This window comes from Manis javanica, chromosome 15 (assembly GCF_040802235.1).
Source record: "Manis javanica isolate MJ-LG chromosome 15, MJ_LKY, whole genome shotgun sequence".
Classification (NCBI taxonomy): domain Eukaryota; kingdom Metazoa; phylum Chordata; class Mammalia; order Pholidota; family Manidae; genus Manis; species Manis javanica.
The window spans coordinates 9,159,950-9,410,788 of record NC_133170.1 but is presented as its reverse complement, the minus strand read 5'-3'; the positions used below and the strand labels follow the sequence as shown (position 1 = coordinate 9,410,788).

The 250,839-nt window shown below is 41.0% G+C and overlaps 6 protein-coding genes and 1 long non-coding RNA gene across 26 annotated transcripts; 4 read left to right on the top strand and 3 right to left on the bottom strand.

Annotated features, from left to right (window-relative positions):
• Positions 1 to 11,329: 11,329 nt before the first annotated feature.
• On the bottom strand, positions 11,330 to 19,892 carry LOC118972748 (uncharacterized). Of its 2 annotated transcripts, none has more exons than XR_005061829.2 (4): positions 19,746 to 19,892; positions 19,036 to 19,167; positions 15,707 to 15,809; positions 11,330 to 11,740 (listed from the first exon to the last, which is right to left on the bottom strand). It is a non-coding gene; the product is annotated as an uncharacterized lncRNA (long non-coding RNA). The 2 variants fall into 2 exon arrangements; XR_012125735.1 differs by having other exon boundaries at positions 11,330 to 11,728.
• A 2,438-nt stretch (positions 19,893 to 22,330) lies between these two features.
• Positions 22,331 to 170,077, top strand: PPFIBP1 (PPFIA binding protein 1). Of its 15 annotated transcripts, XM_073223212.1 has the most exons (31): positions 22,331 to 22,488; positions 34,292 to 34,368; positions 76,998 to 77,096; positions 117,617 to 117,715; positions 120,248 to 120,453; positions 131,038 to 131,124; positions 132,234 to 132,347; positions 133,081 to 133,212; positions 138,257 to 138,349; positions 138,675 to 138,767; positions 140,191 to 140,305; positions 142,039 to 142,071; positions 143,513 to 143,574; positions 146,620 to 146,704; positions 149,131 to 149,285; positions 151,295 to 151,410; positions 151,853 to 151,909; positions 153,142 to 153,202; positions 155,429 to 155,600; positions 156,078 to 156,110; positions 158,236 to 158,386; positions 158,674 to 158,802; positions 160,279 to 160,429; positions 161,104 to 161,215; positions 161,330 to 161,418; positions 164,377 to 164,499; positions 165,015 to 165,140; positions 165,739 to 165,927; positions 167,173 to 167,352; positions 168,020 to 168,085; positions 168,228 to 170,077. In XM_073223212.1, the coding sequence occupies exons 4-31, from the start codon at positions 117,652 to 117,654 to the stop codon at positions 168,312 to 168,314; spliced, it is 3,081 nt and encodes a 1,026-aa protein (XP_073079313.1). In that variant the 5' UTR covers positions 22,331 to 22,488; positions 34,292 to 34,368; positions 76,998 to 77,096; positions 117,617 to 117,651; the 3' UTR covers positions 168,315 to 170,077. The 15 variants fall into 15 exon arrangements, with proteins under 15 accessions (XP_073079313.1, XP_073079314.1, XP_073079315.1 ...); XM_073223213.1 differs by lacking the exon at positions 34,292 to 34,368 and having other exon boundaries at positions 22,336 to 22,488; XM_073223214.1 differs by lacking the exons at positions 22,331 to 22,488; positions 34,292 to 34,368 and adding an exon at positions 60,354 to 60,504.
• C15H12orf71 (chromosome 15 C12orf71 homolog) lies at positions 88,925 to 95,287 on the bottom strand. Its single transcript, XM_073223487.1, is given in 4 exon segments — positions 88,925 to 93,245; positions 93,495 to 93,613; positions 93,615 to 94,177; positions 95,191 to 95,287. Coding segments are annotated over 4 exon segments (1,071 nt in total). The 3' UTR covers positions 88,925 to 92,953.
• A 141-nt stretch (positions 170,078 to 170,218) lies between the features above and the next one.
• On the top strand, positions 170,219 to 171,703 carry REP15 (RAB15 effector protein). Its single transcript, XM_017672166.3, is given in 5 exon segments — positions 170,219 to 170,978; positions 170,981 to 171,007; positions 171,010 to 171,152; positions 171,154 to 171,375; positions 171,377 to 171,703. Coding segments are annotated over 5 exon segments (708 nt in total). The 5' UTR covers positions 170,219 to 170,710; the 3' UTR covers positions 171,425 to 171,703.
• Positions 171,704 to 175,619: 3,916 nt separating this feature from the next.
• MRPS35 (mitochondrial ribosomal protein S35) lies at positions 175,620 to 213,632 on the top strand. 4 transcript variants are annotated; one of them, XM_073223545.1, is made up of 9 exons: positions 175,620 to 175,778; positions 178,868 to 178,914; positions 180,540 to 180,707; positions 182,484 to 182,544; positions 189,144 to 189,283; positions 197,294 to 197,403; positions 199,045 to 199,114; positions 201,564 to 201,628; positions 213,275 to 213,412. In XM_073223545.1, coding segments are annotated over exons 1-9 (774 nt in total). In that variant the 5' UTR covers positions 175,620 to 175,666; the 3' UTR covers positions 213,276 to 213,412. The 4 variants fall into 4 exon arrangements, with proteins under 4 accessions (XP_073079646.1, XP_036876286.2, XP_017527656.1 ...); XM_037020391.2 differs by lacking the exon at positions 201,564 to 201,628 and having other exon boundaries at positions 175,623 to 175,778; positions 213,275 to 213,632; XM_017672167.3 differs by lacking the exons at positions 175,620 to 175,778; positions 201,564 to 201,628 and adding an exon at positions 176,021 to 176,288 and having other exon boundaries at positions 213,275 to 213,632.
• A 2,446-nt stretch (positions 213,633 to 216,078) lies between these two features.
• MANSC4 (MANSC domain containing 4) lies at positions 216,079 to 224,263 on the bottom strand. Of its 2 annotated transcripts, XM_073223544.1 has the most exons (4): positions 222,868 to 224,263; positions 220,284 to 220,418; positions 218,106 to 218,404; positions 216,079 to 217,991 (listed from the first exon to the last, which is right to left on the bottom strand). In XM_073223544.1, the coding sequence occupies exons 1-4, from the start codon at positions 223,094 to 223,096 to the stop codon at positions 217,746 to 217,748; spliced, it is 909 nt and encodes a 302-aa protein (XP_073079645.1). In that variant the 5' UTR covers positions 223,097 to 224,263; the 3' UTR covers positions 216,079 to 217,745. The 2 variants fall into 2 exon arrangements, with proteins under 2 accessions (XP_073079645.1, XP_017527646.3); XM_017672157.3 differs by having other exon boundaries at positions 216,079 to 218,404.
• Positions 224,264 to 228,549: 4,286 nt separating this feature from the next.
• Positions 228,550 to 247,180, top strand: KLHL42 (kelch like family member 42). The gene is made up of 3 exons (XM_037020351.2): positions 228,550 to 229,685; positions 238,070 to 238,263; positions 242,123 to 247,180. Exons 1-3 carry the CDS (start codon positions 228,673 to 228,675, stop codon positions 242,572 to 242,574), a joined length of 1,659 nt encoding a protein of 552 aa, XP_036876246.2. The 5' UTR covers positions 228,550 to 228,672; the 3' UTR covers positions 242,575 to 247,180.
• Positions 247,181 to 250,839: the final 3,659 nt, after the last annotated feature.

The following is a 250,839-nucleotide window of genomic DNA, read 5'->3' as shown; positions in this document are numbered from 1 at the left end:
ACAGAGAAGAAATGTATTTGAATGCACTTCCTGATATACTACATCTTGAAGTGAAAATGAGTGAACCACAAATTTTGACTCCTTTCTTTCTCATGTTCCACTCACAGTCTGGCAGGAAATCTTGTGGGTTCTACTTTAAAACATATGCAGAATTCAAGGACTTCTCACCACGTCCCTGACACCAACTGTTCTGCATGACACCATTATTGCAAAAATCTGATTTTCTCCCTGATTTCACCCTTGCTCAAATATAGTTCAGCCGAGTGATACTGTTATAATGTAGGTCAGATCACATGACCCCTCTGTACAAAACCCTTCAGTGGCTTCTATTTCTTTTAGAGGAAAAGCTAAAGTCTCTATAATGGCCTTGAACAACCTGTATTTGGCCCTCAGATAGCTCTGTGACCTCATTCTGTCCTGCTTGCCCTTTTGGTCACCTCCAGTTTCCCTGTTGCTCTTTCTCTTCCTGGAGCCCATCATGCACACTCATCTCAAGGGCTGTGCCCTGGCTGGCCCCCCTCCCTGGCAGTCTCTTCTCCTGAACGTCCATCCATACGGCCCACTCCTAAAGTGCCTTCAGAACTCAGCTCAAATGTCATCTTCTTGGCTGTGATCAAAAAGGCAGATAATAACAAGTGTTGGTGAGGGGATGAAGAAATTGGAACCCTGATGTATTGCTAACGGTGATGTAAAATGATACAGTCACTTAGGAAAACAGTTCCTCAAATAATTAATGTAGAGGTGCCATATGACTCAGTAATTCTACTCCTACATATGTACTCTAAAGAACTGAAAACATATGTCCACACCATAACCTGTACATGAATGTTCATAGCAACATATCATAACAGCTAAAAAGTAGAAACAATCCAAATATCCATCAACTGATAAATAAGTAAACAAAATGTAGTATATAAAAACAATGGAATATTATTTTACCATAGAAAAGGAAGTACTGATACATGCTTCAACATGGATGATGCTTGAAAACGTTGTACTATGTGAAAGAAGCTAGACACAAAAGGCCACATATGGTATGATTCCATTTATATATATATAAATATGAAATGTCCAGAATGGGCAAAGCCATAGAGACATGGTAGATTAATGGCTGGGGGTGGGGGCAGAGGGGTAGGGATTACTAATGAGAACAGGGTTTCTTTCTAGAGTGATGAAATATTCTGTAATTTGATAGTGGCAATGTTTGTGCAACCTGGTGAATTTAAAAATCACTGAATTGTATGCTTTAAAATAGTGAATTTTTTTGGTATGTGAATTATATCTAAATTTTTTAATATGTCCTCTTAGACATGTATGACCATCATGACATAAAATTGAAATCCTCCCTTTCCCACTAGACCCCTCCCAGTCTTCTCCATTTTTTCCCCATGACTTCGAACATAAAATATGTTTCCATGGCTTCTAATGTAATATATAATGTACTCATTTATTAAATTTATTGTCTATCTGTCTCTTACTATTGAAATGTAAGTTCTACAAGAGCAGAGACTCAACTAGGAGTAGACAGACACCACATTCTCTCTATATATAATATCAGAAAATGTGTCCTTTTGAAAGTGGGGATATTGGCATTGTAATTACTAAGAAAAATTTCCTGAGAATGATTATTTTGCTCTGAATGTTAAAAAGCCTTTATATCCAGGGTGACAGAGTCAAAATTTTAAAAGAGGAGGTAATCATAAGGGAGAGAAATGGCTGGATCTGAGAGGTTTGCTCCTGAATAAAGGATAAAAGGAAGAAGAGGAAATATGTTCTGTGTATGGCAAGTGTGTTTCCCAGTTATGATGATTAAATTCATTCATGTAGATTGTCTAACTGCTGAGACTGGAGGGGAGAGCAAATTGGTGGGAACAGATGTACCATGGTGTCTAGGACTTATTGGGTCCCAAGGAAGCAAAATTAAATTTATTGGCTGGTGGAATTAAGCCAAAGGCTACTCAAGAGGGATTGAAACTGGATGAGACAGGGTCTTCAAATTGAGGGCCCCCAGGCCTATGGCCAAGAAGAACTGGGGAAAGGTAGAAATTGCCGCAGGACATTTAGGGTGCAATGAGCGATGGTGTGTGTGAGGCTGGGTGGACGTGAGGCTGGCTAGATGTGAGGGAGGACAGCCCTAAGTCATTAGAGGGCCTGTTAGTTACCTAGGACATTAGTTTCAGTTTGGGCATAACTTCATGAAGTGTGAAACCATTTCTGTTTTTTTAATTTCAGTTTTTAAATCTCTTTTTCTAGAAGGATTTTAGGAGATTCACTAATATTCAGTGTCACAGAATAGTTACTAACCAAGTGACACGTGGCCTTTGTTTCAACATGACTGCTTGGGATGTTGGCCTTTTCTCTATTTTTCCTCAATTTGAAGCTGACTGACTTTATTGATGTAGACTGATCTCCAAGTGATTTTGGCTAATAAAGCAAAGTTCAGAAAAATGTAGCAGTGCCTAGACAGCTGCCATTCCTCATTCCCCTTCTTACTGTTCAGGTATCGACCCTTGCCCTGTATGACTCTGGATCAGATCCTAATTGGCCTAAGCCAATCACAGCGGCCTTGATCCCCTTGTTGGTGATTGGTTTAGATGTAAACATGTGATTCGATTCTGACCAATGAGGCTTACAGATATATCTACTCAAGAGAAGGGAGGTTTCTGGGCAAAAGTTTCCTTTATCTTTAAAAGAGACAGTAGGAAAAATGGTCTGATTTTTAATTTTGGGTATCAATGTGTGCAGATTTGATGCTTAAAATTCTTTAGGTCATCCTTCAACTATGGGGGGAAAGGCCAATCCAGTTTGAGCTTGCAACCATTAAGACAAGACTGATAGATACCACAGGAAGCTAGAAATAGCCTGGGTGCTCAATGGCATCAATGAACCACCGAATTAAACCAATCTACAGTCCTATTGTCTGTGTCTTTTTTATTGTTCAAGACTCAGAACTGTGGGGGGCATGGGTGCACAAGATAATTACTTTTCAAATTTCCATTTGGTACTTTTTAAAACTGTGTTCTAAGACCAATTTTTAAAATAAGATGGGCGATTTTTATTTTCTTTAGTAAGTGGACCCAGAGAAATCTTTAGCTTACGGATAGCTACCACCTTGAAATTAAATGGTTCCAAATTAAAGCTTTCATGGGTGTATCATCAAGCATATAATTAAACATATTTGAGTGAAATCTGGACCTAGGTAAAGGATGAAGCTATGTATGTTTGGATTAAGGGAGTTCTTTTGGTGGCTGAATGACTGCTTGATCAAATAGTTGTGTTGTCCGGGTGGTTATTTTGTTTTCCAGAATAAGAACAAGCAGTAGGCCTGTTGTGACATTTGAGTTTACCCGTGAAGAGCACTTGACTTAGTAAGTAGTCTCAGACCTGGCCCAGTATCCTGCTGATTGTCCCTGATGACTTCCAAGCCTTTTCAAAACAATACCACGTGTGATATTCTGTCTGCACTGCATAATGTTCTTATGAGTGGACAGAGGAATAATTTGTTTCTCGTTTTCATATTTTCTTCCTTGAAATATGGTCAGTGAGGCCCTAGGGGGAAAGAGGGAAAATCTTTAATAGCAGATCAAGTGCCTGAAAAGCCCTTGGCTTTTCAAGATGTTTAATCACACAAATTCCTTCCAAAAATGAAAGATGGTTTCTTTGCATGGGAAAAATACATTCTTACTTCTAAGATTGAGGTACTATCTCCTAGTAAGAATATGGCTGGTTTGCGGGGAGAATTGTCCTCAGGCTCCTGAGGCCCTCACGGGCTCCAACACTCAAGCTTTCTTGTGCTTATGTGAAAGGTGTTGAGGAAAAGAGAGTAGTGAATGCTCTGTGACTGCAAGGCTGTGAACACTTCAACCCAACTTTACCTCCTCCAGGGGCTTGGCAGGTAAGGCTGCTCTCAGGGTAAGGCCAGATTATCTTCAGCAAAATCCTATCCTCTTTGACATACAAGACCACAAATGTAAATAATAATATTAGAAAGAATGGTAACAAATATTGTTATTAACTAATAATATATCTAATATAAAATAGCAATAATAAATATAACACTAAGCATGTTGTGTATTGAATGATTACTATGGTCCATAAACTATGTTAAGCACTTCATATACATTGTATTATTTAATCCTCACAATTGCTTTATAATCCAGGTATTGGTGTTATCCTCTTCTTCACACATGAGGTAATGGAGGCACAGAAGGGATAAGTAGATTGCCTATGGTCCCACTGTAAATGGTGGTGTCAGGATTTGAGTCTATCTCCTGCTGCAATACCTGTAGCCTTTCATGTTATACACAACCTCCAAACCTGGATTGTGAACTCTTTGAGAGTTGGAACAATGCTAAGTTAAGCCTCTTATATTTAGTTAGCATCTAAAACATTACTCAGAAGATAGAAGGTGTTCAAAAATGTTTATTGATGAATCAATGAACTAACGTTTATTAAGTGCCAGGTATGGCTTCCACCCATGCTGTAGCTTCAAGACATCACCTGGCACATTGCCCCTCTGTGGCATCTCTGATCACAGCTTCCAGAAGCCATATGGATGCAGAGGCCATTGGCACAGGCTTGGAATGACCAAAGTCCACTCTTCACCCAGCCTGTATGTGAGGCACAAATACTGAGCTACTCCTGGGGCCACAGTCTTTTCTGCTTCTCTCGCTTTGTCTACTCCCCGTATTGAATCCTCTCTGGAAGCCAGAGCAAGTCTAAAGTGCCTTTAGTTTCTCTAGTACTCAAGGGCTTTCTGCACCAGAGGGTAAGGTTGGCTCCCACCTCTTTCTCACTTTCTGGGCACAAAGCCTCCACTGCCCGTCCCAATCTGGAAATGTGTGTTCCCTTTAGCTAGCTTCTGGCTGGTGAACTCATCACATGGTCAAAAACCAGATTTGGTCCTATGACTTTTTTTCCTTTGAAGCACTTTTGCTCCATGTGATTGATAAATGAGCAAAGCAAATGACTGCGTTATCTTGTTTAATAGCAGAGGTATAACAGGACACTTTTGTCACCAACAGAATACCTAAATAGGGACATTTATTACCTCATGTGATGAAACGCTTGCAGCTGGGTGGTTCCAGGGTTGGTGAATTAAGCAGCTCAGTGATACTGATGCTCTGAATCACGGAGCTTCCATTCTCTCGGTTTTCCCTCCATGGTCCCAAGATGGCTACTTTTGCCCTCAGTGTCTTCAAGTGACACAACATGCAACAAGAGAAAAGAACGGGGTAAAACCCTTCCCAGATACACCAACATTGAACATTTTGCCACATTTGCTTTATTTCTTTTTCTGTCTTTTCTGAACTATTTGAAAGTCTGCATATATCATTCCCCTTACTCCATAATATTTGAGGGTTTACATCCTAAGAACAAGAACATTCTCTTGTTATAACCAATAGTCTGGTTATAAAATTTAAGAAATTTAACATTGACATATCACTTTCATCAACTAACCATACTGTAATTTTGTCTATTGTCCCAACAGTGCTTTTTATAGAAATTGTTTCCCACACAGGACCCAACCCAGGATCATTATTACTTATTTGTCTTTTTTCTTTTTTTGAGGTATAACTGACACACTAGTTCAGGTACATAGCATAATGATTTGATATTTGCAGATATTGAAAAATGATCATCACAGTAAGTCACCATCCAACATCATACAATTTCAGATTTTTTTTCCTTGTGTTGAAAATTTTTCTATTCTCAACAACTTTCAAATGTGCAATATAGTATTTTTAACTATAGTCACTGTGTTGCACATTACCTCCCATGACTTATTTGTTTTATAACTGGAAATTTATTATAAAGCCATTTTACTCCTTTACCCATATTGTCCATCCCCTACCCCCAGACTCTGGCAACCACCAATTTATTCTGTTCCTATGTGCTTGGTTTTTATTTTGTTTCTGTCTTTTAGACTCTACTGTAAGTGAGATTGTATGGAATTTGTCTTTCTCTGTATGATTTATTTCACTTAGGATAACACCCTCAGGGTCTATCCCATTGTCACAAATGGCAAGATTTCATTATTTTCTATGGCTGAATAGTATTCCATTGCATATACATACCACATCTTCTTCATCCATTCATTCATCATTGAGCATTTAGGTTTTCTCTTATTTTGTCTATTGTAAGTAATGCTGCAGTGAGCATGGGGGTGCACAAATCTTTTTGAATTAATGTTTTTGTTTTCTTCAGATAAATACCCAGTAGTAGAATTGTTGTATCATATGGCAGTTCTATTTTTAATTTTTTGAGGAACCTCCATACTGTTTTCTCTATTATCTGTACCAATTTACATTTCCACCAACAGTGTACACGGGTTCCCTTTTCTCCACATCCCTGCCAGCATTTGTTACCTCTTGTCTTGATAACAACTATTCTGATAGGTCTGAGATGATATCTCATTGTGGCTTTTATTTGCATTTCCCTGATGATTAGTAACGTGCATCTCTTAATGTACCTGCTGGCAACCTGTATGGCAACCTGCCGGAAAAATGTGTATTCAGACACTCTACCATTTTAAAATTGGATTGCTTTTTGTTTGCAATTGTATGAATTCTTTATATATTTTGGATATTAACCCTTTATCAGATACATGATTTCCAAATATTTTCTCGCATGAGGTAGGTTGCCTTTTCATTATTTTGATGGTTTCCTTTGTTGTGCAGAAGCTTTTTAGTTTGATGTCCCACTTGGGTACTTTTACATTTGTTGTCTTTGCCTTTGTGTCAAATCTAAAAATTCATCACCAAGACCAATGTCAAGGAGGTATGACCTATGTTTTCTTCTAGGAGTTTTACAGTTTTGGTTCTTACATTCAAGTCTTGAATCCATTCTGAGTTCATTTTTGTGTATGGTATATAATGTGGTCTCATTTTGTTCTTTTGCGTGTGGCTGTCCAGATTTGCCAACACCATTTATTGAAGAGAGTGTCCTTTCCTTATTGCATTTTCTTGGTTCCTTTTTCATAAGTTAATTTACCATATATGTGTGAGTCATTTGTCTTTTTAATCTCCTTTCATCTGGATGACTTCCTCAACCTTTCTTTGTCTTTCATGCCACTGATGTTTTTTGAAGACTAAGCCAGTCATCTTACAGAATGTCCTTGATGTAGGTTCGTTTGTTTCCTCATGACTGGATTCAAATTATAAATTTGGGGCCAAAATATTACCCAGGTGGTATTATGTCCTACTTAGGGCATCACATCTGAAGACATACAAAATCAGTCTGGTCCTCACTGGTGATCTTAATTTTGATCACCTGGCCAAGGTGTTTCTCCACTGATGTATGATTTTCCTAATCATAACAGAAAATGTCATTTTTAAAAATAATGAATTATAAAAGATCACATTATTATAACTGGGAACTGATTGAAATGAAAAACTGTCACGTTCTCTCATTTGTGCAAAGAACCCTTACTACAGCTTATCAGTCTTACTCAATGTGAGAGGTAGAATGGAACTCTAAAGCATCATATCCTAGAAAAGAAACTAAGGTCTGGAGATGTAAAGTCACCTGCTCAGTGTTAGTATCAGAGCCAGGACAAGGACCAGAGTGTTCTGTCCCTGACCTGCCAGCCTCCCCTCTCCATCATGCCTCTGAACCAGAGATCAGCAAATGCTTTTCCTGCCTAGCTGGCACCAAAGAACTCTGTTCTTCGAAAGAAGAAACCTGGTGCCCCCCAAGTCCTTTGCTACTCTGTATAATAATACTCCCAGGTCTTCCATCCAGACTCCAGATCTGTTCACACTATCCGTGTCCAGCCTGGAAATGGGTTTCTCATTTTATCATTTAAATGAGTTACCTTACTCCCTAGTTATCTCCCACAAACTCACTTCTCACTGCTCACCGCTCGCAGCCTGGAGCCAGCAAAAGAATGAGATAAACAGGCTACATCATGCCTGTTGGATGCACTCCACAGAGGTGCCTTTGTATAACTTGTGAGTAGAAGAGTAATGATTTTTTTTTCTGGCTAGAAGGAGAGTCAACCGTGCTATTTTGAAATCTACCAGAGGCAGTCAGTCCACGAGCCTGTAATCGCAGAGGACAGGCTTTCCGGCAAGCGGTGTCTGCATGCGTAGGTTCTAAAGGCAGTACTGGCCCAGCAGTAGCTTCGGAGTTTGGGCCCAGTGCTATCATTACACTAATACGTTTCCTGTGTGCCGTCTGCTTCATGATCCCAAGTGCCCACCTTTCCATGCCTCTGCTGCTTCCTCTGGTGATGGGAAGAGACACTGTGAAGGGGCTGCTTGTGAAGACACAGAGAGCAGAGTGAATGCAGCCATTCCTAGGGGTTCTCCTGCCTTCTGGCTGCTAGGAGCTGTCATGGGCCGAGGGGTGTCTCCCCACTCCCCGCCCTCCCAATCCCTATGTCAAGGCCCTAACCCCTAGTATCTCAGAATGTGACTGTATTTGGAGATGGAGTCTTTACACAGGTAATTAAGTTAAAATGAGGTCATTAAGGGAGGCCCTAATCCAGAAGACCATGTGAAGACGCAGAGAAAGGGCGCGCACCTGCAACTCCGCGATCTTGCCGACACCGCGATCTGCCTTCCAGCCTCCACAGTGGAGAGAATACAAATTTCTGTTGCCCGTGGCACCCGGACTTGGTACCTTATTACGGCATCCCTAGCAGACTAATAGAGGGATCTTGGGAGTTTCTTAGCCTCTCTAGGAAGGGTAAACTACATAATTTGTGGCAGTTTGTGCAAAATAAAAACACGGGGTCCCTTTTTAAACAATTATGGAGAATTTCAAGATGGCAACAGCCAAGTATTAGACAGGTGTGGGGCCCCTAAGCACGGGGCCCTGTGCGACTTCACACATCTCCCACCCAGGAAGCCAGTTCTGCCTCTAGACTTCAGTTTCCTTATCTGCAAAGTGGAGATGATAATTGCACTTCCCTTCGGGGTTGCTGAGAAGATGAAACCAGATTCTAAGCTCTCAGATATGGTGAAAGGGTGACCGAGGGAGGTGGTCGAAGTTTAACATTAGATGTCGTGCCCAGTTGGGTTGCAGGATCACAGGAAAGAATAGCTTGTTTTCTTTTTCTCTGTTTACAGTCAATGAGCTGTTAGTGGGAGGAGAGAGTGTGGAAGCGTGGGGCGGGGGTGGTGGGGTGCAGAGACACTTCAGAGCTGAGAGATTCTGCTCTGGTGAATGATGCAGAGTGTTTGAAAATATGCTTATTTATAGCCTTAGGGTCTCTGCTGCAAGGTCGTCTATTTCTCTCTCCTCTTCCCTCTCTCCTGTCTGCTCCCCAGGAAGTATGCTCCACTGTAAGTGGCATTTGGACCCAGGAGTGTCTGTGTTGCTGCCTGACTTCCTGACAAAAGTGTTATTATTTCCACACATATGACTCTTTTATTCTATAAATAAATAAGTCTTTGGAAGGCAACTGAACACAACCCTCATGTGTCAAATAGGACAAGACAAATAGAGCTGATCCTTATATGATTAATCCTTATTAGGAGGTAAAGAAAATCAGGGGATTTTGCATGGCATTTTGGAAGGCCACTATTAATTTCTTTGACATATTTCTTACCTTCTAAAAGAATTTAGAAGCCAGTGGGTTGAATGGGTGAGAATAAAATGCCCAACACTAAGCATTTTTCAAACAATAACTTCATGTGGAAATAATTTTTAGTGCAAGACAAAATTCTACATCATCTGCTGGCACTGCAGGAGATCTCAATTTTTTGCAATTCACCCTCCCCTAAGGCAGGGTTGAACCTGGGCTCCAACGCTTTTCCTTCTTAACATGATGATGGAAGCACTGATTCACGATATCTATTGATTACCCTTTTGATAGCAAAGCTCAGAACCTCAGAAATGGGTCCTACAAGAAAGCGGCGCCTGTCCTCGTACCGGTGGTCATTCTCACAAATGCGCTCAGTAGAAGCGAAATGGTGCTGATGGAGGGAAGCTTTTCTGTTTCTCAGTGAGACAAGAAGATGATAGGGACATATGCCCTGACTGTGTTCTCGTAATTAGAATAAATCTAAACATTTTCAAGACCCCAGTGATCTGGCCACTTCTGAGGCACAAAGGTGGTAGAAAGATGAGACAATGTTCACGATCCTTTTCTTTTGGCCTCTGTTCACTGCCCCTATAATCATAGCCTCTTCATTATAGTTGCTCAGGGGAGGAAGGAAGTAGAACCGGGTCGTGTAATGAATGTAATTACATTTAATTAACATGTAATGATAATAACATGTTGAATACTAATACACTCTAAAATTCCTGCTGTATGTGGCAAAATATACTACCAAGACAGACTAAGCAGGCCCCAGGTAATGTCACAAAGAAGCAAGACGAAGAAACAAACTTAATGTTGATCACCAGACAATCTTCAGAACTTTAACCGCATTTCAGAATGAAAACACTTCACTTTGCCCCATTTATTTCGGGGAAGGTAAAATGCTCTCACATTTATTATCTCATTTGAAGTCCCAGTATTAGTCAGGCCCTTTCAAGTGGAAAGGAATTAAAGAGTGTTCAGATTACTTCAGGTGATAAAGATTTAGTGTGCGACTGCCCAGCAGATAAAGGAAATGCAGGAAACCGTTGAGCCGTCAAGCCTCCTGAGAATTGGAACATGTTCAAGGACTGAACAGAAACTCTACATGCTGATCATTCTTGTAGCTCAGCTTGTCTCTTGGCACAGATGCCAGTGCCAAACTTGAGTCATGATTGGCTGAGTCTGCTTAGGGTGGAATCATGCTCCTTTCAAGCATGTGATTTTGGGCATGATGCTGCTTTTCTCATCTGTGAAATGGAAACAGACCTCACAGGGTGGCATTAATACAGACGTAGGGAGCTCTGCTGAAGTGTTACCATGCTTGTTTGCCCCAGGCTGCTAGCAAGTTTATACTTGACTGTCTTTGACTCAAGTGGGAATCCTTGCCCAATCGATGTGGTCAAGGGGGCAAGGATCTCAGGCTGTTAACTGAGAATCCTGTGTATAGAGGATAATTTTGCACTCTGTCCGAGGGGCCATGGGGGCAGCTACATCCAGGGTTTTATGGCTTTACTTTAGTACTCTTTCTTTAGCATTATTGCCATCCCATTTATAGATGGGGAAACTCAAAAATGTCAAGTGACCCTAGGTTTTATAATAACTCAAAGTCCATGCAGTTCTTTGTTGGATTTTACCAAAGAAGAGGTGCTATTTCTTTCTTTTTTTTTATTTATTTTTATATTTATTGGAAGGTTTGACCAAGTACCAACATCTCCCCTGAGAAGAATTTACATTTACAGTTTAATCTGATTACCCCTCTACAGGGCACCATAAAAAGGATTTTGTATGTATAGACACACAGAAACAGAGAGAGGGCAGCAGCGTGGTGCCTTTTATTGTGGCGGATCTGCTAGGCCTGCTGTTTTGGGGGAGGGTCGGAATGTTTAGAGATAAGGCGGGGTCAGCCCAGCAAGCCCCAGGCATAATTCTCACCGGCTTATGTGCTTGGGACCGTGGGGCAAATGGGGGATAAATTACTATATTCTTACATTCCTCCCTTTTCTGTTTTATAAGTGGTGGAGGATTCGGGAAGGGGTGCAGGTCAGTCTTCAGGAGCTGCTTCCTGCTGATTAGGGGCGATGAAGTTCATTTTTGTACTGATGGGGGACGGTCTTCAGATGAGCCCTTGGTCTGCAGTGGCGATGGCATTTTCCTGGTTCAATAAGGATCATCGTCTTTGGAGAGGGGTTGGTAATCCTGTAATATAAGCTGGTTAAAGGTTTGGTTAGAAATTTTTTGCATTTGGGCTGGTTGCTACATTTACATAGGGTGGCTGAATTAATAGCATTTTGGGGGAAATATGTGTAGGCAGAAAAGCGACCTGTAGGGCAAAGGGAATCCTTGATGGTGCAATCTTTTGGACAGTCTGAAAGGGAAGAAAAGGCTGGCATTGGGAAGATAGGTCTGGTGAGAGAGTAAGCGTTGAGACCAGGGTTAATGATCCTAAGGCATGACACATGGCTGTTGTAAGGGAGGTCTTAGGACTCTGTGCAGGCAGAAACTTCTTCAGTGATGAGTGGAAGCGGAGATGAGCAGCGCGAAATGCGGGGAGTAAGACGTCCCGTCAGCGTGGAGGGTAGGAATCTGTGGGAGATTTGGTGGGAGGGGAATAAGCTGAGACAAATGGCTTAAGGTGGGAGTTGTGTAACCAATGGGGAAGATCCTGGAGTTCAACTGCAGTTGGCGTGGAAAGGATTACTGTGTATGGTCTTTGCCATTTGGGAGTTAGGGATGGTGTTGCTTGGTGTTTGGAATGGGCATGGTTTGGAGTTTCTTCCTGTCTATGGTAATCCCTTTGTAGGGAGAGGAGAGCTGAACTCCCAGCTATGTGACCTGAGCGGCAGACAGCTGACCTTTGGAGGGTGAGACCTGATAGTTGTGTTCTGAGAGAAAGTTTAAAAGGAGAATAGTAACCTGTTGAGAGGTTTGTAGGGAGGGACTGCACGGGAGGAGATCTCATCTACATATTGAAGGAGGGTGGAGCTCGAGAGAGTAAGGGATTTGAGGTCTAGTGGTAGCGCCTGTCCAAAAGGTGGGGACTATTTCTAACGCCTTGGAGAAGAACTTGTGAAGTGTTGTTCTCTGAATATTAAAAATGAACTTAACATAGGAATCTCCTGCCTTGATTTTTCTCTGGGATACCGGCGTCTTGGTCTGGGAGCATTATCAAAAGGCTGCCTGCTCAGCTCCCAAGGTGGGCGGAGGTATTGTCTATTTGCTAAAGAATCCTGCCTTTTACTATGCCGTCTACTGCTGGGTCTGCAGTTAGTTGCTCAGTTTGCAAAATTACCTCGTCAGATCTGAAGGAGTAAAGACAGCACATAGGCTTGGGCCTTTTAGAATGCTAAAGTGAATCTTATACACGATTACAAATGATTAGCATAATAAAGCATGTACTACTCTTCTTTATCTGGGGAACATTAACTGATCTCACTGAAGAAAGTTCAACAGTTTTAGTAGTGGGCGGTTTCCTACCATATAGTTACATTGCTCTGATTGCAAATATCCTGCCTTGCTTTCTCCAGAGGCTCTCACCTTATTCTAAACCTATGGCCCCTGTCTCATTCTCCCCTCTACAGATGGAGACCCTAGCTGCTACTAGGGAAAAGGGGTGATGACGGCTCTGGCTGCTTCATGCTGAGAGGGGGTGCAGTAAAGGGTGCAGCTAGGTCTCCATCACTGGTCAGTTGAGAGGGCCTCGGAAGCTTGGCACTTCTATTCCGGGTTTCATTTATATTATTATTTGCAGTTTTGTGGCTTTTAGGCAAGATAGAACAAATTGTTATTAGGTTAAGTAGCAACATCTGGAGTTGGATTTTCCATTCTGGAAGGACAAACTTGACGAGATTAAGAATGCATGGCTGAATATGAGAACTAGAAATATGAAAAGTCTAATTGAGCCATAGCCAGGTTTCATGGGGAAACGAGAATTCTGGATCGAGTTTACATCTCAATGAGTAGTATTAGGATTTAGTACAGATAAGACAGCATTATTGAAACAATACTTTTCTCTAAAATCACCCTCATTTTTATTAGAAGTATCCAGATTCAGAAAATAATTAACAGTTGGCTTGATTATTTGCATAAGTGCAGCAAGAAGAGTAATTGATTACATGGGATCTTTTAAATGTGCTTTGCTGGAACTTTTTGTAAGGAATTTCAGATTGAACTTTTAAGGGCTTCTTGAGGCCAGAAAGCCAAGCCAGACTTGCCAGCAGCTTGTGCCTGCAGTACCTGTAGATTTGGGTGAATTCCTCTCTTCCTGCACCTGCCAGGAAGTGACCTTCCTTACTCACCTGGTAAGGCTGCTGGGAACTCTGTAAGCAAGGTACCAGGCCAGTTCTTCCAAGGGGCTTTGTTGGCTTTATAAAGTCAATCTTAGTTCCTTAAAGCTGTCTGTTCATATCTGAGTTTACACACGAGTGTTTCTCAGGTATGACGTTCCAGTCAAAGCCTTGGTAATATAACCAGTGTTTTTCATTAGTCCTCTTACAAGGAAAGCAGATTCTTATTGAACTTGTGCAAATAAACATACTGCCATGAAATATAAAAGTAGTCACTGAGAGTTTTTAAATTTTGGAGGGATCAGGTAGAGGGAAAGATAAAGTTTCAGTTCTGCTTATAAAGGCAGTCATTTACTAAACTGTTGTCAGCTTAAGAGAAAAAGCTTAAAACACTTTATCAACAACATTTGAAACAAAAGCCACAAAATTATCTTCCTTAGTTTACTTAATCCTATGTAACTAATACCTGTTCTGCTGAAATCTAGTTTTTTACTAGTTTAGGAGTAATAAAACATTGAGTATAGATGACAAAAGACTTACAAATGACAATGGTTAAAGATCTGATGAGAGCTTACTGTAAGACAGTTGTCATAAGGAAATTTGGATATTTCTGTAACATAAAACATTCAGTAACAAAGTTTAGCATCATTCCCTGTGACAGTGCCTTCTAGGTAATTAATCAGGTAAATAAGCCAAATTAGCCAAATACTTTCTCCAATGAGAAAAAATTCCTCTGACATGTTCCAGGGGCCCTCTGGAAAATATCAGAGTTAACTAGAGGTAAAAGCACTTGCATTTGATTCTGGGATGCTGTTAAAAGTTTTAAGGCACTTGCTTAAATAGTTACTCACATTAGACAAAGCTACACTTCACTTTAAGCATTTTTCTTTGAAAGATTTAACAGATACCATCAACTTAAATGACTTTACGTAAACTTAGGCAGCTGATAACCATAAGGACATGTCTATTCAGTTCAACTGAAATTAGCATTAATGAGACAGAAAAATATTGTTCTTTTACACACTTAGACACACAAACATACAGATTGAGACGTAATGGAACAGTGAGAGGACAGACAGAGCTCCTGGCATGAGCCAGGAGGGGACAAGAGAGCCCGCGGTGGTGCATTGTCTAGGAGTTTTATAGGCAGTTGAGGATATCTGGGAACGTGAAAAAAGCTTAGGGGTGTGGACTTTAAGGCAAGTAGCAGGTGTTTAGGATTGCAGGAGGGACAGAGAGAGGGCTTAGTTCAGAGGTAGGAGAAAGCCTGGATATATGGGATCACTTTCCATTTGCCCGTATGCTCACAGAAGTTGTATAAGTTGCAGAGAATTTTAGGATCTAAAGAGCCATTTGGGGGCCATTTAGACTGATTGTCCAAGGGATATTGTGGCCAGATCTCATTACAGTAGCGAACAGGTTTGAGGTCTGGAGTGAGGTGGAGGGGCTTTAGATTATTGAGTAAGCACCCCAGTGGTGAATCTGCGGGAACGGAGGGGCCAGATCCCATGGTGAGAACGAGACTGTTCAGAAGTCGCTGAGGCGTCCCTGAGCGATTGAGAAGGACACAGAGAAGACTAGGCACAGTTAGGGGGTTGTCACCACCTCTAACTGTGGGGTCGAGGTGAAAACGCCGGGGAGGCTCAGTACCTGGTACCAGGAGTTTTTGAGTCAAGTAGAAACGTACATAAAGGGAGACCGGGCCTCAGTGGATGAGGATTCTCACCATGGGGAGGCAGAGAAGGGTCGACTATGGAGATCAACAGTGACTCTGAAAGTTGTGGTTGGGGGTGCCCCTGTCCCAGAGGAGCCCTTGGGAGTGCCGGACACTCAACAGTCACTTCCCAGGTTCCAAAGGGACATTTAAGTTGACCATGAAGGGGAGACTCACCAAATCAAAGGCTGGTGTTGGGCGAGAAGATGAGCGACCGGGAAAATGGACGGTGAGCCTGTGGAGGATCGGGCAGTGAGGGTTCCCAAAGCAGCTCAGGTTCCTGGAGGAAGACCAAAGTCAATGGGAGAGCCTCATCCGAAGTCACAGCACCAATGAAAGGGTATCTTGCCGCGGCCCTCCTTACCCAGAATGACTCAGGAGACACAGGCCCACGCAAGAGACTTTATTATCTGAAAGAGAGAGTGGCTGCCCCAGAGTGGGGATGGGGAGAGAGAGAGAGAGAGAGAGGGAGCAGCATAGAGAAAGAGAGAGAGAGAGAGAGAGAGAGAGAGAGAGAGAGAGAGAGCAGCGGGACAGAGAGACAGAGACAAAGAGAGGGAGAGGGCAGCAGAGACAGACACACAGAGACAGAGAGTTGAGGTGCTATTTCTTATCTTCCATTTATTTAGGAATAGGTGACAATCTTTTTCAGAAATGGCATCTTGCCATGTAAAAGGGTGGATGTTCTATGACTATTACATTATATCTAAATCAGAATTCAAGCACTATGGGGTCACATGGGAAATTATCCAAAGGGATGTAGGAGGAAAGAAGTTCAAAGCATTTAACTGACAGATATACTTGATAGTTGTGACACTCTCTGTGTTCACTTAATACCCCAGCTAGTTTAACAAACCACAGTACTAATTACCTGGCAAGTCAGAAGCTCCATAGCATCCTTCAGTACAAAGGCCTATCTGGAGATAGAATCTGGAGGGGCAGGGAAAACAGCAGAGAACCTCATTTTTATAGGATTTGGGAGATAAGATGTTCTAGCCTGAAGATATGTTATTCAGCAACTTGTTTCGACTTGCCAGAAAAATTCCTTTAATGAAAGCATTTATTTACACCAGTTGTCCCATTTTCATCTTATATCTATTTTCAGCTAACACTCAATGTTCTTAGTCCTCTTAGAAGTTTCTTGGTTGAAATCTAACATGCAGTTTTAAAATGCAATTTTTAGTTAAGCAGAAGAATTCTAGTTAAGGATTAGGATAGGCTGAATAAAGAAAGCAACAGTCAATGATTGTTCAGGTAAAAGGTGAGTGGAGTAGAACTTAATGGATTGGCCTGGGCCCGGGAAACATACGTGGCAGGGGTCCAGGGACTGGGGTGCACCACAATGTGAAACCGGGTAGATTTTGATTAATAGTGAGCCATGATATATTATTTGAAAAATGAGCTTTCCTCAATGTGGTGGCAGGGGAAAAATCAAAGTGGGAGTTACTGGTTATGAGTAATGCCCTGTTGTTGATTGAGCACGTTCCCCGCACCTCTTAAGAGGTCTGTGCACAGCGCATATTGGCAGGGAGGAATGGCAGGGATTTGTCTCCCCTGAAAAGGCCTGTTGTCCTGCGGACGGGTTTGGCCTGCTTTGGAAGAATGCTATGTAGATCATCTGCATGGGGTGGAAAATAAGGAATTGCTGGTATGTGTAGAAAGGGCTAACTCTCCATCCTGTTGGCCTTTCTCAGAGTGTAGGGATCAGATATATTTGTTAGGAAATTCGATTAACTCTGTTAGGAAGTGGTTAATTGCTTAAGGGAGTTAAATGTGTTTAGTTTAGACATTAAGTTAACATTAATCAAAGACCATTGTAGAGAAAATCAAAGTTCCTTGGGCAGGATTCTCACCTGACCCTGGTCGGCTGGCACGTGTGGGCACTATGTTATTATTGACTCTCTATAAGAGCTCCGCCCAGTGCTCTGGGCTGCCAGCTGCAGGAGAGCAGTGGCTGAAGTGGTGGCAGTGCCCAGGACAGAGACTGAGAGGGCTGCAGGGGGCAGAGAGGCCCAGAGACAGGGACCGCCTTGCTGCAAGCCGACTTTGCCCTGAGGCAGATGGGATTCTAGTGCTTGACCTGCAACGTGGGAGTAAATCTGGGTATATAATCCCTTTCACCCCAGAACGTTCCATTACCATTTTTTAGTTTCACCGAATCAAGAGTGAACTTGCCTGGGGCCAAAACCCTTTGGCGAGACAACCATGAAAAGCAATAGTCCATATGTTTGGGTTGCCAAGAAGGAGTGATTAAAATAAGATTGCTTGGAGCGAGATACTGGACCTGTTTCTAACCTGTCTTCCTGGGCAGGAAGGGAATAGAGATGAGGGGTGGACTCACAAATGAGGTCAGTGGTGATAGCTGAGTAGTGGCTTAGTACCCAACTAAAGGACATTAAAAAGGTGTCTGGGTCATCACCAGTGCTGTGCTTAGAATCAGCCCAAGCAGCAGTTTCCCTTAGAAGGAATTGTAAAGCTAAACTTGTTTCATTTGAATTTGGGTTCATGATTTATGCCACATGTTCAACTCACTCTGTGTTCAGCCATGTGACTGGGATGAGAACAACAGATCCTTTAAGATCGCTCTGCTCAGGTTCCTCCTGAACTTCTAAAGATCTAGCCCTAGCAGGGTGGAGTTTTAAGAAAAAGACACCATTCATTCATTCAGTGAATTTTTTTTGAATGTGTATGGGACAAAGCATGGTTTTAGATTCCCTGAAGGACATACAAATGAAGCAAATTGGCATGTGGCCCTCAGGGACTATAAGAAATGTATAGTCAGTGAGGGATATAAGCCACGTATAAAAATAATTGCATAATTGTTTTGTGTCATAAAAAAAAAGAAAATATGTTTACTGGTATCTTATGTGTCAGGCAATGTGCTCTGTCCTCCCGCACAAGCATCTCACTAGATCCTGGCAACCACCTTGTGAGGGAGATTTTAGAAATGGGCAAAAATCATCCTCCACTGAGGAAACATCATTAGGGAATATGGGTGCAAAATCATTCAGTCTGCACCCTGCCGGAGTATGAAGAAGAGGAGATGATAAATTCGGGAAGGTAAGTTGGGGGCCAGGATGTAAGGGCCTTTGAATGCCAGTTGAGAGAGTTTGGGCTTTGTTCCTTTGTAAAGCGAGGCCTTCAGGTGTTTTGAAAGGAGTTGGGAGAGATTTGGACTGCGCTTTGGAAAGCTGCAGCTGGGAGCCTGTGAAGGCCAGATAGGCAAATGACATGAGCTGGATGAACCAGGTGACCCTCTCCTGGTGTCTGCGTCTAAACTAATTAATTGGGGGTGTGTCCTTGTGCCTGCACAGGCCTGGGAAAGAGTCTATTCCCTATTACTCCAGGGATTGTGGAAATCAGCGCTCTAGACACATAAAGAAAAAATGCACTTCAGTCAAAGATCTTGGTTTCAATCCCAGTCTGGGTGTTTCTAGGGCAATTTTCTTATGTAACTTTGCTGAGCCTTTGATTCCTTATGTTGACATAGGGCTAATAACACTCACCTTAATGAGTGGTTGCAAGGATTAAATAAGACACAAGACAGAGGTCTTTGTGGGAAAAAGTCAGAAGAGCAGGATCTTCTTGCTAGGAGAAAGATCTTTCTTTGGTGGTGGGCTCTTCCAGCTTGACTGCTTCTGTTGACAGAAAAATTCAAGCAGGGATAGAAGGCTGCTGGTCAGCCATCCTGTAGGGAGTTCTTGCACCCGATAGATGGTTGCATCAGATGAATTTCAGGGTCCACTTCAAGTTCCTCTTTTCCTATTTATTCTCTACGGTTTCTCTCCTGTTTTGGATTCCTTCTCCTCCCCCATAGTGATAATTTCTGGCTTAATTTATAGGTACTGAAGGTTACACTGAAAATAAAAAAAGCTGGGCAGAAAATAGGTATGTAGACCTACCAAGATAATTAGTATTGAAACCATTGATGTCGTAAATGGACTTTTCCATGAAACCAGCTAGAGTCCAGGAGAGTGGGTAGGCTGGCTATCTGCTCATCAGGCATCCCATTTCACTTCTGTGGCATTGCTCTGACCCTCTGGGGCTACCAAGATACCCACAGGCCAGCGGTTTCAACATATTTATGTGTTAGACCCTCTTCTTAAAAGGAAGCATTATGGTGAAAGCTAAACAGAGAACAGAGAAGAGCTGTAACTCGGATTAAGGGGGAGGGAAAAGCCGGGAATGGAGAGAAGGAGTTTCCTTCTTCACTTACTCTGGAACCCCTGGGGATGAACTCTTGCCGCTGCAGCCCTGGCCTGTTTTCAGCTTTCCTTTTGATTCTTTTGTTTTCCGGACTCAGATGGCAGCTGTTATCACTCCAGCTGCAGAGGGGATGGGAGGCAACTTCCTGTTATTCTATCCCGCCATCCCTGCGGGGGTGGGTCAATCCCTCCCCCATCTGCTGCTGGTTGTAGAATGTGAGCCCGGACGCAGCCATCCCACGTCCAGGCTGGAAGAATGACTGGTAGCAGTCCAGCCACTGTTAGAAGGCATTTGGGTAGCAGAGTGTATCACAGGCATGACCACGAGTGTGTCTCTGAGGGAGAGGGAAAGATGAGTTGTTAAGGGGCAGGTTAAGTGGTTGGTGCAAAAAATATCTGAGGGGGTTAAAGGTTGTTGCCTGAATGGTGGGAAAGTGGGAAAAGGGAAGGACTCCGCCAAAGCATAAAGAGAGAGAGAGTTAGTTATGGTTTCTGGCTGTGAGTATGTGGGGTTTGGGTGCATTTAAAGAATGAAGCAGGACTAGCTGTGATATGATAGTCCGCCTTCTGTAGTCCTGTATTTTTATTGAGTCTTTTCTTTGAATTGGGTGTAAGGAATACAAAGAGATTTAGCATAAAGCTTGCTCTTCAAGGTTTGGGAAGATAGGAAATATAAAACTGGACACATTTAACCATATGTTTTCACACTTGTATAATCTCAGTAACCCTCACAATAACCTTTGATCTATTGCCCCATTTTAAGAGGAGGTGACTGAGGTTTCTGATGGATGTTTTAGGGACTTGCACAAAGTGAACATACCAAGTAAGTGGCAGAACTTGGCAGTGGACGCCACACATTTTTCTGTCCACTGTAACACAGTGAGGACAGGGGTTTCAATGAGAGGGGCGTGGGACTTGCACACACAGCAGCATAGGCATTCTAGGCAGGCCTGAAGGTGGGAATCCAGCAGTGATCTGCGAGGACACCAGTTTGTCTGCCCCAAAGGGTCTCCCAGGAGCAAAGTGGGAGATAGGGTGGGAAAGGTAAATAGATGGCAAGAGCAAATAGTGTTTAGAAAACTCAACTGGCAGGGGTGCATAGACAGACTTAGGGCTGGGGAAATGGAGCCAGAACTATGTCAGGAGGTTGGATTAGTACAGGTGTGAAAAACAGCACAACTGTGGTAATATAAAGTAGATCCATGAGAGTAGTGGTCTGGGTCTGTAGACTTTTTTTTTTTTTTTTTTTTTTTTAGCAATATAGCCTTTGAATGAGTGTAGATTGTGGGCAATCACTATCTTAAGAAGAAAAAAGCGGCTTTGGAGTCAAACAGACCTTGGTTTCTACCCAAATTCTGGGTGTTATGGAGCAATTTACTTAGGTAATCTTGCTGAGCCCTTGTTTCCTTATGGTAAATGGTGCTAATGACACTTTACAGGCTGGTTGTGAGGATTAAGTGAGACACTATGCTGGACTCTGTGCATCCGTCTACAATTTTTGGCAGACGAGTGAAATGTGTGACATGCTGTCATCAATCCAAAAACAAGCAATAAAAACCAACAAAATGAATAATTCATTGTACTGCCAGAAGATGATGGATAAATATGCCACTTTTTTCTCACAAATAGAGCCGCTTTTCACCATACAGTTCTGCCTTGAATCAGGTACTAGGCAGACTGAGAATCATTCTGCTCTGTCAGCCCATGGGATTAAGCAGCACCATATCCGTCAGGGGTAAATGTTAGTTAATTCTTAATTGATAGCTGGCCACTGCAACTGGTTCTATTCAAACAGTAATTATCCTCATGTGGCTTGTTGAACTCAGTTGTGAGATTTCCACTCCCCCCGCCCTTTTTAGTTGTGCATGGAAACAGCAGCCTTAAGGTCCTTAAAAAAGACAAATCGTAGTTTTTCTTATTCTAGGGGTTCAGTTTTATTCGCTGGAAACGCGTGTGCGTGATTTTCATCGCTAAAAGCAAAAGCTGCCGCATGGTTGACAACGCCGCCTGCTCACAGCTCAGAGCTGGGCGCGGTTTCCAGGATTCTCGTCCAAATCTTTCCTTAGTGCTCTTGAAGTTCTAAACTGCAGGTCTCAGGGAACCCCCAGCAGTCGCAAGATAAAGGGTGGGCGAGGGAGCGGCTCCTCCTTTCCGTGCAGGACTCTTCCGTGCAGGACTCGGGCAGCTAGCCGTTTTCTGCCCCCGCGCCGCCCGCCTCGTACTAGCCTGTGACACAGACGCAGTTGTGTTTCCTAAAGGGGGCTTTGGGGTGGGGGGGCTGGTTTCGTTTCTGCCCGGGGATGTAGTAACTACGCCCAGAGAAGCTGGAGACGCGATCCGTAGGGCGCGCCCCCAGACCATTATCTGCTTTCCTTGGAGATGGCAGGCGAGGCAGCTTTCTCCCCCGACCGCCCCTTCCAGCCCGAGCCTGGCTCCGCGACGACTGTGTGAAACGCGCTGCTCCCCTGAGTGACTGTTCCCGCGCCCAATCAGCGGGGCCTGGGCGCGGCCGGCCTGCCCCCGCGGACGCTGTTTGGCTGGCTCGCCCGGGGGGTGGGCGGCGAGGCTGCGCGGGGCGGGGGGAGGCACCTGGGAGAGAGTGATGTCAGCGCCCGGCGCTGCGGCCGCATTCCCGGCATGGTGTAGCGCCGAGCGGCGGCGGGGCGGGAGCCGGGCGGGCGGCGCGGGCGGCGCGCTCGGAGCGGACGTGACCCAGAACTTCTGGGCCTCGTGCCCGCGGCTCTGCACCCCCAGGTAAGGGCGCTGGGCTCCTCGCGGGCGCCGGCGGGCGGTGTCCCCGGTGTGCGGCTGCAGCCGGGGGTTGCGGCCGCTCTTCCTGCCTCGGGTGGATTTCCATTCCCAACTCCCTGTTTCCCACTGGGAACGGGCACTTCTGGGGGGAGATAAACAGCTGGGGCTCCCAGCTAGCTTATATGCGAAAAATACCTTCGGGATTAGACATGCAAGTCTTGTCTGTGCCCGTAGACACCCCTCCCTGCCCCGCACACACCCTAGTCTCCCAATAATACTTGAAAACCCCAGAGAAGTGTGTGGGGGGTGGGGAGAGGGTTCTTGAAGAATGTCACGAAAACTTTGTGAAATATCGACTCAAAAATCACGCTGAGAACAAAAGTTTAGTATTTCTTTTTCTTTTATCTCCCTTGTGGCCTATTATATATTGATTTAGTGAAAGAATGTCATTGTTATTCTTATATATCAACATAAAAAGATCCTTTTATATAGTCCAGTCAGGATGTGAGAAATTCAGTTGGGGTGTATTAAGTATGAGTTTGTGGGACAACCAGTCTCTTGGGGACAGACTTCTGAAACTCCAAATCTTTTTCACTTCCATTTTGACTGGGAATCCCTTTCGTTGCCAAATTTGTCATCTGGAGAGGTTAGGAAGGCTGCTGAGAATCTTCAGATCTGTTTTCTGCGACTGCTTGAGGAAAGGATGAGGGCTGGTAGTTTTGTTTTCAAGGATGATTTTAGGAACCTGAATTTTTCAACATGTGGGACCAAAACAAATCCTTCCTTTCAATGAGAAGTGCAGAGAGCAATAGAAGAAGGATTTGATTTTGCGTCCAAGTTTGGTATTTAGGGAAAGTAATTGCCTGTGGAGAGGAAAAGATATTTTGGGAAGTGGAAGTGCACAGTTCTGATTTTTGTGTATTTCCTGTTGAAGCCCTGTCTTTTTTCCTGCTGGGACAGTTTGTGTGCCCGGGTCACTAACTGGGTGTGATTGACTTTCTGGGGAAAAGACTAAACTCCATGAACCTGGTTTAGAACCCGCCTGATCAGTGCTTAATTAAGGCACTTTCTTAAAAACATAGGGCTGAGACTCCTGAGTCAAGTTTCTCTGTTCTCCAGCAAGTGAGGTCCGTCTGTGGCCAGGTCAGGAGGAAATGGGCGTCTTCACTGTGAGCCAAAAGCTGCATCCCAGGTTCCTTAAAGAAAGGAAGGAAAGAAGCCACAAGGTTACATCTAATGGGACGGGTGGAGCACTGGACTTCATAGATGGGTTTTTCCCTCTTTGTAGCCACATGAAGGGTTTCAGAGCTGGAAACAAGTGTTTTGTTTGCTGTTGTTTTAAGACACCTGGGTCTGTATTATTCTTAGTTCCAGAAAAAAAATGTATTAGTACAGGGTGGATAAAGAGCTGGCTTTTTGCAAAGGCAAGGTGCGATTTATTTGAAGGGCTAGAACATTTCAATTGTGGTTTGTGTTTTGGACTGAGAAACAAATTGCCTAATGGCTCTGAAATAATAGTGAACAAGTCTTTTCTATTTTATGTTCTCTAGGAAGTATGTAAAACATACTGTATTTCCCAGTGCACTTTTTCAGTAGGAAAGAGGAGGTGATGTGGAATTCCGTGGGCTAATGTGAGCTCTCTGGGGCCTTGGCTGATGGGGTATTCAAACGGCAGTTTGTAATAACAAGTGAAGTAAAGAGTATCTTTAGGATGTCATCCCGATGTGCCAAATTCAGATGAATATGCCAAAACTTTAAATTTTATTCACAGTTTGAGGAAATAACAGTAATTTTCTATACTTCATTTTAACCAATTTTTCTCTTCTTGGTCCATGTTTATGAGGCAGATGTGGGTTAGTAAAACTACTTTTTTAAAAATTGAAGTCTTGTTGATATGCAATCTTATATTGGTTTCAAGTACACAACACAGTGGTTCAACAGTTACCCAAATTATTAAATCCTCACCCACACTAGTGTCATTGTTTTCTGTCAATATAGGAAGATGTTACAGAATCAGTGGCTATATTCTCTCTTCTGTACTACCATCCCTGAAAACACAGTACTTTTAAAGGGCAAAGTTTGAAAGATGTTTGGGTTACTGAGAAAGGTGGGATCAAGTTTTGGTTAAATTCTCTTTGACCGGCAACTATCATGGTCCCGATAACTGTGTTAAAAAAAATAGGCTAATGTGGCCTTTGTGGACAGATGTTGACTTGAAATCCAGTACACAATGTAGTTCTAGATAATAGTGCCTAATTTCAAGGACGTCACAGACATTTTGGGGAAACAAGTGCGGTGAGGGGAGTCTCTAAACTGCTTATGTCATCTTTTTGTCACCCACTGTACCAGCATGAGATAACTAAGAACAAGGTCATTTTTCCCCCTCAGTTACTGACTAGCTGACTTCTTTTTAAAACCTCATTCATATTCATGGAATAATTTTTATTTTTGTACTTAATTTAGATTATGTTATTAATTTGCTACATTAAAACTAACTTTTTGTGTTTTCATCTCCCATTTTTAAAAGTGCCTATATCCCAAATGGCACATTTTCCTAACTGTCAACTCACAGAAGGCCTCGTTTATTGTTCTGTCTTTTCGAAGATAAAATTGTATGTTCCTGACCTGGTTTGAATTACCTTTTCAAAACAGTGAATAAGTGAGTGAATGAATGAATGAATGAACATCCGTACACATATGGGTCTGTGCCTTATTCTTTATTAAAGAAACATTGCTTCAAGGTGGGAACAGGCAAGAGATATTGTGTAATGATGACTTTTCATTCCCAGAGATTTCCCTAGAAGTTCATATCAGTTCTGAAATGAAGAAAAAAAAAAATCATAGTTGAGCAGCCAACTGTGAAATTTTTCAGGGAGCCATGATTGTTACTATTTGTTTAATCGCAGTGGAACAGATGGGGTTGGTATGAGGATAAAGCTGTTAAGGTTAGTGACCCTGGTGTTTGGGGTAAAGGGAACAAAGTGTCTGTTCTCTGGCCAGCATTTCCCTTCAGCTAAACGTTGATATTTTCACAATTAAATCAGTCGTAAAACTGTCCAAAAATGGACGCTATCCAAAAACTGCTCTGGGCTTGTGCAGCTCCTTGCATCTGTAGTGTTTTATGTCATTTGTTTCTTATACTCATCACAGTGCATGTCAGAAGCGTTTTCCTAGTCAAAAAGCCTACAGCTTTTGTCACATTTATCACCACCACAAAGATTGATGCATCATTAAATGGAATGAATGGCTTTAAAAAAACTAAACTGAACTTCCCACCCTACAGAATAAAAAGACTCTTTCTTTTATGTTGTTTATTTTAAATACAGTAATTATTGATGCCAGTTGGTTGTTTGTTGATGTTTCAAATGGCCGAGTGCTGGGGGTGTCTTTTTCAATGTTTTTCTCCACTTCGAAGGATCTAAAACACCAGACATCTGGATTTTAATTACAAAATGGGTGCTTCCACGAGTTTTAAGTTTGCACTCTTGTTAGGCAGTTTGCGGGAGGTGGGGATGATGGGGCTCTGAGTGAAACGCGTACTAGTTGGTACCCCTTGAAGAGTTTCTATTTCTGAAATGTGGGTTTGGACTCTGAGTAGTCTGGGTGCATGTATGTATGCAAACGACTGAACTTCGGTTTTGGGTCTGCCTAGAACTTGGTGTGACTCACATTTTGACTGGTTCATACGCACATCCTTGTTTTCATTGGCAAGTGTAATAGGTTCAGAATAGAAAGATCATTTGGTGGTTCCTGCATAGTGGTGCACCTAAAAATGTCCAGGACTGAAGGAATTGTATGAACTCGAATTGCATTTGATACCAGTCATTCTGGTAACGGCTCGTGTCTCAAATACGGATCATGGAGGAAGATCAAGTACTATACCTTTGGGACTGGGTGTAGATTTTATGGGTACCCTTTGAGCACCAGAGTGCAGCTAGGTATTTTCACCTTTCCTTTGATTTATAGAAATCAAGTGTTTGACATAAAAACAGATGCAAGTTCAAGAGAGCAGGCGTGCTGACTCCTAGTGTATGTATATGTCTGTTTAAAAGGCCAAACTGTGTTTTACCTGGTGGGAAACAAAAGGTGTTGCTCTCAGTGATAAGTCCATCCATAAATAAGTGGCTAAATTCTTTAGGCAGGCAAGGCTGTTCTTGGGAAGAAGCGGGTAGGCCCATTGGGAAGCCTGTGCTTCCATGCTGTGAATTAGATACGCATCATATCAGTAAGTAAGCTGACCTTGTTTTGTATTTTTGTGCCTAGGATCTAGCTTCTTTGCTGGCTCTGAGTCATTCTCTCCATCTATTGTACTTTGCACAAAATATTCATCTCTCCACCACAGATTTTTATGAGGTTTTTATGGGGAAAGTTTATTAAATTTACTTGGGAGAAAGTGAAAACAGGGCTAAAACGCTATGGCTGACTTTCTTAATATGATAACTTGATAGTGTGGCTGCAGTTGCATAAATAACATCCCTGCAACCGTTACCTGTTTCTTAAAATGCTGCCTCGTATAAAGACACATAGTAGAGAATTTTGTTTTGCCTGAATCAGAATCTGAACATACTCTACTTTTTCTTTGCAATGATAGTCAAGGGAGCCTGTAGGTTCTCATGTGAGCTGACTCAGGGAAGCGAGCGAGGCTGCGGAGGAAGCACTGCGTGAACCTGTGAATCGATCAGGGCAATGGTGCGAAGTCACCGGGGTCTCAGTGTTTTTCCTCCAGATCAGCTGCTTGGACAGCTTTTGTGAAACTTTCCATCCTCCACCCCCACCAGGTTGTGACTTTGCACAACTGAGAAAGCTTCTAAGTACAGATTTAAGGGTCTTCTACTCCTTTTCTCTCCTCGTGGTACCTAGATTCTCTAGGATGACTTGTGCTCTACCTCACCTGACCATGTGGGCCTGACCAGCATCCCACCCTCACATGTTGTCCCATAGCCAAACCCATTTTGTTTAATTTACGACCATGGCCAAAAAAAGCAACTTGATTTCCCAGAGTCCTTTGCAGCTGGGGGTGTCTAAGTGATGTAGTCCTGGCCAAAGAAATGTAAGTGGCTGGGTGGGGCTTCCCCCTTCCCCCACTGCCTCTCAAAACTCGTCTAAGGGGACGCTCTCCATATACTCCCCCATTAGGCCTTTTGCTCTATGAACTTTCTTCTGGAATGTGAACATTGTTTTCTAAGTGGAGAAGCCACTTGTGGCCACAGACTCGGTAAAGCCAGCTGAGAAGCTGACGGCATTCCGAACCTGCTGTTCCAGACCTCGTCTGCCTGTTTCTTGACGTTTTGTGAGCAAAATAAAATCTCTCTTTGATTAAACCCCAGGAGGTGGGTCTTATGTGTAGCTAAATGTAATCTTAACCGGGTCTAAATTTTAAAAAGTCAGGGTTCATTTTTCTCCAAGAATTAAAAGTCAACTTTCTGTATGACAAAAAAGAGGTGGGTTTTTGGAACCACACAGACCCGCAGCTTGAGTCCCAGCTCTGCTATTTATTACAGTCTAATGTCGGCAAGTAATTTAACTTCTCTGGGTCTCAGCTCTCCTGTCTTTAAAATGAGGGTACTGATATTTGTGTTGTAGAATTTTTGTAAGGATTATAAATAATTAGAAATTATTAATAGACATAATAGTGGTACATTTGACATACAGATTTTCAACAACTGGTGACAGCTACTACTGGAGGGGAATGCAGTGGGTAGCCTGTAAAGGGGGAGGCAGGTAATTCAACTTCTAGTAGACTGAATCTAGCAAACGTAATGGAATGGCTAGATGGTACATTAGCTTTCTAGCTCTAACAACTGCCTCCATCTATGCCATGCATTTCGGCACCCATCTCCTATCCTCTGTCCCACCTGCCTAAGCCAGAATGCGTGGAGCTCTAACGTTCTGCAGCTTTGGCTGAAAAAGGAGAGGATGTCCTCAAGAGAAATTTGTTAGTTGTACCATAGGGATGAAGGGTGTGGGCTCCAGAGCCAGACGAATGTAGATTATAGTCCCTTGTCTTTACTAGCTGTGTGATTTTTGTCTTTTGTAAAATGGGAAGAATGGGGTGTTGATGAGGATCAAGTGTGATAACATATATGAAGCACTAACAGCTGTTTTCCTGACACACAGTGAGCCCTGGATCAATGACAGATATTGTTATGTCCTCAAATATGTGTTAAACAACTCTTGGCCTTCCTATGAAGTCCTCATGGAGGTGTGAGGACAAATAAAACATGCTTTTTACCCTTAAGAATATCGGTATGCAGGAGATGAGAGCAGAAAGGGGATGACCCTCCTTACCCATAACCATAATAAAAGACAGATTTAGAATACGATTTAGCTGTTTAAAAGATTGAAAAAATACACTGATTTATAGAGATGTCTACTGTATATATAAGAAATATATATATAATATATAAGCTTATATATATTTATATGTATTAAATAAACTTATACATATAAATACATGTATGTTTAATAAATAAGCCGAGCACAAACATGTAGTTTATATGTCAATGCATGAAGAGTTACTAATGTGATTTATGAAGGATGGGATTAGGATGGCAGGAAAGATGAAGGGAGCCTTAACTTTTTTATAGCATATTAATGTTTGTTTTTACACTCATCTATTACTCTTGAAATATAGAAGAGCATTAAAGTTTAAAAAGCCAATTTGTTTGGTCTTTTGTAACTAGGTAGGGGAAGATCATGCAATGAATTAGATTAGTCACTCAAAAAACGGATTGGCCTTCGCGGGGTCCCATTAGAGGAGGTGGGATTTGAATGCACACTGAAGGGTGAGTAGGACACTTTGAGGAGGCCGTGGTGGGAGGTGAGCGTTGGGGCAAAACAGAATATAGTGAGATTCGTTTTACAGGAAGATAAGGTAGATCAATATTGTTAAGATAGGTGAGATATGGAAACAGATCTTCGAGCTCTTAAAGAGTGACCGGATTATGTTTCAAAGTGCATTTTGTTTTGCTTTGTTTCCTTAAGGCAGGGAGGGGTATGAGAAATATTTTACAACGATGACTTTGGAACCAGTATGTTCGATGTTACGAAGTATAAGAGGTGAGAAGAGGGAAGAGGGACGGAACACCTTATTCAAGAAAGGCCCACAAGCAGTTGAATTTTAATGGGAAATAGGATGAATTAATATTTGAACGTCCAGAGTTTGCGCTTCCATCGTGACCCACAATAACCTACCTTCATCCTTCATTGTGTAAGTGGGTAAAATAATATTACCTGTCTCATGAGATTTTTAAGAGGAAAACAGCAATGGTTCCTAATGCTTACAGAGCACTTGGTATATTCCAAGCATCTTACATATTTTACTTTGTATTGACTGTCTACATCAGCCCTAAGAAAGTGTAGTTATTATTCCTTATTGCAGTTGAGGAGTCAGCTGCACTGCGAGGTTCAATGAATTTCTTCCCCAGGTCACACAGATTGTGTCTGTTGGACTCAGGATTTAAATGCAGGTGGGTACAGCCTCTAGGTTTGTTTACTCAACCGCTTCATGTTATCGCCTCTGGCGTAGATCTGTACTTGACATGCGAACAGCCGTTAAGAACTGTTAGTTGATTTTATCCACAAGAAGCTATTAAGTAAGAATTTGAAATTTAGGTTTGGAGTTCAGGCAAAAATCTCATCTCTATAGGACGGGTACATGAAGAGTGAGAATAGATGAACTCACTAAAGAAGAAGATGTAGAATAAGAAGAGAAGCAAGCACACAGCCTTCAGGGAACTCCTGACATTTGGACACGGTCAGGCTAGTGAAAAGTTACGGGAAGTGATAGAGCGGGAACCGCCCAAGGAGGGGAGGATCGTGGTGGCAAAGGAAGGAGGTACGCCCAACGCAAGGGGGCCGTGCCATCCAGGGCAGTACACTTCTCACGAGGTTGGGTCTGAGAGACGGCCCTGGCCCAGCACCTGGCCAGCTGTGGACTTACAGTGGTTTTAGCTGCCCAGCAGAGACAGAATCCAGAGCGCAAAAGACAGGACTACATGGGAGGTGATGAGCAGCACCAGGTAGCCCTGCAGGCCCAGCCTTTCAAGGACTTGAACAAGCAGAAGCCTGCTCTGACAGCCTGGCTCTGGGGAAGGTGCAGCAGAGGGCGATGGGAAAGCAGCAAACGAGAGGAGGGAGGGAGTGCAAAGTCCAGGGGGGAGGATGCGGGTGGATGCAGTCAGGTGGAGAGTGGCAGGTCAGCCTTGAAACCCATAGGCACCCTTTTCAGATGGGGTGGAGGAAAGGATAGGAGAAACAGAAAAATGTGATAGGAAAGGGTAAGAGTTGGGTAAGTGCACTGCAGGCAGTCTGCACTCTGCATTCTTTCAGTTTAATAGGAGGCATGAAAGAATATTCATAGACAAATCACCCAGGCTCCTGAGAGGCTGGCTCTTGGGATTATGGGTACAGAGGAAAAATTTGTAAAAATGACAGAAGTCTCCCATCTAAACAATACAAACTGGCACATGTGCCCGGATGTGTCTCCGAGCAGGAAATTAATTTGCTGGAGTGGAAAGTGGTGGTACAAAAAGGAGGAGGAGAATGAAAGGAGACGAAGGAAAACTTGACTGTCTTTGAAGGAGGAATTTTTAGACAATCAGGCTTAATGGTTCGCAGAACAACTTCCCAGTGGAAACCTGGGCACTCAAGTGGTGAGAAACAGCCTGGGTTTGGTTACAACTGAACCACCAGAGCACCAGGAAGTACTCTATGGGAGGATTTCCAGCAGACAGGCCCCTGCATCAAATGCTGCTCTGGTAAGGTCTTCTTTAGCCTTCAGTTTAATTATTTCTAGAAAGATCTTTAGTTGGAAAGACACTGGGTTATGGTGCCTCAGCACATTTATTGTTGTAATGACATGAGGGGAAGGAATGGGAGGACAGGGTTGAAGCAATTCAGTAATTAAGGGCATGGTCCTAAAATTCGGCTTCACACTCCCATCATTCCTTTGGGGGGTCATTTGGGGGCTGTTTTAAAAGACATCAGGAAGCTGAGAGAGCTCCATGACCCCTCTCTCCCTGACGGGCAGCACGGGAACTGGAACTGCTGGACCCACAGGGCCAGCACTTCCCTCCGCAGGAGGCAGCGCGAAAGGCTGACCGACACCCACTTTCCCCGAAAGGCTTCAAGGGTCTGCGTTCCTTGAGGGGGAATGAGGTGGGGCAGGGACACGGACAGCCATCGTGGTTAACTTTTCCTGCCACGATGAAAAATGCTGAGATATAAACAGTATAGTAAGAATAGGAGGGACTCCATCTAAGGCTAAGATTCAATTCTAAAAACCAGGTTGTTAGGAGGTAAGATTCCTAACATACTTTATGGTAATTAGCCAACAACCTATCTTAAGGCAGGGCAAGCGGTCCTAAATGATATGTTCTCATTTCTTAAGGGTAACCACTATCTTGGAGAAGAACAGGACCAAGAAATTCCTTGTGTTAAGTTTATCTTACAGACTATCTAGAGGACTGACTATAGGTGAATTAATATCCCTCACCGGGGCTAGACATCATGAGACCACATGTCAAGCCTACATCCCCCTGGCCCTTTGCCCCGTTCTTGAAATCCTGAAGAGACAAGAATCCTAAGCCTTTAAGCTCACCTCCTCTCTGAGGCTGCTCACACTCCCTTTTTTCTTAGAGTGTGTACTTTGCCTTAAATAAAGCCACCTTGCTTTAAAAAAAAAAAAGACGTCAGGAAAAATTTAGCCAAGTGTGTGTAGCATATTTAGATAGGCATGATATTTTTGAGTTCAGAGGTTCTCAGTAGGGCTGGCCACACAATTTGTGGAGCCCTTGTACAGTGAAAATGTGTGGGGCTCCCTCATTCAAAAAGTTGGAAAAAGTGCCATTAAAGGTTGTAATATAAAAAGCTGTTCCTTTTCTTCTACATACCCTCTCTTGACTTGTCATTGTGTTAATGTGCTCTGTAATGTCTATGTGAAAAAAAAATTAAAAGTTAATGTTATTAGCATGGATTTTATTCATCTTTGTATGTTAAAAGGTGCAGTGTTAGTGTTAAATGCAAATACAAGTGCATTTGCTAGGTATGCAGAATTACTGAAATCACACACTTCATATTTTGTCATGTGTACATGCGTATGTGTATTGTTCCTATTAGAATAGGGGGCGGGGAAACACTGCATAAAACTAATCACTACTTTGATTTCACTTCCTGATACACATACTAGTCTTTGGCTTAGAAGGAAGAACTGGCTTAAGTAACCACTGAAAGGAAAACCATGCATTGCCCTGTGTTTCCTTTTCTTTCTATGCCACCATTTTTCAGTGTAAGTGGTTGGCTAATACAGGGAAGTCATAGGAGCAAGAGAGGATATGGTAGGATTCTTTGGTGTTTGTGTTTCTTAGAAAGACATTGCCCTGTTTCTACATGCAAACAAGTTCTGATTCAAATAGGAAGCGTGGCTTCTTGGAGCTGTCAGCGCCCACCCACCTACTTCCTCAGCTGTGTTTGTAACACCTTACCTTGAACTGGTCGCTGAACTCACATGTTCATGAATCCACAGAAGTTCAGTGCTCACGTGGCATTGCAAACACTATGTGTGAATGAGGAGGCAAGGAATAGTGCCCACACATATTAAATGGGATCTCCTCTGCACATATGAACCCTCCATTGTTCCACTGGACTTCATTTACAAAAACAAGTTCAGAGTTGAAATTATTAAGAGTCTCAAGATGATGACAACAGAATATTAAACCAAGCATAGCACTTTTCTGAGGGTTCTGTGTGACTACACAGGGCACAAGCCCGTGAAGATGGCCCTGTTCTCGAAAGTGTAAGAGCTCACTTTTAAGCCTCAGTTTCCCTTTGACCTTCAAGGCTCACCTACATTATCAGAGTTTGCAATGGGTCAGGTTTTTGTCTGTATCCTGGGGCCCCTCTCCTGACCATCATTTCCTGCCGTTTTCGCCTTTGAATCCCTCTCTGTTCCCTCTGTCACTGCCTTGGTTCACATCCCTGTCATTTCTGATACAGACCCTGCAATTGTCTTCTACCTGGACCTCTGCAGTTAGTTTCTTTGCTGAATCCTGCAGCTCATCACCAGACAAATCTTCCAAGGAAACCTTTGGCAGGAGGCCACCCTGCCTGCTCCAGAGCTTTCTTTGACCTCCTGTGGACTGTGGCTTTCAGCAGAGTTCTCTTACTGGTGGTCCTGGGATGGAGACCATGGAGGCAGGCTCCATGGTTTGACCTACACAGCATTTTAAGAAATTTAAGCCAATACTTAAAGTTTGGAGAGTTCATCCATTGAAATGCAGATCTTAAAAAGAGAAGATGTGGCTATTCTGGGCTCTTCTTCCCTTGTGCTGGGTGAGTGTCTTAGGAAACAGGAGGCCCTGTAGACTTGGGGAGGAAGATGTCTGGGTTTACTTTCAGGACAGATTAACTCTTGGTTGTGGTAAAGTCATTGCTTATGTAAAGTTAAAGCCCGTGTCTGCCTGTTGTTCTCAGGGGATGCTGTGAAGCCATCCCAATGCCTATCTTTCAGGCTGAGATACTAAGTTCTCCACCTTCAGAGTGTAAGTTGCATGTATGTTTTGAAGCAGACCTTGGTTGCTTTTTTATGAGGAATATTTCTTGGATCTCCCCTGGCCAGTGTCACCACGGGTCCCCTTGAGGTCACCTTGTGACCTCATCTGATCTTAACCTCTTTCTCCAAGTTGTCTTCCCCTGTTCTCCAGGTGCAGGTCCAGGCTCAGCACCCCTGGAATGCTTTGCAGCCACTCAACCTTTCTACTTTTCCTATTGCTCTGCCCTTTGCTTAAGCCCCTCCTCTTTCCTACAGGCCCGTTTCCAGCAGTCGAGGAAACCTTTGCTGAGAGCCTCAGTCACAGCTCAGCCCTTGGACTCTCCTGGAAGCAGGTAATTAAATTTTGGGGTTTTTAAATGCTCAGGGACCAAGTGGGTGGTGAGTTCAAAGATTCCTTCCAGCCCAATGATTAGAGATGCTTTGCTTCTTCCAGAGCTTGTGCCTATCAGCTGTTGTTTGAAGTTGTGCTTTGTGAAGGAACTTGACAGGCGCTGTCTCAGTTAGTTATGAGGGCAGCCCTAGCATTCTCTCCCTTGTACAGACGAGGGAACAGTTTGCCCCAAACGGCTCCCCTCTGGTGATGTCTTACTTCCTCAGGAAGACTGTCTGCTTGTTGAGGCCATGTGTGTGCCTGTCTTGTCGGGCCCTGTGGCCCAGAAGGGACTCAGTAAGTGTGTGGGTAACGAGGGCAGTGTGGTTCAGTCCGCCCATCGCTGAGGCCCAGGTGGGGTTTTGTGGGGATGCAGAGGGGATTCAAGTAGGGATGATGGGTGTGTACCAGTCACACTGTGATGTGCCTTCTGCCTAGGCACAAATCAAGTGTGGAGCACTGGATCTTGGGCTTTGCAGGTAGGTGGGCCGGCCTGTAGCTGTGTCTCAGTTTCTTCATTTGTAAAATGGGACAGTAATAGTATGTACTTTACAGTAGATGTTTTCAACTGGGGTGATTTTGCCCTGAAGGAGTCATTTGGCAATGTCTGGAAACACAACGGGGGTGGAGGGGGAATTGGCCGACACATGGTGAGGAGACGGGGAGAGGCGAGGGATGCCGCTAAGCCCCCTGCAGTGTGGGGATGGCCCTGACAATGAAGAATTACCCAGCCCCAAGGGTCAGCGGTGCTAAAGTTGAGAAACCCTGACCTGCCGTGTAGTTCTGTGAAGATGAAATAAGATAATGAATGTAGAGTTTGGCCTTAATTAATTGACTCTATGAAAACCATCTCAAAGATTGCAAAATCAGCTTTTGACAGGGTGAACCCCAAAAGGTTTAATTTCAGCAGCATCTCTGATTCTTGCCAAGGAAAAGCCTTACGTCAGGGAGGAGGTTGTGCTCTCCTGTTCAGAAGTGGTGACAGACACACTGGAGATTGTGTGTGTTACACTGCGTACTCACATGAGCTGCTGTGGATTTATTGGAGCTGTAAAAACAATTGTTGATTTTTAGGGTGTTCCTGGTAAACATTCTGCTTGCTGAACTAGCTTGTTCTGAGGAGATAATTTTGGTGTGTGGGTTGAAATCCTCTGATGGAAAATGTTTTGGTTAGTGAATTTCCCAAATATGTTTTGACAAAGTGGGAGGAGAAAAGTTTTTGTTTTCACATCAAGAAGCTTAGTGTTTTTCTAGCTCCACATTTAAAACAAAGGTGCTTTTCCCGTTGTTTACTGCCTTACCTGGCTGCTGCACAGTGATTCAGGATTTGTGGGAATGGGGAATGGCTTGGAGATCTGTTGGGTTTCCAGCTATTGTTTATTATGGAAATCCAACTATTATGTTCATTATTTGCAGTTGAGATTGTTATTTCAATTTCAATTCGTTTATAATTATGAAAGTAATATGTAATACTTGCATATATTAACATAGTAATATATGCAATATGTGCAAATAATATAAACCTTATAGGAGATTAAAGTAGTACAGAAAAAACAAAAAGAAGACACAGGTACAAAACATGTCATCAGTAGTCCTACCATACACAGGTACAACCACTGGTGGTGTGTTTCCTTCTATTTTTTTCCATATTTGAAATGTTCTGTGTATATGATTTTATGTCCCAGTTTTTTTTCTTTTTACTTAATATTATTTGCTTTTCCCCACACTAAAATATCTGTAAATATTATTTTGAAGGACTGTAAAGTGTTCCATCTATGGATCTTTCATGATTTGTTTAATCCCATTGCAGAGCATACAGCCTGTTTTCAATATATGATGAGCATCTATGCAGTCAGCATTTTCTGTATTTTAGATCACACTTGTTTTTTATAGTAGATGCTTCTCCTATTTTTACGACAGAAGAACCAAAGGGTGTGGACTCGTGTGGACATCTTGCTTGACATTGCTATCAGTTGCCAAACAATTTCTGCTAATTTTTACTTCCATTAGCAGAGTGATTTTCTAATTTTAATAATATTTGGCAATTTTCTAGGAGAAAAGGCATGTTTTTCTTATTTAATGTTAATAAGATCAAATACGCTGATGTGACTTGGCTGTATTCCTGTTTAACAAAGTGTTCATGTCCTTTGTTGATTTTATCCATTGGGAATTAGTCTTTTCTCATTTGTCATAAACTCTAGTTTATGTATTTCACTTATTAACCCTATTGACTCTCTCTCATAGTAATTGAAAGTATTTTCACCTGGGTGTTTTTTTTTGGTTTGTTTTTTAACCGTCTTTAGTTGTGTAGAAGCTTAAAATTTTTATGCAGTCAAATCTGTCAACTTTCTTTTCCACCTGGGGTCTTCGATCTTCCTTTGTCTGTACTGAAATGAACCCTTTCTGTTCTGGAAGTCACTGTGTTGAGTCATTAGTGTTTAAAATTCTATCCCAAAGTAGACCATGAGAGAGCTTCCTAATGAGGATAAATAGGCCTCAAGTGCTTGGTCTAGTATGGGAACCCTCTACATACCACAGGAAAACCTCTGTGCATGTGTGTGTGTGCATGTGTGTACGTGTGTGCATGTGTGTGCATGTGTGTGTGTGACAATAGGGAAAATCGATTAGAAAGGATGAGGCTTTTTTAGGCTATGGCGTGTTTGACTTTCCCCCAGGGTGGTTGTAAGCTACCTGAAGGCCGGGGGCTTCCATAGATTCCCAAGTGGCTGAGTAATTGGGACCAGCAGCTTGCTTAGCAAACCATGGCTGTTCCTGGCACAGAGCTGGCCCACGATAATTATTTGTTTAGTGCATGAGAAGGCAGACTGAGCAGAGACTGTGGCCAAGCCCCCTCCACTCCTCACCTCCAAGTTTTGTTCCCTTGGGCACCAGGCTCTGTGTTGCTCGGCCTCTCCAAAGGAACGTGCTGTGTTGTGTGTGGACTGACAGGCCCACAGCCCTGTTGCAGCCTCTGAGCTGCATTAGCTGGAGCTTGAATAGCTGGTAACAGTAACAGCTAGTGGGAACCTGTTCTGCAAAGCCCTTTCACTGCGGCTTTTATACGCTTTTCACCTCAACCCTGATGAGGTTAAACACTATTTTCATCTCTATTAAATTTGGAGGAAACCTCCATGCAGTAGAAGCTTAATTAAAATCTAGAGCTTCTGACTCCAGAGCTGATCTGCTGTCCTTATGAAACAATTCCATTTCTTTAATTTCTGGTTGAAATTTCACAATGATGCTATAGGGCAGAGGGTAGCAGCCAAAGTCAGACAGATGGAATCCCAATATCTGCATATGCCCACATTGTGACTTTGTTACTTAACCAGCATGAGCCTAGGTTTTCCTATCTGCAAAATGGGAACAGTAAAGTCTACCAGATTAAGTTGGGATGATATATGCAAGATGCCTAGCACAGTACCTGGCTCATTCTTTGTAGAAGCTCAGTAATGATTGTTTCCTAGTTTCAGAGCTGAAAATGTTGCTGTTCTTTTTGTTTAAAAATTTGAGGGTAACTGGTAAACCCGCTTGGACTTGTGAAACTTTGTTAAATATTATTTATATTTAAGTGCAAGAAGCATTTATCTGACCCACTTATTTTCCTGTTGAGTAGATTTTTTTTTTCTTTTGTGGATGTCACCTGCTTCTCTGTAGTTTTTCTGCTTGGAGAACTTTGTGATGAATCCCCAGCTTAGGACTCTACTCACAGCCAAAATAAAACATGTTTTGTTTTGTCTACCTATTATGTAAAAAGCACAGAGAGCTCTCTGGAAGAGCAAAACCCAGTCATTCCTTTACACATAGTTGAGATTTTTTGGCATCATTCGTGGAGTTGTTACATGTCCATGCATCATAAACATTCAGGTAACAGCATGAGAAAAGAGAAGGTTGCTAAATAACTTGGGAGGAAAGTTGTTAAGTAAGCCTTTGTTTTTCGTACCATGTGTAAATTGGGTTCCATTTGATTGGCCCTTAATGCTAGACCCTGTTAAACACATAAAAAGACTCCACTAATATCATTAAACTATTTCTGCCTCAAGAATTTCAACCTGAGGATTGTCTTTTGCCATTTAACTTCTATTAATTCAGACCTTTTCGTTTTAATAAATTGAGCCAAATAATTATAAATGTTGTCAGTTTAGGATTATATTATAATCCATTACAGTGTTGTTTCTATGGAGTTAAAGATAACACCCACTGGGAGTCCTCTTTAAAATGTGTCTTGGATCTTCTTATTTCTTTGGCCTTGGAGCCATGGTTGCGTTTTCAATGCTACATCATCATAGTATTGAAACAGGGGAAAGGTTAACGTGGATGGGGCTTTATTGGGTAAATAACCAACTTTCTTATTCCTATTCTGGGAATTTTATCTGTGTCTTTTGGCTTTTCCATTCCCTTCCCCCCTCCCACACCTGTAGAATGGAGAGACAAGGATGGGGAAAGTCTTTTTAAAAATAATTTACATAAATACATAAATTAATGTTTTTATATTATTTATTGCATATGTATATACTTTACATAAAACATGGATACAGTCAAGTATCAGTGATTAAGTGAAACTCTCATGATTTCTAAGATCCCTCTTATGTCTAGAATTTAAGAATCAAAGTGAGTGAACTCTTGGCCTAATCTCACGACCATTGCAAACCAAGTGTCGGACGTTGCAAAACGCCACACCCAATTTTAATGGTCAGTAGGCAATTGTTTTCCTAAAATTCTAGGCCTATTGTTTGATTTCTTACTTTGCAACCAAAGAGGACATTTGCTGGCAAGAGGTATTGGTGGTGATAATGGTGGAGAAAGTAGCTTAAGTCTGGAAGAATAAAATTGGTGCTAATTTGACTGTAGATATACAGGATGTAAAGTACTAAAGACTGTGCTTTGTGATCATGAGATAACAATCCAGTTGGGCAGCCCTGTGCGGATCACTTCAGCCAAATCATTTTGGCACCAGCTCTTTGAAACAAAGCCTGAGAACCCAGCGAGTTCTACCAGGCATTATGGAGTAAATAGAGTAATTAGCTCCCATTAACACTCCTCCAAGCTGGAATGCATCCACCTGAGGCAGAGAGATGCTTGCTTCTGTTCCAGAAGACATGCAAATCCCCATCTGATCTCTTCAGCCTGAGCATTTTTGCACTGCAGAAACGGAATGCCAACTTGGCAAAAGTAAAATCCACCAATGGCCTCAAATAACAGTAACAAAACCTATTGAGCAGGGTGGAAAGCTTTCCTAGGAAGGATGACTCTGTCTAGGAACAGTGAGCTGTTTAAAAGCCTTTTCTTCTCTTTCCCTCTCTTGTGTATGTCATTGACATGAACCAGGTTAGTCAGAGACATTGAACAGTCGTAGTCATATAGCTTGATCCCCTTAGCCACTTGTTAGCTGTGCTGCAGAAGTTGTGGTCTGTATCAACAGGGGTCTGGGTTGCATTGATCCAGAAAGAGAGGGAAAGAGAAGGAGAGACATTTTTGCTGGTGGCTCTGGCCCCAGTCAGGACCACCTGCTATTGAAAGTTCTTGCTCCTGTGAAACAGATCTGTAGGATGAAGGTGGGAACCAGAAAGGTAGAAGGAGGGAGTCAAGATTTTGGGGCTTTGTACACAAGCCCAGGGATATATAGGAAAACCACAAATAGAGAACATTTTCTAGGAAAGAACCCTGAACGAAGAATATCTGGAATCTGATTCCAGCATTGATGAGCTGTGTGATCCTGGTCAAGTCACCTCAACAGTCATAAAATTGCGATAATAATACCAGCCCAGCTTTCTCAGAGAGGCTGTGGGGGCCATACGAGACAGTGTGTATAAAGCTATAAAATGTGAAGCAGTTGTGAACCTTTGAATTTTTCATAGGAGTACATCAGCTACATTTTTAACATTCTGAACCCAAACCTCTGGTAATAAGTTAGAGACACTGTACAAGAACCTGTGTTTGCTCTGCCTTCTACCCCTGTGACCTCCCTCACCCCTTCCCTGGGGCCTAAACTGGACTAGAGCCAGCATGACTCCTGGTAGTTAGTCCTTGCAGGTTTTCGGGAAGCTGGTGCTGCCTCCTGGGCGAAGTGGTGATCTTGGTTCTGCTCCGGCCTGTCTGCCGTCTGCTCCTTGGGGATGTAGAAAGTACTACAGTCTTCAATAATCAGCTCCAGGAATTGTTTCTTGTTATTCAAAGTTTGGGATGTTGGGAATAAGGTGTTCAGGACTCATGCTCATGCCTGTATGTAGAAGCATTCTTTTCATATAGCTTTAGGATGACGATTTCCTAGGATTTGAGGTTATAGAGCAAATCTGTCTTAGTTCGGGAGGGGCACACTCTGAAACCCCCAGATCTGCCATCCTGGGCTCTGGTGTGGGTTTTCAGCCCCCCGTGATATTGTGGTGTGCAAGTGCCCAGCTGGTGATGTCTCACTCCCCTTCCTCGTGAGCCTGTAATACTCCTGTCCCTGTTGACTGCATTGGGTTGGTGTTCAGAAAGTGAGCTGAGCTGATTATCAAACATTTATACATTTTAAGCTAAATCATGAGTATTTTTTCAGAGACCGTTTTCGGCCTTCACAGGACCTCTGACAGAACGTGTCCCTCTAGGGCCTGTGAGTTCCTCAGTACACTTAAAAAAAATAACTTTCTGCACTTAGAAAACTGCCTGTCTTTGAATGGGTTCTCTGGAAGTGCACAGAGACCAAGAGTGGGGTGCTGAAGGATTCTAGGGGCGAAGAAGGAAGGCTGCAGGGTTGGGAGGAGGAGAAGCTGAGACAATGGAATTGCAGCCGAGGCCCCAGCTGCCCTCATGGGGAGCTCTGGAGCTGGCATGGCCCTCTGAAATTGTCCCCGTTTGAGGCAAGGGGCGGGACCTTTGTATGCCTGAATCCGCCAGTGTTTGGCAGCTCGCCGCACCTCCTAGGGGCATCACTTTAGGTGAAGTAGTGCCCTGCAGCTGGCTGGGGACCTTCCTGAGAGCCATCAGCAGCCAAGGATGGGTGCCCTGGCCTCAAAAATGGGGTCTGGGTGGAGCACACCAGTGTCTACCATCCTGTCCCAAAGAATCTAACCCTTAAAAAGAAACTGAAACTAACAGGTAGCACCCAAATCCCAGCATACGGTGAATCCTTTTATCGGCAGTTTGAAAGTTTGGAACTGCTACCAAAACTGAATGAAGGGGTCATACCCCTTTGGTAATGATAAATCAAACAGATCTCTAACCTCTCAGAAGTTTATGAGATAGATGGATAATATTTACACCTGATTTATGGCATAGTGGGGGCCAGCTTCTCTATGTGTGAAATGGCTGGCCCAGAACTGAGTAATTTTTCCCAAGCATGCATTCCTGCATGTTTAGAATGTCAGTCGTCTGTGTACAAAATTGCAGTTGTTTTCTGGGATATTTAATTCGTTGAATTTATACAATTGATGGGTCACCACCACAGCAGGCTGGGAAGCAAGTAAGGCACAGAAGCCTTCAAACCCAGGCCTTTCCAGGGGACCCCAGGGATGGAGGGCACATAGGGGAAAGTGTAGCCTCTGTCTAAATTCCAGTCATCTGATACAGTATTTTAGTCATTGTGGAGGACAGACATTTAGGAGTTTTATTGCCAAAGAATAAGATAATAGGCTTTCAAAAAATGAATCAGTTTTCTGGCATTTCCAAAAGCCAGTGTACTCAGCAAATGTCTGAAACTGGCATGATTTGTGGTTTAAGTGGGATGAGTAAACAAGGCCAGAGTTATACATAATATCTTTCCCAACTGCAGATTAAGTCATTTCTGCAAAAGTGAGAACAGTTCGCCTTCATTTTCTATCTTGTAGTAAGTGTAGAAGGCAGTAGGGTCTGCGGACCTATCATCTCAATAGCTGGAGTGTGCTGTGGGGAGGTAGGCAAGTCTGACGACTTGGGCCTGGCCCAGAGCAAAGGTGTCGGAGTGTGTATGTTCCCACCAGTGGACTTCCCTTCCTGGAGAGTCCCCTCAACTCCTTTGTAGCCCATGTATTCTTTGCCACACTCTGCACTGCGCCCCAGGAGCTCCGAAATGCCAGCTCATGGAAGATGTTACTAACCTGTTTCCATTATGGGTGTAGTAGAGAAATAAATAGGTCACTGTTCCTTATTCAGAAACTGAACACTTCAGCTGCCATGGGGACAGGTTCTGTATTAAAAAACATACATCTCTGAACCTCTGAGAGGGGTGTGGCCAGTTGGTGATTGCATGTGAAGGAGATGATCTGCCAGCTGGTTAATGTACTGCCTAGAAATGGGAGGTGGCATAAAACAAAAAGCTGTCCAGGCTTCCTCAGGTGAGGAAATTCATGCAGCGTAATGCCCGTGCTGCGGAGGAAAGGCTGAAGGTGAGCCTTGGACACGTGCCCGGTGTCTGCGGGAGTCTCCGCTCCGAGGATCTTGCTCACTGTGACCCCTTGAGTCTCAGGTGACCTGACAGTGCGAGGAGCGCACATCCTCATTGGGGACCAGGAACGTTATAATGTCGTGCAGGCCTTCCTCTGGCTTCTCCTTCTTCCCTGCATGCCTGTACGTGTGCATTTAATATCGGTATTCTGGGAAGTTCAGATGAGGAGTCTGCAACTGTGACTTTTCACGGTGACTCACATCTGCAAAGGCTGAATACAAAGAGTTTCTTGGGTAGGAAGTGCACTCTGTATGAAGAGAAATAACTGTTATTAGGAAAGAAACTTTTGAAGGACAAGAACTCTTTAAAAAGACAAAAGAAGAGATGGAGGAAGCCTGAAAAGGAAGAACCAAGAAAAGGAAGGATTAAAAGGTACAAACTTAGAGCTATAAAATAAATGAGACATGGAAATGCAATGTACAGCATAGGGAAGGTAGCTCATTCTCCTGTAACAGCTTTGTGTGGTGACAGTAGCTAGATTCATCGTGGCGATCACTTCATAATGGATGTGTATGTTGAATCACTATGTTTTGTACACCTGAAACTAGTATAATACTGTACGTCAACTATACTTCAATAAAAAATGAATTAATTTAAAAAAAAGAGAAGAAAAGGAAGGACCAGAAGTGCTCTGTAGGGTATTGCCTGGAACTTTGGGAATAAATCAAGAACAACAGCAATGGAAAAAGATCAAATAAAAGACATTGCCTGTTAGGGCTGGCAGGAGTCCAAGGACTGAGGCCACACATCTGGGTGTGGAAACCCACTCTGCACTGGATTGCTCCACCTGGCTGCCCCCTGGTGCCTCTACTCACCTGGAGCAGGAGGGTCTGACCCTCCTGGGGTGGGTGGGGGCTGGCGGGTGTGTTGCTGTTTGGCTGTTCTGAAGGCAAGGCCTCCAAGCGTGGGAGAGTCCCCCTTCCTGCTCCAGCTGATGTTGCATAACCTCCCAGAGAGAGGACACAGCCTTTGGAACCAGGCCACTTAGTAAGGTGTAACTTAAATGGCCAGTCTCCAAAAACAGGAATGTTGATGGAGTTGGTTATATTGTTAGGGTTATTGTGACGGGTTTAACGGAGCATAATGAATAAGTGCTCAAAACTAGGTAAGTGTTGTTGTGCCAGGAATGGTAATATGCTGGATTTGTGAAGATGACCCTCCTGTACTGTCTGGCCCCAGTGTACAGACTTTGAACCTGAGCTCAGTCTCCCCATTTGGGGTCTGGAGAGCAATCCAAGGTTCTGGGGGGCTTGTTAAAGCAGCTGTAGGTCCATGCAAAGTGCTCTAGGTGTCCATACATTGCCCCTCTGAGAGTTCCTGTACTTAAAGCCCCCAATCTTTTCCATAGGCTGCTCAGCAGTGATGTCCACACACATTAGCTTGGAATGGGTCTGGGCACCATTTTTAAATTTTCATGGATAATATGTAAATATTTATTTGCTTCCTGAGCATCTCCTGTACAGAAGACAGTGGACCTATAATGGTGCAAAGCGAATTGATACATCAGGGCAGCCTGCTGTGTGTTAAGGGTTTGCATAATTATGCTATTTGTGCCTTACTACAACTAGAAGAGAAGTATTACCAGTTTTCCAGAGATTGAGCAACTTGCTGAAGATCAAAGACAATACCCGCTGTCACTGAATGTAAGACACATTCCAGTTTCAGTGATATTAAAATGTGAAAAAAAACCTGTTTAATTAGGAAATGCAGTAAATAGCAGAGCCCAGATGCCACCCTATTCCTGTCTGATTTCAGAGCTTGTGTTTTTTTTTTCCCCATCACACACAGGGCTTGCTCTGCTCTCTAGGTGGCGAAGGTAGATCGAGCACAGATAACAGAGTGGCAGATGTGTTAGGGCAGGAAAGTGCCGCTGAAACAGTAACAGTGGCTGTAGACTTTCTCCTTATGACATGGCAGCGCTCTCCATGCCCTAATTCATAAGGACATTTTACTCTTTACATTGCTCTGTGGAGCATACTGTTACATTCTTTTTTCACAAACAAGGAAACTGAGATGCGTAGGCTTATTCCCGTTTTCAAAAGAGAAAACTGACACACAGAAAACTTCCCAGGGTCACACAGCTCGTACTAAAAGTTCTATAATGTGGTACATAAGAGTTTTGTTTATTTCTAATCATGACAGATCTGGTTAATGGTCCAGAAGTATGTGATCCAGCAAAAGAATGCTCATTGTCTTCTAGGAGCCTTGAACCTAGGGGTCAGGAGGAACTCCCAAAGCGATGCCACCTAAATGAAGATGGAATGTCCATCTCTCCACGATGATGCTACAAATAATTGTGGTCACCCTAGATTATAGACCTCTGCCAGTACTATCTTTCTAAACCTGGCATTAGCTAGAAGGAACTGGCTTTATTTATAATGTATATCCTTTCCACTTCCAAAGAGCAATTCACACAGTTTAAGAGAAGCATTATAAATTGGACATGTGTTTGAGATGGAGGAGGATGGCTGCCTGGAAGGTCCTGGAAATCCAGAAAATAGGGGAAAAAGCCCTCTCTGATGACACTGTATAACTGAAGTCACTTGCAGATGAGCCGAGTGTACTTTGTGTAGCCCTTATGTTGCGTCCCAGCTTCCCCGGCTCCGGGAGAGCGCTGTCATTGCTCACATACATGTTGGCTGACCCAAGTGTCTGTTGCAATTCAACTACTTGGATTTTATTTTTCTTTAACTCCTTTTATGAGATTCGTGATTTTTATCTTGAGTTGAGGTGTTGCTAAAGGATGTGAAGATTGTGCGTCAAGCTGCTATCCAGAAATAAAGCAGAATATTTTTATTGGATAAATTTTCTGGCATTTAAAAATAAATTTTGGCAGACTCTTACCCATAGTAAACAGAGATATTAGGAGACACAGAAACAGCCTGCGGAACAGAATTGTAATCACTGCATTCCAGGTATCTTGTGTTCTCAGGAACCTGGGCCCACAGCTTCCTTATCTTTAACACCAAGGACTGATTAGAAATTCCTAAACTTCTCAGGCTCTAAAATTCTTTTGACTCAAACATTTATAACCAGTTCTAACCTGACTTTTGTTCTGGCTGATCCGTCAGGGTGCCTGCCTAACACCCAATGCTGAATTTGCTGGACTCTGACTCCCAATGTCAGGGAATTGAAGTGGACGCTGTATTGTAAATTGTGATCACCTGCAGACAGCTTTTCATAGGGACAGTATTGTGGACATTTTCCTTCCCCATCTTTTGGATAGAAAGGCTTATTGTTCACGAAAAGAATTGATCTGCGGTAGGTTTTGGGGTCAAGATGCCCTTTCCCTGCCATAGTCCCCGACAGTGTCTCGCTGTGGCCAGGAACACTGACATTGTGTGCAGGTTTGTGGGAGCTATGCCAGGGGCAGAGAACAGCTGGCTTGTTTTGAGAGAGGCCCAGTGGTGGAATGGAACAAGATGGGGACTCAGGGACTGACAGGGCTGAGGATGGGAGAGGAAAAATGCACATTCAGTCCGTTGTACGAAGGGTGGGACTCATGATTCCGAGTCCATGTGTCACAGGAGAAAGAGGCTCTTCCTCTGGGTCAAGACTGGCAGCAGCGTGTGTGACGGCAAGACCCCGGCCACCGCTCTGGGTGGGGCAGGGCGTGACTGAAAATGCCCCTGGACTTGAAGGGATGTGAGGAGAGCGAAACTTTTCAAATTGGTGGCTGACAAGCCTGTTCTCCCCCCGCGGGCCTCTGTCATCATTCGGTCCTGCAGGACTGTGACCTGTGCTCTGCAGAGCGCTGAGCGAATACTGATTCGGGCCGGCCGTGTGCGTACTTCTGCAGCCCTTTCCGGCTTACGTGCAGGTTGCCCCACTGCTCTCTCAGCTGTCCCGGGGCCTTAGCCCTGATGGATGACCCGACTACCATGTATGAGCTGACTTAATGATTGCCCCGCAGAAGCCACGAGTGCCTGATAAAGCTTTCTCTGTGGATGCGTTTAAAATGCTGCATGGACAAGTGTTGGGAAAGTCCCTGGCTGCTGGTGAGTTCTCAGTGAGTAGCCGTCATGTGCTGCGGCTGACTCTCTAGGGGTCACTGACTTCCTGTGAGTTGCTAACCTGCGCATTGAATGGAAAACTGTTCCTGTCTACAGAGCTTACCTGTAACGATAAGGAGAAGGAGAAAGCTCGTGATCGCTTTGGGCCGTAAGCTCAGGGACTTGGGCGCAGCAGCAGAGGGTTGCTCACGTCACGCGGATGGCCAGCCCTCATTTGATTCCCTTGGTAATTCTCCGTACCTGTGAGAACATTTTCCGGGACACCCCCTATTAGAACAGGGAGAAGGGGGCTGGCTGTGGCCAGTGATCAGATGGTTCCCACTTTTCTCCCCTCCTCCTGGTCTTCCACATGGAGTAGTAGAATGCTTTCTGACTTATATGATGTTTAAGAAAATGATCAAAGAGGCAGTTCATAAGCAACTCTTACATAAATCTGCTGTGGCACAGAATTGAGTGGGGCACAAAAGGTGACTTTGGGATACCAGGTGCTTCAACAAAATTCAATTTGGTATGAAGGGCTGCTTAATAATACTTATCTGGTTAACATTGAGGGCTTAGATGTGTATTATGGTGTCTTCAAACTGACACCTTGCAGACATGACGGGCAGTACTGTGAAGACTCCCGTTTAGTTCTAGAGATAACGCATATTCAGTGTTATCAAGGTAACCAGGGAAGATGGCTATCACTGGCTTTTAAACCAGTTATCCTTTTACATATTGCCATTCACCAGATTTCTCAGCCTAGTGAAGCTCTTATTTCTATTTAAAATGCTTTATGAAAGTTTGTGTTTTCTTTGGCAAAAAAAGATGTGCTTTAGGAAGAAATGATTTGGAATTTAGAAGCACTCACTGCGGGGTTCTTATCCAACATTTTTATCAATGACTGGAGTTGTGATTGAAACAAAGCTGGGGGAGACTACTAATGACAGCCAAAATAATAATAATAAGAAAATAATCCTTATGGAATGACATAACAAAGGGAAGCTGATAATATTGTAATTATGGGCTATATGTCATATTGTGAATTTACATTTAAAAAAACCCAACTAAATGGAGATGACTTGGTTGGACAAAGGCTTGCTGGGAGTTGTAGTTGAGCCCAAATGTGCTCTGCTAAGGGAAAGTTAGGAATGTTAATGGTAGCCATGTTTAGTGGATTTACTGTAAGTTAGTGTCCAGTTTCTGGAGATAATGGTCTCTTTCTGCTCCTTGTGGGAGATTCTTGTGTTGGACTCACTATGCTCCATTTTAAGAGGAATGTTGCCAAATTGGAAGGTTTCCAGTCTTGGGTGTGGAGTTAGTGTGACCAGAGGTCTGGAAGTTGTGTCCCATTGGGAATGGTTTGAGGAACTGGGGCTTGATGTCCTAGGAAGTTCAGGGAAACAGGACTGCTATTATAACACTTCCGCCTGCTTGCCAAGCAGAGGAGGGACTAGCCTTATGCTGTTTGATCCCTGAGGACAGTCCCCAGCTGGCCATGAGGCTGGGTGGGGCAGGGGCTGTGACTCAGGGAAGGCCAGCCCTTCCTGTGACTGAGTCTAACCATTTAGAGGCGGTGGCAGACTTCATTGAGATACATTAGAAAATATTCAGGCTTTGAGCGGCAGCTTGGATATAGATGTTGGCTCAGGTCCTTCAGCAATAAGGTTCTATGATTTTGCAGACTAGCTGGCTCCTCGTGGTCATTTCAAAAAATATTTTATTCAGAGAGATAGAATGACAAAAGAGAGGCATGTCTTTCCTGTGACACAAGTACGGTATAGCAGTCGGGGGTGCTGGCCCCCTACACAGTCAAAAATCTGCATATAAATTTTGACACCCTGAAAACTTAACTACTAATAGCTTACTGTTGACCTGAAGCCTTGCTGATAACATAAACAATTAAAACATATTTTGTATGTTATATACATTACAACTATATTCTCACTATAAAATAAGCTAGAGAAAAGAAAATGTTCTTTCAAGTTGTTGCAAATGTCCAAAAATTTTTCCAATATATTCACTGAAAAAAAATCTCTGTGTAGGTGGACCCACCAGATTCAAACCCATGTTACTCAAGGCTCAACTGTAACTGCTTGTTTTTAATGAGATTTGAAAAAACTCTGGAAGTTTCTCTAAATGTGGCTTTTCTTGTTCCTTATTGTTTGCAGATCCTGCTAGGACTACAGATTCCTTATTTCTTTATTTGGTTTTGTGTTTTACTTGAGTGGGCTAAATAATAGGGATTATTAAAGGCAGAGAAGGTGGCTGCCATTCTGTCCCCCCGGATGTGAAAGCTGAGCCTTGTTTTCCTCTCCTTGGCGGAAGTTGTGGTTTTCTTTGAAGGAAATCATAAATCAGGATTGAAGGCAAAAGATATTTTAACCCAACTCTTTCCCCTTTTCCTAAGATTCAACAATCACTTGGCTATGATACAGCACTGCAAAGACAGAATTAAAGTTTTTCAACTACTAGAAAGGTAATTAGAAATTACCTATTGAAATTAGTAAATTAAAAATTTATGGAGAAATCACACACAGAATAGTGCAGGTTTTGTGTTTGGTTTGGGACATTAGATGGCTAATAGGGCCATTTGCATGGCCGTCTAGGAGTAACAACAAACATTAACATTCATTCCTGTATTTTAATGAAACACATAAATATTGGTAAAAATAAATATTGCATGAGATTCTTATCTTTGACAATGTTTCTATTCTTTGCCAATGATAATGTTTGTTATCACAGAGTGAAAAAACTGGTTTGGGGGTATCACCAAATAGAAGCTATCGTGGTAATACCTAGGAAATTGGTAAAAGACTAGCTGTTGTGGGCTTAGCTTGCATTACTGGTTATACAGATTTTGTAAAAGATTTGATATGAAGTTAGGTTTATAGGAGTCAGGAACTCAAAGTGGAGTCTCATGCCTACTGTTGCTTTCTCCCAACAAATTGAATGTTGTCCACAGTAGAACTGTCATCATTTACTGAAGGAACGGGAAGCTTCTGTTATGCTCTGCTGTTGGCAGTCTGGATTGGTCCTGTTTTAGAAGAGTTTTCTTTTTATAGGCTACTTTTAGGCAAATAAACCCTAACCCCCAGCAGTGACCAGGAGAGAGAAGGTGGGAAGAATGACTCACAGAATTGCTAATAATTCATCTAACCTCTCTGCTTCAGATTTCAAACAGGTTACTTCTCGGAATTGTTGGCTTGTTGGAGGCTAATAAATTAATCCACATAGGCATGCATTTCTACGAAGAGCATTATTTTACATTTGCTTAGGAATATTTCTTTGGAAGGAAGGGGAGAAAGATGGATTAAGAGTCTTAAAATCTCAAAGACTCTCTTTAGGTGTCTCCTTACTCCCTCCTACTGCCCCCCACCCCCACCACAAATACAACAAAAACAGCAGAACTTTGAGACAGGCTTACTGACTTGTGCAAGTGGCTTGGATTTTGTTTAATTTCAAAATCAGAAATTGCACTGAGTCCTTTCATTTGATAATCCTCCGTGACTGGCTTCATATGTATTTTAGGAAAAAAGAAGAGGGCTTTAGAAATCTCTTATAGATGGAGTCATTTTTATATTGATGACGAAAAATTTTTTCTCTTCCTGCTGAGCTTTAATGTGTCAAACTACAGCTTTTAGGAGTAACATCATAGTAACTAACAATAGTTATTTGTGTACAAGGAAAGGGAATCATCTTAAAATACTTAAACTGTGAAGGTATTTACCAAATATCCAAAACATCTGTAGAGCAACACTTGATATAGATGTTTATATAGGTACATTTGCTACTTACAAGAGTTCTTCTGCCTTTAAATATTAGCTTCTATAGTCATGTTATTTTTACTATTGGGTCAGTTCATAAAAAGTTTCCAACAGTGTAGACATACTACAGTATAACTAAATAACTAAATGCCACTCTATAGGTTCTGTATGAGAAAAGTTTTATATTGGGGACAAACCTTGAAGTACTGGTGTGCAAACTGGCTTCTTATATTTACAACTGCTGAGGGAAGTTCTCTCCCTTAGCGGGATTTCTAAACAGATTCGGTAGTTTTGTTTGTTTTCTGATAATCTTAGGAGCTGAGAATCACGCCCTTGTTTGAGGGACCCTTTTTATTTGAAGTTCATTGTTTCCATGGCTTTACGGTGTTCCATGACTTTGGGTATCTGTGTACATTTTATACATTCATAGGATTTTAGTAATGTAGCTAGTGTGTTTGAGTGGAAGTTGGCTCTTGAAATATTTTGGAATAAAATACAGTAGACATTTTATAATATTACAAATGCTTTATTGGCGTGTTTGCACATTCTGTTTCTCATCTTTGTCTTTACCGTAAAGACCTTCCGGGTCTTCCCAAGGTTAGTTTTTAGACCCTGTGACTGTTATTTAAATGTGCAGGGCTACTTCCAATAGGTCATAGAACCAAGAATTGAGAGTGCCTGTTTTCATGTTATCTCCCTCTTTCCCAGACTAGGAACAGTGCAGAAATTATATAGGATACTGTCTGTTGTATATCACACGCAGTATCCTGTATCAGTCAAGAGCTGTCTTACTCCTTTTTTGAGGGTGACTGGGGAAAAGAGCTTCAGGATATACCGTCACCCCCCACACCTCCTCCTCTCCCCAGAAACACAAACATGCTGCTTAGAGTGGAGTAAGACCTGCACATTGTATATGTTTCATCTTCTACAAAATACTAGCATAAAGGAGCATGTGTAAAGTGCGTTTTATGGCCTCAGTTAGGAAGTTGTGTCATTGCAGTCTTATTAGCACCACCAGAGGTATTAAAGTTAAACTTATTTAACCTAAACTTGGTATTAACCTATTTTGCTGGATATAACTCAACCATAAGAATGATTTTTAAGCATCAATAAGTGTGTATGAAATTGTCAGTGCTAAATAACTCATAACAGTTTGTATTAGCTTGGTTCCTTTATTCAAAAAAAAACTTTTAAATTAAGATTTTTCTCATGCTTTCTGTGGTTTGAGGAATGTGATTGCTTGAAATGGCAGAGGTGGAAGCCAGCCCAATAGACAGTTCCAGAATTCTCTGTTATTCTGCAATTGGATCATAGGGGGGATACCTATGGTATTTGAAAACCCAATTATAGTTATACCTCATGGCATAATTATAAGTTCCTTTCCTTCCAGACATGAAAATTAAATGGTGAAGTGTCTATGCACATACACAGCACCAATGTGGAACACACCCTGCTATTTTCCTACATGAAAAAAAAATGTAATTGGGCCAAGTTGACATTCTGTAGAGAGGACACACAGACTAGGAGATGTAGAATTGTTTATTCCTCCTCCTCAGAAAACAAAACACTGTACTTGTCATTTAAATTAGAATGCCGAATGCAAGTGGCCAAGGTTCTCCTTAACGATAAAATAGTCTGTGCAATATTCTTCATCTGTTGAGAGAATTGGTATTGACAGGTATCTATTACACACGGAAAATTTTACACATTTGGAATGTTTTAAAAATTTTCCCCCAGAAGTTTGTCCTTGGGTAAAACATATTATTGTTCTTTGTATCTTTGAAAATCCAAGTTTTTTTCCTTTATTCTCAAACAGCAGTCGATAATCCTGCATTCTAAATTCCTGGTATTGGCTGGCTTAGAGCTTGACTGAAAAACTTGAGAGAAATAAAAGATCATAAATTTTCCTGAGGAGGGATGAATTCACAAAACCTCAGGTTTGAATTAAATGCAAAGTAAGTCTATTTGTTTCGGTGGCTTGGCTTGGGCGTCCTTTGCTGCAGAAACTCATGGATTCTGTCAATTTGGGTTCTGGTAATTTTGTTTGGACCGGCATTATCTGTGAGAACAGCCTGCAGAGGGATGTGAAGGAAAAGGCCCAGGGTAACACATGGTCTGCATCCAGGCCTGCTACCGATTTAGGGCATTTTAGTTGCTCTTGAGGCAGGCCTGGCTGGATCTGTGCTCAGAGGTAACACTCAGATAGCACTTCGGGGCTCTTTTAGGAGGTCAGTACTGTGTGAGTGCTTTACTTACATCTAAACAGCCAGGGACGTGGGTATTATTACCTCACTTTCAAGCTACATATACTGAGGTTTGGCAGGGAATAGGCAACTGCAACGGGTACAAAGTCAGTGAGCAAATCTAGCCCTATTTCTCCAGGGCCTGTGAACCTAGCCATTCTGTCCCACCAGATCCACTGTGAGCGTGTCTTCTGTGCACTTGAAAACTAACTTGATATCCCATGTCCCAAAGCTTTTCTTTTAAATAAGTAAAACTGCAAAACAAAAGTTCCTAATTAATCATCTCATCACCAAAAGGTAATTATTGCTAGATTTTGTGTTTTGAACGTGATTCTTTAGGGTTAAATTGTGCCTCTTCTCTTGTCTGCAGAGCCCTCTGTGGCTTCTCCTCTCCCTCAGAAGGAAATCCCATCCGAAGTCTTTATGGTGACACAAAAGTCTTGCATTGTCTACTGCCTCCGACTTCTTTCTTTTTCTGACCGCTGTGCTGCTGCCCCCACCGCATTCACTTTGCGCAGCCACAGTGGCCTCCTTTCTGTTCCCCTAACTCTGCAAGCACATTCCTGCCCCAGGGCATTTGTACTTGCTGGTCCCACTGCTTGGAATGCTTACCCCCAGCACTGCACAGGTTAGGATGCTGTTCTGATGGCGCTGTGTCTGTACAACCTTCCCTGACCAGCTTAGATAAAATAACAGCCTCCTTTTCTGAGCTCCCTGTTCCCTTACTCTGCTTTGTTCTCTCCATGGTATTGTCGTACTCTCCCTTCTATTTTCACTTGCTTGTTTATTTATTTGCTCTTTCTAGGCAGGGGCTTTGTTTTGTTTATTGCTTTATGCCAAGCAACTAGACAAGTGTCTGGCACATAGGAGACGCTCCGTCAGTGCTTGTTGAATGAAAGAAATAGGTGAAAGTGTGTGTGAAAATGTACATATGCACCTTCTTGGACATGTACTTTGTAGCCTGCTCAACATTAGGACTAGTATTCCATTAGATGGCTCTTTTGTAATTTTTGAAATTAAGACTTTTGGTAATGTAGGTTGTCTTACCCACTCTCGAGGTAGAAATTACTGAGGTTTTGTCGGACTACTGCAGTTTGTCTTTCAAATGGCATTTGGCTTTAATTTCAGTTTTCCTTTTGCCTTCAATTTACAGAACCAATTATTTGCTAAATCCTGATGGCCTTTCTTTCCCTCCACATTAAACATCAATGTTCCTTATTCCTATAACTACTAACTAAGCATAATTTTGAGGCATAATTATGCCATGTTTTCAGAAATATCAAAGGAAGTGGACTTTTTAGACTGCTAAAACCGGGTTTAATTCTAATTTTCCCACTTCCAGTTCTCACGTTCTCAGGCATGTTCCCTAACTTCTGATCATACTTTTATTGATAAAATGGTTCTGGTAACACTTAGCAGAGTTATTTGCAGGGTTAACGAAATAACTTATGTAAAAGCACTGCCAGTGCGTCATCAAGTGCCAAAAGGTTTAGGGAGATGGGAATCCTGGGGTCAGTATTTTTTTCGCCCATAATATAAATGAATATGGTAGGCATATTTTTAAAGAGGTCTCCCCTCCCCAGGATTCCTGCCTCTAGTGGTCCAATCAAACACTAATTTAGGTACTGCTGTGCAAAAGCTTTGCTGATAGAATTTAGGTCAGTAATCAGCTGACCCTAGGTCAGTAATCAGTTAACTGTACAGTTAAGATAGGAAAGGTACCCCGGTTATCCAGGGAGGCCCAGTGTCAGTAAGTAATAAGCCTTTAAAGGCCGAAGATCAGTCAGAGAAATGAAACCAAAGGAGAGATGAGGCCAAAGGGGAAATCACAGAGACCGGAACGGGAGAGGCACTCACCCGCCTTCGTTGACCTTGAGGGAAGCAACACGCCAAACAGTGTCTAGAAGCTGAGAAGAACCCCTGGCCCACAGCCAGGAAGGAAGTGGGGACCTCAAGTCCTCCAGCCACGTGGAATGAACTCGGCCAGCCATCTGAAGGAGCTCATCCCCAGGGACTCCAGAAGGGCCAGGGCCCGCCCACTGCGTCTGCTGTGAGCTGTGGAGCAGAGCCACGCGGTGTTGACCCAGACCCACAGGACCTAACAGATAATAAACGGGCGGTGTTTTAGGCTGCTTAATTTGTTGGTCATTTGTTGGGGGAGCAATAGAAAACTAATACAGTGAGTTTGAGAAGAGCAGTACTGGAAGGATGTGTGGCCCCTGCGGCTGTGAAAGACATTTATGGATCTTCAGCTGTTTCTGAATGAACGTTGCATTCTCCTTTCTAGCTAATGCTCTGCTGGGAAGACTGGGAACCTTCCATGGCGTCAGCGAATGCATGCTTTCCCTCCATCGGCACTGGACATAGAGGGGCGCTAGTGCATTCTGATAGCCTGACTCCTCTTCTGTCTCAGCATTTACTGATGACAAATGTATGAAATGTTCTTGGATTAGTGTATCTCCTACAGTTGATGTCCAGGAAGGAAGTTCGGCTTTTGGCTGAAATTTAGAAAGTGGACCTTAGAAATATTTCTGGAGATAAACTGGAACTCCTAGATTCAGGAATACCTTTGTTAGAGCTCTTTCTTTCCATGTCCATCACCTGTCTTTTCCACCCCCAATATTCTCAATCACTTCGTGAGAGTTATTGAGTTGGGGTCTCTTAGAAGGCAAACTTGTATTTTGTGGATGACCGGGCTGTTTTTGGCCTCCCTTACCTGCTTGGGACTCCTGGAACACATGACTTCTATTCATTCCTCATTATTATCATGCTTTACTTCATGCCTGGACCTTTAGGGAAGCTCTTGAATATTAAGTCTGCACCTACCACATATTTGTCTTTTTAATAATATTCATGCAAAACATTTTTACAGATGGCTATTTTCATCCATGTAATACTAATTTCTGTTACCTTTATTTTTTTAGCTTAATTCTTAAAACTCTTCTTACCAAACCAGTATGTACTTGATGTAACATTCAAATAATAACAGTTTTAAAAAATGGAAATCTAACTCCTTTTCTTAATCCCTTTTCCTTTTCTATTTCTAATCCTCTGTCATTAACACAAATTAAAAATTGTTTGAATGTCCTACCAGACATTTATCATGGTCATTCACACATATGCATACCCAGAAATTTTTGTTGGTTCACTAAAACGTCATCATACTGTTGCTTTGTTTAGCAGTTTTTATTCCTTGCCCTAATGTGTCATGAAACATCTTTCCATATCTGCATATGTATAGCTCTCATGTTTTATAATGACTGTATAGTGTTTCTTTGGGTGGATATGCACTATTTGTTTACACTTAGATGGTTTCCAGTTGTTCATTATCTCTAAATCGTTGCAATGAGCATCTAGGCACATAGGTCATTTTTTGTATAGTCTTACAAGTGGAGTTGCTAGGTAACAAGATATGTGTATTTAAAATGTTGATAGAAGCTGCTAAATTGTCATTCAGTAAAATGTGTTGATTTACACTCCCTCCCAAGATTTAGTAGATTCTCTGAAGAACACCCAAGGAACCTCTTAGTGGTAGTTGATTCCAAGGAGAGGAACTAGGTATCGGGGGCATAGGAGAGGGAAAGAGACTTAATTTTTAGAGCAGGTCCTGTTGCATCTTCTAAATTTTGCTTTTAAACATGCATTATCTGTTCAGAGAAAAACAATGGCAACAGCATTGTGTTAGGCTTCCTCCTTTCCCTTACCTTCACAAATATTTTGTCTTAGCAGTCTTTTTAGTACATGAATAAAGGGTCTCATCTTGATTTGCATTTCTTTGATTATTGGAAAGACTGCTTTAGCTTCATTTTATGAAAGCTGAATTAAATTTTTTAAATGTATTCTCATTGCAGAAACAAACAGTTCAAGCATTGAAAATAAACCCTTAATTTTAGCTTAATTAAATTGCCATCGGTGCTTCCTCTCCCGAGAGCTGCCATGCTACCAGTCTGCAGGTAACAGTGTAGAATTATTCTCTATGTTTAATATGGCACTTTATAAGAAACACACACACACAAAATAAAGGAACTTAGGGAATATGCAGACCTCAAAAGTTCAGTCATTGGGCAAGCCGGTCATGAACACTGGGTTCCTTCCTTTTTACATGCATTTGCTGTGTGAGACATTAATTTACTAAACTTTGAACTTTTCACCCCCTTTCTTCTTCCAAACTTGAGATAATACATACAGATAGTGAATCGAAGAGCAAACAATGAGTGTACTTTTTATATCCAAAATCATATTTAAGGATATTTGAAAGGAACTCAAGTGTATAGTTTAAAAAATCATCTTTAGCATTTGCATGGCTCATTTCACAGAAATATAATTTGCTGAACTTATGTCATTATGATTTATGAAGTCTGGTTATGTTTTCACATTTTTCTGTAAAAGCAGATCTATTTTAATTTGTTTCTAGCAGTTAAATAGCAAAGAGATGGAGAAGATACACTAACCGTAAATTTTTACAGGACTAACTTTTACTTTCCTTCCATAGTCGCCCAGTTCTTCCCTTGGTCTTTGATGTGTGTCTGCCCTCTAGTATTTTCCTACAGAGGATACTTTCAGGTTCCCACTGGAAAGCTTCCAGGAAAACCCTTTTTATCTTGCCTTCCGGGTCTCTCCTGCCTCTGTCCCTGTCTCCTGACTGCTCTTTGCCCCCATGACGCCTCTCTTCCTTTCCCAGGCCACCAGCCCCTTGCCCTCCTCAGCACTTACCATCTGGAGATCCCTACCAGCACCCCAGGGCCTATATCTATCTTCCTGACTTACGACCTCTGCTTCCAGACCTTTGGGCACTGCCAGGCAAAATGATGAATCACTGCTCTCTACAGTGGACTGACCGAGAGCAATCCTTTGGTTACTCAGCTCCTGTTCACTGACTTCTGCACCCATTTCCTCCCGTGACTATTACACAGTCTCCTGGTCTCAGTCTACAGTCTCTAAGGAGGACATCATGTCCTTCTCCTATTGAAAAAATCGGGGTCAGGGGTCACAAACTCAACTGCCACCAGGGGCCTGGGAGCCACTAACCTGAATGTGGCAGCAGGCGGGGGCTGTGGTAGCTCCAGGTGCCAGCCATGTCCAGCTTGGGGGCAGCAGCAGTTGTCGCCCCAGGGAAGCTTGGGCCCAGCATTGCCCGTCTTCTTTGTTCTCTACAAAAATCAAATACCTGGTTTTCTAGGTGAAAACTCTACAAGTTTAAGTCACATTTTTTGAAACTCTATGTGGACCAACAAAACCGATTTGACAGCTAGTCATCTTAATTTTCAAGCTTCACTTTCTTTTCTCACCTTAATGTTTTCTGTATTTTCGTTTTCCACCATTTCTTTGTTTACATGGTTTCGTCCTCTCTCCTGTCTCACATTTCCTCCCCACCACCTTTTTCCTGCATAAAAATGTTCAGAAGGCCCCCTTTTCTAAAAAACTAGTCACTCTCTTCACTGATCTTGCCCACAGCCCCTTTTCTTTTGTCTTTTGTACTGAATTTATTACATGGTGATATCGCTGCACCCATTCCTTTAAGCTCGACCGCCCGTCTTTCGTCCCTGTGGCCCTGTGAAACAGTCATTCTTGGATCCTGTGATTTGTACTAACTTGAATCTTCTCTGTGCACTTTTCGACCCGTTTTCACTCACCTTACTACATACTAAATACACGATTTCTCCAAGAGAATCCCCACTGGCCCTCATTCCCTGCTTTCCCTGTTGGCTCTGGTTCTGTGCCCCCTGCGTGTGTTCGCTGGCCCATCAAAGTCAGCATATTCAAATGGGATTCATTATGTTACCTCTTCCGCAGGCCTCGGTCTTTGAACCAACTTATTATTTTGTCCATGGCACCACTGTTTTTTCCAGACATTTAGGTTCAGAACTTGGGCGCTGTCTTTGAGTTCTCTTTTACCTCTCATCATTGCAGTCACACCAAGTCATTTTTTCTCCATCCAGCATACAGCTGGTGTTTGTGTCTTCCTTCTTCCATGACTTGACTCAGAGGTCCTTGACTTCTGAAGCAGAATACAGGTGGTCTCTGTGTCTCCCTCTACTTGCATGCATCCATATTAATTTATATAAAACACAGCTCTGACCATGCCATTCACTGGCCCAGAAAACCTTAAAACCTCTCAATTCTTAGCAAATCTAGACTGACCTCCTTACCACTACTCATCAACGGCTTTTAAAATCTAGCCCCACTGCATTTTGCCAGCCTCCGCTCTCATTGTCCCTACTACCCTGCAGTCCAGCCAGCCCCACTGCTGTCGCCTGAACACCCTCACACTTCAGCCGAATGCATCTGTTCCTCTGTCTGAACTTCTCTCTCTCCTGGCTTCTGGCTTCTTCCATACCTTCACACTTTGTTCAGTCTCTCATCTTGTCTGTTATCTCCTTAAACAGTCCCCATGTCTACCTTTAACTGCAAGTCATTCTTCCCGCCTGACTTTTTCCTAGTATTTCATTTGTCCCTCTCATGTGACACTTATTATTATAATGTTACATTTTGTCACAGATCATTAATATACCTCTCTTCTCTTCTAATGGACTTTTCTTCCAGAGACTGCCTTGTTATTAATTTTTCACCTTCTACAGCACATAGCCCAGTGGTAGGTACTGAATACATATTTTAAATAAGAAGTTTTGGTTTATTAATAATTTAAACAAAAGATCATTGAATTTTTTTATCCCCTTAAAGCCAGCATATTAGAATTCATCAAGTTTCTCATGCTCTTAGTCAAAGGCAAAAGAAATCTCTGTCTCTCGCTTGAGTGCTTCCTAAATAGCCAAGAAGATTAGTTCTGCGACTGCTCAAGGACAGCTGATTGTACCTGCAGGCGCGGCTTTTGTTCAGAAGGACCAGGGACAAGAACTGAAGTAAGACAAAACCCTTTAGGGTAAAACTCAGTTTGGAGTAGTCACTTGGTGGGAGAATAAAAGTGGTAGCACCTGAAGTTGAGCTTTAGTTTTGAGGAGACTATGACTTTTAATTACAGATAAAAATGATTTCAAAAAGAAAATAATACCAACTTTTTTTTTGAGAGCTTCTGTGTGCCAGGCTCTTTTCCTGAATTATCTTGCTGAATTCTCACACAGCAGGTGTGAAGTATCTTAATTCTTTTGTGGATAAAGACCCTGAAGCACAGAGAAGTTAAGTAAGCTTATTAAAGGCCACACAGCAGGAGAGTGGTGGAGCTGGGATTCTATTCAAACTGCTTGCTCTGGAGCCCACCCTAACCTCTCCATACTATTAGAGAGAGTTGGGAATGGGAGGCCGAGGTTGGTCTGGAACATGTGTTTCCTTTCCCTGTTCCTATGATCTAAATACTATTTTATAAGCCCAGGATACAACTTCTGTTCCTGTCCTAGTTTTACAGCATCCTTGAGCATTGTCCCTCAGTTTGTTTTCCATGGTACTTAACGTCAGCAGAATAGAAAAGCCTGCTGGTTTGTTCAGCGTGCCGTGGGACATTTCTATTTATATAATGATCTATTGACGAGTGCAGGAAAGCACTGAACGAACCTGAATTTTAAAGGTGAGCTGAGACATGTTCTGTCGTACCTCGGAATGCAGTCCGACTGAGATACTCTACAGTACAAGCAACCCAGCCTCTTCAGTGAGCAACTGGCAAGGAGAGAGAAAAGAGATGAAGGGAGGAACTAGAGATTAAAGAATTCTTAACAGATCTGTCAACCAGCCACGTGAACTTTGGTGAGATCCTAATGCAAACAAATGGCTTTGTGAAATATAACTTTTATAATACAATTGGAAATGTGATCATTGTCTAGAAATATGATGGTATTGAAATAGAAATTCCTGTTTCTGACAATAAGAATTATTATTAATTTTGGGTGGAGTATTACAATAGTCTTACAGTGACATTAATTTTTAGAGAGATACACTGAAATAGTCACAGGAGAAATGATATAATTTCTGGGCCTTGCTTTAGGGTAATATAGTGGGTGTGGGTAAGAGAGAGAATAGATGGAACAAGATTGGCCCTGAGTGGTGATTGCTTAAACAGGTGAGGGGTGTCTGGCACTCATTATATTAATCTACTTATGCTTGTATATATTTGAAATTTTCTGTAATAAAAAACTTTGGAGGAAAGTGAGCTGGTGAACTCAATTTGCGGTGCTATTTTTATGTCTGAGAGGGTTGTCCAGCTTCATTTTATCCTGCCTGGCCCATTATTCAGACCAAGTAGATGTGGTTAGGACACTAAGTCAAACAAAAGATAATGTTTATATTCCTTTATGAATATGGAGAAATTCAAGAATAAAAACATTTTTAAGGGCATTGGAAAAATAGTAAAATTTGCCTTTAATCTAGCTGTTATCTCCTCTTTTTTTTTGCATTTTTTTAATTTAGATAATTATTTTTTATTGAAGGGTAGTTGACACACAGTATTACATTAGTTTCAGGTGTACAACACAGTGATTGAACATTTATATACATGATAATTGTAGGTACCAGCTATCACCATACCAAGTTGCTACAATATTTTGACTATATTCCTTATGCTATACATTACATCCCGGTACTTATTTATTTTACAATTGGAAGTGTGTACTTTTTTTTTTTTTTTGTGAGGGCATCTCTCCTATTTATTGATCAAATGGTTGTTGACAACAATAAAATTCTGTATAGGGGACTCAATGCTCAATGTATAATCATTAATCCACCCCAAGCCTAATTCTCGTCCGTCTCCAATCTTCTGAAGCACAACGAACAAGTTCTTACATGGAGAACAAATTCTTACATAGTGAATAAGTTACATGGTGAATAGTACAAGGGCAGTTATCACAGAAACTTTCAGTTTTGATCATGCATTATGAACTATAACAGTCAGTTCAAATATGAATATTTGTTTGATTTTTATACTTGATTTATATGTGGATACCACATTTCTCTCTTTATTATTATTATTTTTAATAAACTGCTGAAGTGGTAGGTAGATGCAAGATAAAGGTAGAAAACATAGTTTAGTGTTGTAAGAGAGCAAATGTAGATGATCAGGTGTGTGCCTGTAGACTATGTGTTAATCCAAGCTAGACAAGGGCAATAAAACATCCACGGATGCAGCAGATTTCTCTCAGAATGGGGGGGGGAGGTTCTAAGCCTCACCTCTGTTGATCCCCAATTTCTCACCTGTTGGGCCCCCTGCGACTGTGCCTGTCTTAGGTTGTTCCTCCCTTGAGGAATCCTTCCCGTCTCTGGATAACCAGTCATCTTCCGGGGCCATACAGGGAAATGTAAAGTTGGTAAGTGAGAGAGAAGCCTTATTGTTTGAAAAGGTTAGTTTTTTACTTCTTTGCATATTTATGCCCTGTGGCTTCTATGCTCAGCATTTGTCTTGAGGTATCTTTACCACTTGGAAGAATTGTGATACACGGTAAATTCGATATGAGGCATGAATTCTATTTAGGGGTTGTAATTAGGAAGGAAGAAGAAAAGCTATAGAAGTAGCAGGCGGAAGAAAACATGGGAAGATTGATTATTTCTTTGGCATATCTTCTTGTAGAGTAACTTCAGCATGTATAGGTTTTAAACTACTAATTAAATTGTGCACACACATTAACATAATAGGAATACAGTTACATAACCAAAGCAGACCTATAATTACCAGCCATCTCCAGTGAAACCAAGAAAACCAGTTAGGCACCTTAGGCATTTGTGAAAACTTATCTATGATATGGTAGATATTGTCCAACTGAACTTGAACAGTCTGAGAGAAATCAGACAAATTAAAACAGCCCATTCCTGGGGACTGCTCTCATCCATATGTTCTTATAACAGTAAATATTCTGTAGTTGTAAGATTTTGGAGCGCTACAATTTGCACTTCTCCTAATTCTTGGTTGAGTTCCAACAGTGTAGATCCAGTCAAATTTGTTGTTTTACTGTATGCACAGGCCAGCGTAGATATCTCCTTCTTCATTCCCATGGCAAGTCCAGGAATCGGTGGGATGAGTGCATCTACACCTGTAGCAGCGCGTGGATCTTTGTTGGGGTTTTTTGATGATCATCTTCTTGCATGAGTCTTCCAGAGAGTGCTGATGTTGGAAGTTCTTTTTCATATCGTATCTTAGTTCATTTTCAGGGTAGCCAAATTAGGCTTTGATCCTCTGTATAAGCACAAACAAACCCTTTGCCTACACTTTTATATGCCCTTTATACCATTGTGTAGAACTCATTGGAGGTCACCACACAGGAACTGCTTTTTTTTTTTTTGTTATCATTAATCTACACTTACATGATGAATATTATGTTTACTAGGCTCTCCCCTATACCAGGTCCCCCCTATAAACCCCTTTACAGTCACTGTCCATCAGCATAGCAAAGTGTTGTAGAGTCACTACTTGTCTTCTCTGTGTTGTACAGCCCTCCCCTTTCTCCCACCCCCCCATGCATGCTAATCTTAATACCCCCCCTCTTCTTCCCACCCCCCTTTATCCCTCCCTACCCACCCATCCTCCCCAGTCCCTTTCCCTTTGGTACCTGTTAGTCCATTCTTGAGTTCTGTGATTCTGCTGCTGTTTTGTTCCTTCAGTTTTTCCTCTGTTCTTATATTCCACAGATGAGTGAAATCATTTGGTATTTCTCTTTCTCCGCTTGGCTTATTTCGCTGAGCATAATACCCTCCAGCTCCATCCATGTTGCTGCAAATGGTAGGATTTTCCCTTTTCTTATGGCTGAGTAGTATTCCATTGTGTATATGTACCACATCTTCTTTATCCATTCATCTATCTATGGACATTTAGGTTGGTTCCAATTCTTGGCTATTGTAAATAGTGCTGCGATAAACATAGGGGTGCATCTGTCTTTCTCAAACTTGATTGCTGCATTCTTAGGGTAAATTCCTAGGAGTGGAATTCCTGGGTCAAATGGTAAGTCTGTTTTGAGCATTTTGATGTACCTCCATACTGCTTTCCACAATGGTTGAACTAATTTACATTCCTACCAGCAGTGTAGGAGGGTTCCCCTTTCTCCACAGCCTTGCCAACATTTGTTGTTGTTTGTCTTTTGGATGGCAGCCATCCTTACTGGTGTGAGGTGATACCTCATTGTAGTTTTAATTTGCATTTCTCTGATAATTAACGATGTGGAGCATCTTTTCATGTGTCTGTTGGCCATCTGTATTTCTTTTTTAGAGAACTGTCTGTTCAGTTCCTCTGCCCATTTTTTAATTGGGTTATTTGTTTTTTGTTTGTTGAGGCGTGTGAGCTCTTTATATATTCTGGACGTCAAGCCTTTATCGGATCTGTCATTTTCAAATATATTCTCCCATACTGTAGGGTTCCTTTTTGTTCTATTGATGGTGTCTTTTGCTGTACAGAAGCTTTTCAGCTTAATATAGTCCCACTTGTTCATTTTTGCTGTTGTTTTCCTTGCCCGGGGAGATATGTTCAAGAAGAGGTCACTCATGTTTATGTCTAAGAGGTTTTTGCCTATGTTTTTTTCCAAGAGTTTAATGGTTTCATGACTTACATTCAGGTCTTTGATCCATTTTGAGTTTACTTTTGTGTATGGGGTTAGACAGTGATCAGTTTCATTCTCCTACATGTAGCTGTCCAGTTTTGCCAACACCATCTGTTGAAGAGACTGTCATTTCGCCATTGTATGTCCATGGCTCCTTTATCAAATATTAATTGACCATATATGTTTGGGTTAATGTCTGGATTCTCTAGTCTGTTCCATTGGTCTGTGGCTCTGTTCTTGTGCCAGTACCAAATTGTCTTGATTACTATGGCTTTGTAGTAGAGCTTGAAGTTGGGGAGTGAGATCCCCCCTACTTTATTCTTCTTCCTCAGGATTGCTTTGGCTATTCGGGGTCTTTGGTGTTTCCATATGAATTTTTGAATTATTTGTTCCAGTTCATTGAAGAATGTTGCTGGTAGTTTCATAGGGATTGCATCAAATCTGTATATTGCTTTGGGCAGGATGGCCATTTTGACGATATTAATTCTTCCTAGCCACGAGCATGGGATGAGTTTCCATCTATTAGTGTCCCCTTTAATTTCTCTTAAGAGTGACTTGTAGTTTTCAGAGTATAAGTCTTTCACTTCTTTGGTTAGGTTTATTCCTAGGTATTTTATTTTTTTTGATGCAATTGTGAATAGAGTTGTTTTCCTGATTTCTCTTTCTGTTGGTTCATTGTTAGTGTATAGTAAAGCCACAGATTTCTGTGTGTTGATTTTGTATCCTGCAACTTTGCTGTATTCCTATATCAGTTCTAGTAGTTTTTCAGTGGAGTCTTTAGGGTTTTTTATGTATAGTATCATGTCATCTGCAAATAGTGACAGTTTAACTTCTTCTTTACCAATCTGGATTCCTTGTATTTCTTTGTTTTTTCTAATTGCCGTGGCTAGGACCTCCAGTACTATGTGTTATCTCTTCTTAAGAGAAGCCACTGAACACATTCATAGCTATCTGAAAAAGCCAAAGCCTGCCTTCACATTGTGATGAAGGAGGTCGGTAGGTCCGATGAGAAAAGAGGCATCAGCAGTTGCTACTGATCAGCAGTGAAGCACATATAGCAAGAGGAACAGCAGAAGTAATTTTCTCATGTTTTCTGGGCCAGGGGAGACTTTGTTCTTAATCTGAGAAAGCACATCCATGTATTTTTTTAATTAGTTCACTATAAAAATCAAGGTTTATAGGGAAGACATTCTTTTTCTAGTAATGGCATAGTCCACTAAGCTGTTTATCACAGTTTAATCCTGACTTTTGATTACGCTAATTCACTCATTTCTGAGGATATAAGGCTGCCAATACTGCACCGTTCTTTACCAAGCTCATCTCTTTCAACTTCCTAGATGAATAGGGGTGTGGAGTTGGTAGCAGAGGGGCCTCGTTTTGCTTTGGGAGCAAAGGTGATGCCAGGAGGCTCTCACATCCTGGCTGGTTGGCGGTACCGTGGGTCACTTAGACCGGCAGCCTGCCCCTTGCCAGCCTTCCACACACCACAGCTCCTGAACTTTCTCATTCACCCTCTCCGGGACCTCCCCCCTCTCCTGGGCCCTGTGCTCTCTAATGGCTTGGTTCTGTAAGTGCTGGCCGCCTTCTGTCCTTGGGCATTTCATCTCCAGTGCACTTACCAAACCCATCTTGTCAGTGATCACTTGTAAACTGATAAAGCTTGGCCGCGAATGAGCCCAGGGCTCTTCCCTGGACTCTGCAGACCTGTTTTACCAGCTGGCTAGTATGCCTTCTGCAATGTGTGGGTCCATGGGCATTGTACTCTCAATATGATCAAAGTTGAATCACCACCCCCACCCCCACCCCTTGCCCCCAACAAGCTCACTTGTTTTATATTCTCGTCTGGATTCTCTGTTGCCACAAGTCAGAAACCATAGTCATCATCAACGTCTGCTCCTTTATACCCATAAATGCATTTCTCAGCCTTCCTCTGTCCTCCATTCTCACTAATTCAGACCCTTGGAAACTGTAATTGGGACCCCTGCCTCTGGTTCATCCTCTGATCTTGTCTCTGGAATGATCTTTTTTGAAATGCAACTTTGATGGCTTTTCTCCTGTTTTAAAGCCTCGCAATGGTTTCTAAACATTTGATCAGGCTACTACTGTCATTAAATTTGTGGACATCTTCTCCAATATATTTATATTTATTATAAATAATGTACACATTGCACTAATAAATACATATGCACAAAAATGGGAATTGAAAGAAGATAAAAAATATTTTTAAAATAATGTTATATTCATTAATACTCTCCGTTTTAAAATGTTTTGGCTTTTTTTCCCTCTAATAATTTTAGTGAGATTAATATAATTGCATTTGCTTCCTTATTTTTAAAAATCGATTTCTATTTCTGCTTTCTACTACAGTAATTTTAAGGTTTGCTTCTAAGTTTAACTCATTTATATACTTATATTTTCAGTTGTCATCAGTGTAAAAGTTAATTTATATTGAGTATACATACAGATCAAATGGGAGCCAAGCAGTGTTCACTATTTGTTTGTATTCATCAGCTGCACAAAGGTTTGGTTGAAATCAGGCAGTAAATTGCAACCTAGTATAGTAATCTGAGTGGTTAGGAGCCAGCCTTCTAGAGTTAAATTGCTAGGTTAGAATCCTGTCTTGTTTATTTACTAGATTGGGTAATTTGCTTAATCTCTCTGTGTCTCAGTTTTTGTATCTATGAAATGAGGTAGCAATAGTCATTTCTCCATCTGGGGTAGTGTTGAAGATTGGATAGTTAACACACTTTGAACACTAAGAAAGGTGTCAGAAACCATGTATAATAAGCCCTTAATAAATGGTAGCTATTATTTTCTTTTTAAGAAAGATGTTCAATCAGTTCTTAAAAAAAATAATGGGAACATGCAGCATTTCCCTATTCTTTAGTAGGACTTTAAAAACTAAACTAATTTTAAATTAATCTAAAATTTTAAAGTTTTAAAAAAACAGTTTTGTTAATTTTAAGACAGGTTAGAGGGTTCTGTGTTCCCATTTTTAGTGTAGTTTTTATGGTTTAGTATAGGTTTTATGGTTGAGACATTATCTGGAAAAAAATGACACAATGGCAATATTTTCAAACTTCTATTTTCAAAATGCACATTCCAGAAAATGGTCTCACTGTGACAGTGTAATTTTAGAGGGACTGGGACTGCTGTTTGGGTTGTACAATCCGAACAAGTAGGGGTGTCAGATCCACTGATTTCCTATGTTCACTTGTGCTTACATTAAATTATCATTGTCCTTTTTCCTTTAAACCACTTGTCCATTTTTATTTTTTTGTGGGGAGTCAGTGTGGTTCAATTATAATGATAACATAATGCATCCATCCACCAACTATGTTACCTTGGAGCGCTCGGAAGGACTCAAGAAGTGAGGGTGCCTCGTGGCAGTGGAGTTCACGGTTTTCCCGGGGAGACCTCTTTTGTTTTGTGTGACCCGCTAGTGTCCGAACTGAGAGAAGGTACCATTGGCAATCCGTCGGTGAAATATTAGTGAGATTTGGTCCTGCCCTCCTTCCTATCTTCCTTTCTTCCTCCGAGATAGGAGGTCTGCTACTAGCCATGCAACAGGCATAGCTGGCACAACTGACCATGTCTTCTGGTCCAGATGCAGAGGGTGCCATGCCGGTCCACCCCTCTGGTTTTGTACAAACTGCTTCTCAGTCTACACGTCTCTCCTTCCCAGGTCCCACAGGCTTCTCCTCACTTCAGTTATTCCTGTGCACAGGTCTATATTTTCCATGGAGACAGAGTACAGATATTTTGGATCCTGTTATTTTCACTTAAAGTATATCAGACTATTTGCAATGTGACAACTTGATTTCCTAATTTTATTCCTTTGAGATGCCAAAATTAATTAAATCATTCACCATCACTTAACAATGGATATTCATATATTTCCAATTACTTATTGTTTAGGATTCTGTCATGAACACCTCTGTGTATATTTTTTGCTTTAGATAAATTATTTCTTGAAAGTAAGGGTGTTGGAGTGGAATTACTAACTCTTATTGCAGTAGAGCATTAATGCTTCCCTAGAGATTTTGTGTTAAAGGCAGTGCCAGTATCAGTGGATGATCGGCAATTTGGCTACAACATTGAAACTGTGTTAGGATTTTCAAACTGTGTTTGTTTTGGGCTATGTAAAATGGTAATGTAGGGCTGCTTTCTATGCACTTTTGGTTACCACTGTAAATGCAATTTCCCTCATGTTCTTAATGTATATTCTGTGAGACTGGGGTTTAGCTTTTTTTTCCATAAAAGTATAAACAAACGAAGTTGTATTTTATATAGTAATCATTTCCTTTATCCACTATGGAGGTTCTAGTAATTGTCTAATAAAAATATACTACCTGTAATTTTCTGTCCATCTGTTGGGTGAGGAAACTTGAGGCTTAGACAGGTCAAATAACTTGACCAAGATCATATAGCTAAAAAATTACGGTCTGGTAATAATAAACCCAGGCTGACCCATTATTCGAAATCACACACCTCTTCCACCACACAGAAAACCACTGTGAGCGTGTTGGAATATCATAGCATATCTCAGAGTGAGGCAGATGATCTGGCACAGAGACCTGGGAGTGGGCGAGTTTTGAGAAAAATGTGTATACCTCTCCCTTCATCCCTCCTCACACCGTCTCTCTCTAATTAAAGACATAAATGGTAGCCCGCTGGACAGACAGTGAAGAAGATGGTGGTGAAAACCATAGATGGTATCCTTCCTGACTTTTTGCCTTATGTATGTATTTACAAAAGGGATCAATTTACATATCGTGAATGTCTTATGTGTCATTAACCATGGGTAACCACCCCCTGCAACCTTGGACTGCTTAATATTCTAGTGGATGTACCTCAGTATGGCTGTTGGGAGACATTTAGACTGTTTCCGTTTTTTTCTTACAAATAACATTGTTGTGAAAATTATATACATTAATCTTTGCTCAGTTCAGTTGTTTACTTTAGCTTAATTAATGTGGAATCCCAGGTCAAAGGCTATTACATTTTTAGGGCTTTTGATAACCCTTGTCAGTTGCCACTTTACCCTTGAAAAAAGCATCTTATAATTTGGCTCCTGTTAAAAGGAGAAAGACAAAGAGGAAGGGAGGGAGAAAAGAAGAAACAATTTCTTGAAGGTATTTGAAAAGGATAAGAAAAGCTATGATGTTAGCGTCAGTGGTATGGTTTGAAAAAAAATGGGGTTATCTTTTACTGGGATAAGACCTTTTGTGATGGCGGTGAGCTACAACTTGTCCCTTGTATTCTTGCCCTCCTCTTATCAGTGGTTAGCAGTGTGTGGTGGCGAAGCCTTGAATGTTTCATCCTATAGCCTTTTTTAGACTTGTAGTCAATCCTCTTGAAATTTAGAAAATTCACAGGTCATCATGTCTTTCTCCAAATGGAAGTTGACGATCAAAGTTAGGTATTCTAATTGCTGTTTTTCCTAAAGGAATATATTCTATTCTAGCTTAAATAAGTCAGTAGAACTCCAGGGACTTAATGTTAGTAGACGGGATTTTAACAGGAAGCAGCAGGGCAGGACCTGTCTTAGAAAACCCCGAGCTCTGGATACACCTCTCGGATACTTCTGTGTTGTAAAATCGTCTTGTATTTGTTTAAATGTCACACCACGCCCAAACACACACACACACTCATTCATTCATTCACAGTTACTTACAATTTAGTAGCTTAATTCTTAGGAAATAACTTGGTCAACCCACATCCATATCTTTCTAAAACGCCCATGACATGGAGATCTGGCCCTCGACTGACCTGAAAATGCATCTGTTCCATGTGGGGCGGTTTCAGAGGAAGAGGCCTTGCCGCTCCTGTGGGTCGGCAATGGCAGAGTTCATAACGGGTCAGCCCACCTTCCAGAGCTATATCCCCCTCACTGGGATATGCTGGCTGACGAGTTCTACTGCCTTGATAAAGTGTCACATACCAGTGGGCTGAGGTCATGTTTTTATCCAGCAATCACTATAAAAATTTCACATGAGTTCAGGATGCTTGTGGGATCAGAGTGGTTTGATCCCACATATTTTTTAGTGTTACTTGCAATAACACATTAGTCAGTGATCTAGGTGAAAGGACTTGGTTGTGCAGCTTGGGTACGGGGGCCAGGATTTTAGGGTTAGTGCAGTTGTTTCTCCCACACTTCTGGTAGGGATAGGACATACTTCAGAACATTTATAGGATATTTTTCCATCTGAGGACATGACTGACTATAGTCTGCAATATCTAATTTTCTCCAAAAACTGTCCCTGTGTTTTCCAAGAAGTATGCAAATAGTGGAACTGTCTAAAGTTCTTGCCCAAAATTTAACTGAAATCCACTCTTAAAATACATTGTTAGGTAAATTTCACATTATAGACCGTAATGTTTTTCATACAAAGTTTTGATACATGGTTATATAAAACTTTCACTAAAGTCTATTATATTTTTCATATAAAATAAACTATTTGCTACAAAGAAAATTGGTGCACTAGGAAACTGTCACTTTCCTTCCATCACCTCCAGTGTACTGTCCTATGCCACATACAGTTGTGCATGTTTTTTTGTATATAAAACTTCTCAGCAGACTTAAATCATTTCAGTCAATTCATTCAGAACTTTCAAAGAATAACAGTTTTTGAATTCTAAAATCACTTAGAATCTTTGAATTAGAATATTTCTATTGGAAATAAAAATAATTGGCCAGTATTGGCAAAGAAAGCTATCCATGAAAACCTTAGCATTAACAGAAAAAAAAAATAGGCAAGCCGTTACTAAACACTACAAATATGATTGCAAAGCAACATGTTAATTTAAAACCATGGCTTTTAATGGATATAATATGTCAGTAGACATTGCAAATACTAAACTTTCAGAATCTTGAGGGAAATTTGACTAGATTGAATTTGAATTTGGCATGAGAAATGGCTTCACTGAGGACTTGGGACATCAGAGATTATCGGATTATTCTTTCATTTAGTATTTATAGCATGGTGCTTGGTATTGTGGGAACACATAAGAAACTGTACACTAAACCCTTTTCAAGCATAATGGGTGAATTCCAAGCCTCTTGTCCACCCTCAGACTTGCAAATATACTCTAACATGTAATTTGTTCAAGCCCTTAATATCTATTTATTTTTTTGGCTAAGAACCATCGCTTTCTTACACTGCTTGACTTGATCTTTACTTCTGTCATTAGCCTTAGCTGTTAGCTTTTTTCTGACCATCCCACAAAGAAGTAAGGTTTTTGTCTGTTCATGTGAGTAGGCAGAAAACAAAGCTGTGCTGGATTCCATATGTTTATGGTTGGCTGGGCCCCATGTAACTAGCCAAACAGCCCCAGAGTATAATTTAAATTTGCTTCTCAGCTAAAGTAGCACTACTTGTCAGAGACCTTGAACCTAAAATTTGAAAATGCCAAGAGTCTATTTGAAAGAATCCATTCTTTGATAACAAAGTCTTATTGAGGAGGCAAAATATACTTCTGGAATATTTTAAACAGTGAAAATCAGTATGTGATTAAATGCCCAAATGAGTGAATGGGTTGAAATACTAAATGCCATTGGCGGTGAGAGGAGAAGATTATGTAGGGACATAATATGAAAGGCTTTATTATTTGAGCAAGATATGAGAATTGGCTACAAATACGGTTTTCAGCATGGCTAGGCATCAACCTGATTTATTTGATTGTAATACCTACACACCCCATTTCCAGTGAAAGGGAGCCAGGATTTTTAAAAACCTTTGATATCCTATATGGTCACCCCTACAACTTTATATGCTCAATTACTTTCTCATATTCCGCCTTCCTTCAAGGTCTAACTGAGTGATGGCATTTCTCCAAAGTCTTGTTAGATCCCAAAGCAGAGTCCTACAGCCCTTTGAACCTCTCACATACAGTTTTAGTTTAGTCTTCTGTGCACCTGTTTTGTCTGCCAGATTGTGAGGATCCAGTCCTCACAGTAGGTGCAAATTATATCCCATAATATTTAGCACAGAGATTGGGCCTGTACACTGGGTGTGGAGTTACGAGTAGAAGAGAAAAATAAGGGAATACAGAACAAGTTGGCCTCAGTAGCAGGAGTAGGTATTGTGTGAAGAAAAAACAAGCCAACCTTGTATGAAAGACCAACAGTAGGAGGCGGTGAGATTGGCAGAGCAGGAAAGGGGTAAGATGAGGAGAGTCTTAAATGTCAAACTCAAGGACTTGGACTTTACTCTGCAGACATTGAAAACCAGTTAAAAACTATCCTGATGAAAAAGGTGGTCAAGACCATCTCTAGCTAACTGTGGAACTGGTGAGGAGTCGTTTACCGGTATGGGCATACTTCAGAGGTACTTAGCTTCAGTTCCAGATGACTGAATTAAAGCAAGTGTCACAATAAAGCAAGTCAAACGAATTTTTTGGTTTTCCAGTGCATATAAAAGTAATGGTTACACTACACAGTAGTCTATTAAGTGTGCAATAGTATTTTGTCTAAAAATATGTTACATAACATAATTTAAAAAATATTGATAAAGTTGGTAACTATCATCTGAGCTTTTAGTGAGCTGTAATCACTCACTCTAACAAGTGTAATGATCATGAAAAAGTTTGAAGTATTGTGAGGATTGTCAAAATGCTGCACGGAGACATGAAGTGAGCACATGCTGTTGGAAAGCTGGTGCCGATAGACTTGCTCAAAGCAGGGTTTCCACAAACCATTTTGTAAAGAAAAAATGCAGCATCTGTGGAGCACTATAGAACAAGGTGTACTGTACAGTCCCCCTTTATTTTATTTGAATCATATAAGTCTGTCTCTTGCTGGATTACGTGGAGGTGACACATTTGGTCCAGATACTTTGGAGGATTTGGGGAAGTGGTGGGGATGACTCAGCAAGGGCTGGCCGTCCTGAACCCCTGTGATGCGTCCTGTCTGGGCAGAGCCCTTCTTACCAGGCTGCGGACAACAGTCTCCAGCATTTCTGTTGATGCTCATGCAGCCTTTTCCCAGATGGAAACTAGGCAGAGGGTAAGCCTAGGTGGGACCAAATTTGGAAACTTTAGGGTCCCACCGGTAAGTATCCTAAATAAAAGCTTTCTGAAGGGCCTAAAATGTACAGAGAAGCCTTACTTACCGAAGTATTATGGGCTGTTACATTCCCCATACACCAATGTTCACTCTAATCCTAGAATCAGAAGGGTCTTGCTTAAAAGGAAGTCCATTTATATTCTTCTTTTAGGTATTTTATCTTAAACTGTGCAGAGGGATACTTTACTGTTTTACCTAACATTACCTAACTTACAAGCCTCTTGCAATTTCCTTTTATTATGTGGGACTTCTTTTACAATTAAAGTTATCATCAGGGTAGCACAGAGATTAATAGTACCAGCTCTGGACCCAGATTGCCTGAGTTCTGATCTTAATTTTTCCCCTGAACAGCAAGGTGACCTTGGGCAAGTTATTTAACCCCTCACTTTCTTCATCTGTAAGATGGGGATAATCATTACTTTCCTCACAGGGTTTTTGCCAGAATGAAAGAATCAATTCATTGTATATTTACTAAAAGGAAAGCCCTTAGAGTAATGCCGTGTATATAATTTCCCAGTAAATATTATCTATTGTACTGTAAATGAGAAAAAGCAGCTAAAGGTTAAGTAATTTAGTTATCCAGCAAGATGACCAAACCAGTGTCAGTTTTTCTTAAAGATAACAGTCCACTTAGGTAGCTTTTCTTAAAATCAGAAAATAAGTATTTTATACGTGTCCTGCAATCTGTCATACAACTAATTAACTCTGTCATTGTGTCTTGCAGAAACAGCCATAGACAAATGTAAATGAATAGGCATGACTGTGTTCTAATAAAAGTTTATGTACAAAACCAGATGGCAGGCGGTATTTGTCCTGATCACAGACTTCTGCTTTAGATACTTAAGTCATACCTGAATAGAGACTTCGAATTCCATTTAGTTTTAAAGTACTTAATATTGCATTGTTACAATAAACAGTGACTCCTCATCCAAGTGATTATGTTTTACATGTTCCTCTCAATTATGATGGTCATGATTTAGAATAGCCAAGGGATTTAGAAAATAAGCAATAATAATAGATGTATTCTCCATCTCAAGGATACTAAAGTCCCTTCTTTAATGGTTTGGAGGATTTTCTTGAAACTTGAAATCTGAGATTTGGGCAGGCTGGTTAGGGTTTGTTTTATTAAAATGAACACAAATATAGACTGTTTTCTGTTTTTATTTTTTGTAACTTCCATATAGGAAAGGTTTGTGAGTCCAATAAAAAGCTATTTGTAATTATCCTTATCATTACACTATATGAGTTTTTTTCTCCTAGGAATGTTGTTTGCAGGGGTTTGGATTTTTTTGTTTTAATGGCTTTTCAGTTTAATAATGTGCTCTTGTGTTTGAATTAAAGTAGTCAGGGAGCCTTTTTGTAAGTGGCCGGCTGTGTTGGTTAGTTTGTGTTTATAGCTTATGTCTGTTTCTGAGGAAATGACTAAGTCTCTTGCATTCGATCAAAACTGTGTAACAAAGGACATCTTTGACTGACTTAAACAAGGCTCATGATGGAAACTCAAAAAAATCTAATGGTCCATGTTTATAAATGTTTTTATGTCTTCAGTCCTGCTTGGGCCAAATAACCAGAGCTCTGTGCAGAAGGAGGGATTGAATATACTCAGTGCCTCTTAGTTGTATGAATTCCTTTGGAGCAAGTTCAGGCAACACTTTCTTCTAATTCTCTTTAAATTTTTTAAAAATTGTATATGTTGTTTTGAATTGGGTCTTAAGGAATGTAGGTATTTTTTTTTCTTTTCTTTAAACCATTACACTGGTTTCTCCCTCCCTCATGTCTATCCAAGAGGCTCTGCTGGGAGCAGTATCTCAACTTTGCATATGTGTGATTTCTAGTAAGGAGGCTGATGGGGAAGGGGGCAGGGCCTGGGGAAGTGATTGACAAGCCACTTTGTCTTTCATACCCGATATTCCCCTGTTCTGGAATATCCAGGGGCTGTTCCCCACCTCAGTCACATCCCCTTGCTGTTGGTTTGGTTCTTGTGGCAGTGGACGTGTCCTTCCTTTTGCTGTTTGTTCCTGGGCAGGTGAGGAAGGCCCTGGGGAGGAAGGAAGGGGAGACCTAGCTCCTGCCTGCTCAGACCCAGCTGACCTGTGCCCTGGGGCCCAGACTGGGACTCACATTTCCCCATAAAGGCCCTGTTAGAAGTGGTGGTTAGATTTGGGTGTGATTATTGTTCTGTTAGGAGCTCATTGGAATTTTCTGCTCTAGCTTTTAATGAAATCATCATTGAGTTTCAACCTTTTTAGAAGCACCTCAAGGAACCACTTCTCCAACTAGATCTTGGATCAAAGTATAAACTAAAAAAAGGTGAAATTGCCGAGCCCACCACTATCCATCTACTCACTCACTCCCTGCCTCCATTCTTGGGTGCATCTATTGGGTAGGGTTCCTGGAAACTCATTTTGAAAACTGCTGATTAATATAACTGTTTACTTTTGGAGCACACACCAGTCTTAAAATAGGACTTGCCTATATCTGCATCATTAATTGCCTAAAATGTGCCTGGATTGTTATGTAGCCATATGGGTCCTATATGAAACTGGCTATAGGGGAGACTTAAATGGAGAGAGACTCTTATGAGTTGGGAAATTCCTTCAGGACAACCTCTGTCCCCCAGTCAGACGAATTCCATTGTCAGAATTCCATTGTCAGTAATGCGTTTTAAAGTGTTAAGCACCTGCTTCTTCTGAAGCTCTTTCTAAAAGGAAAATGTCCTCAGGAAAGATAGCCATTTAGTTACTGGAACCTTGGAGCTGAACACTTGCTTCCCTACTTACTTAAACATCTGGGGTCACTGATCCCTCTAAAGGGCAGGTAGAAGAAGGAAGCAGCTACTCTCCTGCTTAATAACTTGTCTGTGTCTTGCCCTGACCTATATGCGTGCTTGAAAAACACATGTGAGGTAGTACTGAGAGCATTTAACTCAGAGACAGGCTGCTTTCCTATTTGCATAGAGGAAGTTATGAGGTATTTGAATAGCAAAATTTCCTAAATATTCCTTCATTACAAAAACACATTTTACCACTGCAATAGTGAAGATGTACATGCCCATATACATAGAACTGGAAATTTTTTTCTAAGTATATTATTTAAAAGGGGTAAGGGAGTCAATCAGAATAGCAAGTCTAGAAAACTGTGTATATGTTTCTGCATATTGTCTGCATATTGTTCTTTTTGGGCAAGAAAATAATAATTTTTTTTTAACCTTACCAATTGAATGATATAAAACGATTGTTCATTCATTTATTCAACAAACATTCATGGAGGGCCTAACATGTGCCAGGTACTTTGTACTATAAAAATTAGTGGTCATGGTTTTCTGCTGAAATTCAGGATTCAAGAAGTATTTGAGGCTGTCCAGTAACTGAGGAAGCAGGAGGGGAGGGAGGGCGGGGTGCGGGGAAGTGGAGGTGGGGAGGGATGACGGAAAGACAGGTGGAAGGGAGTTGCTTGAATCTATTGGTCCTTAACACATTTTCTTGTTTTTAATTAAACACATGTTATGGAATTTGATGTTCTTTGTTTATACCATCTATGAATAATAATTTACCATCTATTTCTTTTCTATTACAATCTATAGGTTTTATTTTTTTCTACTGTGCTATAATTTGTAAGTTTTAATTTATCTTTTTTGTATTTGTTTATTTTTTCAGTATGAAAGAACTTTATGGATCAGTTTGCTAATAAGTACATGCATGGAGGGTTTGAAGAGCTGAAGGAAAAAAATCAGTCTTAAACTTGTTTGTGAAAATGTAAGTACACTTAGCTCCTCACCATTATTCATTTCTGACATCTTTAAGGCTGCAGTTACCTTTTGTATACTTGGTGTGTAAATGTTTTCCCAGTGGTAAAGTTACTTGACTATGTCAGTCTATTTATGGTCTGTGAGAATTTATGACCCACCTAACCCCCCCATTAAAATTTTTTTAATTCTAAAAGTAATATGACTAACATAGGTGACTGTCAAATTTTAGACGTGTTATGGCAGTCAGTGAGCAAACCTGTGTTTGGCCCCAAGAAGGAAAATACAAACCTGGGAGCACTTAAAAAGCAGCACCCTCTTCTCAAATTCTTTATTGCTCTTTAATCTCACAGACCATTTCAGTGCTGCACCTGAGTCAGAGAGAATTGTTGGTCAGCCCATTAATGACTCTATAAGCTTAGAAAGTGAGATGTTTTCACATAACTTATTTATTCTCTTTCTCTGTTTCTCTTGCTCAGTAAAAATAATAATTAACTGTTAATTGAACCTCTACTATATGACAAGTACTTAAGTCAAGATTCAGTCAGTATTCTTTCAACAAATACCTTTTTTAGGTTTTTGCCAAGTGCCAGGCATGGCAGCTCTGCCACTATCACCTTACATTATCCTCATGACAACCTTGCAAAGGAGGAGTTGATATTTCAGTGATCTGGAAGAGGATACTGAGGTTCAGAGAGAGGTAAAGCGCATCTGTCTGATGGTCACACAGCTAGGAAGTGGCAGAGCCTAGGGTGTGAACACAGTACTGTCTCACTTTTTCTGACTTAGCATATCCTCAGTGTTGAAATGCTCTTTCTGGCACAGCTGTCAGTGGGACACGAGAACCTTCTGGGTTGTGTTCTTAATAGGAGCGTGATCCTGAGCCTTCTAAATCTTGGCTGTCGTCACGACAAGGAAGGAAGTTAGGGAACCATCCTCCCGCATTTGAGAGGGAGCTTTGGTGCCTGGATCGGGAGTTAAATCTAATGTCCAGCCCCAGCCCTTCCATGGATTTCCTGTGTGTCCGTGAGATATTTAACATACATGAGAAATGATTACTTCATAGTAATTAAGGAGAGCAGACCAGATGTTCTCCAGGATCTCTTTTGGGGAGCTTTTTATTGAAATACAGAGAGAAGAAGGTGTGCAAATCATAAGTGGATGGCTTGATGGGGTAATTGTCATAAAGTGGACACACTTTTTTATTACATAAAGTGGATAATAAAAAAGTTACATAAAGTGTAACAGCACTCAGCTGACCAGAAAACTACCAGCACCCCAAACCCTATTCTCCTAATGTTGCTGCAGGTAACTGATTTTCTGAAATCAAAGCCATTCATTAGTTTCTCCTACTTTAGAAATTTATGTAAAGAGAATCATTTGCTATCTATTCTTTTTTGTCTGGCTTACTTTCCTTATTCTGTTTGTGAGATTCAGCTACAATATTGCATATGGTTTATATTTTTTATCCTCCTCACTATCACGGTATTCAGTTGCACATCTGTTGTTGGACATTTAGGTAGTTTTCCAGTTTGGATGTATTACAAATAGTGCTCCAGTGAATATTTTTGTGCATAACTTTTGGCAATGATTGTATTTTGTTCGTTCGGGGACTACTCGGTAATTTAGATTCTGCAGCTCTGCGGCATGATGTTGAATTAAATCTTGAGGGCAGATCAGTGGATTTCAAGCAGCCAGGTGATTTGTCTGCTCCAGCGCTATGGTCTAAGCATGACAGGCAGGAATGGTTGAAGATGTTTCCAGCGATCCTTCTTGGGGGTGTGGTTGGGTGGGAGCCCTCGCTGGTTCGTGTGTGATGGGGTGAGGTTCACCCCCTTGGCAGGTAAGGGCTTTGGGAACAGGGAGGGATTACAGAGAGGGAGAGAAATAAATCCAGGAGAGGGATGTGTCCGAGCTTCCCTACACATGATGAGGATGTCTCACCAGCCAGCTCAAGAGCCTGGAAAAGTGATGACCCACGGCAAGGACTGGCTCATGAGAGCTGAAGGGTCAGGGAAGATGAACCAAGGAGGAAGTATTGATCCCAACAGGCAGACTGGAGACCGCAGGAGGAGCCCTCGAATCATCGCTGAACAGATTTATTAAGCCCAGCTTTGTTTTTAGGAAGCTTTGAAAAACCCAGTCCCTACTGTATGAATCTTGAGCCAAGAATGAACTTAATCGATAAAATTACCCAACCAGAAAAAAATGTATTTTTCAAGCAAATATGGGATGAGAGCACGTGGGCTTTGCTGTGAGATTGCTCTGCATTCAGATCACAGCTCCAACACCTTTTCCCATGATCTCTCCGGGGCCGCTTGCTCATCTGCGAAACAGGGATATTAATAAGCCTACCTTATAAGGTTGCTGGGACAACTGAGCACAGCGGTGTCGGCCATGTGCTTCTGGGTGCGTTGCACGGGTGCTCAAAATAATAGCCATTGTTCTCACTATTTTTCTGCTCCTTATTATTATTGATCTTATTATCACTGATATTATCTATTTGATACTTTTTTCAGATCATTTTTTAAATATGAGACTGACTGGTTTCTTTTTTAAGTATGGTGAACACTCAAAATTTGTTTTTCTACTTGCCTCGCCTTAAGCTGAAACCCAGGGTAGGATGAAAGGAGACATTCGTCTGTGTGTCCTTGGCCTGCCCCTCCCAGGGTGAGTCATGGAGACACTCTATAAATTATTGGAACGGCTTGCCTTGGTTAGATCAAGAAGAGGCCAGTGGAGCTGAGATGCATGGGAAAGTTGGGCTGTTTTGCACAAAGAAAAATCATAATTTTATATATTACACTCTCAATTCTTGGCAGACACTTTGCAAACCAGTGTCCTTATTTACCAGGGGGCTTTGGTGGCAGGCTGTGTGGGTGATTCACTCAAGACCACAGCCGTTGTAGAGCCTGCTTTCCAACTGGCTGTGACTGGTGAGTCCTTCCTACCCGTTAGTGAATTCTGGACTAGCTATTGGGGCCTATGGTCAATTAAGCTGGATTTTGCCCTCACTGAGATTATGATCTCACAAATGAATAATCTAGTGTTCCAAAAAGGAAACTTTCAGGGTGACTTGGGTCAAAGAACATTTTACCCAAGACTGAAATTCTAGTTCTGACTTCTTTGCTAACCAGCTGTGGAATTTCAGATACATCATTTATCCTAGGCCTTGGTTCCCTCATCTGTAAAATCAGGAAGTTAGTTTAGATTGGAACTTTGAGGCAGAGGGAGAACCATTCTGTAAATCCTCTAAATGTAATATCTAGTTTTGGGTGTATTTGTGTGTTTCTAAAGGCTAGATTTTTTCACAGGTTCATCCCAGGTCCAAAGTTTTTGTGGCTGCAGATTTTGGTACTTATGATAGTGGGGGAAAAGATATGACATAAGTTCACGAAAGAGCTTTTATGTCCACAGCAAATAAAATACCGAATGACCAGAACATTGTGATTGATTTAAGGCTATTTGAGTATATATAAATTCATACCACACCATTTAATTTAGCCTGCTCTAATACACATTCACTATTCATTACAAGATGTGTGTATTTTCATATATAAACTACATAAGTGAATATACAAGACATTGCATTTAAGCAGATGGCATAGCTGGATTACGAAGACTGTATTTGGCCTTATCTCATGCCACTTCCCATGTCACAGTCACACAGTTGGGACTGTGCCAGGTAAAATTTGCATTTGTTCTGTTGATCACCTTTGCACTCAGATGGAGATGCAGTTGGGCTTTAAGAACTTTGTGTTCTTTAGGAAAGAATTGAAATGAATTAAGAACTTTGGTATATTTGTACTTCTGGTCATTTAGATGTTCTGGCAGCTGGCAAATAGAAGGAATATCATTTGCCTCAGAGCGCAGGCAACACCTTAGTCTCTCCCATGTGCATGGCCCTTGGGGTCACGGATGGCGGTGGGGAAGTCTGGTCTTAGCACTTTTGAGGCTGAGCAGACCCAGGCACAAGAATGAGGTGGGGCCGCTTGTCTGGCTCCAACGCTGCTGCCTCAGGAGCGCTGTGGGTACGTGCAGGTTGTCACCTGCCTAGTAATCACTCCACCTTGCGGTGTAGCGGATTCTGCGCAGGCATTTCCTAGCTGCTGAGATAACATCGTCCCCAGACAGTAGCCACCACCATCGCTCTGGTGAAAAGCCGTTCGCAAGGTTTTTCTCCATAACCTTGTCATCTTTTTCACTTAAATTACTATACAGGGATTGATCTTTTCTAGCTCCTGACTGCCTTTTGTGAACCAAACATTCTTTTTTCCAGGCAAGTCCTACTACAAATTCTGAAATGACTGCTTGGGGCTGGTGATCTTTGGAGTCACACGGCATGTATGTGGGTTATCTTGTGCTTCTTTGATTCATTCAGGGTAACTTGAGATGATACACAAGAATGTCTTTTCATTATAAAACTTAAAAATGATTTTCCTTTGTTTTCCTCTAGTAATCTCTCCCTCTCCTACCACATATCTCGGATCACCTTTACAATTAGATGGAGATGCTGCTGGACTTTAGAACTATTCTTTATTCTTTCCAGCAGACGCTTCCTTTGTGTCTGAGGGCGTAGATGGAGTTTGAGGGCTGCTCAAAGCTATTTTGCTCAACTTGCTAAGCCACCGCCATCTTTTTGTTCTCTGGTGCTTTGTTCACTCCTCAACACTGAGGAAACTGACAGTGTCAATCTTTTTTTCTCTTTAGAACAGATACGTTAGAGTGTAACTGTAGACAGAAAGGAAATGTTTATACATTTAGCATATAATGTGTGTGTGTGTTAGAGGGGTTGTACTGACTCTGTACCTGGACAGGTGACATATTTTTCTCTCAAGTTGCCATGCATTTATATGTTTAATTGGGAGGCCTTAGCATCTCTGATGCCGCATAGGTATCTAGTTTCAGCAGTTTTTTAAGAAGGAAGAAGAGGGTCCAAGGGAATTTCGACCTCCACCTAGTGGATCTATGGTTTAATATTATGATATTTTCAGCAAATCAGGGTTCTGGCACTAGACTTTGAATTAGCCAAGGCTCTCCATCACTTGGGGAGTGAAGAAGTAGGAGAAGAAATTTCAGAGGTTCTTAAGTCCATTACTTAGCAGTAGCTCAAGGCTTTGTGCCTCATAATCAAAGAAATGAGGTTGGCTCCCCGGGTGTGCTCGGTGTTGCTTGCATACCGTACATAATGCCCAGCTCAGAGTTGGTTCAGCCAAGAGGAGACTAAAATTAGGGGTGTGGTAATTTACAGCCATTGTAGCAGGGCCCATTTAGTCTTTAAGCAAAAATAATATATGCTATCTCTTTAGGAATTATGGTAGCTTTCAAAGCTTGAAAAAGCCTTGACAGCTTCTTGTGACCATTACCTTGAGCCAGAGGCGTATTCCCTCACTGAGGACTGCCTCTTAAGTACAGTACAATAATTGGATTTCTCTTCTGTGCTTTTGTTTGTATTTCAAAACACAAGTTGTACCATTAGTTTTTCTTGCTTGTATGTTTGTTTTTACTTTATTCCCTACTTTCATGGTTGGTAGTAATTATGTGTTTGGTGTTAGCTGCATAGGCCATTTGATACTGTGACATTAAGAGGTTTTTGGAAGAGAAGGTCATCAGCTGTCTTTCCGAGCTATTCTGGGTGTTTTGCACTGTATTTATTTTGGATCCAGCTTTTCTTACCCTTCGTTTCTGATTAGCTATTCCTTTCCTTGCCTTGGCCTCTCAGCTTGCTTGGAAGCTTTCAGTAGATCTGTGCTTGGATGACCGTTTTGCTCAGCAGATAAACACGGTCTCAACTTTGGAAGAGAGTCAAGAAGACTTAGGATGGGAACTCTCCGTTGATACTTCTGGTTCTGGGCGTGGGATTCCCGGAGCGGGGAAGCCGCCGTTTGGAGGTTGTTTCCTGCTTAAGGAAGTTGGCTTTTACAAATGGAAACATGAATCCTGGGGCATTACCAAAGTTTTGGGTGATTTGGTGGGATTTAAATTGTCTTATTGTAAAGAATGTGTTATTTGCTTAGAAAAGTAGGCTTTTTGGTTTCTTCCGGGTCTAAATTGGTCTTGATTGAAGTCTGGCATGGAGCATCCATTTCAGAAGACTTGTACCCAAATTGGGCCTCCTGTGTTGTTGGAACAGTGAAAAATACAAGTGTCTATCAGGAAATAAGTGGTCTTTAAGGAGGAGACAAACTTAAGAAAATTTCCCCCAAGAAAAAAATAGTAACACCCCAAAACACCCATTTACATTGACCCCCAGCATCTCCTGGCCTGTTGACCCCATCTCCTTCTTCCCTTTTTAGCTGACAGAGCAGCAATCATGCCTTGGGGAGACTGTGTCTGGGTGATTCTAGAGGGTCAGAGAATGCCAGCTATTTCTCCTGAAATGTTACAGGATCCAGAAGATGATTTCTGTTTCCTCACTTTATGGCCCTCCCGAGTCCTCATAAGGTAGACCTGAAAAGAAAAATCAGTGTGTTATGGCTGGTTCTTTACATTCTTTACCTGGTAGAATATAGTCGACTTGTTATTTGTAGTGATTACATTCTTGAAAGTCGCTATGAATACTGAACAGTTGCCCCTGGGAGATGTATAGGCTTAGGTTTCTGTGAGCCTCTGTCACAACATTTTCTCAACTGATCAATATAGAACCTTGTTTCTGTTTAAAGATACTTTATTAATATTATTGGTTCATTACCATTGGACTCATGGTCAACAGCATTATTAACACAGGCCTGAACAAGCTCATCTAACACAGGTATTTTTCTCTGCAAGGCCCATCACCGCCTTCTTGCACTTAGGAACAGTGGAGAGCACTTCTACCCGATGTTCTGTAAACACTTGTTCGCAGTATGAAAGCTGAGCTGGAACCAGAAGGCAGAGGACTGCCTTGTTTGACTTGAACCAGACCCGTGCTCCCAGACAACTCACATTGCTGCTTTGTGGCGTGTCCATGAGGGACCGCACCACTGGTACTGATTTTGGGGTTACAAAGTTTAGGGAGTGGATATGTTCATGATTATCTACTGTATAATATAAACAAAATAATCCCAGACACCTCCCTTAGTTCCTGATAGCAGAACAATCAGTTAAGGTAAAAATGAGTTACAAGCTGGTTTTGTGACCAATATCCAGAGCACGTTTTTAAACAGCGTCATGTAAGATGAAGCTGGTTATGGAGAACTTGACCAGATAGTAATTCCTGTTTGTGAACACACAACAATACCTCTGCCAGCCCTTGATCATCTAGAGAATAGGAACAATGCCTCGTGTACGCCCCCGTGTCCTTGGCATGAAAGGTAATAATGGCCAGCATGTGCTGGGACCTCAGCAAGTGAGTGAATAATAAATAAATGAATTAAAGAGCAAGGAGAAATCTGCTTGGTGGTGCCTGCCAGGCCGTCTCCGGGCACCTGAGGAGTCTGGTACATCTTTTCAGCTTACATAATTTCCTGTCTACTGTGTTCATGAAATTAACTCATGTAAACGCTCACCAATGGAGAGAAATAGTACTGTCGCAGAGTTGGTGTAGCCTGGAGGGTGTGGCGGCTGGGCCTGAGGGTAGAACAGGAAACACCGCCGGCCATGCTGAGAAAGCCACTCAGGGGCTAAAGCTGCATTTGGCTCTTTTCTCCCATTTTGCTGTACAGCCTGGCTGGCAGTTTGTTTTTTCTCTAACAATCCTGCTGTCAAGCTCTCCCCACTTCAGCTCTGCTCCCATACTGCTCCTATTAGAATATTCTCTATAGAACGTGGATTTGATGAAGTCAGACTCTCGCTTCAAAACTCCATGTTCCTTAGCAGACTCAGAACTCCTTAGCAGTCTGGCTCCGTCCCTGCCCTTCAGACGTCTGTGTCTCACCACTGCACTGGGATGGACACCTGGTGCTCAAGTTAAACTGGACGTTCCACTGTTTCCCGAGCACACCTGTTTGCGCTTCTGGCCTTGTCATAGGCCGGTCCCTCCGCCGCTGCTGTCTGCTCCTCTCAGCCTCCCTTTCAGTTCAAGCTTCAAGTGCGCCTCTGTGCCGTGTCGGGCGGGATGACAGTCTCCCCCAGAGCTACGAGCTCGTCAAGGCAGGGGTCTGTCAGACTCATCTGAGTGCGCAGCCCCTAGCATGTTGATGTTCAGTAAATATATTTGAACGAGAAAGAAGAGAGGATAGAATTTCAGTTTCTACGCAGACAGTAGAAAGATGTGGCTGTTCTTTTGTGAATTAGCTTTGTCTGTTGTACAACACTGAGCTTTTCTACTCAACTCAGGAAACATCCCTGGCCCCCCAGTATAAACATGCAGGGACAAGATTTAATTAAAGTAGAGGCTAGTTTAATTTTATGTAAGAGGAAATGACATTCAACTTCAGATATTATCTGTTTCAATAATTTCCTGCAGAGCAACCATTCATTTCAACGCCTATTTATCGCGGAGCTACTACGTGTAAGAAACTGGGCCGGGGGCCTTGGAGCATGAAAAGATAAGCAGGACACAGAGGGTTTTGTTTTGTGGGAGAGAAAGCCATGGGAGCACAATTCTGTGAAACAGGATATAACGTGCACTACCTGGTTCATAGGAGAACTTGAACTTAACCTGAGCCTAGAAGGGCGCATTTGGGAGTAGACAGGCGGCAGAAGGAGTAAGATGGTTAGGGCAGCTCCAAGGGGGTGGAACAGCGCAGCCGAGGCCCCGAAGCAGGAAAGAACAGGGCACAACAGCAGAGGACAGGGACTGCGGGAAGCGTGAGGGCTGCGGGTGGAGTGTTATCAGTCTCTGTAAGACTGGAAAAGGGTATCAGGATCTGCTCGTAGAGAGATTTCATAGCAATTTGCTTGGACTTAATTCTGTAGCCACTGGGGCCATGGCAGGTTTTTATAATAAAGAAAGTACATGACAGCAATGAGCAGCAGCTAAAATTTTTGAGCACTTTCTCTGCAAGGCACATTTGTTATTTTCTCTAATATTTCTGCTACCAACTTCTACCGAGCACTTTTGCTAAATCCTCACCATAGCACATTGAGGTCAGTACTATTAGTATCAGATTTTGTAAATTGAGATGGAAAGCCCAGAGAGGTTAAGTAAGTTTCCTTGGATCCGCAGCAAATAGATGACTGGGATCTGAAGCCAGGAAGTCTCTTTTGAGAAATTGGATTTAGAACCTGGATTGAAGAGTAGGATTCAGGGAGTCTCAGAACATTCTGAATTCCTTGCAAAGTGCTTAGTATATGGGAATGTGTGCATTTGTTTAAGAGAAGTACTGTGGCTTTACTCATGTAGAGGTATTAACCAAAATATGTTAATAAAGACTATAGCAGCACCTCCTTTTGCTCTCATAAGTCTCCCATATGTTCAATGAATTATTTGATGACTTTATGCTTATGCTGCTTCTTAGGTTGGAAAAGGCAGAACATTCTAGCATCACTCAAAGTAAAAGGAAATGTCAAAATGATTTGCAGAATTATTATTAGTATTAGAAGTGGCCACCTGTTCCTGATTTGTGAGAAACAGAGAAAATGTCCAAGAAGTTCTTTTGAAGATAAACATGCGATATCCAGGCCTGGAAACTTCTGATAACTTGGAAGAGCAGAGAACCTAGCTCTCTGTTGGGCAAAAGTATTCTTTTAAATTCAACAAGAGCTAAGTAAACTCCTGAAATCTGAAATGTTTTTGAATAATGCCTAAATGTTAATCTGCTTTCAGCTGGACCAACTTTTTACAGTAGAGGGACTTACGGATGAATATTTGTTGACCCATGAAACTGAAAATTCCTTGCAGCAAGTGGTGAATCCAAAGGCAGATGCCAGGATGTATGAACAAATCCAGATTAAAGAATTGCCCAATTTATATCATTTGAGAATCCAGTTAATACCTAAGTTTTGTTTAAAGATTTTTAATGCTTTTAATATGTACATCTCTTAGATACTATTATCACCCAAGGATAGCAAGTATAATACTTTATTTTCACAGCAGAGATCTGAGTTACCTCCTTGAGTTTTTCTTAATATTTTTCCCATCTTTGCTGTAGCATTTTCTGTCTTTTTTTCCTGGTCCATTTGAAGGTTAGTAACAGATACCATGACATTTCACAATTACATTCCTAATTACCAGGGACATTCTCTTGCACAGCCATAATTTTTCTTATTACACCCAATAAAATTAAGTAATATACAGTCCATATTCAGATTTCTCCAGTTATTAATAAATGCCTTTTATCATAGTTTTGAGCGTTTGGTTAAGGGTTCTATCATCATGTCTCTGTGGTCTCCTTTATGAACTCTCTTGTCTTCCTGACCTTCTTGTGTTTTCTTATTTTGTGCTTTATGATGTTAACATTTTTGAAAAGTCAAAGACAGTTGTCTGGAAGAAAGTTCTACAATCTGGGATCATCTGACTGTTGGCTTCCACACTAGATTCAGGTTAAATAAACGTTTGCTGGCAAGAATACACTGCTTGTCTTCAGAAGGTGCATGATGTTGGTTAGGCTGAGTTCAATCACTTGGCTAAGCTGGTGTTTGTTGAATCTCTCCATTGTAAAGGTGCCTAATCTTGATAGTTATTACGGGGTCTGGGGGGTAATTCTTGGACACCATGTGCATATCTTGTTCTTCAACAGTTATCCAGTGGTTTTAGCATTCATTTTTGATCCTTATATGAATCCGTTGTTATGTTGGTGGTTGCTGGAGGGCTCTAACTGAATTTTTAGTCACTTTACTGGAGAAAAATACTCCCTTTCATCCGCACCCTGTTTGGGGAAAATCTAGGCCCCAAAGGTGGATGGCAGTGGAGTTGATGAGAGTGACACTCAGCTAAGTGAAATCAGGCAGTCAGGAAAGATGAACATGACACGGTTTCCCTTACATGTGGTATCTGAAAAACAAAACAAAACAAACAAACAAGACAAATAGACTTGTAAACACAGAGATTAGACCATTCAGTACCATGGGGTTGGGGAAATGGGTGAAATAGGTAAAGGGAATAAAGAGGTACAAACTTCAAATTATAAAATCATTGTGCCACAGGGATACAAGTACAGCATAGGGAATGTAGATCATAATATTGTATTATCCTTGGTGACAGGTGGTAAGTACACTTATTGTGGTGAATGATTTAAGTAATGCATATAATTGTCAAATCACTAAGTCGTTCATCTGAAACCAATATTATATTGTATATAAACTATATTTCAATAAAAATTTTTTTTAAGAAGTGAGAGTCAAAAACACCTCTTCTGATATATATTCATGATTAAAATGTCCAACTTGTTCTCATTTGCTTTGTGAGTATACAGGAAAGTTCTGTGAGGGAGGGGGAGATCTCTAGTGGTGGGGATTTGCATTTAAAATAATAAATCTTTATTGATGTAGATGAGGAAAAACAAAGTTAATGGCCCTGATTTTCTCCTACATGAAGAATCCAGTAATAACGAGATGACTTTTCATTCAACAGCCACAATCTGAAAAGATATTTGATGTTTGCTCTCCCATTTGAAAATGCCTCAGAAGTAGTTCTTTATAAAGCATATCAGATTGAAATCAAATGGTCATCAAAACCATGGAATTCCGTTGAAAGGTGGGAAGATAAACAGAAATTGTTCAGTAGGGGATTTCTTGATCTCTGGCTTATAATCCTTTAGGGAATTTATTTTAAGGCTTTTGTACCCACCCAACTCATGACCGGTCACTCAGTGACTTCGTGTTATCTGATGAGGATCTTATTTCACTCATGAAAGCGGTGTTGTTCTCTTTGTTGGGATCTGTGGAGAGAGCAGGAAAAGACTGACTCCAGGCAGTGCAACGTGAAACCCGCCCGTCCATCTTGAGATGAGCCAGTGCCCCGCATGCAGTGTAAGTTCTTCTGCTTGCGCCCCATAATGCAAAAACTTCGTGAGGCAATGAACTATTCCTCCTGCCTAAACAAAATCGCTTTTAAATATTGGTATAAGGACCTTACCAGGAAGTCTCTATGAATTTATTTATGGTTGGTTTCATTTTCCTTTTTGTTGTTTTGAGAGGACACTGTTTTTATGCCCAGTTAGACCTGAACCTTGAGTCATGAATTTTCACATTCTTTAAGTATGGGGAAAATGATTTTGCCTCAGTTTCACTAGTGTGGTGGCATCATGTACTTTCTTCGTCATTGGGATCCTGCTGAGTAAGAAGTTGACTTGGCATTGGGTGGTCTGTAAAGTTTATGTTAGCCTGTCCGAATTCTGTGTTCGGAGAGAGCTGAATACTCCCTCCATTTGCCTGATACATTTTTCATACCGTATTCTGGCTTATATTATGATGGTGTTACAGATTCTAGATAATGCATATTTATGGCAATACTTTGCTGATTCAAGCAGGTGAGCTTTATGGGTGTCAAGGTTGAGCAATTCACTTGAAAGAAAGATTTTAGTTTGAGTCATGAGATCCTGGATCCCAGAAATTAAGTAGTTAATTAGATGAGCATGTGCTTGGCAAGGGCGATAATTTTATGAGAGGCCTGAGGTCACAGCGGACCTGTTGTCTCTCAGTGACTGTTTTCGGTTTGCTCTCAGTCCAGTGGTGTATAGAGGGCCTCCTCCAGCCACGGGCCCATGTACGTGACACAAAATAGAGGACCTGGTTGTAGTTTGGCAGCTAACAAGATTTGTAACATATTTGATGCTATAATGAATGAGGAGGTACTAAAAGTTTTCCAAATTTTAAACACTACCACTTGCTTTCTGAGATGCAGCATGAAACCCCCAAGGAATATTTCAAATTCTAATTCTATTTAAAGAATGTTTGTTGTAAAGCTGTGTAAAGAACACTGCTCAGATCTTACATGTAGTTAGTTACCTGTTGTAACTCCGGGGGGAAAATGCCGGGGCAAAATACTTTGAAACTGAAATCAGTCAAAGGGAGAAATAAATAGGAGAAACCCATTTATTTCTTACAAGCAGTCTCCACTTCTGCTCTCCCGTGTCTCTCACGACCCGGCTGCAGAAGAAGGGACCCCATCCAACCTCCTTGCGTGCCCTCGTAATTACCTATTGATATGGAGGTGGCTACTCTCCACCCCTTGGAAACACCTATCAATACGGAGATGCACTAAGGCCAGGTGAGAGATTCTGGAAATATTGCTGTTTTACCCATACCTGTCAAGCAGGTTTATATAACTGAAAAACAGACACAAATATGTCAGAAATCTTACTAATGAACAGGGCTTCTTAGTCACTGTGGGCAGTCTTTTGAAATCATTTTGTCTGGGTTTGACTTAATTACTAGAGAAAGAATTAAAATACAACAAAACTATGGTTACATGTGCCCTGAATGGCAGGAGAGATGGTCTTTCTTTTAGGTGTATCATAGCGCCTAGTCTACAGCACATTAAGGCTCCATGCGTATTTGCTGAATTAAATTTTCGAATTAGTTGGCAGATTCCTCAGGGCTTAGACTTCTCAGTCTGTAGGCCACTGCCTCACTTGACCTTTCAGGGTTGCTATTTCTTGTCGTCCTGTCTTTTCCTGCCCTGCCCCACCCCGCCCCATTCCTGCTCTTATTCCAGCTGGCCAGTAACTTTCGACTTGAAGAATAGCAACTCCAAGCTGTTGTATTTCACTCTTTTTTATTATATAGGAGAAAGTCCGGAGAAATAGGATATATTCAAATCATTCAAAAAATTATGTAGAGACAGACCACTCTGAACCAGACACTGTGTTAGGATCTTGTAGTAAAAAGGAACTGAGACCTGGTGCTTGCCGTCCAGAGGTCAGAGACTAGGTAAAATAGTCATGTAAAGAGAGCAGAAAAGTACAAGTAATAGTGTGAGAGGGGCTGGGCAGGGACTGGGGCAAGCTTAAGGAAGGGCCTGGTGAGCTTCCCCTGAAGGGTCGGTCTTGGCCTCACAGTGAGCCTGGAGCACAGTCTTTAAGGATGAGTTCCCCAGGCAGTGGGGGATGTTGAGAAGGTAACAGGGAGAATTTTCCAGGGAATGGCAAAGGTAATCCCTGTTTTGTGAGTTGGCCCTTATGAGAAGCATGAGTGTCCTGCTGGGGGATGTGGGCAGCAGAGATTGAAAGAGATCTGGGAGAGGAAAAGGCAAGGCTTTGTGAATGCTGCCAGGTGTGGTTAGAGATGCCACCATTTGGCAAGGGGGGGCATAGGTGGGATCTGGATGGAAGTGAATGAAAGTCGTGGGACAGGTACCGTGACGGGACTCACAGTCTTAGTGACGTCTAAGCGTGAGAGAGAGTGGACGAGGGCGCTCAGGTGACCTAGCCGAGTGGGAAGACATTCTGGGAGAGGTGGATGGTGTGAGGAGTCTGGCTGTGAAGATGCTCAGGGTGGGACTGTGAGCATCTATTACTAAGAAGGCCCTGTTTTCTTTCTTTCTTCCCATTGTACTGTCTTTTCTTGGGACAGTATCTTCCCAAATATTGCCCTTCCCTTGAGCAAATATCCCAAGATTGCCCACCTTCACTCATACTGATTTATCCAGCAGCTTCAAGTCTTTCACCTTAAACTAACCACATTTGTAACTCCAACAACCTCATGTGTGAAATCTTTTAAAACCTTCCTTCTCATGTTGACTTTTTTAAAGTACTGAATGTGTACCTGGTGAGACTATTGTCACCCCCAACCCTTTGTCGTCAGATGTTTACAAGGCTTATCTCTTAAATAATAAGCCACTTGAGCCAAAAGATTGAGTGTATTTTTGGTTTAGGGGTTTTATTTTATTTTGGTAAGCTAGAAAGTATCTGGCAATCCTGTGTGCTAAATGTTTGTGGAAGGAAGGAAGGGAGACAGGAAGGAAGGGGGTAAGGGCACTGGAATTGAGGAAAGGAAGGAATCTGAGATGGAGGAAAGGAAGAATCGTGCTTTACCACATGAACTCTGGGCATCATGTAGGATGGTAGCAGAGCCTGTGGGTGAGTAAGAAGGAAATTGGGCCGTGACCCTGGAGAGGTATGTTGGTACCAGTAATGGGGAGGTCAGGGCCAAGGGGTGAGTACTGCCTTCCTCAAGAAGGTAACATTTAGAGGAAAGTTTCATGACAAGTCAAAGGAATTTTAGAGGGTACAGTGAGGAAGGGGCTGGGAAGAGAACTTGGTTGAGTCAAGATCTGCTAAAACCCATAACTTCCAGTAAATATGGCTTCTGAGTGGGAAATATTTCAATGAGAATTGACTCTTAAACTCCTACTATTGGATGCCCCTTGGATCAGGGCTTCTGGGGAGATCCTTAGGAGGATGAATTACCGCACCAACAACAATAATGTTTACCACGTACTTGTACTGTCTCATGAATTCACACAGCGACCCTATGTATTATTACTGTCTGCATCTCAGGTATGTGGGAAGGTCAGCTAAGCATGGTTAAGTAGCATTTCCGATCCTCATGTTCCTCCTGAGTGGGCCACTTCTTTAAGCCAAGGTAACATGTGCTAGAACCTGTCAGGTCCACCGGGAACATCAGACCTGTTGTCTGAACCCTTGAAACAATGCCGATTGAAATCAGCTTCCTGAATGACTCAGGATCTTCTGCCACTTGCTCGAGCGCCAGAAGTTCATCCAACATGGCTGTACGGGAACCTGATGGGTTAGACTGCTGCCTTCCGAAAATGGGGATTTGGTTAATGATAAAATAGGTTAAATATATATATATAAAGTAAAATAGAATAAACTATATTAAGAAGGTGAGGAGAGAAAAAGAATGCCTTGAAGTTAGGAAGGATAATACTAGTTAAAATTCCCAGCAAATGTATGTCAGTCTTTTAGACGAAATACATGCTTTCAGCCTGAGTTAAGATGATGGGCTGGAGGAGGAAGACATAGAGAACAAGAATCTGTATTTTGTTTATTGGGGAAAAAAAATTAACTCATGGGGACTGCAGGACAGGGACTATCAAAAAGCTTAAAAATCTGGCGGTATAGAGTGTTCTACTTGAAGGGAGTCTTGAGGTTGGATTCTCTTTCTTCTGTGGGAGTCCTTTCCTTTATGCCGCTGATGGGTGCTCTCAGCGGCCGTCTCAGGGTGCCCTCTCCCCAAAAGCGAGGAGAGCACTTGCTGCCTCAGCCGGCGGAAGACCCACCTGAAGTTCAGACAGTCGAGGCTGTGTGTTCCTCCGGTGGGCCTGCGGAGGCTGAGGGCGTCCCTGTAGTGCTTGTCCTTGGTGACCGGTTGCCTGGCTTTCCGTCTGCCAAGAAAATGAGTGATGAGTTAGATCCGTGTAACCTGGACAACAAGGGGGTCACTATTTGCCCATTTATGGAAATCAGATTCACACACACACACACACACACACACACACACACACACAGCTCCCTTCCTGGTAGCCTTCTCCCGCCCCTGGCCGTGACAGACCCCGGGGCCCCGGCCCTGCTGCTCAGCACGGAGGAGTGCCCCATGCGCTCCAGCCCAGCGCCCATCACCAGGCACCTCGGTGCCCTCTCACCTCAGCAAGTTCATGCTCCTGCAGCCTTGAGGGATCTGTGAAGACCGGAGGACATCTTCATTGTTTGCCGGGTTGAACTCAGGCAGGTCTTATCGAGAATCATGTTCGTGGTAACTGACCCTGAGCTGTATCTAGCGGGGAGGTGGCAGCCAACCTTAAATCTTCCTCTGGAGCAGGTTCAGGGAACACAGAGTTGTCGTCATCATCATTGTGGTTTTCTAGAAGTTCCTCAGGCTTTTGCACAAGGCCATCCAGTTTGCTGAGAGTCGGTTGTGTCTTCTCTTCAGGGTTCTTGTCTGCCCACTGCTTGTCCCCTCTGAGGTCCCAGTGAGCTCTCCAGTCTGAACTTCAGGAGTCCACGTCAGCATCCCAGGCCAGGGGAATGCTCTGTTGGCAAAGCTGCTCCGGGTCATCCTGAATTTTGCCTCGTCTGCCCAGGAGTCTCCCTAACCTTTCAGTGTGCCGTCTTCCTTGGATAGGAGGGGCAGAGAGGACCCAAGGACCCGCAGGAGACGCGTCTTCACAGGGGAGTGTGTGCTCAGAGGAGGAGTCCTCGTGGGGGAAATAGCTCACGGAGAGGCTCAGGTTTGACTCAGAGGTGGAGTCCTCGGTGCCCGTACAACCGCTGCCGGAGGGTGAGTGGTCCATGGAGTTCGAGGGCTCAAATCTCAGATCGCCCGCATCTCAGGAATCTTCAAAAAAAATAGGTGGGGTTGGGAAGAAGAGGAGAGTCACGGTGCCTAAGCAATAGTATTTTTCATGGATTTCCTGTCTGTACCTATCCCATTCTGATAGAAGTTCATCCGTATTTGCATTCTCCAATGAAGGGCAGAGGAGGAGCCCACTCCCTTAAAAAATTTGTTTCTGTGTATAAATCCCTCTCCAGTAATTTGATTACTAGATACCTTGCTTCATTATCTGTTTTACTGTAGTTGAATTTGTACTGTAAAAGAAAATGATCACTGTATGAAACTGGAAAAATACAGAAATGTATAAAGAAGAAATTAAATATGCCTATGATCCCATAGTCCAGAGACAGTGATAACCATCATGAAAACGTTTCAGTGGATTTCCTTTTACATGTATACATATACATGCACACATACGTGTATATACATATGGATGTGGATGTCACATCGGCCATTGAAACTCAGATTGTTATATTTTATGGTACAACCTACAACAAACATATATGGCTATTCCATCATTTTTAGCCACTTTCTTATTAATGACCATTTATTGCAGTAAACTCCCTTGTCAATAAATCTTTGTGTCTCTATCTGTATATGGGTTTAATGTATCGAAGGTCACAGACATATTGTAGGCTCCTGATAGTGGATATCCAATTGCTTTCCCCAAAGGTTGTAGCCAGTTAGATGCCCATCCTCCTGCCATCTGCTTTTCCTGTGATGCCCCAGTAAGTAAGTGGGGGTGGACGGATGCACACCACACACACGCACACCTGGGTGGCTGTCCACATGAAGCAGCTGCTGCCCACTCCTGAGCCGTGAACTGGGGAGGTCAAAAATACTTCAGAACCTGACTCTCAGGCTAAAAGTCCAACTGCCGGAAGTCTGTGTTCTGGGCCTATTGGTTGCCTTATTCCTGGTGTTAAATCTACATTTTTTTACACCATTTCTGTTAACTGGACCTCTTCCTTGTTCCCGTATTATCTCTCTTAACAGCCCCTTAGTACCTGTGGTGTCTTGGTCCTTCTGGAATTGGAAACAGACTCCTTCGTGCTCACCAAGCCCTCCCACCTTGCAGGCTGCTCTTCCCTTAACCGCCGTCATTCTGGTGGCATCGTGAAATTGTTCAGGGTTTGGTCAGATTGGAGCTCACCAGCCTGGTCACTTTGTCTTCACTGCTGCAGGGTTCTCAGTGGGGACGTCATAGGTGGAAGTAGAAAATCCTTTATCGTCTGTTTCCAAATGTGCAATTCTGAGGACAGATATAGGTTACGCGAGGCTCTCAGTTGCACCGACTGAACCAAAAAAACTCGTTTCTGTGAGCACAATCATCTTGGCAAATTAAAGCCGCCTTCAGTCTGGTCTAAACTGTGAGTCTGTGCAGTACTGTTTCTAGGTCAATTCAGTGATTCTTGGGAAGGGAGTGAGGCACTTGCTCAGAGTTTCCGAGGCCTGGAGCCCCTGGGTACCTGAAAAAGCATATTCTTAAATTAACCTTGCTTTGATTGGCATTTCATCACATTTTAGAAATTTCAAGTTTTAAATAGCATTAAAAGAAACATAAGGTTTTTATGTTTATCAAAAAAGAGGCATGGATTTAAACACAGGCCCACACATGCTAAGGAAAAAAGCCAGGAAACACTGGTCTGACTTAAAAGAACCATAACTTGTTGGAATCTATTAATTACTTAAGATCTTTTCCAAATATTTTTCTCTGTCTTTATTTCCATTTAACAAGATTATATTTAAACTTTGCTAGGATTTGGGTTTTTTTTTTTTTTTTTTGCTTTTGTACAGTTTAAATCTCTAGGTTCTGTTAAGTAAGACAGTTTTAGGTGACTGTTTCAGGAGTTGTGAAATAGGCAGAGTTGGAGTCGGGGGGAAACTGTGTCCACTACCCAACAGAGGCCACCTGGCAAGAAGCCACATCTGTCATGAGTGATGAGGGACTTAGGCTGATCCTGGAGGTGTAATTCAGGAGCTACATACACCCTAGTGTTTACTGAGCACTTACTGCATGCCAGGACCTGTGGTAAGCACTTTACATTTGTTTCTTTATTCTGCACGGCAGTCCAGTATGTTAAGTATCATTATTTGCTCCCTTTTACAGATGAAAGAACCAAGGCATGAGCAGTTCTAGAACTTGCTCACATTCCCAAATCATAAACCCTAGAACCTGGATTTAAATGTAGGCGTCTGGCTCCAGAGCCCATACTCTTACCCAGTGGGCACGCCGTCTCTCAGGGGCTGACCCCCTTATCTCCTCCCTGGAAGATTCCTGGGAGAATTGACCCAGTCCAAAATCAAACATGTTCCGCTTCTTTGAAAGACACTTCTTGGAGGAGAACATCGTGTCCACAGACATGCAAGAGGTGTGCGTGGTTCAGAGGACTGGCCCAACCCAGTGGCGTCTGCATTTGGGGTGGGCTAAGGTGAGATTTCAGATAGGTATTGAACTTCCTCTCTGGTGTAATGAGATCTGGCCTTTCATGAAAACTGTGACTGTCTCCCGACTAGGAGCCTAGAGAAGAATTCATAAGTTGCTTTCTTTCCATGAAGCTGGAGTGAAGGCGAGGGAAAAGCGGTATGTTGTGCTGTTACCCCTGGAAATGGAACACTTTGAACTAAATATAAACATTTAAGTAAGAAAAAATTATTTTCAGCCTAAACCACTGAAGTTAAAAGTGATCCTGAAAATAAAAGGGCTTCAAATGGGGGAAGCCTCAGAAAATGTGAAAATTGATTTATATATCATTTCTCTTTCTCTTTCATTCTCTTGCTCTCAAATATATATAAGTACGTGCATGTGTATATGTATATGCTCATATATATTTCATTTTAAATATATAACTCAGATAGTGGAAGTATCTGAAACTCACCTTTTCTCCTGCCCCAGAAAACAGGATAGTCACTGTTACTAGTGTGATATATAGAATTCATTCAGTTATTTTTTATTAAATAATCATAGAAGAAGCCATGGCACACAACATCCTTAGGATGCCATGCTGAGGAGTGTATTTCTAAAAGATAGCTTACCTTTCATCTCTAATAACAGATCAGGGGATTTGGGGTTCTCATTAACAATACCACTTGTGTTAATTTCTTTAAGGCTTTGACTTGCTGGTCTGGCTTCTCTGGGATGGGAGTTGTACTAGCTAAATAGTATAAGCTGGATCATCATTATCTTTTCTTTGGAAGCAAAATCATCCATAATAAAACCTTCTGAGATTTTTTAAATGGTAGTGTGTTATGAATTTACAATATTTCCGGCCTGAAGCCAGTAATAATGGTAACTTTAAGAATTGGAACACTTCCTAGAATTCATTTGAGTTGATGGGATTTGGAACCTAAATATACAGAGTAGGAAGTTTCTAATTTAGAAGTTAAGCTACTGTTGTGGTTAATTTTATGTGCTGACTTGATGGGGCTACGTGCCACCCAGATATTTGGTTCAATATTTTTGCTGAGTGTGTCCGGGTTTCTGGGAGAGATTAACATTTGAATGGGTCGACTGAGTAAAGCAAATTGCCTTCCCCAGTGTGGGTGGACATCATCCCGTCCTTTGAAGGCCCGAAGAGAACAAAACACAGAGAGGAAGGGAGAATCTGCTCTGCTCTGCGTGTCTCTGAGCTGGGACATTGGTCTTTTACTGTCTTTGGACTCTGATGGGAGGGAGCTCAAATCGTCAGCTTTCCTGGCTCTCCCGTGATCGGTGAGAACTGGACTATGCCAGTGGCCTCCCCAGCTTGCAGTGGCAGATCTTGGGACCTTTTAACCTTTATAATCATACGAGCCAATTCCTTGTGATAAACCTGTTTAGTTATATATACGTGTGTGTATGTGTGTGTGTGTGTGTGTATGTATGTATGTACATATGTGTGTGTGTGTGTGTACATACTGTTCTGTTTCTCTGGAGAACTGAAACTAATATAGCTACTTAGTTTTGATGGACTCTGTGATACGATGCACTAAGCACACAACATCAGTTCTGGGCGAGTCTTATCCGTATGAGTACCCCTCAGCCTAATACTGAGATAGTATCTGACAAACCCCAATTGTGAGACATTCAACAAAATAACAGTGTCAAGGTCATAAAGGGTAAGGAAAGCCTGTGGAAATTGTCACAGAGGCAGAGGACTAAGGAGAAATAACTAAATGTACAGAGTGATTCTGAAAAGGATTGTGGAATAGAGAAAGGACATTTGTGGAAGCACTGGGGAGATTTCAATATATTCTTTATTTTAGGCAATAGTTATTATACCAAAGTTAATTTCCTGATCAGACCACCGTATTAGGGCTGCATAAGATGTTGGTATTAGAGGGAGGGGATAAAGCATATATGGATACTGTGTTTGCGATTGTTCTGTAAGTCTAAAATTTGGTCAAAATAGAAAAATTTTGTAAAGAGTACAAAAAACATATTAAATAATGTAACAAATACCTATATACATATAAATCTGTTGAGCCATCTTCACAGTTTACCATATTTGATTCATTATTTTTTTGAAAATAAATGAAACATTCTAAATAAAACTTAAGCCCCTTGTATTCCTTCCCTGACTCCCTGCTGTCACGATCACTCTCCTGAATTTGATGTTTGTGTACCCCATGCACATTTTAATGCCATTTTATGTATTAATATATTTTACATTTGGAGACAGAACCAGTGTAAAACTGAATTTACTTAATGCCACTGAACTGTACACTTAAAATGGTTAAGACGGTCAGTTTTGTGTTATGTATATTTTACCACAATTTAAAAAATTGACAGGGGGAAAAAAAAGAATGTAAGTGAACTACAAGTGAAGTTCTTCAGAAAAGAGGAAGTCCCCTTATTCCTGCAGCTTGTTTTGTTTTGTAAGAATTTTTGTGGCAGGGACATCCATCTTCCAAACCAGATTTTTTGCTGAAATATTTACTGTGTTGATTTTTGGGGAAGGGGGGAGGACAGTACGATTTCCTGTGCTCTCTTTATATGTTCACTCCCTAGCAGAAAAAACCTTCTTGAAGCTCATATGCTTAATTAAGGAGAACGGTGCTTTGATGTAAGAAGAGTTCAGTGTTACCAAGCCTCACGAAGGCTACACGCTCTGCTGGGTGCTTTTCACAAGCTTGGCCATTGAATGTTCATGACAACCATCTGAGTCACGTATTTTCATCCCAGTCGTGACTTCTGGTGCAGTTGAGAGAACCCGAATCTGTCTCCAGCATCCAGAGGCCACTCAGAGCTAAGCCACTGAGAACTGACCTCAGCCCATTATACAGCCTGGGTCGACATGGTTGGTCAGCAGCGGCAGTAGATGGGAACTGGAGGTCTCCTCTCCCACAGCCTCACCGCCTGGTATTGCCATTAGGCAGCTCATAGACCAAATCTTGCCACACAGACAAGCTTTTAATAGCAAGGAAGTACAAAAACAGAACACAACCTTCTTTTATAAGCTCCAGAACGGTGCTGTCCAATGGGGTAGCCACTAGTCATGTGTGGCAATTAAAAATTTGGTTCTTCAGTCACACGAGCCAAATTTCAAAGGCTCAGTGACCACCAGTAATTAGTGGCTACCTTATCACACAGGACAAAACATTGCCATCACCGCAGGAAGCTCTGTTGGACAGAACTGCCCCCGACAGTCCCTATGCTGGGCCCTCTTGTGCACTTGGGTAGCACTCTGAATGAAAGAAAGTTCCTTCTTAAGGGTCATAAAGTGAGACAATACGCTAGCATCAGAATTTGCCTAACTTTCTCGTTGGGATCAGGTGACATTTCCTCCAAAGTCTCTAGAAACAGGATGGTAGGAATCTTCAGCTAAGGGCACCATTTTGAAAGGCTTAGGCAATTGAGTTGGTTAGATTTTTATGTTCTGTTTATGCAGAAATGGAAGTATCTGTACAATACTCATAGCTTTTCAAGAACATCATTTGATTGATGAAAAATCATTTGTGACAGCTGTTATATACTAAATAACAACCCTCTTGTGTTCATCAGATAAACAGTTGATTTGACTTTCTGCTTATGTGAGCTCTTGATGAGTCATTCAGATGCCTACTGCCCCAGAGTATAGGTTAAAAATAATAATCACCTTCATATCACAACTGCCCTTTGTGAAGTATTTTGAAGAAAACAAGACAGTATAACAGTATAGAAGGTCTCATTCCGTCTTTACGACAGCCCTTCCAGTAGACATTGCAGGTGTTAACCTTATTTGGGGCTTGATTTAATTCCCCAAGGTCCTTGCTATGCTACTGAATGATGCAGCCAGTTGCTTCTTTATTTCTTAAATGAGAACTCAATGCAAATCACATACAGTTGCCAAACATATAGGCATATCTTGTTTTATTTCCTAATGTCAAGGCTCATACCTACTTCAGACTGAGACTGATAGTGCCTCATGGGACCCCCAATATGGGAATCTACAGTCCTCTCTTAAACAACCCTCTGTTGAAATACTTATTGTATTTTTCAGTTTTTTTAAAATCAACTTAATAACTGTGTGCCTATCAGTTGAGTGCCTATCAAATTCCAGGCCACTTATACCAGCAGCAAGTCCATTTTTAACCTGACTTTGCTTCATCTTATAAAACAGAGATAAAAATGTCTTCCTTACAGGAGAAATGTGGGATTCACATATAAATCAAGTATAAAAATCAAATGAATATTCATATTTGACCTGATTGTTTATAGTTCATGATGCGTGACCAAAACCGAAAGTTTCTGTGATATGACTGCCTTTGTACTGTTCACCATGAAAGAACTTATTCACTGTGTAAGAATTTGTTCACCAAGTAAGAACTTGTTCGTTGTGCTTCAGAAGATCGGAGACTGATGAGAATTAGGCTTGGGGTGGATTAATGATTGTGCATTGAGTCCCCTGTACAGAATTTTATTATTGTTAACAACCATTTGATCAATAAATATGAGAGATGCCCTCTCAAAAAAAAAATGTCTTCCTTACAGAGTATTTGTAATGATTAGAGATTATATTTGCAGGATGCATGGCAACTGGTTTATTTTCATTGATTTATTTAATTGAAGAAACTGGAACTGCCCAGATGCAATCCTTTTGGGGCATGGCGGGGGTCTAGTGAAATGAGTGCCATGCAGTCTGGACATTCAGATGCCATAATGCAAACTGTTTGAGGCCAACAGTGGTTCTTGGTTCTTCCTTTGGCACCATTCTACATTGCTAGACAGCACCCTTGGTGGCAGAACTTTTCCACAAGAAATCTTTGGGGGGATGATTGGGGAGCATGTAGACTCGCCATTAGCTATCTCACAGGAAACAAGAAACCACAGACCAAAGAACTCAGTTGGCGTTTCACTGCCCATCCTTAAAAGAAAGAGCAGTAAATGCTTAACATGCAAAGACCTGCATCCTAATTCTGTAGGGGATGCCAAGGAAAGGGGCAGCTGTGGGAATGCGGGGTGGAAATCTCAGGAGATCTGCTCCAGGTTGATCACCCAGAAGGACTCCAAGGGTTCAGAGGCACATAGACTGGCATTCAGCTCTCAAACCAACCCAGTGGGGGAAACTATGGATAGGAGGTGGCCTGTAGTGTTTTTCTTGTATTCTAGGAAATCAGAAAGATGGTATACAGTCTATGAGGAGGGAATGTGAGTAGGAGCAGGAAATGCGAATGCCTGTTAAAAATGACAGTTACCTCCAGTTTAATTTTGAAGGGAATTGGAAGAAAAGCAGAATGGAAACAGGTGAGCTGGGATAGGGGCTGGGCAGAGATGTGAGCTGGATGTCTCTCTGCATCTCTGGCCATTATCACCAGCCACCACAGAGTTGCCATCAGTAGACACTGCCTGCCTGCCAAAGCCTCCTGTCCCTGCTCCCCCTCCCACCTTTAAATGCTTTATATTTCTGTCCAGCACAGATAAAGCTTTCTCTCTACTTCCCTGAAGCTAAATCAAATTAAGCTAAAGGAGACTCCCCACCTCTGGCTCAGATCTCCCACAGCATCTGTGAATAGATGCCATTGTGCGTCTGCACAATGGTCTCCATTCAGTTATGAACCACTTGTGCACATCTCCTTTTGGAAGACATTTTGTTACCCAGGATGCATTGCATAGCTTACCAGCTTTGGAACTCGTTAATGGAAATGACATTGGCTAATGAATACTACAGGAAATGAGGGGGCAAGTCTTTTTCAAATCTTTTAAAGTTAAAAATAACTTTTTAAAAAATAACACACAATGATAATGGAAAATTAAAAGATACAAGGCAAAGAGGAAGTATTTTTAAAAGACCATTGAAAGAAAAATTTTAGGGATAGAAATCAGATCAGTGGTTGCCAGGAGCTGGCGGTGGAGAAATGACACCTGCTGCAAAGGGACGAGGGGTCTCTTTGGGAGCTAGAAATAATCTATATCAGCACTGTCCAATAAAGGTGGAATTTCAGCCACAGATGTAGTCCAGTGACTTTTAATTTTCCATTTTTTAATTAAGTACATTAAAAAAGAAACTGGTGAACTTAATTTTACTTTATTTTATTTAACCCAATATATGCAAAATATTATAATTTTACTGTATATTTATAATGTCTTTTGCTTTTTTTTTTTTTTTTACTAAGTCTTTGAAGTCTGGTGTGTATTTTATGCTTACAGCACATCTGATTTTGGACTAGCCACATTTTCAGGGCTTAGCCACACGCAGCAACTTATCTGGGCAACGCATTTCACCGTTTTGGTGGTGATTACATGACTGTGCATTTTTGCACAGCTAAAAAGACTGACTTTCACTGTATGTATGTATGTTATACTTCAATTTAGGGAAAAACCCCAGATGTTTTCCTGCTAGCCAGAATGAGCCAATACATAGAAGGTTCCTGCTATGAACATGTTAAAATTATCCTCTTAAAATCTCAGAAATAGAATTTGGTAGTTAAAAAAAAAAAACAGTATACATTAGAACCACCCAAGGCTGGTGATTTTCGTAGACTTCAGATGTATGTGTGTGGGGGTGGGGGTGGGTGGGTAGGTGCATATATGTGTCTGTTTTACCACTACACAGCTTAGTTTAGAAAGGGGTAGTGAAAATTTAATTAGTGCATATTTTTAAAAAGGATTGGCATGTGTTTGGCAAAATAAAGATGAGCACAAATTATTTTGAGAAGGTCCCGAAGCTAACTGGGAAAGAGCTTGTTATTTTCTCTCCTGCTGCACAGCTACTCGTGCAGCGGCATTAAAATTCACTTGTCTCTGGACTTCCCTCTATTTCTGTTATATTATGTGCTTTGTAGTAACTATTTTGACAGTGGATCCATCTGTCGGCGGGCACCTTGGGGCTGTGTGTGTGGGTCAGGGAGTGGAGCTCACGTACCCACTTGACAGGAGGAGGTTGTGGGCCAGTTGGTTGTGGGGGAGTAAATTTAACTTTCACAACTAAAGCCAGGAAATATTTTTGACTGTGGAACAACGTGTCACTAGTTATAAATAATGTCATCTGCCATTTGGCAGCTATTTTAGTGTTTTCTTTTTACACCTCAAATTCCACGTTTAAATTTTTGAAGCTAATGTAAACATTCACAATTTACAAATGAAGAAGTCTAAGAGAAACAGATGAAAAGGATATCTTCTAAATGGTCTTAAAGCTCAGATATCTGGGCCGAAAATAACAGACACTATTTAGTTGGGCTAAAAACCAATTACATAAGTGTAGGCTGTGGAAGACACACTGATAGGAAATTATCCCACAATATTCGTGGAGCACAAAGTGTGAAATCGTTGTTTTAGAATTTACAATATACAGAATGCATTTAAGAAATGGGCCACAGGTTGGGAACAAGATAAGCACTTGTCATTTTGTTTGATCTTATCCAGGGTTTAGTTCAGCATTCTGAGCCCCAGAAGCAGTTAATCTAAGCCTGCAGTTGTCAAGGTGTAGTTCCCATTTACAGCAGGAGTGGTCAGCTTTCCGTGTGCACTGAAGACGCGCATCCCTGTCCCCAGAAATGTCTAAGTTAATAGACTGAAATGGGGCCTGGAACTTGCACTCACCCGTAGATTTCTCCTTGAGAAACACTGATCTAGAACAGCCGTTTCGATTTTTCCTAGGTTTTCTGTCTGTATTAGACACTATGATGAACTCACAAAGGCAGGATCCTTGCTGCGCACACAACGTAGATGGCAGCACAAGGCGGTATTCCAGGTGGCGCAGCTGGTCCGGAGTGAGGGAGCTCAGAGCAGGAGGGCAGTGAATGCCCCCAGCACGTGATTCAAGGACCTGGGTAGGTTCAGATTAGTGGGGATGACACTGGGTGTCCGGGCACCTTGGGGGAGACAGTGTGAGATCCAAAGGGAGATGGCATCCCCTGGGGAAGGAGCTGGGCTTAGACACTGACTGCAACTTTGAAGTGCCAGGGAAATTTTAACAGGAGAAAAGAATTGGGAAACGTAGGAAATGGGCGTGAAGGAAATGTAATCCATCGTTGCCAGTGGTTCTTAAACTTGAGTGTGTGTTAGAATCAGCCACAGGACTTGTTGAAGCAGAGCCCCCTGGTCTCACCCTGAGTTTCCGATCTCATCGGACTGACGGTGGGACCTTGGAATTTCCATTTCCAGCAAGTGCCCAGGGGCCGCCGACGCTGCCTGCTCGGGGGACCGCGCTCTGAGACTCACTGCTCTTTATGAACTTGGCGTTTTAATTAATCAGAAATCTGTATGTGAGGATTGGAACAAACTGCAAGATGGAGAAAGGGATGGTCGTCGGGGTGTTTTATGACCTAGAACGCCTACCACGTTGGCTATGTTTTCCTCTCTTCCTTCTGAGGTTTTTTTACCCTCAGAACAACTGCTCAAACCAAAAATACCCTGGAGGTGGGCGGTGGGTCAGGAATGTGGTCGCCGAGAATAATTTGAGAACTACAGTCCTATTCACAATATTATCAGAGTGCTTCTAAAACTCTGATTAAAATTGTTTTTCTCAGATTTTACTTTAAAAAAGTGTGCATGTGGTGTATCATATTTTGGCACCAACGTTTTACTAGATGGCATATTAACCCACTGCTTTGTGGATGTCTTGAGTCTAAAGCTAAGCTCATGAGCTCGCTTCCTCAGCCTGGCTCCTCTCCCCATGTTCTTTATAAACACCAACATCTCTGCCTGGTTGTCTGTGGCACAGGCTGGGAATCATCCCGGACATCGTTCCTTCTCTCTCACGCGTCCAGCCCTGCGTCCGGTCACTCACAAAGCCCCATCAGTCCCGCCTCCTCCTGTATCTTGCCCACCTCACTGCCGTCACCTCGTCCACCCAGCAACCCTCACCTGGGCCTTCTCGCGTCTTCTCTGGCTCCATTCGGATTCATTCTCTACGTATGACCCAGAGAGATGTTTTAGAAACAGCAGTCATGTCAGGTCACCCCTCTGCCTGTGACCCTTCAATGACATCCCTCTGGGTTTGGGATAATCTTTAAATTCTCAAAAGGGCCCACACGGACTCTGTGTGGCAGGGTCCTGCCAACATGTCCACCCTCACTTGAGCCGCCCCCCTTCGTTCTTTAAACTCCATTCCCCTCTGACCATTTTACTTCCTGAATTAAGCCTACTTAAAACCAGTGCCCTTTGCTGAGGTGATTCTAGCCCTATATCCCAAGAATATCTACGGGAAAGAAGGTGAAAGTGGCGCTCGTCTATGGAGAGGCTTTGTGCATTTAGAAAATGGCAGCCCTCCAGGCAGATGCAGCCCTTGGCCTGGGACAGGCTGGATCTCAGCCTCCGCTTGCAGGGGCGAGGCCCCCTGGACAGGACGCGACCTGCACAGCCAGAAAGGTGACCCTGACTCAAGATGTCAGTTGGTTTGCCTCCAAAGTAAAATAGGTCTGTTTGTTCTACTTAGAAGCAAAATACTGGATAACTTCTGGAAATCCCTGTTTGCCCCGTGATTCAGTAATAATTGTAAATATTAAAAGTCTTTTATCATGAAGCTATTAGAAGTTGTCCTTTCATGGCTGGGATAACATGTCTGTGTCTTTCCAAGCCAGCGCAGTCACATCTGTGCTGCTGGCTCAGGAGCTGCGTCTCACAGTTGAAGGTCAGGAGTGGTGTACAGTCTAGAATGTCCCCGTCTGCTAGCTTCTCAGTTTGGAACTGAACCCTTAAAGCCCCCAGATACACTGTGGTTTTACCATGTGGAGGAGGGCCTCCACCTTGCCAGAGAGGCATGGCATTCTTTCACAAGACATGTTTGCTCTTGTGAAAACGTCTTGAAGTATTTGAGATCTGGCAGGAGAAGAAATGGGAGGGGACCTAATTTTTGTGGGTCGTGAGTCATCTTATAAAAATTTAAATCGAACACTTTATTAAGCAGTTTCATTGTTGGTATAAAAGTAATCATCAGTCGTAGATTGCTTTGATGTACATGTTATGTATCCATGTGTTCTTAGCCAGGATTCTGGCATGAATCTCTCTGTGAACAAACACTGAATAAATATCATTAGGATAATTTAACCTTTGATTTGAGAAGGCAGTTTTGTTTCTTGTTTTTACACAGCATTGAACATTCAGGGTTTTTTATTTTTTTTCTGTTTTTGATTTTTTTTCAGATCTATGGAAGTGCTTAAGTGTTTTGTGGGCAGGGGGGAGCCGGTATCAGAAAGTGTGGAAAACAAGCACACATATACAATACCTTGTAATTTCAAGCATTAGTGGACACTCTCTGGAACCAGTCAGTGTTGGGTCTCTGGGTAGGACAAGACTTTGAATCTGAGAGCAAGCAAATTGCTTTACAAATGTTTGCTACGATATTGTGATCATGGACTATGTTGTATCTAATTGAAATAATGTATCATGTTCATTACTGGGTCGCAGAGGTAGTTGTTGAATGTTCTCACTGAAAAGAATATAACATGGCTAGTACGTGATCACCTAGAGAACTGATTGCCTGTAGAGCTGTATCTGGGGTTTTCTGACCAGTCCGGTTCTAAGCTCTGCCTCACAGGAATCCCCTCGCCTTTGTAATCCTAGGCTGTCTTTCTTCTGGCAATTGTTCTGTCTGTTGCTGCCGAAGTGCAGCATCTCATGCTAGCCTCACCACCTGTAATAGTTTCCTAGGATTGCTGTAACAGAGTACCACAGACTAGGTGGCTTAAATGACAGAAATTTACTCCTTGCAGTTCTGGAGGCCAGAAGTCCAAAGCTGGAACCTTGTGAGGGCTGGGAGGGAGGTTCCCCGGAGTTCAGGCTTCCCTCCTAGGCTTGTAGATGGCGTCTTCTTTGTTTTCATATCACTGCCTGCCTCTACTTATCTCTGTGTCCAAATTCCCCCTGTCATACTGGGATGGAACCCACCCTAATGACCCCCTACCTTGATTATCTCTGTGAAGACCCTGTCTTCAAATACGGTGACACCCTGAGGTCCTGGGGGTTAGGACTTCCACACAGGAAGATCAGCCCATCGCACCAGCATCCAGTTGAGCTGCCACACAAACTCGCCTCAGAAATCTAGCTATGCTTACTGGAATCTTGTATAGATCACCAAAAGATCTCTGTAAGTCAACTGAATTTTGCCCCCTTTTCGCTGTCCCCACAGAGCGCTCAGCATTGGTGGTACCGGTTCTGCAGTGGACAGTGCTTGCTCTCTCTTCATCTCATCAGTCCTTGGGCCGCAAAGTGTTAGGCAAATGAAAACAAATATGAGAGAGCACCTTTCATAGGTGGCTTCAGCCATCCCCTTTCTTCCCAAGTCCATGACCTGTAAAACATCAAACCCATTCCAAGTTCTTTGCGTTTGAAATATAACATGTTGACCTGTCATGTGGTTTTACCTGACGCGTGTTTTAGTTACTGTTCTTGCATATCCTTTATTTTCCACATAAGCCTTGTTCAGCTGGGTGGTTTTGACCCTGAAAGCTCTCCAGTACTTGGGACTGTTTATTCCAAAATTGGTGGCTGAATTTTCTGGCAGGTCATTGTGATACTATCCAGTGACTCCACCAGAGATGTAGGTTCTTAAGCGGAAGTACGTCTTCCATTTCTTCTCTGGGTCTTTTCCAGTTTCTAGAAGATCCAGGCATCTCCCGTGCCTCTGTCTCTGTAGACACCTAGCCCCTCTTATACTCATATGTCCCATGTGTATTTTTAAGCTAACCCTACCCCCTGTTCCCAAGTGTGTTGTGTTAATGTGACTGGTAAGTACCTTCTAAGGCTTATTTCCTTTTTCTCAACCTAAGAGACCAGAACAAATGTGAGCTTTCCTTCCCTCTCTATTCAATGAGTCAGATTTTGTCTCCCTGCAAGTGTATTATAAAATATCAGCACTCTGTTAATGAAACTATTCATCCCACAGGAAATAGAATTTAGGGCTGGTGATGCAGCCTGGCATTGTCACTGTCCGTGCCTCTGTAAGCCTGTGCACTGTACAAGGACATCAAGGTCAAGAGTCCTTTCTGACTGTATGGGAAAGGCCCTAGTAATCTTTACTATCCTGAAGTAGAATTTAATAAAGTTTTTACTAAATAAGAAATATATATTTGTATATATATATTTCCCTGAGACAAAAGGTCAGTTTTCTGATCCTTCATTACATAGACAGCGCTTCCTTTCTCCTTCCTGTGACACCCCCCCCACCCCCCGCCACACACACACACACACTGAGTACCTTCTAATTCTAACCTGGGAGTTTCTCACAGGCTTCTTTGTTGTTTAGGGATCGCCCCTCTTTTGCCATGTGTCTTTAAGAGATACACCTCTTGGGGAATTCTCATGTGGACCTGGCATGTGCATCTTCCCCCCCACCTGACCTCTTGGTGTTGAAAAAAAAAGATTTAATGAATGAGAGTCATTTTCTCTACCATCCTTGTAAGTGATAGATTGCTTGGGTAAACCAGGATTTTCCTCCCCTTGTTAGCCAGCCCCAAGGCAATGAACCATATATTTAACAAAACTAATAAGCAATAAGTATATCCCCCATCTCAGCCTTTAAAAGGGAGTAATTGTTTAAAGTCAATTTGGTATGCCGGCAAGATTTTTCCATTTTTAAATACAATATTTCTTGGGTGCTGTATGAATGACAAACTATGAAACCTTAGTGCACAATATATAAGCTCTACTGCTGTAAAGTAGATCAGAATCATACGTGTTTTTCCTACTGTGATGCATTGTAATCAGACACATAAGTGGTTCAAGTACATGACTGCCATTGATGTTAATTTTCCACAACCAAACATGATTTTTATCTCACTTCTGAATTTAACCATGTGTCATCATTGTCAGGGCTAACTGTTCCACTTACCATTTAATTATATTCATCACTGGACATGTGTGGAGAGAGAACAGGCCTGAATTGTACGCCCAGCTGTTGGGATTCCCTCGCTCCCTGTTGCCCCTTCTTTCTGTCCATGGCCCCCAGCTGCAGTTTCCAGGCCAAGGTCTGTGTGCACATGGAACCCCAGGCCGCCTGCCTAGTATGCCCTCTAGAGCAGTGCTTCTCCAGCCATCTCTGCCGCAGGGCCAGGTTTTGTTCTTATTTCCAGTTCATCATAGATTGATTTTCTGTAAAATTCAATTTTAAAAAATTGGATGGGCCAGCAAAATTATCGCATACTTGGATATCACAGCAAAGTTTGGGTTCCTATAACATTTTCTAAGTACTTATTCTCAATTTCTGTACTTACCTCACTATAGGTCAGTAATACTTGGCAGACTTGTACCAGTTCACAGAACACATTTTAAATAGCACCACTGTAGAGCAGTCTTTTTCAAATGTCTTTGACCTTTGACACAAATTTTTATATATGGTGCAATACTATGCATGTGCGTGTGCACACACACACACACACACACACACACACACACACACACACACACTGAAGACACTGGAATGTCAACTACCCAAAGGCAAATATATTTTTCTCTTTTTGCTTGTTGTTCTTACTGTTCTACCTCCAGTACCGGGCACGTGGTAGGCCTTCGATCCATTTACTGCACGCAGACGTGTGTGTATATGTTCATATATATATATATAGCAGGAACTAGATTTGCAAGCTCTTATAAATAACATCATTCCAAAGCAGCACAGTGAATTTGGTTCGCCTACATCTTGAAGAGTGAGAAAATTCATTTTATAGATTATAGATAGCAAAGGTGACGGCAATGATCAAATTTGTCCTAATTTATCTCAGAGGTTAAGGTGGCAAGATACATTTCTGGCTTATGCAGCTTAACAGGAAGGTCACACAATTAGCCACAATAGGGAACGTAGGAGCTGGAATAGATGGGACATAAAAACGCGTGTGTCTGAGCAGCCACCAGAGCACAGCACTGCGCCGCAGGCAGGTGATGCCCATTCCACCCTCCGCCCTACCGGGAACGCAGGGATCCCAAACACAGCCTGGGTCTCCCAGGAGCTCACAGCTTAGTCAAGGAGACAAATACTATACAGTGAGGGCTCTCATGGAGTCATGCCCAGGATGCTCTGAGAGGCCAGCAGGGCCTTGGAGGAAAGGATGCCTGAGTTGAGTCTTGAAAGTATGTGATCCAAGCAGGGAAGGAGCAGCTTGTGTGACAGCACAGGAGAGAGCAGGGGTGTGTTCAGAGAAGCGTGTGTGGGGCAGCATGAGAGGCAGGCAGGGATGGGTGTCCTGGAGGTAGTATGTAATTTGGATGAGAAGCTCACGAGGAAGGTCAGAGCTGGTGGTCCTATTCATACCAGACACTTGATAAATCCCTACAATCGGTAAGAGGCATACTTAGGACCAACATGGGTTGTGGACTCGAATATTACTTCTTAATTGACCTTTGACACCTTCATAACTTTTTCATGCAGTCATTACAGCTAGCAATAGTAGTTAGGAAAAAAATGGGACATTCTCTCAATTTATTACAAGATCTTCAGATTTACTGCTGCTTAATACCCATCAGTTTTTCAAATAGTAGCAGTATCCTTTTATTTAAGAAGTCAAGGACCGTGGCTTATTGTATGAACCTTTCTATCACCTCCCTTCCGGCTACCATTCTGAAATATTAGTGGCATAGAGCTGAGAAGCTCCTTTCCCTTCATCTTGTCCTTGTTTCCCTTGCTGCTTCATTTATCTGAATACCCCCTCATCTTCTGTGGCTCTTCATTTTTAGTGAGCAAATAAAGGAACTTGTAATGCACAGTCGTGAATACTCCCTCTCTTATGCTTTGCCTCTGTGAGAGACTGTTTTTCTGAATGTGTGTTTGTGTTTTTGCAGGTAGTTGAAGTAAGTGTTTTCTTAATTTGGTTTGTAAATATTGGGTGAGCCCTTTGTATGTTTGAGGTTATGCTAGGAAGACAAAATATTTAAGGCAATATATCATGGTCACAGGCATTTGGAAATCCTATTGTTTAAAGATACTGGATGAAAAAATTAAATATGGAAAATCTTTAACATATAAAAGTGTAGATAGAATAGTATAATGTTACCCTAAGTACTTATTGCTGGCATCCAACTATTATCAAATCATGGCCAATCTTGTTTCATCTGTATTTGTACCCTTAAGATGTTAGAGTACACTGGAGACGAGAAGGATTTGGACTAATACAGTGGGGAGGAGAAAATATGTGGCGACAGATACATAGCAGAGAGCCAGAAAACAAGGAGGATTGCACAAGAATCTTACAGTGTTGGCAGACGTAAGGATTTAGCAGTTGAAGGTTAAAGGGAGAGGTTTTTTTGGGTTAAAACCTGAATTGCTTCTTCAGAGCTGTTATTTTTGGACCAAAAGAAGCGGGGGCCGGGAAGGGAGCCCTGCCTGTGTTTACCTTGGGAAGCCAGTTCCAACCTTGTCTGGGCGGGGCCTGTCCCAGAAGGAAAGACAGCCTCTTTGACTCTTACATAGTGATGGAGTGCACATCAGCATCACCTGGACAGCTTGCAAGACCCAGAGAGCTAGGCCCTGCCCCTGGAGTTCCTCATCCAGCAGGTCTTGGGTAGGTCGGGCCCGGGGATTTGCATTCTAGCAAGCTTCTAGACGCTGCTGCCGGCCCAGGAACCACATCATGAGAGCCACTGATGGTCCTTCCTAACCCCTTCTGGTCTAACCATTTTTAAGACATCTATCTATGCAGGATTGTGTTGCTGCATACATTGGAAAACACTGTGCAGTTAACCTCCCTAGGACACGTCTTAGTGGGGAAACTTGGTGAGAAAGCTGTGGCTAATTAATGAAAATACAGTGTTTTCATAATGACCACATGATAATATGGCACTGTACCAGTTTGGTGGAATGTATGTAAATATTCTCTCTTTCATTAAGGGATTTCTTCTCTTAAGTGTCTTAATCTCAGTGCACTGTGTCCGTCTCTGGCAGGCCAGTTAGAAGTGCTCTTTCACACCTAGACATTTTTCCTGAGGAAAGCTGAAAAAGCTAGGACAAATAGCATTCTCACCAAAGTTCACAACAAATTTTTATATTTTCTTACAGCCTTTCTTTCTTTCTTCATAGAGAGACTGGGCAGCTAGCCTGACCCAAACACCCAGTTAGTCAGCAACCCTGCAAAAAATTACCGACATTTTAGCCACCACACCCATTGCTTGAACTTTCCTTGGTATTTTACTGCATTCAAATCTGCTCTAACTGGGTCCCAATCAAACTTGAAATATGCTCAAAACATGCTTTCATTAGGTCTTTTTTTTTTTTTTTTCTATACTATACTAATATACTATACTAATATTATCCTCAGAAAATGGCTTTTCTAAGACTTTTCTAAGTTTATTTTTAGTAAGCCGCTGGAATAGGAAACCACCATACTGACGCCTCCTGCAGGCAGAGCTAATCTTCTCTGTTTGCATCACCGAACAAATAAGGGGTTTCTTTAGTTTGAACCATGACCTGGAGCCTAAAGCCCACTCTTGTAGTTTATTTCCTGTAGTTTGTTTTCCTTCTGCAAGTCATTCAAAGGAGTACATATTAGCTATTTAGAATCCAGAAATGAATTTGCTACCATGTGAGAATTATTGGATGTTGAACTTTTTAATTTTTCAAACGGTTTTATCTGCCCCCCAAAAAACAAATTATAATCAGCAAGTTTCTGGGTAAGCAAAGAACTAGAAGAAAGGTACCTGGATGTTCAGGGCATCTTCTTTTGGACCGCAGGTCTGTAATCGGATTGTTTGTATTCCTTGATTTCATTACATATTATAAATTCATGCATTTCCAACTTAGTATTAATCCATTTATTTATTCATTAAAAATGTAACTTCATTTCTAATTTGTAACAATTATTTTCCTTCCTGATTTCTAAAATTTGAGATGAAATTGGCATACTGTGAAATGCACACATCTTAAATGTGTAGGTTGCTGGGTTTGACAAATGTAGAAATCTGTGTAACCATTATGTCAGTCAAGATACTGAATAGGAATTCCCTCAGTTTCTCCTTTAATTATTCACCACTTCCTACAAGTAACTATTGTTCTGCTTTCTATCACCACAGATTGCCTGTTCTTGAATTTCATCGGAAAGGACTCATACAGTACAAAGTTGTTTATGTCTGGCGTCTTTTGTTCAACATAACGTTGCATTATCAGTAATTCAGTCTTTTTTATTGTGGAGTGATGGTCCATTGTATTAGAGTAACATGCCATTGTATTAAGTGGGTGAGAACACCCAGGGGAATCTTTCCTCTCAAATGCTTTTGAGGCTATAGGAAAATCTGAGAACATGGGCTTTTTCTGAAGCCTTTTTGTTTAGCCTTTCCATTTTAAAAAATACTTTTACCCAGCCATGAAAATTGATACAGCTTTGCCAACAACAGATGCTCATTAAATTAGGTTTCCCCTACAATAACTCAAGCCATGGGCAAGTCAGAATTTTAACAAATACAGGAATTCTGTTCTTCGTATTAGTACTCCACTACTTCAGGACGCTGTGCTCATTTTCCTGTGTAGTCCTTTAAAGCCCATTTGGAATTTATTGAGACTCACTTTGTGGCCTTGCATGCATGGCCTCATGGTGAATGTGACATTGGGACTTGGAAAGAATGTATACTGGAATGTGTACTGGTGTTCTGTTCCATAAACTGAATTAGATCAAAATGGTTAACTGTGTTGTTCAAATCCTCTTTGTTATTTTTGGATTATGTTCCTACCTTGTCTGCCATTCAAAAGAAGGTTGAAAAGGAAGAAAAAAATGACAGATGAGACAACAGAAAAAAGAAAATTGCAGGACAGGAGACTTTTATCTAACCGTATCAACAATCACATTAAATGTAAATGGACTTCATTAGTGTTGTTCTCCCTTAATTATGTTGGTTTTTATCTTGTGTCGGAAGCTCGTGTATTAGTCATGGAAACATTTGTTAGTGTGACTTACTGATGTATTATTGACTCTTATGGTTATAAAATATCTTTCTTTCCCTTAATACGTCTTGATTGGAATCCATTTTTCTTATGTTAATATATCCCACAGGTGAAAAGATTGCTAGCGTGATGCTCAGTCCTGGCCCCCTTCACTCAAGCTCCGCCTCTTTGGCCGTGCTCCACTCGCTTCAGAATTGTTTCATATTTTATCCAATGTTTGGTATTGCTATTTGTGCAGTGAGAAATCTATTCTACCATTATCTGAAATGGAATTCCCATTGACATTTTTAATAATGTAAGAAGCCCTTTCAAATCCATTACCTGACTCAAAAACTTGACAGTAACCTTCCTTTAACTGGGTCATTTTTCCTCTCCGCCTATCCCTCTCTGCCTCTGACTTGAGGTAGCCGTTATTCCTGAATTTCATATTATCATTTTTTTCCTTTTGTATAGTTATATCAAATCTCTATATATTTAAATATGTGTGTGTGTGTGTGTGTGTATATATATATATATATATATATTTAACTTTATAGAAAGTTTTGCCCAATTTATTGGAGATATATTTTTATTATATTGGATTGATCCATACTGCATATATATTGCCTTAGTTTGTTCTGACTGCTATATGTAATTCCATTGTGAATATACCGGCTTTTCATCTCTCCTTTGCTGGGCTTTGGGATTGTTGCCACATTTTTGCCCTTGTGCAGGGTCCTACAAGGAACATTTGTATATTTCTCATGACTATATACCTTGGAGTAAATATTGTGAGATGAAAATGAATGCTTAACTTTAGATGATAATACCAAACTGTTATTCAAAGTGATTAAACCATTTTACATTCCCACCACCATTCTTTAAGAGATTTTGTAAGCCCATATCCTCTACAATATTTAGAAGTACGAAATTTAGGGGCATTAAGCATCTCTTCATATTTTTATTGGTTGTAAGTTTTTTTACTGTAAGTCTGTTCATGTCCTTACCACTTCTACTTTTTTATTGATTTGTAGGAATTCTACGCTTTGGATACCACTGAACTAGACTACCTGTAATTTAACTGCCTTTAATCTCATAAGGAGCTCTTTGGCCTTTGAATCGGCCATTCTCCCTCACCACCCTGTGTAATTTGCAAACCCTTCCAAACTCCTGACCCCCTCATCCTGCTCCAGTTTTCCCCCTTGGTACCTACCACCTTTGCCGTATTGTACACATACTTACTAACTATGTTTACTGTTTGTCTTCTCCTTCCTCCTACATGCAGGCTGCTAACTGATAAATATAGAGATTGAGAGTAAGCATTATAAACTTTGAAGCAATTCAATATTATCATCATATTTTTATTATACTAAACAAAAGATTGATCTCTAACAAATTGGAAATTTAAAAAAAATTTGTTCTTTGCCACATTGAAAAGCGTGGTCTAGGTTCTTATATGTCCATGTTACAGCATTTGAAAACAGAGTGGAAAAGAAATACATAATGAACCCGTCATACTTGAAATAGTGGCTGACAAAGATGAACATTTGTTTTTCTAATTAAGTGAGGTGGTATGATCAGAGTTTTTCTAATATGAGCATTACTTTGTTTTATTAGCCTTCCCCATGTTTATAGCTGAGCCTGGCATGTGTCTCTTGTTTTACTTACATATATATATATATATATATTGTGGTATCTAGAACTCTTTGAAGTGCTGCTTTTAAAATGAAAGGGAATGTAAGCCACATAATTTATGAAATTCAGGGACTGCACACTCCTTGGCTTAATCCTTTATGTTCTCAGTTGTCACGTTTTGAGTTTTCCAGCCTGAAGTGTGATTATTAAATGTATGCCCCCTTCTCTGGATTGTGCACTTGCTGAATGTGCAAGAGAGTTTTTGAGAACAGCCTAAATTCAAAACCTAGCTTGTTAACCTGCTGATTTCTGGGTGACTGTAAACATGTGCCTTGGGTATTTTTGTGCTGTAGTTTTTCCACATAAAATGGTAGTGATACTTTACACCTTCTGAAGTAAGTAAAGTTTTGGGAAATCTTAGATGAAATCTATAAAGCTGTAAAATCAAAGGAATATTTTACAGTGATTATATGGCATTTTATTAGAATGAATGCAGAGCCGAGAACTGATCCAAGAAGCTGTTCATCAGAACTGTAGATTTGTTTGTAAAAACAGACTGCTAAGTGAGATCTGCCTGCTTGGAAAGATGGGGCAGAGTTTTCTAATGAACAGCACACCCTGTACGTCCCAAGTATTGGCTACACTACAGTATATGCAAAGCAGCAAGAGATTTAGGCCTGCTGAGAGAATTTACCTGGGTGCTTAGTCTGGTACCTGAACTGTACTGATTAATATTGAAAATCACATGATCTTGACTTTTTCATGTTAATAACCAGCTTTTTTTTTGCAAGGATAACTTCAGCATAGTTTTTCACAGGTCAAAGATTAACTAGATTGTGACACAATTTCAATACAATCCTGTCTTTCAGAAATACTGTAGTGGAAGTCAGACAGACCTAGATTAAAATCTGGTCTTTGTTATATTTACTTTCTGTGTTTCCATGCAAAAATTAAAAAAACGACCAATTCTGATGTCATTTATATAATGGAGACACATTCATCCATTGTCATGATTAAGGATTATGGATAATGTGTGTAATTTATAAGGACCACTGTAGGCACTCAATACATGGTAGCTATTGTTTGTTATGTTACAAAATTCTAGTAGGTGTGTGTGTTCATTGTCAATGTTAGTAAATCGTTAAACAAGTGTTGCAGGAAAAAAAAAAAAGAGAAAAGGCACAATTAAAAGGGCAGAGATTGGGTGGGGCTGGTGCAGGGAGAGATTCTTATCCGCCCAGCCATCCTTGATGCCCTCCACAGCAGCCTAGAAGCTCTGTGGGGCACAGCCTGGAGCCCGCGTCCTGCATGTCACACACCTTGGGCGCAGGAACTGAAGCTCACTGGGTGACCGACACAGGTACAGTCTGTGGCCTTGCAGTGCAGTAGGCGTTGGCCCCAGCTTGTTAAATGATTCAGTTCCTTCAGCTCCTCTACTTCAGAAATTCTCGCTCCGTATTGACTGCCAGTAGAGTTATGATTTGAAGTTTAATTATTAAACCTGCCAGGAAACAGGTGTTATTTAAAGGATGTAATGACGGCATCATTATTTTTTCAGATCTGGGTTGGAATTTGCCCTTGACAAATAACAAAATGATGAGTGATGCAAGTGACATGTTGGCCGCGGCGCTGGAGCAGATGGATGGCATCATAGCAGGTGATCCGCCCCTCCGAGGGACGCAGTCGTGACATTCACTCGGCTCTCCTGGCCGTCTCACTGCGACTCTTTTCTTCCCTTTCCACTAACTCGTTTCCGTTTAATTGTCTTCCTTGAGGTCCCCCCTGGTTTCATCTTTGTCCCTCCTCTCCATTTTCAACTAGAATTATTCTTAAGTTTTATTTTAAAATGTCAAAAATTCCATTCCCACCCTCGGTATCTGATTAGGGATAGAGAATCTGCATGTCAGGTGGTCCTGGGGCAGGTAGTCTGTGGAGCGCTTGGAAGGGTTATTGCTCCACCCACCATCCATGAAAGTTCTGATGGGTTCCAGAATTCAGTATTCACTTTCCACCAGTGACTCTCACATCTGTTTACTTGCCCAATTCTCTGCTAAGCGTCGAGCCTCTATATTTAACTGCCAGTCAGAGATCTACCATAGCCTATGGACACATCAGTGTCATCATTTCAGACACTGAGCTCATCATCTTTCCTCAGAAGCCCCTCTAGTGTTCTTTGTCTTGACTAATTTCATAACCAAAGGAGGTCAGAGATTCTTCTCTTGAGGGAAGGGGCATGTCATGTTTGGCTCTGGCTTCCTTTGCTATACTTACGGCTCTGGAGACCCGACTTCAACTTGACCTCCTTGGTAGGTTAGACCACACCTTGAGTACTGTCCTCGGTTCCTGGAATATCATTTTCAAAAAGCTGCTGGCAAGCTGAAACTTACCTAGAGGAGGTGATGATGAGGGCAAAGAGTTTAACAACCGTGTCTGTTGAGAAATTGGTTCAGCTTAGCCTAGAAAAGGGATTCTTGCTTGGGGCATGACACATGCTTGCAAATAGCTGAAGGACTCTCATATGGAAGAGGGGCTGGGCCTACTCTGCCACCATTTCAGAAAATATAATTAGAGCCAGTTCTAGGCTCTTACTTACCAGAGGTTATAACCTCACACTCTCAGTAAAACTCCAGTCAAGAGAAGTGATATTTCTGGAACAGTAGTGGAAGGATTTACATTTTATATATTCCAATACATTTTGTTTGTTCTTAGCCCTGGCAGGACTTCAGGACCAACATTATTTTTAAAAAAAATCAGGATTCCCTGGGTCCTGCCTCAAACTAACTCAGTCACTAGCTTTGTGGGTAGGACCTGGGTCTGTGTTTACAAATTCACATCAGTGTTTCTCCAACTGAGGCAGGAGGGAGAGGAGAAATGACTGTAACTATTTGAGGAATTTCTCTAAATACACATCTCTCCCCTCTCCCCACCTTATTTTGTGGCAGACTTAACAGAAGGGAGGGTTATCAGGGGCACGTACATTTTCTAATCATATCGTCAGGTGATCCTGATGCTTGAAACTGCTGGGAAGGACATTATAGCCTCTCTGACTTTTAATGCTCTTCTGTTCCTCCCTTTTCCTGACATAATCTCCTCAATTTATGTTTCTGGGTTCTCATCTCAGCCTTACAGGGTTTCTGAGGGGATTGAATCCGAGTTACGTGAAGCATTTTTGCATTGTGCCTAGCTTATCAATGGTTACCGTTACTATGGTTTGGTAGATTTGGATCCAAAATAATTTCATGCAGTATTAGGAGGGTCAGTGGAATAGATGGACTGGAAGAGAATTCCTCTCCCGGTTGGAACTGATCAAGCCAGATGGCCATCTGGGGAGAAAGCTTACACACCAGTGTGCAGGCTTCTTCCAATTGTAGGGCCTTCAGATTAATGAGGTGATAGCTTAAATATAATTATTAGTATGTTGATATCATTGATAATTTTTAATATAAAGTTAGTATGTATACTTGACAGACCAGAAAATAAAAAAAAGCTAAAGAGGTACATTTGAATGGGTATGGGTCAGTTGCGTGGCTTAAAGTTGTAGAATGCTTTCTCTTGTAAGATAAATAAAAGTGCTATAAGATATTTTTAAAGCTGATGTTAGCAACAGCATTTGATGCTGGCCTGGAAACAAAATCGTGGGGGAAAGAGGGTCAGGGATACACAGACATGCTCACGCATAATATACAAATGTGTACATGTAAATTCATGGAGATTAAATTGTGGCAAATTAACTGGGAACTGGCCCTCCCACCTTTGAAACTGTACTATGCAATTTCTACCTCAGTGTGCAAATTCCCTTTACAGGGAATTTACGGTCCTTAAAATTTGCATTTTTGGAATACACAGCCCCACCAAAACTGATCTGCTACCTTCTTAGCCCTCATTTCCATGAGGTCTGCGCATCCCACTCCAAAGCCGACCATATTCTTACTATACCACACGCCTGGCCTCCCTCTTTGGTATTTGACCGTTGATATTTACCATCAGTTATATGGTTTTTATTCTTGCACTAAGTAACTATGACTTAGAAAGATGTACACACTCGCGCTATTATTTTTTCCCTGTTCCGTGTCTTGGTTATTCTTCACTGTGACTGGACTTGCTTGCCACCCTCAGTTTTGCAGTATAATCTAACATAAATCCCATTGCTCTCTCTGTGATTTTGTTTTTGTTTTGTTTTTAAACCTAGGTTCAAAGGCCCTAGAATATTCCAATGGGATTTTTGATTGCCAGTCTCCCACCTCCCCGTTCATGGGGAGCTTGCGGGCCCTGCACCTCGTGGAAGACTTGCGTGGGCTGCTGGAGATGATGGAGACGGAGGAGAAGGAAGGCTTGCGATCCCAGATCCCGGATTCCACGGCAGAAACGCTCACCGAGTGGCTGCAGAGTCAAATGGTAAATAAAGGTCTGCGTGTCACAGAGCCCGCGCTGTGACTCTTGTGTGGCTTCTTCCAAAATTCAGAACATAGAATAGCTGATTAGAACAAGAAAAAGAAAAAAAGTAGGGCAACAGGTTTGCTCTGATTTTACCCCTGAAGAGATCCAGTTCCCTTTGACTCTAAAGATAATTTCTTAAGTGCTTCCAGTTGACATTTCATGAGTTCCAGGTCACCTGGTTTTGCCCATAAAAGTGGAGTAGCTTTTAGATTATGCAGGTATAACTTGCTGTGGCTTAAAACAAATAGTCCTGTAAGTGTAAGACCCTCTCACATAATAGATGCTTTCTCAGTGATATTGGGAGGTTTACTATGAAAGGACCCAACAGCAATTCTAAATGGGTAGTGCAATGAATAGACGCTTCAAAAAGCAACAGGGGCTTGTAGCCGTTTTTGACACGACGCGCCATCTGGTGGTGTGTGGCCGTCATTTCAGTTCTGATGTGGGAGCTGAGCTCTGGAGTTGAGCTTCAAAAATGGTGTTCTTACTGAACAATGTGGCCTCTTTCCAGGCATCCGTCTCAAAAATTGGTGGTGTGCAGGTTTGCTCTTTCCATGAGCACAGTGGTAAATACCACGATTTGAGATGTGTTGGACACATGAAACCTAAAGGATCTCACAAAAATACTCAAAGGTGCAGATAGAAAAGTGGGTATTTTAGAAGTATTTAAAGAATACTCAGTTTTCAGGAAGATGCGTTTAACAAGCTTACTAACTGATAATGTTTATATAAAAGCTAGTGAAAATTGTATGAAAGGCTCAAGATGTGTTTTTGGGTCTGTGGTGGGAATGGAAGCTCTTCCCTTTGGGAACCTCAGTGGCACATCCTACAGCGAAAACAATTTCACGTGATGTGACGCAAATACTGGCATTCCCACCCAGTTCCATGCTGAATGTTCTTTGTCCCCTGCCAGTATCCCTCCCCACTTCTGAGTGCAAGCCCTCTTTCAGTGGTGGTGCAGCTATCCAGCCTTGGCAATTAGAGATATTTTGCTTTTTATTGTACATGATGCCTCCTTAGTGTACTTAATATCTGCTCTGCAAGTTTCTCCTCTCAAGATTGAAGCATCCAGCTTCCCTGAATTCTTTGGGGAAGTCTCCGAATTCTTGCTCTGAAATGAGTGTATTCCTTAGACTCTTCTACTTCCTCACCCCTTCTTTACTCCTTATTTTTCTGACTGTTCAGCGAATAGTGGGAAAGGAATAGCTTAAGGATACCTGCGGTTGAAATTTTACTGGTGTCCAAAACATTTTTTATGAATATGTCCTTGGTCTGTTCTGTTTAACTATTTCTTTGGAAAAGAGTAAAAGTAATGATGATCTGCAAACATCAGTTGTGCCATTTGCTGGTCTTACAGGAGCTTCTGATGACAGCCACATATCCCTCAGGGTAGAAGCCCAAGTTCTTACTGTGGACCGTATGACCTTTGTAGGAGTTGCTCCTCATTACTGTCTGACCTCACGTCTCATGACACTGCCCCTCGTTAACTCCACTCCAGCCAGGCGCACTGGCTTCCTCGCCGATTCTCGGACGTGCTGGGCAAGCCGGCCTCAGGACCTTTGCGCTGGCTGTTCACCCTGCCTGGAAAGCTCTTTCCCCTGATATCTGTATGGCTAGCTTTCTTATATTCTCTGGTATTTGCTTTAAAAGTTGTGTTCTCAGTGAGGCCTTCCCTGGCCACCCTATCTAAAAATTCACATTCTCATTGTTTGTATTACATCTCCCGGCTTTATTTTTTCTTATCACTCACTGCATTCTTACATACTATGTATTTGCCATATTTATATCTTTTGTTTTCTGTCTCTCTAGCCAGAATATAAACATCACGAATCAGAGTTTGGCCTGTATTAAAAAAAAAACACCATATCCACAGTTCCTAGAGCAATACTTGGCATATGGCGCTCATCAGCTTATAGTGAACAATAAAATGGAACGCACATTAGGATGAACTGGAGTTGTTTGATGTGTTAAATTTATTCCTTGGATGGATGATGGCTTGCTGATCTGTTTTTGTCTGCTCTCTATCTTAATATTTGAAATTTTTAAGTTCCCACAAAATGACAATGGATAGAGGGTCTTATACTTACAATGTAATGATTTGCTGATAATAGCTTTCTCCCATTTTCATATTTCAGAAGTTGTGATGTATTTTATGACCTTAAAAGTGGGATACATAGCATTTTAGCCAGGATTTTTTCTTTTTTTTATTTTAAATAATAAGGTACCTGGAGTAGTCAAATAAATTTGTAGAGACAGAAAGTAGAATAATGGCTGTCAGGGACGGGGCAGGGAGGAATGGGGAGTTAATATTTAATGGGTACAGAGTTTCAGTTTTGCAAGATGAAAAGAGTTCTGAGATGGATGGTGGTGATGGTTGCACAGCAGTGTGAGTGTACACTGAACTGTACACTTAAAAAATGGTCAAAATGGTAAATTTTATATGTGTATTTTACCACAATCAAAAGTTTAAAAATTAACAATGTGGTAAAAATTGATGGCACCCTTGCATTGAAGAAACACAGAATCCCAGCCAGTTCCCCCTGACATTGTACATGGGGAACTTGCCAAAATAACGGATGCAGGAGGTCCTGCGGTGTAAAAGCAGCACATGATGAAGGAGGCGGGATCACAGCTTGGAGTCACAGACGCAGGCTCTGAGGCAGCCGCCCTGAAATCTAATGTTGGCTCTGGCTCCTAGAAGCTCCTGTGATTCGGGGGATCCCCTCTCAAGCTGCTCATCTCACTTTCCTCATCTGTAAAGTGGGGGTGATGGTTTCCACCCCGCAGGATTGTGAGGATCTCGTGAGCTAATGAATGTTGAGGGCTTGTCAGTTAGCCTGGCAGGGGATTAGCCAAAAAGGTGACTGAAGAGTAGATTGTAAAGAAAAGAGAAAACATTTAACAGAATCCTTTTGCAACAAGAGAAAGAGTTGAGTCCAGTATAAGGGGAGTTAGGTTACAAAACTCATACATAGTTCATTTCAATGACAAGAACACAGACGTTTCTCAGACTGTAGAAAACCTTGCATACTATTTTAGAAAACCTTGTTAGTGATGCTAGCTGTATAATTAAGATTTCATTCATGTTTGGTGATGGCCAACTTGACAGTCCATGTACTTAAGACTGATACTAATCTTCTCATTAGAGCAGCTGCGCATTTGCAGTTCTAATTATTATTTTGCCCTCTCGTGGGAGATCCCCGGGCTTTGCTGAGGATGTAGCTTATTCCTGTGCTACTAATTTCTGCTGCCTATTCATTTCATATGATCAGAAGCCAGATAAGAAAAAAGAAAATAGGAAACACTCTAACTTGAAGCCTGTTACAGTGAAGGGATAGTAAATCTTTAAGTATGAACTTGTTTTAATAGGGTACTATAGTTGTAGCCTTCTAGAAATGAACAAATTTCTTTTAAGACACACAAGTTTGTTTCCTGTGGTAAAAAACAAATCTATTGAATATGACATATTTGTTCAATTACCAACGTAGAATTCTATTTCAGTTGTGAAATGTTATATTAATACAAGTATTAGTGCTGCAGAATTATTTGCTTTATCAAGGTTCAAGTTTAAGAGGGCAAATAGAAAAATATGTCTAATTGTTTGAGCCAAGCAAGTAGTTATCATTTACTCAAGTCTGAATTGACGAGTTGCCCTGGAGCATTCTTAACACGCTTTTTCCAGTAAATGAAGTTGAGGATCATGACCTTGATTGGCTCACGAAATCCCAAGTCTGTGATTATTTGGCAAGTTAAAATCTTGAAGCAATCCCCAAACCAGCAGAATTTACAAAAATACAGCTTTCAGCAATGTGAATGAAAATAGTGATGGTAGTAACTCCAAAATCAGGTATCATGAAATGTTCTTGACTGGCTTCTGACCTGTTAAATCACTACAGGACATTTCTATGTCATTTCCACATTAAAAAAAAATAGGTAATATTAATTCTAAATGCATCTTTAAAAATGGCCTGTGAAAATAAAAATGGTCATAAGGTAAGGAGCTCACCTTGGGGTGTGTTCCACCCCAGAGCAGGGGGCTGTTCTCTGCGAGGCCTGGGCTCTCAGCCCCACAGTCCATTCCAGCCCCACTGCCTTCTGCCCCCCGCCGCTCTCAGACCCGAGGCTCCTTTCCTGCCTGCAGGGAATGATTTCACGATCCTTGGCAAACAAGGTGCATCTTAAGACTGTATCGGATGGGTCCTAATTGTGTGAGCTCTGCAGTGTCTTACTGAGACATCCTGGCTAAAGGTAAAGCTTTTTGCCCTCAGGCTCCTGGTAGACCCCATGAACTGTGTCCACAGACACGGAAACACATGGAGTGAGTCGGCAGAATTCTCGGTCAAGAGAAGCCAGTGCAGTGTCATAGGCGACACACGCCCTTGTAGTGAAATCCCAGGCATCTGTTAGGATTAAACGGAAGGAGATTTCCTGTTCTTTCATGAAAGCGAGTTAAGAAAGAATAAGTGGCAAGAAATACAGGGACAGCATTTTTTTCTTGATTCCTTGCTACCCTTCCCCAAGGAGAGGAGAGATTTTCTTGTTAGATCTGCATCCTGTCACTCTGGCCCTTGATAAGTATTGAATGACTGAACGAACACTGTGTGCAGCTGGAACGGGAGCTGGGCCTTAGCTTCGAGGCATTTCCTGTTCCCTATCGTCCTGTAACTCAGGGGACGTCGGAGAATACTTGGGACCGGGATAGTATTATAAAGTCTCAACATGTGCCCCTCTCCCCACGGCAGAAGCTCCGGGGAGTAGGGGTGTGCGCAGAAATTAGGTGAAAAGAGGCCAGAGCCCATCTTCTGTATGCAAGGAAGGTGCCTAAAAGAACCTTTTTTAGGAGACCCTAAAGAAATCTCTGACTCACCCTGTTCTGGTCACGGTGCACAAGGAGGGGTTGCTAGCGTGTGTGTCAGCTGTACAACAGGATAGCCACTCTGCTGTGGCGGTGATGATTTGGCAACCGACACCCGAATACTCCACGGGGAACTGTCTCGAGATTGCCAATGAGACCGCGCAGGTGAAAGCCCTCGGACCTGTGGCTCTTGCCTGCATTTCAGATGTAGTGAGACTTTTTGAGCAGCGAATCCTAGAGGTTGGCCCACTACTGGGCTTTATCTTGCTCCAGAGCTCTTGTTTGCTCCCGTTGGCTGTTTAGTTAGAATGATATTTTCTGTCTCTGGAAAACAAGCACAGAGAAAGTGGAAACCCAGAAAGAAAAGCCATAGTCTGCTTTTGACCACATGTGCAATCTTGACTTCAAAGTAGCAGACTCTATTCAGGCTTATGCTGAGTTTTGGTCTGGGATGCCCTTGAATACACAATGATTAAACTGATGTCTTTTCTAGGAGAGGGTCTTGAGTGGGTTTTTGGGGTATGATGAAGTGTGTGTGAGATTTCCTCTCCTTTTGGTTTTCCTTTTGAGTAGAGATGGTGAGATTTTGGTATAAACAGAGGGCTTTCTGGTGGGGTTGTCCTTGTTCCCTTCGCATTGTATTTCCTATTTTGAGCAGTGACAGAAATTTAGGAGGAAAAATAAATGGGGTATTCCAGGATTGATTCAGCTGGAGGACCTCACCACCGTAATGCCACCACGTTGGGTAAGAGGACAGGGGGACAGAGCACTGTCTCTGTGGCTCGACTTCCAGCACTGATGGCATCATGTTCTTTGATTCTTTGGATAGTGGAGTGTGAGGTGCCTTACGGTGCCGGCCCCCAGTGTAATGTGACTGATAGGCACGGGTGAAGGATTCAAGTCTGACCTCAGTCTCTCCTCCTGGTAAAGTGTCTCGTGGGCAGCAGGCAGTAAATGTCTGCATGCAGTGGTAGAGATATCTTACTGGTTAGAACATGAAAGGCCTTTGGATTAGATATTCCCTTTGGTAGCGAGAGATAACATTTAATTAAAGGAACTTTGGCAGACTACACCTTCCTTTCCTTTCTTGATAATGAGTTTTTAAAAATAGAACCATGAACTCAGGACTGTATGGTGGCTTTTAAAATTAGTTTTAAAAATATATTGACCCGTGGGATGAGTGTATATGTAATAGTTCTCGTCCAGCTGTTTCTTAACATTTGTTATCCTTACAAAACTGGACCGATTTTCTTCTTCCCATTTTAATTTAGCTACTCACCATTCTGACTTGGGAATGTGATATTCAAAATGAGTTCGTTATAAATAACTACAATTGTAGCAGATGACTGTATGTTGATTTTGGATGTAGTCAGAATGACAGAGTTCAGCAAAGAATAACAAAGCAAAATGAGGGTTGGGGAAAGCCAAGTGTGGACCAATGTCAACCAACAGAACGAAGAAAATCAAAGGGAAACACACTCTGATGCTTTAGAAACAGCGGGCCAAGGACTCCCAGCAACCATGAATTAATGACTATTGAGAGTGGGCGATGGTTGTGTAGGATTCCATCATAGTGCTCCCTCTACTTTTATATATATTTGAAATGTTCAGTAATAAAACATTGTTTAAAAAAGCACATAGAGATTTATTAACATTTATTACATCTTTGTACTTGATAATGTACTTACAATACTTGATCATTAAAAGGAAATTAATATATGAACAAGAGCTACTCAGATCTAGAAGGAAGAGTAAGGTAGATGCTCCTCTGATGTTACGTGTAGCACATGCCATGCGAGTCCCGGCGATTCATATTCCCAGATGCGGTTCCTGGCCAGCTCTAGGGTTCTATAATTTGAGGAGGGATAAAGCTGTTTAGACAGTTTTCCTCCATCATGCCAGGAAAACCTGGCAAGCACCACGAGTTCCTTAATTTAATCAGAGCACAGCTATTACAGTCCCCCTGCCTCCCCTCTCCCGCCCTGCCTGGTGTGCGACACCCCCGCCCTGCCCACACTCTTAGTTGGATACTGTAATGTTGAAATCCCCCAGTGGATCCCAATTTTGGCTTAAACTTTCAGCTGGACTGAGTGTGGTCAATAAGAGCTTGCATTATGAGTTAAAGTAGAGATTTATTTTGAAGGCATCTCTGGGATTTTGAGTAAAGTAGTTGGGGTGGCCTTCAACACGTTGGATGTCAAACTGACTCATCAAGAGTGTATGTTAAATGTGTTTTTGGTTAAGTGCTCTGGATGGTGGGAGAGCATCGTGGGAGAACCAAATGTAAGACAGTTTTGCACTGACGAACCGTTAAGAAGGATAAGTGACCAACTCTCATAAAATGGCCAGGAAGCTGACCATGGCAGAGTGTGATGGATAGTTGCACTGTGGCGTCCAAGCCAGGCCCCAGAAGGGAAGCTAGGGGAGGTGGATGAGAATAGTACAATGTGAGGAGGAGGTGGGAACTGTCTCTGGAAGACGGGCTTATGCCAGCAGAGGGGAGTGGGAAGGGAGTATAGCGGTGGTCACAAGGCCTTGGAGTAGATGTTGGAAAGGAGAATGGAATAAATTCACTAAGAAGAAGCAATGGGGAATGATAAGGATAGAGATGATAATTGTAGCTAATTGCAGGGAAGCAGGAAATCAAGGTTCCAAAGCAGAGGTTGAATGATGAGCAGTTAGGAAGGAGTTGACTCAGTTCCCCTGACTGGCAGGGAGAAAGAAAGGAAAGGTGTAAGAGACGGTCTATATAGCATTGTGCACTGAAGAAGACAGTATACAAGGGAGGTCATGCAAGTTGGCCTCAATTATTGTCCGTTAAAAAGGCTCTGAGATCACCTCCTGCAGGTAGTGGGAAGAGGGCGTACAGGCTTGAGAGGAAAGGAGGCAGTCCAGAGGGCCACCACGGAGGGCCTGGGTGTAGAGGAAACATGGTGAAAGTCTTGCTGAGAAGGAAGAAGGTCAAACATGTTTTCTTCTTCCCTTCTTCCAATGTTAGCGAGCACCTTTCATTGTCATTTAGTTAGTGCCCTCTGAGTGTCAGGCGCCAAGGCGAGTCTCCGCACAAAGAAGGCAGAGTCCGTTGGAAGAGAGAGACAAGTATGGAGCCAACTCTGGCTGGTCCATTCGGTGGCATACCTGCCATCCTCGTGCTGAGGCTGTCCTGTGAGGGGATAGGTAAGTCACGGAAGACTTCACAGACCAAGCCCCGATTGAGGTGGGCCCTAGGGAATGAGAGAGGGAGGGGGAAAGGGTGGGAAGTATAGTCTATGCAGAAGGTATTAGTGTGCATGTGAGCTTGCCGTGTTTGGGGCGTGGTCTGGAAGGTGGAGCCCGGCAGGTAGAGGGAGAACAGAGCCATAGGGGATTGGCCTAATGGGATTTACTTCTAACACTTTAAGGCAAAGATTGCAAAATTGGTAGGCATATAAATAAATGTGTGAGTAGAATAGACCTTTACCTACTTGAATAAATCAACACAATGCTTTAGAAGTCTGTAATTATTCCAGTAGTGGCTCTTAACCTTTATCTTCCTATAGTGACTTGTAGTATTTTTTTAAAAAACCAAACTACTCTTGAGTATTATGAGTGCTTATAAATACCAGTACAATATGGAGAAATGTAAGTGTGCTCAGCATGAGTCAATTTTTAGTATTTCTTTTTTATTTTAGGATAATTTTGTAGAACTGGTTTTAGAACATCTTATTTCCATACCATATGAGGCAGCTCCCTGAAGCACTTCTAGAACTTGCCGTAGAAACCCTTCATATCTTGCTATCATTTCCTTCAGTCCGAAGAAAGGCGACCTTTGCTTTTTGTCCTCACTGAATAGAAAGCTTTTCTTTTCTACCCAATGAAATGCATCTGTTGCTAAAACATCGTGTGGGATTTTAAAAGCAGATGCCTGCTAATGTTCATAATCAAAATGAAGAATTAAAGACTGTAGAGGGCCAGTCTCGGTGCTTTCTCGGATTGAGAACCTGCGTTACATGTCCTGGCTCTTCGCCAAGAAAACTGTCCTCGAGAAAGTACGTAAATTCCATTCTCACGGTCACCCCCAGAGGTGGAAGTCCCCCAGGCCACCCCATCAGACTCCTCATCACACTTGTAATTTCATTCTGGGCCCTTTAGTTTATGTGAACAGAACTGTGCCACGGTGATAGTGCAGGCATGTGGTCAAGCCGCTGCTGTTAAAAATATTATCCACTCTAAATGCACATTGAGCGCTTACTAGATTAGCTTTTGATTCTTCTGTGGCCTCCTGGGAAATATATCCAGTGTGCCTATGTTTTTAGAAGAAACATCCTGCATTTTTTTGGGTAAAGCCCCTTTATGTGTGTGTGTATTTTTTTTTCCTTTCCAGTACATGACTTTTATTATTCCCTGAACTAATATGGAAAAATGCGTAAGTAAGGAAGACATAATAACATGTTAATTCTGAAATTATAGATGTCACAACAGTTGTGTCCTAGGTGGTAAGGGTGGACAGTGTGTATTTTCTCTGGCTCTTAATCTGCAGTTATTTGCTTTTTCAGTTGACCTCTGGATGGCCCCGTCTAACCATTTTGGACTGTTCTGGCTTTTGTTTCTCTTGTATTTGAAAGAGGAGTCAGGAAATTCTACTGGGATTACATACTATATGGTTAGGAACTATTTAAATGAGATAACAAGGGACACATCACATATATTACTGTATTTCAAAATGACATTTTTACGTTGTCTGCACACTCTGAGCCTTTTGATGTGTCTCCCAAATGACTGACTTACATAAGATGGCTGAGAAAAAAATCAAACTTGCTTTCCCAATCTATACTTCCCCTGGCATTTATATCATGCGTAAATAGACCCAAATCTGATAAACAGTGAGGGGGAGGAGGTGGGGGGAAGAGTGAGCAGTAGACTGTAGTGGGCGCTGGGCCAGATGCTGTGGAGGCTATGGGATGATACCACTTGACAGGCTCTGCCCAGGAGCTTGGCTTAACGTGATGTTAACAAGCAGACTCCCAAGAAGCTAATGAATTCAGGACGGAAAGTGATAAATGGCAGTGAGGACGCTAGTCAGTGCTGCTAGGGAAGGCCCTGCGGACTGAGTGCCCCAGCTTTTGGAGGAAGAGGAGCTTCCGAGAGGAAGGGAAGATTTGTCCCGTAACTTGGATGGAGGCTTGGGTTGCAGGAGGAAGCCCATGGCCTGCGTTGCCCATGCTGTCTCCCATTTAAAGGCCGTCATTTGCGATTGTGGATTTGGGACTCTGGGAGGAGAGGGGAGGAATGGAAGGGTGTCCTGGGCTATTCCTACTGTCCCCACCCAGAATTAGGGGTACTGAGCATTCAGGGGAAAATAAGGGTCTTGTGCCCGACCAAACACTGGCAAAGCTTTGCATGCCCCGGGGCTGCATCCACTGCAGTGAATGTCAGTAACCACTCTTCCTCTTGGGTCTTTATTTTCTGCTTGATGAGAAGTTGTTTAATTTGGTGAAAACATGCCTAAATGCCAAATGTGCCTGTTTTACCTATTTTGCAGTCAATGAACCAAGTTGCAGTCACATATTTTCTATTAATGGCGGTAACAGCTGCACTGGATTCAGTTTAGGTTCCTTGCATTAAAAACATAATCTAATTTTTATTTATCTGCTGTGGTTCAGTTTTAGCTAGGGTCAGCCTTATCCATGTTACTGTTGCTTTTTCAGACAAATGGTCACCTACCAGGGAATGGAGATGTGTATCAAGAAAGGCTGGCACGTTTAGAAAATGATAAAGAATCCCTCGTGCTTCAGGCAAGTGATTTTAAAATGGCATTCTTTCCTCATGACATACTTACAAAGACCATTTTGAATTGGATGACAAATTCAGATGCTTATAGGAGCCAGACTGCTAATAGAAATAAGTATAGTAGGCCATCTGCAGACAATAGGGAGTGGTGAGGACTGTGGCAGAACAGGAGTATGAATACCCCGTCTCAAATGAGCAGCACTTAATTAACTTCAGCTCTTCAAGGGCCAGGCTGATGACAAGCAAAATGTCATCATCTGATCTGACTTGTCATCTCATCTGATCTTTTTAAATATATAGCAGAAATTCCAATTTTATACTATATATATATTCTATACCATATGTGTGTGTATACATACAGTATATATCTTACATATATTTATATGAATATATGTTTATATACATAAATCAGAATAAATATTTCTGAATCTGAATATAATATTTAAATTTTCGATTTTAAAAATGATCCCATGAGCCAAACAAAGCACAAAGTGGGTAGTAGAGTCCTATTTGTAGGCTAAATTTGAGTTTTATTTTTCATTATGTTTTAAATGCTTGACAACTATTTTTACTTTGGTATTTTGAGCTAAATGAATTGAGAGTATATTTCAGTCACTAGGCCGGTGATCACTGAGGAAAAACTCAAGAGATTTGCAGAAGTGCCAAGAATGAATAATGAGCTCAATGCCTCCTCGTGAGCTTTTGAGTTACACTCTAGCTTTGAACATGTTTATGGACAGTGTGGTCATGAAAGAGCTCATGGGATTTATACTCCTGGGATTCTTTTCTTTATTCTTTGTGAAGTGTCAAGATTCCCCCACTCCCCCCAAACAGGGTCATTTGTGTACATGCCTTGTCTTGTGAATGGTTGAAATGGTTTTAACCTGTAAGATGTTACCCAACCCCAATCAGTCCTAAGTTTCTTAAAAATCAAATAGGAGCCCTTAAATCAACAAGCATCACCTACGTAGTCGTGTAGCAAGCTGCTGTTTTATTCGGAGATGTTTTTCTTTAAAACCAAATGAATGTCAACACCATTCCAGTTTTTGTTCCACTTAGAAAAATTAAGTTTGCAGTGGGACTTCTTCCTAATCTGATTTTGCTGTAAATATAGGTCAGCGTGTTAACAGACCAGGTAGAGGCTCAGGGAGAGAAGATCCGAGATCTGGAGTTTTGCCTTGAAGAGCACAGAGAGAAGCTGAATGCCACAGAGGAAATGCTGCGGCAGGTCGGTGCAGCGGTGCATTTTCCTGCTGAACTATTTGACGTGCTTCATTTATATGTTGTGCTCACTGTGATGCAGCAGGAGATTTCGTGGCACACTCAGAGTGGTATATTTTAAGCAAACACCTAGAGTAGCTGGGTCTCAAAACACATATGCATAATAGAAAGTGTTCATGTAATTTGAATCTGGAATAAAATAATAATAGGATTGTAGGTCATTTAAATTCTCTTCTTTATGCTTTCCTGTCGTTCCTAATTCCCAACCATGGGCATATAATTAAATGATTAAGAAAAAAGATAAGTAGCATGTATGACCTTGCAGTGCATGCACACACGTGGGGCTCCTATTTGGAAGGACCTACATAAAATACAGCAAATAGAGCCCACACTGGGGTGAGACTGCGTAAGTTCGAGACCCTGTGCTGCCATTTCCTTGCTGTATGACTTTTGGCAAGTTTCTGATGTCTTTTCCTCAGCTTCCTCATCTGTTGAATAAGGATAATTCATGAGTAATCTTATGAATTTCTACCTCACAAGGTCGTTTTGAGGATCGAACCACTTAATCCGCATCAGAACAGTGCCTGGCGCATAGCAAACATAGTTTCGTCATCAGCATTGGAGTTGTTATCAGCCCTAAAAGTATCAATAGTTACTGCTTTGCTCTCGTAAGTGAGGCCTATCCATAATGGCTGTTTGTGATAAGGCAACCTTTGAATGTGTCTCTTAAATTCTAATAGGAACTCCTGAGTAGGACATCCTTAGAAACTCAGAAGTTGGATTTGATGGCTGAAATATCTAACTTGAAGTTAAAACTGACAGCTGTAGAGAAGGACAGATTGGATTATGAAGATAGGTTCAGAGACACAGAGGTAAGTGACACCCTCTCTCTCTTAATAAACGTATGTTTGTGTGTGTATCTCACACCCACATATTCCCAAAGCAGAGGCCGTTAATTAACTGCTCTATGTCCTCATTCATCCAGGTGGCTTTTTAGGAATAAACTTTAATTACACTGACATTTTATCACTAAATGCTAATGGAAATTTTTATTTTGAAACTTTTGATACAAAATATTAGTTTTTCATTAGCTTTTAGAAATAGCATTTTGACTTTAGGGCATTTAGAACTTCTCTCTCTTTCTTTCCTTCCATATATCCATCCATATTTGTTTTCTTCTTTGTCGAAATAATGGGCTTAATTAAGTGCATGATGTTTCTAGGAATTATTTTATAGGCACTCTTATTTTTTTAATTAACCTATTGATATAGAATCTTACAAAGGTTTCACATGAGCAACATTGTGGCTACTACATTTACCCATATACCCCATTGCTGTTCCTGTCCATCAGCGTAGTGAGATGCTCTAGAGTCACTCCTTGCCTTCTCTGTGCTATACTGTGTAGGTACTCTTATTATTTACTGTGTAATGAGCAGATTTAAAAACAGGTATAGAAAACATGCTTTCATGACAAATCATAAAAATCATAGATCTTTAGAGATTATTTAGTTTGACCTACTTTTGGTCTATTCCGCCTGTAAATCATTCCAATTAAATGAAGCTCACTCTACTTTTGTGACATTTGGGGTAGATTCTGTAAGTTGAAGTACCCATTTTCATGGCTAAACATGCTTTCTCATTTTTTTCCCACCCACTTTATTGTTAAGCCAGTTCTTCTAGTTTGTTTATTTGCTTATTGTTTTCTTGTTGAGGGGAGAAAGCACTTTCATTTGAAATCTATTTATAGTTGACCCATGAACAACATGGGGGTTAGGAGTCCTGACTCCCTGCATAGTTGAAAATCCACATATAACTTTTGAGTCCCCCAAACTTAGCTGCTAATAGCCTCCTGTATATAAAACGGGTTAATTAACTTCAGATGGGACAAAGAACAGAAAAGTAGAAAACAAATGGGAGTGTTGTAGGGTCCAAAAAGAACAAGGGAGCAAGCCAAGGGTAAATTAGCTGCTCCATGGTCCCTGCCAGGGTTGACATCTGCATCCTGGCCTGGCTGGGAGGGGTCAAATGCTTCCTGCCTCCTGCCCCTGAGTTGCCCACGCAGGACTTCAGCTAGTGGCCTGTTAGCTCAGTGGGTTAGTACATGATGCTAGTAACACCAAGGTAGTGGGTTCAATCCCTGCAGAGGCCATTACTACAACATTTTTTCTCCTCCATTTCTGTGTATCAGCCACATCATTGGTGGAATGTGCTGCCTTATATCCAATCACAGATACTGTATAGTTATTGAAAAAAAATCCACATATAAGAGGACCTGCACAGTTTAAACCTATGTTGTTCAAGGCTCAACTATCTTTGAAAGAAATACAAAGAGTTGCAGGTATTCCTTCTTTCCTAGAGTTTAAACCTATGTTGTTCAAGGCTCAACTATCTTTGAAAGAAATACAAAGAGTTGCAGGTATTCCTTCTTTCCTAGGGCCATCTTTTCTTCTTTCTTTATTTTGTTTCCTTGGTTGGGGTATGGAGAGGTGTCATACTGGATTTAAAAACGAGTACCAAGAAGGAGAGAGGAGAAGAAATCATTTACTTATTTTTCCCCTCTATCTTCATTTCAAGCATTTATTTCATACTGCCCACATGCCATCACAATATGAGGTACATTATATATATTATCTACTACATGAAAGCCCTTCATAGATTTAAATCTAATGAGGTTTCTCCATTGCTATTTTCAAAATTAAATTTTCTGTCACAAGTGTAACTCTATTGGAGTCTTGGTGTGTGTATTCCTTTGTCAGGAGCAAAATGAAATCCCTAACTTGGTTCATGTTAAAGCTCTTTATCAGTTACCCAAGGGAGCATTCTCATTTGAGACCAAAACTCTTAAAACAGAGCCTAGAAAATTACCCAATTTCTGTAAATTCTTGCTTTTGTGCTTTCTGTAAAAGTCTGTTTGGATATTTTCTTCTTTTCCCTTCCCATCATTCTCTGACCTCACAGTTGCTATGTCGTTCAGTAGTAGAATTCAGCCGAGAAGTGGATGGCATATGTTGGAACTAAACTCTGGTGCAGGGAAAGAGGTTACAGTACTTGGGAACCAAGAGGTGGCTTTCTACCTTCTATAAAAAGTAGAAAGTTTGGGGGAAGTTTTAACCTGCATCACTGTAGCTAATTTGAAAACAAGACTTAACCAAACACTGAAACTAAATTGAAATAGATGTTTTATGATTGTTTTGTAAGACCCCAGAACAATATTCACATCTCTTGAGTTTGTCTACCTTTTTTTTTTTTTTGAGAGGGCATCTCTCATATTTATGGATCAAATGGTTGTTAACAACAATAAAATTCTTTATAGGGGGGTCAATGCTCAATGCACAGTCATTAATCCATCTCAAGCCTAGTTCTCTTCAGTCTCCAATCTTCTGAAGCATAACGAACAAGTTCTTACATGGTGAACGAATTCTTACATAGTGAATAAGTTCTTATATGGTGAACAGTACAAGGGCATTCATCACAGAAACTTTCAGTTTTGATCACGCATTATGAACTATAAACAATCAGGTCAAATATGAATATTCGTTTGATTTTTATACTTGATTTATATGTGGATCCTACATTTCTCCCTTTATTTATTATTTATTATTATTATTTTTATTTTTAATAAAATGCTGAAGTGGTAGGTAGATGCAAGATAAAGGTAGAAAACATAGTTTAGTGTTGTTGTCTACCTTTTTTATAAAACATTTTTTTCTGGGGTTCCCTTGCTTCACTCATGCATTCTGAATCATACACAAAATGATCTTGTAAACAAACTTCCAGTAAACCCAATTCCTGATAATTTTCTAAGAAATTTTCAACACTATTGGTAAAATATAGTATGCATATACCCAGAGATTATAGGATATTTTACAAATGTCATTATACATGAAAATAATTAAAACAGTCTTCAAAATTAAAACTGAGTTGACTATGTTCATTTTCCTATTGTTGTTCCCTTAATGCAAATAGTCCCCTGGCTGTTTCGTGAATCCGAAATTCTTTAACCTTATCTTAGAATTTTAGATTATTTGGAGCCTAATCTCCAAGAAAATATTGGAGTAGGGAACAATTATAAGTACTTCCAAAAAATTGGGGGTAAATGTCTTGAGACCTTAAAAGACAGTGCCCCCTTCTGGTAAGAACACAGATGTCGGAAATGAGTTTCAGTGGAGCTCAAGTTCTTTTAAAAAAGAAAGGTAACAGGTTTTCTTTTTTAAAAGAAGTAACATTTCTGATAAGAAATTATTGGAAATAATTTGTATTCCATTTTTTAAAGTTTCCTATTAATTTCGTAAATAGAAATTAAATTTCTATGTCCAGATTTTTCAACTTGAGTTATCATGGGGGGGGTAGGACTTATTTCAGGTTGGAGATTTACATTCTCATTGACAGTGTTGCCACAAAAGATAATTGGGTAGTTGTTTTTTTTTTTTAATAAAAAAGTTAACTCTATTTATAATTCTACTTTCTGAAGTTATTTCTTCCTTCTTTGCAAATTGCCAGTATTACTAAAGGAAGTGGTAAAATACCACAATACCAAATAGGAATTCAAAGCTGTTTCTTAACAATGAGAAAGTGGGAAAACATATTTAAAAAGGCCAGATTGGTGAAGGAAGATCACTAAGAAAAAGGATGGTTAATAAATGGGAGGTAAATATGTGGGAGAAACTGACTCCTTTGAACTTGAATTCTGAATGTGTAGATATGGAATCACAACAATATTAAGTGATGTCAAATAGTTCTTGACCTCATTCATAAAAGGAGAAAATAGATATCCTCTTTTTGAAACATATTAATAATAATTATAATAATATGAGTAAGTAATTATGATAAAGTGATGCTATATTACACGGCTGAGCAAGAAACCACAGTTTAAAAGCCTGTGGGTTTTCTGGCAAGTGTATTTCATTGTACGATCCCTTTCCTTAGCCTTTGTGAGTGAGGTTGAATCATTACACTTAGAAATTTAGAGTAATCCCTCCTTAACAAAGATTTATATCTTGCAGCATTGTTCTGTTTGTTTTCATGGTATTCTTGTATAATCCTGTGTCATGTATGACCTGTGGCTCAGGAGAGGAACAAAACCACAGTCACTGGTGGGGCCTTCATGACTTACCCTAAACAAAATCATCTCCTTCAAAGAGCATTTGTACTCTTCTTTTAGAGTAGTTGGTATTGTTTCACATTCTAATTTGCATTTCCTACTCTCTGGGGTCTGGGCAAAGTATCCTGTTTCTCAGAATATTTAGACAAATTTTGCAGGCAGATTAATTTTTTTTTTAAAGTGGCAGTAGAAGTCTCCAGTTGAATTTGTACTATGAAAACGTTAGGATTGCTTTCTTTTTTGTCTTCCAAATGTAAAATTATAGTATGATACTGAATATATTTGTAAACAAGTCCTCATCTACCCTTGAGTTGAGAGTCCTTGGTTTAAAGGATTTAAATTTCCTTCCATTCTCCCAGATTGCATTAATGAATCTGTATTTTTGTGGACTAGTGAAGAAATTATATAGACATTAAAAAAGATACTTTTCTATCTTTGAAAAGGCCCTAAAAGTAATTGGTTTTACTAAGGAAAATTTTCTGATGTATTTTAAAAGAGTTCATAGAATGACTTAATCTAGAAATATCAGTCAGTGATAGACAATGATTAGCTACCTTTCTTAATCAAAATAAAGTCATCTTTTACTTTCATAATCCCATCATTTTAGGGCAGAGGCTTTGGACATTTAAAGTAATATATTAACTGGAAAGATGCTTTTGGTTCTCAAGGAGATTCATTTATTTCCATTTGCCTGATTTGATTCATTCAACTTTCACCCAAGAGCTGTTCATTGAAAATTTCCAAGCTGCTATTTGCGTATGGATGAGAGTCTTGCTGCTTTCCTAATGTGTTTGTTCCCTTGTTCCTTTGGATAGGGGCTAATGCAGGAGATCAGCGATTTGAGGTTCAGGATCAGTGAGATGGACAGTGAAAGACTTCAGTACGAAAAAAAGCTGAAATCCACCAAAGTAAGTTTTCTCAATGGCAAAACATTTAAACAAATGGTTTACTACTTATCTAGGAGCAGTAATATAAATAAAATATGTTTTCTACTTAGTGTATGATAAAGAAGGTATTTTACAAGTAAGTGAAGTTTTTGCCCAAGCTGGAGACCTTCTTGAACGTAAACCCTACTATTCTGAATAAAGCTCAGGCTTAACTAATCTGATAGAACATAACCTGGCATTTCTCTTAATTACCTAATCTCCTTTATAAACTGATACTGCTCTCTTGGTTATTTAGCTTGTCTTTTTCTATCTGTAGTTTTCTTTCACTCCTCTGTCTCTCTACCAGTCTTTAATGGCCAAACTTTCTAGCATGAAAATCAAGGTGGGTCAGATGCAGTATGAAAAGCAGCGGATGGAACAAAAGTGGGAGTCCCAGAAGGTGGAGTAGACTTTGGGTAACGGGGTCCATGGCCTGTTGCTTTCTGGCTTGTGTCATTTTGCTGTGATGGTGTTTTTAGTAGCGTGTACATTCGTTTTGTGTGTGTGTGTGTCACGTGTCTTTTAAAAATACATTGAATGCTAATTCAAGGAACAATGTGATCCCTAATATTAGTTTCAGAAACATATGAAATAATGAGTGAAAAATAATGAACAGGTAAAATAAAAGTCTTTGTTTCTAAGTTAAATCTCACTCTCCGAGCCTGTCTGACACCCAAGCATGGTGAAATAATTGCAGAACTTCACCTGTGAAAGAATTCTGTTTCCTATCAATAGTAAAGACTGCTTTCTTCCTTCAGGACTTTCTTGAAGGCTGTGTGTGCAGCAGTTAACTAATCATGGCAGTGAACAGAAATCACTCAGACAAAGCACAGTGAGAACAGGGCAGCCTTCTTCCAGTGCTACTGAAAATTTCCTGTACTTGGTGTCCACTTTGACTTTATCATAAGTAAAAATTCCGGGACCAACTTCTGAGCTTCATTGGAAAGCCTCATCTGCTCATAGTATTAAGCACAGTAAATATATCTAGAGACTGAAAGTAAAATGTTTATCAAATGTAAAAGTGCATCTATTAGCATTGCATAACTGTATTTTCTGTGTTCAAGTTTGCTAAAGCTAGTTCTTTACCAAAATGAAACTGAAAATTAAAACATTGGTAAATAGAACATTGCACTTGGGATCTTTAATGGTTGCATAGTAAAAAAAAAAAAAAGGACTTAAAATCTGTTTCTAAATCTATTTTTTTCCATTGTTGTAGGAGATTCTGTTCCTTTATCTTCTTAGTGATGAGGATGAGTTGTTTAGTCCCATGATTTGGCTAAAGTTGTTCATCACCTGCTACCTCACCCACTAATTAAGCTCTACCTTGTCCAGGGAACATGAGGGCCATCTTGAAATGCTGAATGAATCTCAAGCAAGTCTTAATATATATTTTCTAATTTGCATTTTATTTTGCTTTTATGACACTAAGCATCTAATTGGATTATCTTCCTTGATTAACTTGGTCAGGTTTTTTATTTAACATAAGATTGAAACCTAAGGGCTACCCTATTCCTAATCACACTTTAAAAGATTTCATTTTAATTTGGTCACCAAGAAACGTGAAATAATTATACCAGAATTATTCTACATTGACTTCCATTAATTGTCTTGCTTCCTGCTTACCATTGCCACTGTCTGATTTCTGGTTTGTGTCTGAATTCCCATAGTTTTCTGTTTCATTCTGATTTCTGGTTTGTGTCTGAATTCCCATAGTTTTCTGTTTCATTCACAAAAACTAATTCTTGATTTAAGAGTTAACATACTCTCTGAGTATTCTCTTTGAGTCATACTCTACTGTTTTAAAATGAATTTATCATTTGTAGGATGAACTGGCATGCTTAAAAGAACAACTGGAAGAGAAAGAATCTGAAGTGAAGAGGCTACAAGAAAAATTGGTTTCCAAGATGAAAGGAGAAGGGATAGAAATTCTTGATCGAGGTAAGTATATACATTTGACACTTGTCATTTTGTTAAAATCCTCCCAAGAAATTGATATTAATGGATGTATAATTTTAGCATCAAAGAAAGGGAAGAATAGCAGACACCATGCAAGCCAGGAGCACAGGGAACCCTCTGAGATGCCTTACTGTGTTTGGGGATCAATGAACTTCCCCTTCAGAAGCTGGAAGAGCAACTCTGCACTTTATTGCATGTTTATTTTAGGTTACTGAATTGTAAATTCTCATCATGAGAGAGTTCTGTTCAAACTGCAATACAAAGGGGTGTCAAAAAGAGTTAAAAGGAGCCATTACTATTCCCAAGATTATTTCCCTGTGAACTGAATTTGAGACAACATAAAGTAAGACCTAGTAACCTTGCCTGCCCTTGTGACAGAAGAGGGAAAGCTCTGCATCTTCGGAAAATCGATGAAAATTTCTTATGGATGGAGTCCTCAACTTTCTAGAAAGCAAAACGAGGCTAATTCTGTTTTTGAAAGTGTTTATGAATTTATCCCCCAGAAGTATTTTTCCTAAGTGAGGAGCTTTGTACTGAATATCCTATGGACTGTGGTTTTTAATAATGTATGTTATACTTGATAGAAAATAACTTGAGTGAAATGTGTTTTTTAAATTGTATTTAGAAATACAAATGCATATAACATCTGACAATACTAGATCTAATTTGACTTTTCTTTGTTATTACTGACAGCTACGGTGCTATGAGATACCAAAGCAACTTCTAATGCATTTGAAACAGAACAAGTTCAGTTTAGTGTAGCTTTGGGACATTTTTATCTATTATATGGGCCTTGGTAATGTTATTGTCTATCCAATGAAGGCTTGAATTAGATTATCTCTAAGGTCTTCCTTGGCTTCAGAGTACTCAGGTTTTATATACCTGTAGGGATGGCAATTCCCTGTGTATCAGAAAATGCAATTCATCAAATATTGAAGGACATGGATATTTTTCCCCTCTGCTATTTTGGCATATAGAGAATTTTGTGTCCTTAGAGGACATTCACAAAAAAAGTTATGCTTTTTAGGGTTGTAAGAATAAAATGGAATGAATCGTAGGACTTGTAGGTTAGGGGCTATATTAGCATAGTGCCACCCAGCACCTGATCTAAGGACTGATTCTGGTCTGTGAAGTGCCTGTTAACAGTGGACAGCCAGATAAATACAGGGATTGAGAACAAGTGTTTAGAAAGATCATGGCGATCTGATATTGGTATAATATCTAACTGCGTAATCAGTGGACTTACCTCATTGAACAGGAAATAGACCATTTCAGTGCTATCATACTCGAGTGGTGAGTCGAACAGGACGTAAGCAGTGGGCTGGTCACGTTCAGGAGGGCCTAAATCGAACAGTACTGGAAATGTAAAAACAACGAAAGCAATGTTAACTGTTTTTTTAATTGCATATAGTGTAAGAAGTGCTTGCATTCCACAGACCTGACTTTAATATGAGAAAATCAAGGCTCAGAAAGGTGACGTGTCAGATGGCAAATTTCAGTCTTCTGATTAATGACATTAGAATCTCTTTCTACCTCTGTGTGCATTATGTAGTATAGTTCCCATCCTAAAGTCACAAGATAGTGCTTACTATTCAGTCTTTGTAAGGTTAGTCTTTTTATTTTAGGTAAAAGGAGACTAAATAATCATGTTTTTAAAATATTATTTATTGTTGTAATATATGCTAACTTCCAATTCAATGGGTTTTCCTGCACAGATGAAAATTTTAAAAAGAAGCTCAAAGACAAAAGTAAGGTTCTTGGTGTATTTCCATCAGCTTTTACATTCACCAGAAGTACTACTTGGACTGTTCTTTGCATGTGTTTTAAGAACATTTCTCTCCCCAAATGTAAAGTTGCTTCATCGATAAGCTCTCCATTTCTTCAGAGTGTGCAAAAGAGGGTAAACAAACACTAGAAACAAGGCAGCAAAGGTCAGTTTTGCAGGTTTGTCTGATTCACAGCATTCAACAGGGCACCCAGAGTGTTGGGGGAGAGAAAGCATTTCCTCTGTGGCCCAGGAGATACAGGGTCAGAGGAAGATGATACTCCTAACAAAACCTATTGTTTTTAAGGCTCACCATAGTTGAAAGACCATTTTGAACTCCCCTTGTGCTCTGCAGTGTTTCGTAGCCCAGTTTTTCACTGAGGTTTGCATTAGGAGCTTCTCTAAGCGTGCCCTCTCGCGGTGTTCGCAAAAGGGTTTGACCCAGGCTGGTTAACAGGACCAGGCTTATATGAAGCAACGTAAAGATAAGTCCTTAATGGGCTCTTTCCTCCAGACATTGAATTCTCAAGTCAAGGGAATTTGCCCTCCAAAAGTAAATAAATAAATAGATAGGCAATTCATACCTTAACTGAAAATGTCACATTTGTGCTGAACGATGCACCACTGTTTTAAAAATTATCTTACATAGTATTTGTGTTTTCTCAGAAGCAGGCAACCTTAGCTGAATCTTTTTCTCTGTTTCAACCTTTTAAGTCTGTGATTTCATTTTAGGTTGAATTTTCATCTTTAAAATATTTGCTGTATTATTATCAAAGTATCATGCTTTTGTATTTGAAAGTCAAATTTTAAGGGAAGCCATACGCAGCTTGCTTTAGCCTTTATGTCTTAAAATCTGTTTTCAAATAGTACTAGAAATGAAGTTTATAGATGAAGCAAAGTACTTGTTATCCTTCTGTGTGGAACCTACAGCCAGCTTCTTAGCATGACTACTTGGTAAATAAATATCACATTCCGTTAGGCTCTCACCATTCCTGTCTCTGTCTTGATTATAACTGATCATCGTTATCTTGGCTCTTGTCATTATGTATAACGTGCAATGCTTTCACCCACTGCTTTATAGGTTTCTATTTTGAAAACTCCATGTTTTTATTGTTAAAGCACTGGAACCTCACCTTCAGTGTTCTCATGATGATTTTATTGTTGTTTTGAGGGAAGGTAGTCAGAATTGTTTTCTTTCTGGAATATGACGATTCAGATGAGAGAGAAGGTGTTCATTTTTCAGATTTTCCCTAAAAGAGAATGTGGATGGTAAAATGTGCCCTTTTAAAGAAAAAAAGAAAAAGTCGAACAAAATAATTCATTAGCATCTTTACCTTAAACTATTTCAGTCTAAAGAATCAGCTTCTCATTGTTGTTCCATGTTAATCAAACTGACTTCTGATTTGATTTTGTGGTACTTTCAGATATTGAAGTACAAAAAATGAAAAAGGCTGTGGAGTCTTTGATGGCAGCAAATGAAGAAAAGGTATCTAGATGAAATTTAAATATTTGTGTAGATGTGTCGCACCATTTTGATCATTCGATGCATTCTCTTGAGATATCCTAGTTCGAAAGAACACACTGGAACCGCACTAACAGTGGGAACAAATGCTCCCTTCCTGCCCAAGAGCGCCCCCTCTCTGCGGTGGCAGTTGTAACTGGCTGTGTATGTAGGAATGCAGACCGGCCACACTGACTCCCCTGAGAGTTCTCTGTCCCCTACCTGCCATGAACTTAGAAATGGTTGAAGCGGCCAGATCAGTTCTTTATTTTCAGGTGAGAAGAGATACAGGCCAGAGTGCCCCCTGTGGCCACTGGAATCTGGGCTAACGTGGGCTCTGAGGGAGAGTCCCCGTGACAACTTAGGCCACATGACGATGTTGATCATTTTCTCCATTTATGCATTATTTCCTTCACACTCCTGGCCTCTTTCACATCAGGGGTCGCCTCTGCTTTCCTGAGAGGTGAGAGACCAGAAACTTGAGGTGCAGACTCTGTGAAATAAGTATGGCCGCAGGCTTTGTTTTATCTGTGTTGGCCTAACGCAGAGGCCTCCAGAGTTCCTTCCGCTCTTTGCCTCTCTGCTCTTCATCCTGCCGGGAGCAGGGATGTGTACCCTCCCGAGGCAGCGTGTTTCCCTGTGGCCTGACCAGACGGACGTCCGCAGGCGGCCACGGCCGGGCCCAGCTCCGGTCAGCAGCGCTGCTCTCTGCTCATGTCCTTAATGAACAGAGCAAAGAGGAGGCCTTTCCCAGGCAAAAATAATTTCAAGGAAGTAAAAAACAAGCAAATGCCAAAGAACTTTGTCTTGGCCCTTTTCTCTCCTTATAAGTTTTTTTTTCTCTCTAGTTCTTGCCTACTCTGTTTTACTTATCTTTTATTAATTTTGGCCTTTCATTCTCTTTACTTGTTCTTTATTACATGGAAATAAACTAATTTTTCCACCCACCCACCCATTGATAGGTTTCTTCATTCTAGTCTTTCCCAGTGTTGAATAAAAAGAAAATTCATTTAACAAGCTGTCTCCATGTAGCTTTTACTTGAAACAAAAAAAAATCATGGAAATTCATTTTGTTTTAATTTCTCTCCCTCAAAAAGCAACAATAACAAAATTCCTGATGTTGACTGAGGGTTTACTAGATGTTCAAGCTTCCATAGAAGCACCAAGAATGACATAACTTATTAGTGGCTTCAGAATACTTCAAAGAGGACATTTATGAGCAGAATATGGGGAAGCACAAGATTTGTTCGTCAGGAAAATGAAGGCTTCTAGCAGAAGATCCATGAGTGAAAACATGTCTCAGAGCCAAAGCTTGAAACAAACAGCCCCGTGCCTGCTGGGAAGGCTTTGTTGCTGCATGAAATCTGGGGTTGGGACAGGTGCAGGGGGCTGACCAAGGAGCTGCCGTGAGGTGGTAGGCGACCTTGTGTGCCAGGCCAATGGTTTGGGGTCTTGGCTTATAGACCCCAGACAGTGACATAAATAGCCATTGTAGAAAACTAGCTCTGGTGTCAGAATGGAGGCAAGAATAAGGGAGGGAGAGTTAAGACAGAACAACTAAGAAGCTGTTGAAATCGTCTAGGTGAGAAAGGAAGAGGGGTTGAAATAAGACCTTGGCAGTGAAGTGGTAAAGAGGGAAGAGATTTTAGAGAATTCACAGGTTGACAAGATTTTAAAATCTTTGAATTTGAGAGTCAGTTTCTTGTTGGGCAACCAGGTAAATGATCGTGCCGTCTATGAATTAAGGGACTCCAAGCCCAGGCTCAAGTACTGGGAACAAATAATGAGCTTCATTTTATATGCGTTCGATTTGATGTGTTTGTGGGACATTTAAAAGGAGACTTCCCATAGGACACTGGAAATTGACTCTAGATTTTAGGGTTAATATAGAATTACAGATTGGTGGGGAGTGAACTCTTCATCAGTTTTAAGAGAAATAATAGAGTTGTAGATTGATGGGAACTAAACTATAAAAATAGTGATGAGTTAGTTAGCTTTTGCTCCATGACAAATCACATTTATTATTTCTCATGCTTCTGTAGGTTAGCTAGCTGGTTCTTCTGGTCCGGGGTGGCTTTGCCGATCTCTACAGTTAGCCAGTGGCTGGGATGGGGCTGGATGGTCTAAGATGGGGTGGCTCGTGTCTGGTGATAGACTGGCCTGGGTTGTTCCCAGCTGGAATGCCCCTTCTCCAAATGATCTCTCATCATCTAGTAGGCTCGCCTCTGCTTCTTCACATAGTGGCCTCAATATGCAAATACTTCTCAAGCCTCTCTAGAACCATATTTGTCGATATCTTATTGGCCAAAGTCGGTTGAATGCAAGCCCAAAAGACCCTGTGGGAGAAGTTACGGGGCCCATTTTTATAATCCACCACAGCGAGGGCACGGAGGAGAGTGTCGAGTATAAAACCTTGAAGTGCTGACATTCTACAGTCAGGGTGGAGAGGATAGCAAGGGTTAGGGACGTAGCATATGTATCCAGTCAAGGGATTCAGAAAATCAAAATAGAAGAAAAGAAAGAGTGGGGGGGAGGGCAGTGAAAGAAAATGGAACAAATGGGGTCAATCAAGTGCCAGATGGAGATCAAATTAGGAAAAGGAGGAAAAGCATTCATTGTTCTTAGTGACTAGAAGGTGTCTGATGAGTAGCTGGACCAGCTTTGATGGAATGGTATGGAAGGGGGAAGCCCGATGGTGGTTGATGGCGGCTAAGAAAGACCTCACTGACAGGTTGGCAAGGAGAGTCATTAAAATTGATTTTTTTTTCTTGTTTTGTATCTTATTACCTTGTTTTGTTTTTGTTTTTTAAAGATGGCAGCTGAAGGATAGGATCTCTAAATTTAGAGGTACTTTTTCTCTATCTCTGATGTACGTAGGAAAAATATTCTAGATATTACCAGTTTTACTAAAGTTTAGAAGTACTCTTTGAATAATGTAAATAATTCCCGTCTAGCTTATTCTTTATGTCACAATTACTTTTACTGTTTTAAAACCATAGCATTAAAAATGATCGTTTATTTTATTAATAGGATCGGAAAATAGAAGATCTTCGGCAGTGCCTGAACAGGTACAAGAAAATGCAAGACACAGCGATGCTAGCCCAAGGTAAAAAAGGTAGTATAGCTCTAAAGGTTTCTTTACCTTAGTTGATTTTAAGTGGCTACAGACTTTTACATTTGACCTTGATTTCTTTCATGAACCATCTCCATTATCCCAAACTAGGTAACTCACTCATTATTAATGCCAGGAAGTGTGTAGGCTAATGAGAACCCTGTAGATGGGCTGGTCAGTCAGGAAGAGCTTCCCTGGAAAGCATTTGAGAGGCAGAAAGAACAGCACGTACAAGATACAGGGGGGAAAGGAACTTGGTGTTTTAAGTAAAAGACCAGTGTGACCAGAAAGTGGTAAGTGGGGGGAGAGGATGGAATGAGATGAGATGATGGAGGGGAGAGCTGGTCAGGTCATGAAAAGTGAGGCGTTCAGCCGTTATTCGAACCCAGAGGGATCCACTGCGGGGTCTTAACAAGTCAGCACATCTTTGTGACAAACGGGAGCGCGTCTTACTGTCAGGGAGCCGTACTGGGAGGAAGGGGAGCCAATCAGGAGACTCCTGCAGTATTCCAAGTGGAAAGAGCTGATGGGAAGTATGTTCTGGAGTTAGAAACCACACAGTGGTGTGATGATTGAGATGAAGAAAGTGAAGAGGAAAGAATCACGAAAAAAAACACATTTCCAACTAAAGCAACCAGGTGGATAGCAGTTCCATTTACCAAGATGGAGAAGCACCGTGAAGGAACATTGATACGGTAATGGGGGATTGTGTTCAGCTTTAAACATGTTAAGTTAAAAAACAAAACTAAAAACCCTGTAAGGCATCTAAGTAAAAATAGTTATGCATTTTTGTTGTATTAATCATTATTTACCTGCACATGGGCCAGTGGGCCACCCTTAAATGTGGGAGCATTCTGGGGTCATTCAAAACAAAACAAAATGTTAACCTTGAAAGTCCTCTTGCTCATTAGCAATGCATAGATGGGGTTATTTGCCCTAAAAGTAAACATTGGAAACAAATAACTCTTTTGCAGTGTACTTGTGAAACATTCAGATTTTGAAATTCTAACATTGATGAGTTCATAAAGAAAATCTTGCTTTGGACTAGGAGTTTTGAAAGAAATGGATTTTCACCTTTTTGCCCACAGGGCCTACCATTTATTAAGACTTCATAAATAGATGACTGAGCAAATGAACCTCTAATAGCCCGTGTAGGTATGGCAATTCTCATCACTCAGCATTTTCTGTCCTGTCAGAAGAGTCTCTCTTTTAAGGAATACTGCAGATTCACAAGTGATTAATTTTTACATAATCATAGCATTTAAAATGTTAGATTTTATAGAATCTCAACATTATAATTCTTATGTTTAAAAATCAAGGAAAACGGATTAATTTCTGTAATTAGACTGTATTGTAAAACATTTAGAAAATAGAAAGAGTAAAAGTCACTCATGATTGCACTGGCATGACCTTTATTGGCTTTTGCTTATATTTCTTTCTAGTTTTTTTTTTCTATGCATAGAGATATATACCTGAAAGAGGTAGTTTTTAACCACCTTAACAGCAGGATACATTTTCATAAACTATTAAAAATTATGGCCTGTTCTAGTGAAGTTTCTAAACAATAACTTCTCACTAGAATTTATATTTATCTAGTTAATCCTTAGACAATTCTAATAATACGTAAATTTTTATAAATTTAGAATAAAAAATCTAATGGAACCTAAATAGTATCTTTAAACAAGTATATGATTTACCATTTTGTATTACTCAGAGCATAGAGTTTTAAACATCATTCCTTGTATTAAAAAGAGTATCTGGCACTGTCGTTCAGCACTTAATCCTTGTTATTTCTAGAAATGTAAAAAAATTCTCAAAGTCACTGCTTTGCTAGATTTGTGGTTGTATTTCACCTACCAGCTGCTCTTTCTGTTTTGAATGGCATAAAAGGATCCTCCTAAGGGATCAAAAGGTTGTCTATCTATTTTTTTTTCTTTTCCTTTTTTCCTTTCTATGTATTTTTCAAGAGCACAGCGGGGATGAACATTGAGTTGTTTAAGTGTTGCTATTTGGACATAGTTTGTTCCACTGGTGTTTTTCAGCTTGGCAGTTTCTGAATTGAAATTTGTAAAGCCTCAAATGTTGAAGCAAAATTACAGGAGGGTCATGGGACTAAATTAACTTAACTTGACTGCTGTGAGTCCCTGATGGTATCTATTAATACCATTATTAATTAATACCTTTACTAATTCCACTGCTGGATACTCCCATGGCCCAAGAGCCCCGGGACTGTTGGTGCTCACAGTTTAAGGTATTGTTTCCTAGTTCCATGTAGTTGTTTTTCAAGGGAAGCCCGGAGAAGTTGACTCTGATTGTTGAGGATCAGAAAAACATTTGTGTTCAATACAATTGGGATTCTTATCTTCCTCCGAAAGTGGAACATAAATGAAAAGCTGCTGCTGCCCTCTTTTTGTCTTGTCTCCTCCTAGGCCAGGACAGTGACTATGAAGGTCTGCTCGCTGCCAGTTCCCTCTCCACTTTGCTGGATGTACAGGGTCTCAGTGATCTGGAGAAAAGTCTGTCACCCACACCGGTAATGGGGTCTCCCAGCCATGACCCTTTCAATACAAGTGTTCCAGAAGAGGTATTTGCACTCAGTATTTCCTTCATGTTGAAGAGACTGTGTCTTTGCAAGTTAAAATGCTGTTGACAACGTGAAAAGCCCGGGTTCTTTTCTCAGTTCAGTTACTGACTCAGTTTGTCCTGGCAATTTTTGTGTCCTACAGGACATTATTTGAAATGTAAGTTTTTTCCTCTTTTTAATAAGTAAATGCCTTGGCAGTGTCAAAACTGCTTAAAATATAATTCTGGAAAAACATACAAATCCCTTGGAGATAGATAAATAAATACGGGCGATATGACACCATGATTGGTTTACACGGCTGACGGGATATTTGAAAGCTGCTAAGAGAGGAGATCATGAAAATTCTCATCACAAGGAGCAAAACTTTTTCTTTTTTTGTGTGTATACCTATATGAGGTGATGGATATTAACTGGACTTTGTGGTTTATCACTTCATGCTATGTGTAGGGCATTATGCTGTACACCTTAAACTTATGCAGTGCTGTTTGTCAATTATATCTCCATAAAATGGAAGGAAACAAACAAGGAATTAGTTAAAGAAAAGAAACATTTTAGAGGGAAAAAGACCCTAATTATTAAATATATGTTTATACTGAGGGGAAAATAACATTGACAGCCAATGTGCATGGTATGTTTATAGAGAGAGGCTGCTGTTACATGTAGGATACACCCAGACAATCTCAAGCCCTTAAAAAAAAAAAGTCTTTACTATGTGAATTGTAGTTTAGTGACAGATCTTTAGTTTGGAGCAAGAATGATATGATGAGGATTGAGGGTGTTCAGCCTCATTTTTAGAGAAAAGCTGGGATGGAGATTAGAGGTTGGGAGTTGAAGTCTTAACATTTGACATGAACTCAAGAAAATGGATCAGTCAGCTATGGAGCTATTTTTTCCTCCATGATTAGGAACCTACAGAGATATTATGAACCTTAGGAAAAAGCAGATGATAGCTAAATAAATTGCCTGGAATTAGTCAAAAGGATTCAAACAACAACAACAAAAAGACAGTGAAATAATCTTATATATTACATTAATAGGACTTATTGAAGAACAAATTCAACTGAGTAAATTTTAAAGATCTTACTGGCTTTATTTGGTGATACGTGAACTGAGCAATATCCATTCTAGCAGGTAGAATGTAATTCCAAGGAGCTGTATAAAATGAAGGGCTTTTATGGGCAGAAGGGAACAGGCACTGAGAGAAGTCACACAAGTCATTTGCTGATTGCTTAAAGCAAGGTTTTTTTGTTTTTTCAGTGTGTTCAGTGTTTTTTATATTAGTTCATGATGTCGCTCACAATCTCACTGCACTACCATTGTCAGAAACTGTGGAAAACCACAGTATAAAAATTCTTTCACAGAGTCCCTCTTTAGGATATACAAGGCGTTTGTTTGGGAAAATGTATTTATTACTCATTTTTTTTGCTATAATACCATTGATATTAAGCAAAGTATTTTAAGTGGTAGCCAAAGTACATTATAATTTGTTTTCATTATACTTTTCATCAATTCTGTTAATTAAAGTTAGTCAACTTGCTCACATATAGAATAATAATTGACTGGTTTGACCCATGTTCTATATTAGACTAGTTGTAGAAATTAAAGTGAAAATAATGCTTTGTTTACAAAGCACGTTACCCACATCTTCAGTAATTGCCCTGGGCTGCCACCCAGGTAGGTAAGTTGGTCAGAGCCAAGATTTCGACCAAGGCTGAAAGCGCTAGGGTTAGCTATTAACTTGCGGAATGGTTTTTATTATGCCCTATTCACGATATTTGGTGTCCTATTCAAACCAAGGTCAGAAATCACCTGCCTCCAGAATGTTTTCTCTGATCAACACTTCTAGAGGTTTATATCTTGAAACCATTTATTAGAATAGAGTTCTGATCAGAGGTGTATGGCATTTTATCCATAGACTGTTTAACTGTCTTACTTAGTTTCAGTCTCTCTTTGGCTTGTGTTTTGTTTTCTGTTGGGCTGGCTTTTGACCTTCTTTAATCACGTCACAGTTCCACACCAGCATCCTGCAAGTTTCGATCCCTTCGTCATTGCCAGCACCTAAAGGCTTGGACAGTTCCAAAAAAGCAGCATCGCCTCCTACCCTAGAGACTTCGTTTGAAGAGAAGTATGTCATTTATGAGCTAATGTTGCAATATCATGTTCAAAAAAGTAGATCAACCATAACAAGACTACATTTCATTTATTTACAGGCACAGTTTTTACCCAGAGAAGGAAGAAACAGAAAGGCATATGCCAAGAGACCCTTGATCAGTTCTGTATTATTTTAAAAAATGGTGTGAAACAAGAAGTACTAGGAGATGAGGCTGAGGACATGTGGTGGTCAGGTTTAGAGAGGGTTTGGGGGAACTGGGATTTTATATCCTGGGTCCCAGTGGCTCTCAAATGGTTGCAAGCAGAATAGCAACAGTCATGGACTTGAGGCTGTTGGGAAGATGCCATGAAGGACCCAAGGAAGGGGTGCAGTAGTTTCTCCGTAAGCACATTCACTTAGAACATATATGGTCTTTTATTCATGAAGCTCATAAATACCTTTTTTTACATTTTAGTGATGAAAAAATAATCCTCAGTGCTGCTGTTGAAACTCAACTGTGTGACGGTCATTCGTAAGTTATTTTTTTCTGATGTGAAATATGTGATTGATACTTGGGAGACAGGACATTTCTGTTACCCTAACAATAACCAGTATTAAAAGTGAATGACTCTGAGGCCTGAATAAATTAGTGCAGCTGTAATAATTGGATGGAGGTAAAGGGGAGGGTTGTAAGGTAACAAAGAAATTCTTGCTCCTTTCATTTAATGTCAAGTCTCTGCAGATCTTGAATCTTTTTCAGTTTTCATTTGAAGTCCAGTGCTTTTAATTTTATATTTTAAACCTAGCACGAAAGAGACAGAATGATGTGATGGCTGGAAAGGATGCAGTGATTTTTTTGCACTTTCAATTTAATAAACTGACCTAATTTCTATGTTTATCCAAGTTAAAGTCTGGATTAAATTTGGAAAATCTATTTTCAGTGCAATTCTCAAAGATGAGATCTTTTCTCTCCTCACCATTATCTCTTACTATATTTGGTAGTGGACAATTCTAGCAACTTACACATGAATACATGAGAAATGCCTTTAAAAGCTTGATTGTGTATTTACATTATTCTGTTTCTTAGAACAAACATGTTACTTTTTTCTCTCCCTCTTCTTAAACTGGTTACATATTCCTGCCTTCAAGTTTTGAGTAAGACCAACTCTACAAAACAGAATGCTAGTTATGTAAAAAAGAAAATCTCTGAATGTCACTTTGTCTTTATAGGGATAACAAATGGATTATTATGAGTTTTAATAGGGATTCTTCTGTTAAGCTTTGATCAGAACTGTTAAATAAAGTGCTTTACCAGACTCAGAAAATTGACTTCTTTGTCAATTGAAAAGCAAAACTTTCATCCTTTATTTTAATTAGAAGGATTCTATATAAATGGTACATGAGTGTTTAAAAAGTTCCTGGTGTAAATGTATACATGCAAAGGATGCACCACTAGTCCATGGAAAACACTGTTTTATTTTCAGGTATTGACATCACAGGGAGAGTCCTAAGTGTTTTTCCAGCTATTCTAACATGTGCAGGACATTTAGTTATTGGCAGGAGAGTTAACCACCCCTGCTATTAAAAGAACTAAATGTTATAATTCAGTTAAGCACATAACTAGCTGCCTGAAGCCAGATTTTCTTTTACTAAGAGGATTCAGCACACACACAATTTTAGTTTCTTTCCAAGAAATTCTACTTAGAAACAGTGGCACCAGAGCCTCTTAGTATTAATCCTAATTATTACTGTTGTTATTTTTAGAACTTCAAGTCTGCAGAAGTCCAGCAGCCTGGGCAGTCTGAAGAAAGAGTCATCAGATGGGGTTGGTTCTGTTTTTTTCTGTCTGTTACCCGGAGAAGAAAATATTTAGGCAGCTCCATTTTTTTCCCATTTTCCAAATAAAACTCTTAAGAAGAGTTTATACTTTCTCTAATGAAAAATTATTAGAATACCAAAGTTAATGTAAACATTAAGAAATACAACTATGAAGAGTTGAAAGTAGTATAAAAAATACACAGAAATGAAGAATTTAATAAAACAGTGTCAGATATAAATGGAACTATAGTTTTGTAGTTTAGAAGTAGATGTAAATTTAATTTATGGAATTGTATGTTGCAAATTCTGAATGTGTAAAGGATTCCTTTGACAGGAAAAGGAGTCCATTCAGAAGGCTTCAGAGGTAATTTTTTTGTTCAGATTACAGTGTGAAATGTTTGAGACTTCTGATACAAGTATGGGACTTTTAGTACGTAAGATTGCTTAAATGTCTCCAGTAAACAGAAACTCTCAGAACCTCCAAAACATGCTACACAAAGGAAGGTAGACACCAAAGATGACATGATTCCATTTATGTGAAATATCCAGAATAGATAAATCCATGGAGAGACAACATAGCTTGGCGGTTGCCAGAAGTGGAGGAAAGAGGAATGGGGAGAAATTGCTTAATGTTTATGAGGTTTTATTTTGTGGCGATAGAATGTTTTGGAGCCATATAGAGATGGTGGTTGCACGACATTATGAATGTATTAAATGCCACTGAATTGTTCACTTTCGAATAGTTACTTGTGTGTTATATGAATTTCACCTCAGTAAGTTATTGAAAAAAACAGAAAAACCTCCAACTCTCAATCATACTGTTGATGTTAATGACCATAGCTGGGCTTCCTTAGACCTCACAAAATGTCCTTCTTAGATCACCAGCAATTTATTTTACACCACAGTCTGTCTCCAGCAAATAGTTTGGTAATTTTAAAGACATCAGCAGCAGTGTTTCTGGTTCTTCCCTTTGATTTTTCAATTCTTAACCTTCTAAAGGTTACAGTCTGGTAGACAGATACAGTCTTGACTGTTGGCTCTTAGCGCCTTGAGTTATGACGTAAGGCATGGCTGATGAAGCTCATACAGTGAGCACAGCTGAATTAAAGTCGTCCTCCGTTCATTTTTGTCTTGCCAATTCATTACATGATTAAATGATTTTGACATCAGTGTTGAGACATAGATAATAGTACTACCAAATTGTGGCATCTGTAAACTTCTGGTTACTATAAGGAGTAGACATGTAGAGTAAAATAATCTCCTTAAAAGCCTACACTCATCTCCCCTCTTTCCACCTCTGCAAAGAAAGAAGCAGAGAGTAAGAGAAGGCAGGGAAAGGGGCACATGAGCACAGAAGCATCTTTGGGACACTAACAAACCGTGTTCCTCTAATTGCAAATTCAAATAACCAGAAAGTTAAAAAATAAGCAGTATTTAAAAGCATAACTTCATCATGATTGAAGTTCTTCATAAAGACCTTGAAATACTGTAGATAGCTGAAGTGGCTTGTGAATCAGCCCCCCAAAAAATTTCATTGTAGCAAGTTTAGTTTCGATGTTAAGTGTATCCGTATGTATTGTAATCTTTGAAAACTGGTGATCCACGTTAGGTAACTTGCAGACAAGATATGAATATTCCAGAATCCCATTAAAAAAATAATTTGTACAGTTGCTGATTTTTCATTTTATTGTTAATTATTTGAGAAGAATATTTAAAATAACTAGAGTAGACTTTCCATATACTGCTGGCATGGAAGCTTGAGACTGATGCCTACTTTGTATGATTATATTATGTTAGGCTTCTGCTGATGTAGTAATACTATAAAGACTGAACTGTATTATAGCCAAGTCTGTCATAATAGTTAGAAAAGTAAGAAATCTACACCTATTCTAGTTGTGTCATATTTTATCGCCATGTCTTTGGGAGAATGAGACAAGTAAAATCAAAATAAATTTGAGAATTTCTGTATCTTTTGTAATTTTTTTATCTTCTATTTCAGTTCCAAACACATGGATTATATATTAGCAATGAGTATATTTTTGTGGTTGCTGCTATAAGTAACTTTCAGAATTGACTTCTTAAACTTTTTCTATAGCATTTGATATTCGTGATCAGTGTGTTAGTTCAGTTATTCTTTTAAGTGAAATCATGTGTGTAACATGTATTATGCCTGGCATGTATGACGATGGTGCACATCTGTGCTGCGCCACATGCACCATCACCTCTGTCTCAGGATAATGCTCTCGCGGAAAGCAGCCCACTAGCGAGCCTCCCTCCTAAAGCTTCCGGACGCGACGCCTCCGTGGATGACAGCCCCTTTGGCACTCGAAAAGCCAGATCTTCCTTCGGCCGTGGCTTTTTTAAAATAAAAAGTAACAAGAGGACAGCAAGTGCCCCAAACTTGGGTACGTACAGCCAGAATGCTTTTGTCCTAATTCTTTCAGAATGAGGAAAAGATCAAGCTCTTCCCCCACCCCTTATTCATCTATTGATACAGTTCTCTTTCTCAGAAAGAAGGTGAATGAATTGGGGGGAAAGTTAGCAAAAATGCTTTTGTGGGTTTAATTCAGTGGTGAAAAAAGCTCTGGGTGGACTTTCTGCTCTCTGTCCTGGGGTCTAAAATGAGAGGAAAGGCCAAAATCCATGATTCTCTCTGACTTCCTTGTAAACAGCTTCCCATCTGTTTTCGAAGTGGATCAATTCGCCCCATATCCATAGTGCTACTGGAGTCTGTGTGTTAAGTTGGAAGCACAGTGCGGTGCTTGCCTTCCCTCCCACTGTGTGTATTTTGTGAGTAGGAGTTTGATTTGTGTTTCATTTTGTCGCCCTGTGTTCTCTCCATTGGCTGCATGTGATTGTGTGCGTTGTTGGGATATCTGAAGATCGTAAACGAAGTGCCAGTGCACCCACCTTAGGTATCGTACCCTGCATGCCGGCCTTCGCCAGTTCTGTGCTCCAAGCCGAGCTAATGCTTGCTCTTGGCGTCTGTGATCTCTCGAAAGCAAGCTGGCAGCAATCAGAAAATGTAGTTCTCTACTCCACAGTGTTCCTTCCACCTTCTGCTAAAGGGGACTTTCTGTAGGTTCTTTGCTTCCAAGCTGAAATGCTGTCTTAACCAATCAATGCTAATGCACCTTGCAAGTGTCTCTGGAAGGACCCAGATGTGCACAGCGTCACTCAGACTGCAGGGCACAAATGTCCTGGCTTCATAAATTCCAGCTCCTTCATCCCTGAAGCTCACTAACTCCTAGGTCCTTGCAGTTCCTTCTCCATGTTTACATTTTCCACAGCCTCCAGAAACAAATGTTTTTAGCCAAATAGGGAGGGAGGCCTGTGGAAGACTCTGAAAATGACCTTTTTAGACATCTCCTACGGGAATATTCTTCTGACATTTTATTGCTTTGAAGATGAAGGCAACATTTAATGGTGACAGAGGCAACTCTGTGTTATCTGAGGAGTCGCCCCCAGAGTGAACTTAGGAGAGAGGAGGCTCAGTTTTCCTCTCTGAGACCTCTCAGGGTACAGTAAGGAAAAAAGTCCTCAAAATAAAAACTAAAAATTGGATGCTTTTAAAACAAGGGTCATCTAGACAACATTTTCAGGGACACCCATACCCATCATGGTTATAGGGTTTGAATGGAAAGGTTCCTTTGGGGTTTCCCAATAGGTTCTGTTAACCTGGGATAGATAGTCACATCTCTATTCTTGTGAATCAACAAAGGTGGACTTCTCTCTCTTTGAAATCTTAATTGTCTAGAACACCAGATGAAGAAAATAAACTGACCTGTTCAGATAACTATTTTCAGACGTATTTGCATCTTTCTCAGAGAAGTGTAATGCTATGAGGCGAATGCTGCTTACTATAACCTATAATCACAGCTCTGCTTCATAGAAAAGTCAGCCTCTGCAACTTTCATATCTTGCTGAAACACAGTTTCTGTGATTTTTGTACAACTTCTACTTTCCTCTCTGAAAGTGTGCTCTCACTGAGGAAGCAGTGCCTCTCATGTTGGCTAGTGTGGATTGTCTATTAAGGGTCAACTAAAAGAGCTAAAGTAGTTCATTCTGGGAGATCTAAGAGAAGCAAATTTGGATGCCATGTCAAGGCAAAATCAACAGGCACTTGTCTTATTTCAAAAGAAAAATTTTGCATGTCCAGTTCTTCTCTGAGTGCCTAGGACACAACAGGTTGTTAATAGGAATGTATATCTTGAATAAAGAGTTGCTACTACTTGGTAACTGATTTGATATGAGTGTCAAAGGAGAGGAAGGAATGAAAAGAAAATGACAGAACTAGAACTAGAGTAAGAGGGACAATTGATTAGTACTAATGAAATATTAAGTAAGACAGTTTAAGAGAAGACTCTCAGGAAAATTGGATGGATTTGTTGAGTCCATGATCCTGGCACATGGAATGGGGAATATCCACAGACATTCAGGTACTGAGGCTGGGGACAGAAATCGGGTCCAGAGATTTTGATGCCAGCTGCCTATAAATCGATCATTTAGTGTTTAGCATAGAATGGTTGAGCTTGTCAAGATGTCCCACAGAGGGACCTCGAGCACAATCTTGGAGTGGGAGAGAGAGTGAAAACGGATGCTGCTGCAGAGAAGAAACGATCAGATGACAGACCCAGGAGAGTGTCAGGGAAGAAGCTAAAGGAGATGATGATTTTGAAGGGTGTAGGAGGGAGTCAACAATACTAAGTGCTACAGCAAGATTGAGAGTAATTTCGTGATGAATTCAAATCACGCAAGGAAAGAATATGGCAATTCTGTCACATCTTTGAATCTCAGAGGTTGTAACTAATCTCAGAGCATGTAAGTGAATTAACTTTCCACGCAGTAGAGTAGACTACAGAGCAGGGCATACAGTCATGTTCCGTTTTTTTAGTACCTGCTCAGTGCTGTTTGTAAATCACTCATTTATAGACCAACAGAAGAAGAATTTTTAACAGTTGCTAAAAACGAGGTTAACGTCTAGTCATGTTCATTTCATATTTTCAAATTCATCAATTTTGTATTCTCTTCTTGGAATAGCTGAAACCGAAAAGGAGACAGCCGAGCACCTAGATCTGGCTGGTGTACCTTCCCAGCCAAAAGATTCACAGGGAAGCGGTCCCTTCCAAATCACTCCTCCATCGCCAGACTCCAGAAAGAAATCCCGAGGTATCATGAAGCTCTTTGGAAAGTGAGTAACAGAGTGACACACGGAGAGGGCTTTGTTTTATGCTGCTCAAATGTAGAAATAAATGGGAAATGGGCTGCAAATGGGTACGAAAGTCTAAGGCTTCTGTGTTTCTTTTATGGAAGGAAGATTGTGATTTGAGCTTCATTGACTCATTAGGTCTCAGTTAACATTTAAATCCAAATGTCTATTCTAACCATATATGAGCACTACTTTAAAATGTTCTGATTAAAAGTCTAAAACCTCCTCAGATCTAATACAGGACAACATGTGTTATGTCTTCTGTTCAGGCTCAAGAGAAGTCAGTCAACTACATTCAACCCAGATGACATGTCTGAGCCTGAATTCAAACGAGGAGGGACAAGGGCGACCGCAGGGCCCCGCCTGGGTTGGTCTCGAGACTTGGGACAATCTAACAGGTGAGACCAGCCAAACGAACGGACTTCTGCCTCTCAACCCAAGAGTCAAGGCCTCCTGAGCACCTCCAGTGTTAGGACTGACCCTGGATTAAGAAAGCAAATCCGTTACTTCCTGCCCTGCCTAGTGGAAGGAGCATCATCTTTAGAGTGGTGCAATTTGGCAATGGTTGGTAACACACTATACAGAAGATGCGGGCTCTGGGAGCCTGGTGAGGAACCGGAGCTTAAGTGTCAGCAACATCTGTACAAGAATGGTTCTTGGACTTGAGTTTTGCATAGAAAATAATTAAAAGTACTCTGAAGCATAGCTCTGGAGAGATGGGATACTACCGTGGTTAAGAGTAAGTTCTAGAAGCAGACTGCTTGGATTTCTGTTGGTTTCTATACCACCTCCCACAAGCTGGGTGTCCCCGAGCAACCACCTCCATGCTCGGTGCCTCTATTTCCCATAGCATTAATCAGTACCTACCCCAAAAGATGACTGTGATGATTAAGTGAGTTAATTTGTGTTAAGTATCTGGCAAACAATAACTGTTCAATAAACATTAAGGATTAATGGAGTCTGTGAAAGCCCTGAAAGATATAAGTTCTATCAGAATTCTTAAGTGTATCAGGGCTGTGGAATGTTCTGTCTGTTAAGACTGCAACAGCTTTACACCCTTATCACAGTTTAGGGCCAGTTTGGAACTACACTGACCTACTGAGTATAGAGAGGGTGGGGTTGGCAAATATGTAGCAGGAGTCATTGACACTGAATCTTTGAAAAGTGATCATGGAAACCTTTTAACCGTGGTTCCTTCTCCCCCAGGCAGAAGACTGGGCACAAGTTTCATCAAGGAGGAACCTCTTTGGCCTTCTTCACATACCAGTCTCCATTGCCATGTGTTCTCTCTGTACACAGTAGAGGACTTCCTTGTGCTATTAAAAAAAAACAGAAAGTCTTTTCATCCACATTTTTTTTTTCCCAAACAAGAACACTGTGTGTCAGTTTAAAAGAAAAAGACATTTGCTTTGATTATGTTTTCCTATATTCAGTGCTGGCATATTGCCCTCTTCTCATTGGTTATCATCTAGAGGGAAACCGTAATTCTCCTAAAGTTAATTCAAGTTAGACTTGCGTATCCTTCCATCTGACCCAGTTTTTTCTTTTGGGAATTCGGTCTTCAAACAACATTGCTCGAAACTAATAGAATGACCTGACTTGTTGGTTCAACTCAGTCTTCTATAGAATGTGTTCTTGCTAAATCACATTGAATCTTTTGTGTTTTCATTTGAAATGAAAACTGGTCTTACAAGGCAACTTTCCACTCCAGTGTCACCTTCTCTTCCAAATATGTACTGAAAGTTAAGCTTTTCACGGTCAAGTGTATAACACCAGGGAATTCTCCTATCTATTGAATTACGGGTGTTCAACCTAGATGGTAAGCCGTAGGATTGGATGAATTGTCCTTCATGCAGCCGTTCATTTCCCTGCAGTGACTTGGATATGCCATTTGCCAAATGGACCAAAGAACAAGTTTGCAGCTGGCTTGTGGAACAGGGCTTGGGGTCCTACCTGAATTCTGGCAAGCACTGGATTGCATCTGGCCAAACACTTTTGCAGGCTTCCCAACAAGATCTGGAGAAGGTGACCACTTCTCTGTTTTGTTTACACAATAGAGACTGAGTGAGAGAAAGAGAATATGAATGTAAGAGTGTTTTATACTCCGGAAGGGGGAGTGGGTGGAGCCAGTATGTACTCTTCAAAAGTTTGGGTTTCCTGCTTCATGCTTATTTTATCTCATGGACTTTAAAGGAAGGGCCTGATCTTAATGATTCTTTATGGAATACTTAAGCCACTGGCATTTTTATGGAAAATAATGTATAGTCATACTAATAAATCTTGAGCTCATATTTCTCAGAATCATTTTGGGGCTTTGTTGACCCATCTTCTCAATGTAATATATGCAATTCAACTTAACTTTGTAAAAGGAAAAAAAAACACATTTTATGTCCAATTATTTAACATTTCTCCCCAGCTATTCAACGTTTAGTACGAAATAGGAGCATAATTCCTGTTATGTGTGTATAGTTCCAATCTTGCAAAGGAAGGAGCCCACTAGGAAATGTCTAACACACCATCCAACCGACTGCAGTGGGCGTGGCTTTCTAGGAGCCTTTTTTCCACATTTTCCTAGCCTGAGATAGGATTCTGAGTGAATGTAATTGTCAGGTCTTCAACTCTAGCCTCATTTTGGGACTTTGTGTTCTTTGCCAGTGTTGACACAACTGTAAAGCCAGTTTTTCTGTTTATTATTTCAGGAACTTGGAATCAAACATTCACTCCATCGAAAGAAACTCCAGCTGGCATTACAAGCCCTGGGGTCCGAAGAAGAAACCAATCACGGAAAGCTGGACTTCAACTGGGTCACTAGTAAGAGGTTTTAAATTCTTAAATAAGCAAATAAATACATATCGCTGCCTTTTCTTTTCAACCACAAGAACAGGCGTTCCATGGCTCATTAGTGACACTGATTTCGCCCCGTAGGATGGTTGGATGACATTGGCCTCCCGCAGTACAAGACCCAGTTTGACGAAGGGCGGGTAGATGGCCGAATGCTCCATTACATGACTGTTGTAAGTGACTTGCTCCTCGGGTTTGGGGGAATAAAATTGCTTTTCTCTGAAAAACACAGAAATAGAAGAAGAAAAATACAGTGTTTCACAATGATTCCACTGGAGTTTGAAGGTGTTGCTTTAACTTGAGGAGAGGGGCAGGAGTATTTCTGGTAAAGATAAAGTTGTAGGATTTGGGGATTGCAACAGCCTTGGGAAATTCAAAACTCTGATGCATGACGCTGATTTAAACTAAGCTGTCCAGGAAGTTGATTGTGGTACATATTTAACCCTGTAGACATTGAAGTGTACACTTTCAATGGGTGAATTTTATGGCATGTGAATTATATCTGATAAAGATGCTTTAAAAATAGAGGGAAGGTAGAGTTTTAAAGCCCTGACAGTTTCTAAGTTATGTATTCCTATATGCAGTGACCACTCAGAAGAGGTGACCCCCTGACCTGACATCCATAGGGACTTGTCTTTTCCCTTCCCTCCCACTCTGGAGAACTACTACCTGAAACCTGCTTCCCTTCTCGCTTTGGTCCAGTTCTGCTAGGGCAGGAGTCACTGGGTAAAGTGGGGAAAGGTAGACTTTCACTGTGATTCCTTCATTATTGTTTTGTATTTCTAGCTTTCCATCCAACGGGTTGAGGGACTTCTCCCTACTTTGCCACCGTAGGGAGAGATGGATTCCAGGAGAACTTGTTCTAGATTCTATAGCATGATTAGAAGTAGTAGTATACTATATATACACACGCACACACACACACACACACACACATATATGTATATATACATGGCATTAATATACTATTATTATAATATAAAGTAGTTAATATATACTTATGTGTTAATATTAATATAATACTTATGAAATATATGTAACCTATATCATGTGAATTATATACACTATTCATACATAGTGCTGTTAGTGCTTTAGGTACTTTTATTTCAATGGCTTTTTGTGAGCTAGGCTATGGATCCAGCTATGACAAGTATCTTCAAATTTAGGTTGAAAGTTTCAAGCAGCTAACTTAAATAGGAATTTTTCAGTATCAAAGAAATTTGGAATTGAGCTCACAGGATTTGGTTCCTTTCCTATCGTTGAACTGAAGTCCATGCCTTGATGGGCATATCATGTAAACCTGCATGTATTTATACTCAAATCTCAGCAGTCCTTGAATTAGCACTCTTAGCCCCAGGTTTTAGATGAGGAAAGGAAGGAGTCAGGAAGTTGGGTAACTTAAGTGAGTTATCCTAGTTAGCAGGAAGTAGGCAGTTAGTCATAGAGTCTTTGAGCCCAGGCTATTACCAGATCTGTGCTCTTAATAGCTCACTACAATGCCTGGGAAAAAATTCAGGAAATATTTGCCTGTCTATCTAGGTATAAATATTTTCCCATGGGTATGGGAGCAAATTCAGGCTTAAAATCACCAGAAGCACACCTATAACTTTGATGGCTATAAAAGAATAAATTACCTTAGAAAACTTAACCCCCGAAGTCCTAAGTCGCAGAATGTCTGTTCTAATGTGGTTTCCTGTTTTGGATATTGGAACAGAAAAAGAGCCTAATAGAAAAACTGGTGAAGTGTGAATAAAGTCTTTAAATTTTATTATTGTCTATATTAATTTTTTAGCTTTGATGACAATATCATGGTTATATGAGATGTTAACAGTAGGGGGAACTGGGTGAAGGGCATATGAAATTATCCGTACTATATTTGGTAACTGCGTAAATCTAAAATTGCTTAAAAATAAATTATTTAAAAAATCTTTTAAAGTCTGTATTGATTTAAAACAGTCTCTACTTTTAAAACCCCTTAAGCTGAAATAATTAACATTTAATTTACCCTGTAAACATGCATTTAGATTATTTTTCAATCTAATAAACATTAGTTAGTTGAAAATAGCCCACATAGAAATGTTGTGAGTGGATGTCTCAATCTTAGATTAAAATATGTTGAGTGCCATTTCTAATTTATCATAAGGCACTGCCTAAATTTAAGAAATTAGTCCAGGAAAAATTCAGGAAATGATTTTTGCTCTGTTAATAGATTTAAAGGATTTAAATTTCAGGATTCAAACTGATTGTTTATTTTTATTTTTTTAAATATTCCTAAATATCTTTTTTTCTACTCACAAGAAATGTTAAAAGCAAGGTGTGCCTAAAATGGATATTTCCCTAGTTTATTTTCTGGATGTGTTTGGGAGTAGACCAGTGCTTACCTTGACACTGCCCCCAGACCACCTTCTAAAATAGTTTGTTTTGGTGTGTTTCTGAAATGTTCCCAGTAACGACAGACTGGTGAGAGTTATTCCTTGAAGGAACTGATCTGTAGTATAAGTTGCTACTTATAACTTCATTTCTCTCCTCTCCTTAATTCTCCGCAGAACCTTGCATTGATTGACATAATTTTTCCAAAACTGTTCACATTGTCTGCTAGGTGAAGCATGATAATCTCTACTAGAGATTTTGTAAGGCTGGGGAGGGAGAGAGTATAAGAACCCTCTCTTCTGGTTTGCCCCAAAACTGTCATGTGCCTTGGCTCGGAAAACCAAGCTTGGTCATCAATGAACATTGCTTGCTCTTGGATATCTGCTTCATCAAAGCGGATCAAAGCGGATCACCCTTTGTAGTGACCCAGCAAATGCTTTTCAAACTGGGTTTCAAAGCCATGGGGTCCCACGACCCTATCTCAGAATGTCTGAGGGAGAAACAGGTGGAAGGCTGCTTTAGGTGGAACAGCATTAATTGTGGTTATCTTACATATTGGGGTCCTGGAGAGAATTCTCTTTGGAAGGGTTCTGTTACTAACCATGAGGCCTGAAAACATGGACAAGCCTTCGGAGCCTGATGTCAGAAAGACTCTTCTACTTTGACCCGCACGTTCTAAGATCTCCCTGAGAAGGTCCTCCTGCTCTAGGCCAGCTCAATGAGCCCCTTTTTCTTTTGTTTTGGGTTTTTTTTTTTTGCAGGATGACTTACTGTCTTTGAAGGTTATGAGTGTGCTACATCATCTCAGTATCAAAAGGGCCATCCAGGTCCTGAGGATCAATAACTTTGAACCAAACTGCCTACGGAGGCGACCATCTGACGAGGTAGCATTTGAGGCTGAGGTTCCTACAGCCTGCACTTCCCCTTTGCCTGACTGGCCGTGTGTGCAGACTAACACGGTTTCTCCTCGGAGCTGCCAGGAAAAGCCCCTGGTCTCTGCAGAGTCAGCTCCAGCCTCAGTTACTTCCTAGGCTTTGTTTTCCTATTTTCCCATCTTTCCCCCTATAATGGCTCTACCTGCATAACTGAAGCCAAGGATTGTTTCTTACTTACCGCCCCTCCTTGTCTTGGGTGTGTTTTGTGTTCCTGCCTCCTCCGGCCACAGGGTTGAGTATCACTGGAAAGCCTTCCTTGGCTGAAGTCCTGCTTTCTTAGTGGGTAAAAAAGCTTGAAACTCTGTGACCTAGATTCCTTACAAGAGAAGTCAAATTAGCTAAACGTGTGGTGGGATATTGAGTAGCTCTGCTCCGTGGGGCAGGCTTTTTAGACAGAACGTACAGGTTTACATTTGGAATCTACAGTCAACAGCTGAAGCTCTTGGTGTGGTTTGTTCCCACAGAACACCGTCACCCCATCAGAGGTCCAGCAGTGGACCAACCACCGGGTGATGGAGTGGCTGCGCTCCGTGGACTTGGCAGAATATGCCCCCAATCTCAGAGGCAGTGGCGTCCACGGTGGGCTCATGGTAAAACTGTTTTAATTTAAAATTGTCTTCCTAGCTAATGTTTCCATTAGTCTCATGAGTTATGATATTATCATTTTTCTTGTCATAATCCTGAAGTCATCTAACTGAACCCTTCTGCACTATTGCTAGTGAATCTACTTTCAGAGTACTTTTCCCCATATTATTTATTTTCCTTATTGATTTTCCCCCTATTTTTTATTTTTACTTAGATCAGATTTAAGCCCATTTCTCTCTTATTGCCCTCTTTTATGTTGGATAATATCTGGCCACTGGCTCTCTCCTATGACCATATATTGAAACACGTGCAAAGATACAGGTTGTATTTCTACATATTGACTCTCCTTCCGAAAGGCACCACTTCAGAGACATAAAAGCCCTAACTTTGTAATGCCCGGATGTCAGGACCAGCTCTACTTCTCACTAACTCGGGTGAAATAAAGAAAAGATATGTAAATTGAAGACCAGAGTCCATATTCTGTCACTGCGCTGTCGAGAGGGTCATTGGAGATAGAACTATGATGGAGCTCTGCAACTAATGAAGCACGGTGCAGACACGCGTGTTCTATGGTACCTTAAACAACCTTAATTTTTCTTATAGGTTCTAGAACCTCGTTTTAATGTAGAAACAATGGCTCAGTTATTGAACATCCCACCAAGTAAAACCTTGTTGCGAAGACACTTGGCCACTCATTTCAACCTTCTGATAGGTGCTGAGGCTCAACGGCAGAAGCGTGAGGCCATGGAGTTACCAGATCATGTTCTTCTAACAGCCACTGCCAGAGTGAAGGTGGGTTCAAGCTCATGCCTTCTAACCACTGCCTGTAGCAAAGGCTCAGTCTGGGGTTTTCTGGGGTTCACTAAGTGTTTTTACTAAGTGTTTACCAAGTTTTGTGAATGGGTTGAAGGTATATGCATCTTATTTTTTTTTTAATGCCCCTTTAAAATTAAGAAAATGCATTTTTGAGGGTTTTCTTCTGTGGGGAACGGTAAAAAAGAGTTAAAAGTAAAAAAGAGCATGATGTTGCCTTCGATACTTCATACATTGCCAATGCAGAGCGCCCATGACTTGGCCCAAATACTGCCTGCAGTTGTCCTATGGAGAGATCAAGTATAAGAGGAGGATTTCTCCTGGTACAGGTTAAGCTTATAATTGACCAACCTCACACGTTTGGAAAAGATACTTAACAAACGATTCAAGGTAGACAAGCAGAGAAGGAATATTTCCCCATTTACCTGGATTCATGAATCACACCAAGTTCAAATTATTTTCTCTTCTTTTAAATGTCCTCGGTGAACTCTTCTGAGTCTGTCACCCCAGCCAACTTAATGTGGGGTTAGGGTTTATCAGCCCCTCCACAAATACCAAGTTCTCTTTTTTCTAAACCCCCTCTATCTGCCTGACGCTTTCTCTGTTGCTCCCTTTCTCCTGAAGAGATGTACCAGACCCAAAACCGCTGAGAGGTTCTGGGCTGTTTAAATTCTCAGCATCAGCCTGGTCACTGTCACCTTAACAGATGGGCTCAGGGACTAACTTGGAGTTGCCCTTCTAAGTGTCACTGGGCATTCTTGCTCCAAGACAACAGGGATTCTTTAAGCAGACACCTGTCCTGTTATCGAATCATAACAGGCATATGACATCATCATACCCTCACCCCCAAAAACAGTACAGTAAGGACCACTTTCTTTTGCTGATCTTAGATTGGAAAACCTTGCAAAATTTTATTCTTCATTGAGAAATCCCATTGCATTAGTTGTATTTAATCAAAACTAAGACCCTCTTGCTTATCACAGTGACTACCCAGCTAGTTGGTGTGAATAAGGTGAACGAGCTTAATCTTCTGAGATTCATACTAAGGATCTTTTTTCATATTTGGATGCATGAATCATATGCCTACGATGCCTTGGTGTTTGTTATCAGTTATCATCCAGTTGCTTTTCTCTACAAGTGGAGTGAATAATTAAATTATACATGTTATTGGTCCTTTGTCATGAGTTTTACCCAATCCTTGGGTGGTTTTGTTTTCTTTTAAAGCCAAAGAAACTTACCTTCAGCAATTTCGGGAATCTGAGAAAGAAAAAACAGGAAGATGGGGAAGAATATGTTTGTCCAATGGAATTGGGGCAGGCATCAGGAGGTGCATCTAAGAAAGGATTTAAAACTGGTTTGGACATGCGTCTGTATGACGAAGATGATTTGGACCGGTTAGAGCAGGTAAATGCAACACTATATGCCTATGAAGTTCTTCCAGCGTTGAAACTAAAGGGAAACTTTGTGCACTCTGTCTGCTAATCAAAGAAGTTTTCTTCAAATACCTATAAATAAAGATAATGATAATATAGTGAACACTTACAGATTGCTTATGATGCTCCAGGCACTATCTTAGTTACTTAACAGGCGTTAACATTCATGGTAATCCTAAAGCACAGAGAGTGTTGTCCTCATTCTAGAGATAAGGAAACTGAGGCATAGAGAGGTGAAGTAACTTACCCAAGAAAGAAGAGCTGGTAGGAGAGTTGGAATTCCAACCTGCCAGGCTTGCTCCGAAGGCTGCCCCATTTACCAATATTATGCCCTTTCTGTATTAAGGAAATCCACATATTAAAACAAGTCAGGAATGGACAACTCATATGATCACCCTCTAATCCACGATCCTTTGGTGCCAATGTCAGAACATCAGTCTAGATGTGCCAGTAAAATGTTTCTTCTGAGTTTTAATTCCCAGTTGCAGTAGTGAGGGGAGGTTTCATCAAAAGTGTTCTTTTGCTCCAACCCATTCAATACCACTTGTATTGTTTCTTTATAGACTTCTGCTCATTTTATTGCACTTCCCTTGAAATTAGGCAGATGAGTGTGTCATGATGTGGTATATTCTTTGCAGATGGAAGATTCAGAAGGGACAGTGAGACAGATAGGTGCGTTCTCTGAAGGCATCAACAATCTGACAGTAAGTTTGTAAAATGAATTTAACATGTCAATCTAAAAGTGTATTTAAAAATAACCCTAAAAGACAGTAAAGGGAACGGAGAATGTGTTGTTCTGAGCTCTTGGCTTGCAGTGTGTGTAACTCCTGTATCCTTGTTTTGCAGCACATGTTAAAGGAAGATGATATGTTTAAAGATTTTGCTGCCCGTTCTCCCAGCACCAGCATTACCGATGAAGACTCAAATGTTTGACCCTAGCACCTGGATAAGCATTACGAGCCCTTCATCTTATTCCACTTTGTTCCTCAAACACTCACAGTATATCTATCAAGCCACAGATTGTATATTGCTTATCATTCCAGCTTCTCATTTAGAAGTGGAAATGTAAAGCGGGGGATATGTGCCTATTCTAAAGTTGCCATGAAAATCGAGACACTGGTGAATGAAAGTATAATTGTTTTTCCTTTATTTAATGTAAAAATCTGTGATATATTATATTTAAAGTGTTCCATTTAATATGAGTATTTTACCATAGTGTTCCCATTCACTTTCATAGTGCAGGGGGTTTGGGAAGCAGTAACTAGGATGTGAATGATTCTGTCACACCAGAGTGACAGCACTGCCAGCCATTAAAGCAGGACATTACATGCTTCCAAAATCAATGCGTGGAATTTCTTTAAAACGTTCAGTGTGCCCACTAAATGCCAGCCACACTTTCACTTGCCTTTTATTGTCCTATTTTTATATATTTTTTCTAAATATATGTATATACTTAGTACATAGAAAATGGAACTTTTATTTTGTAACATAAGGAAGATAGTAGAAAGATCCCATTAAAAAATGGTGATCAAAATGTTCACATGTCTGCTGGTCTCTGGAGAGGTCAGTAAGTTCTCCACAACAAAATTTTGATGTTGATCATTCAGATTAAATTAGTATATAGGAAATAGCCCTTCTTTGATGCCACATCAAAAAATTGTTGAATAGTTTTTTAAAAAATCTCGACCTTGATCTTGGGCCCTTTTATCTCAAAAAAGAACTCGAGGGACATTTAGATGCTATAAACTTGATGCATTCAGAAGCTGCCTCAAAATTTGTGGAAATAATTTCCAAAGAAACCAAACTGAAACAAAAATCTTTACAGTATTAAGCTTCTTATTTTCCCTCTTTGCTGAATACATCTTTCTATCAGAATACTAACAGGCTGCCTAATGTTGTTAATTATACATTTCTCAGACGATCAATGAGTGGGATTTTTTTTTCAAGCTGAATATTTGTCTGAACATTTTTTCTCAGAGTTCAACAACTCTGGGGCTGCAAAATTAGTTTTACAATAACTATATTGTGGTGATAAATTGTAGTTCACTTTTTCTCTATAGCACAGGGCCCAAATGTTCTTTATAAAGAAAATAGCTGCTGCAAAAACTGTTACTGTTCTTATCTTTTTTTTTTTTTTTTTTTTAGGGATATTAGAAAAAAATTCTATTTTTTATTTAGTACTACATCATTACTCATAGCCAACTGGATAAAGACAGGTTTTCACAAATTGGCATAGAGGTGGGCAGTTCAGTATATGCCAAGGGACTTGCTTATCAATGATATCTGAACATCAGAGGCTTGACCTTTCATGTTATCAGCAAGTTACCGAGCTTTTCTTCAAGGAACCTGTAATACTAAATTTATTCCTAACTAAAATGACTTTATGCTAAAAACAGTCTTTTGCTCCCTACCATTTCATTATTTGGTAACTGTATTAGACCCTTATGGTATCTGTGTTTTATTTTAATGTGAATATATGTTACCACTTGGAAAACAATTTGTTATTCAAACCTGGTTAAAAATACCAGGAGACTGTTATAGATGCCAAATATTCTTTATTCAGGACAGTGTAACGTTACTGATGAAACATGGTAAGGTCAAAATTTTTTGACGATATATATTTTATTTACAAAATGCTATATGCTGCTGGTAATACCATATGAAAAGAAATAAAGTCAACTGATAATTGCCTCATATTTTTATCATCTGTTATATTCCTTTTTTCAGAATTACTAGTAGGCTTTATTTCCAATATAGAAAACAATAACACAAACTCTTTACAATTCACAAAATTCCACAAATTGAGGCCTTTGTTTGAGAAACTTTTGTGTAAAAGGAAACACAGGCAGCTGAGCTGGGGCTGAGGAATCAGGGCAGAGGGGGTGTCAGAAAAGCAAAGGGCGACAACTCACCTGCAAATTTGCACAAGCTAGTTGTAGAAAGAGGTGAATGGTTCTTTAAAGAACTAAATACTATTTTTAACAACTCAAATTTGAAGAAAGGAAGCATATCTTGGAAGAAATTACCAAATACTGAATGTAACTGGAGAAGAACAATTCTTTTTGTGAAAGTTAGCATCTCCAATGTAATAAACCAGCAGGAATCCGTATGACTACAACCCACCCGACTGGCAAACAGGGAGACCTAACCTGTTTGTTTAGCTTTTTTATGTATATATGCTTAGCTACACCGAGTAAGCTATGGAGTTAGTGGGGGCCACGTTAAGAGATGTGACTTCACTACAAAACTTTTACTCTGAAAAAGAGGTCATTCCAAATGGGGTTCACATGTTTGCTCTTTGGAAGCAGTATTGATGAGGTGCAGAGAAAATGGGGCAAAAACCATCACAACAGTTGGCTCTGGAGGAGAGCGGAAAGGTTCTCAGTGTCTACAAGGTGGCCAGTAGAGCTATAGTCCATGCAGCTCAGAAACTGAAGGCGTATTTGGAATTTGAAGACCCTCTGAGCAATCTATGCCCAGCTCCAAACACTCTGAATGAGATCTTCTTAATCCGCTTCATTACTTTCTGCCAGGGAAAGAGAGCTGATGGGTGGCTCACCACTGCCTAAGTGACTAAGCGCCAAGCCTTACTGTTTGGGGAGACTGGACTCGGACCGCCTGGGGATCCGAAAGGAAATAAGGCTTCAGCTGGCAGTACAGACTCTGCAGATGTCTTTCTTCTCTGTCTCCTGGGAATCTAAGCCTTGTGACCTCTCCCATCCAGAATCCCGGGTGGAGGAGTCTTCCAGGAAGAGAAGTAGATGTGATACTTGTGGACGAGTTCTGCAACCTGATAGGAGAGGATTGTCTGAGCCTGTTTATCATCTTCGGTGTGCCAGGAAAACCCGAGGACATCAGAGGGGTTGTGCTGGACAGTGTCAAAAGTGAGCCAGTGAAGGACAGTCCGCCAGGAGGGAAAGCTGTGGCACGAGTTGTCCTGGAAACTGAAGATTGTGTCTCCATCAGAGAGCTGGTTGGAAACTGTATGAGTAAGAAAAGACGGGCTGAGAGAGGTGGGCAAGTTTTGTATTAGCTTCCTTTGAACTGGGTATGTGTGATGAGACTGGCCTGTAAGATGAAAAGAAAAAAACATTCCAATTAGCAACCTCACCTACATGTATCATCCCAGCGTGGGATCTTCCCATCCCCCACCCCTCACAGAAGGAAAATGATCACCTGGATCAAAACATAGCAGTGCCATGACCATGGGGAGAAAAAAACCCAGCCCATATTGTGGGGAACACACAATATAACTTAAATTCAATAACAAAAGGAGGAAAGGATAATAAAATCACTCTTAATGTTTCATGTACCAAAAAAAAGTGTCTTTGTTTGAAAGTCTAGCAAAGTGGAAAATGTCTTTTCACTGCTGCGGGTGGGAGGTGGGTGGGGAAGACTACACAAAAAGGTTTAATTACATTTACAAACCAGTTTGAATTCAGGTCTCCCAGGCAAAACCTCACCCCACTCTTCCGGCAGTCCCTGCCTTTACCCCCACTTCATCCCAAACTGCTTACTCTGTGTAGAGATGACTTGGTGGGATTCACCTTGTGACTCGCTGAGTGTCAGCTTTACCTGTGACTTAAACCCGTATGACAATCCCTTGTAATAATGATTAATATGTGGTTAGCATTTGCAGCATGGAAAGTGTAGTCACATATAAAAGCCACCTTTGCTTAAAAGCCTGGGTGGGATTATAACAGTACTGTAGGGGAGGAAAAATAATTTTCCTTATACCTTTGTAAAGGATAGAAGCAAAGACTGCTCAAAAGTGTAAATACAAGGTAGATTCATTCATTCAATTAACATGATTGCTCGATGCCTGTTACATGTTAGGCCCTGTTCTATGCTCCCTGCCAATCCAGCAGTAAAAAGAACCAAGTCCCTATTCTTGGGGAGTTTCCCTCTTAATGGTGGCAGAGAGACAATAAATGTACTACATACAAATATTTAAGATGCATATTGAAAATATACCAGGGGTGCTGTAAAGGAAAAAAAAATAAATGAGTAAGAGGATAAGAGAGTGAAGGAGGTGCCTTTTCATTTGGGTGGTTAAGGAACGCCCCAGTGACGGGGCAGGGGGCCAGAGATCTGAATGAAGGGGGAGTGCCTCATGCAGGTGGTGGGAGAGGGTTTCGTAGGCACAGGGAACTGGGATTGCAAAGGGCCTGAAATGGGATCTGAGTGGATGTGCTTGAGGCTAGCAAAGGGGGCTGGTGTGGATGGAGCGGGCGGAGTGACAGGACATGAGGTCACGGAAGGAGCCGCAAACAGGACAAGCAGATAACTTGTAAGCACTCTGGGTTTGATTCTGAGTGATGGGGAGAGAAATGCCTTGGTCTGGTTTGCACTTTACAAATCTCACTTGATAGCTTGGTGGAGGAGACCTGATTGCAGAGAGGAAAGAATGGAAGTGGAGCCCAAAGGGGCAGCTAAGAAGCTATTTATAATAACCCAGAAGAGAGGAAAGAATGGCCTGGACCAAGTGGTAGAGGAAGAGGGGTGAAGGGGTCAGAATTAGGAGGAGTAGAAGGTAAAGCGTGCAATGAAACAGATGACAATTAGAAAGTTGTTATTTCCAAACTTCTTATATGTTAAGAATATGCCCTTTGCAAGGGCAGAAATCAATCTGTCTTTGACATACGTCACTGCAGGAAACCAAGAGATCAAGGGAAGCATTTTAGCCCTCTGCCTCAGAGAGTGGGCATCACAGGAGACATACCGTGAGGTTGTTAAGCAGTAATTATTGCGACTTTGTGCTTGGAAGGTTGTAATCCCCGTTAATGTTCCCTTGGCACACAGTGACCCCTGTCTGTAGCAAGGCTGAGTAAGAGAGAGCTGTTGAGGTGGTGGTGCAGTGGAGTAAAAGGGACGTTCAACTCGGAATCAGGTGTGCACCGGCATCTCAGTTCTCTTAAGAGCAGGGTCTGGTGACGTAACCCTGTCTTTTCTCACCTATAAGATGGGAATGACTTCAACTAATTCAAAGGAGACAATGCTTGTGACAGCATTTTTTATACTGAAGTGTAAGCTTACCCAAATTTTGAATTCTGGTACAAATTCTAAGTATTCACACTATAAACAACTGGAATATATAAATCAGACTCACCATGGGTTTTTTTAAGGAAAATTAAAAGGTGAATTTTCTGCCGATTTCTTTTTAAAAGCTCAATTCTCATGTAAAAGTGCTGGTGCAGACGTGTAGAAAGTTAAGTGTTAGGGATCTCACCTCCACACCCATATCCACTCCCTCCAGTTTTCTGCTTATTCTTCCAGTTCCTGTATTGCATACTAAAAACATTTTATACCACCGGAATCATAGGATCCATATGTTTGACAAACATTTTTAAACGCACAGGACTCTTCAAAGTGCAGGTTGCTTGCCCATGAAACCAGAGTGGCTCATAGTTTGTTTGTTTCTAGTTGTTGTTACTATACTTTTGTACATTGGGCTATTTGGTCATGAAGGCTGAAGAAATTATTATCATGAATGAGTGATTGCCCTTTTAAGATCTTTTCTGACTGAAATATGTAATTCTCAGTAACTCCTGTGTACATAATACATGCTTTACTCTTTACACTGCATGAAACATATTGCCTGTGATAGCATTACTAATGAGTTTTTAAGTTTTCATGTACAGTGAACTTTATTGTACTTAATTCCCTGGAGAAAAAAATAAGTATTTCTCTGGCTCCTCTAACTCCAGTCGTATCTATCCATTTTAGTCTTAGGGAGAGAGTAAAACAAAAATACAAAAAACATGGAAGGCAGAGTGGGGACCTCTCTCAACATCTTGCTCAGAAATTGAGAATTCTCTGGATGAACTAATTCTATAAGGATTCATATTCCTTTTGCCCATGAATTTCCATGGTATAGGTCTTGCAGTTTATTGTTAATAAAATATACAAACCTGAAAAAGTGGCTGCTGTACTGACCCTGAACTTAATTCCAGTGGCCACCATTTATGTTACGCCTTCTGAAGCATAATTCACTTAAGCGCAGCAGTCCTCAGGAACATAACATTGTTTCAGTTTTCCTGGAAACTGAAGCTCAGAGATGTTAAGTGGACTTGCCCAAGATCACCAAGCAGCACAGCTTGGCATCGAATCACACATCCATCTAAAAGGCCATCCTTTTAACATTAGAATCAGAGGAGGGGGAAGAACACCATGTGAAGATGGAGGCAGAGACGTGTTTACAAACCAAGGAGTGACAAGGATTGCCAGCACCATCGTCAGAAGCTAGGAGACAGGTGTAAACAGATTCCCCCTTGGAACGTTCAGAAGGAACCAACCTTGCCAACATCTGGATTTGGGATTTATAGGTTCTGGAACTTTGAGAGAATGAATTTCTGTTGTTTGAAGTCATTCAGTTTGTGCTATTTTGTTAGAGTAGCCCTAGGGAACTAATACACCATTCTTGGAATAATCATGGAATGCTGAGAGGCCAGGAAAGATGAGGATGGTGTACTTTTACCAATACTTGTCCCTATCATGTCAGTTATTCCCCCCACATACTGAACGATGCCCACGGCACAGTGAACGCTCACAGGTGGAATACTCTGGGCTGCCTGCACACCTCTGGCTCAACCTCTGCCCTACTTGGTATGTTTACCATGAATCAGTCACGTTTGTTTCTACTTTTTGTTACTATACTTTTGTACTTTGGTTAAATATTATTCCTATTGATTGAAAAAAAACAGGATAATTTTATAAAGGATTGTATGTTAATCTGTCCTAGGCTAAAAAATAACATGCTCGTTAACGAATGACCATTATTTTCTAGATCTCCATGAGTTCCGACTTGTGATTCTAACCTGATGTACAAACCAGCTAACCACATCACTGACAGTTACAGCCCACGCACACAGGGCCCTTCACTGTATTCCAAAATTGCACCCAGACGTTTGTCTATATTAACTTGATTAGAATCACCCAGCCTAGAAATTGTACAGTCAAGTTTTTTAAAAAGTCTGTTTCAAGAGGCCATCTTTTTAACCAATATTGGATACCGCCTTTCCCCTTAGAATATATCACTCGCACCGGCTCAACACTTCCCTTCCCTGCTACGATTTAAAAAAAAATGTCTTTTGGTTTTCATTACTTTTTTTGTTTTGGGGGGGGGTGCCTTGCGTATTTGACCGGCCCTGACTGCGCAGGCGCACGCGTTTCCGGTTTCCCCTGGGGGGCGGGGCAAGAGGGGCGGGCCTGCGCGGTGGCTGCCTCCGAGCCGCCCGCTCGCGCGCGGTCGCACCTGGTCCCTCCGGCTCGCCGTCCTCGCCGCCATGGCGGCCGCCGTGCACCCAGCCCGGCGGGCGCTGCAGCCGGGGGCTGGGACCCTGCGCGCTCTCTCCACCGCGGTGCCCGCGGCCGCCTGCGCTCCGAGCCGGAGCCCGAGTGAGTGTCTGCCGCGCCGCACCCGGGCGTTGGGGGGACGTGGGAGGGCGGAACACCAGGCCCGGGGTGGCCGCCGCGGTGGCGGAGTCGACACCGCACGGGGGTGGCCAGTGCGTCCTGGCAGCTCGTCGCCGGCCCGGCAGGGGGAGAGCCGCGGCTGCGGGCGCGCTCGCGGCGTGCGCGTCGCTCCCTTGCCTGCCGGGCGCGCGAGGTAGCTGCCCCGCCCCCCGAGGCAGCTGCGCCGCCCCCCGAGGCCCGCGCGCCCCGGCGCCCGCGCCCGAGGCCTCGGCACGGGGTCTCTCTAGTCCTCGGTGCTTGGATCATGATTGTTGAGCAGCGCTGAACCAGAGGCGTTCCCGAACCTTACGGGAAGCCCGCAGCTATCGTAGAACAAACTGCGTCTCTGAATCCCAGGCAGAGCTGTGCCACCAAACAGGGTGACCTTCACTCGAGAGGGATCATAGGGATGCGCAGGACCGTTCTTGCCCTGGAGGAGTCTAATGGAAACAGGTTTTTTTTTTAACGGCGCCGTACTGTGAAGGGTGAGATGCTGAAATAGAAGCTTGAATAGAGTCACGTGAGCATTGCGGAGCCCACGCGAGTCAGGAAGAGCTCTGTGAAGGAGGGGCAAGGCCTGTCATTCACCAGGTGCCCTGTACTGACCCATAAAAGATCACTAGTGTTCGCAGTACTGACAGCTCAGTCTAGGCCACCTCCCACTTAGGCAGGTTTCTTTACTGGTCCCTGTTTCTGCTCCTGCTCTCCTACATGGAATTCCCACAACAGAGTGAAGTGTTCAAAAGGCAAATCTAATCTTGCCTCTCCCTTGTTCAAAGTCTACACGTGGTTTCTCATGGTTTTACTATAAATTATAAATTCCGTAATGTATCATGGTGACTCTTTATAGTCTTAACATGTCCCTTTGAAATTTTCCGTTCATTCATTCATTCTACAAATACATAACTCCTGCTGGTGCTAGGTGGTGTTCTAGAAACTGGAATACATAAAGTTCCCTCACCTTGTGAAGTTTACATTCTTTGGGGCAAGTCAGACTATAAACAAGTAAACAGTGTCAGTACCCTGTCCGGTAATGACTAGTGCTATGAAGAACAATAAAGGAGGGTATTGAGAATGATGGGTTGGGGGAGTAGTGGCTGTAGGGTAGGATAAGAGGGTAGTCAGGTCAGACCTCCCTGGGGAAGTGACATTTGAGCAGATCCCAGAGCCACGTGGAGATGTATGTGGTGGAAGAGCATGGTTGGTACAGGGAACTGCAGGGGCATTGTTAGCCCACAAGTGAGAACAAGCTTCGGGGTGTGATTAAGGAAAGAAGGCTGATGGGGCTGGCGCTTTGTGAGCATAGAGAAGTATGGTAGTATAAAGTGTCAGAAAGATAAGCAATGGCCTGATCGTGTAAAGGCTTACAGGCATTTAGCTTGGATTTTACAGTTTAGATCATACTGGAAAGTTTTGAACAGGGAGGCGATATAATGTGATTTGTACTTTTAAAAGATCTCTGGCTGCCTTGTGGAGAACTAACTTTAGGTGGGAAAGAGTGAAGACAAGAGATGAGTTTGGAAATTGTTGGAGTAGTCCAAATGAGATGGTGGTGACTTGGAGTGACCCAGTGGAGAAGGTACTGTGGTTGGATTTAGGATATATTTTGAAGGTAAAGCTAACAGGACTTACTAATGGATTTGATAGGATGCTTGAGGAAGTCTCAAAGAAGCATGTTAGATTATGTTAATCTTGAGCAATTGGATGAATGGTGTTACCATTTATAGGGATTGGGAAAACTGGGAGGAGATCAAGAGCTCTGCCAGTGATGTGTTATCGTTGAGATGCCTGTTAGGTATCTCAAACCTCTTCTCCATGCGTTCTCTGCTCTACTCCTAAATTTCAGCCATACGGAATTCTTTACTGTGATTTTCCATCTCCTCTTTTCTAGAACATTTTTCTCAGTCCACTTCAGGGAGCTTTTCCCTATGTAATTGACTGAGTTTGGCACCCTGCTGTATGTTTCCATTAATATTTATCACTGTTTATTCAGATTGTTAAATAGTTCTTATTTGACAGGCTCTGCTGTTCTGTGAGAGGAAGGACTGTGTGCTGCCTACCTAGTTTCTGATACACAGTATCACTCAAATAATTTTTGAGTGAATAAGTGAACTATATGGAAGGGTGAATAAATGAAGTGGGAAGGGGATAGAAGCCAGACATATGGAAAGGAGGCACATTCCAGGCAGGGAGAACAGAAGGTTCAGAAGAAGACTAAAGGGTCTGGAAGCTCAGTGTAGTTGTGGGAGCTCATGAAGGGAGATGAAGCTAGAGATTGTAGTTCAGAGCATCAAGTGCCTTTTATACTAATGCTGTTGCCGCCCTAACTCCTTCATCCCTTGTTTTCTTGGCTACAAATGACCTCTTAAAAAGAATAATAATAGTACTTCTAGTTATTGTGAAGAATAAGATTAAGTGAGATCATGAAAAGCATTTACCATGGTGTCTGTCATGTGAAATTGCTAATAAATATAGCAAAACATTTATTTAGAGAGGCATAAGTTAATATTTTGTAACTGTTCTACAGTTATGTGATTTATTAGGAATGACCGTGATCATTGTCATTACTGGTACCATTTTAGCATTGACAGCTGTAATATACAACAGAGAAGGAAAACTGAAAAACTGAAGGGTTTTTTTGGTAGAAGAAAACAGATTACAAGTATGAGCAGTATATTTATAATTTATCTTTAAAGGAGGCAAAATACTTCTAACTAGATATTTTAACTTGGGAAAGTGAGTTTATTTGACTATGAACCTCAAAGTATACTGAAAATAATACTTTAGATGATGAGTTAACTGTATCATCAGTCACAATACAGTTTGTATTTAAATAAGTGGAATTTTCTTAACTATTTCTGACTCTTCATTTTCAGTAAGATAACTTAGTACATAAGCTTACAAAAAAATGGATTGCTGTTTCTTTTTTGTACTACTTAATACTTTGAGTTATGTGAGAATTATGGCATCATGATCAATGTTGAGCAACTCTGCATTATAAAATTCTCTGTAACTCTTACGTTGTCTTTTAGGTGCAAGAGAAAGAACATCCAGACAGGAAAGGTCACTGAGAAGACAGGTAAACGATTAATGTCCTCTAGTATATGCTACCTTAATGGCTTTGGAAGCTCTGAAATGAGGCAGGTGCTTGTGCTGAGGCAGAAGGGTGCTGCCTGCCCCACAAGGCTTCATAGGGGGTGTTTACTTGGTGATTCCTGCAGCCCTGCCTCTTGTCTTCGATTGCATTTTATCAGTATCTTGAGAATGGATCATCTTTGAGAAGTGGACTCACTCACATGCTCCCAGGAAGTACGTGTATTGACCAGAATATAGAATTATATTGATGATGCCTTAAAGAGTCATGCAGCCTGGGACTTATGGATTAGTCTGACCAGATTGGTCTCACCCTGGACGTCTCTATGGAGGATTCCAAATTATAAGATCATGTAGAGCAAAGGCACATTAGTGGGAAGTTAAATGGCACCAAATTTGATTGTCTAGCATCATCATCTTCACAGGAATATTAGCTACTTCCAGGACATACACTACACTGGTTTTGATATTACTTTGTTAAACATTGCTGAATTTTGCCTTCCTCAACCCTGTGTTAGTATGCTGGCTATCCCCTTCTATTGAATATAGTTTTTCTAGAAGTATGTGTATATGTGAATGTGTATATGTGAATAGCTCTCCTCTGAAACTAGCAGACATATAATTTCTCATTTTGTGTTTGGTTAGTTAGTACAACCCTAATTTACTTATTTCCAAATTCTTTATTTTCCTTATTTCTTATTTCCTTTATTTACAAGTTCTTGGTGTCACCTCACTTCTATCAAATAAGTTTTAAAAATGATAGACAGCCCCTAACTTGTGTTTTGACTTAATGATTTTTCAACTTTATGATCGTGCTAAAGAGATATGCATTCTGTAGAAACTGTACTCCAAATTTTGAATTTTTATCTTTTTCCAGCCTAGCAAAGTGCAGACTAGCATATGATACTCGTGATCCTGGGCAGCAGCCACAAGCTGCAACTCCTAGTTAGCCGTGCAATCATGAGGGTAAACAGTTGATACACTTACAACCATTCGGATCCCATACGTCCATTCTGTTTTTCACTTTTATGTACAGTATTCAATCAATTACATGAGATATTTAATACTTTATGATAAAGTAGGCTTTGTGTTGGATGATTTTTGCCCAACTGTAGGCAGATGTCAGGGTTCTGAGCACATTTAAGGTGGCTAGGCTAAACTATGATGTTCATTTTTAAATAACTGAATACTTAAGATAGGTTCGGTATATTAAACACATTTTTGACTTACTGTATTTTCCATTTTAATGGGTTATTAGGACATAACCCTGTCATAAAACAAGGAAGATCTGTATTTCAGAATATGTTGTTACTCACCCTTTCATAACCAAACTGTGAGAAGTTTACTAAAAGTCTGTGTACATAAATAACATAGAAAAATTAAAGTGAAGGAAATGTTCTATTAAAGGGGTCCTTGCCAGAGAGTTTGTGGAAATAGTGCAAAGGTATAAGGTATATTTAGTATTTTTTCATTTGAACAGCAGCTTTGTGGGAGGTCAGATTTTTGTGTAGGTTGCAATTCTGTTTATATTTCTCTTAATTGCAGTTTTTTTGATTTAAAATTAAAAATCACATTCATATTTAAAATGTTAAACTGTTTTGTATTCCTTAGGCACTACCTCCGAGGACAGAGAAAATGGCTGTTGACCAGGACTGGCCCAGCGTTTATCCTGTTGCAGCCCCATTTAAACCCTCTGCTGTGCCTCTGCCTGTTCGAATGGGTTATCCAGTTAAAGGGGGGGTGCCCATGGCGAAGGAGGGAAATCTAGAACTTTTAAAGGTAAGATTAATGGCTGATTCATTGGCTGAGTCTAAATCAGTGCTGACCCTCCCTTCACACACCTCCTCCCCTGTTATACCTCAAAGTTCAATATATAGCAGCTTATTGTATTTTAGTTTAAATTTCTTTCTAGGTAATAATAGTTAATTGGTCCTTTTCTATATCTCTTCTATATTGCAGTTGTATCTCTTCTATATTGTGTCTTTCAAGTGGAATTAAGAATAATGAAATAACCTAATTTGAGATTGAGAATCAGGGTGGGGAGGTGAAAGTTCTACTTTGAAAGAGATGAAAACTTTCTGTACAGACAGGTAGAATATTTTTTAATATTATTATTATAGTCCCTAAATTTCTTTATTTCTTGATGCAAAATAGATAATATATTTTTACATTGGTAGCATCTATAATGATTTACAAACTATAGGCTTTTTAAAGAAAATATAAATATGCTTATCCTGGGAGTGCATATCTTAAGTGGTCTCCTTTTACATATAGTACAGTTATCAAACTGTTTTCCACTATATGAGAGTCTTCTTAAAAAGCAAAGAAAAATTTGCTGAAAGGTAATGGTAAAAATGAGACAGTAACATGGAGAAGGGGTTCTGCTGCAGGAGACAGGGATAAATGAAATTTGTAAATGGGAATGTTTCAAGAGATGTAAGAAAACAGGTATCAAGGAAACTAATCTTCAAATGAAAGAGAAGTGAACTTAGTTTAAAGAAAAGGTCTTTGGAAAATACCACTACATGAGAGAGATTAGCAGTCTATTTGTAATAAGGCTAATAGTTATAAATGGTATCTAATGTATATAAAAATCCAAACGTTTAATGCATGCTGCCTCTTTTAATAATTACCTATTAGTCCAGTGATGCGGTCTATGCCTCGGGGGTGCCATTGCATAAGCTTATTAACTGAGCTAATATATATGCAAAGTTTACAAAGAACAGTGCCAATATAAATGTTATATTAGCTATTCTTTCCCTTTATGATTTTAAGGTCATATTTTCATGTTTCAAAAATGAAAGTGTAGAAAATGAAGTCACCCAGTAACCCCAATTTTCAGTGCCTATTTTCTCTTAATGAAATAAACATTTTCTGATCAACATTCAGGATTCCAGGTATATAATATTTGGAGTAAATTTCTGTGTGTTCAAATGCATTTCTTTAAATTTTTTCTAGATACTTATATTATTCAAGAAATATGCTAAGAAATGTTAATTAGTTACTTGAAGAAATCAAATATCTGACCTTTCCTAAATTTCTATTTGTCCTGTGGATGATTAGGTAGCCTCTTAATGTATCATCGTAAATAAATTCTCTACTTCATTAAACAGTGTAGTTAAGATTTGCTGTCTTCATTTATTTATTTATTCAACTGATAAAATATCTTTTAAGTGCAAAGTGGAAAATACATCACTGTATTCTGCATTCCAGGGGAATGAGGATGAGTAAATAATGATCTGTCTCCTTAAGTACTTTCAGTTTTATATATATATACTTATAGATTTGTGGCAGGAAGAGTACTATAAAAATGTTTATTTTTTCCACTGTCACTGTCATCACTTATTAATTACTTAGTACTAAATATGTATTTTAAGGAATTCATTTCTTGAGTTCACAGTACATGTGACATAGAATAAATATTTTTAAAATGTATCACTTTTTATTTATTATGAATTTTGTTGGGACTATAATTTAGTTTTATGAAAAAATTGACTTTGATATGTTTTTAAGACATTTGACTAATTTATCCTTTAAAAAATTTGTCTATTTTAGGTCCCCAATTTTCTACACTTGACTCCTGTAGCAATTAAAAAACACTGTAAAGCTCTTAAAGGTGAGTGGTTGTTTTGTTATATGGACCTAATACTGACTTTGAACATAAGAATCTCATTTCTAATGATAAAGAGGGTCAGTTCATCAAGAGGATATAGTATTTGTAAAATTTATGCATTCAAAATAGGAGCACCAAATACATAAAACAAATACTAGTAGAACAGAGGGAGAAATAGATATCAATACTGTCATAGTAGGGGACTTAATACCATACTTTCAACAATGGATAGATCTTCCAGACAGAAAGTCAGTAGGGAAACACTAGATGTAACCTACTCATTAGACCAAATGGACTTAACAGACATTTGCAGAACATTCCATCTAACAGAAGCAAAATACAGTCTCTTTTCAAGCACATGTGAAATATTCTCTGGGATAGGTTATGTATTAGCCCACAAAACAAGCCTTAATTGAAGAATATTAAAATCATATTGAGCATCTTTTCCAGCATCAGTGGTTTGAAACTAGAAATCTGCAAGAAGAAAACCGGGAAGTTCACAAATATGAGGAGATGAAACAGTATGGCTCTAAATAACCATTGATTCAAAGAAGAGATCAAAAGAAAAATAAAAAACAATCCTGAGACAAATGAAAATGGAACAACAACATACCAAAACTTAAGGGATGAAGCAAAAGCAGTTCTAAGAGGGAAGTTTATAATCTACATTAAGAAAAAAGAAAGATCTCAAACAACCTAATTTACGTGTCAAGAACTAGAAAAGGAAGAACAAAGTAAGCCCAAAATTAGTAGAAGGAAAGAAATAACTGATTAGAGCAGAAATAGACTAGAAGGACAATAAAAAGATCAGTGAAACCAAGAGCTATTTTTTGAAAGGTAAAAAACATAGAAAAAACTCTCACTAGACTCACCAAGAAAAAGAAGGACTCAAATAAATGAAATTGTCAATGAAAGAGGAGGCATTACAAACATTCTATAGAGAATTACAAAGGATCATAAGAGACTACTATATGCCAACTAATTGGACAACATAAAAGAAATGGATACATTTTAGAAGCATACAACCTGCAGGTACAGAGACTGAATCATGAAGAATTAGAAAATCTGAACAGTTCAGTCACTAGTAAAGAGATTGAATCAGTAATCAAAAACTTGCCAATATAGAAAATTCTAGGACCAGATGGCTTTGCTGATGAATTCTACGAAGCATTGAAAGAATACCAATACTTACCAAACTCTTCCAAAAAAAGAAGAGGAGGGAACACTTCCAAACTCATTATGAGGCCAACATTACCTTGATACCAAACCTGGACAAGGATACTGCATGAAAGGAAATTACGGGCCAATCCCTGATGAACGTAAGATGCAAAAATCCTCAACAAAATACTAGTGAACCAAATTGAGCAGTACATTAAAAGAATCATACAATGGACAAATAGGATTTATTCCAGTGATGCAAGAATGGTTCAACATATGCAGATCAATCAATATGATAAGGCACATTAACAAAATGAAGGATAAAATAATCTGATTGCCTAAATAGTTGTGGGAAAGGTCTTTGACACAACTCAAAATACTTTCATGAGAAAAACTCAAAGTGGGTATAGGGGGATGTACCGCAGCATAATAAAGGCCATATGCCAGGCCCATGACTAGCTACTCAAGATGAAAAAGTGAAAGCTTTTCCTCTAAGACTGGGACAAGACAGGGATGGATGCCCACTCTTGTCACTTTTTTTCAACACTGCACTGGTGGTCCTAGCAGTTAGACAAGAAAAAGAAAAGACCTCCAAATCTGGAAGGAAGAAGTAAAATTATCTCTGTATTCAGATAACATGATCTTGTACAAAATAGACATAAAAAATATCAGTTGTGTTTCTATACACTAACAGTGAACTGTCAGAGAAATTAAAGTTTATTTATAATATCAAAAAGAATAAAAAATTTAAGAATAAATACAACCAAGGAAAAGAAAGATCTTTGCACTGAAAAATATAAGACACTGGTGAAAGTAATTGAAGAAGGCACAAATAAATGGAAAGATACTGTTCATGGATTGCAAGAACTAATACTGTTAAAATGTCCTATGACACAGGACAATCTATAGATTCAGTGCAATCTACCAAAATTTCAGTGGTATTTTCCACAGAAGTAGAACAAATAATGTTGAAATTTATATGGAACCACAAAAGACCCCGAATAGCCAAAGCAATTTAGAGAAAGAGAACAAAGCTGGAGGCATCACATGTCCTGATCTCAAACTATCACAAAGCTATAGTATATCAAAACAGTGTGGTATTAGCATAAAAACAAGACACATAGATCCCTGGAACAAAATAGAGAGCCCCCCAAAAAAAGCCATGCATATATGGTCAATTAATTTACAGTAAAGGACCCAAGAATATACAGTTATAAAGGACAGTTCCTTCAATAAATAATATTGGGAAAATTGGACAGACATGTACAAAAGAATGAAACTGGACCACATTCTTAAACCTTATGCAAAAGAAAAATGGATTATAAAGATGTGAATGTACAATTTGAAACACTGAAACTCTTAGGAGAAAATGTAGGGGGCAAGTTCTTTGGCATGAGTCTAGGCAGTGATTTTTTGGATTTGACACCAAAAGCAAAGGCAAGAAAAGCAAAAATCTATGGGACTACATCAAACTAAAAAGCTTCTGCACAGCAGAGGAAACCGTCACAAAATGAAAAGACAGCCCATGGAATGGGAGAAAATATTTCAAATCCTATATCTAATTCAAGGTGAGGGGTTAATATCCAAAATATATAAAGAACTCAAACAATTCAATAGCAAAAAAAAACCAACTGAAACACCACACATGGTCCAATTTAAAAATGGGTAGAAGAATTTAATACACATCTTTCCGTAGACACACAGATGGCCAGCAGACACAGGGAAAGGTGCTCAACATGACTCATCAGGGAAATGCAGATCAAAACCACAGTGAGCTATATTACCTTACACCTGTTAGAATGACTGTCCTCAAAGACAAGAGATAAACGCGTGTTGGTGTGGATGCAGAGCAAAGAGAACCCTTTTGCATCTTGATGGGAATGTAAATTGGTACCACCACTGTGGAAAGCAATGTAGAGCTTCCTTAAAAAAATAAAATTAGAACTACCATGTGATCCAGGAAGCACACTTCTGGGTATATATCCAAAATAAGTGAAAACATGATATCAGAGAGGTATCTGTACTTCCATGTTCACTGAAGCATTATTTACAATAGCCAAGACATGGAAACAACCTAAGTTGATGATTGCATAAAAAAGATGCAGTGTATATATGTATGTGATGTATCTTTCAGTCAAGACAAAGAAGGACATCCTTTCCATTTGCAACAACATAGACAAGACCTTGAGGGCACTATGTTAAATAAGTTAGACAAAGAAAGGCAAAATAGTGAATGTTTTCACTTACATGTGAAATCTAAAAAAGCTGAACTCAAAATAGAGAGTAGGATGGTGGTTACCAGGGGCTGTGGAGAAATGGGAGATGTTTGTCAAAGGGTATAAAGTTAACAGTTAAAAAATGAGTAGGTGCTTGGGATCTAATGGACAGAGTAAAGATTATAGTTAATAATACACATACTGAAAGTTGCCGAGAGTAGATCTTAAATGTTCTTACCGCAAAAAACGGTGATTATGTAATACAGGTGTGAGCTAATGCTCTTCTTGTAGTCATTTTGCTGTATGTAAGTGTATCACATCAATGCCTTGTCTTCCTTAAACCTACACAGTGGTTTATGTCAGTGATGTCTCAACACAGACAAAGGGGAAAAAATTTCCTTTCTAATACATCATCTAGCCTTGTTCTACACCCTTTCTTCTTCCCACATGCATGGAGGTACAGGCAAAGAACATTATTTTGTTCGTAGTTCTATATGTATTGTCAAACTACATACTCCAGTTTCTGATCTAATTTGCATTAAACTACATATGAAATAAGCAAACTTGAATTCTTTTAGATTCAGTTATTAGTGATTGTGCAATTTAATTCAAGAATTAGTGTCTTGGGATGAAGTAAAATTCATACTAATGAAAAAGTGATATATAAATACTCAGTAATACTTGTTAAGGCTGTTCAGGAAAGAAAATGAAACCCAGAAACTCTTCACAGGTAGCCTGGTTATGCTGGAAGGAGAAAGAGGATAGTGGTCTTGATTATGATGAGATCTGAGCTTTCAGGAGGGCCTTTCGTTCAAAAATACAAAGAAAAAGAGATAAAGTAGTCTTAAAAAGTAGGAATAATAACCTTACTCTTGACATGAAGAAAGAAAAACCTCTGTTCTCGCCTTTCATGTGTGTGATCTTCTGTTTCAGATCATCACGATGCGTTTCTGCCCCTGGAGGTTGTATGTGCTGTATTCTGGTATTGGGCTGACACTGATCACTGTCCCAAATCTCTGCCCCATTTGGCACAAACCATGTATCACTCTTTGATCCTTTGTAAAGCCTGCTAACAAATGCGTTACGCTGTGATAAATTCCATTTTTCTCCTTTTTTAAACATTACTTTTAAATGTGCATTTGTAATCTAGAAACTAGTCATTTTAATATTTATGAAATATTCATGATTTTTAAACAAATGGCTTTCATAAAGCACATTCAGAAGAGTAGCATTATATTTAAGTGTTTTAATCTTTCCTTAATTTTGCCTTTATACTTTTGCCAGTTTCTGGATTTAGATTATATCTTCCAAGTAACTCAAAGGCTTTTCAAATATTTCTTCTCAGTGTTCTTTCAAAGTAGGTCAGTTCAGACTTTTATACCTAACTTGCAGATGGAAAATCTGAAGCACAGGAAAGGTAATTTACCAAAACATTAATAATCAGTGGCAGTAGTTAAGTAAAAACCAAGATCTTCCAAAGTCTAGTCTATTGCTCTACCTATCAAATAAGTAAAGGCTAATAGGGTCTAGTTATATGCTTTCCAGTGGCTATCTTTTTTTAAGACATATAATTGGATAATTCAGTTAAAAAATGTAATTATCATCTGGTGATTGAAATGACTTCTTCAAAGTTAAAAAAAAAAAAGGCTTAGTAAAAATCCAAGAACTCATAAAATTCCCCAAATAGTCTTTCTTTTAAAGTCCTTGGCAGTGTTGTATCTTAAAGTGCAAGATTTTGGAATTCGCCCATGGGACTGAAATTTAACCTCAGTAATCATGCTCTTTTCATTTCATTTAAATATCAAAATGTTCTTAATTGTAAAAATATTTCTTTCCCCTTAAAGTATCTGAATATTGACCTCTTAAACAGCATATTTAGGGAATGATGTGAGTTATATTCGTTTGCTAACATATATTTAGTCACAAATCTTGGAGAGTCTCTGTAACCAGGAGTGACATTTTGCTGACTCTTATATTAAAGCCTAAATTGGAACTAAATATAGTACCTACTGTAAGAAAATTGTTAGCTCGGGAAAATGGTATTGGCAGAGTACCTCTCAGTGTCCCTTACATCATCACGAAGAATAGGTCCCATGTCTGCCTGTGAGTGTGACCGGCGTTCCCGGCAGTCATGCTCTTTTGGAGAAAGCATGGCTTTGTGAAGTCTGATGTGTTTGACCTAAGAAACCAATTACTTTTCAGTATTCTTAGGATGAGATGTTTAAGGAGAGATTTCTATTGATGGGTACCTTATAATACTCCTAATAGACCCCCGTTAGCCGATATTCATCTGACAGGGAGAGCAATGAACTAGAATTCGGAAGGCCTTGTTTTTTTAACTGCTGCCACTGATGATTGAAGTTTTGGTAAATTACCTCGCGTTCCTGTGCTTCAGACTTTGCATCTGCGCGCTACCTTGACAGGAATGGGCAAAATGAGATCAGCCACCTACCGGTGGAGCCCTTCAGCACTGGTAGCTGCAGGAGGCTGGGAGCTGTCTCTCTTTTTCCCCCCCAGTTGAGGCCTGAGTTTACAGCTCTGTGCTATGGCCATTGGCAGGGAGCCACGTTCCCAGTGCTTGGAACCCTATGTTGCGGACTAGACTGTTGTAAGCCAGGCTAGCTGCCTCACCTGAGTATGAGGGCAAGTCCGGCCCTCTTTCCAGGTAGCCCCGCTGGCACAGAAATCACACAGAGGAAACATGAATTCCTGTAAGGATCCGTTTAAGAATAACCTAGGCTTCTGTACCAGGTCTCAGTTCTCTCTTAGAGCTTTTTCAGAGCTTCTTGCTCGGCTCCCTTTAACTAATCTTTAATAACCTTTATTTAAGAGTTAATGAATATTAACTGTTGCTTTCGCAAAAACAGTAATGCTTTGAACACTATGAACTGTTTGCTTTTACTTAGTGCGGCCATCAGCTGTAACAACAGGTACGTGCAGAGCTAGAATAAGCTCCCATCAAGTCGCAGTTCCCTTTTATGTGAACACACCACTCCCCACCAAGCCTGAATTACCCAAATCATCCCCTTAATTAAATTCCCATATTAGGAGTCACCTGAGAAAAGGGATGAGGGATCATGATGTGTATGTAAAGTGCAGAAGAGAATCTGTTCTTACATTTCATGTAACCTGAAAGTGATCTCTCAATAATTTGATTTTGTCTGATAGCATACATTACAGTGAGAATATACTTGAAAAACTATAATTGAGATTTTTTTTAATTCTCAGATTTCTGTACTGAGTGGCCAGCTGCGCTAGACAGTGATGAGAAATGCGAGAAGCATTTTCCAATTGAAGTTGACACAGCTGATTATGTTTCAGCAGGACCATCTATTCGAAACCCCAAAGCACGAGTAGTAACCTTAAGGGTAAGAGATTTAAAAAAAAATAAGTTACTGTAGTATGTTTTTTAAAAATAACACTGTGTGATTATAAAATTAATTCATATTTGTCATTGAAAATTTAGAATATATAACAGTTTTAAAGTATAAAATAAAATTGCATGTATTTCTGCCCCTCATAAATAACTGCTATTGACTCCAGGGGCTCTGTTAAATATATGCAGTCAGCCTTTGTATATATTAATGGGATGATATGATATTTGATTAGTTATCTGCTTTTTTTGTTTAATAACATGAATTAAGATTTCCTAATGTTATTAAACATTCTTTATGTTATTTTTGATGGCTGCATAAAATAACATGTAAATAATTGGTTGTTATGTGCCAAGACAATGTTTGAGGCTGGCGGGTACAGTGTTTGTTCATCACTACAGACGTCAGTCTTTTTTCTGAAACTGAAGTGGGAGATACAAAAATCTAATTCCATAACAGATCTACCATGATTTATGTAAGTTACCCATGTCTGGGGACATTTAGGCTTTCTTGTACTTTTCTTTAGTAGAAAAAGGTAATGAAAATCCTTAGAGATTATGTTACATGTTTGTTCCTAATTATGTCCCTAGGATGGCTTCCTAAAAGAACTGTCAGGTCAAAGGATATATATCTATAAATAAACTTTTTTGATATACAGTTGACCCTTGAACAACACAGGTTTGAACTGCTCAAGTCCACTTATACTTGGGTTTTTTTCAGTGGATATATTGAAAAGTTTTTTAGAGATTGCAACAATTTGAAAACACATTTTCTTTAGCTTATAAGAATACAGTGTATAGTACATACACAGAATACATATTAATTAACTGTTTATGTTATCAGTAAGGCTTCCGTTAACAGTAAGCTATTAGTACTTAAGTTTTTAGGGAGTCGGAAGTCACACACAGATTTCCAGCTGTGCATGGGGTCAGTGCTGCTAATCTGGCCCCCAAGCTTTGTCCAAGGATTAGCTGAATATTGTGAAAGATATTTATTATGTATATTGTAACATTCCTGCAGGAAATGTAAAAGAATACAATATCAGCAAATTGGGAGGAAGCCTGTTTTCCTCTCCAGCCTAGATATTATTACCCATCAATTTGATAGATAAAAATATATCTTATATTTAAAATTTGCATGATATTGAATTCTAACAAGGGTGAGAATTTATTCCCTTGTGAATTGTTTTTTTTTGTCATTTGCCCATTTTGATAGTGTATTAATTTATTATATACTTAGTTTTTCTTTTTAATAACAGCTTTATTGAGATATAACTCAACATACTATAAAATTCATCCTTTTAAAGTATACAGTTCAGTCATTTTTAATATAATCACAGTTATGGAACCATCGCCACGATCTAATTACAGAAATTATCATAACCATAAAAAGAAACCCATTCCCACTGTGAGCCACTCTCCATTCTCTCTCTTCTTTACAGCCCCCAAGCCTCTGCTCCTGCCGATCTAGTTTCTGTCTCTGGTGTGGCATTTCCTACAAATGAATCCTACAATACGTATTCTTTTATGTAGTTTAATGCTTTCAGCGTTTCATCTGTTGTAGCGCGTATCAGTTCTTCATTCTTTTTTATTGACAAATATTCTGTTTTGTATAACCATTCATCAGTTGGTAGACAGTTGGGCTGTTTCTACTTTTTGGCTATTGTGAATAATGCTATTAAGAGCATTCACATAAAGGCTTTGCTTTGTTGTGGACTCACCATTTTCAGTTCTCTTGGGTATATATATATATATACATGGGAGAGGAATTGCTAGGTCGTATGTTTAACTCCATGGTTAATATTTTGAGGAACTGCCAGGCCATTTTCGAAAGTAGCTGTACTGTTTTACAGTTTCACCAGTAGTATTTGAGGTTTCCAGTTTCTCCACATCCTCACCAATGATGGCTATTGTTGTTGTTCTTAGTTTTAGACATTCTAACGGGTGTGAAGTGGTATCTTATTCTGGCTTTGGTTTGCATTTCCCTGATGACTAACGATGTTGAGCAACTTTTCATGTGCTTATTGACCATTTATAGATCTTCTTGGGAGAAATATCTGTTCAAATCCTTTGCCCATTTTTTAAATTGAATAATTCTTTTTATTGTTTAGTTGTATTTTCCGATACAGATGTACCTCAGAGATATTACAGGCTCAGTTCATTGCAATAAAGCAAGTCAGATGAACTTTCTGGTTTCTTAGTGTGTCTAAAAGCTTACACTGTACTGTATCTATTAAGTGTGCTGTAGCATTATGTCAAAAAAAGAAAAAAAGTACACACCTTATTTAAAAAATACTATATTGCTTAAAAAGTGCCAACATCATCTGAGCTTTCAGCAAGTCATGTTTACTGATCATTGGTCACCAAAACAAATACAACAATAATGAAAAAGTTTGAGATATTGTGAGAATGACCAAAGTAGGACACACAGACATGATGCAAGCAAATGCTATTGAAAAAATGGCACCAATAGAGTTGCTTGATGCAGGGTTGCCACACACCTTCAGTTTGTAAAAATTTTCAGTAATTCCTTGCTATCATCTAAAACATCTCCACACTCAAATCTCCCCAATTATCTCAGAGATACAAAAATGTTTATAGCTCTTATGTTTAAACTAGAGTTCAGTCAAGGACCATTACATTTGCTTGTTACGTCTCTTAGGTCTTTTTAAATCTACAACAGCCAAAGACCTCACTACTTTTCTCCCCACCCACCCTCCCATGACATTGTCTTATTAAAGAGACAGGTATTTAATCCTGTAGCATATCTTTCCTTCTGAATTTGTCTAAATGCATACTGGTTTTGTTTACCTTATTTTTCTATCACCTGTATTTCATATAAACTGGAAGTTAGATTTAAGAGACTAATTAGCTTGCAGTCAAATATTTTTGACAAGAATAATTGATAGATGTTGCTTTATATTTTATATCATGTGATATGAGAGGGCACGTAAAGTCTGGTTGCTTCATTCTTAGTATAATGTTGATAACTTGGTTAGGAGGCTGGCAACCCGGTCATTCCAGTGTGAAGTTATTTTTTGTTTGTTGCTTTGCTTTTTCCATGAACAGGTAATCTGTGGGTAAATATTCTTTTTGATGTCCAAAGTATATCCTAACTGGCTGGTGGAAACTCTTTTAAGAGTTTCTTACGCCCGTTTGTTATAGTCCATTAGCATTGGAAAAATTCTTTGCATTCTGGGACACCAAGCTGGCCCAGCTCACTTTATGTATTCCTTATCCCAGGCCTGGCCTCGGTCATTTCTCTAAGGAGCCCCGCCTGATACCTTTTAGTAGATACTCGTGGTTGGGGGCCAAAATCTGAATGCAACGACTTTTTTAACTGATTCTTTTGGTGATTTCTTAGGAAATAAATGATAAGTAATAGTAGTTTAAATTCCCCTTTTTATATATCTGTACCTTGTTTTTCTTTTATCCTTTGCATTAGACAAACTTTCTAAGATAATGTTTATTTGGTCCCTGTGCTGTTCTATACATTAATGGGTGTGCCTCTAGTGTTTAGTCTCTAAGTATGAGATTGGAATTGAGTTTGAGATAATAGTCTTTATTTTGTTAATGATGTATCCAATTCCTATAGCATTTTTGAAATGATCTCCATAGAATTATTGAAGTAATGAATTATGTTAATAGGTTTTCAGTTACTGAAGCATTTCTGAACTCTGATCAGTTCATAGTATATCATCTTTTACTGTGCCGCTGATTTGCTTTGTTAGAAGCTCATTTAGGACCACTTGTCCTAACCTCACGTTGCTTCGGAGGAACATCAAACCCCTGCTCTTGCTCACCAGGACCCTGCCACCTGCCATTGCACTGCCCACGTCTGCCCTGGTACCTGAAACCAGTTAGTTTCCTTTGCTCAGGGAGTGTTCCTACATGAGGCATATCTTTTCCACACAGTAATCATGGACCAGTTACTGATATACTTTCTTTGAATTAACTTTTTTTATCTTAGAATTGTTTTAGATTTACAGAACAGTTCCAAGGATGTTCACAGAGTTCCCCTTTATTTCATGCCGAATTTCTCCTGCATTACATCACATCACTAATCAGTACATTACTATGGTACATTTATTAAGACTAAGGAATCAATGTAGATACATTGTTAACTAAAGTCCATATGTTTTCAGATTTCCTTGGTGTTACCCGATGTTCTTTCCCTGTTCAGCATCCCATCCAGGGCACCAAACTGCACCTAGTCATCCTGTTTCCCTAGGCTCCTCGTGGCTGGGATGGTTTCTCAGAATTTCCTTCTGTTTGATGACCTTGACAGTTTTCAGGCGTATTAATTATGTATTGTGTGGAATGTCCTTCAATTTAGATTTGTTTGGTGTTTTTCTCATGGTTAGGCTGGCATATGTTTTGGGAGGAAAACGTCAGAAGTACAGTGTCATTCTCATGACACTGTAACAAGGGCACAGGCTCCTAACGACGTGCCGCTGGGGACGCCGCCATGGTCGCCTGGCCGAGGCACTGTTTGCCAGTTTTCTCCGCTGTAAACTGCTCTTTTTTCCTTCCTTTCCATATTGTATTTAAAAGGAAGCTTATGCACAGCCTAAATCTAAGGGGTTGGGAGTTAGGTTCTACCTCCTTGAGGGAGAAATATCATATATGTGATTTGGAATTCTTCTGTATGACAGTCTTGCCTGTTCTCCATTTATTTATTTATTCAGTCATTTATATCAGTTTGAGCTCATGGATATTTATTTTACCCTTTGGGCCCTAATCTAGTAACATGTTGTTGTTTTGTTGTTCAGATATCCGGCTTTGGCCGTTGGGAACTCTCTTAGTTGGTCCCTCTGTTCATTTGCTGTGCCTCATCATTTCTTTATAAATACATCCTTACTCTTTGGCACTGCAAAATGCTTCCAGTTCAGGTGATATATTCGCAGACCCAGTCGTAGAATCAGCTGTTTCTCCAGGGAGCCCTGACTAATGGGCATTTGATTCTTCTACCCTAGAGGTGCCTTCCAGGACCATCCAAATGTAGTTCTTTAAATCAGAACACTCCAAATATAATGCAAAAATATGTTGAAAACCTGCAACCATTTTTACATTATATGCAAATAGACTTTATTTATAGATGAATTTTCAGTGATAACAGCTGTAATTAACCTGTAGTTTTCTTTGTTGGGTTTACCTCTTTTTAATAATAATGATAACCACAACCCACAGTTGTTGAGCTTTATATTACATGGTAAAAAAATCTGAGATGTTTGAGTCAGGAAACCTAGATTTTGCCTTACTTTCTGTGCGCTTTTGTCTTCAGTATTATAGACATCTGAGGTTCCCATTGGTTCTAAGTTCGCTTATTTTACTTCACACAAAGGTAATCTCATTTTGTTTGAAGTAGTCCCCCAGATACCACTTACTACTGTATTGTGCTACCATCCTCCCTTGCCTCCGTGGCCTTGTGCCACCACATGACACCTTCATCACTGCCCAGGACCCCTTCCACCTGGCTCACGGCTGCTCTTCTGGACTAAACCATGTGCAGTCCGACATGATTTAAGGCAATACTGTGAAGGTAATGACATGCTGTAAAATATTATTTAGAGATACTCAAATCTTTAAATTCAGAGAAAGATGGTACTATATTACTGTATTTTCTTGATAGTCATAAAAGTAGTTCAAAATTAAGAACAACATAGTATTTATATAGGACTTTACTTTAAAAGTGCTTTCTTCTATTTAATCTCATTTATTCCTAACAAAAATCCTGTGAATCCTTTCTGTTTTATAAATGAGACACAGATGGGAAGATAAAATGATTTAAAAGGCCACTTATCTGATATGTGGCAAATCTATAAATCAAACTCAATTCTTGGCTTATGTGTAATACCAGAGTTCTTTAACAGCACTATGCTTGTAAATAGAGAAAATACTTCACATGTTTAGACATTTCTCAGTTTACATTGCTTTTGTAAATAAGGACATTTGAAGATACAAATGTATAACCACAATTTCCTATGATTTGAAATGTCAACATTGTTTGGGGATAATGTTAATAATACAATACTGATTCTTTAAAATAACAGCAACTTGACAAATGAAGTCTAAGGATTCTTTGGAGCTTTGGGAAAAGAATGAATGCCCCTCCTTCAGGTCGGAGGATTAGTGCCGGCCGAGGGCTGCCGTTCTGCAGTGCCTTTGAGTTCTAGCAGGTGGCGTGAGTGCACCACACAGCTGTTGCTGAAATTTTTATGAGCTTTTGGCATAAACTCTACATAAAATTTTTGAACATTAAAATGTTAATGTGAACGTGAATTCTAAAGCAGTTGTTTCAATAATATCAGCATTCCCGCCCCCTTTTTTTTTGACTATTTCTTAACATAAAAATCTAGAACACTTAAATTTCTTATATGGTACATTTTAAATTTATTGTTAAACATCATTATTTCATTGAAGGGAGCTTTAAAAGGAAAAGTCACTACATTTTCACTATCCTAATGTAAAAACCATTCATTTCTTTTTCTGTACCGTGTCTGTGTGCATGCATATGAGCATGTATTTTCATAATTATAATCACAATGTCCATACATATTAGGATTTTTTTATAAGTGATTCTCCATATTGTAAACAGTCAAGAGTTATCATTAAGCTGTTAGCCTGGTCTCTCTCCATGGACTGTGGTAGCTCACATTGCTCATGACACGTGACCATTCTGTTGGTTGATATTTAATAGTCAAGTGTTCTTCCTGCTTAGGTTCTTCAAGAGTGCATTTATATTTATTTATTTTCTCTTTTCCTTATTTCAAATGTAAGAGTCACAGTGCTTAAAATATATCCTCCCCTCTCTTCATGTTTGTATTCATTGTTCAGATACATGTTGCATGCTTTGTAAGTGTTAGACCATTGCCAAGAATGAGACGGGCATTGCTGCTGCCCTCAAAGGTTTGCAGTCTAGTGGGGAAAATAGAAAAACAAATAAGCTCTTGTGCTGTGTTGTCTTAAGGGAAGTGCAAGGTTATTAAAGCTACAGAGAAGAAGTGGATAAGATTTTAAAATCTTACTTAGGCTGTTCTTCTTCATACAGTTATGACTCTTTCTTATTAATGCTCTCCATGGAAAAATAATCTGGTTTTACCTCATTTAATTGTATTCTAGTGTCTAACCTATTTTCCTCTATCAAGCCTATCCATTTATAGATATATCTAAAGCCCATGCCTTAATTTTCTGCAAATTAAAAGTGTATTTGTTTGGCCCCCCATTCCCCAAAATATGTTTTAAGGAAGACTAATTACATGAAGTCTCCTTAAAAAGTGGAATCTGAGGTCAAACAAATTTGGGGATCATCGTATAACAGCCATGATTTTGAAATTTCAGAATGCTCATTAATTAGCCCATCTCCTCTTCTAAGTAATCCTTTCATAAGGAACCCAGTTTAACTCAGCACTTCCTGAATGTATTTCAACAGAAGTAGTCTTTTAAAGAAATAACTCTCAGCAGTCTGTGGAACTAGTATTAACATTTTGAGAAACATTGAGCTGAATTATTTCAAATGTTTGGTCCTTCACAAATGTTGAAATCCAGCAGCCACAAGATACCTGTACCTTTTCAAATAAATGCCACTAAACTAGTTGCATGATGTGGGTCTCATAATTGCATGGTAAAAATTTCTTAAATCCCTTAATGTTTTATCCATTTATTCCTATATTTCAGCTTTACTAACACTAGTTGAGTTTAATTCTATTAGTTAGTGCTGCTCATGAGCACTGAAGTTTCATTTATTTAAGAGACATGTGTTATTGGTTCTTTCAGGAAAGGTTCTAATGCCCAGTACTTGCAAAGAACTCCAAGCACTTTGCGCCCCCTCCCTTTTTCCCCCCCATTAGTCAGAGCAGGCTTCATAATGCATGTCAGTTGCTAATTCTGTATAGAAAAGAATTTGAAAAATTTCTTTTTGGTCAGCTTAATGTTCAGCTCCTCTTTTTTTCACTGAAGTGTATGAAATATATTTTTCAAATAATTTTTTTCTTATATTTTTAAGGTTAAACTTTCCAGTTTGAATTTAGATGATCACGCAAGGAAGAAACTTATTAAACTTGTAGGAGAGCGGTACTGCAAGACCACAGATGTGCTCACCATCAAAACAGATAGGTAAGGAGAGAAAAAAGCCCAGCAGGTCGGTTACTTATTGCTTTATGGTCCCCCAGTCTCCTGGCAATCCTTTTTTAAGAAATGACACTGAAAATAGGGGTAGCCTTTTATCTCAACTTACATTAACTTATTAGGTCAGATAACTTGCCATTTTTTAATGTCCTCACACTAGCTGTAGAGAGAGGCCTGCATAGCTGAGTTAAATCGTTATTTTTAATCTTGATTTTAATATATCCATGTATATAAAACTTACGGAAGGTGTTAGAAGAAAACAAAAGTATGATTTGCAAGTGGTTAATGCTTAAACAGGTTTTTAGAAGTCAAAGTATATAAAAATCTTATAGCTCAAAATTAAAATTATTAAATATGAAAATTTAATTTACCTATTTGGAAATAAAGCAGAATTTCAGTGCTCGCGTAGGCGTTCATAAAAGCGGTATTAAATTTATTTTATATGAATTTGTAAATTAGGTCACTTGAAGTAAAGAAAGGTTATTGTCATATTTTACTAAATGGTTATTTTATTTCTGGAAGTGTACTTTAGTTGTTTCTAAATTATGTCAAAATCTAAAGGATCTGCCATTAGAGAAAAGCAAGTGGGCAGATACCCTCTCTCCTCCCTATCGCGGTTTGAAAGCGTTTGGAGATGTCAATATTGGTTAGTTTTTATATCCTGCTTCTTAATGATGGGAGGAAAATAGTATGACACCCGTTAAGAGATGGTGATATGTGGGGGTGCAAAAAGCTTGGGAACCATGATTTCAGATTATTACCCTAGGGAGGAAAAAAGATTTGGAATATATTAGTAATATTCCTTTTTACCATCTTGAGAAAATGTAAAATAATGTTTTGTGTTTTTAGTTTGTGCAACTTAAAAAATACTTGTAAGATGTTATTGTTTGAAATTCACTGAGTATCTGATAATGTTGCTTTTTTTCTCAGTTTAAAACTGTCAGTGGATATATATGTTCTATGATAACAACAATTGAGGGTAGGGAACTATTGAACTTAAGTATAGAATAAATGGAGAACAGTTAAAGTCATTTGTCATATGGTAGTTTTCTATATTTAAAGAAATTAGAAGTAGTTGTTTCCTTTTCTACATTATTTTATTAAGTTATAGATATGCCATCTCATATTTATGTAGAAGTTTTACCTAATACTAAGTCAGTAGTTCCACTTTAAATACCGGAGCAGCAATACAGCCTTGTGTAGTATAGCTCATTTTTTAAATTATTGGCTCTGGAGAAATCATGATGAACATTTTGATTAGTGTTTGTCATCAGTCTGTCTCTTATTTTTAAAAATGAACTCAGCAGATACACTCATACCATCAAGCAGACTCTTAGCCTTGAGGTTGGAAGGCCATTGGATTGGCCACAATCATATTAAAAACAGGGTAAAGCCGTTATCAGGTACAGATAACTCCGTTAGTAATGAAGGCAAAGAGAAGAAAGAAAACACCAGTTTTCAGTATTGTCAAGAAATGGACTGTGACTATTCTTACTTCAAGAATAGAATTTTCCTAAGGGAATAACTGAATATAAGTCATGCTTTGTATTTAGTATTTGTGTAATTTGCAAATTATTCTGTGTACTGAATTTTTAGAATTTTGACTTCCTCCCTTTCTCTCTCTTAAAGGTGCCCTTTAAAAAGACAGAATTATGATTACGCAGTGTATCTGCTAACAGTTTTATACCATGAGTCTTGGGTAAGTGATTGTGTGTGAATGTTTCATGATTTTCTCAGTTTAGATGAGGTTAACCTTTCAAAACAGTCTGTGTGGCAGGTACTCAGTTGAGTATCTGGTGAACCACTAGGTGAGCTAAGGATGTATGAAATGTTAATAGCTTCTACTGACATTGAAAGCAGTCCATCTCAGGATCTTAGAGAAATCAGATGACTAAAATGCCTTTAAAATTCAGTTTCTGTCTTTGATTGGAAAATTCAAATAATCTTATTTTTTGTTTGACTTTGGCTGAAAGTTCTTAAAGTTATATTGGAGGTTAATCATCATCTGTAGAACTTGAGGATTTATGACTCAAATAAACTGCATACATAATAAAGCTCCAAAACTCTGTGAAAAGGTGTTTTAAAAGCTCATTAAAGTTTTTCAATATCACATATATAGCCTTTTCAGGTGAACATGTCACTGGTATTCATTAGGGACAATTAAGGGCAACTAAGTATTTAAGTAGTATTAAACACAGTCTGGTGTCTGAATTTATTGAGTTTTAGTATTGACTTAGTGATACAAAAGGAAGAAGCAATAATGAGAGAAACTTCAGTTCACTGAGTGAATTTCCTAAGAGTCACCTGAAGGTGGAGCGGATGACCCTTATAGGTGGAAAAGTTCCATGATTGGCTCCTTACTGGGCATCTGGCGCAAGGAAAATGCTCCTTGGATAGGCAGCCGCATTAGGTGGCCTTTGGAATGTCCTTTCTTCCCTGAAATATGCTAATTCTGTGAACACATGCAGCCACATCATTTCATTGATACTAGTATAGCAGTTGTAGCACAAGAGGATGAGTGGAAAATAAAACAAAACTTCGTTGTAGGGTTAGTGAAGAACAAAAAAATAGCTGGTAGCTCTTCTCTTCTTTAGAGGTATTCTTATTATTATAATTCATCTGAATTTTCTACTTCCTGGTTTCAGGGGTAACATCCTGATAGCAGTTAATCTCTCTTTCCTGTCAATTGATTTTATAAATGCCTTTGGCTTAAGGTAATTAAGTTCCCTTTTGAACCAGCAACATGGCTGATTTAGCTACAGCTCTAAGGCTGCCGCTTGTAAGAGTTAATACCAAACAATAAAAGCCAACTGGTTTTGAGTCTCTTTGCTAGCAGCCTGTAAAATGAATTTGCCCCAAAGGAAATGACAGGCATAAATAAATTCAGTGAAAGTTGACTTACTGGATTCTTTCTGTGGTTCCATGACATAGAATCCAAACACTCCTGTATTCTGGATTCAGGCAAGAAGCCTTTGATCTTTAATGCTAATTACTTTGATGCCAGAATAAGTAGCCACATACAAATGTCCGAAACAGATACAATGAAAGAATTCCTATATTAAACTTGGCTCTTGATCCTTCCTAAGCAAGTACCACCAGAGAGCATACTTAAGAGAGTGCAGATGAACTGTGAAATTTTGCAGAGCTGGTGGAACAGAATTTTTATTAAATTGAAATTCTTTTTTCCTTCACCAGCATGGAATTCATACTTGAAATTGATGTTACCACCTGGTAGTTAATCAAATATTTAGAAAACCCCCTTTTCATCCATTCCTTTATTTTTTAAACTAGTTTCATAGCATTTAATACCTAAATCCAAGCTTCCCTTAACTTCTTAGCTTTTCACCTTTCCGTGGAGGTTACCTCTGAACAGTGTTGAGAAGAAAGAAGTTGGCCATTTCATGTATTGTAGCACACAGCACTGAAACTTCTCTGAAAAGGTGTTCGTCTAGACTTCAGGGTAAAGACGTTACTGTTGTGTGCTATTCAAAACAATTTATAGAAGTATCAAAGCAGACTTGAAAAAGCATGGACTTGAAGAAGCGTAGACCTCCTGAAGCATAGACTTCAGGCACAGAGGCTTAGTGATGATTCAAAGAATGATTATCGCAGAGCCAGAGGGGTGGCAAGAGACAGATACACATTAGACCATTTATCCAGCAGCAGTTCAAAGAACCAAAGAGACTTGTAGAAATTTGGTTTCGTATTTCCTTGTTACACATTGTTAGCATAGGAGTGAATTAAGTTTTAACCTTTGGAACCACATAGACCTGGATTCACATCACACAGACCTGATTTCGAATCTCATCACCTGTTAGCTGTGTAGCCTTGGCCAGCTATTTGAACTCTGCGGCTGTTCTCTGGAAAGGATTTTTGGGTGGCTCAGGCAGAATTGATGTGAAATGTCTGGCAGATAGTGGGCTCTCAGTGTATGGTGGCTAATAATATTGTTGTTAATACTAAAATGAAGATTTATCTTAGAATTTCAAGCTCATTTTAAAATTTCTGTATACAGCTTCCATTTAACTTGACAGAGACATTATAAAGATAGGCAGATCTGTGCCCTATTGTATTCGAATTTTTAGAACATGTATCCTACTCACTTTCTGAAATAACTGATAATACACCTTTATTTCTATGTAATTTAGGCTGTTTTCCTAGATAATGGAGGTAGACACATAGGATCAATTCTCTCTGGAAGCTTCCCAGAGTGGTGAGTGGTTTTGGACGATGAATGGGAGTCTGAAGTAGATAAGTGAGGGGAGGGTTCTCTGGGCCTGTGGGCTCGGCGAGCAGGCAGTAGTGTGGGGTGGCCGGGGTAGAAGACGGATGACATGGAGATGAGATTGGAAAAATAAGCCAGAGCCAGACTGTGATTGCGTTGTGCAGCTTTTTTACAGAGCATAGACACATATCCGGAGGGCAGCACCGAGCTGCTGTAGCATTGTACCAGTTGAAAAGGCAACTCTTTCACTGTTGTAGTGTTCATGAAAGAATAAACTATCCTTATGGTAAATAAAAGCTAATTTGCTTTTATTAAAGTGAACCGTTGATGAATGGGCAGCGTTTATGTGTCGCCTTTTATTTGCTTAGTGTTTTTTGGGTATGGAGGTTAATACATAAGGGGAAACACATCATTTTTTCCATTAAGGAACACTAGTAGAAGCAGGTAGGTTTAGTAATAAGTACTACAAAAGTGTTATAAGGGTTATATAATTTACTATTTAATTTTTATTATTCTCTTGTTATTTATTTCTTACATATATCCTTCAAGACTTTAATGGATACCTGCTTAGAGCATCTTTTCTTTTTAATTGAGATGTAATTAGCATACAACATTATATTAGTTTCAGGTGTACAGTGTCATGATTCAGTATAGGTATTTATTGTGAGATGATCACCACAATGTCTGGTTAATATTCATTACTCCATGTATTTATAGGGTTTTTTCTTGTGATGAGAACGTTTAAGATTTTCTCTCTTAGGAGCTTCAAAATATACAGTACAGTATTATTAACTGTAGTCACCATCCTGTACATTACCTCCCCACAATTTATTTTTAACTAGAAGTTTGTACCTTTTGACATTTTACCCATCCTCCACTCCAATCCTGGCAACCACCAGTCTGTTCTCTGTTTCTGTGAGTTCAGGTTTTTTTGTTTTTTGTTTTTGTTTTAGATTCCACGAATAAGTAAAATCAAATAAGTGGTGATTACCTTTCTCTGTCTGACTAACCTCACATAGCATAATGCACTCAAGGTCCATCCATGTTGTCGCAAATGGCAGGATAGCCTACTTTTTTATGGCTGAATAATATTCCACCATGTACGTATGCACGTACAAACACACACACAGATACCACTTATTTACTCATTCTTCGATGGACACTTGGGTTGTTTACATGTCTTGGCTATTGTGAATAATTCTGCAGTTAACATGGGAGTACAGATAACTTTTTGAATTAGTGTTTTCATTTTCTTTAGATAAATGCCCAAAGCGGAATTGCTGGTTCATAGGATAGTTATATTTTTAACTTCTTGAGGAACCTTATTAGAGTTTTTTTTTGTTCTTCAGAGTATCTAGGTCAGTGCTGGGTGAGAACACTACATGTTTAATAACAGTTCTTAAAACATTGTTCTTTAGGACATCTGTAAGTAGACTTTTGAAGTAGAAGGTTTTCAACTTCAAAAGAAAGGTGACAAAGTAATAAACTCCCTTTTTCTTAATGTAAAATATAGCATATTTGTTAGATGTTAGCAATAATTAGCTTATTGGTATAGATTATTAATGGTCTGTTTGTAAAATTACTAATAATCAGCCATCACACTCATGCCAATTTTTAAGAAGTATCTTTGCCACACTTTGAGATACTTAATTTTCGTGGATGTGTGTGTAGATCCAATTTGCTCTTCGTTTACCATCCTTTTCATCACAGTCCTCTAACACACCCCAGAAGTGACCTTTCTCAGATGTTTCCTGCTCATCTTTCTCTCTTCCGCCCTCCTTCAGTTCGCATTCCTCTTGTTACTTGTATGGTAACTGTCTGTATACGTGTCTGCCTAACTGCGAGATCGCCGAGGGCAAGGACTGGGCATTTCATTCATCTTTATATTCCCAGCATCTAGTACAATGTCTGGCATAGCATCATGCAGTGAATTTTTTTAAAACCAGCCTGAGTTGAATTGAATTCCTTGTCATATTCAGTTAAAAATGTAATTTTGAGAACTGACAGAATTTGAAGTAACTTTTTCATCCATTATGGATATTTACCTCTTCCTATTTTTTATGATTTTCAATTTTTTTTTAATGATTAAACTGTTTTCCCTCATATAGCACAATGCCTTACTTGTAACTCTAAGAAGTGGAATATTACTATGATTCATGTCCTAGGCAGAGGGAGTTGTAAATAAGAGGGTAGAAGGCGACAAATGTGTGTTCAGTGGGACAGATGCTCCTTTGCCTTCCGTGGCACCTGAGTGCATTGACTGGTACATGAATTAGCTGTTTTGTGTTTTCTTTGTATTGAATTTATGCTTATAAGGGGGGAAAAGGATGATAGGTATAAATTAAATTATTCCTTTGTTCTTTGTATATTTATTTTGATTATGTCTCTGTATTCGTTGGAGAATGTTGTTCCACCACTAACGAGCAGTATGATTTGGAGCAAGTCATTTAATTTTTCTGGAGTTCAGTTTTCTTGCTCTTATAAAACAGATGGTACTAGTATTACCTCCCAGGGTTGCTGTGAGGGTTCAGTGAGTTAGTGTGTGGAAGGTGCTTAGCATAGTGAGTGTTCTGACAGGCAGACTGATCCCATGCCGCCTTCCTCACCGCCGTCGGCACGCAGTTCCCTGACTGTACTCAGCCCCTTGCTGCCTCCAGGCCTTGGTGGATGCTGTTCGCTCTCCTGGGACAGTCTTCGTGCCTGGCTCCCACTCACCTCCAGGTCTGCTACTGAACTGGCAGTTCCACGACAGCACAGGGCCTGGCACAGTAGTTGTGCAATAAATATTTATTGGGTTAAGGAAGGAATGAAAAAGTAATTGAGCCAACTGTCCAAAAGAGAACAGGATTGTGTGGAATGGAAGGTTTGCTTCTTCTAGAGTTGTCATCACAGCAGCTTCTCTCATTGTAGGCAGGGAAGAAAAAGGCAAGATAAGTGTGTGTATGTATGTGTATTACATCTACACTTAACAATTAAATGGTCAAATTACAAATGTTTAGCGGTCGAAGTATTAAAATAGGAGTCTGTAAATTAACTAGATTCTGCCTAAATGAGGATCAGTTTGAACTTACAATAGTACATCTAATTACCCCCCCCCGGTAATTTCAGTATGTTATTGTTTATGTTTTAAATTAATGCATTCCAACTATATTTCATATAAGAGACTACCCATTTCAATCCTGGGTGTGAATTTAGAAGCTAAAACTTTGATAGTAAATTTTAAGTTAGGGCACAAAATTGTAAATTGATCAGAACAACGTTTTTAAAAATAGATTTAGGATATGCACCAAGTGTCACAAGTGTTGACTGGTTATATTGGGTTGGTAGAATTACAGTGATCATATTTGCTTGTACTTTTCAGTGATTTCCATCTTTTCTGTGAAGATGTATATAGAACTGTAATCTGCTACAGAATACAGTTCTCCATTATTATCCCTTTACTCTTAACACCCTGTTGTTGTAACAATAAATTTTTTGCTTAAAGACATTGACATTTAACATTTAAAGAAAAAAATATAAAAAAAAGAAACTATTCCAAAAAGGCCATTTAAAGTCACGTAAATATAAAAATCTTATTTCAAAACTGATAGTTTTAAGTATAACATGCTGTAAAGACAGTACTTACTTACAGGTAATACTTACAGATAATCCATTTTTAACTGTAAAATTGCTGACTGGAATGTGTCATGTTTCTAGAAATGTCTGCTATATGTTTTAGTCCAAATCAGTCAAATTTCCTTGTTTCACACGTTTTGTCCTTTCCCTCTTTTTCCCTGTGTCCCTACCTTCTCCCAGGTGATCTGAATTCCATTTTGCATATGCTGACAACTGTGAACTCATTCCATCCTTAAGCCTCTGAGCACCTCTGTTAGTTGAGACCCCGTTGTTGTGAGTCATAAAAATTCACTCAAGCTGGTTTGTGCAGAAAAGTTTCAAGGGCAAGGATGCTGCAAGATCTCAGGAATGGGCAGGAGCAGAAGCTGGGACGGTGTGAGCGTGGGCTTGTTCTCTGGGCTGTCACTCTGTAGGCAACGGCCTCAGTCTTTTTTCTGAAGACTGATTTCTTCCCCCCTTCAGTCTGTACGTCAGAAAGCGTGACCTTGATTATTTCGTAATTTATAGGACTAGTCACCCCCAGGGAAGGAGAGGGGGGGGAATAAAACTAACAATTAAACCAGATTTAATTCTTTCTTTGGATTCAGACTCCGGAGGGACTCTGCTTCCATCAGGCACTGCCCAGTAACTGTGTCCAGATAGGCAAGACGAGACAGGGAAACACACCTGTCGGGGGCCAGTGATGTGGCTGAGGAATTGCTAGTTGGTAGAGCATATAAATCGAATGAGTGAATGAATGAACTGACCTGGGTTAGGCTCTCATCCATCAAAATACCACAATAATGTTACTGTGGTTATGATTTTTAAGAAACTGTATTTTAAAGAAAAGTGCTAATATATTGTGGATTGTAATGGCATTAAGTCTGGGATTTCCTTCAAAATAATTCAATGAGGGCATGGTAAGAGGGCAGTGGGTAGAGGCGTATATGAAACAAGGTCGTCCAGACTGGTTGGATGGGTACATGAGGGTGCATAGTGCTAATCTCTTTACTTTTGTGTATGTTTGAAATTTTCTAAAATAGGCTTTTTTAAACCACAAACACAAAGTTGTATCTAACCCCATATAAAATGATAAACTTATAAATCAGATTAATTTTATACTGGTATCACTATTATCATACTTGAATAATGAGGCGTTTTTTTTTGTTTTAGCCAACTCTGTTCTTTATTTCACCTGAAGGGGCATTTCAGCAAATGTCTAATATGAACAAGCAAATGTACTTTTTTAAAAAAATATTTGGATATGAAAACATTCATTTTTAGTGAGCGTGCCTTGAGACACCCAGTTTCTTCTAGTATCGCACATAGTAGGTTCTCAGTAAATGGTTTTTGAAAGAGTGCCCATAGCAGTCACGGACCAAAAGGGAGTTATCTCTGTTGAGCTGTTTTTCTTAGAATTTATTTGTTGAAGAAACCTTGTGTTTTTTTTGCTATAGGCTTTCCCATCATTTGAATTTTGCTGACTGCATCATCATAGTGTAATTTTTAAAATTGATAGTTGGATCTAGGGGCTTAATCAAATTCTAGTTTGACTTTCTTTTTTAACTACTGCATAATTGGTATTGTGTTCCTCCACCAGGAATTACATGATATCTTTTTGTTTGTCTTTTTGTGAACTTAGCACCATAGCTTTTTCAAGTTAGAAGTTACAGAAAAATTACAGGTTTTTGATAGTGAAAATTATAGGTTTTTACAGTAGTGATAACTACTGTAAAACAAATTCAAGAATCACTGATCCAGACTAAATTTCCCCAAATCTGGTTTCGCCAACCTTAAATAAAGTTAACTTTTACTTGTGTGGGACATTGTCTCGGCTGGTTTGGGCTGTTGTAACAATACCACAGACTAAGTGGTTCATGAACAACAGGAGTTTGTTTCTCACAGTCTGGAGGCCAGAGGTCCTAGGCCATTGGCAGATTCGGTGTCAGTGAGGCCCGCCTCCTAGTCATAAACTACCATCTTCTTGCTGTGTTCACATGGCAGAAGGGGCAAGGGCTTTCACGAGGGTCTCCACCCTCATACCCACACCTCCTGAAGGCCCTACCTCCAAGTACCATCACTCTGGGGGTTCATTTCAACAAGAATTTTGTGGGGTGCAAGCATTCAGTCTATAACGGATATGTAAGAGCGTTCTTTCCTGTTCTAGGTTTGTCGGAACTTATTAAGTAGGATCACTAGGAACCTTAATCATTATAATATAAAAAAGATTCCAGAATCTCACAGTTAGAACCCCATGTGATAGTCTAATGATAGTTTTCTGTTGCTTTATCTTTATATTCACTAACTCATTAATTTCAGATACTTTGTTTTCCAATTCCACACGGTCTTTTGATTGTTCATTCTTTCTAGATACCCGTTCTTTGTTGAAATTCTTCAATATTTAATCCCTGTTATCTTTTTCACTATTTTCTATATCACATTAAGTCATAGCTATTTTTACATTCTTGTCTGCTAGCTCCATTATCTGGACTAGCTGAGAGTCTGCTCTGTTGTTGTTTTCCGCCAGTTATTAATTACATTCTCCTTCACTGCAGATGTCTAGTAATTGTTTCTTGCTTGTAAGGCATTGTATTTAAAAGGCCATAGAAGCTCCAGTTGCTGTCATCCCACAGAAAGAGTTTCTCCTTTTCTCTTAGGCAGACAGGGTCAGGGGTTAGCATTTTAACCCAGTCAGGACTGAGCGGGACCAGGGCTAGGTTGCGGTTTCTGTAAGGTTTAGTCCACCTCTCATTTGTCCCTTCACTTCAGGCACAGCCTTTTATACTTTTGACTGGGAACTTGTGAGTCAGCCTCCACATCTCTGGAAGTCTGCTCAGCAGTCACCTGTGCTCTTCAGAAGTTTTAAGCTTAGCTTGGTAACCTCTAGCCTGTGCAGCAAAATCTGGCGGGTGTATTGAAAGGGAGATTGGTTGTCTTTTTGAAACAGGTCTTCCTCCCTCTAGTGGGACTTGGTCTCCTAAACACTGTGAATTATGGCAGACTTAATTCTGCTTTTTAGAAGCCTGATTCTAACTCCCCGGCTTCCAAGGGGTAGCTCCAGAACTAAAACCAATCATGTTTGGGGCTCTTCAATTCCAGTCTGTCACACAAGCCCTGGTAAGAGCCCCAACCTCACTCGCCGAGTAGTGTCCCCAAGTAGAGTCCATCTGCATGGGCGAAGCGCCAGTCTTGTACAGAATTGGGAAATGCCCTCAGGGCAGAAAATGGCTGGGGATTTTCACAAGGATCCTCGCCACATACCTGCAGCCTGGAATCTTACTTCATCTAGTCCTCATTGATTCTATAACCCTCTGGTATCTTTAACGTTTTGGAGTGAAGGGGTGGTTCTTTGCCTTTTTCCAGTTGTAGCTAGAGCAGAAGCCTGCTGTGACCTCTTACATCCTGTTTGAGAGTGGAAATCGTAATGTAACATTAAAATATAATTCTTGGAGGCCTTTCCCTCCCGTGGATTTTAAATTTTACCTCATAAATGAAAAATACTGTAAGGTGACAAAGCATTGTGGAAATTTTACCGCTTTTCTATCATTGATGAAGACTAGACGGTGTTTGGAATAGCTGCCCAGTGTGTGGTTTACGGGGCAGCAGGCCTTCCAGCAGGCGTTGCTCTGTCCTCACTGGCAGGCCGCATTCGGTTGACACCCATCTGTGAAAACTTACACATACTGATGCCTAGAAAAGATTTTCCTTAAAAGGTAAATATAGTGAAAATAATTAGCTTTTATCTTTCCTGCTTGAAAAACTGAGACATTCTTCAAGTTGTTGTAAAGATCTTTTCTTACATTTAACAAAGGACTTCAAAAAACTTGAATTTTTTTTTTTTTTGAGACATGTCTTTGTAAGAGGAGAATGCTCTCTATAAAGCCAAACCCGAGGGGAAGGGCACAGGGGTGGGATGTCCTAGAATATTCAAGTGTGTTTGGGTAGGAAGAAGAGTTAATAATAACGTGAGAACTGGGGGCGGGCGGGGGCCAGGAGTGAGGCTCCCCTGCACGGAGAGAGAAGGGGGTGTGGGGGATGCTCTGCGCCCGGTGCATGAGAGAAGGGGACACAGGAGGAGGGGGGAGGAGAGCGCGGTCCAGCCGCCCGGCGTCTGCCTTGTGCCACTGGCCAGGGTTTCAGCAGTCCTCACCAAAGTGCCGTCTCAGAGGGACCGCGCCGTGCTTTTTCATATCACTGGAAACCGTGGTGTTCACGTCTCTTGAATTTGCTGGGGAGAAAGGCTGCTTGACAAGGAGGATGTGGGGGTACTCATGGCAGAGGGGTTCCCCGGGTTTTTAGAAAACCAAGAAGACCCTCTGGCGGTGGACAAAATAATGGACGTGGACCAGTGCGCAGACGGCAGAGTGGGCTTCCCGAGCGCCTCGCTGCCGGCTCAGCTCTCCATGGCGGGCAGCAGCTGTTCCCATTGCACAGGACGCAGACTGGGAAGACGTGGGCAGCCCCGAACGGTACCCCGGCCCTGGCAGGAGTTCTCCAAAGGGTCATGTAAGGAATGATTTCATGAGCAGATCAGGACCCTTAGAAAATGCACAGATGAGGTCCAATCCCATCATTTGACAAACAGAAAGAAAAGTCAAAGCCAGCTAAACTTCATTTTTCTATTGCTTGCATCCTCTTGTCCTCAATAAACAGATTTCTTAGGCGAGGTGATTGCTGCCTTGTGTGTGTTCTCTAACCTGCGTTAGGTTAGACACGGAAAGCCTGCACCCAAGGGAGACCGCAGTAAAACTAGAGATAACTCAGTTGTTTTTAAGAACTGGCGATTTACTGAGAAACTTTAATCACTGGTACATTTATCAAAACAGGAAGTAACCAACCTCATGAAAAATACCTTTATTATTAGTGACAAAGAAGTAAAGATCTCGTTTCTGTATATTATTGTATCTAAATTTTATGAATATCAGTCATGATTTTGCGAGTGGGAATAAGGCGGCAGAACATTTGGACAATTGTGTATGTGCTTATATTTACCTTTAAAGTTTCAGTTTACTCCTTGGTAGTGATAGTGGTGCCCTTGACATAGGAACATACATTTGGAATGTAGGCTAAGCAGGCTTGAATCCCACCCTTCTCCATTCTTCTTAAAAAGTTGTGTTATTAAAGCAAACATTTGTTTAGTGTTTACTATGAGCCAGGTGCTCAGAGTATGTGGATGTTCCTTACCTCGTAACCCTCAGCACAGCCCTATGGAGTCAGTTCTTACACAAATACAGGCCTGTCACACTAGTGATGAAGCTAGGATTTAAACTCATTTCCTTAAAACACCAAAGCCCATGTAAGTACTGTGTCAATCCCAGATACTCCTCTGCTGTAATTCTGAAACCCAAAAAAGTTTGGCAATGACTAGTCTTTCCATAAATCGGTGGCAAAATGAGACCAGAATGAATGACAAATTTGTGGCCTTTGTTTATCCCTTTAGTGTAAATATTCATACATGTTGCTGCAAAAATAGTAATATACTGGATTTAGGGAATGCTGTTATAGAACTCCTATGGAGGTGTTAAAAAATGTATGGTATATATCCCACATTAACTTTCTAAAATATAAAAAATTCTCAAGTCTGAAACATTCCCAGGCCACTGTGGCCCTCTGACTTCCATAATACTTACTTTCCTTATCTGTAGAGATGTTCACACCTAATGAGCAGGTTTATAGTAAGAACTGTATGAAATAATTAATATAGGTAAGCATCCGAGGTACCTGGTATATAGTATTTGACTTGCTGGTGTTGTTACTGTCATCGTGGACTTTATGTTCACTTGTGCAGAGTTTGGGTCTAAAACTAGAATATGTTGCAAACATGAGCTTTGCTTAGCTTGTGGCTGGAGCCCCACACTATATTGTATTGTGTAGGATCTGTGGGAAGCCATGCCTTTCACAGAACGTAGCTCCTTCTCCTTACCAGTGACTGTTTGGAACGGTAGTGACTTTTTCCTGTAGATGTGCATGAACCCTGAGAGCAGGATTTTGTGCTTTTTCATATCACTGGACACATGGAAAATTCTTGACTGCAGGAGAGGGTGCTCTGCCGGGCTCACCTGGCCGCCTGAGGGCTGAGGGAACCCACAGTACGGCACACTGCCAACACACCTTGGCAATCCAGCGTCTGTTAGGTACAAGCTAGAATTGTGTATACAGAATGTAAGGGGAGGATAAATGAAATGTTAGAAACTATTAGTAGATTTACTTTGGTTACCTCCTCTTTTTAAGCATGCACTTCAAAGCAGTTAAGAGAATCCGGAGAATCCTGGATGAAAGTTAAGTCTCTTAATTACCTGTCTTCTAGCAATCAAGAATGAGATGGGTTGACTATTTTATTTTACTTAACACTTTATAAAATATATTTGTTGACCTCTTAAATTAAATGTACTTCAGTTGTAAATTAGAATTATGAAGAGTAGATAGGACCAATGATGTATTTAATTTAGGGTTTTTCTTTTAAGAGGCTGACATTTATTCTTCTTCCCAGTATTACAGTAACAGTTAGGTGAGGTAGGGTAACTTTGATAGTTTTTTTTTCTTTATGTTACATACTTAGAGTTTGTCTATTAGAAGTTATTTGCACTGGGCTTGCAAGGCCGGGGTTGCTGGGGGGACACAAGAAGTTGTTGCACCTTACCCCCCCCTCTACAGCCAAGCCCAAAGCCTAACTACAGATGAAAAAGAAGCAGAGGGTGGATTCTCAACCAGATAAGATATTTCTGGAACGTTCTGTTAGGACATTGTCCTCAGCCATAAATTCAGAATAGGGAGGTTGGGCAGAGCTGCGAACACAGATGCCCCACTTTGGCTAATGAATTTGGGGGTTGGGAAACCACCCCACATGCTGTTGATTTCTGAAAGGAAAGGGTACTTGTTTTGAAGGATTAAAGGAAGATGATTTCTTCTTGTGGGTGTCTGAGGTGGGGGAGCCTCTTCACTGGGCTTCAGTGGTTTTAGGTGAGTCCGTGGCCTCCCCAGCAGCCTGTTTGCGGTTGGTGGGGCTCCTCTTTACCCTTTGAAGGACAGATTTCTAGTGCATTTCTCTCTTGCTGCAGTCAGGTGGGGGTGGGAGGGACGCAGGGGTGAGACCTGTTTTGCCGGCTTAGCTCTGAGCAGCCTTGGAGCTCTGCTCAGTCTGGGGTCTCTTTCCAAAGTAGTTTTCAGAGATTAAACAACATTTCTGACAGTCTTAACAAATCTGCCTCTTTTTAACACTTAAAACATTATAATTTTGGTGTTTCCACCTTCAGAAGTTGTAAGAATAGTGGGTGATTCTGTAATATCCTGTAGCTCAGAGTATTGTCATGTGTTAATTTGGAAAGAATGTGGCTGGTATTCAGCACTTCTTTGACGTTATTTATTAGTTGTATTGCTTGATTTTTCACAGAATGTTACATCTTCATTTAAATCATAAACCTGAATTATATTAGTATAAAACCTAACAGTAATAATTTTTGTAAGAAGAAACGAGCAGTAACAAAAACTGTTTCCCTTATTGGAACAGAAAATAAGGAAAACAAACATCAAAATTCCAGAATGTATGAAGTAATTATATCTAAAAATCATGTGTAACACGCATACTTCCTATTTTTAATTTTATCATAATAGCTCGTCTTCCCTGTCATCCCCCCAGGCATGTCACAAAGATAATACAGTCTCCCCTCGACTCATTATTTTTAACCTCGGAAATGTGAGGTGTTGACATGTTAAGAGTTCAAGGACTAGGAAGCTGTGACAATCGAGTTTTCTGTATTTTGGGGGAAGCAGTATTACTTTATAAGTGAAGTTTGCAAGGCAGATAACGTGTGAGTCATGTGGGTAGACCTCGTGGTGACGGGGCATTCGCATAATAGAATGCGTCGCCTGCAGCTGCAGGTGGTGGCCGCGCAGGTGGTGGCCGCGCTGGACGACGAGGCAGGTAGGGTGCGGGCAGCGCTGACCAGGGCTCTCCACGTCGCAGACCCTCTTCCCCTGCAGAAACAAAACGTGCTCTTGGGATGATTCTCAGAATTCAGAACTCATTTTTTTCCCTTTCAGAAAACTGAAGAATGGGAAAAAAATAAGACTGAAGCAGACATGGAAGAATTTATCTGGAAAAACAGCACCTCAGAAAAAAATATCCTGGAAACACTTCTCCGAATTAAAGCTACTGAGAAAAATCTGGAAGTAAATAAAGAAGAGCTCCTTGGTACAAAAGAGGTCGAAGCTTACAGAGAGTCTGTTGTTAATCTTAAAAATGAGGGGGACAGTGAAAACACCCTTTCCCAGTACAAAGAGTCTGTGAAGAGACTGTTGAATCTGGTGTGATTTATGAAGAGAAGTCTGCTTGATATATTAATTTTAGGGTTCATATGTAATCATTACCTAATCTAATAAAAAGTTGAAAATGTTAAAAGTTTTATATCTGAATTAAAATATTCCTTTCATATAATATATAATGGCAATGATTATTCAGTTTTCTTATACACTGGGGCAGTTGGGCTGATACAGGATCTCTGATTTCTTCTAGGTCTGAAGTGTTTTGATTTTATCTCTACCATTAACTTTAATATTCATATATATATACATATGTTGTTATTTTATCACCTGCTACATTTCTTTCCCTATAATTTAGTGCTTACCGATTGCTTTTAAATATGGATCTTCTTGACCTACATTGGAGTTACTTCCCAGTTAAACCCATTGTAAGCTGCAAATCTTAAGTCAAAATCAATTAATATACTTGACCTACCTTAAATGTGCTTAAAACATTTACATTAACCTGCATTTAAGCAAAATCTTCTAACCCACAGCCTATTTTTATAATGAAGTATCCAGGGTCTCGTGTAATTCACTGATTACTGAAAGTGAGAAAGAGAATGGGTGCATCTCGTTTACTGTTGCAGTCACGTGGCTGACTGGGACCTGCTGGCTCACTGCCACTGCCCAGCATCTTGGGAGAGAGCATCAGACTGCTTATTGCTAGGCCGGGAAAAGATGCAAATTCAAAGTATACAGTATCACTTTCACACCACCGTAAAGTCTAAAAATTATAAGTTGAACCCTCGTAAGTTGGAGACTAATGATTTTGGTTACTTAGACCCAGACCCCAGTCCCCTGAGTGCAGTTCAGTGCCTTATGTACTTAACTTGTAGCCACCCAATGCATTTTTCACAGATGCCGATTCTAATTAGAATTTGGTCCTTGGGAATATTTTCTAAACCATCAAGTTTGTACCATCTGTATTTTCTGGGCTCAGTATGTTGACTCAACTCTGTTCAGCATTCTACTTCTATCTCATGGGGCTCATTTCTGTAAGCCCAAGCTTGCAGAAAAGTGGAAATGGAGATGAGCTGTTTTCATCTCTGGATTCACCAGTTAGAGCTTCTTCAGCTCAGGAAAGAAACAAGTTATAAGAACCTTGAATTTAATTGGAGTAAATGACAAAATGAGAACTGCCCTAAAGAACATTACATTCAATTTAGCTGTCAATTCAGTATTTTTAAGTATATCTGTTAAGTCATTTATCGCCACTTCCAAAGTTGTCAACAAGTGATTGAATCAAAATAAAGGAATTGAGTTTATCTAAACTTACTTTCCTAACAGAATTGGGGAACATAAAAGTCTAAAGAAGTTTCAAAACAATTGCCCAAAAGTTTGACTAAGTTGAAGGTATGATTTAGTATCAGCAAGGTCAACAGTCCGTAGACTATAAAGGACAACAGTATGGCTTTGAGAAAAAAAAGAGAAGTGTGTTCTATTCCATTGTATGGAGATAGTGAATGAAAAGGAAAGTAGATAAAACTGAATTTTTTGATCAATTTTAAAGCATACTTTAAATATATTGGAAGGTTATATTTCTTACAGATTCAAGGAAAACACATGTAGAGACAAGATTGAAGAAGGAAACATTTGAAAACAAGCTGAGGAGAGATGATCATTTGCAAACATGTAAAGAGGTGGTAGATTACAGTCATGTGTCCTGTAGCAATAATACAGTGCAGATGAAAGCAGACGAGTAATGATAATGTAATGCGATAAAAAGTTGGACCTCGCCCGAAGAGAGGTCTGGCCTTTGCCCTCAGCTTCTGGGAGGTGTTTGTGTCATACCTCATTAGAGTGTCCTTTGCTTAGGGTAAGAGCCATCACGGTATATTTTAGGGTGGGGCTGGCCACACTTGATAGTCTTAGCGATGCCAGAAAAACCAACTGTGATTTAGGGTGGGGGCATTGAGTCACCGCAGCCGAGACGACCACCCAGGTAATCACTCATACCTATTTATTGGAGCCTCAAAAACAACACTGAGGCGTGGGCAGCTGTCCTCTAGGCAGTGTCATACCCTGGGGGAGGGATGTGTCCTGCCCCCAGCGGGGAGGACACCGGGAGGTCTGAGTCTGGAACCCTCCTGGACTTGATCTTGCCCTCTTCTTCCTTTGGCTGATTTTAATTTGTATCCTTTCCCCATAATGAACCATAATCACGAGTGTAACAGCTTTTATTGAGTTCTGTGGATTCTAGTGAATTGTGAGATGTGAGGGCGGTTTTGGTAATCCCCTCCTCCCACCGCTGGAACTCAGTCGGTGTTGGAAGTGCGGGCAGTCTTGCAGAGCGCTGTACCCTTCTAACCTTTGCCGTCTGGTGAGCTCCAGGCAATTGGCCTGAAGACTGAGGCTGCGGCATTGGCACCCAATGGCAAAATCTTTGGGCTGCTGGTCGTAAGTTCTGTTTGGTCCCTTTGGGTTCCGAGAAGGACATGGTTTCCAGGCCCAGTTGTTTTTGCTTCACGGCTGACTTCACTCTGCTTTCCTCTCCAGTCTTAAGTTTACTCAGTTTATCTCATGGTCAGAGATAGAGGCTGAACAAGAGAGTATTCAGTTTGTTTTCTTACAAAGATAATGTCTTCCCCAAATTATGGTCATTTCTATGAAATAATAATTTTAGGGAATGAAAAAACTGAGAAACCCCAAGGAAGAGAAAAACTTTCTTTTAAGCATCCTAGTTTGCTGGGCCACCTTTAAACAATTTATATGTATTTTAAAGCAAAGTCAGTGATCTTTTAGAAGAACATTGTACAATTAATTTTTGAAGACCATTTCCTGAATTAATTCTTTAAATATATTTTTAGGATAATTTCAATTTTGGTATCCTCCCTAAATAATATGGGATTTTTCCCTAATAGGAAATTGATAAAATTTATGATACTTAATATCATGACTAGCAAGATCAATTAATTTTTTTTAATTCAGATTTTTATTTGTGGCTAATACTCCACTGATACTTTGTGTATTTCTTCCTTCTCTTATACTAAAAGAGGAAATAGACCTTATTCCCCACCCAAAATCAACAATTTGGAGAAGTCCTGGAAAGTAAAGAAAAAGTAACATCTCTGTGTATGTGAGATTTTAGTTGAAATATAATTAACATATTATATTAGTTTCAGGAAAGAAACATCTAAGCCACTGGGCAATTTGTTTTCACATTTGCGAGAAGTACTACATTACTAATCTTGTAATAGCATTTCCTGGTATCCTTTATGCTAATAAACAGACTTAATATCTGTTACACTAAAAAGCTTTCAGTGATGAGGTTAAGGTCCTACAGTTTAAGATCATTAGAGACTTGAATTAAGTTCTCTACTCTTAAGAACCTGAATGTAAGATTTAGTGGGGTAGATCTGGTGTAAAATCTGGACAGAGCTGAAACACCTGGAGCTAATATTTACAGCTGGGGAAACAATGTATACAAGTGAGGGATGTCAACCCAGCCTCCCAAGCTCTATTCACCATCTCAGAGCCATAATTTTTGAAAGGCATGTCAGCTTTGGAAAATGAGATGGATGAAGATTGAGAAGAAATCCAATTGACCAGTAAACTGTATAATAATCAGGATACATTTGCTCATGGATTAGTAACTATAATAGTACTCTTTTTTTGTTCAAATCACTGGAAGATTTTATTAACACAGGTGACAATAATTAGACCTTGATGGGAGACAAATAGGATGTTTTACTCCTAGTATCTTTTTTCCATGCTTATTGGGAAAATGGAGGCTTCTCATCTAACTGATCTTGAGCATGGACTTTTGAGCCAGACTGCCTATTAAGTTCTGGCTTCATTACTAGCTGTGTGACTTTAGGCAAGATACTTCACTGCTCTTCTCTGTTTCCTCATCTGTAAAATCTGATACAGGATAATGGTTAAGAAAAATATAACTCAGTTGTAAGGATTCAATGAGTCAATGTTTGTACAGCACTTAGAATGCTCGCACAGTGCTAACAAAGGGGTCAGAATTTTGGAACTTTGGCAAAGGGTACATTATTCAAAAAATGCAAACTAAGAAAAGCTGTTAGGTTTATCAAACATCATCCTTTTTTAGGGGTTGGTAGGAGCATGCATCCTATGAAATTACTTTTTTTTTTTTAACTAAACTCCCCTGGTCTTTAAAAAAAAAACTGAAAATGATACTCTTGAAAGCTTACAATCTCTACAACTTTTACTATCAAAGAGTTCTCAGAATGTGTGACATTTTTTAATTTGCCTGAATCCTGACTCTCTGTCCTGGTTTATACTGGCCCTGCTGCTTTCGACAGCATGCATAGACCAGGATGGCTATGCAACAGCAAAGACAGATGACAGAGGTACAAAGGGCCACAAGAACCAGCCAGGTGTTTGAAGTCACAAATGCCCCATCAGGTGTCACATCTTCATTCTCAGACGTGTGGTTTCTCCTGTTGTACCTCTTGGTTTTATTCGGTACTTGTTTGCTACTGTTGAGCTGGGATGGAATAGGCATATGAAAAAGTTTTGTGTCCGTGGGCACAAAGAAAGGAGAAATAGTCTTGTTATCTGGGCTGCGGGTAAAATCATTACTGAGGGACATCTCACTGACCTTGGTGGCAATGGACTCATTCAGGGAAATGAATCTTGCCCAAGAATCTGTGGTGAATTCCTTGGACTCTGCGGTTAATTCCTCGGAATACTTGGTATTGTTTGTGTTTACAAGCCAGTCTCGATGGGTGGTTGATGATGGAGCCGCTCCTGGTGGCAGCACTTGGTTTACCACAGTGGTTTGTTGTTTATCTGCATTTGTAGCTTTTAGAATTCTTAGTCTGTCGCGTGTGTTAGATGAACGGGTATTTAAATATGTGGGAGGAGACTGTCCAAAGACCAGCAAATCTGGATCTATACCTGAAACATAAATTATGGCACTGTTACTTATTTATTTATTTTTTAAAGGAAAGGACGGGACCTTAAAGAACAATTTGGAGAAGTCCTGGATTTTGCCACTGAGTTATTGAAACTGAACTGCCAGTTTGAAGTTCTACTATTGCTTACTTCTGATAGGCTTAGAAACACACTGGCCACATTTGAATTTATCTTAACTTCCTAGGACATTTTCTGTTATGAACAGAAATTTTGCTGCATCATGGAGAATACTTTGTGGCTTCCAGGGCCTTGCCCTACAACAGCAGTGTTAGTACAAGACCTGCAAAAACAATAAGCGTTTGAGAGACATAGCATCTTAAAAGAAAGTTCCACTAACTAGGCTAAACCTGAGAAGTGTAACTGTATCCAAATCGTGAGCACAGGCCTAAATTTCATCCCTTTCCAGTCCCCGAGGGCCCTTGCTTTGTCTCCAGCATTTCCTCTCTCCTGGCAAATAAATTCCTTTGGTCCTGACTTCAGGCATGTGCAAATGTCTTTAAAACACCTCTTAACAGCTTTGCCAGTCATCCCTCTAGCAATCAGTCTCGCTCTCTCTCCCGCTTTACCTTCTGCTGAATTTTCGCTTCATCCCTCCCTCCATCCCCTAAGGAAATTATCCCCAGTCACTAGCTGGTGTCAGGGCGCTGACATCTGCATCGCCAGGTTTTCCTCTCCGTGGACCTGTCTCATTGTTCTGGTAGTCATCCCTCCTTTGCGTTGCCCCTACGATCATCTTGCCCAAATCTAGTATCTCCCTGTCTAGATTTTCTAAAGTGCATCTGCGTATAATTTTCCTAGACTAAGATAACCAGACTCACCACTTTAATGATGGCATTTTCTCATTAAATACATTTGTTGGTTCCCTATTTCTGACTAAGTCAAACCAAAATCCTACTCTATCAAAGCCCTTTTGTCACCTGGCCTACCCTGTCTTATGCATACTTTCATCACAGTCCCAAATGTGCCCTTATTCAGCCAGATCAGATTTCTTACTTTTCCTGGTGTGATAACAAAGCTCCGTATCTTGCCTCTGCCTGGCCTCTTCCAGGAAGCCCTCTGACTAATCTAGTTTTCTTTAGTCTCTCCTCCTTTTGAGCCCTTGAACTTGCGGCAATATCGTACATTTTTGTATTCAGTTGTATGTCTTCCACTAGTGAGTCTTGTCACATCAACTAGATTATAAGGAACTTGAGAGCAGAGCTATGGCTACAGTCTTCTGCAAGGCTGAGCACAACCTGGTGCAATAAGTACAAATCGGTAGGGATTTATCTCCTATGTATTTTGACGGCAAAAATCTACTCTTTCATGTTTACTTACTTGTACTCTGAGATTATATACGTGGGCAAAGACCACTTAAATATGTATTTTTCTGGAATCAAATATACTGGTCATCTCGGGCCCAATGGTATGCTCATGTATGTCAGTAAGTGGCATTTCCCTGTCCCTGACATCCATCTTTGTAGAATCCTTGGGAGGAATGTCAATGGACCTCAAAGTTGCCATTTAGGCTTTTTCTGTATTTCCTCGTGGCACCCTCAGCCACTGCAATAGAAATGCCTATTTTGGCTCTTGCTGAGGGCTCTTGGGATAAATGAAATAACATGCTGAAGCTTTTGTTCAATCACGTATGAATGTCACCATCTGGAAGGAACTCATCGTTGCTGGACATTGCAGACTGAAGGGAATTCCCTTTTAGTTTTCTGCCCTGGATGCCCAAAACTGTTCCAGACCGAGGTCACTGGGAAATACTGATTTGGGGAGTCATACATGGCTATTGCCAGCCAGTTTCTAGGTTATATATGTCTTTCCTAGAATATTATCAACATTCTTCAAAATCCATACACAATACATAAGTCACTACCATCTGTTATGTTGTATAAGATGGCACCGGTCCCGGGCTCTAACATGCAGCTCTCCAGTGTTGGGCAGTGAACGTGGAGGCAGTTGACATTGTCATGAGCAGGGTCATGGTAGAAGACAGCCAGGTTACAGGCCACTGAAAGGGAAGCAGGCATACATTTGTTGGTTCTCTATTTCTGACAAAGTCAAACCAAAATCTGCACAAGATCCTGATATCTGCGAGCTTCACGAGCTCTGAGTAACTTAACATTTCTTTCAAGAACACGGCATTAACAGCACTTTGCAGGGCCATGTTCAGACGTTTTACAGAACCTTATAAACTACACAGCAACTGTTTCTATAAATATAGAAAATGCCTTTTTAAAAGAAATGCCTACTGCTTTTCTCTGATCTTTCACACATTCCATCCCACACAGGATTAGCCTGGACTCATTTCTCAATCCCAGGATTTTATGTCTGTGAAAAATTCAATTGGCTGCAAAGCCCCTGGGGATTTGTTAGATCAGATTTCTGAGTACAATGCCCTCTCAGAATGCTCAGGTACTGGGAGTTCACTGGCGAAAAAAAGTGACAAATGCTGTAACAGAGGAGAGGGTAATGGGAGGGTAACGGGAAGAGCAAACACAGTGATGTCTGCGTTACTCGGAGAGGCCCAGCTGCTGGAAAGGCAGGAGGCTGGGGAGCATTGCCTTGACCCTGACTGCAGGTGCGCACCGGCCCCAAGATGCAAAGCCACAGGCAGTGAAACCTAATCAGTGTCATTTAAAGAGGAAGGGAGTGGATGCGCAAGCTGCGAGCCCTTGGAATTCAAGGGGTATCTCACTTGCTGATGCCGTCTCCCCATTTCTAAGTAAGTTTGCTCCTTGAAATGTACTGTGTTGGCTCTGGAAAACCGTATGTCAGATTTGTTGAATGCCCATCTTCGGTCCGTCCTCTAAAGTGCAGCACAGATTTCCTCCTGCTGCAGTGTGGTGGGAACCATGCGATAGGAAATACCCACTGGCCAAAGGTATCAATGTCTTTAATAAAATAAGATTACAGAGGGATAGTATTTGATTACCAGACCTCAGAGTTTGCCTGAAGCTGCTATGGGATTGCTTGTGGCAAATTCTGGACTGCTTCTGTGTAAGGTGAACTGCGGGGCGTTGCACCTCCCCCATGACTTCTGGGACATCCCATGGTTTCCCCACTTGTAGGAGAAAGACTAGGACAAGAGTTAATTAATAATACATTGCTATTGCATTATAGATTACAAATATGCTCGAGAACTGAGCTATAAAATTTAAGAGGAATAAAAAAGATTCAAATTTAGAAGTCTCAATTTCTGAAAATAGTTTATGGTATAGAGAACAAGTTTTCAAGGTGTTTTACATTCCTTCTCATGTAGAGTCCCAGCTCTGAGCAGGTTCACTGTTGCAGGATGGTGGCTTTTAAAGTTCTGGTTTCCAGCAGAAAAAACAGGGATTTGTGCTTGTTCTTTCTTCTGAAGGAAGAAAGCCACACCATGGAGTCTACACAAGTCTCTAAAATCATGGAATTCTACCAGATGCTCACGGTATCCCGGAAGTCTGGGAATCAACACTTCCTGGTGTGGAGTCTGATAGATTGATGCCATGGGAAAGTGCAGAAAAGCTGTCGCCCATTGCCCACCTCCTCCCAGGGAAGGCTCATACGAGTTAGAACCATCTCTAAGGTGAAAATCCGGATTGGCTACTTTTCAAAAAGATTTCCCTTTAATAAATGAATTGCTGTCTTCTGTGCCTGACGAACTTTTGAGGGCTTAGCCTGAGATGGCTTCTCACTCTGTGGTCTCTTGACAGTCAGTTTAGACTCTCCAGTTAGCTTCAGTTTGCATCCCAGAAATCTCATATATATAATTGGATAGGAAGCATTGGCAATTAATAAGTTGGCAAATGAAATTAGATAATTTTTAGCCATTACACATCTAATTTAGAAATTAGATAAAAGTTACACAATTGTAACTTGAAATTCTGCAACAGTGAAATGGTTTCCTAATTACAAGTCTTGATCACCTTATATGGATGATATTTAACCCTGATTCCAGGTTTCAGACAAAAAAAATCTGTCAGGGTATTTTGAAAATATGTTTTTTTCTCTCTCTTTCTGCTGTTGCCATATACGTCCCTATTTCTTTTCAAACATCAATCACAATCTCGAGTCGTGTTGGAACATCCTACGTTTGGTCAACACAAGACACACATTTCAAAAACTTGAAGTGATACCAGTATCACCAAAAGGACTTTGAAAAGGAAATTACCATAAATATTTTGGAAATCAAATATGCCATATTTTTAGGCTACAGAAATACCATAGTTAACTCTCAAGGAAATATTTTTATTTAGCACTTTAGTGAAGAAAAGAGGATTCTGTTACCTGCAGGTTCCACAGCGTTGTGGTCGTTACGAGCGTTGCCAACCCAGCCGGCCGTGGCCCGGTCTGCACGGTCAGTCTCTGCGTCCCCCCCATCTCCCTCATCCCAGCGTGTCTTCCCTAGTCCTTTCTGAGGACGTCTTCATTCTGGAAGTTTCCCCCGATCTGTGCTCAGGCACATCATTAATACTTACCATCCTTGCGAAGGCAGCAGCTCCTGCTGCATTTCCGGCCCGTGCTCTCAGCGTAATACTTCAGGAACTGGGCTCCCAGCTTCTGGGACTCCTCCAGGTCAATCAGAAGACCCGGGAAGCGACGGATCCAGCAGTCTCGGTAAAAGACGGTGGGTGAGCAGAGACAGTCTGAGGTCCACCCCAGGCTTAGGAGCAGTGTCACATCTGCTGCCACCAGAGCCACATGCATTTTGCTGGTGTGAAGGCTCAGCAGGAAGTCTGATTCTCAGGCGGAAGCAGGAGCTGACCATCGGGGCTGAGGACAGTTTCTGGAACTTCAGGGCTGTTGCTAAGGGAGAGCTTCTTTGAGACTCCTGGAGGGTCATCTAGAAAAAACGAGGCTGTTCCTTAACTGCACATTCAGTTTTCCTTTGTTTCTTCCCAGTTGATCCCTAGGTGAACATTTGACTTTCTGGCATTAATTGTGTACATTTTCCAGGCCATCTTGATCCTCTGTCCCTTACTTAGCCTCTTGAAGATGTGGATTCTCTCCTCTGCTTTTCTTCTTTCTGTGAAAGTGAATAGTCACAGACACCTTTCACTAAGTAAGTATAAAGACAGGTGGAAATCCTAGCCAAGAGCCTGTCTCAGGAAAACAATAATTTAGTCACTTGACATCAGATAAAGGAAGAGTCCATTTCACCAGAAACAAGACATCGTTTTGTAAGGGCACTTCTGTACGGTGTTTAAGGAACACGGGACAGCAGACTTTTTTCAGTCATTTATTTTCATCTTTGAATTTAAGTTCTAGTGTTCAGCTTCACTAGAAAACCAGTATGTGTGCTGGTTTACATTTTTTTCTTTTTACTAAAGAAAAAGACATGTTGAAAGTAAATGAAAACTGAAAATGAAATAAAAAATTAAAAAATGGAATTTTGCAGTGATTTTGAAAACATTGGCTATGAACCTGGTCACTTCTTGAGGTCAGACATTTTTTGCAAAAAGGCCAGTCACAAGCTTTTTTAAAAGATGAAAAGAGGACATGCTCCAGTGTAGACAGAATACAACACCCAGCAAGTACGGGGTATATTGTTCAATCAAGAATAAAAAGTGTAATTTACAGTGAAAATTGGGAAGAAGTTCAAATCGGGAGCTGTCTAATCTGCTTTCTGATATCCATGTTTGCAAGTTATAAAGGGGATTTCTTTGCGAAGCACATACATAAAGACAGAATGTTCCTGATGGAAGAAGAAGTTGCTAAGAAATGTGCATTAGGGAAATGGCAAAATAGGTTAAATTTTATAAATAGTAATAAAACTACTTCAGTTGCAATGCCAAAGCATTTGAAAAGGTATTAAAGGAAAATAGCCTGTTATACTTTTGTGAAGATAATGTGTTCTATATCCATGATATCCAAGATGGCAAATTTGTTCAAAGTTTAAAACTTGCTTTTTCTTGTCCATTTTTGTACAAAGCATCAGTGCCATAAAGTACTCTACTGTTCTTTTAAAAAAAGGTGAAACTTTTTCTAGCCTGTGATCTGTCTTTCATACCTTTTTGAGCAATGACTCATTCACTTACTTGACACATAAATGTTAACATTCTTGGAACTTTCCTTTCTGTTCCCTGGTAATAGCCTAATGATCACTTATCTTTTGTTTTAGAAACATAATATTAATAATAGATAATAAAGGGAAAATATTCAAAAGATTGAGTAACTTTAAAATTGAAATATTTCACCTTCTTCCAAGCAAAAATTGTATCATGGATTAACTCCTAACTTTGTATAAGCCACATAAAATACACTAACTTGATAAATATTTTATTTTAATAAACTTCTCATAGAAAGCAAGTTTCAGTTGCTTACCTGCAGACAAACTGTTCCATCTGTTCTGAGGGGAAAGGTAAGAGAGATTTCTTAGTAGAAGAGCAAGGGACAGATGAAGAATGAAAGACCACTTCTTGTTTGGCTTGAGATTCCATAGCTATTTCGCTTGGTATGTGCCCTGGGGACATAAACTGGAAAGTCTACTTTCTTACCTTCTAACCTCCACATCTTTCAGCCACATTAACTGTAGTTTCTTTTGTGTGATATATAATTTCTTGAAGTTTTCATTTTCCCTACAGGGATAATGGAACAATCCACAATTGTTTAATCCTTTTGCTGGCAAATGATGTCAAGTGGAGATCAAAGTTGCATTTTAAAGAATCTACAAGTTCCAAGGTAAAAAAACGTGCTTTAAATTTTTAAAAGGACATTTTTTTATGATTGCATAAACATTATGTCTGGAAACGGGTAACTTCTGGGAGCCAAGTGTTTTGAAAAGGATAAAAAGTGGACTGCAGGGGCAGAGGAAGGAATCCTCTATGGGCTGAGATACGTGGCTCTAAAGCATCTAGTCTCAAAACATGTCCATGTGACATGAAATTGCAGAAACCAGCAAGCAACTGTAACTGAATAAAAAACTATCTAGCCTTTGTACAAATTTATGAAAATACCCAGAACCATTACACTATTGCAATGCCATATGTTGTACTTACTTCTAACTGGGCACTCTTGAGAGGGGTTCAAAAATTGGATACCTACCTTAAAAAACACTCATCTTCCCTTAACAACTGATTATAGTGTGGGCACCAGAATCTTACTTTTATAAGTGTCCCAGGTGAGTTCCTACGAGGTTTGGAAAACACTGCTAAAGCACTGACTGAAATAAATGGAAGTTTGCCTACACGAAGGTGCTCAATCTATATTATTAAATAGAACCCTTTATTTAAATTGCCCCACATGATTTAATGAAAGGACGATATTTCAGTTTTGCCTGTTAAAAAAAGAAATATAGTTGTGTTAGGAATAGTGGAGGGACTGAAAAACAGATAATTTTTAATTTATTTTAAATTAAAATAGTGAATTGGTAGTGAAATGATAGGACATTTACTGAATTCAAAAAGTGTTTTGTAAAACAATAACATTCATCTTTATTTTAAAGATGGTGTATAGTAATTCACCAGTTGATGAAATCGATGGAAATTGTTTTTAAAAATGGGGTCTGAGAAATTTAAATGTCATTGTTTTCTTTAAATATTTTGCTTTTATTAAACTGATATACATTCACTTAAAAAATCCAAACCATACAGAGAAGTACAAAATAAAACTGATTCAAGATCTTACAATCTTAACATTTTAGCATCCTCCTGAACATCTCTAAAAAGATATACATATATAATTTTACATATGCATTTATACTGTTTTAGAAACAATTTTTTAAAACTTCAGTGCCAAATTACATTTTTCAGTGTTTGTAAAGAAAAATCTACATCCACAGTTGTAATGACTCTGTGGTATTTCATTCTGTATGTACCAAAATTTACTCTGCACCTCAGCTTCTTTAGCTGTAAAATAGTACAAAAACAGTACTGTAATCCATGGAAAACACAACAGTGCCTGGCACATTATAATAAACATTCAATAAATGTTAGCTACTATTATTATGTATTATGTTTCCAATTTCTTTTTATACCAAGCAGCGCTATGATAAACATCTTGTACTTAGATTTTTTTTTTCCATTCTAGGTTAATTCTAGGTATAGTTTCCATAAATTATTAAATAAATAGCTTAACTCTGTGTTGTCCATTACTCTAATCTTTTGTAAAACATCATGACATCAAGTGCTTAAAGTGAATCACAGTGCCACAAAGACCAGTCTTAATTGTTCCTTGATCAGTCAATAACTGATCTATAAAATTATACCTCCAGTTATATAGAAGCAATATTTTCATGAAGCTTACAAATAATTTTAGGTCTTTTGTAAATAAAAGAGTATATATTCCTTTGACTTTGTAGTGCTAGTTTAACAGAAAGCTTCCTGTGTGAGTTATCAAAATGATTTGCCCTTTTAAGATGCTTCCAATCCTAACTGACGTTATTACCCTGTCGGGGCCGAAATGCGTACAGGATCAGTCAGTGCCCGGTATCGTCAAACCAACACCGTAGATTCCCCGTCCAGGCTGTTGTTGCTCTGATAATATTACTGACCATGAATAGCCTTTCTAATGCACATCATTCTTTGAGTGTCATTTTTTTGGGTCTGTTTTTGAAAGGCACTAAAATACCAGTCTGAGGCATATCTATGACAGTTGGGAAACAAAAGCAACCATTGGTGAGAGATTCTAAAGACACCGAGCAGAGACTAGGAGCCTGTTCTCAGCTGACCCGATGAATCTGATGGAGGCACAAACAAATCCCAATTCCAAGCCTCTTTGATAGACAGCGTGCCTCCCAGCAAAGCTTCCTCAGCTACTGCCTAATCCTGGAGGTGGCACATTACCTTCCTCAAAGGGATGCTAGGTTCAAGGCCCCCCACCCTGCCCCAGAACCTTCAAACACCTTGGTTGCACCCTCACTGAGAACCGAAGTGAGAGATTGGTGTGAGAATGGAGTTATCAGTAATGACTTAAAGGCCAGGTGAAACAAGGTGAAAAGCTAAAGTTTTTCACAGAACCCAGTAACTGAGTGAGGCCCATCACATCCACTTTCTCTCCTTTGCTTTCCTCAGGTAGGCCAGGATCTACTAGAATTTTTTTCTATGTATTTAAAATGTTAGCTCCTTATTCATGGTGTGTTGTAAAGAAAATATTCACAACACCTCACTTGATGCAGGAACTACGTTATGTAGTAAGAAGCACAAATGTAACCAAACTATGTGTTGAAAGGGTTTCATCTTTTAGGGATATGTCTCTTTTCTCTGGTTTTTAACTCTCCCACTTTCCTAACATATAATGATCAGCACGGTCAGGAGGCAGGTACCTTTTGCTTGAATTACGGGAAGTGTATTTTTGAAAAAGGTAACAGTTAACCTGCCTCATTCAGGAAGAAAGCTGAAGCTTGCCAGAATAAAAACAAGTCCCAACACAGAGCCTCCCCACGGTGAGGACGATTACAGTTGGTTCTCCAATCTTGGGCTGGGAAAGTTTTCAAGTTTTTTTTTTCTGTAGGTAAGAGTGACCCCCCCCTCCCCACCTGCTTCCTCTCAACCCTTAGGCCTCCGTCTACCCGAAGCTGACCTAACGGCACCCCCACCCCACCCCCGCCAGGGGTAATTCATTTCTCACGGGCGACACAGAGGCCCAATGATCTGGGTGAGCTTCCTGTTTGCGGCGTTCAGTGGGAGAGGGTGGGGGAGAAGCGGGGCCTTCCTTAGGGAGTTCTCGGGCGGCGGGGCGGGCCGGGGGCCGGGGGGAGGAGGAGAGGGCCCGGGGAAGCCGCCTCTAGGAGCAAGAAGGAGCACGGAGGGCCACAAGATAAGCCTGGGTCACGGCCAGCCCGACCACACTGAAGTAGGGGCAGCCTTGGGTGTTGGGGAACACTTTAAGGCACGTGGCCCCCCCGTCTGGGAGCTGCACTTGTCCGTTTCTAGCCCAGCGCGGGTCACAGCCCGCAACGCCCCGCCGCCGTCCGCCCGGCTCCCTCTGCGACATGGCTCCCCCGCGGCGCCCGCCACCCGGCCGCCCCGGGTCCGCCGGGCGCCCCAGCCCCGGGACGCGAGGCCCGATGGGGCCCGACGCGCGGCCCCAGGCGCGCCGCCTCCCCGCCCGCGCCGGCCCGGCCGCCGGCCCTTCCCCCCGCAGCGCAGAGCCGCGGCCGCGCGCCCCACCCCGCCTGCCGGCGCCCGCCCCGAGCCGCGGCCCGGCCGGTTGACCGCAGAGCGCGGCGCCCGCGTGCGGGGGAGGCGGGGGCGAGGCCGCCGTCTCGCCCGCCGCGAGGGTCGGATCCCGGGCGCAGGGCCCGCGGGCGGAGGCTGCGGCCGGGTCGGGCTCCTCTCCCCCGCATGCCGCCGGGCCCCCCGGCGCCTCCCCGCTCCCCCCGCGGCGCCGGCCCTCGGCGCGCGCGGCCCGGGACGCGGCGGGCGCGTGGCGGCGAGCGCGCCGCGCTGGCGGGGTCGCCCGCGGCCCCCGGCCCCCCGGCCATGTCGGCCGAGGAGGTGGTGCAGATCCGCCTGGAGGACCGCTGCTACCCGGTGAGCAAGAGGAAGCTCATCGAGCAGAGCGACTACTTCCGCGCGCTCTACCGCTCCGGCATGCGCGAGGCCCTGCGCCCGGAGGCCGGCGGCCCCGAAGTGCAGCAGCTGCGCGGCCTCAGCGCCCCGGGCCTGCGCCTGGTGCTGGACTTCATCAACGCCGGCGGCGCGCGCGAGGGCTGGCTGCTGGGCCCGCGCGGGGAGCAGGGCGGCGGCGTGGAGGAGGAGGAGGACGAGCTGGACGAGGCGGGCCTGCTGGCCGAGCTGGTGGAGGCGGCCTCCTTCCTGCAGGTCACGTCCCTGCTGCGGCTGCTGCTCTCCCGGGTGCGGCTCACCAACTGCCTGGAGCTGTACCGCCTGGCGCAGGTGTACGGGCTGGCCGACCTGCAGGACGCCTGCCTGCGCTTCATGGCCGTGCACTTCCACGAGGTGTTGTGCAAGCCCCAGTTCCAGCTCCTGGGCTCCCCGCCTCCAGCCCCGGGAGATGTCAGCCTGAAGGAGAGGCTGAGAGAGGCCCGGATGACTGGGACTCCTGTCCTCGTGGCCCTGGGAGATTTCTTGGGGGGCCCCCTAGCCCCTCACCCCTACCAAGGGGAGCCCCCTTCCATGCTGAGGTATGAGGAGATGACCGAACGTTGGTTCCCGCTGGCCAATAACCTTCCTCCCGACCTGGTGAATGTCCGGGGCTACGGCTCCGCCATCCTGGACAACTACCTCTTCATAGTGGGCGGGTACAGGATCACCAGCCAGGAGATCTCCGCCGCGCATTCCTACAACCCCTGCAGCAACGAGTGGCTCCAGGTGGCCTCCATGAACCAGAAGAGGTAAGCGCCCGGCGGTGCCGCGTCTTTCCCATTCATTCATTCACTTGTTCATTGGCTTGCGCCCCTAATGCTGACTGGGCAGGCACGGGAGTTTGTGCTGAGGTGGGAGTGGCATCTGCAGGAGTGCCGCTGGCCTGGCGGTGACGCTGGCCGAGTTCCCAGCGAACTGCGAGCTTGCGAGGACGGAGAGTTCCCAGGGAGGCCGGTTGGCTCGGCAGTTTCCTCGCAGGTGCCGCGCCTGTGGGCAAACTGCTTTTGTTTTGCTTTTATCCCAGTGGAAAGAACAGATACGTGTGGTTCCTATAAGGATTTTAAAAGAAAGCTTCCTTGAATTTTGCTTTTATTTTTGCCTTTTTTATTTTTTAGGAGCTAATCCTGATTATGATGACACACTGGGCAATAATCCATAATGCCGACTTTGGAGGACCTTTTGGTTGTTAATGACTTTGAAGCTTTATGCACTGGGGCACCAGTCTGTCATCAGGAGATAATCGTTAGAGTTGTATTAATATTAACTGTATACGATTGCTTTCTTATTGTTTATCCTCTCTTTTGCATCTCACTTCCCAGACAGTCTTCATCATTGAGGCAAAATGTGAGCCTGGCATCTACAGAATTAGGACATTTCCATCTACTCCAACCTTCGCCCTTCCCACCCCGCAGATCTCTCCCAGCATGCACTTGGGTGACTTGAAGAAAAGAAAAGGAGGAGATAGGGGTGGGGTAAGGAGAAGGAGTGGGGAGTGGAGCCAGGAAGGGAATAGGAAAAAAGGAGCGAAGGGCATATTTAGGAAGAGGTGGTAGGAAAGAAAGATGGTAGGGCTCAAGATGGCCCAGAACCATTCCCAAGTGGGGAGAAAGTCAGTAAGCCAGGAAAGGGCAGGGATACCCCTTCCTCTGGTCCTCCGGTATTCGTTTAAAGCCCCACGATGGCCCCTACCCTCAAGTGCGGAACGGGGAGTCGGGAGACTCATAGCCAGGCACAGAAAGTGTTAACAGGAGTGGCAAGGCCGTTACACGTATCTACCTGCCTTAGGAGTTCCCCCCACCAGCGGGGACCCTTGCTTTATGTCTAGTATAATATGAAATTTATTCTGAAAAGTTCTTCTGATGATAAAAATAATGCATAGCTATTCTAAAAAACTGGAAAAATGGAGAAGAATGAAGAAGCATAAAGACTGTCACTCCTCTGCCCTGCTTCCTGGAGGCAATAGCCGTTTACAGGTTGGCATATTTTCTCTCAGCCCCTGTTTAGTGCATTATTTACACCGTTGAGATGGTACTCTACTTTCAGAAGTGTTATTTTAAAGCAAATTCTAAGAGCTTTAATTGAAATAACAAAGGAACATTCAATGGCTATGGGTGGTGCTCTGATTAGGGGAGGATGGTCCAGTGGGGTGTCTGTCACCTCCACGCATGTGTCTCCAGCTACAGCTCTTGGGGATCAGCATGCTACCTCTAGCTCCTCAACTCTTAACACCTCACAGAGTTCCTCTTTCTTCACAAATCCTTGGTGGTCTTTTTTCCCTAGGAATGCCTTTTCTGTCCTCTTTGAAAGAAGAAAACCATTTGCATAATGCATGAATAGATGCTTAGAGAAATTGCAAATGACATGAAAAACCACAGAGTAAAAAAAAGTATATGTACTTATAGACACATTCTATTTATTATACAGTTATAAGCATATTTATAAATATGTTGATAGCAGTTAACAGGGAAAAATGAAAATATGGGGGTGTGTATGCACCTTACACATACTTTACTCTAAAATTAATTAGGTTATGCTGATAATTGGGGCCCTTGATATTTCCACTCAAAGTTTTTTCCATATCAGTACATGCAGAGCCACCTCACTCTTGTTAAGGCCTGTGTAATAGTCCAGCCTGTGGATATAGCATAATGTAGTTAGCCCTTCCCTTATTCATGATCACTTAGGTTACTTCCATTTGCCATTATAAACAATACTATATTGAACTACTTGGTATGTGTGTGCCTATCTTAGGAGGCATATGTGTGTTAGTTCTGTATGGTAAATTCCTGGAATCCCTAGGTAGGTGGGGCAAAGTATGTACATTTTAAAATTTGATAGCTTCTGCCAAATATTTCGCCCATCCAAAAATTGTTCTAGTTTCCTCACCCAACAACAGTGTTTGAGCTTACGGGTCCCCTGTATACTTGCCAAGACAAGAGACTATCATCATTTTTTATTTTCACCAATCTAATGAGCACTCTGGTGCAAATGACTCTGCTTGGACGAGAGATTGTTCTTTTCATATGTTTATTGGCATTTGGGTATCTTTTGTTAAATGGCCTTTGCCAATTAAAAAAAATAGGTTTATCTTTTTCATATTCATTGCAGAAGTTGTTTATGTGTATTAATTGTCTCTTAGCAATGTTGTGTGGTTTCCCCCCCTGACTTTATTTTAGCATAAGGCTCAAAAAATGAAATGCCAAGCAGGTAAAGTCAAATGAATAGAGGGGTGGGTGTGAGTTTATGATAGACCAGCGAGCTACTGCCCACCGCAAGAGGGCGCCACCTCTCAGGTGTATCTGGTATTTCCGCAAGGAAGTGAGGAAGGATGTTGCCAGACATCCAGATATCCCAGTTTTTAAATGTTGTTAATTTACTCCATTTAAAGACAAACCAAATCAGTAATAACAACAAAACCTTGTAGCCCACATAGGTGCAACCGAGCCCAGCACTGGTCTTGGGGGCCTGCAGTTTTGGATTTCAGGTTATAGTGTAAATCTCATGTGAAGACACTGTAAATTTTTTGTAGTCATAATTACCATGGGTGCCTCTGAGGTTTTTATCTTGCATCGGAAAGGTGTCTCCAAGCTAAGACTACGAAGTATTCTATCTCATGACCTATTACTTTGATAGTTGTGCCTCTTTACATTTAGATCTGCATGTGGGATTTATTTCATATAAGGTATAAGGTTTTCCAAACGTCCCGGTAATTCAGTCCATCTCATGGTGACTTGCCAAACCATTTATAATCTAATTTTTATGTTTCCAAACTGGCAGCTTGGCCATCCCAATATCAATAACGCACTTTTAAATTATTGTAGCTTTGTAATCTATTTTATGGTTTGGTAGACAGAGACCTATTTATTCTGTTTTGTTTTAATTTCCTGGCTATTCTTTGTACATTTTCTCCTTTTCATAAATGTTAGAATCAGCTGGTGAAAGCCTGTTGGAATTTTGTGGGATTACATTATATCTCTAGATTAATTTGGAGGAGGAGTCACAGTTTGAGAATACTGGGTAGCTCAAACAATGGTTTGTTTTTTCTATGTATTTTGGGTCTTTTGGTCCTTAAGGAAAGATTTCTTTTATTCTTTTATTATCTTTGAATAGTCTGTATATTTCCTTTTAGGATTATTCTTAGGTAGTTTCTAGTAACTTTTTGTTTTTTTCCTATGCAGATACTTTTTTCTAATATATTTGTAATTGGGTGCCATACTTGGATTCGTATCCTTTGTTATCTCCCTCTTACTTTGACTCACATCTGACATAGTCTCAGCTGGGGATCCCTTCCTGAACCTTCGTCTGAGCTGAATATTCCAACTCCGATCTTCCCTAGCACACTGCTGTCCTGGAATTGAAATTTTATTTTGCTTCTCTCCCTTCTAACTGGGGCCACTTACTTATTCAAAGCTTGTGGGTATTCACACTGCTAACAGGGTGTCAGATAAATAATAGATGCTGAAAATCTGGGGTGTTTTTGAATTGTGGGATATATTTATATTGCTGTAATGAAAATGAAGGCATAACTTTATAGTCATATAAAATGTAACAGTATTTTTTTATCTTGTAACAGTCATTATGGTCATTGAGAATAGTTGAAAAATAATGACGGGTAACATTTCCTTGAACATTTCCTGTGAACTAGGTGCTCTGCCTACCACCGTGCATGTACTGTCACTTAGTTTTCGCAAGGATGTTAGGCAGGTTCCCATTTTACAGAGGCAGAAACTGAGGCTCAGAAAGTTAAGGAAATTTCTCAAGTAGAGTGACCAAAATGTAAATATCCATGGAATAGATATAACCATCTAGAATGTTTACAAGTTTTGGCTCCTAGACTTGCAGTGACTGTCTTCATGCAGATTTTAAAATTTTCCTTTTAAAGATCATTTTCTTCCAGGGAGCAGAGATATTTTGTGGTATGATGCTGCTTTTCACATTTGGGTCATGTGTGCCTCAGCTTCCCCACGGCCCTTGTGTCCAGCAGTTTTCTAGTCTCTGTTGGTTAAATAGCAAGGATGACATGGTTCCTGCCCTCAAGGAGTTTATAACTGAATTAGGTGGTGAAACAAGTAGAAATGAAACATAGAAGAGAATTGTTCCTATATAATAAATCCAACACAGAGTCAGGCAATACTGGAGAAAACTTAGAACCTTGAGTTGAAAAGGCAAGTGTTGGTCTCTGGTGACGTAGCATTTCACACCTGCCTTGGCCCACTGCCTTTGCAACGTGTGTGTAGCATTTTATTTAACAAAGGGGACCAGTGCAGAGCAGCCCACTTGTCCTGGGGATGGAACAGTGCAACAATCCCAGAATCTTAACTAACAAGGATCAGGCAGGAGCCGTAGGATTGGGAGATTTCATAAAGCCCTTTGCACCCTTGAGAAAACGGTGCTCTGTGACCACCAGGGGATCAAAAGAGAAAAAGAAATGTTTAGTACTGCACCCACATACTTGAAAATGGCAAGGTGGGTACACAGCGCTCTTTGAGAGGATGCTTTGAAGTCCAGGTATGCAGCACTTCCCAGTGGTCAGAAAGTGGATTCTATCTAAGGAGTTGTCAGGACATAACTCCTCACAAGTGAAAGCTTGTGCACCCACAAAATTGCTCGTTTTCCCTTCTCACCTTCATGAGCGATAACTTGCAGGGACAGGCCGCTGTTGCAGCAGCCAGTTCCTTAATTTCTCTGTAATGTTGGTTCTTGTCTCTTCCCTTGCCCTGCACTTTTGCTCTGAAATTGGAGTTGTGTGTGTGAATACAGCGAGGCTGGAAGAGCATGTGACAAACAAGAGTCTTCTGGCTTAGATGAAATTACAGTTGTCAGTCTTAGATGCCCCCTTGCCTGTGAGCGGTTTAGCATTTCAGAGCATTTATAGTGTCATGGAACCTTCGAGAGATTTTGTCCTCTGTGATTAATGTAGTGGAACCTGAGAATAGTGTGAAGGACAGAAACCTGTATGTTTCTTTGTCTCCCCCAATATAATTTTGGCCAACAGCTTTGATTGCTTTATGCCCTGGAGTTTCTCAGAGGTGGTAGTAGGTAGCAACCACAACTACTGCTGTTTTCTAACCTTTGTTCTCTCCCCTCTCTGGTCCCCAGGGGAGATTAATATGTAGGGAAGTGGCCGAAGGTGGGCAGCAGGAGGGGAAGAGGGGACAGAAGACCTGGATGGTCCACACAGGCTACAATCCTCTTCCCGGTGGTTGAGAAATTGCCATTCCACTTTAATTTTTACTCTAGTGATAGCAAATGTTTCTGTGTAGCTGTAACGAGTTAGTTTTCTGGAGCTCTCTGGACCTGTAGATGTCATTTCCCAGTTCATGCTCACAGCATCTCTGTAAGATAGGTGTTATTTATTAGCCCGTTTTTCCCAAAGGGGAGCCTGAGGCTTAGTGAGTTTAATTAACTGGTACATAATCACAAGGCCAGCATTCTAAGCCCCTAAGACTTCTGTCAACTTGCCTTCCTACAGCTGTACACGGCTATTATTAATCACTGATATTTATGCATTGCTGATCAGCATGTTTCATGTGACTTAGCTTTTAAGGATTTAAAGAGCTTTTTATTTCTTCTAAGTGAAGTAGAAATTAAATCGGCCTCGAATCTCATTTCCATTTCCTACAGGTATATCAACTATCTAGCTATAGCAAATTGTTATTTGGTTTAAATATTCTTTTTGCCTCCCGAATGTGATGATATGTGAGGGATTGATACTGAGAAAACACCATAGAGACAATCATTTTTTAAAATAACTGATAGCTAGGATTCATTCCTTGACCATTCAAGAGGTGAAGAGTAGAAGAGTTATTTTCAGAAGGTTGGAAAAAAGGCACTACTTTGTGAGAATTTAAGGATGAGAGAGCACTTGTACACAATTCCAGACTAATGTTATGGCCAGTGGCTGTGGCAGTTGACAAATGAGAAACCGACCCTCTTGAAGTTAAGAAACGTAGATTTAAGACAAGCAGAACAGCATTCCCTCTGGCGACGTCCTTCTGCAAGCGTTCTTCATCTCTTACTACGCATGTGTGATACTGTGCTCTTCTTTTCCCTACTTCACAGGTGGGGAAACTGAGGCTCAGATGAACTGAGATTCAGTTGCTTAGCCAAGGTCCCATGGTTGCTGAGTAGCAGAGCTGAGATCTCCCCGTGCAAGCCTAGGCTCACAGTTCTTAGCATTGGCCTCTTTATTAAATGGTCTGCTTTTGGGTGGAAATTTCATCTTAAACTCAGTATTGAGAAGTCTTCTCTGCAAGTGCATTTGAGCATGTTGGGGTCTGGAGAGGTGGAACTGTTTATTTTTAACTGCCTATTGAGCCTCAGTGGGAAGCCCCTTACATGTTTGCTTAGGACACATGATGATGCTGGATAAATATTAAAACTGTTTTGATCCTACAAAATTTACTATCTGTGTACCTTTTGGGAGCAAAAACAAATTGTGGGCTGGTAAAATTTAGTGCTCATTTGCAAATTTTATTTCCTTTGGTTCCCCAAATTTGCACACACAGAGAGGGCACCATGGTTAGATTTTAAGGACCGTTTCAGCAGGAAAGGTAAGCAGCATGTACCAGAGACCCCCCACTAACTGCCGCCCTGGTGAAGGCTGTTGGCATGAAAAATTGAACGGCTGGCTGGGTTTAATGGACAATATGAACTTCTCGATGAAGGTACTCTGTTCACTCTCTGATTTGAAAAAGAAAACAAAACTAAAGTTCATTTAAATATGAACATTCCAGGCACCTTGAAAAAAATCTTAATTTTTTAGTAGGTGGCTATTACTCACATATGTCCTACTCCATAAAGAATCTATGTTTATAAGCAGGTGCTGGGAGGTAAGGTCTGGACTGCTGGTTCAGAGCTCCTTAGGCAACCGTCTTATATACTTTCTCATTTGTAGCATCTACCCCTCTTTTTTTTAGGATATTGTTACTTTTGGAGAAGTTACTGTGTTGGCATTAGATGCAACCTCTAAATTCTCTTGGTCTAGCTTCTTTATTTCAAATATTAGAAAATGGAGAAATTATAATGGTAGTATCTTATCTCTGGGTGGTACTCTTGATAAACTCTTCTAATTGTCTCAACTGCCCTGGGATGGGTATTATCCCCAGGCTGGAGGGGAGGCAGATTGGTTGGGCCAGGGTCAGCCAGCCAGTCAACAGCAGAACTGGGACTAGGCCTGGGGGCTCTGGGTGCTGCGGTCACCCTATTGTGACCTTGAGACTGTTGCGTTATCACAGTGGACTGATTCAGCACTTCCAAACGTTTATCCTTCCTGGACTTCCCAGAGTCGATTAATCCCAGTGTGCTACATTGAAACAAATTACCTTTTTCTTACTTTTCAATTCAGAAGTCATGAGACTTTGATTTAGTGTCTGATGCTTGATGAGCAGTGTTTGATTGTATTACTGAGTATAGGGCTTAAACCCAGTGTATGTCTCTTTTTAAATTTATCATGATAGGTGTGCCTTGTTGATAGAAATATTCATTAACATGGGACTACCCAAAGAATGCTGGGTCAAAATATTTTTAATTAGTTTAGTGCTTACCTCCCCCTACCTTATGTGCTGTGAAGGAACCTACAGGGTGGAGGGAGGGCGACTGACCCTCTTGGTGCACTCACGGTAAAGGGGTCTCCGGACCACCCTTAGCAACCACCTTTGCATGTGCCTGTCTGCGTAGGCAGCACTACTGTGTACCTAAGAGGAGCTTACCCACTGGATAGGAAGAATGAGAAACATTCCAGGAGAGACAGACAAGGGAGGGGGGACGAATGCTTCTCCCTCACCACTTGCTGCTGCTCCCCAAACAGGTGCTGAGCTTAGTGATACAAATGGTTTTCGGTTCTTAGCATAAGGCTAAGCAAGAGTAGTCTTTATATATTGAGTTGCTTATCTTCAGTTGCCAAAGTTTGGAGGATGCACCATTCTCTGGACTTTTAAGGATAAGAGTGAAATTTGAGATGCCATTTGGTTGTGCCTCTGCCCTTAGGCAGAAGGGCACCCAACTCGTAGAGCTAATTTTCTTCAAATATCCAACAGATTCCACACCCTGCTTTAGCGGCTTGTGCCATTCATTGTCTTACTTCCTAATGATCGAAAGAACTGACGTGGTGGCCTTTGTGTCTCTCTTTCAGGTCTAACTTCAAACTTGTGGCTGTGAATTCCAAGCTCTATGCCATTGGTGGGCAGGCTGTTTCTAATGTTGAGTGTTACAGTCCTGAGCAGGATGCGTGGAATTTTGTGGCACCCTTACCGAATCCTCTGGCTGAGTTCTCTGCGTGTGAGTGTAAGGGGAAAATTTATGTCATCGGAGGATATACCACCAGAGGTAAGTCGGGGGGTGGGCCAAGGAGGCGGTCCTCTTCTGCTCTCCAGCCCTGTGCAATGTAAACTTCAGCAGCCTGGGAAGGGCAGCGGTGCTAGAGGAAACCCGATGCTGCGCACAAGTGTGATTTAGCATCCTACATGCTGTATATTTACATATCTGGACGGGGCGGTTTGGACAGGAGGGGCCTTTGATGCCTTTGGGTGGGCATTAAAATTGAGTAGGGACAAGGGAGCTGTGAAGAAAACAGGTATTTTCCTTCTGCTCTGGAAACCAGCCTGTGGCCAGCCTTCTTCTGACATGGCCTGGTAACTCCCACTCTTCTCCCAAACACACGATCCACTCCCATCCAGCACAGTGCGATTAGTGCCAGGGCGTCCTTGCGGGTCTTTGGTTTCACTCTTTCCACTTCTCTCCCCTTCGGTGGGCATTTTATAGCTAGTAATTTGGAAAAAGAAAGTTTCTGCAGCAGGGTGTACACCATCGTTCTCGGCAGAAGCGTTGCTCGTGGTAGCAGTAGGAAGCCGCTTCCTTGCGGTGAGAAGGGCAGTGGTGCGCCTCCAACGAGGAGGGTGCCTTTCCCGTCCTCTCCCCCGCTGGAAACCATTGTTTCTCAGTTATCTCTTGGCCAAGTATGTATTTTTTTCATTCGGTCTGACTGCATAATGCCCAGAATTTATAGAAAAGGTATAGCTGGACCGTAAGGAGGCACAGCCACAATGGCACGAGTGAGCAGGACAGAGTTCTCCAGCCCTGTCTGAACGTAAGCGTGGAGACGGATGCTGACGGGCCCACTGGGCTGCATGGAGCCGTGCATGACTTTGTAAAGGGCAGAAGCCATGTGCTAGTGTAGTGTCAGCAGCAGAAATTCTTTTCACCCTCACCAAACATGTCTTGTTTGGGGCATTAATGGTAGAGGAAGAAGTTAAATGTAAGGTGTTCTGTGAACATCTGATTACTGTGTGTGTGTTTGACAACAGTTATTTGGTGGGGAGGATGATGGGCGGTGGCTTTAGTTTCTTGCGGCTGATTTAAACCTCTACACACTTAGTGGCCTAAAACAGCGGAAATGCATTCTCTCATGTTTCTGGGGACTGGAAGTCGGAATTCTAGGTGTGGACAGGTCGACCCTGCTCTGAAGGCCCCGGGGAGACTCTCCTGGCCGCTTCCAGCCCCGGTGACTCTGGGGTCCCTGGACTGGAGGCTGCGTGGCTGCAGTCTCTGCGTCCGTGTCCACATGCCTTTTCCTGTGTGTGTCCTGTCTTTGCCTCTTCTGTCTCTTATAAGAACATGCTTCTCATTGGTTTAGAGCTAATCTGGATAATCCAGGATGGCCTCAGCATGAGACCCATAACTTAATCATATCTGCAAAGACTTTTTCCAAATAAGGTCCCGTTTGAAGGTTCTGGGGATAGGAGGTGGACATATCTTTTGGGGTGCCACCATTCGAGTCAGACAAGTGGTGTGTTTATTTATGCACTTAAGGAGAGGCCATGAAGAAGAGAGGCGTGCTGGGGAGGTGAGCTCTTTTTCCCACTCCAAGTTTTCACCACTTGGGTTGCTTTGCCTGATGTCCCTCCCTAGTGACCCTCCATTGAAGATAATTGGTCAACTTTGTATGTTTATCTAAACCGTAGCCTCCAGAGAATTCCCCTGCATGCATGCATATGTGCCTCTGTGTGTCTTTTCTCCTAAAGCAGCAAATGCATTTACTTTTGAACACTTCTAAGAATCCTGATTCCATGCAGAACGTACCCCGTGGGCTGACAGAATTCTGCACACACCCCTTGGCTTCTCTTCTGACCAGGAGCTGGGAATCACTGCCAGGCAGCCCTGTGCCCTGAAGAGTACTCTGGGGGTAGATTTCCTCATTTTTCCATGACCCTGGCAGAGCCAATGTTCTTTAGATTTGACCTGGAAAACCGTTGTTTGTGTGTTCTCTAGTCTCCCAAGCCACTGCTAATGTGCCTTCTGCACCCGGGCCACCCACCGTGATTCCTGCCCCGGATCCGCAAGCCAAAAGCCCACAATGGGATGGCTGGTGATGTGGATGGATGCATGTTTGTGTGAGGGTTGAAAATGGGTTTTCTAAAGTGAGAGGGCAGGACAGTACCTTGTACCCTGAAGCTCCCTCCACCCCTGTTTTGGCTCTTCCAGGAATCAGCGCTTCCAAATGGTTCTCTGTGTTTGAAACAAGTAATCCTAATTGTCATGAAAAAAAAATTCAGGACTTAAAAGTGAGTTCTTAGCCTGCTGTCTTCTTAGTTAAGACTTAAAATTCAGTAAGTTATAGGTCATGATTTTAATGATAGCTCCTCCATTATTTTAATTCTTTGGCTGGCACTGACAAAATTATAAGAAATCCAATCGAAGATAATAGCAACCACTAAAGGGAAGAAGGGCGATTTGTTAAACTTCAGAATCAACTTTAAATGTAAAAGCGAAAAGGTCGTTCCAACCAACTCAAACCACCTCATCATGGTCTGAGCTCTTGCTGGATGGGGAGAGAAAACATCCACAGAAGACCTGGAAGGACCTTCAGACTTTGGAACTGAGAAGTACACTGAAGCTTCACTAGAATAAGTCCTTTATTCGTGTGGTGGGAAGCCAGGTTACTAAGGAGCATTTTTTACTAGATGTGTACCGCAACTCCCTTGGGCTGTCTCCTGCATGAGCTTAATCACAATAGCTATAAAAAATATATATCTTGAGGGAGCATTAGTGTAGGTGGAAAGTAGAAGGACAGTTGCACACTTGGGGACATGTGCACACACAGGATTCGGCCCCTGTTACCTTCTGTGCCTTCTCAGCAGGGACCAGGAACATTGGTGGGCTCCTTGGTCCTCGTTCACTAGGGGCGGGTCCTTCTGTCTCAGGAGAAGGAGCGGATTCCAGCTTCCGCAGCCATCCCAGCGCCCCACACTGTGCTTGTGTGTCTGTTCCCAAGCTGAGCGCTTACACTGATGGATTTTGTTGTTTGTTTAAAAAACAACAGCAGACAGAAAGTTCATTCTTTCTGATTACTCAGAACATTTTTTTTTTTCCCTGCTGAGGCTAAAGTATTCCATTTATTCTTTCTGTGAGGAGTAAAAGAAAGGGAAAGAAAGAACAATTAAAGAAAAGAAACATAAAACTGGATACTTTAAATTTCCCAAACATTTTTCAATAACAGACTAGGCAATATTTTTCCTTAAAACAGCTATATATTTGAAATAATGTCAGAGCACTCTTTCATCTGCTGTCTGATTTTATCCACTCCGTAACTAACCGTCTCTTGTGAAATGGGCAGGGGAAGAGGGAAGGGCCTTTATTAGTGTGTCTCTGGTGTTACACTTGGGAAACAGATTCATCCAGTGATTCCATGGCTTGGAGGCCAGAGGTGAGGTTTTCTAGTATTTTTTCTGACCTGCAACTTTGTGTCATTTCCTTTAGGCGGCCTCTGAAGAGCCCGTTTAGCTCATTTGTCTTGTTTCTAGAATCCTCTGTCGAGAGTAGGTCCTCCTGGGGCTCAGCCTGTTATCTGTATTAAGTTGTTAGTAATTTTGTGAACATTGATGAGGGTTCTGAGGCTCTGATTCTTTTCACTGGTGGCTCTAAAAGGTGTCAGGGTACCAGGGAGGAGGGGATGTGTTCAAATCACAGCTGTTCACCTCTCTGGCTTTACCCAGGGAGCTGGCGTGCCTGAATGCAAGGTGAGTGGAGGTGATTCTAAATCCATGTCCTCCCAGCCTCAGCTATTCTCAAACAGCTTCGCTTCTGGGTTAGCAAATTATCCAGGAGGAAGTAGTAGACATGTATATACAGCCTCGCCAGTGGCGGTACTCATGGGCCCACCATCATTTAGCTTCTTTCTTCGTTTCAGACCGGAACATGGACATTCTGCAGTACTGCCCCTCTTCTGACATTTGGACACTCTTTGAAACATGTGATGTCCACATTCGCAAGCAGCAGATGGTGTCTGTGGAGGAGACCATCTACATCGTGGGGGGGTGTCTCCATGAACTGGGGCCCAGCCGGCGGAGCAGCCAGAGCGAGGACATGCTCACTGTGCAGTCCTACGACACGGCCGCGCGGCAGTGGCTCTACCTCAAGGAGAACACGTCCAAATCGGGTCTGAACCTGACTTGCGCGCTTCATAATGACGGCATCTACATCATGAGCAGGGACGTGACCCTGTCAACCAGCTTGGAGCACCGAGTATTCCTCAAGTATAACATCTTTTCAGATAGTTGGGAAGCGTTTAGGCGTTTCCCAGCCTTTGGACACAACTTGCTGGTTTCCTCCCTTTATCTGCCCAATAAAGCAGAAACATGATTGAATTGACTGAGTATTTTAAGAGAAACCTGGCTCAAGACAAAGAAAAATGTAGTGTCCCACTTCAAGAGAGACTCATTTCTAAAGGGAAAACATGGACGAAAGGTCACATGTATGGCAGCTGTAGGTAAACCTACTTGGACTAATGACGTGAAAGCTGTGGAGCAAAGAGACCAACTTTATTATTTTTTTAATTAATTGATTTTTAAATGACGGGAGCAAATCCATGATCATGTTTTCATCCAAATATGATGCCCTTGGGTCAATGACTGAAACTGATCATCAAAAAGAAGATTCATTGTGTAAAGGGCCAAAGTCAAAAATTGGCAGGAATGGTAAAGGTGATTTTAAAATCTGTTTCATTTAGGTCACTTGAAATATTAACATATTAAGAGAATTTTTGGGGGGTTATTAATTTACATGACCAACATTTATATTAATACTTTCATCCTTCCCTTCTTTCCCCCTATATACTTCTAGTGTGTTTAAAATAGAGTTCTGTGTTCAGATATTTTATTTGCACATTACTTTACAGGAAACTTAGAATGATGGCACCTTACAGGGAATCCTTGCAAGCATCCAGTCCTTCCCAAAACTTGCATACAAACATTCTCAGCTATTGTCCAGTCTTTCTTTTTAATCATGAGTATTGATTGAGTAAATAGGCAGATAAAACTTCATATTTCCTTTATGTGGCAGATGGCAGACTTATGTGGTCATAGAAGTTGCATTGCTAAGCATTCTTTGTTTAAAAGAAAAGATATATTGTTTAAAAGGATGGATATATGTATATATATTTTTTAAACTGAGTCTTAAATTTAAATGGAAGGGAAGGAAGCACCAAATAAGAATTGCCTTTAAGAGTTAATTTTTTTTAATGTACTTGACTTAGTTCTTTTTTTAAGATTCAAGAAAAAACTTTATCATATTTAGATCAAGCATCTTTCCAATTTAATATCAGCCTTTTAATGACTGTTCTGCTTTTGTGGGGGTAGGGTGAGGATAGTTGTGAAACATCTGAGCTGGAGAAGGGAGAAGAAGTTTCTGTAGAAGTGGCAGAGCCTCTGGTGGTATTTCTGATATTAGACACGGTTGCCTTGGTTGTTAAAGCAAATGGAACCCAGCTCAAGCAGTTGTTTGGTTTTAGTAAGTCAGTGAACAATAATCAATCATAGATCAGCTTTTCTTTAAAAATACATACACATATTTATAGCAATTTTACTGTGATTGAAAAACACTTTCAGAAATTCTCTGATCTTTTGTAATGGAATCACTTCGACTGGGAGCTGGATTCCATCTTTCTGTTCTAACATTCCGGTCACAGTGTGCCTCACTTTAAGAAAGTCCCATAGAAAAACAGAAACTGTCACAGCACATTTCACGCATTCAGCAGGCACTGACCACGCGCCTCCAGGGTGCGCCCCAGGTGCTGGTGTAGCAGGGGGCTGCTGACCGCTTCAGCAGTTCTTCAGTTTATCAAGGCCGGTGTTCTTTACAACCATGGCCTCTTGGTATATTTAAAATAAGGGTCTGGTTGTACAAACTCTATTTGCACAATTTTCAGGAATACTTCTATTAGGTAAAATGAGGTAAGCCCTTTTTGTGGACAAGAGACAGCTCTTTGTGTCAGGTCACCAAATAATCTTACCAGCGTCTACTTAACAGCACTACTTACCAGTTTCTAAGCTGTCTCCATTTGTTTTCAAATGCAAGCCTTTTTTTGATTTAAATTCTGAACTGAAATATTCTTGGGGATGGTACTTTAATAAGAGATTTATATAATTTATATACATTATAGAATTGAATATCCAGTGACCTTTAATTTCATTACATATAGTAAAAAATCTAATTTATTTTAGATAGTGTTAACTTTCGTTGCTACAGCACTTCTCTTAAGGCGTCCCCTTGGATATTCAGAAGATTCTAGCAAGTTAGATTAGTTCTGGACAAACAAATGGGCCTTAGCTTACAAATAACCACATCCCATATAACGCAGTATCACTCCTACCAACCAGTTCTCTTCCTGATTACATTCTTCGGGTCTGTTTTCCCAATGCCGACAATTAGATTCTTGGACCAAGGGAAGGCACACTGCGATCCACAAAGCCGTTTTTATAAACCAGGTTTGCTGTGTGTGTATATGTGCACGTGTGTGTGTGTGCTGGCATATTATAGATCTCTCTGCGATACACAGACTTTTAACAAGGTTTTGTTCCTCGGGGCTGCCAGCCCTGCTCGGGCGGGGGTGGATTTAGCAGTAGGAATGGCTCTGGGTCTGGGATTCCATCCTTACTGCTGTGCCCATCAGCTGTGGTGACATTTTGAGGCTGATTTTAACTTAGCTCCGTTCTTTTGTTGGCGCCAATATTATATTGAAGATTCTACCTATGATGCAGGCAGGACTTTGAAAAATCTCAGCCCCTAGGACTTTGCTCTTTGACAGTATTCCTTCATCTTCTTCCTTTTTCTAAGTGCTTTATCCTTCTTTTCTGAAGTGCTTCTGAGGGGCACCAAGCCCCCACCATGGAAAAGGGAGTTATTGCGTGGGGGGGCTCCCAGGGGTAGCCACTGTGCCAGAAGCAGCCAATTGAATTGGCAACGGTGTCACGGCAGAGAATGGGTCCTGGGTGTGTGAACCGACAGAGCTTGGCTCCTTCTGTCATTCTTGCTGGCTTTCTTCTCCACACCCTTTGCCTCAAAGGCCTCTCTCCTCAGCATCCTTTAGAAGTTTTTCAGATGAAGAGTAAGAGTTGATAATTTCAACAGTATTGGTTAAGTCATAACTGTGAAGTACTGAGAAGGTGGTGCATGCTAGTAAGAAATGAGTAGATTAAGGTTAGCCATGGATACCAAAGAGAATTTAACTCCGCCATTTTTTGGGGGGCGGAACCAAAACCCCAAGTAATTCCAGATGCCTTAGGTATCAATTAGAGTTGTCCTTGAGATGGGCCAAGCTCTTCTCCACAAAGGAGGTAATCAAGTAAATGCCGGCTCTCTTTGCATAAACTCTTACTGAGCGTTGTGGATGCCATGTTTTCAGATTTCCAGGTAAAGTCATGACCCCGCTTGTTTGGCTGCACAGGTAAGTCGAGTGGGAAGACCTTGGCCTTCAGCATTTAATGAGCAGTGGCTTAACGCAGAGCACCTGAAAGGCAGCAGAGCATCAGAAAGGGAACATGGGAGAGCTGTTGGATGCCCTTCTGCTAGACCAGGGATGGGCAGTATGACACCTGTGCTATGATTCTTTCAAGGTGGCAGTATGAGTGAGCGGCACGCCTTTCCTCTGTGCCGGGAATTGGGTCTCAGAACCCATGTCATCAGTGCTTCCGGGCGTCCATTACCCATCTGCCAGAGTGAGGGGAAGTCTGTCTGTCATCCCTGCCGTAGGCAGAGGAGGGAATGAATTAGGTGAGTGGCCATCACCCCGAATGGCTTTGAAAGCAGTAGCTGATTCAGCTCGGTTCCCCGGTTTCCAGAAATACCGAATGTCCATCATGTGCAGGAGAGGGGACCCAGACGTAAATAAGCCACCATCTCTGGCCTTGAAGAATTTACAGCCTTGTGAGAATGTTTGCCACAGCTGTAACAAGAATGCCCTAAAGGATGCCCGCTGCTGTCAGGCACACCGGGACCTGGCCTGGCCACCTCGGCAGCCCCAGCCCGATCTGCCCATTTCTTCATGAACCAGCTTTTCTCTAAATTTGAACGTCACAGCCTATGTTTTTATTTTATGGTATGCTTTTTTTTCCTTACTATTTTTCATAGTCTTCTCTGTACTTCATTTTTCAAAAAAATATATATGTATGTTATCTGCTTTATTTAAAAGTGCTTACAAGGCCCCACAGCCTGTGTAGCCGAGGGCTCAGCAGCAAAGCCAGAGACGTGAGAGAGAGAGGGAGCCTTCCGCGTGTTTCTATCTGTTCCTTTAAAACACTTGCATGAAACTCTAGTGATGCAACGGGTAAGACGCTAGTCCTCACCGAAAGTCAGTTGATTTGCCTTTGGAATAATTATCAACGAGTAGTTTTTCATCCTTATGTTTCAGTCACGTTAAGCCTGTTTTTCATTTTCTTATGTTAACTTAGGGACATGATATAAATAAAATACACACCAATTGACACATGTTGACTCCTGCACTTGACATAACCATTTTTATCCATTCCTACGGGGGACAGGTTAAATGTAAATATGCCCAATTTTGAGGAGCAAAAGGCACTGAAATTATTTTGGTGGAATTGGCTGCTGTTTTCTCAAACGGATGTCATAGTTTATTCCTAGTAAAATGGAAAATGTAATTTGCATTGTTGTGTCATTTTTCTAAGAAAAATCTTAATAGGGCCTCTTTAGATGTCTCTACAATGTTTTTCATATCTAGGGGTCATTTTAGGAAAAGTGATACTCTGTAGAATGAATAGTTACATTTTGTTATGACTGATGCTTTGTTTAAAAAGTTGTATTGAGTCTGCAATTTCAAGTGTGGCTTAAAATGTAAACATGATTCATTTAAACACAATGATGCCTATGAAGCACTCACTCAGCAGCATTCATGTGTTTAGAACTAGAACTACAGAAGAACTTCTCTTCAAATAAATCAGTTCTAAATCGGTTCTTGTTTGTCCCTTAGGTCCTGTGTACCAGCGGGCACTCAGGGCTGTTCCAGAGCTGGAGGGAGGTGGGTGACGGGAGGCCCCTGATTGCAGGGAGCGCCAGGTGACACTCCTGGGGCAGTGAGAGAGGAGATGGTGGGGTGGGACGGTGCCACGGGGGCAGCACAGGCCCAGAGCTGCTAGGGTTTGGGGCAGAGGGATCTGGGAGGAGGCTCTCTGACTCCTTATACTCAGCAGTGAAAGAATGTAGTCCGGATTCCCACAGTTCGGCAGCAGGGCCCAGCTCTCTGTTCCTCCCTTTGTTTTCTGACTGTTCCCACGGTTCTCGCTTAAGCACCACTCACCCCAGGGGAACAAGCACAACGCCTGGCTTTTCTATTGCTTTAGCTACGGCTGACTGGCCAGGAGGGGGCAGGGAGGATGGTGGGGGGCTTCAGTTCCCAGACACCCCACGGACGTCCATGCCCTTTCATCCTTTGATTGCCCCACATGTGGGAACATACACACACACACACACACGCCCTTCTTATACACACAATTTTAAGAATGACCCAACTAAAATACTACTACGAACCCATAAAAAAACCAAAGACACACCCACCTTTCCTCCGAAGGAAACAATAAAAAATCAGATCCAGCTTTTGCATCTGAAGGTGACATCACTGCTCACTAAGTCCCACGTCCAAGTTTGTCAGGGGATGTCTGTCCCTCCTAAGGGCCTGGGTGAACACTCAGTTCTGACATCCATGAATTAGTGAATACTCCTATTTCCTACACACCTAGACACAACAATGCACCACACCCGACACGACCTGAGCACTTACTCCTCTTAAGCATTTTTTGTTTACCTTACTTAATCCTTACAGCAATGTCATGCGGTAATACGAATATTATCCCACTTCACAGTTGGAGAGGCGGAGGCACTGCAGGTCGCACATTGCCCTGTGGTAAAAGGGAGGAGAGAACACTGCGCTCAGCAGCCGCTGGTCCCACCTGCGCACTTCCTCCTGCGGGTGGGGTTAGCAAGAGCTCCTCGCCGAGGCGGGGGAGTGGGCGCCTGGTCCCTGATCGCGGGCCCTCGGTTCTGCCCCGCACGGGATGTTCCGGGGCTGTGCCGGGGGCCATGCCCACGTGGTGGCCCTATTCCTGTTGGCGTGGACATGGGAGGCCCGCGGAGGAAGCCTGAGATGTTCTGTGGAGGCCGAGGAGGCCCGGGCCTCTGCCCTGTCGGATGCCAGCAGACCTGATCCGGGCATCTCTGGGGCTGAAGGCCCAGATCCAGCAGAGCCCAGCATTTGGACCTTGGGTCCACCTGTGAGCTTCTGTCTCAGCACTGGCTTCCTGCTTGTACCGTTCCCCCTAAGCTCAATGCCTCCAAGCTCTTCCTCAGCTTTGGGAAAACCGGACACAATAGAGGTCTTCCCTCGCCAGACCACATCCCACCTCCCAGGAATGCTGCTTTAGTAGAAATGATTGTCTCTGTGGGGCAGGAGCTGTTTGGGAGGGGCTTGGGGGATGAAGTTGCCCCCCTATTTCTTTGCCTCCTATAAGGGCCCTAGTATATTTTCCCGACTGTTCGCACACCTGGGACTGGAATGGCGTCTCTGGCTCTTGCTTGCACATTATCCGCAAGGCACGCACCGTCTGACCCACTGCTGCCTGGTGGCACAAAGAAGGCTTAGAAGTGTGCGCTCCAGAGCAGGACTGGCCGAGTTGGCTTCTCTGATCTGGAATTTTCTAACTATGTAGACTTGGTCAGTGTACTGCATCTCCCTGGGCCTCGATTTCTTTATCTGGAAAGTAGGAATGATGACAGTACCCACTATATGGGGTTATTGTGAAGCTTGAATGAGGAGAACCATGTAAAGCTCCCAGAATGGCATCTGGCCTGTAGCACACTGTGAGCACAGGTTGTTACTATGAAGCGGGCTGTTTCCTTTAACCTTCAAACCAGCCAGCTTGCTGGCAGCTTATGCTTTTCTTAAAATAGCTCACTGAAACCATTGAGGTAGCCAACAAATTCCAAGACCCTGACGTGTCTCTTCCTCTTCTCCCGAATAGCTGGGGTAAAGGGTCTGAACCCTAAGCTAGAGTGAGATAATCAGTTACTTTGCTTCCTACGTAAGGATAAGGGTTGGGAATCCTGCCCATCCCATCTCTCGCCTTTAGCTGGTCCCATATTTCAGCTTCAGATAGTTGCAACATTCCATCCCAAGTGCCAAACCTTTTATTAAAACTACTGGACCAGCTGGGGTCCCGCATCCATCTCTGTGGCCTGGAGGTTGGAGGGGAAGCTCAACCACGTGGAAAGGATGCATCTCAGATAATAGGGATTCTATTGACCAGAAGAAGGGGTGTCAACTGTTGTCTCTCAAAAGACCATCCAGACAACGTGTTGGTTGAGCAGAGCTAAGTTAGCTCTGCTCACTGCAGTAAGGGAGGGCACCACCCTGAGAGAGTGTTAGTGTTGTCTCCGAATGGGGGAGTCAGGTTTTCAGGCCTGGGCTGGACCATTAAAGCAGATCTGGAGACGGGGCAGAGTTTACAGTATCAGAGCTTTGGGGACAGCACTTTGTGGCATATTACCGTGAGAATCTTGAAGCTCATCTTAATGAGTAAGGTGTGAGTCTTGGTAGGCAAGCTAATCAGTTGGTCCATAGTGTTATGGAATATATTTTTTTATGACAATACTTGTTTCCTTTGTATCTCTCAGGCACATATATCTGTCTTATATAACAGTTCCTATGCGCATTTCTTATTCCTGTTCTAGATTGTGACTTCTTTAAGAGTAGAGAAAGTGTTTTATTTATCTTTTTATCACCCTAAGTCAGGGAATACAGCAAAGCTTTATACACAGCAGAATCTTAACATATTTGTTGAATTTGGAAAGTTTTGAAGCCTTCTTGAGTTTGCTAAAAAGAAATGTATGTTTTGGGCTTATCCAGCCATAAAATTTCCTTACAGCTCCTTTCTTGAACAACTTTCCCAGGAAAACCTTGCAGTGTACTTTTATCTTCTACCAATGTGCAAACAGGTGGGAGACATTTCAGCTTCTGGCTGCTGTTGGAAAGGAAATTTGCCCACAAACAGCAGCAACGCCGATGCCCAGGAGCCCAGGAGCACTGTGGGTAAATGAGAATTGAGCTCCATCATTTCATTATTTTCTTGCCAATGCAATTAACATTAGAGGTTGAGTCGTATTATTATTGCCACTTGTAGAAACTATTCCTTTTGTAAAATCTGAATTGAATGCCACAAATATACAGTTACCAGAATTTGAGTACTAGGTGGAAAGAAAAGTAAAAAAATTAGAAGGATGTTGTTGCTAAAAAGTGTGTTGGATTCGTGTCTGGTCTAAGGTCCTCTGTGGACTGGGGAAGGGCTTCTCAAGGGGAAGGAAGTCCATGGAGCAGCGTTGGCCCTGCTCACATCATTTCTAGTCCTGGGGGATTTTTAGGTAGTGCTGGGAGGAAGGACAGGAAATCAGAGGCAAGAGACCTAGAAAGAGGCACTGTTCTACAAGTGGTTTGTGGCTGGCGGTGAATTTTCTCATAAAATCTAATGTGTATGTATATGTTTGCCTGTTGGCTTTATTTTGAAGCAATGTCTTTTTTTTAAATTGAAGTATCATTCATTTACAATCTTATGTTAGTTTCAA

Bases quoted from the DNA above. Each gene is read 5' to 3' on its own strand.
- PPFIBP1 (XM_073223207.1), top strand. The intron at 142,072-143,512 runs GTAAGGTTCTTG...TGGTACTTTCAG, and splicing joins AAAGAAGCTCAAAGACAAAA to ATATTGAAGTACAAAAAATG. The intron at 143,575-146,619 runs GTATCTAGATGA...TTTTATTAATAG, and splicing joins TGGCAGCAAATGAAGAAAAG to GATCGGAAAATAGAAGATCT.
- MRPS35 (XM_037020391.2), top strand. From the start codon at position 175,667: ATGGCGGCCGCCGTGCACCCAGCCCGGCGGGCGCTGCAGCCGGGGGCT. The intron at 189,284-197,293 runs GTAAGAGATTTA...TATATTTTTAAG, and splicing joins CACGAGTAGTAACCTTAAGG to GTTAAACTTTCCAGTTTGAA. The intron at 197,404-199,044 runs GTAAGGAGAGAA...TCTCTCTTAAAG, and splicing joins CTCACCATCAAAACAGATAG to GTGCCCTTTAAAAAGACAGA.
- MANSC4 (XM_017672157.3), bottom strand. From the start codon at position 223,096: ATGCATGTGGCTCTGGTGGCAGCAGATGTGACACTGCTCCTAAGCCTG. The intron at 220,419-222,867 runs GTAAGTATTAAT...CTTCCCTTTCAG, and splicing joins CTGCTGCCTTCGCAAGGATG to TGGCCTGTAACCTGGCTGTC. The intron at 218,405-220,283 runs GTAGTGACTTAT...TTTATGTTTCAG, and splicing joins CTTATACAACATAACAGATG to GTATAGATCCAGATTTGCTG.
- KLHL42 (XM_037020351.2), top strand. From the start codon at position 228,673: ATGCCGCCGGGCCCCCCGGCGCCTCCCCGCTCCCCCCGCGGCGCCGGC. The intron at 229,686-238,069 runs GTAAGCGCCCGG...TCTCTCTTTCAG, and splicing joins GCCTCCATGAACCAGAAGAG to GTCTAACTTCAAACTTGTGG. The intron at 238,264-242,122 runs GTAAGTCGGGGG...TCTTCGTTTCAG, and splicing joins CGGAGGATATACCACCAGAG to ACCGGAACATGGACATTCTG.